The 282,807-nt window shown below is 56.4% G+C and overlaps 1 protein-coding gene across 1 annotated transcript; it reads left to right on the top strand.

The window, feature by feature from the left end:
* Positions 1-44,373: 44,373 nt before the first annotated feature.
* XYLT1 (xylosyltransferase 1) lies at positions 44,374-246,782 on the top strand. The gene is made up of 13 exons (XM_056134734.1): positions 44,374-44,510; positions 45,260-45,497; positions 114,656-114,694; positions 158,919-159,402; positions 197,682-197,854; positions 199,032-199,234; positions 223,748-223,828; positions 235,196-235,412; positions 236,282-236,458; positions 240,552-240,814; positions 241,667-241,862; positions 244,353-244,686; positions 246,406-246,782. Exons 1-13 carry the CDS (start codon positions 44,374-44,376, stop codon positions 246,726-246,728), a joined length of 2,865 nt encoding a protein of 954 aa, XP_055990709.1. The 3' UTR covers positions 246,729-246,782.
* Positions 246,783-282,807: the final 36,025 nt, after the last annotated feature.

Raw genomic sequence — 282,807 nt, 5'->3', positions numbered from 1 at the left:
AGAAACACACCACGGTCCTGCCACTGGGGAGGTCGGGGTGGTTGAGGGCCGTGGGCGAGGGGGAACAGTACAGGACTCTGGACCTCCTTGGGGTGGAGCTTCCTGCCCAGGCCCCTCAGCTCTGCAGTCTGCGATGAGAGGAGAAAGATGCCCCCCTCAGCACCCCGTGCCTGAACGCGGAGCTCAGGGCATCACGCCTCTTCCCGCAACCCTGAGGATTGGGACTTGGGGGCCAAGACCTGTGAATTGAGACCGCCCAGAGCAAATGAAGAGGGAAGTGGGATGGCTGTGTTCGGGGGGTGTGTGTGCTTGGGGGGAGACAGGAAGGAAGGGGGCGCAGAGGAGAGGAACTGCAGGTTCAGGGACAGAAGGGACTTGGATCTTAGGGTGCCGCCTTCCAGCCCCTACACCCAGTGGGCCCCAGCTCGGAGACATACTCTAGAGTCCTTCTAGGAAAGTCAGCGGTGATGAGAGTCAGCTTTGTGGGTCTTGGGCCCAGTATCCCCCAGAGAAACTGCCTCCCCCGCTGCAGCATTCCGTGAAATGACCACACGGAGGACGTTGCCAGGTTGAGCTTCCCAAGGATTGGGCAGGACAAGGCGTTTCTTGGAAACAGAAAGCAGGATCTTCTGCTTCCGAGAGCCTCTTCAAGTAGAAAATTCTCAGTAGCTAGCAAGTAGGCGTTCCGAGAACAAAGACTGTCTGGTTCGACATGTCCGCGCTTTGTCCTGGCTTTCGCCAATAACCGGCATTGGAGGCACTGATCCTAGATGTTCTGCCTCGCTGGGCATCGAGGTACCTGCAGTGGGCGAAAGAGCTTGGCTCATTTGGACCTTGGGGCCCCCGAGAACTCTCTGCAGAGTAGCACGTCTGGATTTCCTCCTTAATCTCCATCTCTTTCTGATGAATCAGTGGGAAAATTAATAACACTAGTTGGTCTTTGTCAATCAATTACCACGTGTCAGCTATGGCGTTGAATGCTCGGATGAATTTGCTTCCTTGGTTCTCGTGGCACTTCTGAACCCTCGATATGCTCACCCCCATTTCTCAGAGGAAAGAACGGGCACAGAGAGAGTCAAAAATCTTACCCCAGGGGCTCTGCTGATGAACTGGAGGTCAGAGTGGTTGATTCAGAATGGAAATTTCCAGCAGTTCCACTACCGTAAGTCCCACAGACCATGCAGCTGACTCAGTAACTGATTTTACTGATACTATCATGTTTCTGATGCTTTCCTCGCTCGGTCCTTCAAGAGATGAGGAAGGATCTTTCCTTCCCTCTTGGACTACTTCACTCTCCCCCCACACGCACCAATATTTGCTAGCTTTCTGTTAAAGGTCATTACTTTAATAGAGACAGTAGGTCACTAAGGGAGCAACTCACCTAGGGAAATAATAAGACATTTATCTGGACTCAGTGCGTGCCAGGCCCTGCGCTTTGCTGTCATTACTTCTTTTGATCCTTGAAATTTCTTAGAAGGAAGATATCATTATTCCTCCCATGGGGCAGACAATGAAACTCGGACTTAAATAGCCAGAGCCACAGAAACGATCATCAACGGGGCCCGTATTTAAATCTCTTTCAGAGGACTTACCCTCCCACTACCTTTGTGTATGGCAAGGAAGGGCGAGGTCGAACCCAGCCCGACTTTCAATTCGGATCAGTCGCTCTTGAGGCTTAGGGACTTGTGTCAAACCAAGACCTCAACAAAACGGGGGGTGGGGAGGAGGGTCAAACTGAAAAATGGTTAATTGGGACATTTCTGGGGACTTAGCTGACACAAAGAGTATATCAGCCGTCATCACCGCAATATTTGCTCTGACAGAGACTTGGGGGTATGGCAGAATGGTCCTGCCCACATTTCATGACTCTGGACCAGGTGGGTATCCTCAACCCCTCAGGTATAAGGGGAATTACAGAGCAAGGAATGCTGACGTATTCTCCCCAACCCCTAGAGGGGGCAGCGAAGAGCAGAGGACGCCAAGGCATTCTCCCCAGCCCCTCTCGCGGGTAGGCCAGCAGGGAAAGCAGGATTCCATGGCGGCAGGCATGAAGCCAAGAGCTGCTTGGAACCTGCTTCAGCCTGCAGGGCAAGCACCGTGAGGGTGTCGCATGAGTGTCCCTCAGGATGACAGTCAGGAGGCTCAGGTGGGTGACAGATGTCCCAAAGGTCCCATAGCCAGGGAGCAGGGGACCAGCCTCTTGCAGATTACACACACACACACACACACACACACACACACACGTGTCTGCACCACCCTCACTTCTCAAACTCGTCAAGTTGCCATTTGTGCCCTTAAATCAGACTCCAAGTATGAGTGCTCACTTCCCTGGAAAACACCCCACTTCCTTCCGCGCCCCACCCCTGTCCCCACCCAGCTGGTCCCCAGCACTCCCTGAGCAGACCCAGCAAGCCTACGGAGGGGTGAGGAGGGGTGAGGAGGGGTGAGGATGGCGGGCCCGCGGGCTCCCTGGGGCGCTGGTTCTGCTGGTGCTTCTGTGAGTGAGATGTGGGTTTTCATCGTGGGCAAAGCCATAAACAGCTCATGTAGGTAGACTGAGCACTGGGTCAGGAGTCTATAGCTCGGCTTTACAGGGCCAGGAGCAGTGCTGGGGTGATTCGGGGGATGGAATCCAGGGTCTCCCACCTGCTAGCCTCACCCCCACTACTCAATAATCAGCATGAGAGCAAGAATGGATGGCATTTTTGTTTGCTTGTTGTGTCCAGCTTGGCAGAGGCCGGCAAGCTCCCCGTGGCATGTTCGATATGCCAGAAACAGTTACTGGTGCCCGCTCGAGCAAATCGATGAACACCGGAGGACAGTGCTACATACGACAGTGTTTGTTTAGGCCGTTCCCAGCAGTGCCCAGTGGCTACTCCCAGCTCAGACCACCCGGTGCCAGGAATTAACCCTGGGCCTCCTGCCTGCAGGGTGTCCCCTGGAGCCTGTGAAGGCATCCCTCTAGCCTGGAACGAGGAATGTATTTTCTTCCCTGCCGTCTCCTAGGTCCCGAGGATTTCTGACCAGTGCACGGTGCTCATTACTATGAATTGACTATATGGATTGCAGATAGTGCAACTGTTTTCTCCCTACTGGGATTTCACTCTTCCGAGAATTCTCTGCGTGTTTCTCCGCATCTCCCTTGGAGCCTTGCAACGTGCTGGGTATTTGGGAGCATCCCGGGACTTGGTAGCGGAGGGGAGTTGGGGGTTAGAGGGGGTGGAGTGAGCTCATCTGAACTCTGGCCAGCCCCCGACACGTGGGTGAGAGAGGGGAGCTTCTCCGGTGGTGGTTTATCCAAATGGGCTTTCCCAGTTGCAAACTGGATGCTTTATGGTCGGCTCTGTAGGAACATCCTCTCCTCTGGCCTTCGGTGTGATTCTGTGGACACGTGAGCCATGTCGCACGTATGTTCTATGCACATACACACGACACGTAGAACCATCGGCGTGGTTCTCTGCACAGAGGGGCCTGCGTGACTGTGGCGTGGCCACAAAGACAGCTGACTTGTGAGTTGTGACAAGCAGCAGGAGACAGAGACCGGATGCTGAACCCCAGAGCATCTCCGAAAGCAGGCAGACAGGAGGCGGGTCTGGCGGGGGTCCCGTGTCCTGGCAGCTCCTAGAGAGGAACCAGGTCCACCAGCCCCCTCCTTCCCATTCTTCTCTTCTGTCGTTCGTGACTTTTGCGTGGCGTGCACAGGACTTCCTTGTGTCATTATCAGGGGATCCCTTGGGCCTGGCTGGGGACGGGGACACCCAAACCCCCCAGCTCCGTGGCCTCCCCCAGCTCAGGCTGCCACCCTGCTGAGAGGTGGCGTCATGTCTGTGTCTCCTAGATGCATGTTTATTTATTGATTTTTTTTTTTGCTTTTTGGGTCACACCCAGTGATGCACAGGGGTTCCTCCTGGCTCTGCACTCAGGAATGACTCCTGGCAGTGCTTGGGGGACCACATGGGATGCTGGGAATCGAACCCAGGTCGGCTGCGTGCAAGGCAAACGCCCTCCCCATGGTGCTACCACTCCAGCCCCCCAGACGCGTGTTCCAAGCACGTGTGTCTATGCACGCACTGAGCATGCATGCCATGCAGGCTCCCACGAGGGTCCCCCTCATGGATGAAGCAACCGGGGCACCCAGGGGTGGTCCCATCTCCCCAGCCCCCAGGAAGGTGCAGAGCCCTGAGACGAGGTAACTGTCTCCCTCCGTCCTCCAGTGCGGGGACTAGGGGCCAAGTTCTGGTTTCCATTTTCCTCCTTCAGTTTGTCATGGTGTCACTTCTGGGAGCCGTGTGGTGCCAGGACAGAAGGCGGGTTCCGGCCTGCAGGGCAGGTGGACCGTCCTCCTGAGAGCCCAGCCCCGTGACGTCTCACTGCAGTCTCCACCCACGGGTCGTGCTCCTGAGCACTGAGGTAGAGGAGCACAGGCTTCCGGGCCTGGTCGGCCCCCCTGGGTGGGCTCTGGAGGCCCTTGGGAAGCCCGGCTTCCTGGCTGATTGAGAGAGCAGCTCGGCTGACAGCTGGCCCCACAAGGCGCATGCCAATGAGCAGGTCCTGTCTGTCCCGGCCGACCAGGGGGCCGCGCTGCCCGTGCTCAGCCACCGAACAACCTGACCACTCCACATGTCCCTGGCCTGGTCCTCGTGGCCCCCCATGGTGTGGGGCAGCAGCAGGGGTGGGGGGGGGCTGGTGAGCACGACGGCCCAGGTCCCCAGGCTGCAGAGAGACGGCCACAGGCAGACGCAGGGTCCGAGCACACAGCCAACCCGGACAGCACAGGAGCCAGCGTGACCTGGAGGTGTGGGACGGATGAAACACGGAACAGAGCCGGAGACGGCGTCCAGAGAGGATATTGGAGCTGAGGCCCGGAAGGAGATCGGGGGTGTGAGTGCAGTGAGCATCTCTGTGTGTGCAGACATGTAAGTGCCGCCTCTGTGTGTGTGTGTGTGTGTGTGTGTGTCCATGTACGTGGACTGGGCGAGTCTGTGCCAGTGGCTCTCCGTGGGTCCCTGAGTGTCTGTGTCTGCATTTGCATCGACATGGCTTGTGAGTCTGCAGATATGCGTGTCGGTCTGTGTTTGTGTCTGTGTGTGTATTTGAGTGTGACCCTCTCCATGTGCTTCTGTGCGTCTCTGTTTGCATGCTTGCAGGTGTGACGCTGTATCACGTGCACGTGTGTGTTTGTACGCTTGTTACATGCTTAGGTGCTCATGGGTGTGCGTGAATCTGTGCGCATATGTCTAGGGGTGCTTGTGTGCAAATGGATGTGTGGGAATCTGTGCAAACGTGTCTCTGTGTGGGTGTTATGGGTGTGGGGCTAGGACAGGAAGCAGAGGTCGAGTGTAATCCGACCCCGGTGGGAGGAGGAAGTGTGATGTCGGGCCTCATGGTGTGTTGTCGTCCCGGGAGCATGCAGGCGGAGGGCCACATGACGTCAGATGAACCTCAGTCCAGTCCAGGAAGACAGCAAGTTTAAGAAACCCAACTCCAGCCCCCGGAAAGGCCAGGAGGGGCACTGTGTGCCCATGGGGGGAATAATCCCAGCAGAAGAACAGCCGAGGGGCCTGGAACCCCCCCCCCTCCTGCATCTCAGGAGCCTCAATGCAGGAAGCAACGCTTTGCCTGTAACCGGAGGCCAGAATATCTGTGTGCTCGGTGCTTGGTTACCTGGTTACCTTCTCTGGGCGATGGTACAGGGGGTAGGTGTTTGTCTCGCACGCGGCCGACCCGGGTTCGATCCCCGGCATCCCATAGGGTCCCCTGAGCACCGCCAGGAGTAATTCCTGGGTGCAGAGCCAGGAGGAACCCCTGTGCACCGCTGGGTGTGACCCCAAAAAGCAAAAACACAAAACAAACAAAAAACCTTCTCTGTCCTTATACCTGGGACTCCTTCAAAGGGCAGTTCAACGGGCAGCATTTGGGGCTCTCTCAGCTGAGAGCCAGGCCTTCCACCCCAGAAGGGCAGCTGGCTCCAGAGTCCCCATTCCCAAGCCCCCAGGCTGGCTCAGCTCTCTGCAGACCCCAGGCTGGTGGCCTGGCGACCCGAAAGTCCCAAGGAGGAAACTTATGGAGCTTTGGGTGGTTAGAACAGAAATACCAGAACGTCAATCCCGCCTCCCCTGGCCCCACCGTGCCCCTAACAGCATGCCATCAGACTACAAGAGGATGGATCGAATTTGTTTGGAGTTCAGAGGGCCAGCCTGCATCTCGGACCTGCCGTGGGCTAGGAGGGGAGAGGGCTCTGCAGATAATAACAGACTCTGGGGTAGGCGGGGGGACTTGCAACTGCCTCCCTCTTGCTCAGGTTGTCCCGGCTTAAATGACCACTGGGGTCCCCTCCCCCTGCCTCCCCAGATCTGCTCTAGGGATCTCCACCCACTGATGCTCCCCCAGGTCCCGCCAGCATAAAGCACTGTAATCTGGCAGCCACGTGACGCTGAGGGTAGAGTTTCAGGAATCCGGGGGGTATCCTTATAGGGTCAGCTCCTGGCACAGACTCCCTACGATCCCCAGAGAGCCACGGGTTACCTGCTGCTCTTGGAAGTCGTGGCAAAGAACAAAGAAGAAGACTCTTTTTTTTTTTTTTGCTTTTTTGGGTCACACCCGGCGATGCTCAGGGGTTCCTCCTGGCTCTGCACTCAGGAATGACTCCTGGTGGTGCTCGGGGGACCCTATGGGATGCCGGGGATCGAACCCGGGTCGGCCGCGTGTAAGGCAAATGCCCTACCAGCCCCGAAAAGCCTTTCTTGTGTGTTTTTGTCTCATCCTTTGCTTTCCGGGCCACACCTGGTGGTGCTCGGGGCTTACTCCTGGCTTTGTCCTCAAGGGTCACTCCTGGTACTCTCTGGGGACCATATGTGATGCCGGGGATCAAACTCAGGCCAGCCACATACCAGGCAGGTGCCCTCCGGCTGTCCTATCGGTTTAGTCCTGAAACTCTTTGAATTTTAAGTGCCAGTCACCGGATGACACGCGATTAAGAGAGCTAGTCCGTTTTATCTCTTTTTATTCTAAAAATACTCTCTGAAACTGACATTCAGAATCATGCAGTTCGCTCCCGTTTTTCAGAGTCCTACGGGACGGTTTTCGGCGCTCACCAACTCTCCGTTTTCCCCTCATTTCCTTGCTTGCCTTGGCATGAAGTGGGAGCCACGTAACGGGTTCAGGCCTATGGGCTGTGAGCTCAAAGGATGTGTCACTTCCTGGCAAGGCCATTAGCCCTCCTCCCTCCCGTTCTTCTCTCATGTGGCAACCACGAGAGGAATCGCAGAGTCCCAATGGTGCGCGGCCAAGATGATGTGGGGGGAGCGATCTTTATGCGTACATGTTCACATTTGAAATGGGTTTTTTTTCTTTTTGGGTCACACCCGGCGATGCGCAGGTGTTACTCCTGGCTCATGCACTCAGGAATCACTCCTAGCGGTGCTTGGGGGGCCATATGGGATGCTGGGAATTGAACCCAGTCGGCCGCGTGCAAGGCAAATGCCCTACTGAAATGGTTTTTATAAAACCAATTCTTGTCCCCGACCCTAGGCATCTGTATCAAATTCTTTTCCAGCCTCTCTCTGCAGATTTTCAATAAGAACCAGCTCCTTCCCCTCTCTTCCCCCCACCTCCTCCTAAGGGACTGAACCTTCTCCTTGAGTTCTCTTTCTAGGGGACTGGAAACATCTAGAAACATCTTACCTTTGCTCCTAAACAAAACGTTTTCCCAGGGTTGGGACAGAGCTTCTCTGCCCTGCGTGAGTTTTCCTTCCCCAAGCTGAGCTCCTTAAGTTTCTCCTTTCTTTAGCTCGGGGCTGAGGTCACTCACCTCTCAGATTACACACAGGAAAGCAGATTTCCCCAGAGGACCAAGCTGAGCAGCAAGGCCTAAATCATCGTTCCGTGGCAGAACCCATGAGGGAGACCTTTAAGCTCCGTTTAGGAAAGGCTCTCTGTCTGTTTGATTCATTCGCTCCTGTACCCAAGAACACTCCCTGGCAGGTAGTAGGTGCTGAATTAATACTTGTCCCAGTCACCTTTTCTGTTTCTCTGGGACAAGGGAGAAGTCAGCAATCTTGAATTCCATGCTGACCGTGCATCTCGGAAGGCTTGGGCAGAAAAAAAACTGTCCTTATGATACAGCTGTAATCTAAATCAAACATGCCTCAAGTCTCAAATATAACAAGTCGGTTAAATGTATCAGAGAGAGAGAGAGAGAGAGAGAGAGAATGTGGTAGAAACTCCTTTGGAGAGGAGGTTGAGGGCGTGTATGACCGCCTCCCCCAACCCCCACAGCCTTGAATATTGTTGGGCCTGTGCTAATGCATTTATGGATAACGTCTCAGTTGGCCTACATTCCGAGTCTCTCCACCTCGATCGTGGTAATCTCTAAAGCCTTATTAAGACATATTTTTAGGCACATTTTGATCGTTTGGATAATAGCTTCCAGGATTAGAGTGAGCACAATAACAGAATGCACATAGCTTTTGACATTAAAATTGTTATTTACATTTTTTGCTGCAATAAAATGAGGGCAAACTTTTCTTTTAAGAAGATGAATTTGATTCCAGGATGAAAATGAACGGTTAAACGATGGCTCGGTACCCCTAGCATCATGCCATAGCATTTGGGCGGTGACTCAATAGATTTGCCCTTGGAGACGAGGCGTTTGTAGTTGTCAGGTGGATGCAGGCCCTCACTCGAGCACTGGTTGGGATCTACCTTTTCCACCGTGTCTGAAGAAAGATCAAGATGGAATTCATTTATTTATTCATTTACCATTTTAAAAAATAGAAGGAGATGTGGAACTCCCAAGAGTTGGAATGATGAAATTTGTGTTGCTTTATATAACGAAGTGGAGAGAGACCACTGAGTGGTTATCTGAGTAGGAAGCTCTGTGGGTGGACAGAAACAGGATAGATGCATGGAAGGATGGAAGGACGGATGGAGGGTAATGGATGGACCGATGGGTGGATGGTCAGTGGATAGATGATGGATGAGTGGAGAGATGGACGATGGCTGACAGAATGGATAGTTGGATGGATGGGCGGGTGGATGGATGAATTAATGAACAGATGATGGGCAGAAGGATGGATGGAAGATGGATGGAGGGATTGATGGAAGTACAGATAATGGATGGATGGGTATATGCTGAATGAATAGATGGGTGGATGGGCAGATGAGTGGGTGGGTGAGTGTTAAATGGATGTATAGGAAAAGATGGATGGATGGATCGATGGGTACAGATGGATGATAGATGGAAGAATTAATAGATGATGTACAAGGGATGGATGGAGGAATTAGTGGAAGGACAGATGATGGATGGATAAGAGTATGATGAGTGGATAAATGGATGGACAGATGAACGGGTGGGTGGATGGATGTGTAGATGGAAAGACGGATGGATGGATGAATGGATGGATGAGTAGATGAACAAACGGTATGCATGTAGTCATGAGTGGGTGGAGAGACGGATGGACAGGTGGGTGCACAGCCAGATCAAGTGTATGAGGAGAGAATGTCTTTGCAGTTCTAAGTCCATCCTCCTCCTTCATACAGGAACTGTGGTCCAGTTTTCCTTCGGGGTTCATTCTTCCTTCCTCTGGTTCTTGTGGGTGTGGCCCCTTCTGGGTCCACAGGACCCATCCTGGTCACTGAAACCTGTTCCAGGTTGAGCAAGGTCCTTCAGCCCTAATTCCATGACTGAGCCAGGTGTGGCTTCCCCCTGGGTTTGCGTGTGCGTGTGTGGGGGGGGGGGGGGTCAGCCTAAGTTAGGTGGGGGGGCATCACCGACCAGGAGCAGAGACCATTGGAGGAAAGCAGGGTTGAGAGGAGGCCAAGGGAGGGCACGAATGAGCTCATCTGAGCCCCCAAATTCTGCCAGGCCCGAGAGGAACACCTGGGCTTTTGAATTCCCGTGCAATCTCGTCTCTCCACTCTTTTCATCACATCAGCTTTTCTTTGGTGTGTGCAATTAAAGGAGTTCTCAATGGCACCCACCCTGGAGGGAGCTTCCCCATCTCTGCGTGCTCGGGTGCGCAGGTGGCAGAATCGATCCCTAATCCGCCCCCCCCCCCCGCCTTCGCCATCTCCAGTGCTCAGCCCTAGCCCAGGCGTCTCCTGTGTCCTGCCTCCACTGTTCACGGCCTGATTTCAAAAATGAGTCTTTTGCAAGCCAATGCTTTGGGGCTGTTTCCCAAACACATCAAATATTTGTGCTTTGGCAGCCAACAAGCAATGCCAAGTTCTTTATTGATGGCCTTCTATGGCATTGAGTAAAATCACTTGTGAGCGGGCCCCCCACCCCTGCCAAGGAACTCGACAAAACTATTTTCACTTTGTATTTGCTGCGAGTGAGTCGAAAGGAATGCGGCGGGAAGCGTGCCCACATCCCCGAAGCGGTCCTTGCGTAGAAAGTGCCGTTCCACAGGGTCCGTGATGGATGGTCTCTCCTAGGGGTCCTGACAGTCCCACAGGCCTGCGGCCACTCGGGGGAATGAGCGAGATGCTCACTTCTCTGCCTCCCCGCGGCTCTGCTCTGAGCTGTGACCCGTTCCTGGCACAGAAAGAGCTCCCCCATGAAAACTGGGCGAGTGATTCACAAATAGAAACTTTCCCCCGATAATCTACATCCCTTTCTGCTCCCTTGGGGGGACACCAAGAGAAAAGGCTCTTCAGAGGCGACGAGACACCAAAGTCCGTATAGAAGGAAACTGTTGTAGGAGTGAGTTTTCTGTGAAAATCTTCATCAGGGGATTGGGCTCAAGTTGCACAGAACATGCTTAGGTTGTTGGGCCCCTAAGTTCTGTTCTCAGTACCGATGGCCCCCGAGACCACTGGGGACAGCCCTTATGACCCCTATTTTTTAAAATAAAATCACCTGGTTGTGGGAAAGTGGGCCGTTTTTCCCAGCCTGTCCAACACAGCCTGCTTCCTGGAGCGGGTAGGGCGTTTGCCTTGCATGTGGCCGACCTGGGTTCGATCCCTGGCATCCATATGTGATGCCCCAAGCACTGCCAGGAGCCATTCCTGAGTGCAGATCCAGGAGGAACCCCTGTGCATCGCCGGGTGTGACACTGCCCCCCAAAACACTAAGAAGAAAGAAAGAAAAAGAAAGAATATATCCCAACATAGACCGCTTCCCCCTAGCATGTCACCGTGCAGTGGGGAAGGTTGAGTGGGGTTCAGGGAACCCTACCATCTGGCACCCAGCCTTGGTCAGACCCTCCACCCTCAGCAGCACAGGGGTAGAAAGTTCTAGATGGCGACGCTTTCTGTGCCCTTGCCCTGACCACCCCTCCCAGCCCTTCCCCTCCTTTTTCTCTCCATGACTCACCTCCAGGCATTGGCCGTTGACCCCCAGAGTAACACAGGTTTGGACTGCGTGGGTCCACTCATGGACAGATCAGTGTTCAATTATGTAATCCTCGCGTGGCCATTTTCCCTGTAACCAAACCCGAATGAATTCCTTTCTCACAGTCTTTTTCGCTTTGGGTGTCTGGTGGTAAAAGTACTAGTCACACCCATGGTATTCTTTTTTTTTTCTTTTTGGGTCACACCCGGCGGTGTTCAGGGGTTCCTCCTGGCTCTGCACTCAGGAATTACTCCTGGGAATGCTCGGGGGACCCTATGGGATGCTGGGAATCGAACCCAGGTTGGCCGCGTACAAGGCAAATGCCCTCCCCGCTGTGCTATGGCTCCAGCCCCACCCAAGGCATTCTTTGGCAGAAGGCTGTGCAGCCACGGGGAAGGGCCAGGCCGACCTGTCCTTTGTCTTCTAAACAGACGATGTCAGTGTTGGCTCCCACCAGCTCGGCGCGGGGCCATGAACTGATTCCCATTGCTTCTGCTCCTCTCCATCCCATGCTTTCCTCTCGCTCACTTTAAGGATACAACACGTATTGCCTACAAAAAACTCGGTCACTGCCTGCGGATGTTATTTTTAAAGCCTCTGCCCCAATAAGTGGCAATCGAATTGTTAAGTTTGGGGGAGAGTCAAACAGGAGGTGCTTGGGAACTCCTTACATGCTCCTCCTTGCCAGAGTGCTCCAAGATCAACAGTAGTGTGGGGACCCTTCTGCCTTAGCTCTGACTTGCACAGACCAAAGGCTGCCTGGGTGGAAGGTGTCGGAGCCCAATGCCCATCCTAGTACCAATCGTTCTGGGATTAGTACCGAGACCCCTCCTCCTCCAGGCTCCGCCAGTGGTCCTCAGAGGGAAAGGCTCTGAGCAGCATCACATTAGCTCTGAAAAGACTATGATTCATTCTTTTCTATCCAAATAAAATTCCTGTCTTTACAGTAAATTTGATGGATGGAAACTGTATCCTTGGAGATTTATAGACATCTCCTAGCTGCCCCTCATCCTGTCTCATTCTCTCTCTCTCTCTCTCTCTCTCCTTCCTCATCTCCTTTTCATTTGGCGGTACAACAAAGTTTCACGAGGAAGCATTTTATAGAAAATCCACGTCTGGGGATTTATTCAGGCCTCTGTCATAAATTATGGCAACCCAGAACCAGTCTCTTGCGATACAATTCCAAATATTTCAACAAGGTGATTACAATAAAGTCCCGGACACTCTGGGGCTGGAGCTCAGAGCACAGCTGGTGGCCCAAATAGCGACAGCACCCAGGCCAGACAAAAGCCCTCTTTGAAGGAACCGAGTTTCGAGAAAGCGAAGTGGGCTTCCCGCCCCCACCCCCTGCCCCCCAGCCCTGCCAGGGAGCACTCTGTTGAAATGGAATTGTCTTCGAAGCCCCAGATCAGCATCTCGGCAACACCTCAAGAGGCTTTTCCTCCCGTGAAAAACGGCCTTGTCCCCTGGTTCAGCTTTGCAGTTTAATATGATGACCTTTAAAAATCGAGTTGCTGAGGATTGGAGCCAGTTAAAGAAAAAGAATCAAGCCAGAAGTGCCCCCCCGCCCAAGAGATGATAAGGGGTGGTTTAAACGCCCACTTGTCGCGCGACCTGCCCCTCACAACCTGCCAGAGTCACTGGGGGGCACAGACAGCTGGGCTGAGTGCCGCCTGTCGACCAGAATGTCATGGGAGACAGAAATTCACCTTAGGTTTTATTATTATTATTATTATTATTGTTATTATTATTATTATTATGTGTGTGGAGAGTGGTCTCAGCATGATTGTGGCAGCCGAAGACCTCCAGAACCAGCCACCACCATGCTGAGACCACTCTCCACACGCATGAAGGTACCAGCAGAGGAACAAAGGCATGCGGGTCCCGGGGCTGAGATCTCCAAGCCTGCTCGGATCGGGGCTGAGCATCCTCCACCCAGATCCTCCATATTCCAGTAGGCGGGGGTCACACCCACCAACTGGCCCCCTGGCGCCATGTAATCCCATCAACGGCCAAGATCCAGAGACTATAAAACCCAGCTCCCGGAAGCGAGCAGCCACATTCGCGGCCACGCGACATCTTACTTCATTCTTACTTTGGGCAAACCGGCAGGCTACCGAATGTAACCTTCCCACACGGCAGAGTCTGGCAAACTCCCCGTGGCGTATCCAATATGCCAAATACCAGTAAAATGATGGGTCTCATTCTCCTAAGCCTGAAAGAGCCTTGAATATGGCACTTTTTTAAAAATCTCAGGGCTAGGATGAAGGAGACGTTACTGGGGCCTGCTCGAGGCAATCGACGAACAACAGGATGGTCATGATTCGTGATTATTATTATTGTTATTATTATCATCATTTGCTTTTTGGGTGAATGAGACCAGTTGTAGTTACTGGTTTTGGCATATCGAATACACAGCGGATAGCTTGCCAGGCTCTTCCGTGCGGGCGGAATACTCTCGGTAGCTTGCCAGTCTTTCCGAGAGGTATAGAGGCTTTTGGGGTGACCTCTAATCACCCTTGTAGGTGTTACCATATTTGAACCCTATCAAATATGGTACGACAATTCCAGAAGACGGGTATTTAGTGTCTTATGATGTGTCGCGCGGCCGCTTGCGGCCGCGCGGGTCCGGAAAGCGTCCTGGAGTGTGGCGACGGCTGGGTAGTGGAAGTAGTGTCGAGAGTGGAAGTCTGCCAGTGGGGTATTTATCTGGGTAGGGTGGGTCTCCTGTGCACAATTCGATCCCTGGGTGGTTGATGGAAGCAGACAGGGCAGGGTAGGGTGGGGCTCCTGATTAGAATCCCTTTGTCACCTGTGGTGGTGGGAGCAAGCAGAGAAGCTCTGTCCCTGGGTCCGCCGAGCCTGGAGTCCAAGGTCTCAGAGAGTTCCGCTTACCTTGTTCTGTGGGTCTTCAGTTGTGCGTGGGTCTCGGCCGGAGCGACAGGGACAAATGGAGACGTTACTGGCGCCCGCTCGAGCAAATCGACGACTAACGGGAAGTTAAGTGATTAAGTGATTGCTTTTTGGGTCCCACCCAGCGATGCACAGGGGTTCCTCCTGGCTCTGCACTCAGGAGTGACTCCTGGCGGTGCTCAGGGGACCCTATGGGATGCTGGGAATCGAACCTGGGTAGGCCATGTGCAAGGCAAATGCCTTCCCCACTGTGTGATTGCTCCAGCCCCCCAGAAATTTACTTGGGAGATTCATTTCCCTGCTGGAGGAATGACCATGGCCTCACCAAGTCACCGGGGAGGCCCCCAGGAGGGCCTGGTGCTTCCACTGAGCAGGTCAGGAAGGTGAGTTGGTCCCAGCGCCCGTCACTCACCATGGCCAGCCACCGAGTGGGTGGGCCTGCTAGCTTCAAGCCTGCCCAGGAGAAGGCAGCTCCCTCTGAACTGTGAACTGGCGACTTGACCAGCCTTGGTGGACTCGTCCATCGAGGCACGCATCCCCCACTCCCCCAGCTGGGACACGGAGCGACTCTGACCATTTCCCGCGAGTCTCATCTCCTGCGAGGACGCTGAGCTCAAGGAGCCACGGCCCCCGGGATTTTGAGGTTGGAGCGGGGATCACCCATCCTTGTGGAACAGGCTCCACAGCCATCTTTCACTACCGGGTGCTTCCTCACCTGCTTCTGGAAAGTTCTTCGGTGCCCTTCAGTCAATCCAAGCTTCAGCACTGGCCCGGCACTGAGTCAGGACACAGATGACCTCTGGCTTTGCTGCCTGGGGTCCCTTCAACCAGGCGAAGACCCGAAAGGCTGGTCTTGGGCTATGTCCTCCCTCCCCTGCAGCCCAACCTGCCCCCACGGGCTTCCTTCCACTCTCCAGCTGGAGGCTTTGGGTTTCCTGGGGGCCCCTCTGGAGGTCCGACCAGAAATTGCCCCTTTATTCCCGCCCAGTGGCCTCTGGAAATCAAATCTCCCCCGTCCAGGTCTCCCCTCCACCTCCGAAGTGAAGGGTCGGGTGGGAACTCACTCGCTTCATTTACTTCTTTTTTCTTTTTTTTTTTTTTTTTATGTAGGAGTACTGCCATTTATTCAGCCACTGATTAGCTGATTGAATTGGGCATGAACTCCACCTTACATTTTTTTTCATAGTTTTATTTATTATTTTTTGGGGGGTCACACCCGGCGATACTCAGGGGTTACTCCTGGCTCATGCACTCAGGAATCACTCCTGGCGGTGCTCGGGGGACCATATGGGAAGCTGGGAATCGAACCCGTGTCAGCCATGTTGGTTGCATGCAAGGTGAACGCCCTACCCGCTGTGCTATCGCTCCAGTCCCTGGCAAGCTACCTTGTGACGTACTCGATATGCCAAACACAGTAACAACAAGTCTCATGATGGAGACATTACTGGGCCCGTTCGAGCAAACCGATGAACAACGGGAGGACCGTGTGACCGTGTGTTTTATTTATTTATTTATTGTCTTTTATTTATTTATTGAATCACTGTGGGAAAAGTTACTAAGCTTTCAGGTTTGATTTTCGGTCATACAACGATCAAACACGTTTCCCTTCACCAGGACTCACATTTCACCACCAAGAACCCCAATATACCCCCCTCCCACCCCACCCAATGCCTGTGAGGCAGATGATTTCTACTTAACTCTTCTCTACATTGATTCCATTCATCATTTTGACAAAAGATGCAACGTTATTGTTTAGAATTTCCCCCCCAACAATCAGAATTGCTGAAAGGGCACTGTGAAATACTTTGTTTTCTATAGCTGGTTATGAGAATCATATAATGTTGCGCGGCCGCTATTGTGGCCACGCAATTTTGGATTCCTGCAAAGAGCCAGATAATTTAGAGATTGGTTTCTGTGCGTCTGGTGTCATGGTTGTGCCGGAGAGCCCCTCTTAGGGGGTAACTCAGGACCTTAGTAGGGCATGAAGGACGAGCCGGTACCGCCCCCCTTCCCATGAGACTGCGGTTGCCCCGTCACTGCTAGCTCATACCTGGCTTTCCTACAAGCTCTGAGGCGGTGGCCACCTTGCTGCCGGGGGGAGGGGGGAAGAAAAGGCGGAAGGGAACAACACTCTTTCCCTCCTGGGGAGGCATGGCGCCATAGTTTAACGCATGGTCCATTTACTTTTCTGCCGGAAGCTGCCGGGCTCTGGACTAAGTCCTTTTGCCTCTGGAGCCATGGCTGTGTATGCGGTCCAGATGCATTTCTGCCAAAAGCCGCTGGGTTTCGATATTTGTTTCTGAGTCTCTGGGATCATGGCCATTAATCAGCTTGATCAGGAGCCAGAGAGGCCGTTTGTAGGCGGCGACTCGAGGTCTCGCTGGGATGGGGAGGAAAGGGCCGGTTCCACCCCCATCTAGTGAGGCCCTGCATGTCTCGTCACTGCAGGCCCAAACCTGACTGTCCTGTGGCCTCTGGGGGATGGCGGTCACCAGGCCGCCAAGGGGAACAGGCCAAGGCACGAAACCTGTTCCCACCTGGAGTGGCCCAGCCCCAGTAACCTACTGCAGGAACAGGACGCATTTCTGCCAAAGCCTTTGGGTTCTGAGATTCATTTCTGAGTCTCTGGGATCATGGCCGTTAAGCAGCTGGATCAGGAGCCAGAGAGGCCATTTGCGGACGATGACTTGGGGTCTCGTTGGGGTGGAGAAGACAAGCCCGGCTCCACCCCCATCCCGTGAGGCCCTGTGTGTCTCGTCACTGGGGGCCCAAACCTGACTATCCAGTGGCCTCTGAAGGATGGCGGCCACTGGGCCGCCAGGGGGGACAGGCCAAGGCACGAAACCTATTTCCACCTGGGTTGGCCTAGCACCAGTAACCTACTGCAGGGACCAGACGCATTTCTACCTAAAGCCGCTGGTTTCCAAGATTCGTTTCTGAGACTCTGGGATCATGGCCGTTAAGCAGTTCGATCAGGAACCAGACAGGCCATGCCTCCAATTATACAGCTGGGCCAGAGGTGGTTTGTGGGTGTGTCTCCCACATACCTAACTTTTGGCCGTTTCCTTTCTTGGTAAACTTTGCCCCAAGTTTTTGGGGCCTGGCCAAAGGCACAGCAGCAATTCTGGGGTATCTGAAGGCCCGACGGTGCCATCAGGCTGCTGATGCAGTCGCCTCACAGGTACAGATTGACCTGCTGGCGGCACCAGACCCCCACTTCATTTACTTCTTTCTTCATTCACTCACTCATCAAATATTTATTGGCCCCGAAACACGATGTGAGCTTCTGGGGATAGAGAAATAAATGAAGTTCCTCCGTCCCTGCCCGGGATGAAGCCACAGCGGAGTCAGAGGTGTGAAGAAGTGAGTGTCCTGGGATGGTGCTCTCATCTACAAGACGTGGTGGGGGGGCGCGGCTCCTCAGCCTGGGGGGATTGTGTCCAGCAGTCGCAGGCAGATGCTTCCTGTGAGGACACAGACCCCGGGAGTGGCCGGGTCTATGGAGCACAGCAGTGGGCTGGGACAGGGTTCGAGAGGAACTTTCCCCTCCAGCCAACCCAAGACGGGTTCTATCAGTGCTCCTGAGGGGCAGAGAGCAGGAGCGACAGAGCAGAGGCGAAGGGGGAGGGGGGTGTGAGTCTGTGATGGTGTGAGTGTGTGTGAGTGTGTGAGAGAATGTGTGAGTGTGTGTGAGAGTGTGAGTGTGTGTGGGGTGTGGGTGTGTGTGAGTATGGGGGGTTGTGAGTGTGTGTGTTTGTGTATGTGAGTATGTGAGTGTGTGGGGGATTGTGTGTGTGTTTGTGTGTGAGTGTGTGAGTATGTGTGAGTGTGTGTTGTGTGTGAGTGTGTGAGAGTGTGAGTGTGTGTGGGGTGTGGGTATGTATGTGAGTGCGGGAGGTTGTGTGCGAGTGTGTGTTTGTGTGAGTGTGAGTGTGTGGGGGTTGTGTGTGTATGTTTGTATGTGAGTGTGTGAATTTGTATGAGTGTGTGTGAGTGTGGGGGGTTGTGAGTGTGTGTTTGTGTTTGTGAGTATGTGAGTGTGGGGGGGTGGTGTGTGTGTGTTTGTGTGTGTGAGTATATGTGAGTGTGTGTGAGAGTGTGAGTGTGTGGGGTGTGGGTGTGTATGTGAGTGCGGGGGGGTTGTGTGCGAGTGTGTGTGTTTGTGTGAGTGTGTGAGTGTGTGGGGGGTTGTGTGTGTGTTTGTATGTGAGTGTGTGAATTTGTATGAGTGTGTGTGAGTGTGTGTTGGTGTGTGTGAGAGACTGAGTGTGTGAGGGGTGTGAGTGTGTATGTGAGTGTGGGGAGTTGTGTGTGAGTGTGTGTGTGAGAGTATGAGTATGTGAGAGTGTATGTGAGTATGTGGAGGCATGTGTGTATATGTGTGTGAGTGTATGAATGTGAGTGTGTGAGCGTGTGTGTGTGAGTGTGTGTGTGAGTGTGTGTGCATTCCAACAGAGGCAAGGCTGGATGGAAATGAAAGAGAAGAACATCGCAGAGGCTGGGGTGGGGCTCCGTGCTGTTCTCTGCTACTGGTGACACCAAACGGGGGGGTTTCCCCTGCCACCACCTCCCCTTCCTCCCCACCTTCTCTCCATTTTGATGCCAAGTACCTGGAGTGAACCCCAGGCCAAGGGCCCAGCAGTCCCTCCCCTCGGACCCCAGTCCCCACACCTGTTTTAAAGGGTCCACGCTTCCCTCCAAGATGGCTGTCAAGGAAGCAGCTCCCGCCAACTGCCCAGCTCACCAGTGGCTGGAGTGCCAGGAAGCAGCCCGCTAGGGGACTGGTCTGGGTCCCGGATATGACGGGCATGGCGGGATGGGAGGGACTCACACGGCTGGGGCTGGGGAAGGGGTTCAGAGCCTTGGGCCCCTTCTGGGGGAACGGCTTTCCCAGTGCTCCATCCATTCACCAACCCCAAAACTCTCCAAGCCCCACGGAGGGAGGTTCTGATGGGTCCGTCGCCTGGACCCTGGGGTTCGTTGCTGTCTGCACTCAGCCCCCAGGCCCTGCACGTGTCTGCCGCCTCCCCCTTCATTTTCTTCCTGGGCTCTCGTATCTGAACTTCCTGAGAGAATATACACTTGCGTCACGAGCGTCTTCTTCCAGAGATCCTAAATGCTGGTGTCACTGAGGCGTTCATAGACCCTACTACAATATCTGAGACATCGGTGTGTGTGTGTGTGTGTGTGTGTGTGTGTGTGTGTGTGTGTGTGTGTGTGTCTATGTGTGTTTGGGGTGGGGGGACGGGAAACAAAGAAATGATGGACCTTTGCAATAGGCATGTTTACAGCTGCCCGTTTTCTGTGTAAGCCCAGCAGTGGAGAACCCAGCCTGGTGTAATCCAACACGTTCAGAAAGTGCAAAGCATCCCTGCGACAGCCAGTGGTCACCAAGGGGGGCAAAGCCACGTCCTTGGGGCTGCCTCCCGGGTCCAAATGGACATGCAGGTCCCCTAGGCAAATAACTGAGATGCTTGGGAAAGGAAAATGGGCTGAGTGGGAGTCTGGGTTCCCGGCTGAGGGGAGGAATTAGCACCCGGGGCAGGTTGGGGGCAGAAGCAGGTTGGAGAGAGAGAGAGGAAGTGAACTTGGAATGCATGGAGCTCTAGGGAAAGGGTGGGGCTCCCTCAGAGGGAGGAGGACCCTCCCCCCATCCCCGGACTTCATTAATCAGCGTGGGGCTTGGCGGGGCTGGGCTGCACCATCCTTCCTCCAGGGGATCCCAAGACCTTCAGATTTCATGCTCAAGCCGCTCCTCGGGGAGACTTGGCGACCAAGTGCCCACCGGGTCCCTGCCGCCTTCGAAGACGACCACAGATAGTGTGATTCCGAAATTAGAAGTCACGTCCTGTCAGTGGCTGCTGACTTGGCAGCAGCGGCCCTGACATAATTTCACAAATAACGATGTTATCCGAGGCAAAAGTTGCATTAGATCAATTACCGCTCTATTTCCGTGCCATCCGAGTAGCTCTCAGTGCTTATTTCAGTCCCCCTATTTTTAAACCAAAGCTCTCCGGCTTCTGAAGCCCCACCACGAGCCATCCCTCCCTGCTCCAGGCCTTGAGAGCTGGCTGGCATTGGGACCAAGACGCAGAGGCCGGCTCCTCCCTCACCACTACATCTCTCTTGGTGGCATCTTGCCTTCGTGACCTTCATGGGGAGACGCCAAGGAGAGTCCGAACTTCAGGCCAAGAGCGAAAGAAGAGAACATCAGCCTGGGAAAATAGGGAGTTAGTTGAGATGAGGAGAGAAGGTTCCGGAGAAGTTTGGGGAGAGTGGAGTGGGGGGGGCTGTCGGAGGAGGAAGTTGGATGCTGGCGGGGGCTGGACCATCCAGAGAGTTTCTCCAACCCAAGAGGCCCAGGCTCACGGCCGATGCTATGGGTTAGATTGCCTCCCCAAAATCCCCTACGAAAATCTTAACCTTCTAGAACTCCAGACGGTGAACTTTATCGGGAGAAATGTCTCTGCAGAGGGAACCAAGTTGAAGCGTGTTCCTAAGGGTGTCCCCAACCCCCCTCTAGGGCTGTCTGTGTGGAATGTGGGCGTAGATATACACAGGGCAAGGAGCCAAGCGAGGAGATTTGGGGGACAGTGGCCATGCGAGGCTGAGGGTGCTCCCCCCTCCCGTCCCACCTGGGGCTCCCCTTCATTCTCACACACCTTCACCCTCACAGATCTGCCCACGCAGATTTGGGGGGTGGGTTCCCTCCCCGAGTGAGGCGACAGCCTCGTGGGTGTCCTCCAGCTGTGCTCAACTCTATGATTATCTGAAGAAGAGAACATCAGAGGCCAGGATCTGGGCCTCGGACCCCCATGATGCCCCCCACCCTCCCGCTCCACATGCTCAGACACCAGTACAAGTGGGGGGAGTCCCTGGTGACCTCTCACCTCTCTAGTTTCCCATGGAGGGGTCCCCATGGTCGCCCTCCTCAGAGGCTCGATCATTGAACAGATGGAATTGACTCGAGGGCACCTCCTGGACCACAGGAAGCATTGCCAGTCACCAGCTGAGCAGAGAGATGAGGCAGGACACGAGTGGACGCTCCGGAATGTCTGTCCCCACACGAAGAGGCACCACGCTCTCGGTACTTGGACGTGTTTGAAAATCCGAAACTGGGGCCAGAACGATAGCACAGCGGGGAGGGCATTTGCCTTGCACGTGGCTGACCGGGTTGAATTCCTGGCATCCCATAGGGTCCCCTGAGCACCGCCAGGAGTAATTCCTGAGTGCAGAGCCAGGAGTGACCCCTGGGCATTGCCAGGTGTGACCCAAAAAAGCAAAAAAAAAATAGAAAGAAAGAAAGAAAGAAAGAAAGAAAGAAAGAAAGAAAACCTGGAACTTCCCTGAAACTGGGGTTCTAAGGAGACTCCCTCATACATGCATCATCAAACTTTTGTTTTGTTTGGGGGCCACACCTGACTGTGCTCGGAGATCCCTCCTGGCAGGGCTTGGGGGACCCTCTGGGGTGCTGGGGATGGAACTCAGGCCAGCTGCTGCATGCAAGGCAAGCCCCTGCTCACCGTTCCCTCTTCCGCCCGCTGTGGTCACATATTGACTCCAGTGCCGGCCTGTCTTGGCCCCTGGAGCAGGGGACACAGAGCTGGAACTTCAGAGCTTGTCCATGGCGTGCGCTTGTGGTGTCCAGCCTCCGCCCAGAGCCCCAGAGTGGGCTTTGGAGAACAACCTGACCAAGCACTCGTCATTGTCGTTTAAGGCTTCGCCCCTGGAAGGCTCTCGGGAGCCCTGGGCCAGGCAGCAGGGCCGAGTCTGTGGAGTCTAAGGCCGGCTGTGTCCAGGACAGCAGCCCGGGCCCCAGCTGAGGTGCTGGCCCTGTGGGATGCATTGGCTGGGTTATGAGGCCAGGAGTTGTGCAAGCTGGGCAGCTGGGACACTGCTCCAGTGAACTGGCCCAGAGGCTAAGTGCCCCCCACCCAGAGGGGAGACGGTCCTGTATTCCGGCACCCTGGAAAATAAGAAGAGCCGCTCCCGCTCCCTTGTCTTCCTCCCTTCCCCAACCTGCCTCCTTCTGAGCCATCAGCTTGGCCTTCTCCCCACTCTGCACCCCAAACGGGGTGGGGCTCAGGTGGTTTCCACAGAGTTTTCCTTGTGCTTTACCCCCACGCCCTTGCCGACCCATCAGAGGGTTTTGTCTCCGCTCAGCTTTTCATAGAATGTTCTAGAAGCTCTCTGAGATGGCTCATGGTGAGGCCGAATTTGGTTCCGCCGGCACTTGGGAACACGGGTAGGTCCTGGTCCACGATGCACAACTTAGTGACCTCCTGGCGCCCATCCTGGTGGGCTGTGCCGTGGGTCCGGGAGACCCTCCGAGGAGGAGCTCCTGGCAGTTTGTAAGCGCTCAATAAACAGTAGCTATTCTTAGCTTCTCCTGAGGCGGAGGAATGCGAGTGGGTACCTGCCAAGTTTTCTGGGAGCAAAGCCAAATCACCCCCACCTCAGACACAAAAATTCTTTCCAGCCTGAAGTTAGGGATTCTCCTCGGAAATGGAGTCACGTTGGATTTAATAGAAAAAGAATGCTTCCAGTTACCATCAGGGGCTCTGGGAAGGCGGCTTCTCTAAGGATCTTCTTGCCACGTGCCCTCCGGGCCCCGGGTGGAAACAGTCCGAGCTCTGAGAGACGGCCCCGAGTTCCACAAGCCCCCGTGGGGACTTGAGGCAAGTCCTGGGAGGAGGCCACTGGCATCTCCTAAGTGAAAACCAAGGGTGTCCTGACCCTTCGACTCCCCACCCAGAGGACCCCACACCCAGTGCCCATGCAGCGAGTAAGGAGCTGAGCCCTGGAGGTGTCTAGACAGCTCTGGAGTCAAGGAGCTGTGGGCTATTGATTCTCACCTTCCCACCCCGTCTCTCCTCCCTCCCTCCCTCTCTCTCCCCCTCCCTCTCTCTCTCCCTCTCTCTCCCCCTCTCTTTCCCTCTCACTTTCATATCTCCCTCTGCTCCTCTCTTCCTCTCTCTCCTTCTCTCCCTCTCTCTCCCTTTCTCATTCACTCTCCTTCTCTCTCGCCCTCTCTCCCTCTCTTCCTCTCTCTCCTCTCTCTCTCCTTCTCTCTCCTCTCTCTCTCTCTGACACTGTGACCCTAGGGCACAACTGTTGCATTAAAAGCAAACTTTTGGGAGGCCCCACTTCAGTTTGGGGCTGGGGGAAGATAACGCTGCCATCCGGGGCTACTGGTCATCCATCCACCACCCCCTTTTAAGACAAACCAGCAGACGGGATCTTGCCAGGGTGACGAGAAGGTTCTAAAAATGACCCATAGCAACGGCCACACCATTGGTGAACCTGCTCCAGTTTATCAGAACTTTTTTTTATGACATCTTATTGTCTCATTCCTACTTTGGACGAACTTGCAGGCTGTCGAATGTAGCCTGCCCACAGGGCAGAGTCTGGCAAACTCCCCGTGGCGTACCCAATATGCCAAATACCAGTAACAATGATGGGTCTCATTCTCCTAAAGAGCCTTGAATATAATCTCAGGGCTAGGATGAAAGAGACGTTACTGGGGCCTGCTCGAGGCAGTCGACGAATAACAGGATGATGAAATGATGAAAAAATATTCAAAGGGGCCGATGGGATGGACTCTGGTTGCACCGTGTGACGTTGTGTAGGAAGAAAGGAAGCAGCTACAGTGGCTGTCGGGGGCGTCCTGCCCACACCCCAAGTCCCTAAATGCTTGTGCAACCTGGCCTGAAGGCTCAAGGCCTACAGGTGGGGAACAGCGGAGCCTGCCCTGCCCGGGTGTGTGGCTCTTGGCTTGCCATGGAATGCTCACCCCCGTGCCCTCCCTGCTGGTGACAGGCGTGCAAATGTCCCAGTGCCTTGCTCTACAGGGACGTTTGATGCGGAAGTTTCCAGAATGTCTACACGTGGGCCTGAACCCATCTCCTCTATAGAACTTACTCGAAGACCAGTCTGTTGTGTCCCGTCCTTGCCTGTCCTGTCCCCATTGTACACTCCCCTCCTGGCATGTCCTAGGACCCCCGGATCAATTATGTCCACTCAACTCTACCTCAGGGCCCGCTTGGGGAGGGGGCCACCCATGAGGGCAGAGGGGTTGGAAAGGAGCACACGCTGACTGAATCGTGGAAAGGGCAGTTACGCCACAAGGTTGAGGGGCTGGGTGCCTGTGTTGGCGTCTCAGGTGACTGGGGCTACATGAGAGTCTGAGAGTCTCCAAGCTCTGGTCTCTCCAGTTGGGGAACTCTGGGGGTGGTGTGTGACAAGGATACTGTGGCAAAGCTCTACCCAGCACCAGAACTCCTCTCCACAGGACTGGCACCTACTTAATATCTAATAAGATGTAATTTAATGTCTAATAAGATGGGGCCTGCTGGTCCATCAAATAGCCATAGATATTTGGACCAAACTGAAAAAGGAGGCCAGTTGGGGTTCCTGGGGGTCATCCATCATGTGCAGTTAAAGATAAGATCCCAAATGTTTGGACTCAAGGGTGACAAGTCTGTCACCATCACCAAAGACACCAGCACCCAGGGGTGACTGAGCAGAAAGTGGAGCTGCCATCCTGGGTGCCTTGTTTTGACTCGACTCACAGGCCAGATCCAGCTTCCTCTCCAAAGTGACCTGCCTAGCTGAAGTCAGATCCAAAACGGAGAAGAATCACTTTTATGACTTTCTGAGAGGAAGGGGATATGATCATATTTCATTCGGGTCCAAGTGAAGCTTGGGTTGGCCGTTGCGTCGACGAGTGATTCTGCTGCCACGACAAGTGGGACTTTGACAAACGACTTCCCTTCTCTTAACCCAGGTCCTCCATTTGTAGAGGGAGATGCCGGCTGCTCCTCTCTGGTGGCTGTCTGGAAGGCTGTGTGACTCATTATGTGTTCAGGGAACGACTCAGACAAGGGCTGGCGTGTAACAGATGGTCAGCAACCCTCCTCCATCTCTCCCCTTCTGATCATGCTTCTGCAGCAATATCATCTTGGATAGGAACCTGGTGCCTTCAACCACTAGGAAAGAGAGCACGTGTCAAGCACCCATTGTTAAATTGGCAGAAACCATCCGGCAGACTTGGTGAGTGCTTGGTAGAGGGGTTGCCGGTGCCCTTTCCACTCCAGTGGCAGACATTACTAATCGCCCACTACTCTCTTCATCAGGAGACAGTCCCAGAATCTTTTTTTCCCCCCAAAGAGCTCCACATACGCTGCCTTGACCCACTGATCAAATTTGGAGGGCAAGATAAAGATATTCACGTACCCTGAGTGCAAGCTGAAAAATGGTGGAATTCTCTCTCGGCCTACTCCAGATGAAATCCCGGCAACCAAGAGCTTCCACAAGCAAGCCCCCCCACCCCCACCCTGGTATGCAGGTTCCAGGACTAAATCTCCAGGCCGCATGGTAGCAGAGGACCCGGGCTGTCTCTCCCCGGGCCCCCGCCTGCCTAATAGACTGGCTATCACGCCAATTTCCCTCCGGGTGCCATCTTAGTGCACCAACAGCTTTGGCCCAGAGACTCCCAATCGAATCCCAAAATGGATTAGTGCCATACGGAAATGTCCTCGGAACCCAACCACGTACAATCTAGAAATCTACCATCACGGCCACGCGAGCTCTCGTGATGCCCAAAATGAGCAATGGGAAATAAATGACCTAGCGTCTGCCCCTGGCGGGTAGGCTTGAAGGGTGGTGGGAAATCTTGAGCAAAACACGATGCCCGAAATTGGAGAACGAGTACCGGGGAAATCGTCTGCCATAGAGGCAGGGTGAGGACTGGGCTGTGGGTGGTGGAAAACGTGCATGGTGGAGGGAGGGGCGGGTGTTCCATCGTCGTATGGCTGGATCCCAAACGTGAAAAGCTTTGTAACTATCTCACGGTGATACATTTTAAAAAAAAAAAAGTAATGTGGAATTCATGCCCATTCAATCAGCTTAATCAATGGCTGAACAAATAGCATGACTCCTTCTGTCACTCTCACTGTCACTGTCCTCCCATTGATCATCGATTTGCTCGAGTGGGCCCAGTAACATTGTGAGACTTGTTACATCAAATACATCACGGGTAGCTTGCCAGGCTCTGCCGTGCAGGCGAGATACTCTCGGTAGCTTGCCGGGCTCTCCGAGAGGGGCGGAGGAATCGAACTCGGGTCGGCCATGTTGGCTGCGTGCAAGGCAAACTCCTTGCCTGCTGTGCTATTGCTCCAGTCCAGCAGTACTCCTACATTATTTTTTAAAAAATGGTGGAGTTTAGCACAAGTTCTGATATTCAGTAAATGCTTAATCAACGGATGCCTAAAGGATAAACACAGGGGCGATCTGTAATCCAGGGATACCCCCAGGACTTCACAAAACATTCTTATTTAAATATGGAGTTTGTGGAGAGGTGGGTATTTGATGATTGTATAATTAATTGAAACCCAAGCACAAAAATTTATAAGTCTACAACTGTACCTCATGATGTCTCACTAATAAAATTTTTTTTAAAAATATGGAATTTGGGGCTGGAGTGATAGTACAGTGGGTAGGGCATTTGCCTTGCACACAGCCAACCTGGGTTCGATTCCCAGCATCCCATATGGTCTCCTGAGCACCGCCAGGAGTAATTCCTGAGTGCAGAGACAGGAGTGACCCCTGTGCATTGCGAGGTGTGACCCAGAAAGCAAATAAATAAATAGATAGATACGGAGTTCTTGGAACTCCTGCTCTGACTACCACGGATCTTTCCTTGGCGGCTAAAGGATTTGCAGGGAAACTTCCAAACTCCTGACTGTAATTGCAAAGGAGCCTCCTCTGGAAATATGTATATTGGCCTGATTTCATCCTGGACGAAGACGCCTCCTTTAGTTCCTGCCTTTTTATCTGGCTGTGCTTCCGCAGAAACTTCCCCAGACACCCGAGTTACCTAAAGAGCCGATGCTGGTGCTGAAGGAGAAATCCTTAATTGGTAGAACAGAGTCATCCATTTTCTGACCAGGAGGCACATTTCAAAACGGTCTGTCAGGACGCCGCGGCTGAGCTGTAATGTCCGGGCTGACGGGGTTCTCCTTAGGAAATTGGTTTTAGCTGTCGGAGCGCCTGCCCTTTCCGAGCAGAAAAGACCTGCATCCGACATCAAGGCTGCAATTCCAGACACCCTCTGCTATTAGTCACGGCAAGCGTGGTTCCTGGTCCAGCGCTCGCTCTGGTCCGTTGTAAATTTAAGACTATTAATCACGGTGGAGGATGGAGCACTTGCCTTTCACGTGTGAGACTTCAGGTTCGGTTCCTGGCATGTCCCCAGAAGTATGAGGTGCCGGAGCGGTGGTATAGCAGAGAGAGAGGCGTTTGCCTTGCATGCGACCGACCCAGGTTCGATTCTCAGCATCCCATATGGTCCCCTGAGCACCACCAGGAGTCATTCCTGAGTGCAGAGCCAAGAGAAACCCCTGTGCATTGCCAGGTATGACCCAAAAAGAAAAAAGTATGTGGCACTCGGGTGATAGTACAGGGGTCAAAGCTTTCGCCTAAAGTGCTGCCAACCCTCCTTTGACCACCAATACGGCGGATGATCTGCCAGGGGGAGTTGCTGCTGAGCACAGAGCTAGGAGCAACCCCTGAGGACCCCCAAGGATGACCCTCACCACCCCCACCCTCAAACAAACAAGAAGACAATCACGAAAAGTATTCATTGAATTTATACAGTCATGAAAATTAAACACGTTTATTACAAATGCGGACAAGCTGGAGGAAAATAATCATCCATATATTTAGCACTCAGAGCGAGTCAGAATTAAAATCTGGGGCATTTCCCTCTCGTCATTTGTCTTTGTAGATTGTAGCAAAATTATGCCTATATATTATATATAATATGGCAATGATTCATTCATGCATATTTTAGTATGGTATTTTTGTGTGTTTTCAAAAACTTTCCACATGCTTTATTAGTTGCTGCATAAATATTCCAGTAAGTGGATCAGCCATCATTTACTTCACCATCAACGACACGGTTCCAAGATAGGTTACTTCTACTCTTTTGTCATTTAGAATTTGCATGTTTTTTTTCCTCTACATAGAAGTATTTCTTTGGAACTTTGGTTAAAATTCAAGGGTCGCTCGCCCTCTCTTCCCCGTCCTTTCTTTGATAGAAATATCAAACGCCAAGATAGAAACGGAACGTGGTGAAACATGTGCCTCTTCGGGTAGAATTCAACCACCTGTCATTCTGGTTCCTCTGGCGTTTCATTGTAGGCACTGGGCAAACCCACAGCACTTTCATCCCCATCATGCATGACCTTTAACAAGTTACACTTTGGGGGCTGGCGCGATAGCACAGCGGGTAGGGCGTTTGCCTTGCACGCAGCCAACATGGCCGACCCAGGTTCGATTCCCAGCACACCATATGGTCCCCCGAGCACCGCCAGGAGTAATTCCTGAGTGCATGAGCCAGGAGTAACCCCTGAGCGTCGCCGGGTGTGACCCAAAAAGGAAAAAAAAAAGTTACCCTTTGTCCTCCGCAGAGAAATGCATCTCGGTCTTTGCCCTAAAGCACTAGCAGTTTTTCTTGGGACGGAGAATGTTCTGACCATCCTGACTCCAGCACCAGCCCCCTCCCCGCGCCACCACCCTCCACTCTGTGGGGGTCCCCCCAAAGCTGCCTTCTTGGAGTCTTTCCTTGAACCTCACTTTACTTAACTTTGCGTTGGGGGCCACACCCGACAGTGCTCAAGGCTCACTCCTGGGTTTGCACGTAAGCCTCACTCACTCCTGGCAGTGCTGGGGATTGAACTGAGGTTGACCGAGTGCAAGGCAGACAGATCCCTTACTCCTGTCCTCTCCCTCCGACCCCTCGCAGTGGCCCTCCCGTGTCCCTCCGTGTGACCTAGAGCTGCTCCCTGCCTTCCAACCAGCTTAAACAAATGGCACTGGGAGGAGCAAGTCATGTTCTCCCTTTCAAGTAATTGTGGAACTTCACGTAATTGATTTGTGAGATGGCAATTCGCCATGGAAAATAGAGTGAGTCTGAGAATTAAATGTCAATATATAGAAATAAATACACATGAGGAAAAAATATAATGGCCAAAAACATATTTATAAGACTGTTGTCTGATTCATTCTCTGCTCTGAATCCTAATCACCACGGCCAGCCACATTGCTAGTCCGTCTGGTTCCTGCGGCCTACTGTCTGCCAGAAATGCCCTTCTGTGGGCCAGAAATCACCCAGAGAGATGTCTGCCTCTTGTCTCAGTTGTGTTCCTTTGTGTTTGTGTCACTTTTCCCCCCACATTGACACACACCTCTGTTCAATGCTCCAGATCTGAGTCGTAGCACAGCGGGGAGGGCTTTTGCCTCACACAGCCACCTTGGTTCAATCCCGGCGCCCCATAGGGTCCCCTGAGCCCCGCCAGGAATATCTCTGAGCATAGAGCCAGGAGTCAACCCTGAGCACTGCCAGGTCTGAACCCTTAGCCAAAACAAGCAAACAATAACACCCCCCAATCTCTGGCCCCCAATATAGTCAGAAAACCAGCATTCCAGATCAGGAGTAGGGATCCACGTGGGAAGACGATATCCTCTTGTGGGTTGATGTTAGAGGTTTGGATCAGTTAAGAAAGTGCATGAGAGAATTTTCTAGAGCAATGCTAATATTCCATGACCGAGACCCAGACTCGGATAAAATAGGCCCCTGAGTTTGTCAGGCATTGCATTGTGTGTATGTGAGTGATGACACAGCTCCCCTTGGACCGAGCATGTGAACACTTTTTGTCCTGCACTGTCCGGGGAAAGAAAGGCGGCCAGTAAACACAGGAGGGAAGGCTCGCGAGCACCCAGGAGAGAGACATTCAGCCTACTCTTGGGGCCGCACACAGGAAGTGACGCGTGAGGGGTACCCGGGGCTCAGCTGGGTGCCAGGCCCCAGTCCAGACTGGGCGGAAGGACACTGCTCTTTTCTCAACCAACCACAACTGAGCTGAGAAGACCTGGTGTGGTCATCCCGACCTGGGTTTGCTTCTTTGTGCTTTTTGAAGACACTGAAACAAACAAACAAAAATACCGAACAGTACAAAAGGTTTTTGGGTGAGTGCTCTCGACGCTGGATGCTCACGAGACCAGCACCATCCCCGAACCCTGCCACGTGGACTCCCTCCCCCCTAACCTCAGTGCCACACATCAGGTGCTGCATTGCTGCGAACCACTAGTCTGGGATTCCCCGAGCCCACTCTCATGTCTCAGATGGATCTCGTTTTATATCACTTTTGGAAAAAATAGTTTTGGTTGATGCCCCCAGTGCCGTTAGAACCTAAGATTCAGGATCGTTTTCATTCACACACTCACTCACTCCCCGTAGCCCCATTTTACATAGGAGTAAACTGAGGCCATGCGCCATAGAGAAAGTCTCACTGTTGGCATGCCTGCCACCAGCACAAACCTCTGCGAAGGGGACGCACACAGGTGGCGTTTACTGAGACCCATTTCCTTCTCTGAGCATTGACCTGATAGAAATGGGTTGTGTCCTTTCCAACAAAAGCGGGCTGGAGGGATTGTACAGCAGGCACTGTGTTGGCCTTGCAACGGCCAGCCCAGGTTCGATCCCAGGCACCCAGTATGTTCCGCTGGGTCTGCCAGGAGTCATTTCTGGGCATCGAGCCAGGAGGAAGCCCTGAGCCCAGCTGGGTGTGACCCCAAAACCAAAAGACAAAAAAAAAAAAAAGGAAGTTCACCCTTTCTGCCATGTTTGAAGACAGAAATCCCATTTGTGTAGTTAATCAGATCAGATGTAGTGACTTTGACATTTCAAATTAAAAGAAAAAGATGTTTAATTAAATCACCGTGAGATTCAGAGTTACCGAGCTGAGATTGGTCGAGTTTCCTTCACACAGTGTTCCAACGCCCGTCCCTCCACCAGTGCACATTTCACACCACCAGTGTCCCCAGTTTCCCTCCGCCCACCCCCCACCTTCCCGCCCAGCCTGCCTCCATGGCAGGCACTTCCTCCCCACCCCACCCCCGCCTCTTTTCGGGCATATACAGGTCCTGAGAAGTAAAAAAATTTCTATTTGCTTTTTTAATTAAATCGCAGTGAGATGCACAGTTACAGCGTTGTTCAGGATTGGATTTCATCATACGATGTCCCAACATCCATCCCTTCACCATGTGCATTTTCCACCACCAGTGTCCCCGTTTGACACTGTAATGGATCTGTTGAGGTAGAATGAACATGCCACAAGGATTCGCCCATTGTGGTACTTTTGCTGTCAGGCCCCCACTGGCACAACCCGATGTTAGGACATGTCCCCAGTCCTCCTTCCCTGCCTTTCCCAGCTTCCTGCGGCCCTGGAGCTGAATTTTTTTTTCTTTGCCTCTTCCAAGCATATTCTAAAGTAAAACCAGACTCCATAGGGTCCTGCGGGACCAGCTTCGTTCCTGGCCGGCTTCTGAGACTGAGGCTTGCATCTGTATGAATCGGGGCTCCACGCCTGTACGCTGTTGCATGGTGGTCCTCTCTCCCCAAAATGCCCATCATGCTGGTCTCTTTCTCCTCCTTCCTCGCTCAGGCAGGTGCTGCAAGACCCCTCATCCGTGCCCCTTTCTCCCTCTCGTGTTTGCTCTGAAGGACTTCCTTCCTCCTCTAGCTCCTGTCTTTATCGCTTATAACATATTCTGTTGTGTTCTGATTTTTGTTTGGAACGACTTTTAAGACTGGACCTCCAAGACGTGCTCATCTGGAGCCCCGTGTTTTTTTCCGCCCCCAGAAACTGTTATTAATTTCCCCTAGAAATTAGTTGGTCCGCACCTTAGTTCAAACACACCTGGTTGACCCCACTGGAACCAAATGCCTCCTTGGCCTCTGGATGATGAGTCCTTGTCATTGGTCTAAGGGATCTATTTTCCCTTTCCTCTTCCTGAATTAGTGCCATACTCGTTTGCTCAGTTTTGACACTATGGTCCATTCTGATGCAAGTGAAGACACGTTTCTCCATGCCATCGCTTTGTTTCTTGCTTATCTCTAGGACTGGAGCACTGTCCTCCCGTTGTTCATGGATCTGCTCGAGTGGGCACCAGTAACATCTCCATTGTGAGACTTGTTAGTGTGTTTGGCGTATCGAATACACCACAGGTAGCTTGCCAGGCTCTGCCGTGCGGGCAGGATACTCTCGGCAGCTTGCCAGGCTCGCCAAGAGGGCGGAGGAATCAAACCTGGGTTGGCCCTAGGGCGAGGCAAACGCCCTACCCGCTGTGCTAGTTTTTTCCTTTCATTTGTCTGATCTTTCTTCCTCCCACCAGGAGAAGCAAAAGATTATGAACGCTAATTGATACTGGGAATTTGAAATTCATTTCATTTCATTTTTCCGTTTGATCTCAGTCTTCCCATAGAAGAGAGTCATATTCCTTACATGTGTGGATCTTATTTTATGGAACTCAATGAGAGTTTAAAGATTATTTTAAGCATGGTCTCCTCCACAAAATTCCTGCACTTTTGTCCTCAAGTGGTTACCAAATTACTTGAACGGTTGATGCTATGAAGTTGTGTTATACACACAGCATTATACTGTAACTGGGTTCCCCCCCCCCAATATCAATGAACTCCTCTCTCACACACATCTATTGTCACTAGAGAGAAAAGCTGGGCACTGGAGAGATAGTACAGTGGGTAGGGTGCTAGTCTTGCAAGCGAACAACCCAGGTTTGATCCCTGACATCTCATATGGTCCCCTAAGCATCACCAGGAATAACTCCTGAGTGCAGAGACAGGAGTAATCCCTGAGCATTGCCGGGTATGGCCCTCAAAGAAAAACTAACACTGGTTTAGAACAAAAATTTAATATATATAAATACATATAATATATACGTATGTGTCTACATATGTGTATGTGTAGGGGGGACACACCTGCTAGTGCTCCAGGCTTATTCCTGGCTCTTTGCTCAGGGATCACTCCCGGTAGTGGTCAGGGGACTACATGTGGTGCCGGGGATTGAACCCAGGTCAGCCATGTGCAAGCAAGTACCTCCCCCTTTGCATCCAGGCCCTCTGTTCACAAATTCTTTTTTTTTTTTTTTTTTTTGCTCTTTTGGGTCATACCCTGCGATGCTCAGGGGTTCCTCCTGGCTCATGCACTCCGGAATTACTCCTGGAGGTGCTTGAGGGACCCTATGGGATGCTGGGAATCGAACCTGGGTCGGCTGCGTGCAAGGCAAACGCCCTCCCTGCTCTCCTATACCTCCAGCCCCTCACAAATTCTTACAGCTCCCAACAGCCCACAGATACAGTCGCCATAGAGAATTCACGCTAATAGCAATCTGGAACTATCCTTGATTTTAGTAAGAATATTCTTCCAATATTGCTAGACTCTGCCAGTTTCCCTGAGTGCACAAGCAAACCAGCAGATTTACCGTTGAAACTTCCCTCCCAATATGTATCCACAGTTCTTGGTTTGTGTCTGGGGTCGGGGAGGGGAGGGTGGGAATTGGGCCCCACCGGACAGGGCGGGACATGGACAGTCACTCCCAGCAGTGCCAAGGGGACCAGGCAGTGCTGGGCGTCTCGCCCCGGGCTCCCCCAGGCAGAGGGCACAGTGCCACCTTCTGCTCCTCACCCCCCCCCCACTCTGATTCTTCTCTCAGCGCATTCTGTAACTGTGCAAACCTTTTCATTTTCACCATTTGGAAAAGATACATATTTTTTTCAACTCCAGCCTTCACTGGGTTCTGGGTATTTTTCTCTTCATGTTTTACTTGGTGCTTTTTTTTCTAAGGGGTGAGTCCCTGGTGCCAGAGAGCAATAACGTCTCTGTTTCACTTTGAAATATCAATGCAGTCCAAGAGTCCCATCACTCTTCTCCCACACTCAGGCCAGCCTTGGAGTTCCGGAAGAAGCTCCCGTGGTCAGGACACTTGATCCCCTGGCTGCTGGGAGCTAAGCCGGGGTATTTGTCCTGGATGGTGAGAACCCTGTACTTGGCGTTGTTTTCCCCAGTGCGTGGTTATCAGAAGTGAAGTGGGGGTCAGCAGAATGGAAACGGGCTCCCATCCTGCCTACAGAAGAAAGCTCCTGCTATGGTTCACTTTAGAATCAGAGAGGCTACGCAGGCCCCCCAGGCCCCTGGACAAGGAATTGGGCAGAGGGCAGGGCTGGGCTATCCTGTCTTCTCAAAGCCCACCTGCGACTTGAGCCATGCAATCCGCCTGGGAGCTGGGGACCCTGGTGAGGAATTGTCTGCTTGCTTTGGGGCAATCGGACCCAAGGCACCTACAAATCAGCTCTGCAAGCCTGTGGCAATGCAGGACCTTCTCTCTCTTGCCGGAAATTGGTGTTCTTGAGTTTCTACCTTTTCCCAGGTCAGTTTGTACATTTTTGGTTGCGGTTGATAAACCATTTCTCTCGGGCCATTGGATGTGTGCTTCTGGGATGGGCATGCCATTCTATTTTTTCTCTGTTCTGCAACCTTTTTTTAGTAGAATTGTATTTTCCACCTTAATCACAACTGCTGGGAAGATACTCGACTCTCTCTTCAATGTACTTTTCCATTGTTTTACTTTCTGCCCTTGGTACTTTCCAGCCCCCATTTGATCACTACTGAGTTTTCTCTTCAGAGGTTCTTGTCCCTTATTGTGTTATTATTTTCACCTCCTAGGGCACGTAGTGAGTAGCTTTTTGTTTTATTCCTCATCTTTATGATATAATGCAGGATTGAGGTCTATTAACTTTCCTCTAACTACAGCTTTGGTTGAGTTCCATGGATCTGATGCAAAATGTTCTTGTGTTTCATTGCCCTAAGATATTGACTCTGATTGCTTAAGATTGTACTTCTACCGTTTCGTGATAACTTGTCTTTCAAATATTAAATTATTGTGAGAGAGGGTTTGTTTTTCATAAAATAGCTTTAAGCTGTTGAGACTTCTTATATCCAAGTATTATGAATCCAAGCGTTATGAATGGTCAGTAAAGAGTGCGCCTCTATTGAATTGCATTCCAAGGGTGTCCCGTGCAATTTCTCCCAATTCTTCCTTTCTTAGTTTAATGGTTCTGGCCCTCCCAAAGGGTGCACAGGAGACATGAGGGCCATCTTGGAGATACTCAGTCGACAGGGCTCAAAGCTCAGTGCTCACCCAGCAGTAGGGTGCTGCTTGGGTTCAGGGTTACACGGGTCACTGGGGTCACACTCGCTTTGCTAGAGGGGGCCTGTGTGGTGTCAGGGTCTTGGTTGTGCAAGGATGCCCCCTGCCTCCTGACCTATCACCCAGTCCCCTTCTGTATGCTTTTTACCTGCTGGACAGGAGAAAGAAGAGTCTTGATTTTTTTTTTTTAACATATCAATTTCCTCACATTCTCCTGGTATTTCTAAAGGTTTTCCCATTTTGGAAGTGGTCGTGCTCTGGGCTCTCCCCTGCTTTGTGATGTGGATTCCTTTACCCAGGTCCCTGGCACCCCAGAGGGCAGGGCGGGCCAGGTTCCCCGAGGGCAGGGGGCTCGGAGCTAGCAGCGTGGGTCCCTTAGGCTCTGTTGTCAGCTGTGGCCTCTGCATCACCAGGGAGCCTGACCCACCCCCAGCGCCCGCCTCCCTTTGGGCCCCGAGGCCTGTGACTCCAGCCCCGGGGGTTCCACACTTGAGTCAGGTCAACTGCAACCAGACCCACCTCCGCTGACCTGTGTCTGGGCTGAAAAACACGGACCCCCACAGTGCCCCAAGGCCCGAGTTCTGGGAACAGGGCAGGAACCAAAGCAGACCAAGCTGCTCTCCCGCCGTCTCCCACGGAGCTCATCCTATTTTCTGTGTGGCGGCGAGACACTCAGACCCAGAGACCATGGAAGTGCGGCGGGAACAGCGGGTCCCAGTGCAGAAGGCAGAGTCCAGCTGGGCTCCGGCCATTCCCTGGGCTCGCTAGGAACAGCCGGACCCAGAGGATGACCGCCAGGGAGGGAGGGAGGGAGGCAGGCACGCGGGGGCCACTTTAGCAAGGGTGCAGACAGAATGAGTGGGTGGCAGGGCGGGGCACGGGGGCCAGGGGATGTTCAAGAAAGAACAAGGGGGCCAGGGAGAGGCACGGGGTATGTGTGTATGTGTGTGTGTTTATGTGTATGTGTGTATGTGTGTATATGTGTGTGAGTGTGTGTATGTGTGTATGTGTATTTGTGTATGTGCGTATGTATGTGTGTGTATATGTGTGTATGCATATGTGTGTGAGTGTGAGTGTGTGTATGTGTATATGTGTATGTGTGTATGTATGTGTGTGCACATGTGTGTATGTATGTGTTTATGTGCGTGCATGTATATGTGTGTGTGTATGTGTGTGTGTATATGTGAGTATGTGTGTATGTGAGTATGTGTGTATGTGTATTTGTGTATGTGCGTATGTATGTGTGTGTATGCATATGTGTGTGAGTGTGTGTATGTGTATATGTGTGTATGTGTATGTGTGTATGTATGTGTGTGCATATGTGTGTATGTATGTGTTTATGTATGTGCATGTATATGTGTGTGTGTGTGTGTATGCGTGTGTGTGTGTGGTGAGTGTCAGAATCCAAATGCCACGCCCCATTTGCTGTGGCTGTCAGCTGAGCGGCCAAGGCTGAGACGGTGCCGTTGGATTCGGGGGGATACCGAGGCAGCAGCGGTTTTGCAGCTGAGCTGGCGCAGAGGAGATGAGGCAGGGGGTGGGGCCACGGCCAGTGGAGCCATGGTTGGGGGAGGGAATGGCCCTTCCCGCCCCGGCCCAGGGGCCCTGAATGCTGTTAGGAGATGGTGCTTCGTGGGCCTCTCGCTTCTGCACAGTGCCCGTGGCCTCCATCCGGACCCTCTTTCCTGACGTCTGTCATGGGAAAAGTCCCAGAGCACCAAGACGGAGGCCCTCGGGCAAGGGGCAGCTGGGAGCACTGTCTGGGCCGAGTGGGGCATCTCTCGAGTCTGGCTGGCAGCTCTGCCTGGCCCTCATAGCGTTGGGGGGGGGGGGGCGCCCAGCTGCATGCTCCGGGCTTCGCTCTTCATCACCCCGTGGGGCCGGGGCTCAGGAGGCATTGGCTGCCCATGGAGCCCTCTGGAAGGTGCCCGGAAAACCCCTGGGCTCCGTCCTCTGCGTCTCTCCTGTTCCTGGGGGTGTCGGCAGGACTGGGGAGAGGTGTGGAGGGGGCCGTGGGCCTAGAGGGCTTGCGGCTCCATGGGGGAGTCTGGGCTGAGCGGGACTCGTGAGTCTGCAGCACTGACGAGGCGAGGAGGTCCCGGGATCAGGGGGAAGCGCAGGCGGGGCCAGGTGGGGGCCCGGGAGCAGCCGAATTCCCGTGCAGAGGCCACGGGGTCAGGCACAGAGAGGCCTTGGCGGGAGACGGTCGGGGCTGGTTTTCGTGGTGTGTGTGGGCCACACCCGGCAGTGCTCGGGGAGTCGGGCCTGATGGTGTTCGGGGGCCCTGGCGGGGGGGGGGGGGGAGGTTAGGACTTGAACCTGGTGCTCCTGACTGAATAGCCCAGGGGAGGGGCATTGGCTCTGACCACACTGGCTTTGACGTACGCAGAGCACACACAGAAGCATGTTTACATGGGTCCACACACAAGCACGCATACACATAAACACATGTGCACACACACAGATACAGCCAAGAGTGTGGGGATCTGGGAGAGAACGATGTGATGGAGAGGAAGAAGCGGTGATGCAGACAGACAGACAGACAGGCAGGCAGAAAGAGAAAGTGGAGATACAGAGAGACACAGAGAGAGTCACCCACAGACACAAACACACAAAGAGAGACAGAGACAGAGACAGTCAGAAAGAGAGACAGAGAGACACAGAGAGACACAGAGGCAGAGATACAGAGAGACACAGAGATAGCAGGAGAGAGAGATGGAGGCAGAAAGAGAAGAAAGAGTGACAGAGAGAGTCACACACACACACAGACACACACACACACACACACACACACACACACACACACACACAAGCACCTTTGCCCAGAGAACCTGTGGAAGGGGTGAAAGTAAAGTCAATAAAACCAAAATTATAGGAACAAGAATAATTTGGACCAAGTTCAAGATGCAAAACCTCAGTTTCTCCCATTCCTTAGTTGGGGGTAGGATGTGATTTTCCTTTTGATTTTTCCCCGACTCTGGCCTCGTCCACTCTCACGCACCCAGGGGAACCCTCATGCGGTTCTGGACGAGTGCACGCCCCATCCCAGACAGTGGTGAGGGGGCAGCACCCACCGGCCCTGGCCCGGGGATACGGGCGTCCACACGTGACCTCGAGGCCCCGCGCTCCCGTGTTCCAGCCGTGGCTGGTGCAGAAGAGGGATCGGGCTCCCCAGAGCATGGCGTGACGCCCACAGTGACCACCCAGCTCGCTCAGCCCGGCTCCGGCCCTCATGCCAGCCGCTGCTCCCCTCCCCTCCCACGTGACTCGCTCACATGTTGGGGTCCCTTTCTGGGCTCCACTAGAAAGCCAAGCCCATGGAGACCAGCACTCCTGCGTGTCTTTGCCAGGCAGGGCCAAACCTCTCCCCACAGCCCCCTTCTGGGCCTCGGGAGATTGTCAGTGGGGCCCGGAGCAGAAGGGCGTTTGCCTTGCACGTGACCAACCCGGGTTCAATTTTCCCAGCATCCCTATGGGGAATCGGGTCCCTGGAGCACTGGGTCCCTGGAGCACTGCCAGGAGTAATTCCTAAGTGCAGAGCCAGGAGGAACCCCTGAGCATCGCTGGGTGTGACCCAAAAAGCAGAGAGAGAGAGAGAGAGAGAGAGAGAGAGATTCCCAGTAACCCTGGGTCCCTGTTGTTTGGAAAGCTCGGGGCTTACCCGCCGTGGACCCCCATCCTAGCCCCATCCTCCCTGCTGCCCCTCACACCCTCCCCATCTCAGCACAGCGGAGGAGTCATTTATTCTAAAGAGAATCCAGTATGCCGGGAGGGGGAGGGGGAGGGGCTGGCCCAGCCTGCGTGAGGAGCAAGGGCCTGGGTTTCATCCTGGCTGGAGCCCCGCAGGGCGATGGCCCCTGAGATGCAGGCCCTGGGTGGCAGCTTCTTCCCAGGCCCGGGTTGGAAAGGGTCCAGCCCCACTGAGCATGGCCAGGAGAGGGGCTGGAGCGATAGCACGGCGGGGGAGGGCGTTTGCCTTGCATGCAGCCGACCCGGGTTCGATTTCCAGCATCCCATATGGTCCCCTGAGCACCGCCAGGGGTAATTCGTGAGTGCAGAGCCAGGAGGAACCCCTCGTGTCCCCCCCCCCCAAAAAATATTGCCAGGAGTGGTTCTGGGCCCCCTGAGTACTGACTGGGAGCCCAGTCCCTCCCCCACCCCCAGATGCAGTCAGCGGGACCTGGGCCTGGCCTGGTTTCTGGTAGGTCCGCCTTGAGGCTGCCGGGCTTGGTGTCAGGGCTGAGAAGCAGCAGGGCCGGGGGGCTCTGCCCCCTGCATCCTCCCTTCACCCCTTCCCTCCCTGCCACAGCCCTGCCCCTCACCCCCTGCTTCCCCGCCTTGCGGGTGCCCAGGCCAGGTCGCTGCAGGGGCCTTTGGTCCCAGACAGGTTCCAGGGCGGCCGGAGGAGCCTTACTTGCTACCCAGAGCGCCCTCTGCTGGTGCCGGGGTGCAGGACTCCGTGGCCAAGCCTTCGGGGGCTTCAGGAGCCAGCTGGGCGCCCGGCTGGCCAGGAAAGTCACCAGCAACCCTGGTTCATTGCAGCGTTTCTGTCTCCTGGGTGGGACCGCGCGGGGATCCCAGCTGACGCGGGTCCTGCGGTGTGTGGGGTCCTCTGCCTCCTGATTCGGGGCAGAGCGGGGGTGGGGGGGGGGCTGGGAGCACCTGGAATCCTAAATGCTTGCCAGGGCCTGGGGCCATGTTCTGGCACTCACCCCACGTCCCAGGGAAGCACCGGGACAGGTAACCTCCCCGCTGGTAACTTTTGGCCCATGCAGAAGTGAAACACGGGGGGGACGGGGACAATTTTTATCTTGCGAGGGTCAAGTTGGGGTCAATTTGTAAAGTCTGGGTCAAAACAGGCGCCAATGAACCCCCAAAGCCATAGGCGGGTGGTTTGCGGATTTTCTGTAAAAAGAAACAGCCGGCGCATTTGACTAGTCTGAAGTTTATTTAAATGCACTTAAAGGAGGTGGGTTCCGACGTCCCCGCGCTTCGGTTCAGGGGTTGAGTGGGGACCAGAGGGTGTTTCTGTAGGGACCCCCACCCGCCGTATGACAGGCTCAGCCCCCCACAGCCCCACCCTGCATGGTCACCTTCTCTCAGGACCGGGACACCCGATACAGCCAACGGCAGCCTCGGGACACGGGGGTTCGCTCCCTCGCCTTGGACAAGAGTTTCTCTCCCTGTTCCGTCATGCCAGGTCACTCGCTTGAAATCGTGCGGGCTGAGTGGCCCAGGGACTGAGAACCTGCCCGGCTTCTCCCAGGGCCGGAACACCAGCTTTGCGGGGGGGGGAGCCTGGGTTTGAATCCCCATTCGCGTGCGGAGCCCCAAACACCACCCAGGGTCACCCCTGAACCACCTTGTGGGTAGGGGAAGCCCCGGAACATGGCCGGGCCCGGCCCCACCAACAGCAAAACCTCAGGCAGTGAACGGGACGGCAGGGTCCAGAGAAGTGGGCTCCCGGGAGCCTCCCCCGCCAGCTCCAGGCGGCGGCACACCCACGAGCACTCTAAGTGCCCGCCTGGATCTGGCAGCTATCCTGAGCTCGAGTCAGCTCAGTGCCCTGCTCTCTGCCCAGTGCCGGAGGGCGCAGAGATGAATGAGGAGAAGTCCGTGCCCACGGCATTCTCGCAGTCTGTCATCAAAATTGCAAACTTGATTTGGTGCCACTTCCTCCGGGCAGTCTCCCCTGGCTGCTCCCTTCCTCCCCTCCCCCCCAAACTGTTTGGACACTCCTGTCGTGATCAGTCATTAGTGAAAAAGACGATCGCTAATGTCTCCTGTCCCTGTACCATGAGCCAGTCTCCGGGGTTATTTTAATCCTAATAAGAAAAGACTCATTATTCTCTCCCGTCTACAGGGAGGAAACCAAAGTCTCACCGAGTGAAAATCACTGAGGGCAGCAAGAGCTGGGAGGTTTGTGGACACCCCCCGTCCCTCCACCCCACCCCTGCCGCCCACGTCAGTAGCAGATGTCAGGGTGGGGAGTCCGTGTCGCAAGTGGGGCTGGGACTTGGTCCGAGTTCAGACGGTGACATGGGAGCCACGTTTAGAGAGGAAATTTTCCCCCGTGGCCTTGGGAGGCTGCTAAGAGAGTCCGTGCCGTCGTCTGCGGGGTCCCCGGGTGCGATGACAGTCACCAGGACGGAATCCAAAAGTCAAATCAAACACTCCCCCTCACACCCCACCAGATGAAAAAATGGAATTAAATTAGGAGGACAATTCCCAGAGGCCAGCCACACGTGCTAGGAGAAAAGGCAGCCCAGACAGAGAAGGGAGCACCAAATAAAGGGTGTTGGGAGGACCCTCCCAGGGTGGGAGAAGCGTGCTGAAAGTAGATTATAGACCGAACATGATTGCCACTCAACGCCTCTTTTGCAAAACACAGTACCCAAAAGAAGAGAGAGAGAACAAGGGGGAATGCCCTGACTCAGAGGCAGGGTGATGGGGGGTTGGAGGGATGCTGGGACCCGTGGTGGTGGATGATGGGCACTGGTGGAGGGATGGGTACTTGATCATTGTATAACTGAAACCCAAGCACAAAAATTTGTAAGTCTACAACTGTACCTCATGGTGTTTCACTAATAAAAAAAATTTTAAAAAAAAAGAGGACAATTCCCGGGAGACTCTCGTTCATGCCTGTATTCTGCACGGCCAGCCCACAGCCTGGCCATGGTCGGGCCCAGCACCTCTGCGTGGACGGAGGCGTGAGCTCCTGGGAGGCTGAGGGGTTCTCTGTGGTTCTGCTGGCAGCAGTGCGGCAGGCTCAGGTAGATGCCTGAGGGGTGTCCCGCCAGCCTGTCCCTCTGCCGGTCCATCTAGCTTGGGGCAGGGAGCTGGTCCCGGCCACCCCAGGCTCTTGTTCCCGTGCTCGCTTATCTCGGGCGATTTTTTTTTCTCATCCCGAAGAAAATCTCACATAAGCTGTTTACGGCAGCCCGGAGCTTTTAAACCTCTTTCTGGTGTGGCTTTTTACAAGTCAAGATAAACAAGAGCCTTTGCTCTCTGGGGACCAGCCGGGAGGGGTGGGGGTGGGGGTGGCTCCTTCACTCCCTCCCCTGCAGCCCGTGGTCCCGGGGGAGCTGAACCTGAGTGCGGGCCCCAGAGGACCGGGTTCACCGGGTCACGTGGCGGAAGCAGATAACATCATTGCCGGTGGAGGACGCAGCAGCCCCGGGGACCTGGAGGCAGGGCGGGGCTGGGGACAGGCAGAGCCAGCTGGGGGTGGCATGGGGGAGTGGGGGGTCCCGTTGCTGCTGCCGAAGGCTCTGTGTGCGCATCCAGGCAACGTCAGACAGAGCAGCTCTTGCAACCCTTTGCTGGGCAACAAAGGAGTGAAAGTCCCCCAAAGGAGGAGGCCGCAGAGGCCGGGTCCTGGGGGCGCCTCCCCGCGCCCCTGCCCTCCTGCCCGTCCGAGTGAGTCTCACCCCGAGAGAAGTGCCACACAGCCCCAGGAAAGTTGGCTTCTCACTGGGTGAGGCCGCCACAGGCGGACCAGCAGGGCCGTCTTCCCAGCCACAACACCGGGGGTCAGTTTGGGGGTCACTTCCAGCCCACAGCTGGCTCTGCCCTAGTCTCTGGACCTCAGTAGAGAATCCTGTGAAATAATCCTCCTCCTCCTCCTCCTCCTCCTCCTCCTCCTCCTCCTCCTCCTCCGCCGCCGCCGCCACCACCACCTCCTCCTCCTCCTCCCCGCCGTGGACTAGAAAAGGAGTGAAGGTTCCAGGGGAAAACCATGGAACGTCACCATCCCTCCGTGCCAGGCAGAGAGGCGAGGTGGAGAGCAAAGCTAGCCTGGGGCATGGCTGAGCAGCTGGATCAAACCTCACCTGATGCCACGACTCCACCACAGTGCAGTGACAGGACCCGGCAGGATGTTTCATTCCTTCCCGCCCCATCCTCCCAAGACAGAGACACAGGACGAGCTTCTCCATCACACCTCATCAGATGGACGGAGCCCAGCTGCGGCCTCCCTCTGGGGCCTGGCCAGCCCACCCAGCATTGCATGCAACATCCTGAAGGCCGCAGTTTCAAAACCAGCAGCTGCTGGCTCTTCCATTCTGGGTCTGAGGGAAACGGGGTAACTCCCCCCCCCCCTGGGTCCAGAAAGCGCTTTCTTTGAGGGGTGGTGATGGGGGTGGTCACTGCCATCCACCATCACCATCTCCAGCCACTTTGTGGGCACTCTGAGTTGCTGCTGACCCCCATGCATTCTGATGACCCATATCTAGGCCCCTGGGCCCCACTGCCCAGGAGGCCAGACCTCGTTCTGCCCTTGGGCGGCAGCCAAGAGTCTGTCCAGTGTGAGACCCACCAGGGGTGGATGTGACGCTCCCCTCCCTGCCCGCTTCGATGTCGGGCCTACTCCAGGCTTCTGTGCTCTTCCCTTTAAAGGCACAGCGGGTCAGCCCAGCAACCTGGACAAGATCGGGCTCCTCCTGTCGGCTCCGTCCTGGGGATGTCCGCTCCTTCCGGCCGCTGGCTCCTGGCGTGTCCCCGGGGACCACGCAAAACCTTGGGCAGGAGGACCCGGGTGGAAAAAGCTGCAAAGACTGAGTCAGAGAAGGCCGGGATGAAACTCGGGTCCATGGGGACCCTCCGACTCGGTGCTCACAGACAGGGCAGGAAGCTCAGGGCCGGGGAGGAAGGCCCGGCTGGCCCTGGGTCGGTCGGGGGAGGTGCGGCAGGATGGGGGCACCCCCTTCCCGAGAGCAAATGCCGCTCCTGCAGACACGGAACCGGGGGTTAGCGGGGACAGCTGGTTGGGGGAGACTCCTGGGTCTGAGCCTGGGGCTTGCAGCCTGGGAAAGGCTGAGAAATTCCACCGGGGTCCCCCTTCCTGCGCTCCAGCCCTTGCTGGCCCCGCTGGGTTTGGCGTCTGGGTTTGCGCATCCTTGGGGACCTCAAAAGTGACTCAGTGCTGTCAGCCCGCACGGAGGGCAGGGAGGAGGATGCGGGTGATTCAGAGCCTCCTCCCAGCCCCTTTGGAGCGGAGGGGGCTCTGGGGGTGGGGGTGCCGGTCCTTGGAGACCCTTGCAGGCCGGCTGCGGGGGATGCCTCGCTCACCTGGGCCGCACACGCGGGTGGGCGGGGGCTCCACCTGCAAGACAGCGTCCCGAGACCCCGCGGCCACCACCGCCCCCTGCATCCTCCCGGGCTCCCCTCGCTCGCCCTCACCGTCCCCCAACACGCGCGCGCCCACCCAAGACCCCCGTCCCCTCCGCATCTTCCCCATCGTCCCCCAACACACGCGCGCCCACCCAAGACCCCCACCACCACCCCCTGCATCTTCCTGGGATTGCCCCACCCCCCAACACCCGCGCCCCAACCCAAGACCCCCGCACCCGCGCCTCTTCCCCACCGTCCCCCAACACGCGCGCGCCCACCCAAGACCCCCACCACCACCCCCTGCATCTTCCTGGGATTCCCCCCACCCCCAACACCCGCGCCCCAACCCAAGACCCCCGCACCCCCGCCTCTTCCCCACCGTCCCCCAACACGCGCGCGCCCACCCAAGTCCCCACTCCAGCCGCGCGCACCCCACCGCGCCACCCCCGCCAGGGTCTCCCCGGGTGGGCGCCGGTCCCCGCCGCCGCCGCCGCCGCCGCGCCGCCCCCGCCCTCCCTCGGCCGGCCCCGCCCTCGCTCCGCCCCCGGCCCGGCCCGGCCGGGTCGGCGCCGCCCCCGCCCCCCGGCGGCCCCCGCGCCCCCCGGGGCGGGCGCGCGGGCCGCCCCGCGGCGCCGCCTTCGCCGCCTTCGCCTTCGCCGCCGCCTTCGCCGCCCCCCGCCCCGCGCCCGGCCGCGCGCGCCCCTCCCCGCGGCTGGGCGGCCCCGCGCGCCGCCCGCCCCGCCGCGCCTCCCGGTGACGCGCCGGCCCGGCTAAAAGTCGCGGCGCGGGCGGAGCGCGGCGCGGGCGCCCCTCGCCGGACCCGCGCCCGAGATGCCGGCGGCCGGGCCGTGCGCCCGCAGGCTGGCGCGCCGCTCGCACTCGGCGCTGCTGGCCGCGCTCTCGGTGCTGCTGCTGCAGACGCTGCTCGTGTGGAATTTCAGCAGCCTGGACGCGGGCGGCGCCCCGCGCCCGCCGCCGCCGCCGCCGCCCCCCGGCCCCGCGCCGCGCGCGCCGGGACCTGCCGCCCCCCGGGGACGCGGGGCGCGCGGCGCTGCCCGTCCGGCCGCGGGTAAGGCGGGGCGGGCCGGGGCGGGCCGGGGGGGGGGCAGGCGGGGCGGGGGTCCGCGGCCCGGCCCGGCCGCGGCCGGGGGCTGCGGAAGTTGGGTCCCGCGGGGCGCGCGGGGGTCCCGGCGCCCGGGCGGGTGGGTGCCCGAGGGCGCTCGCGGCGCGTCCGTCCGTCCGCCCGCCTGTCTGTCTGGCCCGGGAGGCCGAGGGCCGGGAGGCTCCGGGGTCCGGCGCCCCCGGCCGGCCGCGTGGCCCGCGCAGCGGGGACCGTCTCGCGCCCACTCCGGGGGTCTCGCGGCGGCTCCCGCCCGCCCGTGCGGGGGCGGCCGGACTGGCGCTGCTCCCCTCCTCCCCCTCCCCCTCCTCCCCCTCCTCCCCCGGCGCCCCCAGCGCCAGCCTCGCCCTCTCGCGCGCGCGCCCCGCGTGTCCTCTCCAGCCCGCTGCTGGCCAGCCCGCGGCCAGGGCCCTGCCGCCGCCGCCGCCGCGCCTGCCTCGCCCGTGCCCGTCCCACTGTCCGGCTGCTCCAGCCCCGGGCTGCGGGCCCCGGCCCACCCTCGCGACTTTGGGCTCCTGCAGTTTGTCCGTGTGCCCTGGGTTGGGGGTCGCTGCCGCCTCCTCCTCCGCCGCCGCCGCCGCCCTCGGTCCTGTCCCCCAGCGACTCCCCCGGCTCTGCAGAACAGGTGGTCCGAGCGCCCAGCTCCAGGCCGCGGGGTCAGCGCCGGGGGTGGCACTGGGCCCCCTCCTGTGTCCTGCTGCCCCCTCCTGCCCCGGGGATGCTCCAAGCAAAAGCGGCGTTGGGGGGGGGACCCCGGACACCAAGGGCCAGGTTCAGTGGATACTGGGGTCCAGGGCGCTCTCCCAGTGCCCTGCGTTGGCGTCTGCTAACTTCTGGGAGTCGGACAGGGTGGCCCCCTCCAGTGCCAGGATCGTGGCATCCATTCCCAGCTGGTGGTGGGCCCAGCCAGCCCTTCCCACTCCAGCCCATTTCATGACTCTGCCCCTCGCCCGCTGCTCTGGGTGGTCATGGGGAGCGACTGTGCCCTGTGGGGCCAGGAGAGAATCAGAACATCCCCACCCAGCTGTGCCTGTGTCCGAGGGACCGTCCGCCCTGGCCGGGCAGCGCGGGCGTGGAGAGAGGGCTGTCTGAGTGGACGGGCACCGTGAGGTTCCCTCTGGTTCCACACCCGACCGGGAGGGGGCTGGGGTGGGTTGGACACGTCCGGGGCGTCCTGCACTGCCAGCCGTTTGGAAACTCGGGTGGATGAGGTGGAGGGTGACGGGTGGGGCTCACCGTGCCCTGGGCGTCTGCGGTTCTCGGGGGTGCTGGGGGAGGCGGGGGCCAGAGCCCACCTGTTGAAACGACGCAGGAAGGAGCCTGGCTGTCCCGTCCTCTCTGCCGCTTCCGATGCCCCAGAAACCGCCTTCCTCCCACCGTTCGCTGCCCCCTTCCCCTTCCCTCCCTCCTGGGGACAGACAGGGGTGGGGGGGTAGAGGCTGCAACCCCCCACGCCAGCTTCCTGCCCACCCCAACCCTGTTCCATTCCCTTCGGAACCCCATGGCCAGCACCTCGCTGGAATTTGCGGGCACCCTGTTCTCGGGTGCAAGGCAGGAACCCCGGCCTGCCTGGCCCCGTCTCCCGAGGTCCTGACGCTCCCGGGGAGAAGGATGCTGTTGCCTTTCCCCTTCACTCCTCTCCCCCCACCCTCCCCGCTTCTCCCCAAGCCCCCCCCCCCCGCCCGCCCTCCCCCCAGGCCCCTCGTCTGCCCCTGGGTCTGTCTCATTCGGCTTCACCAGCCGCGTGGGCTCCTTTCCCTCCCGACCCCAGGCCCTGACCTTGCTGGACGCGGAAATGACCCCGCCGACTTGCCTTGGGGGCTCGGGAGGGCCGCGGGGGGTGGGGGTCAGTCCTCTCCGGCTGTGCCCACCCAGCCCCTGCCCTTCCACCGAGCTCAAGGAGACCAGAAGGGGGCAGCCTGGTCCCGAAGTCAGAGCCAGCTCCTGGGCCGAGCAGACTCGGGGCTTGCTGGGGCCAGCGCAAGTTTCCCCGGCAGATCCCGCAGGGGAAAGGGGCAGCGTGGGGGAGCCGGAGGGGGGGCCTGGGGGGTGCTTAGGGAGGAGGACAGGGCAGGCGATGCTGTGCCGTTCCCCAGAACGTTCTGGAAACAGAGGCGAGACGTGGGACCTGCTCGCCAAGGCCCCGGTGACGCTCGGCAGGCAGGGCTCAGAAACACAGGGCCCGCTCGCTCCGTGCAGGGGAGGGTGGGGCTGGGCACGGCTCTGTGGTTCCTGCAGGGTGGCAGGGAGGGGGCGGTGGGCGTGCCCCTCTCCTCGTGGGCGGGCACTGTGTGGGGAGCGTTTTCGAAGCCAGACCTTGGGCTTCCTCTGCCCCGGGCATAGCCGGCCTGCGCCCCCCCCCCAAGTCCTTCTCTTTCTCCTTTTGCTGGGGGGGCTCCATCCCAGGAGAAGGGCCTGCTCGCCTCCGGGGGGCAGGGAGAGGAAGCCCGTGTCTCCGTGGTGGGGAGGGGCGCAGGCCAGTGTGCTGAGCCTCTACCGGCAAGCCCTTGGCCGCTCTGGACTGAACCCGGGGTGACAGGGTGTCAGTGACTGCCACTGATTCTTCCCTGGGGTGTCCCGGAAGCTGTGGGTGTAACGGCCGCTCAGAGCTGGAGAGAGACCACGGTTGGGTGGGGCCCGGGGGGTGGGAAACATCGCACAACGGGTTCTGTGTGGATTTTGGAGAAAATGAAAGGGCCATGTGTGTGTGTGTGGGGGGGGGTGTGATTGTGTGTGTGCTTGTGTGTGAGCGTGTGTATGCGTGTAGGTGAGTATGTGTGAGTGTGTGTATGAGTATGTGTGTGAAGGTGTGTCTAGGTGTGTATATATGAATGTGTGCTTGTGTGTGTATGTGTAGATGAGCATGTGTGTGCTTGTGTGAGTGTATGTGTGCGTGTGTATGAATAAGTGTGTATGAGTATGTGCGTGGATGTGTGTTTGAGTGTGTGTGTATGAATGTGAGTGTGTGAGTGTGAGCTCAGCCACATTTTCTTCTCGCTGCCGCCACATTCCAGAGACACTCAGATTTATTGTGCTTAATTCAACAGTCACGACCCCCCTCATCCGCTTCATTTGAGAAACCTAACTCTGTGCTTGCCTGTGTGTGTGTCCGCACACACACGCACAAACTCACACACCATGAGGAGACGGGAGTTTCAGCATTGTCTGAGCCCTTTGAAATGTTGATTTTTCAGCAGAAATTCCTCATACTTCGCATTACTCGGATAACTCCTGAACTTTTTCAGACGTTGGCAGTGTCTGGGAAACGGGGGCCCAGGCTCCACACGGCCCCTGTCCTCACCGCCCCTCGGGGGTGGGGCTTTTCTCTAGGCAAACGCTCGAAGCCAGCGAGGGCAGCGGCGGTGGTGTTGGTGGCCGGCGTTGCCCACCTTCTCCTCGCGGGGTTTTCCTCGTGGCTTGATCTACGTGTGGCATTGCGTACACAGAAACGTGCATCCGTGAACAGCATTTATCTCTTCGCCAATGTTGCCATCTGCTTAATCATCTCCTGGAAAATGTTAAATAAGATCGATAAGTAGGAATGATGATACACCTGGATACACACTGGTCGTAGCACGGCTGTGCTGGTGTCTCTCTGTCAAGGGTCCGAGGTTCCTTTCCCTCCTACCTCATCCTTATTTTTTCCAGATTCTTTTAAAATGGAATCACTTGTCTAGGGATTGGAGAGCGAGTCCAGCTGAGAAGGTCCGTGCCTTGCGCCTGGCTACCCCAGTTCGGTCCCCAGCACCCCAGCCCCTGGATTCCACTCGGAGTGATTCTGGATCCCAGAGCCAGCCCTCAGCACTGCGGGGTGGCCCCCAAATGAACACAGTCCGACAGGGCCCACACCCAGAGGTGCTGGGGAGGGGCCCACCCAGGGGCCACCCCCAGAAGTAAGTTACTTGACGATGCAGGCCTGTGGGTTTGGGGCTCAGCCCCACTCTGAGGTGCTTGGGAGGGGGGTCCCAAGTTTATACCTTGGGGATTGATCGGGGGCCCGATCAGTCTCAGGCGAGGTGCTAGTTGTGTGCTCTGCCCCTGGGGACCATATCCCCCCGCCGCTCTTTATTCTGAAGCTTCCAGAAGGTTGGGCGGCAGCAGAGACTTGCTATTTTGCAAACAGGACGTGGATTGTTGGGGATTGTGCAGTTCTGATCCATGATCTTGATCAGAAGGGAAAGTTGGTGTCGTGGCTGGCGCAGACGCCTGGCATCGTGTGTGTGTGTGTGTGTGTGTGTGTGTGTGTGTGTGTGTGTGTGTGTTTCCTAAAAACTTGGAATTCAGGATTAACTCGGCCTCTTTTTCCTTTGAATTCCCCGCCGCGCCCCCGTTCCTATGGACCCTGGCCCCCCTCTACTTATCGGAAAGTAAAGAGAAACTGCTCTGGGGAGAATGCGAAGGAGGACAGCGATTTTACCCCCCCCCCCCCCCCAAGCCCGAGTTCAGAGGGGGGAGGGGCGTGGGGACCAGGAGGAAAAGTCCCCGAGACTGTCTGGCCCCAGCTGGAAAGTGAGAGGGCGCCTTGGCCTCTGTCCACCTCGGCGCCTCTGCCTCCCTGGGGCGCCCGACCTGACCCCCTCTGAGGCACAGCGCCCCCGTCGGGTCGGGGGAGGAAGAAGCGGGTCCGTACGCGGAAGGACCGGCTTTATCCGGGTGCTCTCCAAGGCGAGTTGTTGTTCTCGTAAAGAAACCGCACGTTGTTTGAAAATAAGCAATTTTTCGCAATTATTCCTTTTCCCATGCCGAGGAGGGTTTGAGCGAGATCCAAGGCAGGCGAGCGCAGCCAGCGCCTCTGTGCGTGCCAGTCCTCGAGCAGGGCAGGCAGAGAGGCAGGAGGAGGGCAGCGTGGATTGAGCGCCAGCTGTATGCATGGCGCTCTCTGTACGCCTCCCGGATACTCCCTGTGATGAAACGACAGAGAAGGAGACGTGCTCTGGATTCTCAGAACGATGCTGTTTGAGTTGGGGTTGGGGGCCATCCGAGCAGTCCTCAGTTAACCAGGCCTGACTATTGGGGCCCAGTGATGTGTGTTCTTACCCGGGTCTAGTGGTACTCAAGGGACACGGCCGGCAGGGCTGGGGGTGCCATGTGACGCCCGGGATCAAACTCAGGGCCTCGTGCGTGCACAGCACGGACCCCAGCCCCTTGAGCTCTCTCCTCGTCTTCCCGAGTCCCAGCACTGTGGTAGCAATGCGGAGGTTTTGGAAATCCTGCCTCGCCGGTCCTTGGGTGCTCCCAGCTCTGCGGGCGGGCACCGTCGCTGTTCCCATTTCACAGATGAGGAAACGGAGCCTGGAGCGAGGCGGTGGCTCCCAGGTTCAGTGTGGGACGACCTGCCCCGGGCTGGAGGGGAGGGAAGGTGGACGGATGTCAGGGGTGTCGGGCCTGGGTCGAGAGCAGGGTGAGGGCTCTGTGAACAGAGATGCGTCCCGGGAGCTTCCTGCATGTGCTCTGGGCCTCTTGTCACGTCTGGTTCCTCTTTGCCGCAAGTCTCCGTGCCCGGAGCCTCTGGGCGCCAGTGAACGAGCAGCCCCCTCGGGTGCCGAGCGCCTGCAGGTGCCGCGCATGTCTGATGGAGCACGGGCCTGCCACGAGCCTCCTGGTGCTGGACACTCACTTGCCGGGAGAGGTTGGGCGGGGCCTCCCCGGGGACCTTCCGGGCTCACATCCAGAGACGGGTGCTGGGGTTGCACTGGTGTGTGTGGTGTGAGGGTCACGTGTGCGTCTGTGGCGTGTGTGATCTGTGTGTGTGTGGTACACGTGTGTGATATGAGTGTGGGGTGAGTGTGACATGTGTTATGTGTGTGTGGGGTGAGGGTCACGTGTCTGTCTCTAGTGTGTATGATCTGTGTGTGTGTGGTACACTTGTGTGATATGAGTGTGATGTGAGCATGAGTATGACGTGTACTGTGTATGTGTGGTGTGAAGGTCGTGTGCGTCTATGGTGTGTGTGATCTGTGTGGATGTGGCATATGTCTATGATATGAGTGTGATGTGAGGTTACTTGTGTGTTTTGTATGAGGGTCCTGTGTGTCTATGGTGTGGGGTGTGTATGATCTATGAGATGTGTGTGTGTGTGTAAGATATGAGTGTGGTGTGTGACGTGTTATGTGTGTGGTGTGAGGATCACGTATGTGTCTGTTGTGTTTATGATCTGTGTGTGTGGTATATGTATGTGATATGAGTGTGATGTGAGGTCACTCGTGTTGCGTGTTTTGTATGAGGGTCCTGTGTGTCTATGGTGTGGGGTGTGTATGATCTATGAGATGTGTGTGTGTGTGTAAGATATGAGTGTGGTGTGTGACGTGTTATGTGTGTGGTGTGAGGATCACGTATGTGTCTGTTGTGTTTATGATCTGTGTGTGTGGTATATGTATGTGATATGAGTGTGATGTGAGGTCACTCGTGTTGCGTGTTTTGTATGAGGGTCCTGTGTGTCTATGGTGTGGGGTGTGTATGATCTGTGAGATGTTTGTGTGTTTGTGTGTTTGTATGTGAGATCTGAGTGTGGGGTGAGTATGATGTGTGTGGTGTGAGGATCATGTGTGTGTCCGTGGTGTGTTTGATCTGTGTGGTGTGTGGCGGGAGATCTGAGTGCGGTGTGAGTGTGACGTGTTACATGTGTGTGTCTGTGGTGTGGGGTTTGTGCATTCTGTGGGATATCTGTGTGTGTGTGTGATAAGAGTGTGGTGTGTGTGTCGCCGTCACAGTGCTTGGGGCCTGATGTGGCTAGGGGCTGCACTTGGGGGCTCAGGGGCCGGGAGTGGCCACGTTGGGCCCCTCGGAGCGCGTGGCGTGGAGGCCCGGGAAGCCCTTACGGCGGCACGTGTGTGTCCTGGGAAGGGAAGTGACACCAAGTGGAACTGCGCGGGGCTGGCGGTGTCGCTGGACTAACTGCCCGGTGGGCCGGAGGGAGCAGCTGTGAGCTGAGCCCTCGGTGGGCGAGGAGGGAGCAGCTCAGGCTTCCTGCCGCCCGCTGCCTGCCGCCAGCTGCAAGCCCAGCCCAGCCCAGCCCAGCCCAGACTCCCCTCCAGGAGGGGGCCGCGCCGCTGTGTGTCAGAGACACGTGTGCTGACCACCGCGTGCCACTTCCTTCTGCTTCAGGGAAAAGACGGTTTGCCCACAGCTGCTCTGGGGCGGCTGGGCCTGTGGTTGGGGCCTCGGCCGTGGGGCCGCACCCGTCCGGGCCGAGCGTTGGGGATGGCGAGGGGGTGTGGTGTGTGCGAGGTGTGAGTGTGTTCGCAGGCTGCTGCGATGGTGGTGTGTGGGGGTGGCGTGTGGGTGGTGTATGTGTGTGTGATGTTTGGTGTGGGGGGGTGTGGTGTGAGTGTAGGATGTTGTGTGGGACGGCTGTGTGCACATGTGTGGTGTGAGTATGTAGGTGTGAGTGTGGTATGGTATGTGCGTGGTGTGTGTGGTGCGTCTGTGGTATGTTTCGCGTGTGTGTGTAGTGTGGCTGTGACGTGTTGTGTGTATGTGGTGTGAGGGTCTTGTGTGTGTTTATGATGTGCGTGATCTATGGTTTGTGTGTATGGCGTGTATGCCCTATGGGGTGTGTCTGTGGGGTGTGTCTGTCTTGTGTGTAATCTTTGGGGCGTGTGTGTATGATCTGTGGGGGGGGTTGTCTGTGGTGTATATGATCCTGGTATGTGTGTGTGTGTGGTGTATACATGCTCTGTGTGTGTGTATGGTGAGTATGATCTGGGGTGTGTGTATGTGTTGTGTATGGTCTGTGTGGGGGTGTGTGACTGGTGTTATGATCTGGTGTGTGTATGAGTGTGTGGTGTGTACGATCTGTGTGTGCATCTGGTGTGTGTGATCTGTGTGTGGGTGTGTGTATGGTGTGTGGTGTATGTGACCTGTGTGTGTCTGTGGTGTGTGTGTGTGTGTGTTTGGTGTGTGTGTGAGACCTGTGGGGGGTGTCCTTTGTACTGGGCACTGACCGGGGACCAGGGCCCCCCGCAGTCTCCCTGTGGGTGAGGCTGGTCCCCGCCCACAGTCTGAGGCTTCTCTGGTCTCCCCAGGCTGGGCGGCCTCCCTCCTCCTCCGTGGCCTCGGCAGAGGGGGCAGAGCCAGGGGTCACACGGCCCCTCCGAGGGCCAGGAGCGGCCGTTCCTCTCGCCGGCGCCCGGCTCGGGGAGCACGGGGAGCGATCCTACTGAATTCTAACAAGATCCTGCAGGCTAAGGGCTATTAATCTCACCTGTAATTCACCGATTATAAATAATGAAAACGAAGCAATAAATCGCCCAGAAGCTAAACAGCTGGGAGCTGGCCAGTGGCGGCGGCGGCAGCGCCCCTGAGGCTGTGTGCCGAGTGAGTGTCCGGGCGGCCCGCCAGGAGGACCCCGGGGCTGGCCCCCACCAGCTCTCCTGGCCGGTCCTGCCCCGCCCACAGGCACCTAGGGGACAGCCCTGACTTCAGGGGACCACAGGGCGTCCGCGTCGTCCGGGCTGTGAAGACCCCGCCCAGCCTGGTCCACGTGCAGCCCCCTCTCCAGCAGCTGCCATCAGGGAAATGTCTTAGCAGAGGCCCCGGAATTGTGCGGGGAGGCGGGGGTGGGCCCACGTGAGGTGAGAGGATAAAGGGTCCGGCATGCCCGGGAGCACCTGCCCCGGGACTGGGCTTGGGGGCGTCCCCAGGAGGTCCCGGGGGCCGCAATCCCGCTGGGGGTTGCGCCGAGGAGCATCTTCTCGGGAGCCTTGTGGCCCTGCGGCCTGGTCCCCTCCCGCAGCTGCTGGGCCTGGAAGCGTCTCCGACCGCATTCAGGCGAGGAGCAGAAGGTGGGGCCGCGCTGTCCGTGGCTGTCCCCCACGCTGGGGTGCCTGCCAGAGTCGGCCCGTTCCGGTTCCCCTCGCACCCGTGGGGCGGGGTGTTGTTCGCCCCAGTGCAGCCGCGGAGGGGCAGGGCATGGGGAATATTTGGGGTCATCCGGCTCTTTTGTTCTTGATTTTGTTTTGGGGCCACACGTGGCAATGCTCAGGGCTCCCTCCCGGCTCTGTGCTCAGGATTCGCTCTTGCAGTGCTCAGGACGGGGTGCTGAGGCTCGAACCCACGCCCGTCAGGTGCCCGGCAAGCGCCTCACCTTCCGGATTATCTCTCTGGCCCTCATCCGTCCATCTTGATTCATCCTGTCTTTCCCCACTTATTTCATATTTCGTTTTTGGTTCATCCCCGGCTGTGTTCAACACTGACTCCTGGCTCTGTGCTCACGGCGGATCATTCCTGGTGGACTCAGGCGACCATATGTGATGCCGGGGATCGAACCCAAGTTGGCCACGTGCAAGGCCAGAGCCCCCTCCCGATGTGCTGCCCCTCCAGGCCTCTTCTTCCCCCTCCCTCCCCCTCCCACAACCACGTTGCCCCCAAGGGCATGTGTTGGGGTCCTGGTGAGCTTTCGGGGAATGGGCCAGGGTGTACTGCGGGGGGGGGGGGGAGTGGGGGGGCGGCGGCACAAGTGGCAGCACAGAACATCCCAGAGCTCCAGAGTACCCCAGTGGGCCCAGCCGGCGCAGTCACCACCGGCCTCAGTCTGCCTGAGGAGTTAATGACCTTCGGGAATTGTAGGGCAGGCCGGGACCTAATTCCATAAGCAGATGAAGAAGGGCTTTGAGGTTCAGGATGTCCTGGAATTAAGACATGCCCTTCAGCCCCAGGGGGGGGGAACCCACTGACTGTGCCCCCAACCCACGCCCCTGTACTCCTGGGGGCACGGAACCGGTGAGTCTGGGAAGCCCCCCAGAGATCCCCAACCACCGAGCTCTCTGCTCCCCTGAGCCGGCCGGGGAAGGAAGAGGGAAAGACAGAGGTAGACGCCCTCGTCATGGCTCAGGGGCCGCGTGGCACCCCCCACCCACGCCAGGGCAAGCCAACGTCAAGGGGGGAGTTGTGACAGACACTGTGGCGAAGCAGTTGGGGTGCCAAGAGGAAACGGGGGGCACTGCAGGAGGAGTCGGAGGATTCACGGGGGCCAGTTCCTTGGCTCGGTTTGGGGCCGAAGGCCTGTTTCGGGTGGACCCCTCTGGCGGGAACAGCCCCCGGGGTGGACAGCACGCGGGCGGGCGGGTGCTGCCGCCGTCAGAGGTGCCACTCGGGGTTCCGGAGCCCCCGGGCTGTGCATCAAGGGCCGCTGTGTCTCTCCGTCCCTCCGTGCCGTCCACACAAGGGCCTCTCGTCCCCGGACTGAATGTGCGTTTCTTACACCTCGTGTGTCTTCTCTCAGAGCTCGCTGGAGAGCGAGCACGGAAACGAATGCGCCCCAAGCCCAAGGGCCCTGGGAAACGTGCACAGGCCTAGCCCGCTGCCCAGGCCAGGAACGGGGCTGCTGTCCCATCCTGGGCTGCCCCTGTCCTGCATGGAGGGGGGGTGGACGTAGGCACAGACCCCCGCCCCCGCTTGCTGTCCACTTCTTCCTGTGTGTATTAGGGAGGACAGATCCATCCCCCAGCCTGCCCCCCGACCCCCGGCCCCCACCCCAGGGTTCTGGCTTTGCAGGCAGGTTCTCGGCAGTGAGGTTGGCTCAGGGCCGGCACGGCCCGATTCGGAGCCTCACCTTGACCTCTGCGGGGCGGGAGGTGGCCGTCAAGCGTCGGTGACCCGCCTTGCTCACTGTTGTGTGGAAGTTCCCAGTTTCTGTGTTCGGGGGGTCAGAGGAAGGAGCTAAGGGAGGTGTCCTTGGGAGGGGCGGCCCCCGGGCCGCTGCTGCGGGTACCCTCTTGGGCTCTCTCATGCTCCTCTGCTGAGGGAACCCGGGCTGGCCCGCTGTGACTTGGGGCGGACTCCCCGTGCCCCCAGGAGACTCGCCTCAGCATTGGGTTCATGTTGACTTCATTGTTGTTTGAGCACCCAACAGTGCTCAGGAGCTACTCCTGGTTCTGTGCCCAGGGATGACTCCTGGCTCTGTGCTCAGGGACTACCCCTGACTCTGTGCTGAGTGATGACTCCTGGCTCTGTGCTCAGGGATGACTCCTGGCTCTATGCTCAGGGATGACTCCTGGTTCTGTGCTGCTGAGTGATGACTCCCAGTTCTGTGCTCAGGGATGACTCCTGGTTCTGTGCTCAGGGATGACTCCTGGCTCTGTGCTCAGAGATGACTCCTGGTTCTGTGCTGCTGAGTGATGACTCCCGGTTCTGTGCTCAGGGATGACTCCCGGTTCTGTGCTCAGGGATGACTCCTGGCTCTGTGCTCAGGGATGGCTTCTGATTTTGTGCTCTGACTACCCCTGACTCTGTGCTGAGTGATGACTCCTGGTTCTGTGCTCAGGAATGAGTTCTGATTCTGTGCTCAGGGATGACTCCTGGTTCTGTGCTGCTGAGTGATGACTCCCGGTTCTGTGCTCAGGGATGACTCCTGGCTCTGTGCTCAGGGACTACCCCTGACTCTGTGCTGAGTGATGACTCCCGGTTCTGTGCTCAGGGATGACTCCTGGCTCTGTGCTCAGGGACTACCCCTGACTCTGTGCTGAGTGATGACTCCTGGTTCTGTGCTCAGGGATGACTCCTGGCTCTGTGCTCAGAGATGACTCCTGGTTCTGTGCTGCTGAGTGATGACTCCCGGTTCTGTGCTCAGGGATGACTCCTGGCTCTGTGCTCAGAGATGACTCCTGGTTCTGTGCTGCTGAGTGATGACTCCCGGTTCTGTGCTCAGGGATGACTCCCGGTTCTGTGCTCAGGGATGACTCCTGGTTCTGTGCTCAGGGATGGCTTCTGATTTTGTGCTCAGGGACTACCCCTGACTCTGTGCTGAGTGATGACTCCTGGTTCTGTGCTCAGGAATGAGTTCTGATTCTGTGCTCAGGGATGACTCCTGGTTCTGTGCTGCTGAGTGATGACTCCCGGTTCTGTGCTCAGGGATGACTCCTGGTTCTGTGCTCAGGGACGACTCCTGTTTCTTTGCTCAGGGATCACTCCTGGCGGAGCTCAGGGGATGCTGTGGAGGGCCGGGGAATCAGACCCAGGTCGGCTGCGTGCAAGGCAAATGCCTTCCCCACCGTGCTGTGTCTCTGGCACCTCAGGCTGGCGCTGTACCCTCCTGCCTCGAGTCACCACACGAGGCAAGTCCTCCCCTTGCCCCCCAGGGGTCCCTCATGGCATCATCAACTTAACCCTGAGCCTGATATCTCCGTTGGGAACCAGGAAACCCCAAATGCTGTGCAACTGGAATGCAATTCAGAGGGCAGCGGAGACACTAATCATCTGATAATGAGCCAGGCACGAAGCAATAAAGACCCAGCCCGGGAAGCGGGATGATGCTCAGAGTCTCAGCACTCAGCCAGACTCGCGTTCGTAAAATAAACAAATGTTTTCGGTAATAGAGCGCTAATGTGTACATTATTTAAGGATAGTATTAAAACCAGATCAGATGGATCAAATAATACCGTGGCTCCCTCATTAGGCGTCTTTTCCGGGGGGGGGGGGATGAAAAAGTTTTTCCTGTCCCCGTTCCACCTTCTGCTGCTGAAAAGGTGCTTTATGACTTAGAAATGTAACAGAAAGTCTTTTTTTTTTAAAGAAAAATAATTTTTTCCTTCCCTAATGGCTGTTTTTGTTTTTTTAACATCGGACAGCGCTTTGGAGAGGTTCTTGAGATCAAGGCCTTTTCGTGGACTCTCCATAGGGCGCTGCTTTAGCTCAGAGGGGTGGTTGGTGCCAGAGGTGCCCACCAGGACCCCTGTCCTCCCCGTAGGGATTCCATTTCTGCCGCCAGATACTCTTTTTGCCTTCAAGACCTCTTGAGAATGGTATTTGATCGATCCTCTCTGCTTCCCTCGCAGTCAGGAGCTGAGCCGTGGACAGGCATCAGGAACAGATGTGGCAGTTTGCCTCTGAAGGGCCTGGCCTAGATCACCACTCTCCCGAGGCCCCGAGCCTGGCCGCAGTTTGGGTTGCTTTGGGAGGCGGGGGGGCGGGGGGGGGGATGCACAGAGCTAAAGACAGTGCGGGGGTTAAGGTGCCCGCTCTCTCTGTGGGCATCCTTGCTGGATCCTGAGCACCACCTGGCCCCCTGGGGGTCTGGCGCTTCCCTTGCATTCGGTCGATCCCAGTTGGGTCCTCTGTACCGCGGCAAGTGGCCCGAGCTCACCAGGAATGGTCCCTGAGCACAGCCCCACCCGAGCCCTGCCCCACCCCAGGGCCCTGGAAAGTCGACCAGTCGGCCAATAACTGTTGATGACAGCAAAAGCAGGTGGCATCAGCCTCCCAAACAAGCAGAAGCTGAAAAAGCCCTGATGTGTGGAAGGGGGAAGGCCAGCCGGATTTTTCGTGCTTTTGTTCAAAAGTCCAATGAACGGTCACGGTCCTCCCCTTGTTCATCGATTTGCTCGAGCGGGCCCAGTAACGTCTCCACTGGAGACTTTGTTGTTACTGTGTCTGGCATATCGAATACGTCACGGGGAGCTTGCCAGGCTCTGCCGTGCGGGCGAGATCCTCTCGGTAGCTTGCTGGGCTCTCCGAGAGGGGCGGAGGAATCGAACTCGGGTCGGCCATGTTGGCTGTGTGCAGGGCAAACGCCCTACCGCTGTGAACGGTCAGCATTTAAAAACCAGGGATTTGCAGGGCCAAGAGGCAGTAGAGTTGGGTTACGACCAGCAAGCTCCCAGCCCAGTTTGGTTCCTAGCATCACCAGGCACGTTCCCGGAGGCCCTTCAAAGTAGACTTGGGTACCCGGGTACACCCCTCCCTGACTCTACAGGGTCGGTCCCCAGCAGCCTGGCCTCCCCCGCTCATCACATTGGCGTCACCAGTGGGGTCTTGGGCTACTCCTGAGTGCCACTTGGAAGGTCTACCCCCACTCCCATAATCACCATCAGTGATTTGAGTTAAAAAGACGATTTGAATTTCCTTTCAACAATGCCAGGCATTCAGACCTTGGTTCCCAGGGACCCAGTGGGGGTGTAGCCATACAACCGCCCGGCTGCCGAGGACGTCCCCTCTTTCCTGCTGGCAGGGTCCTCCCCTCGGCTGGCCTCTGCAAGACCCCAGAGAGGATCAGCGTTTCCGATTCTCCGAGCCCCGATGACAAGAATCCTGGCTGTTAGCTATTAATAGACGATCGATGCCCGCCCTCTGCCAGGTGCCCGGCTAAGCAGCGTCCCTGGGTCTCGGCACCGGTGGGGAGGCTTCCGGGTGGACGTGAAGGGACGGGACCATTCCCTGGCAATGTGGAACCAGGCCCTGCTCCCCAGCACTGTTTGGGGGTGCCAGGGGCCAGCCCTGCTGCTGACCAGTGGATCAGTCCTTGAAGCTGTTGACGTGCAGCTTGCATTGAGGAGATGGGGGCGTCGGGGCTATCCCTGGGGGTCCTGGAGCGGGGGGGGGCATGTGGTGCTGGGGATCGAACTCTGGTCCTTGTGCATTTCTGAGCATCACCAGGCACGGCCCTGGAGGCCCTTCAGGGTGTACTTTGGTACCCGGGCACAGCCCTTCCTGACTCCACGGGGTCCCCAGAAGCATGCCAGGAGTGTGCTCCTGACGCCAAAACTATCTCCTTCACCCCAGACCCCTGGCATAGTCTCTTAAGATGGTGATTCTGAAGGGCTGGTAGGGCACTTGCCTGGCACATGGCTGCCCTAGGTTTGATCTTCCAGTCCCTGGCCCAAAATACAAAATAAATAGATTTTGGGGATTTTTTTGGGGGGGGGTCTATTGACACCACACCTGGCAGTGCTCAGGGCTTCTTCCTGGCTCTGCTCAGGAATCATTCCGGATGGTGGTGTTGGGGGCACCCTTGACGGTGCCAGGGGTGGAACCCCACCCACGGTGCTGTCTCTACCAAAGAACTGATTCTGGTGGGAATTGTTGCACTTGGTGCCGGAAGGCCTGGTCCTGTTCCCGCATGGTGTGTCTGGACCCCTGGAGACTTGTGGACCGCCCCCTCCCCCCCAGGTGACTATGAACTCCACCACGGATGAGGCTGAGCCTGGAGCCGGATCCTGGAGTCACACCCCGGTCCTGCCGTGCTCACACCGGAAGGGGAACCCTCCACCTTCTCTGCCCGTCGGTCGTCTCGCGGCGTGGAGGCAGTATCGATGGGGGAATGTTTTGATAAGTTGCTGATTTGTATTAAAATAATAATTACCGCCGTAATTACCAGCACGAATTTCCGCGAGGCTCAGCTGCTGACGGGGAGGGAAAATAATTAACTGCACCTTCCCCGGGATTCCAACGGGGGCCGGCTCAGCCCCTCTTCCCGGTGGGTCCGGCACAGACTGGACGCCGGGTTGAAGGCCATGTGTCCCACCAGATGCTGCTTCTGAGAATGGGCTCCGTGGCAGGTTTCCATGCCAGAAGGCGGGTGGGCACCATCTCCCCCCACAGACACGGGGGAGAGTGCCTGGCTGGCGGCGGCAGCGGATGGGGGCTGTAGCCTGGACCCCTGGGCGTGCCCCTGCCCCTGGAGCGGCTGTGCTTCCAGTGGGAGGACAAGTGGCTTCTGCTCAGTCCACTCCCGAGTCATCTGCAGGGGTCACGGGAGAGGCCCTGGCTGCCTGCCAGCCTTCTGCACTCCTGGCTTTTTTTTTCTTTTGGGGGCCCACCTGGCGATGCTCAGGGGTTCCTCCTGGCTCATGCACTCAGGAATCGCTCCTGGTGGTGCTCAGGGGACCCTACGGGATGCTGGGAATCGAACCCGGGTCGGCCGCATGCAAGGCAAACGCCCTCCCTGCAGTGCTGTCGCTCCAGCCCCGCCCCTGGCTTTGACAGGCGATCATATGTTCCTGCCCTAATTCAAGTCAGCCCACCCCCAAGTGTAACATCGTTGCAGGGAAGGAGGACCTGGTGTCTGTGTGTAAGTAACAGGTGCCCAGTCCAGAGCAGCGGACATGCGTGTCCCCCCTTCTTCCCCCTTCGGCCCTTCCCAGTTGCCAGGGTCACCTTTACGATGCCTTCCGACCCCAGGTCCATTCTGCCGCTCATTCGAAGGCATCTCTGGGCCTCTCCTCCTTGGACCTGGTTGGTTTGGGTGAAGCATCCGGTGAGATGAGGCGGTGTAGGACTCTCTAGGGCTTCTGCTGGGGCCAGCCCGTTGGTGCCGAGCACGGGCTCTGTGTCCGTCTGGCCTGGGAGTGAAGAGCAGGCTTGCCTTCAGTGGGTGCCGTTGGGGATGCACCCGGCTGTGCTCAGGGATGACTCTGGTTCTGAGCCCAAGGATCACTCCTGACGGTGCTTGTGGGTATCGTATGTGGAGCCGGGGGTTGGACCGGTCTCCTTCACACGCCAAGCGGGCGCCCTCCCCACTGCACTCTCTCGAGCCCCTCGGTTTCGCCTTTTTTCTTTTTGAGAAGGATTTTCCTCTCTTTTAGGGTGGCAGTGTTTGGGTCAACCCAGATCTCACTCTTGCTCAGGGATCACTCTCGGTGGGGCTGGGGGGCAGAGACCCTACATGGTGCCAGAATAGAACCTGGGTTCACTGTGTCAAGTGCCCTACCTTGAGATAAAAAGGCAGATAGGATCACTCCTGCTCTGGATTTCCCATTTTTAAAAAACAGTGGGCGGGGGGGGGGGGGGAATCAAAAGAAGGTTTTCAGATATGTACAAACTACATGAAAGTTACGCTACATCTTTTATTTTGTTTGGGGGCCACACCTGGCGATGCTCAGGGGTTCCTCCTGGCTCTGCACTCAGGAATCACTCCTGGTGGCACTCAGGGGACCCTATGGCATGCTGGGGATTGAACCTGGGTCCTAGCCGCGCGCAAGGCAAAGACCGGCTGTGTTATGGCCCAAACCCTGATGTTATTTGCATTACATGTCTGTGGGTGAAAATAAAGGTTCCTTGGAGCTGATGGCCGTCCCTCCACAGCTGTGTCCAGCAGGCTGCAGGGAGACCGCCGCTCCCAGGCTCATCTCTGACCCTTCCCAGGAAGGCCGGCGGCTCCTCATAGCTCTCACTGCCCGTCCGGGAGCCCTCATCCCCGCGGTTGTGGTGTTGGACGCACGGCACCTGTTTCCCGCCCACTCTGCTTAATGGGCTTCTGGCCCGGCCCAGCGTGGGGCTGACCCAGTGCTCAGCTCCCCCCTCTCCTGCGTCCCGTGGGAAGCCTTTTAGTGGGGAGTAGAGCTGGGAGAGAAATGGATTTAATGCCTCCATTCAGTGGTGTTGAATGGGCTGAGCTGACACGGGTATTTGGATCCGAAAGTCTTGGCGTGGGTACTGGGAGGAACGCTCGGGGACAGCCCTGTCCGTGTGCGCCAACGCTGGAGCACGGCTGAGTCGCAAAAAGGCAAGGGGTGTCAGGGCCCCGGAGACGCTCAGTGGGCTGAGCCCCGGGCTGCGTCCCTGGCACTGTGGGGTCCTCTGAATACCATCAGGCCCTGAACTAGAAACTCCCTCTGCACTGCTGGGTGCCCCTACCCCCACCCCCCAAAAAAACAGTTATTTTAGTTTTTTTTTTTTTTTTTTTTGCTTTTTGGATCACACCCGGTGATGCTCAGGGGTTACTCCTGGCTCTGCACTTAGGAATTACTCCTGACAGTGCTTGGGGGAGGGAGCCTATGGGATGCTGGGGATCAAAACCAGCATCCCGTGCCCGTCTGCATGGCAGCTGGCCACTTGCAAGGCAAATGCCCTCCCCGCTGTACTAAAGCTACAGCCCGTTTTTTTTTTAATGTGATTCCCCTTCCGTGATGGAACCCCCCCCCCCTCGAACCCCCGTTCACGCGCGGGTCACGTCCTTCCAGCCAAGTGGCTTTCGCTGCTTTGGGAACGCGGCCATCCTCCCGTTTCCCAGCCCCATGCCAGCTTGTCCCGAGGACTCTTATCTCTCTTTGCAGCCAAGCAGTTTCTGGCAGAGTTCGGGGAGTGATTTTCCGTGTCACTCTCTGCTTTGATCGACTTCTCAGTTTCTGCCGGGCTCCTTTGGGGACCGTGGCCGGGCAGGCGGAACGGTCCAACTCTGTGTCCCGCTCGGATGGCCGGCCTCCGCCCCCGCCTCTGCCGTGCCCGTCTGCATGGCAGCTGGCCCCTCGGAGATGGCTTCGGTGGGCTGGGGTCCTCCCCCCATCACCTGCTTATGGCTGGCCAGTGGCTGGTCAGTGTCTCTGGCCTTGCGCCCTTCCTGCCCTGGGTCCTCTCTGCGCACGGGGGCAGCGTTGGGAGATCCAGACCCTCTGGGGCCTGCACTGACCTAACACTGAGGCTTCTCAGGGCCACTTCTGGGCACGGGAGTAACTCAGGGCAGGGTGACCACTCTGCGGGCCTAGAGTTTGCGTCCCAGCCATGCTGCCTGCCCCCCGCGTCTCTGAGCGTGGCCCTCAGCCCCCAGCACCCCATCACCAGACACGGAGCTGTCAGGGTTGAGTCTTCTTTGGGGGATCACCCTCCTGCTCCCCGTCATTTCAGCCAATTTCCTTTGCTCGTGCCCCAACTGTTGTAGGAGGCTGTTGCTAACTGAGCCTGTGTTCCAGCTGTTGTAGGAGCCTATTTGCTGGCTGGGTCCGTGTCCGGCTGTTGTAGGAGCCTGTTTACTGGATGGGCACGTGTCTGACTGTTGAAGGAGCCTGTTTCTGTCCGGGCCCGTGTCTGACTGTTGTGGGAGCCTGTTGCTGGCCGGGTTGTGTCACACAGTCTCTGGCTCAGATTCTTTGCTGTTTCAGCTTTTCTTGGGGAAGAAGGTGGGAGTCTGTGGGGAACGGGGTTCCTGGAATTGAAACACCGGGTCTGGGTGCTGAAGCCAACCGCATGGATAGAGCATTGATTTATGCAAGTCAGTCTTTTTTCTAATGAAGCCGAGAAAAACCAGTCGGGGCTAGACTGAAGGTAAGGACCTTCCTGAGACGTTGCTTGCTTTCCTGGTGCCGAGTCTTTTCATGCTGTACATTGAGGACTGACCGTGATCTCGGATCTGGCATTTATGATTATATATTATTTAACATATTTGCCCCTCTTGGAGAGCCCGGCAAGCTACCGAGAGGATCTCGCCCGCACGGCAGAGCCTGGCAAGCTCCCCGTGACGTATTCGAGATGCCAAACACAGTAACAACAAGTCTCACGATGGAGACGTTACTGGGCCCGCTCGAGCAAATCGATGAACAACGGGAGGACCGTGACCGTGATTGTTTTGATATAAAATATATAAATTAAGGATTGACGAATGCTGTATCTGATATATTTATTTATATATTATTTAATTAATGCATATTATTTATATATGCTGTAATATATTGTCTATATTATTTTATTCTATTAAATACTACATATACATTTGATTTCTGGGGCCACACCCAACTGTGCTCAGGGATCACTCCTGGAAGGCGGGGGGACCTTGTAGGGTGCTGGGGGACTGAACCTGGGCTGGCTGTGTGCAAGGCAGCGCCCTCCCTCACCGTACCAGTCTCCAGACCCCAGATCTGGCCTCAGCTAAGGGCAGCCCCAGGTTCAGTCTTGAGAGGGTGGCGCCAGCCCCCAGTGGCATTGAGGCTCTGAAGGTGACTCTGGGCAGGGTCAGATCTTAGAGAAGGGGGAGGGCGTGGATGCTGACAGCTTTGCCCCATCCCCTCCCCCCAGCCCATGACTCGGTTTGCTTCCTTGGGAGGCTTTCTGGGGAATAGCGAGAGCTTTCTTTGGGTAACCGTTCTCGGGCATTCTTTGCAAAGGGTTGGATGGTGTTTATTCTAAGGGGATGGCTTTTGCTTTTGGAAAACTCGGTTTTCCTGATAGACTAAATAAATAGGAAGCTTCTGTCGTCTCAATAAAGAAGCTGGATGGATTTCAAAAGTAGACGTCTCCGAGACCTCCTTGGTCCAACTCAAGGACGTGTTAAAAGTCAGCCTGCAGAGACAGTCACTCTGAAATGTGAATGGAGTCGGAGTGAGAGGACAGCAGGTGGGACACTGCCTTGTACGCCGTGGCTGGCCCCGTTTGCATCTCCAGCACCAGCTGTGGCTTCCCGCCCCCCTCGCCCCCCACTCCAGCCATGTCTGAACCCTGAGCACAGAGCCAGGAGTAAGCCCTGAGCACAGCTGGGAATAGCCCTAAGACAAACAAACAAACAAACAAACAAATCAAACAAATGAGAATTGTAAAAGCTGCTAAATAGTTCTTAAAGAATAACTCAGATTTGGACTCTGCAGTGATCTTAGAACCTCATATTCTTGGGGCTGGAGCGATAGCACAGCGGGTAGGGCGTTTGCCTTGCGTGCAGCCGACCCGGGTTCGATTCCCAGCATCCCATTGGGTCCCCCGAGCACCACCAGGAGTGATCCCTGGGTGCAGAGCCAGGAGGAACCCCTGTGCATCGCTGGGTGTGACCCAAAAAGAAAAAAAAAACTCATATCGGAACTTGATGAAAAGAGGCTGAGGGCCTCAGGCAAGGGAACAGGCCTGTCTCCAATGCAGCTGACCACAGTTTCTGCCCGGGCGGTGGGCGCTCCCTCAGAGCACAGAATCAGGAGTAGCCCGAGTCCCCACCCTAACCACATCCACACTGGGGCAAGTGAGGCGAAAACTGAAAGAAGCCTTTTCTCTTCTGAGTGAAACAGGAAAGAATTTAAACCGTCATACTGCAGTCCAGATTTTAATAAAAAGAACAAGAAAAAACCCACCAAGAAGGAAAGGCTCGCTCAGCCTGTGCCTGGCCAGGCCCCTCCCCTCCCCCCTCCCCCCAGGTGGCCGCCTGGGGGCTGAGATGCAGAAACTTTGTTTCCAGCCCTGAGATGCAGAAACTTTGTTTCCAGCAGCTGTCGGACTGTAGCCCCGCAGTTGCTCAAGGTGCCCTCCGGGTGGGCACTGGGAGGGGGCGCTGAGACCCGTCCCCGTTGGAGAGGGCGGTGAGGGGACGTTATCCCCTCTGTATCTCTGTAAGCCCGAGAGAAACGGTAGGCTCTTTTTTTTCTTCTTATTTTCCTGTTAACCAACTTCCTCCTGCCCTTTAGAAGCTGACGGCTGGCAGGGCCTTTGGTGGTTTGGTGGCGCTCGGGCCTCAGCCCTCCCACACCCCACGTCAGCTGGGTTTGCCCCCACACTGGAGGGGTTCCCGCCCCCCCAGGTGCCCCCAGCCCCGAGTTAGCTGCGGGGGTGGGGACTGGAGGGAGCCCTTTGTTGTCTTTTTTTTTTTTTGCTTTTTTTGGTCACACCTGGTGATGCTCAGGGGTTACTCCTGGGAGTGCTCGGGGGACCCTATGGCATGCTGGGACTCGAACCCGGGTCAGCCACGGGCAAGGCAAATAAATGCCCTCCCCGCTGTGCTATCGCTCCAGCCCCCACTTTGCTGTCTTGCCCAGCAGAAAGGTCCGGCTTTGTGGGGACACGCCTGGATGTTCTGGAGGCATCTGTGAGTCCCGCATGTACCAGAAGTTCGACACGGGCGTGTGGCGTGTGGCGTGTGGCTGTCTGTGCCGACCTCACCCCGTGCCCTCGGGGGACCGGACGCTGTGGCTTGGGGTGGGCGAACAAAGCAGGGACCCTGCGGGACCAGAGCAGTAGCACAGCGGGGAGGGCGCTTTCCTTGCACCCGGGTTTGATCCCCGGCATCCCGTAGGGTCCCCAGAGCACCGCCAGGAGTGATTCCCGAGTGCAGAGCCAGGATCAGCCCTGAGCGGTGCCGGGGGTGGCCCAGAAAGAAAGACAAATGGACGAAAGGGTCTCTGGGTGCTGTGCTCAGGACTCAGTGGGTGCCTGTGCCCCGTGACGGGTCCCCCAGCTGTGGGCCGTGCACGGCGGGCGTTCCAGGCGGCACCCCGCGGCCAAGTGTGGATGGAGGGTCTGTTTTCCGCCCCGCTTCCATAGATGGGTGCTGGTCTCCTAGGACCAAAGAAGCCGGTCAGCCCCACTGGTCTCTGCCCCTGCCCTGCACTGGAGCAGCGGACAGCTCCTCCTGAGGGCTTTCAGAATGTTCTCGCTGCCTTCAGAAGTGGCCAGAAGGGCCTGGAAGGTTCTAGCTGCCTTCAGAAGTGTCTGGAAGGATCCAGAAGGTTTTAGCTGCCTTCAGAAGTAGCTAGAAGGATCTAGAAGGTTCTAGCTGCCTTCAGAAGTGTCTGGAAGGATCCAGAAGGTTTTAGCTGCCTTCAGAAGTAGCTAGAAGGATCTAGAAGGTTCTAGCTGCCTTCAGAAGTGGCTGGAAAGGTCCAGAAGGTTCTAACTGCCTTCAGAAGTGGCTGGAAAGGTCCAGAAGGTTCTAGCTGCCTTCAGAAGTAGCTAGAAGGGTCTAGAAGGTTCTAGCTGCCTTCAGAAGTGGCCTGAAGGTTGGTGAGGACTTGCTGCCCAGTTAGAGCTGTTCCCATTCAGGATGACTTTTGATGCTCCCAGGGCAGAGGCTTCCTTGAACCCGTGCCTGGGTGGCGCCCTTCCTTGCCACCGCTTGGTCTCTAGGATCCTGGCTGCACCCTCACCGAGGCTGCGCCTGAGAAAGCAGAGGGTGAGAAAGTCGTCGTAACTGAGTAATAATGGTGAGTCCTGGCAGCTGCTGCCAGTAAACACTTAGCACGTGCCAACCGTTTCCTGCCCAGTGTTTCTAAGCTGCCGCCGTGGGCAGGAGCAGGGTGGGGAGGCACCGTTTGCCGGGTGTCAAGGAAGTGGGGCCCAGAGAGGCAAGCCACTCCCTCAAGGCTGCACAGCGGCCGGGTTCTGGGCCACAGCCTTCCTGGGCGCTGACCCGGTGCTGGGGGAGAGAATTGGCTGGGCTCGCAGAGGCCAGTGGGTGGCCGGGCAGTCCTCTGCCCCTCTCGGAGGGTCTCCCATTCCCCACGGCCCTCCGCCGATGGGGTGTGCAAGTGACCAAACGCCAGGGCCAAGGCCGGTTCTCAGGACGGGGCTGGGGACTTGGCCCGTCCCGTGGCCGGTGCAGCAGAGCCTAGAGAAGGGGCATGAATTGGGCCTCAGCCCGACCAGGCTCAGAAAAACCCTCTCCCAGGGGCCAGAGCAGTAGCACAGCGGGGAGGGCATCTGCCTGGCACGCGGTCGACCCGGTTCGATCCCCGACATCCCATAGGGTCCCCCGAGCACTGCCAGGAGTGATCCCTGAGTGCAGAGCCACGAGGGACCCCTGAGCATCGTCGGGTGGGACCCAAAAAGAAAAAACAAAAGAAAACAAAAAAACCTCCCAGAGGGTGCGTTTGGGGGTTCGGGAGTGGGGGTGTTTCTGTGCCCCCATGGCAGTCTCATTCGAGGGTGTGGTGCAGGCACCTTGGGTGGGATTTGCTCCCAGCTCTGCGGGATCCCAGCCGAGACGAGACGCTGGGTGTCTGGGCCTCAGTTTCTCCGCTGTGAAATGGGACAAATGGGGCATGATGTTTGGGGAGGACTCGGAGGGATGTTGGGACACCCCACGGCATTGGTGGCTGCTGTAGTTCCCACACCATGACCCCCATGGTGGTCTCTGGCTGCACCGGCTCTGGCCCTGCCCCCCACGCTGCCCTGCCTCCTGCCTCTGCGGGGGTGGCGGGCTCCGCTGTGTGGCCTCTGGTTTGTCCCTTACCCCCTCTGAGCTGATTTTTCTCTCCCGGAGTGAATAGTTTCATGGTGATTAAGAACACAACGTGTATTTTTTTTCCCTTTTTGGGTCACACCCAGCGATTAACCCAGGGGTTCCTCCTGACTCTGCACTCAGGAATCACTCCTGGTGGTGCTCGGTGCTCAGGGGACCCTATGGGATTCTGGGAATCGAACCCGGTTGGCCGCGTGCAAGGCAAACGCCCTACCCGCTGTGCTATCGCTCCAGTCCCACGACATGCGTTTTAAGCCATACCTTGAATGTGTGGATAGCTAGCAAACGGGCATCCGGCTGATCTCTGGAATAATTTCACTGCAGTCGATTGGGGCATCTCTTTGACACTTTCTTGACACACTTTCCCCGCCCCCCCCCCCCGCCCCTGCCCCCACCCCAGTCCCCAATTAACAGGTTCAAGGGGGGGATGTTTAGGATTAAGTCACAAAGCCCCCAGGGCCGTGCATGCAGAGCCCCACCTGAGGGGTTCCTGATGCTGGAATCATTGTCGTATTTAGTGAAAACCTAATCAGCGCCAGGGAGAGGGGGTTAGAGGGGGTTACACTCCCATCTTACAGACGTGGACACTGAGGCCGAGAGCCTGAGGGGCTGGTCTGAAAGGTCACACTTGATTATTTCTATCTATTCATTCATTTATTTATTTTGGTTGGGGGGGGCACGCCCAGCAGTGCTCAGGGCTGACCCCTGGCTCTGTGCTCAGGGATCCCTCCCGGGGGTGCTCAGGACACCCCGTGTAGGATGCTGGGAATTGAGCTCTGTTCGGCCACGTGCAAGGCAGGCGCACTGCCCACTGTACTATCCTCTCCCGCCCCTGGACAGTCACCCTCTAAGCGGTGGGAAGTCTTATGTCCAGCTGCCCAGGGCTCTCCTGACCCCAGGAGTCCTTTCCCAGGGACGCCGTGGCCCCTTCGCCCGGTGGGGGCTGTGGGAACCGTCTCTGACCACGGCTTCCAGCCTGGGCTCGCGGTGGGCTTTGCAGGACGCGGGCGCCCCTGCCAAGTACCGAACGTTCCCGCCTCTGAACTTGGCAGGCCAGCGGCGCGTCTGGGAGACCCTCACAGGCGCGCTTTTGTGCCGAATGCAGCGTTTTCAGATCCCGAAGCCGCCGCTCGTAAAATAACATGGGATTCATCCCAGCGCCTGGCAGGAGCCCTGGAATTCTTGAGCCCGACTTTCCAGTCGGATTAAGCTGAGGTCAGACGTGGGGCCCCGGGGATGAGTCACGAGGCCTGGGGGCAGTGCTGTGGGCTCAGCCGCTCCACCCTAGGGTGGCTGGGGGTCTGGGGGTGCTGGGGGAGGTGAGAAAGAGAGAGAGACAGAGAGAGAGACAGAGAGAGACTGCAGGGCTGCAGAGACTCCAGGCTGTGCTTTCTTGGGGAGGGAGGAGGTGGTATGCAGGGGCAGAGACAGACAGGCAGAGAAGCGCCCTCTGGCCTGGTTCTTTGGGGACCCCTGGACAAGGGGTTCCACTGGCCACCTTCACCTTTGGAGGGGCTGGGAGGGGTGAGTGGGAGGTGGAGAGGAATTCCTGGGTCTTCTGAGCGTGTGCGTCTCTGACAACCCCACGATCTCAGCCCTTCCCAGGTCTCTAGACCGTGGGACTCCCCCTCCCCGCTTCCTGCTACCCAGCCCACTGCAGGGGTGAGGTTGGCGACTGCCCCCCCCCCCACTCCTAGAGCAGGCAGATCCTGTATCCCTGGACACGCCCCCTTCCCCACCCCCAGGATTCATTTGCTCCTCTCTGTGCTTGGACCGGTGGAGGGAGGCGGGTCATTAGGGGCTTTGGGCTGGGCCCTCACTGCCAGAGTCTGTTTGATGCTTAAGTCGGTTATTATCGGGGGCCAGAAAGAGAGCTCAATGGTTTGCGCACCTGCTTTGCATGGGGTCAGTGTGTATGTGTGGAGGGGAGGCCCAGTGCTTTTATCTCTGGGATCAAAGCACCCCCAAGAGCCAGTGCTCAGGGCTCACTCCGAGTGGGATTCTGAGGGACACTTTCGGCGGCCTCATCAACTGTTAGCAAAGCAAGGGCCCCACCTGCTGTCTCGGTCTCCCGCACAGGTCGAGGGTCGTCTTGACACAGCTGAGCATTTCCTTTCGTATTCACAGCCCACCATGCCTTCCTGTTCAGAGGCTGACAGCGACCCTGTTTTCCAGACAAGGCTAAGCAAAGCACACTGTTAGTCTGGGTTGGAACTCGACTTTTCTCCACCAGTAACCACCTTGGCGGGGGGGGGGGGGGTGGTCCTGGGTACTGCTGGTTCTCTAGACCCAACCCCTTGAGGGTCAGCTATGGATCTGTGGATCAGCCACGGACCACGGTGGAGATCCGAGGACTGATTGCACAGGGATGCACGTATTTTCTGGGCAACTGGGTGACCTCCCGGTTGGCGGGAGCTTTCGAATGTCAGAACATCGTGATGGCGGATATTAAGATGTCTTGCGCGTTCTCCTAGACATGGAATTCAGTATCGGTTTGGGACGTGGCCCCGTCACCGTGGGTCTCAGCCTGACTCCAGGAGAGGAGATTCCACTTTCCTCCCAGGTGCTCAGGGCTTGAAGGCCCGGGATCTCCTTCTCTTGCACCCAAGATAGGAAAGTGCTGAGACAGACTCAGAGCGAGCGGCGACTGACTCTGACTCCGAGAGGATGTGCACACGTGCCCGGCTGTTCGGATACTGACCGTCCATCCCTTGCTGCTTCGAGTGAAAGTTTCTCTCCAAGCTGATACCGTGGGCGGCATTTGGCAAACGGTTTCTCGTGTCACGTTGAAAATCGTCCTCAGGAAAGGTGTTGCCCTGGGTCCATTTGTCTCGATGGATCCGTTGCTGGTGTCTGTTCATTTCTGGCTCCGAGGGCCCCTCCGGCAGTGCTCAGGGCTTACTCCTGGCTCTGTGCCCAGGGATCACTCTTGGTGGGGCTCAGGGTTGGATACAGAGCCCGGGGCAGCTAAGTGCAAGTGGTGTTCTGGAATGTCACTTCAGTCCTCTGCATCTGTTCATTTCTCGCTTCACGAAATAATCCCAGATTTGCCAAATGCTTTCAGATTGCTTGGACTCTCGGAGCTCCAAAGGTCCCCTCACTGGCTTTGGTCTCCGCGAAGTAGACAATATTCGCATGCACACTTTTCAGCACCCACCAAACTCCCCCACTTTCCTGCAGCCCAAGAATCGAATCTTCCACTGACTTTAGGAGGATTGTCCTAGTCCTGCATTCACCACCTGTTGCCGCATCAACACTTTGTGAATTAAAACCACAGATGTTTGGGGGCCGGGGCGATAGCGCAGTGGGCAGGGCGCTTGCCTTGCTCGCAGCCAACCCAGGTTCAATCCCCGGCATCCCATAGGGTCCCCTAAACCCCACCAGGAGTGATCCCTGAGCAAAGAGCCAAGAGTAAGCCCTGCACACTGCTGGGTGTACACCCCACCCCCCCAAAAATGAAAATGAAACCACAAATGTTATTTCCTACTTGCCGGGGAGGTACCCCACTGAGAGTTCTGAGCACGGTCTCTCCTGAACTATTCTTTCCCAACGTTCTCTCCAGGCGCCTGTGCCCCGTTCACCAGAACAGGCCACGGGCATAGACGTGTTTCATTCTGCATTGGCATGAATGGCCACAGCCATGGGCTCGTCTGCAGGCTCAGCCAGGTGACATCTACTTACAGGCACGCTCCCCCAGCAGGTGGTGGCCTCGGTTCCACGCTGGCCTTTAGCTAGGCAGAGTCCCTCCCACATGGCCGTGGGGTCCTTCCCTCCACTCCCCAGAGACAATGAGCCAAGGAGGAGGGCCCTTGGGAGGGAGAAAGCAAGCCAGCACCAGGCGCAGGCCTTTTGGGCAGGATCAGCCTGGGGTGTGAGTACCATCCCCTCTGCCAGTCGTTAAAATAAGGCTGGCCTTTTGGAGAGGTTTTATTTTAGTTTTGCTTTTTGGGTCACACCTGGCAATGCTCAGGGGTTGCTTCTGCCTCTGCACTCAGAAATTCATCCTGGCAGTGCTCGGGGGACCCTATGGGATGCTGGGAATTGAACCCGGGTCATCCGCGTGCAAAGCAAACGCCCTCCCCGCTGTGCTATCGCTCCAGCCCCTAGAGAGATTTTAGAGCAGTGCCTGGGGGCTTATCCCCAAGGGCTGGCGACCCCCAGCAGGAAGCAATTCCAGTCCCTCCAGTGCAAGACTCACCCAGACAGCCTCACCCGGAGGAAGTGAGGAAGGGCTGACTGAGCCCAGAAAAGCCAGTTTTGCTGCCTGTGCCAAACTGACCACACTTACATACCCCCCACCCCCACTTCTGGGAAGTCCCCTGTGTCTGCCCTGCCCACCAGTACTCCCTGGCACGTGGAGAGAACCTGGTTGTTGTGGTGGTTGTTGTGGGGGGGGGGTCTGTTTTCGCTCTGCCTCTCCTCACTTTCTCTAGATCTGACAGTGTGTAAAGCAAACGCAGTTCCTCTTGGGCCTGGGGTGGTGCTTGTCTGCACAAGAGAACCCCAAGTGTTCGTGCCTGGATGCAGGGGCCCGGGGCCCTGCAAGTGGTGGTGGTGGTCGTGGTGGGGGGAGATGATGTGCTGTCTGCTGGCCAGGTCTGGGATCCTTCCCCCAAACGCTCCCGGCATGCACCGGGGTCACATAAAGATCCTCTGTCTCCGGGTGGCTTTGTGGGTTTTGTGGGACCAGGGACAGGGACCGGGCACAGAATCGCTGGGTCCGGAACATGCCTGTGACGTTCGCCCAGGGCGGGGTGCCACAAAAGAGGGACAGGCAGCTTGGACCCAGATGGCCCCAGACTTCTGGCTTTCTTGTCCAAGATGTCAGAGTTTGGGCAGGCGTTTTGTTTTCCTTCTCACAATGTTATTTTCTTTCAGGGTAGGGCGGGGGCGGGGCGTGGTGGGAGCCACGCGCAGTGATGCTCAGGGCGTCCTCCTGGCTCTCTGCTCAGAGATCACCCCTGGGGACCCCGTCCAGTGCTGGGGACCACACAGGTGCTGTGAGCAAACGCCTCAGGGCCTGCACCCTCTCTCTCGCCCCCTCCATAGATTCTTTTCTTCTTCTCTTCCTGGTTTTGATCTGGGGGGAGGGGTCACACCTGGTGGTTTCGGCCACTTTCTCCTGAAACTGTGCTTAGGGATCATTCTTGGCAGGGCTCAGGGGAGCATGATGCGGGGTGCCTGGGATTGAACCGGGCTGGCCGCAGGTAAGGCAATTGCTTCACTCCTGGGTACGATTTCCTTGCACAACTTTCTTGTTGTCATTGTTTCTGGGGCCACAGGTGATGGTGCTCAGGTAGGTGTTACTCCTGGCTCTTTGCTCAGGAGTCTGTCCTGGCAGTGCTTGGGGACCTTACGGTTTGGCGGGAAGTCGACCTCGGGTGTGAGTGTCAAGGCAGACGCCCTACCCGCTGTGCTCACTCTCCAGCTCGGCTCTGCTCAGCCTTTGCGGGAAGTGCTCTCATGTTCCACGTGAGGACTCAGCACCCGGTGCCGGGCTGCCTTCAGAGCCTGCTTCTGTCCGCTTTCTCTCTGCGAAAGGGGACGCTGCCTGTCTGTGTCCCACTGGAGGGGGGAGTGCAGGTCCGCAGACAGCAGGCAGGGCGTTCAGTGAGCGCAGCCGGGTGACCAGGAATCCCTGCTGAGACACCCCCCCCCAACCATCCCCATGGCTGTCTCCCACCCAGACCGTTGTCTCTGAGAAGTGCACGTGTTGGAAGTGAGTGGATTGAGGTTTCAGCCGCACGGTACAAAGCCTGTTTTCCATAAAGAGCCTCACACCTCAGAGCGGTTATACAACTGCCCCTCCGCCCCCCGCCCCCCATGCATCTTACTGAACTGTGGGCTATGGAGGCCATACGTCTTGGCTCCTTGGCTTCATGGTGCTGTGACTTCATGGCTCCGTGATGCTGTGGCACTGTGGCTCAGTGGTGCTGTGGCACTGTGGCTTCGTGGCTTTGTGGTGCTGTGGCACTGTGGCTCTGTGGTGCTCTGGCTTCGTGGTGCTGTGGCGCTGTGGCTTCGTGGCTTTGTGGTGCTGTGGCATTGTGGCTCCGTGGTGCTGTGGCTCCGTGGTGCTGTTGGCACTGTGGTTTGTGGCTTTGTGGTGCTGTGGCACTGTGGCTCTGTGGTGCTGTGGCTCCATGGTGCTGTGGCACTGTGGCTTCGTGGCTTCGTGGCTTTGTGGTGCTGTGGCACTGTGGCTCCGTGGCTTTGTGGTGCTGTGGCACTGTGGCTCCGTGGTGCTGTGGCACTGTGGCTCCGTGGCTTTGTGGTGCCGTGGCACTGTGACTCCGTGGTGCTGAGTCTTTGCGGCTCTGTGGCTTCGTGCCATCTGGATAGAGGCTGCTTCCTTTCTGCACCCCTGTCTTGGCCGAGAAACTGCTCTGGGCTAATGTCTGCTTTCCATTTTTGCAGCCTGACCTCGTTCACAGCCCCGGGCTCTGAAGCCCTGTGGGACACGGAGCTTTCAGTAGGACGGTCACACTCCCTCCAGCACGCCTGGACTGAGCCCTGCCTTGGGCCTGCCACTGTGCTCAGAGGCTGGCGGCGCCCACGCCTTCAAGATGGGGGCAGGGACGCTGGCACCAGGCGGCCGAGCTGCTTCATTCCTCGTCTCTCCGGGCTGTGTGACCTCGGGCTGGCCGGCGTGCCTCTCTCCTCTGCGTGCGGGCTTCCCCTGCCTGCGTCCAGAAACACCCCTCGGTCTCTGGGTGCCACCTGTCAGCCCGGCCACTCACCCCTGGGCAGGGGGGATGGGGGAGAAGCGGCCGGCGTGAGACTTGCCGGCAGAATCGGCCCTGGAGGGAGGAGCTTGCTTCTCACAAATAAAACGACAAAAACTTCTCTTCTCAATGTTTAGACTTTGGGCCACGTGGGGGGTGCTCGGGGATGGTGCCCACTGGGTCTGGAGCCCAGAGCCCACCCTCCACCCCCACCGCCTGCCACAGTGAAGCTCGTTCGCACGCGGCCTGTTTTGGTCGTTGTCTTCCAGCCTGGCACTGGGTTGTAACTCAGCCGCTGCCTTGGATGCCCAGTTGGTCCCGGAAGGGCACCTGCTGTTTTCACTGCGTTCCCTTCCCCTGCCCCGGGGCTGTTTGTCCATCCAGGGATTGCCCTCCGGCAGCCAGAGCCTGGGAGACCATTGCTCAGCAGAACCTTCTTCCTCCCTCCCCGAAGCCAAACTTAGCTGTAACCCAACCTGCCACCCTCCACAGCCCCCAAATAACGTGCCCGGAATAGCCCCCACGCCTGCCCGGGCAGACTTCTCGCTGCGTGGTCCTTGCTTCTTGCAAGAAACTCGCTTGTGTGGGACAGCCAGGACCCTGGCAGCCAGGGTCGGGGTCGGGTGGGGGAGGTGCAGTGTCTGGGAAGAGAAGGTTCCAGAAGGCTGGGCGGCTGGCCATGTCTGCCCTGCAGCGGGGGTGTGAGGGCTGGGGAGGGACAGGCACTTGGGGGGGGTGGGGTACGGGGAGGTAGCCCCTGTCCTCTACCCGCTGGTGTTTCTGCCTGGGGACCCCGAGCTCATTGGAGGCTGTGCTACCGACATCCCGACTGGGCGGGGACAGACCAACCCGAGGCTGGAATGTCTTGGGACACTGATCATGAGTGGACAGTGACTGCTTCCAGGTCCAGCCGGCACCAGTCAATCCCGGGCTGTCCGCGTCAATCAAACACGGCCCTGTGATGGGAAAGGAAGGGTCCCCACGCGGGGCGAATACAGCCCCCCAAATCCTTGCCCGGGCTGCCGTCTGCCCAGTGACCTGTAAGAGCACAGGCAGACTGCAGGGAAGGACCGGAACTCAGATGCCGTCGGCCCGCCCGGGTCAGCGTCTGCAGCTTCACCGCTGGCCAAGAGGAAGGGCAGGGAGGCAGGGAAGGAGGGAACGCGGGAGGTGGGGTTCTGGATTCTCCTCGGGTCCAGTTTCTCAGATATTTTCTCTGGGGATAGATGGGAGGGAAGGCGGCTCCGCCCGGCTGGGAATCACCTCCCCGGCCCGCCCCGGCCCCGGGAACGTGGTTCTGCTGGAACCTGGGTTCCCTTTAGGCCCTGGCGCCTCCCTGTCCTACTGCCGTGGAGAATCTACCTCAGTCACGCGTGCCCACTAGCATGGACCAGTGGGCATCCCTGGGCCCATCCCCTAGGCCTGCCCTGGACACGGGGCCCGGCCCCCCGCACGTGTCCGGGCTGCTGACGTGGACTCGAGAGAAGCCACATGGAGACCGGGCGGCTCTCCACGTGCCCTCCCGGCCTCCCCCTTCCTTTCATTTTTCTTTTCTCTCCCTCCTTCTCCAGTTCTCCCTCAACTGGAAATGGACCATCTCCCACAAGTGACTTGGATTGTCCTGTTTTTCCAGAGGAGAGGATGCGTCATCCCTGGGTTTCACAAGATTCGGGGGTACCATCTGGAGGCAGCGCGAAGCCTTGCCTCTGAGAGGCCCCCTCCCTCCCGGGCCCCTGGTCCCCAAGAACCCTTTCAGGGAGCCAGGGCTGGCGTGGCGTGGGGGTGATTTTCACGGGTGTGCCGGGGGGGGCGGACTTGATTCTCCGTGTGGTGAGTTTTCTCTTTCTTCTTTTTTCCAAAAGCTGATATTTTTTCCCCCTGATTCTTTCTCCAAAAAGGCTGACCCTGCCTTTACCTTTCTTCCTGGTTTACCCTGCACTCCCTGCTTTGCAGGCCGGCTGGGCTGGCGGTCTCTTGTTGGACTGGTTGGATGCTGGACGTTCCTACTCTGGGGACACTTGACCCAGCGGCCTCAGTGCCCGTCAGAGCAGGACCCAGCAGTGTCCGGCGTCTCTGACACTCCCTGGAGTTCTTCAGCATTTCCAGAACTGGAGAGAGCGAACGTGTTTGTGTGTGTGTGTGTGTGTGTGTGTGTGTGTGTGTGTCTGTGTGTTGGTGTCTGTCGGGCGGACCTGAAGCAAAAAAGAATGCAGGGGAGCCTTTATTGGTTAAAATTGCTCAAGGGGGCTGGAGCAGTAGAACAGCGGACAGGGCGCTTGCCTTACCTGCAGCTGACCTGCGTTCAAGCCCCAGCCTCCCACATGATCCGCTACACCCTGCCAGGGGTGCTCCCTGAGCACCAATCCAGGAGTAAGCCCCAAGCACCACTGGGTGTCGTCCCCCAAAAGAAAATTGCTTGCATCAGAGGTGGGTGAGCCCCTCCATCCATAGGATGGAGGTGCCCAAACCCGTGACTAACAGACCCAGCAAGCAGCGGGACCACAGCCCCTGCTGGGTCTCAGGGCTGGTTCTCGCTGCCCCTGCCGGGCCCGCTGGGAGTTGCCGGACTGAGGGGTGGCCTTGGGTCCAGCCCCACAGGGAAGGGGCAAACTCCCCTCCTGGATCTGTAGGGCACGTGCATTTCTTCTTTTTAAAAAAATATTCTTTGGGCCATGCCCAGCGATGCTCAGGGATTCCTCCTGGCTCTGCACTCAGGAATGACTCCTGGTGGTGCTCAAGGGAGCATGTGGGATGCCGGGGATTGAACCTGGGTCGGCCGCGTGCAAGGCAAACGCCCTCCCCGCTGTGCTGTCTCTCCAGCCCCCAGATGCATCCCTTGGCACTCCCCTCCTGTGGGCCTTAGTGCCGCGTCCCACAGTGCCACCACGTGAGGCCCCGACCACACCCCAGTCCCAAGCCCAACGCCGAGACACTTCCCCAGTGAAGACTGAGCATCCGTTCTGGCCCAGAGGGGCTCCTCATTCCCAGCTCTGCTGCCCCCCCCCCACCTGCGTCCCCCATCCCAACCCTGCCCTCACATTTCATCTCCTCCAGGAGAAGATTCACTTTGATTAAAAAAAAATTGTTCTGCATGGCACTGTTGATAATTTAGCAACTTTATTGGACAATGTGATTTGCCATCCGTGGCCTGCCTCCGAACGGACTCATTTACCTGCATTGATTGGGATCTGTCTCCGCTAACTGCCTCCCGAAAATGCGCAGCCGTGCTCACGAGCGGCGTCGCCCCGTGCTCCCCAGTAATGACAGGCAGCGCCGTCCGTGATGACCAATGACATGGTCGGCCCCTCTGGAGGACGGGCTGGGGGCCTGAGCCCTGCGCCTCGGTGATGAGAAAGTAAATGACTTTCTTGACTGTGTTCTGCTCAGCGCCACTTCAGTCTGGGTTCTTGGGGGGAGGTGTTCCTTCCTTCCTTTCTGGGGGAGAAGGGGCGTGGGGGCTACTCCCAGCCCAGTGCTCTCAGATCACTACTGGCAGTGTATGAGGGTCTCATGACTCAGAAATTGAACCCGGGGCTCCATGCTCAGTCCTGGGGCCCCTTCTTGGCCATGTTCTCTCCTGGCCCCTCAAAACATGGTTCTTGGACCCACAGCGTCAGCCCTTGCCGGGGAGATTGTTTGTCTAGAAAAGGTCTCTGCTCAGACCAGGCAACTCATTGTGTTTGTTGTATTTAACTTATGGTGGGGGTGGCGGCGTGTTCTCCCCTGCAGTGCTCTGGGGTCTTAGAATAAAGGCACGGAAGCGAAAGGGGTCTGCCTTCGGGTTTGGGCCTCTCGGTTGCTTGCCCAAAAGCTCGGCATGGGATTCCTCTGATGTCAGTCTGATGTCAATCGGCTGGAGAAGGTTCTGGATCCAGCTTCCGTCCGCAGAGGTACAGGGGCCATACCCGGAGGTGCTTGTAGGGGGGTGGGGGGCAGAGCAGGGGATCAGACCCATGGCCTTGCCTCTGCCAGCCCTGGGCTCTCCCCGCGTGTGGGGATGTGGGGACCCTCCAGAGCCCCCTCCTCACTCCCCGGCATGCTGTGTGAAGTGGGGTTCCTACCGGGGGGGGGGGGCTGACGCTGGCCGTCCACTTGCGATCTGAGCACCGCCCCCCACCCTGCCCTTTGGAAAGCCTTTGCTTACAGGCCCTCACCCTTTAGAGAGAGGGGATTCGTTTGTTAAGTGATGGTCAGCGGGGCGGGGCACCCGCAGACGGGAGCAGCAGCCCTGGACTCCTGCGCGTGCAGCCTAACTCAGGCTCCCCCGGTTTTGTGTTCTGCCGTCTGCACCTAACATCCATAACTGTGTGTGTGTGTGTGTGTGTGTGTGTGTGTGTGTGTGTGTGTAGTGGGCGGGGGGGGCACATCTTCTCCTGGCTCCGTGCTCGGGGCTACTCCCACGGGTGCTCAGGGGAAACTGCAGAGCCAGGATTTGAACCCAGGGACCCCCCCCACACCACCACCACGCTCAGCCCCAAGGCTGAGTTACTTTCCCCGCAGGCACCGCCCTGTCTGTCTCGTGCCGGGGTGGGGGGCCTCTGTGGCAGGTGTGGGACAGGAGGAGCCGCCAGGTAAGGAGTTTCCAGTTAGCCGGACGGCCTGGAGTGCCGTCCAGTCCAGCCTGCCTCTCCCAGTCCGCTCCTCGCACCCGTGCATGTGCGTCACCCCCCCTCACACACACACACACACATATACCCCGCCTGCCCACCGGCAGACTGTCTGGGCCTTCAGGGATTTCTTTGAGCAGTGGGTGAGCTCCCGCGGAGGGGGGTTGCGACTCCTTGGATTGCTCCAGGCCAGGTCTCATTCGGAGCTCCCGGAACTGCACTTGGCCCGTGGGTCCGGGTGGGGGTTGGGGGCTGGGAGCTGGGGGGGATGCCACTCTGAGGGGCCCCCCTTACGGGAACCCGGCTTCCTGCGTCCCAGCAGAGGGGAGATTCCTAGGGTCCTGGGGGCCCTGGGTCACATGGGGGACAGCCCACCGCCACGGCCACCACCGCTGGGGCCGCTTCCTCTGGCTGCCGGCCCCGGGCGCGTTTCATCCAGCGACCCTGCAGGTAGCTGATTGAGTCTGAAATAGCAGCCTCCCAGCCAGCAGTGCGAGCAGGGAACGCTGGCTGTGTCTCTCTCCTCCCCCGTCCCCACGCGTGTTAATCAAACAGGAAATAGAAGGGAGGCGGCAGAAAAGGAGACCTAGTTTGGTGGACCGGATGGAAAACTACTGCCCTCCACGGAGGTCCCCCGAGCCCACCAGGGGCGGCGCCAGTCACCCCAGATCAGACTCAGCAGTGGCAGGGGCGGCTTGAGGGGGGCTGAGCAGTAAGACCACGTGGCCCATCTGGGTTCAAGCCCCCGGCACCCCTAGGGGCCCCCAAGCCCCGCCAGGAGTCAGACGTGACCCCTGAGCACCACCACCGGGTGTGACCCCCAAGCTGGCAACAGCACAGAGAGTCACTCTCAGAGCAGTGCTCTGGGCCTTTTTGGGGTGGGGGGAGGTGGGACTCCCAGGCAGTACTTTGGGGGTCTCTGCTATTAGAGGTGATTGGCGGCCTAGAATGGGGCGGGTAACTCAGTGGGAGGAGCTGAGGGCGTGGTGCCTCCATGCCAGGGTGCCCAGGGGACTGTGTGGTGTGTGATGGAACCAGAGTTGGGCCGTGTGCATGCCTGGCTGGACCCGTCTGTCTGTCTTTGTCTATCTGTCTCTCTCTCTCTCCCTTGCCTTGGGCCTTTCCGGAGGACACCGTTGGACACGGGGTGATGGTCATTGTGTCCGGGGTCAGGTCAGGCATTGGCCATCTTAGCAGAGGTCCTCGTGGAATATCCAGCTTGCGTCTCTCTTCACCCTTGCGACGCCCCCCCCCCCCCCCCCCGGCCCAGGCCCTCATGCTCTGAGAAGCCACACAGGCTGTTGGTGACGGGCCACGTTCAAACTCTTAACTCCAGCGCCAGGGTCACGTCCCCAGAGCTGCCCAGCAGCCTCGCTGTCCCACCAGCCCCCAGTGTTACACACTAACACTGTGGCGTGCACCCCCTGTGTGTTGTCAGGTGGGACGCTGGCACGGGCCGCCCACGGGAGGGTCTCGGAGGCACGGAACGTCAGCCCTCACGCCCCAGCAGGAGCAGGGAGGAAGTGAGGTGGCAGCGAGTGAGGCTTTGGCACGAAGGTGTTTATTGTATTGAAAGGAAACGCATCCCTAGAACTGGTGCGTTAAACCTGTGATTTCGGAGCGAACTCACAGTTCCTTTGAAAACCCCAGGGTAAGAGAAGAAACAGCCTTTCAGAGAAACAGCCCTATGGGGGAGGGACCCGGCACCGACAGGGGTCCTGCGGGGGCTCGGCTGTTCTGGAAGTATCTCACCTGAGCTTCAGGAGCCAATAGGAGTGCAGGGGGGGGGGACGCAGTAGGGAGAGGGGCCGTTTGGGGCTGGGGGCCCAGCATGGGGACCTTGTGGTCGGTGGTTCGTTTAGAATCGGGCTGGCAAGAGTTGGACATCCTCATTCATATTAACCGCCCCCTCCGCCTCCTGCCCTTCCTCCTCTCTGCCTCATCCTCCTGCTCCCTTCCTCCTCCTCTTCCTCCTACTCCCCCTCCTCCGCTTCCTCCTCCCTGGACAGGATCTTTCCATCGTGGCCCAGCACTCAGACCCCTGCACCGACACTCAGAATTCTGACTCAGGGCTCTCAGTAAGACCCTCCCACCCCAGCACCCACAGCACCTGGGCTCAGCCCTCCCCACTGTGGAGCCCTTCTCGGCCCAGCGGGCTGGTCTGTCGTGAGAATGAGACACCCAGCCTACCACAGGGCCTTTACACATGCTGGTCCTTCCCTCCTGCAGTGATTTGCCCCCAGAGTTTGCAAAAGTGGCAGCCTTCAAGGCCTTCCAGTCTTTCATCACAGACCCCTTCCTAGATACCCCTGCCCTGCTTATCACCCCTCCGCCCACGGTCTCTGTACACTGGGGATCAACAGGGTTTTCGGGTTTTATTGCAGCTCTTCACCTCTACCCTCGGGATAAAGCAGAATTAGATACTGTGTGAATAAATTGTGTGTGCGTGTGGGAGTGGGGGGTGGATGGTGAGGGGCACTGATTGGATTTCAGTAGAGAAAAAACCAGCCTGGATTCTCACACAGACAAGAACAGGGCATTGTCCTCTGGCCTGGTTCTGAGAGATTACCTTGTATCACTATTGTGCACTGCGGTCTGGAGGGAGGATTGGAAGTAACAGTTATCGCCCCCCCCCCCCTTGGACTTTCTTGCAGCTTTGGCTAGGGGCAAAGACTTCGCGTTCTCCTTCCAGGGTCAGGGTTAGTGCTCGTGTCAGGGTTGGTGTTCGGGTTCGGGTTAGGTTACGGTTATGGTTATGGTCAGGTTAGGGTTAGGGTTAGGGTTAGTGTTTGGGTTAGGGTTAGTATTAGGTTAGGGTTAGGATAGTTTAAGTTAGGGGTAGTCTTAGGTTTAGGTAGGGTTAGAGGTTAGGGTTAGGGTAGGGGTCGGGGTAGGGGTAGGTAGGATTAGAGGTTATTGCTAGGATTATGTTAGTTTAGGTTGGGGTTAGGTTAGGGGTAGGGTTAAAGGTAAAGGTAAAGGCCCTCCCGTTGATCGTCGACTTGCTCGAGCGGGCCCAGTAACGTCTCCATTGGAGACTTTGTTGTTACTGTGTCTGGCATATCGAATACTCTCGGTAGCTTGCCGGGCTCTCCGAGAGGGGCGGAGGAATCGAACTCGGGTCGGCCATGTTGGCCGCTTGTAAGGCGAACGCCCTACCCGCTGTGCTAGGGGTAGGGTTAGGGTTAGGTAAGGTTAGGTAGGGTTAGTGGGATCTACCCTTCCTGACTTTGCCGGGCTGCTTTTGGGTCTCACACGGGGTCTTGTCTCCTGGAGGCCCCCGGGAAGGCCACTGAGAGGGCCCTGTCTGACACGGGGGGAGGTCAGCTTCTGAATTCTGTGGCTGATCCCTGAGGAGCAAAGGGGCTGCAAAGGGCCCCTGAGAATGTCCAGGCGGCCACGTGAGCACGGCCTGGGTGGGAATCTCAGCTCTTTGGGGCCCAGGGGAAGGCCAGGCAGTGCCTGAGGCGGTTCCCGTGCACTGGCCTGGACAGCTGGCCAGGGTCTGGGGAGGCCGCCTGGCTCGCACACAGTGGCCTCCCCCCTGGGGCTGAAGTGTGGAGTGACTTGTAGTCAATCAATCTAGAAAGATTCTGTGGCTAGAACGGGGCCAAATCAGACGGTGAATTAGTGTTTATCGGTTGACATTTGCTTCCCAGCCAAGCCTGGGGTCAGGATGGGCCACCCGTCTCCTTGGAAACCGGAGAAACTGAATCCACCACTCGGTGCTGGGACCCTGAGCCAGAATACATCCCCGTTTGGCCAAATGTGATTCTCTCTTTTAACAAGAAGTCTCACAATGGAGACGTTACTGGGCCCGCTCGAGCAAATCGAAGAGCAACGGGAGGACAGCGACCGTGGTGTTCATGCGGGGTGGGGGGAACGGTGTTAAAGGTGAGCAGGTCCCGTGGAAGGAGACGTCTCCCGTCAGTGTCTCCTGTCGGTTTCCCGGAGAGAAGTGCCCGCGTTTCTGGGAACCTCGGAAGCAGAGGGGCGTTTCTGCTGTGTGGGCCGGCGTTGCACCTGTGACACGAAAACAGTCTTACCTGTTTTGGCTCACCCGAGGGTGGCCTGGGGGTGTGACGCTCCCTCGTTCACTTCTTTCCAGCCGTTCCCTGAGCCTCCGAGTTCCAGCCTTGAGCCACTCTCGCTCACGGTCATCCACTGAGCACATTTCTCGTGGCCTGGCCTTCCGGGCTCACGGAGAAATGACATGCAGAGAAGCCACAGAGCCAGGACAGCGGGGACGGCACTGGCCTTGCACGCAGCCGACCTCGGCTCGATCCTCGGCACCCCAGAGTTCTCCAAGCCCCCCGGGAGTGATCACTGAGCTCAGAGCCAGGAGCGAGCCCTGAGCACTGCTGGGTGTGCCCCCAGACTGACACACAGGCTGTGCCTGCCACCGCGTGGGAACGACACGAGGCTTGGGGGTGAGAGAGGGGTCGTGGCCCTCTGAAGGGTCCGGCACTCCCAGCCTCGCTCAGCCCCCAGAGTGGGAGCCGCCGCCGCACCGCAGCGTGGGGGAGGGGCTGTGCTGGAAACATTTGCAGGATGAGTCCTGGGCCTGCCCAGCAGTGCGCCCGTGGGGGCAGGGCTTGGTGGCAGAGGCAGTGCCATCTCTGGGGGCTGAGACCACCCATCCCGCCATCCTCCCGCCTTCGTGGACCCATGAGAACCGAGTGAAAGGCAAAGCCACTTCCCGTGAGCCGGCCAAGGTCTCTGCCCTGCCCGCCCTCTGCCCCTCTCCCGAGATGCGCTCATCTTGGCGGGCGCTGCCTCTGCTCGCGCTGTCCTGCTGGGACTTGCTGCCGTGGTGTTCGATCTGTTGACAGGGGTACGACTCTGGGCCCCCGTGGTGGGCTGGGCAGTGGGCAGAGTTGGGAGGGATTGGTCTGGGGTTCTGGAATCTGTGTGCGTGTGTCTGTGTGTCTGTGTGGTTGTATGTATGTATGTATATGTATGTGTCCGTGCATGTGTGTGCATGTTTGTATGTATGCCCAGGCGTTTGTGTGTGTGTCTGCGTGCCCATGTGTGTGTGCTGCGTGAGTGAGTGTGTGTACAGGTCTGCATGTGTGCGTGCACGTGTGTGCTCGTGTGTGCCTATTTGCATGTGTGTATGCATGCCCATATCTGTCTGTTGTGTTGGTGTGTGTACGTGTCTGTGTGTGTGTTTGTGCATGTCCATGTTTTTGTGTGTGTGCGTGCATATGTGTATGCTGATGCAGGGTGCAGCCCTTAGAGATCGAGGGTCTCGGAAATGTCCCCAGACCCCAAACTGGAGTGCCTTCCCGCCTGCCCTTCAGAAGTGCTTTCTCCAGTTCAGTCACGAGGCCTCGCGGCCGCTGAGGGTCTCTCTGAGCGGGCCCTGTGTCGTTGGCGTGCCTCGACCAGTGAGCTGCTGCTGGTCACATGTCATATGTCACACATTATCCCACGTCGGGACGGAATAGAGCTCATAACGGGGTGCTGGATGACTCGCGACTCCAAAGCCCTCCACCAAGGAAGGCACCGCGAAGGGGCTTCGGATGCTGGTATTTAACTTTGATCGCCCGCATCAAGGCCAGGGCTTGCCTTTGTACCCCTCCAGGTTCTGGGCACTGCGGAGCGTGTGGCTGAAAGGAAGGGGCTTGAGCCTCCCAGTGCGTCTGTGCTGTAACTGAGCTCCCCAGAGCATGGCCAGTACTCGTTCCTGAATGCAGAGCCAGAAGAACCCCCTGGGCCCCACAGGGTGTGGCCCAGATCCCCTCCCCCCCCCAAAGAAAAAAACCAGATTTTCATCTCAACCTGGAGATGGTCCAGTGGCCGAGGCATTTACCTTGCCTGGGGCTGAGTGGATTCGCCCCCCAGCACTCCTGGCGATCCCCGAAGCCCTCCAGGGGCGACTCCCGATGACCAGGTGGGAGCCAAAACCGAACGAGGGCTTCGTGTTCTCCTGCGGGGATTGGGTGGAGACCCCGAGTCCTAGGGGTTCTCCAGTGCAACCCAGACCCGTGTGGGAAGGTGCCAGGTGCATCCTTCGAGTTGGAGCGGGTCACCTTGCTTCCTCGGCGTTTCCGGAACACGCTCATGCCTAGCGGGAGGAGGAGAGCCAGCCGGGCCACAAGCGTCTCGAACGTGATGAGCTTTTGGGAGTTCACCCTCTGCCTCCAGTGCGTCTTTTGCGTCAGCGTTTCTGGGCTTCTGGGAGAAACTGACCTGGCACCGCCACCGAAGGTCACCGACTGGGGGTAGGGTGGCTGGGGGGGGGCAGCAACAGGCCAGCCTCAGCTTAGTGCCCGCCACCGTCTTCTCAGTAGCAGCAGCCAAAGATTCAGGGAGGCCAGAGGTGCTGGGCTGCGTCTGCGCCTCCCTCCGCCCAGCCTCCTCCTGCGGGTCCCGAGGACCCTGGTGGGTGTTGAAAGCGCCCCCAGGTCCCCCTGGGGGCTGATTCTGGCCCTGCAGCTACGCCGCTTCCTGGCAGCCCCCCCACCCCCCAGTCAGCTGCCACGTGGCCTGGGCGCGCCGGGTTTCGCAAGCCGTCCCCGCCCATCTCTGTGGCTGCGTGTCCTGCCCCGCTCTGCTGCTTGCCTGGGTACCAGGGCGTGTGCAGGCGGAGGGGGGCGTCACCCCGAGCCTGCCAGGCTTTCTGTGGGCAAGCGTGCGCGCACTCCGCCTCCCTCCTGGCTTCCAGACGACTGGCCTCTCTCCATGCCTTTCTTATTTTCTGCTTTCCAGTAAACTTCAAAATAGATTTAAATTGCATGTTGCGCACTGACCCTGTTACTCTTCTAGCTCGAAAGGAGGGAGGAGGAAGGGGGGCGATGGGGATCTGGGCTCCATCGTGCTCTTTCCGGTCGCTTCCAGAAGGTGGCTGGCAAAAAGGTCTTCGTCATTTTCCCTCACCCCCCACCCCCCCACCCAACTCCCACCCCGATGGAAGCCTTTCGCGGCTGCTTGAGTGTTGGACTCGCAGAGTGCTTGGGGACCGCGGCTTGAAGTTCTCAGGTCAGGCAAGAAATCCGGCAGCCAAGCTCCAAGGGGGCCTAGAGCTGACCCCTGCGCTGTGTCCCCTGCAGACAGCTCGTCCCCTGCTTAGATCCACGCTGCCTGCACTCCTCAGGCAGCTGGACCCTTCGCACCCAGATACTGCACTTCCGTGGGCTGTTGTGTGGCTGACCTGGGGGCCTTTGCCCAGTTGGAAGCTGGAGATCTGACCGTCAGCCAGGAGAGCGTTTCCCGGTGAGCCCTTCTTGTGCGCCTCCGATTCTGGCGTGATGGCGAGCCTGGGAGAATCTGGGGCTGTTTCCCAAAGAGCCCGGTGGTGCCTCCCCCAGCCCCTGGCTCCGAAAATGTCCCGAGAACGTGTCCTGTATTCAGACAAGCCAGGGGTGGGAGCAAGTCGCTGAGCCCCACAGGCGCTAGGAAAAGCAAGACCCCACGAGTCCTTGAAGAGAACTCAGGGGCCAGAGAGAGAGAGTACAATGGTTAGGGCACATTTCTGGCCCACGTGGTCCCCTGAGATTCTCTGGGTGAGGCCCTGGGGACCCCCAGTGCTTCATCGCTGGGCACAGGGTGGTCAGGCGAAACTGTCCCCAGCCCCAGTGGGAGGGTCCAGCAGAAAGGGAGGAAATGGTGCCGGTTGCAGAAGCTTTGAGAACCAGCAGAGGTGCTCAGGGTCACCCAGCCAGAGCAGAGACTGTCCTGGCGGGTGGGGGCCAGCCCAGGAGACAGTTCCCTGGCGGGAGAGACCCCCGTTGTTCTTTTGTCTCTTGGGAGCCCCCCACCCCCTGCGCTCCGGGCCCAGGAGTCTGACCAGGTCTCTCCTGCAGACCCCCAGCTCCTCCTGGCGGTTGGGGAAGGTCCGAGTGGAGGCGCATCCCCCCAGGGCGCCTCTGTGCCACACGCGTCCCCATCTGCTCCCCAGATGTGCAGGCAGCTCACGCTCGCTCCCCGCGGCCCTCTCAGACCCGCCGAGTCTCCTGCACGCGCCCGTGTCGCCAGAGAGCAGGCTGGAAGCTGTCGGTGTTGGAAAGCGACTCGACTGAGTTTAGATCCCAGTGTGTGTGTGTGTGTGTGTGCACGTGTATGTGCATTTGTGTGAGTGCATGTGTGTGTACGTGCATACGTGTGCGTGTGTGAATGTGTGTGTGCGTGCATGAGTACGCATGTGTGTGTGCTCGTGTGTGTGTCTGTGTGAGAAAGAGTTCAGATGTGGCTTGTGTGTGTCTGTGTTGCTTGTGTGTATTTGGGGGCTCCCCAGATGCCGTCGCAGGAGCCCCGAGAGCAGCCTCACCTTGACAGAGGGGAGCAGTGGCACCCCCACCCCATCCCCCCGCTGTTAACCGTGGGGCCAGCTAAGGAGAGAGCCCAAGCTTGAGAATTTTGAGGACCGGATACAAGAAACCGGAGACTCACTCTCCACTGACGAGTACCTACATAATACCGGGGCACACAGTGGGTGCTTTTTCAATAGCAGGCGAAGCGTGACTGCAGTAGTAGTAACAAGTGCACAGTAGACGCTCCTTCAATACAAATGCAGTGACATGTGCACAGAGTAAGTGCTTGCAGAATACAATGACGGGGGCACACAGGAGGTGCTTATTCAAGATAGTGACACGGGCACCCAGTTGCTGCTCATTTAATACAGTGACACTGGCACACAGTTGGTACCTGGGCACACAGTAGGTGCTCATTCAATACCAGGTGAATGAATGCGCCAGCAGCAGAGGCATCTCGGTCTTGGTTCCCCTCTGCATGGGTGGGAGGAAGCAGAGAAGAGGAGGAGGGATGGTGGAGTATTTGAAGCGCCTCCCTGCCCATCCATGCTCACTGGGGTCGGGGGGGAGGGTTCTCCTGGCCCCTGCTGGCTCCAGGCCTCCAGTGCTGTCTGCCTCAGTCGCCGCAGGTGACCATGACTGAGGGCTTCAGTCTCGGCCTGGCCGCCTCACAGAGGCCCACAGTTCCTGCGCCAGGCTCGTCTGGGCTGACCGCAGCAAGCTACGCCCCTGCTCCCCCCAAGCCCGGAAGATGCCCAGCGCGGGGTTGGCTGCCAGGGCCTCTCGGGTGCCCTCCATGACGCGGGCGAGAACAAGGGCTGGCTGTGGCCGGCCGCTGCCGGGCGCTGGGCACGGTGGTGATGAATGGAAAGTTGCCGCGGCCAGAGGCCGTGTCGGCCAGGCCCGTCCAGGCCTTGGCAGCCGCGCCGTGCCCAACTGAGAGGCCTTGTGTGGGGTGCAGAGACGTGAGGAGAGGCAGGGAACAGGGCGTCTGTGTGCAGCTGGGCAGGTTCCCACAGGGTCAGTCCTGCCGGGAGCTGTGGGAGAGGGCCCAGGGGGTCCGGGGCACGCAGAGGGGACCTGCTCCTAGCCGGAGGCCCCGTCCTGCGGGTCGGGGTGGAGCCTGGCTGTCGTACGCCCGGGCTGTGCCCGTCTATCCCGGGGGCCCAGGGGGCTTCCTGCTGCCTCTGTCCACACAGGCGCGTCTTCTCGGCCCCGGGTGTCCTGAGAGCGCTGGGCAGTGGCCCTGGGGTGTGGTGACTGTGGGGCTGTAGCCTCACCCCAGGTGGCCGTGGTTTGCTCCCCTGCCTGGGGGGATGGGGCGGGGGGCGGATCCTGCCTCCCCTACCGGAGTGTCCCTGGGACTCCTGGTCAGGGTGGGCACGGCACCCGCGGTGTGTGACTCTCGGTCTCACCCCCGTGGTCAGAGGTCCGTCTGTCTCTTCTCTGGTTCCCTGAGCCAGAAAGACAGCGCAGAGCTGGGGTGCAGGGAATGGCAGCGGCTCAGGACAAATGTTGGCCTCCTCCCCGGGGTCCGGCCCATTCTGGCCCCTCTCGGATGAGGTGGCCACTCCTGGGCTTTGTCCCCCTGGGCCTCCTCTGTCAGCCTTTCCCAAGACACTCTCTGTCTGTCTGTCTGTCTGTCTGTCTCTCTCTCTCTCTTTCTCTCTCTCACACCCCATAATACACTCCCTCTTACACATACACTAACACTCTTACTCTAACACACTCTCTCACACGTAGAAACTCTTAACACACTTTCACAAACACACACTAACACACACACTCTTAACATTTTCTCACACACAGCCTAACACACACACACACACACGGACTCTCACGTCTCATGACTGCACCATGGAGCATCTCATACACACACTAACACGTAGTCTCGCACACGTACGAACACACACTGGAACACACATACTCTCGCCCTCCCTCTCGCACACACTCGTAGCCACACTTACACACACTGTCACGTCCCATTCACATTCTCTAGCCCGGGCCCACTTTCACACACTCTCGCACACTCCTGAGCGCTCTCTCACAAACACACATCTCCCCTCTCAGCACTCTCTTAGGCACGTACGCTCGCTCTGACACGCACTTTCTCTGACACACACTCTTTCTCTCTCAAACACGTATTCTGTCCCTCACACACACGCCCTCGCACGTAGCCTCACATTCCCTGTCTCTCTGCCTGTTTCTCTCCTCTTTCTCCTCTCTCTCTGTTTCTCTCTCTGTCTCTGTCTCTCTGTCTCTCTGTCTCTGTCTCTCTCTCTCTCTCCCTCTCCCTCTCACGTAGCCTCACCTTTTCTGTCTCTCTGCCTCTGTTTCTCTCCTCTCTCTCTCTCTCCTCTGTCTGTCTGTCTGTCTGCCCGTCTCTCTCTCTCTCTCTCTCTCTCTCTCTCTCTCTCTCTCTCTGCCACATAGCTGCGGTTCTGACAGGAACACCCCCACCCCACCCCCGCGGCCCTGCTCTGAGGAGGAGAAGGCCTCTTTGTCTCCAGCCTCTGGCCGTCTGAGCCCAGCCCCGCGCGGGTGTGTGGAGGGCGGCAGGCCCAGGGCTGTGGTCTGCTGTGGTGAGGCTGCAGCATCGCGTGGCGGCCCGCGGGGAGAGGCCCCGCTCTGTTCCTCGGCCTTGGCCGCAGCTGCCCGGGGAGGGAGGAATTGGACGTCGAGGGGTGTGGGGGGTTGCCCCGCACGTACCCTTGTGCCCCCCACTCCCCGTGTATTATGTCTGCGCCGCCCCCTTCCCTCAGAGGAGCCCTGAGGTGTGGCTCTGTGTCTCCCCCCACCAGGAAGAAACTCACCGACCTCCCTGGCCGCTCCTGGTCTGAAAAGTCTGGAACACCACAAAGCGGGGGGTTGGGGGGGGCACTCGCCAACGCACGCGTCTGGCCCGGGTTTCATCCCCAGCGCCCTGTCCAGTGCCCTGAGCACTGCCAGGAGTGGTCCTGAGCACAGAACCGGGAACCCTGAGCACAGCTGTGCGAACCCCAAACAAAAGGAAAGCCACACAAGACCCAAGTGAAGTCGGGGCCCGGGAGGCGTCTCCCAGGGCCGGGGGTGGGCTCGCCGGGCAGAAGGGCCCAGGTCAGCCGTTGGCAGCGCGGGGTCCCCTGAGCAGCAGTGCGTGAATCACGTCGTCAGGATTGTTTCGCAGACGGCCCGGAGTCTGTTGTTCCCGCGGGCTTGTGATGGGCCCTCCCGGGGGTAGAATCGCAGCCGCCTGGTTTCCCAACGCCCAGGGCAGCACTGAGCACCTTCCCCGCCTGCACGGGCCCCGGCTCCAGCCCTGACTCGGGTCTCCCGAGGGCCCGCGTGGCTCCCACCGGGTGGCTGCTCTCCCTGTTCCACTGAGGCAGAGAGCGGCCACCGGCCACGGCGGGAGGAGGAGGAAGGCTGTCGGCCCGCGTCTGCTGGGGCACGCGGCCGTGCGACATCACGAGTCATGGAGTCACTCAGTGCCACGTCTCAGGAGACGTGTCACCCGACCCAGCACAGACGTGTGTGTGTGTGTGTGTGTGTGTGTGTGTAGCTGTGTGTAGCTGTGTGTGTATGTGTGTATGTGGCAAACTGCACGCATGCCGGGCCAGTGCCCAGAAGTCGGCCACCCTGCAGGGTCAGCCCCCCAGGCCCGGGTGTCCACGGAAGCGTCCCTGCTTCATCTGTGCCCCCGGCGCTAGGGCTCCCCGTCCCACTGGGCTTCCCTGCCTCTCCCCTCCCCCTCCCTCTCCCCAGCTGCCCTTAGAGAGGCTCCTTCACGGCCCCAGGGGAGCCGCGTGGAGTGGGGCCGTGCCAGAGAGTGAGCACTGGGGAAGGAGTCGTATCTAAGGTGGGCTCTGGATGGTAGAGTATGTGTGTGTGTGGGTGTGGAGATGTGTGTGTTAGTGTGTGTATGTGTGTGGAGACGTGTGTTGTGTGTATGGGCGTGTGTGGAGATGTGCATGTGTTGGTGTGTGTACGGGTGTGTGTGGGTGGAGAGAGGAGAGAGAAGGAAGGACAGAGGGAGAGGGAGAGAGGCAGAGGAGGAGAGGAGGAGAGAGGGGAGGAAGAGGAGGGGGTGAGAAGGGAGGGAGAGCGTGGGGAGGGCTGGGCCGGGGCCACCCCCTCCTCATCCTCCTGCCTGTTCCAGAGGGGAGCCCCAGCCCTGCCTCCCCACTCTGCCCCTCACTTGGCCCCCAGCCCCCCTCTCTCCAGCCCTGCCCGGGGGGGGGCCACCCCTGCACGAGCCCCAGCCTGCCGTGAGGTTGGGTCGGTCTGTGGGTGGGGGCGCCCAGGGGGCGGGCCCCCTCCCAGAAGGTACAGGCTGGGCAGCAGGTCCCCCCACTTCTGGGCTTGTCCCCTGGCGCCCGGGAGCTTTGCACCAGCACAGGCCCTTCCTGCTGCTGAGGACGGCGGGGAGGGGGCCCTGACTTCCCTTTGTCACCCCCCCCCCCCGCCTCCGCCAACCTCAGGGACCCTCACTCCCGGCTGCTGCCTCGAACCGCCTGCTGGCTGCGTCCTTCCTTCCTGCCACTTTCCAGCCCCAAGAGCCTGTTCGTTTTTTTCTCTTTCTTTTCCCTCCTGCAAAGAGACGTTTGCTTTCTCGCCGCCGCTGTGTATTTTATTTGAATCGAGCAGGAGGATGTTGACCCGAGATAGGAAAGCCGTGGTTTCCAAAGAGACCCTGTCGATGGTGGGAAAGAATAAGGGCCGGGCGGGCGGGGGTGCGGGAAGGGCCGGGTGGCGATCAGACCGCAGTGCCGGGTGGGCGGTGGGACCGCGGCCGCTCTCCCTTCGCAGGCAGGTGGAGGGGACGGAGATGTGAATTGGCACATCTATGAACAGGTTATTACTTCAGCGGCGAGATAATTGGCTGGGAAAATGCCTTTATTTTTCCCGTCTCAGTCCCGGGCGAGTGCGGCTGGTGTGGCTCCGGCTCCGGCTCCTGGTGGAGGTGCCGAGAAGCCGCCCCGCGGGAGGATGAGCCCCGGCTCAGGCCTGTTCAGTCCGAAATCGATCGGGTCTTCTGCCGGCTGCGTGCGGGAACGGGGATGGCCTCGCCTCCTCCCACTCCGGGGCCTGGGGTCCACCCCGCGCCCGGGACCCTCCAGCTGTGTCAGAGCCTCAGAGGAACCAGGTTCTTGCCCTGTGGTTTCTAGTGCATCCACTCTTTGTGGGGGGACTACACCTGGCTCAGTGCTCAGGGGCCCCGCCCGGCAGTGCTCCCAGCGGGGACCGAGAGCCGTGCCGGGATTTGGTCCCTCATCCTGCGCGAGCTGCCCCACAGTCAGTCCGGGAGGATAATGAGTCGCGATGACGTTCATGCTGTGTCCTCTGCCCGCTCTCCTGTGACCCTTTCAACTCATCTCTGGGTTTGGTGCTGAGCTTTTGCCTGTGGGTAAACTGAGGCATGGAGTGGCTCGATCTCGTGCCCAAGGGCACGCAGCGTGGTGGGGCTTGAATTCTGGCCTTAGGGCTCAGGGGCTTGCTTCCCCCCAGGCGTGGTCTTGGTCCCTTCCAGAAATGCCTCCTGCCACTGTCCTGCACGACCCGGACCTGCCGGGCCCCGGACTCCCGGCGTGGATGCCACAGTGGACAGCAGCTCCTTTAGGGGGCAGAAGAAAGACGTGGGCAGGGCTGGGCGGCTTGGGAGGCCACGCTGTCGCTATTTGGAGGACAGACACGGTCCAGGGCGCAAATCTAGAATCCGACTCTAAAGGTCTCACCCCTCGAAGTCCGTTTGTGTGCTGGGGTGTGTGTGTGTGTGTGTGTGTGTGTGTCTGTGTTGGGGAAAACTACACCATATGGACCACCCCGGGCTCTGTGCTCAGGGGTCTGTCCTGGTGGTACTCTGGGGGCCGCGTGTGATGTCAGGATGGGAGCTGAGCTGGCCACGTGCATGGCCAGTTCCCCCCCACCCCCCCGCGGTGCTGCCCTCTGCCCTGTCATACGGAAGCAGGAGCACTGGGTGCAGAGAGCGAGTGAGACTCTCGTGCGGACCAGGGAGAGAGGAAGCGAGTCCCTCAGTCCCGGGCCGCTGCTCATTGACTTCCTGCACACCTGCAGAGACAAAGCCTTTTCCTCGGTCCCGGCAACTAGCGAGCGCGAGAGTTGAGGGAGGCTTCAGATCCAGCTGGTTTCCGGGGAGATGGTGCAGGCCCCAGTGCCTGGCACGTGCCGGGGCTGCAGCTGGCACTCAGAACACCATCAGGGGTAGCCCTGAGGGCCCTGGCACGCAGGGCCCTGGCAGCTCTGCAGTCCCATGCCAGCAACACTGGTGGTGCTGGGATGCTGGGTTGGTGCCGACCGCCTTGGTCCCCGTGGTTGCCCCGTGGCGCCCCACGATGTCCTTCTCCCGAAAGCTGGGGATGCTGGCAGTTACTGCCCCTCACTGCACAGGAAGCGGGGGGACATAAGACCCCTGTTCCTCAGGGAATGAGGAGGAGGCCATGAGTGGCTCTCAACCCCCCAGGGAGTGGCCACTTTGGGGGTGTCCTTGTGGTGGAGAAGGATTTTCCCTTTCTCTCTGCAACCCCAGGCTCACCTCCTGGGCTGGGGAGTCCTGGATCCAGGTTAGAGGGGTCCTGTGTGTGTGTGTGTGTGTGTGTGTGTGTGTGTGTGTGTGTGTGCGCGTATGGCAGGAATCCGGACACTGAGCTCTTACAGGTGCCAGTGGGGCGTGGATTCAAGTAAGGAATGACCACATGTAGCTGGTGACTGGTTTGCACCACACACACCCACCTGTGTGCTCACCTGTACACAGACACATGCCACACACATGTGCATGCTTGCACACACGTGTGTGCCCATAAAAACACACATATACCACACATGCACACAAATTGCATGTGTGCATGCACGCACACGCGTGCGCGCGCACACACACACACACACACACACACACACACATACACAGGTGATCTGGCCTCCCCAATGCCAGGACCTCCCTCTGCTAACCTAACCACAGGCCCGGCGTCTGGGCCGGGGCGTCTGCAGCAGCTCTGTCAGTGCCCGGGCTGGGTGAGTCATTTCCCCTCCTCCACCTCAGTTTCCTCATTTTGCACAGTGGCAGCGGCACCTGCCAGGCCCGCCACGTGCTCCCCAGAGCCCGGCCCAGGACCCACTATCTGGCATCTTCTCCCCAACAGATATGTAGGTGGCAGGGATTTGCGCCATCTGTACTCTGACAAAGGTCGTTAGAAATGGTCAGAGAGAGAGAGAGAGTGCCATAGAGGGAGGGCGGTGCACATTGGTGCTGGGGAATGGACACTGGTGGAGGGACAGGTGTGGGAACACTGTATGACTGAAACCCCACCATGACCATCTTTGTGACTCTGTATCTCATGCTGATTCAGTTAGAAAAAAGAAAGTAGGTGGGATTCCACTCCAGACAGACCCTGGGCCACATGCGCACCTTCCGCGATATTGTGCTATGGAAATCCGGCTTGGCAGAGGGCTCTGGGGCCCGGGACCGTTTCTCGGGAGGTGCTCGAGGACCTCTGGAAGGGAAACAGGCCCAGGTTTCCATTTTGCTGGGACTCCCTGTTCCGGCCCCTGCACCTCACCATGGAGTCTTTAGTAAGCCATAAACAAGGCTTAAGCTGCTATTTAAAGCAACTCTGCCCTTAATCCTTTTGTCAGAGCAAATCCTGTAGGAATGTGAATAACCTTCCTGGCCCTCCTCTCCTGCCTCTGCTCCTTTGTCTCCTCGGGCTTGCCAGCCCCCTTTTCTGTTGAAAAGTGGCCTCATCTCAGGAGCCAGAGTGCAGGCATCGGGGTGGGGGTGATCTGAGGGTCCAGCCCCTGCGGTGACAGTGTGGAGGGCGCCTGCTTGCTCCGGCTGGGCTTCGTGGCCAGCTGGGCACTCCGGAAGCCTCTCTTCCAGCTGCTAGGTCAATGGCGTGTCCCCCCCCCCCAAAGTAGCACCCATTCATTTCAGTAGAGACCGCGGCACCACATCCGTTTCCTATCAGTCTCGAGAGGTGGGACTTTGACTCTGCCATATGTGCTTTGCCACGAGGGAACTTGACCTGCCTCGGCTCCTGTAGCCCTGATCAACTCCGTGGGCGACCTCGCCCACAGCCCCAAGAGGACGAAATGAAGCTCAAGTCCCGGGAGTACCATGGTTGGCGCTCTCTGTGATCTCGAAGTTCTGCTCCCTGGTTTTTCTCAGGTTGGAAGGTCCCAGCAGAAAGCGAGAGCTGGGGGCCGCAGCCATAGCACAGCAGGTAGGGCCTTTACCTAGCACGTGGCCGACCCAGGTTCGATCCCCAGCATCCCATAGGGTCCCCTGAGCACCGCCAGGAGTCATTCCTGAGTGCACAGGCCAGGAGGAACCCTTGTGCATTGCCGGTTGTGACCCAAAAGAAAAAAAAAATAGAAAGCGAGAGCTGGTGAGAGACAGACCGCGTGGCCGAGGGGGGTCGCGGTATGGAACCGGGGAAGCGTGGCGGGAGCATCGTGCATTTGGAACGCCTCCGGGCGGGTGTGAATCGCGTTAGAAAGGTGGGTTTTCAGGAGGTGCCGAGTGGCGGCCCAGAAAGTGTCCGGAAACTGCTCGGCGTAAGGAAGGTCCAGCCTTGGTACTTCCCCAGAGGGTCCACGGGGAGGGTGCCCGACAGCAGCAGTGGTGTCTGGAGGACAGAGAAAGCCACGGCAGGGCGGGCGGGAGGAAGGTGGCTGATGGTGCACGTGTGTACCTGCAAGGACATGCGTGTGCAGTGGCTCTGGCAAGGATGGCGTTTTCAAAGATGTGGCAGAAATGCCGCGAGCAGGCCGGCCTCCTCAGCCGTTCCCCATCTCCTGCTCCATCGTCTGCTCCTGGTGCCCTGTGGGCAGGCGGGGACCACTCCAGGCCGGGGTGGTGGTGGTGGAGGAGGCGGCAGGGCAGGGGGGCTTGCGGGGGATGCCGGCAACTCTCAAGGACTCCGGCCCCCGCTCGAACCCTGGATTCCCGCAGGCTGGAGTCTGGGGAGGGAGGACACGGCCGACAGGGCGCTGTCAGCCCGAGACTGATCAGCTCTGCCACGAGTGATTTATTTTTAGCTTTCTCCGTGAGAGCGGTCGCGGAGACATGGTTAGTTTATTATTAAACAGAAGCGTTTATCCATCCCTGCCTTTCCATACTGGTGATGTCAAAGAGCCGTCCGTGGCGGCGTGCGCACGCGGAGGAGACGGGGGTGGGGGGGGAGGCCGGGGGCTCCCACTGGAGCCCGGAGGGTGCCCACTGCTGCCTGAGCCAGACAGCTGGGCAGCAGCGGCACCCCGGGGTCTGAGACCACCCCCCGCTTCCCGAGGGGGCTGCCCAGCGGCGACCCTTTAGAAATGCACAGCCCCCCGTGTGCGCTGGGCCGCTGGCAGCATCTGAAGCAAGCCCGCCCTGGGTGTAGATTTTGGCAACTAGCTGGAAACATTGCCAGGGCATCACCGGCTGGACTGCTCAGAGCAAATTACAACCAAGGCCCGATCTGGGTCCTGGGGCTCACTTTGTCTCTTCACTGCAGGGGGCCTCGGAGCCAGGTCAGGCCAATGGAGAAACGGAATGGGGGTCCGAGAGATAGGAGGGCGGACAGGGCATTTGTCTTGCACACGCCGAACCCAGATGGGAGCCCTGGTACCCTAGAGAGACCCTCAGTCTCCCCAGGAGTGAACCCTGAGTGCAGAGCCAGGAGTAATCCCTGAGCACTGCTTAAAACAAAAGACCTAAAAAAAAATTAACCAAAATACAAGAAAACCAGAAATGGAATGGGTCCAGGTCATTCAGGACTTGCAGTGTGTGTGTGTGTGTGTGTGTGTGTGTGTGTGTGTGTGTGTGTGCGTGTGTAGGGGACGGGTGTTGACTGATGACCCGTCCACCTGAGATTGGAGGGGCCTTGTCCCTCCTTCTCTCGATCCACTTTGGTTCTGGTACCTGAGACTCAGGATGGCTGGGACGGGTGCTCTCTGCTCTTCTGGGCCAGACTTTGGGGTGATGCTAACGATCGGTGCATCATTAGCTCAGAAAGCACCGTGACCCCTTGGGGAGATACAGATGGGACTCTGGGGGCCACAGGAGGACCCCACGGCTGAGGTGACAGTCACCTTGACCAAGGAACCCTGGCTCCCTGCCCTCTCCCCAACTCTCCTTGGCCACAGCGGACCCCACCCAGCTCTCACACTTACTCTGCCCCCGGGCTCACACCGGCCACCCGTGCTTCCTGGCCCACGTGGGCTGTCCAGCACCTGTGCACTGGGTCCCTTGTCAGCTCAGGAGAAGAGAAGCCGGTGGGACGTGGCTGGGAGTTGGAGCTGAGAGAGAGGCCATCGTGACCGTGATGGCGTGGCGTCCAGGAGGGGTGGCCAGCCGACCTTGGGGGCTGGGGTCAAGTCGGAGTTGAGTTGGAAGGGCTGGGTCCGGAGTTCCCAGGGGCACCGGGGGATAGAGACACAGTCAGACGGGATGCGACACACGGCTGGTTCTGTTGATCCCCGAGCCCCCGGACCTGGACACCTCGGACGTCTCCTCCAGGGCCTCCCAGGACAAAGGCCCACCCCTCCTCTCCCCAGATCTGGCTTGCTGAAAACGCACACGGTCTCTGGGCTTCATTGCAGGCCACAGCCTGGGGGACCCCTCCCCATCTTCTCTCTGTTCCCCGCCCCTCGCATTTCCTTGAGGGGTCATAGACTGCTGGGGCTCCCCGGGATTCCCGCCCACCTCCCAGCCCCCGGCCCAGGCGCGGCCTGCAGGTAGCGTGGAAGGGCTTGGGCTGAGCTCGCGCAGCTGTTCCCAGATGGCCGTTGGGTGTCTTCTCCTCTTCCGACTATATTTAGGCTCCGTGAGGCGCGAGCTCAAGTTAGCGCGGTTTATTCTGGGCGTCGGCTCCTGCGGGGAGCGGGGCGGGGCGCGTGGGTGGGAGCCCTGCGAGGGAGCATCTCCTCCTGGGGAAGGGCCCGTGGCTCTGCGGGGCTCGACTGTGCTTCTGTCCCGGCGTCTCTAGCACCCACCTGGCTGGGCTCAAGGCGGGGACGGGTGCGTCTGGGCCTGCGGAGGCAGAGGTGGCCATGTGTCGGGTGAGCCCCGTCCCACCGTTCCTGCACCTCGGTCCTGTCCCTTGAGTTCAGGCTGGAAATGTCAAGTTGTCGGACGGCGAGTGTGGGGCAGCGGCCAGAACCGCGCCTGGCAGCCGGGCCCGGCCGTGGGACGCGCCTGCTACAGCTTTGGCTGGGACCCTCCAGGTCTGGGGCATTGCTGAGTGGTGACGGAGAGGTGGCGGGGGGGGGGGGGGGGCGGGGGCGGGGGGGATGGCTGTCGCCGTGTAGGAAGAGAACAGGTGCTCGAGGGAAGGGCTGCACGTCTGGAATGCCAACTGCAGTCTGTCTGTTGTACACACACACACACACACGCACACACACACCACATACACTGCACACACAAACACACATACCCTGCACACATGCATCACACATGCTCTCACACATACACCGCACACACACCCACATACACTGCACACACTGCACACACACCACACACAAACACATATATACACACTACATCCATCACACACAAATACACATACACCACATATCCATCCACACACACCACACACCACACACACCAAGCAAACACAACCGCATCACACCCCTCCACACAGGCACACACATCACACACACAGAGACACATGTACACACACATCCGACACACAGACACACAGACATCACACACATACACATCACCCCCGTACACACATCTCACACACAGATATATACACACACCCATATACAAAGATACACACATCAGACACATCACCCCCCATACACACAGACACACACACACCCATACACCAAGATGCACACATCATACACACACGTCACCTCCCATACACAGAGACACACACACCCACACACACACACAGTCCCCAGAGGGCTGGGCCCTGGGGGATTGAGTCCAGGGCCGTGTCCAGCCCTCCTCGCCCCCTTCTTCACACACTGCAGGTCGCCGTGGCCTCCGCACTTCCAGCCGGGGTCTTCCCGTGACCTTGCGTGTCCTTCCCCCTTCCCGAGCGTGTCCCTCAGGCCGGAGGCGTCGTCTCCCGGGTTCCTCTGCCCTGGCGCCAGGAGCCGGCCCGGCCGCGGGGCCGCAGACACTTGTCCTTGAACACGGCACTTGACATTTCCCCGTGTCCAGGGCTTGTAATTGGCCCAGGAGCCTTGTAAGTCGGCGGCCACTGGCAAAACCCGCGTCTTGTGGGCTGACTCCAGAGCAATTTGTTTTTCCAGACTCTAATAGAATCTCCTCTGTCTGTGAGGGAGTGAAAAAAAGTTACCTTGAAACAAGCAAAACCGGCAAGCGGAGGCTGGCCGGGCCCTGTGTGGGGCTGGCCTGGGAGGGTGGGCAGGGCCGGCCAAGGCCAGAGCCTCCCCCCCCCCCCCGCCCAGCCCCGCCCCCGCCCCCGCTCTGGGTCCCGCCACCCCCGAGGCCCAGAGGGAACCCCTCCTACAGGTGCAGAAAGGGCGATGCGGTGATGCTTGGCCCCCTGCCCAGGGCACCGGAACTGCCCAGACACGCTGTCCTTGTTACAGGAGCACGGGGCCCCACTTCCGAGCCGAATGGTGCCTCTGTTCCCTCCCGGAGTGTCAGCACCTCTTCTGGTCCCTCTCCACACTCACGGCGGGCGACTTCCCCGCCCGTGGGGCTTTCCTGATATTAGTACCGAGCACCCGAGCCCTCGGTACCCAGCACACTGGAGTACGCAACACCCAGCACTAAATTCTCAGCACATCAGTGTACTAAATACTCAACAAAAGCCTCAGCTCCCTGGAGGACTCTCTATCAGTACCGAATCCTCGTACAGGGGAGTACATCTTCAGCACGCGCCTCAGTACACAGGAGTAATCAGTGCCCAGTACTAGTCTCATCACACAGGAGTACTCGGTCTCCAGTGCCCTCATCATGTGGGAGCACTAAGTTCTTAACACTCTGGAGCAGTGATCACAGTAGTCAGGGGTTGAAGTACACTAGTACAAGGGAGGTGGAAGTAACTGGGGACTTGCAAGGAAGTGATATGCTTAGTTGTTCTGTATGTGTGCATGCGTGTGTGTGCGTGTGTGTGGGCGCGCACATGTGCACATGCGTGCATGCATGTTGGGAAAGATGTTCTGACCATTCATCTCTTTCAACACTGAAAGCGCTCTTAAGCCCCAACACTCAGCGTGGCAGAGTGACGCTTGTCTACCCTGAGTCGGGTTTTGTTGGGGGTCTGTCTGTTTCAGACAGAGGCAGGGTTTTACCAGACTTCAATAGGCTGCAGCCCGGCCCCCTGCCCCTCCCCGCCCCCCCACCGCTTCTTTCCCCTTCCGTAACAATCGTGAGGATGGAGAGATGGGTAGAGCTTGGTCGGTGGGAGCCACCTATGGCTTGGTCTGTGTGGGATGTGGCGTGACCCCTGCAGATAGGAAATAGGAATGGCTCGAAGCCCATCTTGAGAATCTTCCTTCATTGCTTCGTCCTCTGAGTTGGTTACGGATGACCCGGTCACGTGGAGTCAGATAACTGTGGTCTACGCCGTAGCTGCTCGGGTGAAGATGGTCTGCGCCCTAGCTGGTGGGTGAGTTTAGTCTGCACTCTCACTGCGTGGGTGAATCTGGTCTACACCCCAGCTGCTTCAGGAGCGAGCCATGCCACTGAATGTGGGTTTGCACAAGAATCTACCACGAAGGTTCCTGGACATGTAATGCCCGTAAATTCATGTAAAGTCCACACGGTGTTTCTGGCTGGGCCTGCCCAGGTTCTGACTCCGCCTGTCCTGGTAAGGGACTTGCAGGGAGAGACGCCGTCTCAGCGGCCCTCCTTGCCACAGCATGGACCTGAGGCTCCGGCCCGCTTGAGGCCTAGCAGAGACCTGGGCTAAGCCGTGGTGTCCGTGGGGACTCGAGGCCAGCATCTGTATCTCGGAGGGAGATGTAGAGGCATGGGGTGAAGAATCAGAGGCGAGCATCTGGCAAAGGGAGCTTGAGGTTTCAGTCGGTTTGTTTGTCTGATTTGGGGCCTATACCTGGCGGAATTGGGGCTTCCTCCCGGCTCTGCACTCGGGGATCACTCCTGGTGGGCTCAGGAACCCCATAGTGGGGTGCGGGGGTCAGGATCAAACCAGTGTTGGCCCTGTGCCAGGCAAACACCCGCCCTGCTGTGCTATCGCTCCGGCCCTCCAGCTTGAGTTTCTTTCGCTCTGCAGAAGCTTCTTAATTTGACGTCATCTCGTTTCCTTCGCGGCGTTTGTCTCTGTGTTCATCTCATTGAAGATGGCTTTGCAGTCCATTTCCTGGAGAATTCTGCGGCCATTTTCTCCCAGGTGTTTTACGGATTCTTGTTTAATCATGAGGTCTCTAATCCACTTTGAGTTTCCTTTTGTGAACGGTTCTAATTTCATTTTTCCCCCTTTTTACATGTGGTGCTGCGTTTTTCTCAGTGCGTTTTCCGAAAAGGTTTCTTCATCCACTCAGTTCCTTTGCCGTAGCTTCACTGTCCATGAACCTGGGGCGTGTAACTCGGGGTTCTCAGTTCTGTTCCACCAGCTATGAGTCTGTCTTCACTCCCGCACCAGCAGCAGCTTGGATTATTGTAGCTTTGCAGTATGATTCAGAGTGGGAAAGGCAACGCCTCCCAGCTTCTTTCATCTTCCTGAGGATTGCTTCGGCTGGCCGGGGAGTTCTTGCGGTTCCAGAGACTGCCGTCTGAGTGAAGTCAGTCAGATACAGAATGATCTGTCTCGTGGTGGACCAGCCACACAGTGCCAGGGGCAACCCAAGGGAGAGCTGATCCAAACCCTCGAGTCAGTGCGAGGAGCATGAAAGAGAGGGGGCGTAGGGGACCTCCGGGAGGCAGGTGGGCACACTGGTGTTGGAATTGTGTGCATAGGAAGCGATCATTAGCAGCGTTGCAAATCACAGAATCACAATGAAAACTTAAAAGGTATTTTTTTCAAAAAAAGGGAATTGAAAGCAGAGCACCCACTTTTCCCCTGAACGAGCCAAACCAGCAGTCGTGGTCCTGACCTCCCCCAGGTCTCCAGAACAGAATGGCTTTTGCCCCCGGATTCCAACCTGCCCACGAGGAGGAGAGTTCAGCCCTCACCTGGATAGATGCTGCAGGGCATCTTCTTTTGACCTCTGACACTGGGCTCATCCCCCCTCCCATAAACACTCCTTCCCCCCCCCCCAAACTGCTTTGCATGTACTCGTGAGAGAGTGCGGGGAGCTGAAGGCAGGGTTCTAATGAGCCTTAATTTTTGAAGTCTGCAGCTGTAAACGGTGCTGAAAAGATTGAAAAGATTAGTGCACTAGTAATAAGATAATTGTCCCCGAGAAATGCCGGGAGCATGTAAACACAGTTAGCGCGTGAAATCAGAACAACGGTGATATTTCCCCCTTTCGGTGTTTAAAGACGCTCCTGGATGAATGATTAGGAGGGAGATGTGAGGTACAGAAATGCAGGGCCGTGGGCTTTGCCTCCGCTTCTTCCCTTAAGGGTCTCTGCTCAGACACGAACGTGCATCCTGCAGTGTCCCTTCCACACCCCCCGCCGCTGCCCCTGCAGCCACTTGAAATCCACCCTCAGGGAGAATGGCAGGCATCGGGAATGTCCAGCAAACAGGATCGAAGCCCCACCCGGATCTTTCGGAGGGGGTTGGATGAGCCTCTGGTTCCTACTCTCTGTCCCGGTCATGCCCACACACCAGGCAGATGCACACATGCTGTGTTTGCTCACACACCGGGTCCAGAGAAGCGATCATGGTTACTTTTAGCAGAATCTGACGCAGGGGCCCTCAACCCACCTCCTTGGACCCAGAGAACCTGCTTCTCAGCCAGGGAGATGGTTCAAAGGGCCGGGGACAGAGTTCTCAGACTTGTTTGGCTGAAGGCCCCCTTTCTGGGAAAAACGTCGCTCAGCTTGGAAATCTCGCGTCTGATACCCCCTGCCCGAAAGAAAGCAACCCTGCTTGGCTGCCCAGGCCACCCCGGGGGGCATTGTGGCTTCCTTTGGGAAAGATTTTCCCAGGAACGTGGCTCAGATGCCTGGAGTATGGGACCAGGGTCTGGGGGTGACATGGAGAGTGGGTGTGGCAGTAAGTCATGGGTAGGAGATCGCTGTCAGCTGAGAAAGCCAGGCAAGGTATGGAAAGACCGTTCGGCCGGGGGGTCGGGAGAACCCAGGACACAGGCAGCCCTGTCAGTGAGCATGGAAGCTGCTCCTGACTGGGGTGTGTGTGCCTCTGTTTGTGTGTGTGTGTGTGTGTGTGTGTGTGTGTGTGTGTGTGTGTGCAGGGGGCGGGAGGGTTGTGCCTTCTTCTTAAGCACCTTGGACTCTGCAACCCGTGTCTCACCGCCAGGCCATCACCCGTGTCCCCCCAACCCTGAGCCTGGGTGGCGAGTGAGGTCCCTTGAGGATTAGGTGATGGCCCAACCCACAGCCACAGACGACCCCGGGCAGCCAGGGGGAGAGAAGCTGGGGTGGCGTGAGGGTGAGCACAGTGGGAGGTGCCGAGGCCCCCTTCCCGTCCTCGCCTCCAGGCAGCAGGCCCCCTCGCTCTCTGATCTTCCTGAGGAACTTTCCAGAATGTTGGTTGGAAAACCTCATTTTCGACCTCTCCGGAATGTTCCATCAGGGCACCCTCGCCAGTGTCTGTCCTTTGGAAATGGGGTGGCAGCTGGATATGACCCAGGGGCATCGGCCACTGGTTCAGGTAAACCCGGGAGTCAGCGGACGCTCCCCAGCGCTGGCCTGGCTCCCCTGGCCAGAAGCCCCTCCTGCTCTCTCCCCTGGCCCCCGTCTCCAGGCCCGAGTAGCCCGTCCAGGGGTGGGGGGCGGCCTGCCTGGAGGAGCGAGCGCCCCCTCGCCGCCCCGTGAAGGAGCCGTTGGCCGTGCGGCCAGCCCTGGCCATGGGCAGCCCGGCAGTCCCAGGCCCCCGCCTGACCTTGGCACGGACCCTGGCAAACTTGGCTTTCTGGGTGTCAGATGTGTCGTCGGAGAACTGAGACCATTGAGCCGCCTTGAGGGGAGCCCTCTGTTCCCCGGTGAAAGGGGCTCATTGTCTGGGACCCCTGTCCTCCGGCCGCCCCCTCCCCGCGTCCCCAGCTGCGGCTTTGTGCCGGCTCTGGCCCAGGCCCACCTTCCTTCCCCATCTTCCTGTCCGGGGCCACACGCCCCTGCGCAGGAGAGTTGAGAAGGACGCCTCCTCCTGGGGGCGAGCCAGGAGCACGCCGGCAGCTGCAGGAGAGAGGAAGCAGGGTGGGCTCAGACACCCCCTCTCTGGGGCTTGGCTCAAAGCCTCCCACCTGCCAAGCCGAGTATGGCGGCCGCGACTGGCAGCTCAGGAATGGAAGGACATCAGTGTCCAGCATCCTTGGCCAGGGGTGCTCGAAGCTCGCCCGGGGGTCCCGGGGGGGGGGGGGGGCTCGCTCCACATGGCTCTCCCCAAACACTGCTGAGGGTGGGGTGGGGGGCGCTGTCCACCCCAACCCTGCTGAGCTGATCGTTAAATGGTCAGGGCCAGCTGGCTGAGAGTCGCTGGCGTGGTCCCGTGGCCTGCTGACCACCACCTGGGAGGCCCCACTCCCGAAAAACACATGTGGGTGGGGGGCGGGGGTGTCCCAGGTGGAGATGCCAGCAGGTGCAGCACTTTGGGCAGGGCAGGGGTACAGGCAGGGGAGGGTGTACCTTTGGCCGGGGAAGGTTCAGCTGCACCCCAGGCCTGCAGGCTCCAGGGTCTTAAGACATTCCAAGGTGAACCGGAAACTTCCATAGTGGGAAACAAGCCTTTGTTTCCCGTCCTGCAGTGCTCAGGGCTGTTCATGGCTCTGCGCTCAGGGGTCACTTCTTGGGACTCTGGGGATGCTCTGGGGTGCCGGGATGGGGCCTGTGTCGGCCACATGCAAGGCCAGCGTCTGCTGCACAAGCCCTGACCAATGCCCTGTTCTGAAATATTGGCAAACAGCTTGAAAAAAGGGAAGGAAGAAAGTACCGTGTTCCCGAGGCGTCACCAAGCCCCTGCCTGGTCTCGGTCCAGGCTCCGAGGACACCAGCCATTCCCAGCCTCCTCTCTCTGGCCATCCCTGGCCTCCTCCCTCTGGCCGTCTCTGGCCTCCTCTCCACTGGCCTCCTCTGCCCACTCCTCCTCCCCACTGTCTTCCTCTCCGCACCCAGGTCTGGAGAGGAGGTGCGTCTGGGCAGTGTGGGGTGCCCCTCCCGCGGCCGCAGATCCCTCATGCCTGGACCAGCTGCTGCCCAGCAGCTGTGTGTGTGTGTGTGTGCGCGCGCGCGTGTGTGTGCGCGTGCATGTGTGTGTGTGTGTGTGTGTGTGTGGCCACTTGGAACCACTTGCAGAGCCGCTGAACCCCAGTTTCCACACCTAGGCCTTGCTGCCTGGCAGGCACGGCTGGGGCCCTGGAAGGGGGCGAGGAGGGAGTAAGGACGAGGGTCAGGGACACACGTCCGCAGACACGAGTGTCCGGGTGGGGGGGGAGTGCCCCAGGGTGGGCAGGGTGGCGGCTGGACTCCGGCCGGGTTTGGAGTGGAGGGGTGGGGCCGTGAGGGAATTTCCTTCTCGTCCTGGATGGCTGCCGCCTCGCGGGAAAAGGGGGAGCTGGATCCAGGTCTGGGAGGGAGAGGGGGTCTGTCTCGGAGAGGAGAGGGCAGGCTTGGCTGCGTCTGTTCCCGTGCCTGGCCCCGTGGCACCCTCGGAGGGGCCCAAGTGCCCACCCTGACTTCCCCAAGTCCTGCCTTTGGGGCTCAAACCTGAGCCATGGCCCAAGTGTCTCCCCGCGGCCCCCCTGGACAGGGCAGGACACCGGGCAGCTGTGGATCTCAAGCAGGTGCAGACTTGTAGGGTGCTGTGGTCTGGGCTAATGGCCGGGGGCTGGGGCGTCCACTTGTTCCCCTGGGCTGGGACCCACCCTCCCCTCTGGGCTGGCCTTCTGGGTTTTCTTGGTTCTGTCCTGGCTGGGTGGGACTGGACTCTGGGCTATGAGTGTTACCCGCCCCCCCCAAGTGCCCGTTGTCTCTCACCCGGGAGAGGAAGCCTTTAGCTCCGTGACTTGATGCTCTTGTCCCAGGGCTGAGTCGCTCCTGCCATCCCGGCTGGGCCTGTGACCGTGGGAGGCGTTTATGGTTCTTCTTCTTCAAACCAAGTCAAAGCCCCGTGGCACAGAGAGGGGAGATCTGGCATCAGAAACAGGTGACCCGGGGCTCCCAAGGCACCCCCCCCCCCACCCTCCCGCCCCGCAAGGGCCTCTGCATTGGCCAACAAGGTGAGCTCTGTGTGGCCGCAGCCTCTGCTCAGGGAACAAGAGCCTCCTGTGGCCTCCTCGGGACCCCCACTCCCGCCCTGCAGAAACCCGCCCCCTTCTCAGATGCCAGCAGCGATAAGCTCCCAGGAGACCCCTGCGCAGAGAGAGGACCCCGTTGTGTGACGCCTGCCTGGACCCAGGGAAGCTTTGTGGGGGAGGGCTGGCCAGGCCACACTCCCTGGGAGAGGAGGGGACTCCGCCCTGAAGTGGGAGGGGGGCCGTCACCCCGATCCTGCATCCGGATCCTCAGCTGACAGTGTGGGGATGAGGGGAGGGCACTGTGGCACTGTCCTCCCGTTGTGCATCGATTTGCTCAAGTGGGCACCAGTAATGTCTCCATTGTGAGACTTGTTGTTGCTGTGTTTGGCATATCGAATACGCCATGGGGAGCTTGCCTGGCAGAGCTGGGCAGATGCCCCATCTCTCAGCCCGCAGAGTGTGGGCTCCTGGCCTCCAGCACTGTGGGTGGAGCTTTTCTGTGGCTTGTCGTACAGTGCTCACTGCCGTGGGCAGATCCTGGGGTTTGTGTCTTCCCTGCCACTGGATGGGCACTGGCCATCCTTCCAGCCTGCATTTCTGTGGTAGAGTTCAGTGTTCCCAGAACTTTGTAGACCCGAGACTCCCCCAAGGGTGTTCCATGAAAAAAAAAATCAGATTCTGGGGATCCTGGCTTAGAGTCTTAAATTTGTGCCGTGAGAGGCCTGCTGGCAGGGGCTGGGGAAATGGCTCAAAAGATCGGAGTACTGGGCCCAAGTTCAGTCCCCCCACCCCCCACCCCCGGTCCCGGGAGGCCTGTGCAGCAGCCTCATGCAGGGCTGGCACGTTGAGTGGTTCCAGCCAGCCCATTGGGAGTGACCCCAGGGTCTCTGAGCCCTGCTTGGGAGGCGAGACCCTTCTTAGCCCTCGCCAGGGTCCCTCCTGCAAATGGAAGCGCCCACAGAGGCCTCTGCCCTGGCGTCCAGGTTGCCCTGCAGCTGGATGGTCCCCAGCCGCCTCTTCCCCAGCTCCTCGGTGAGTCTCTCTGCCCTCACCCCTGCACCCGTGGTACCTGGGGCAGCCGAGCAAGATGCACCCCCCTGATCCTGAGAGCTCCTCCCCCGTCACCACCAGAGGACTCCCTCGGGGAAGACCCCCTGTAGTTCAACCAAGGACCCGGCTGGGGGTGTCTGTGCCAGGGTGGGGTGCTGCAGGGACCCAGGGTCAGTGCTGACTTGGTGAAAATTCCATCTCTGAAGGTTTGAGTCCCCGGGTACTCACCTTGGCCCTAGACCATGCCCTCACCTCTGTCCATAGAACATGCTAGAACAAATGCTATGTTTTCTGAGGGAGGATGATGATGCCAATGAGCCACCCTAAATGGGGGCCTGCAGGACACTGGAGGAGCACATGGCCGCCGCCCCCCCCCCCGTCCACGCCCACCCCCACCGCCCTGGGCATGGCTGAATCTCAGAGGCCTGGACCCCGGCGCCTGGCCCTCCCCTGCCAGAGTCCGGAGTGAGTGTTCCCCAGCGTTCCTTGCCCTGCCTCCAGGGCCCCGCCTTGCTCCAGCTGTCACAGGAGACATGACAGCAGACGGAGTTTCCCTGGTTGAAACCCAGGATGACTGGGAAGTGGTTCCTGGTGGAGAAGGCGTCCTTCGGGTGACTCAGCACTGCCCCCGTCAGGGCACAGGGACTGCCTTTGGTTTTCAGTCCTGTCAGGTTCATTTCCACGCCCTCCCCTCACACCCCTACCCCTCACCCCACCTCACCATCAGTCAGCTGCTTACAAAGAAAACCAGTACAGATGACCCAACAGGAAGCCGGTCGTTATGGGGATGCCTTCTGTTTGCTTCAGTTTTCTTCCTTTTCGCAGAGGCCGCAAGCTCCCTTGGTCCCAAGGAGGGCAGGAGGGTGGGGGAGTTGGGGTGTGCCTTCTCCAGAGCAGCTCCTGGGGAATCCGCAGGGCCGTGGGGTCCAGTCTGGACTCAGCAAGGTCAGGGGGACCTTGGAAGACTGCTTGAGCCCTCTCAGCCTCAGTTTCCCAGATCTGCCCTGGGAACAGTGGTTTCCACCTCTTAGGGTTGTTACAAGGGTCAGGGGATTGATGTGTCTGTATAGAAACTAGATTCTTTATTTTTTTTTAGAAACTAGATTCTTTGTTTGTTGGGGGGGGCACACTTGGCGGTGCTCAGGACTTTCTCTTGAGTCTGTGCTCAGAGGTCACTCCTGGCAGGTCTCACACCATAATGAGTGTCCAGGATTGGACCCAGGTTGGCTGTGTACAAGGCAAAGGCCCTACTTGCTGTTCCATTGCTGCGGCCCCTAAAATCTAGATTCTTTTTATTTTTTATTGAATCACTGTGAGATAGACCCTTACAAAGCTGTTAATGATGGATTTGAACACCCCTCCTTCCACGAGTGTTTATTTCCTGGCATCAGTGTTCTCAGGTTCTTTACCATCAACTCACTCCACCCACCAGCCCTATGGCAGATGCGTGCTCTCTCTCTCTCTCTCGCTCGCTCTCGCTCTCGCTCTCGCTCTCTGTTTCTCTCTCTCTCTCTCTGTTTCTCTCTCTCTCTCTCTGTTTCTCTCTCTCTCTCTCTCTCGCTCTCTCTCCCCCCCCCCTTTTGGGTATTGTGGCTTGCAATATTGATATTGAACCTAGATTCTTAAACTGTGAGTCATGGCCCCATCATTGGAGTAACTTAGAAAATATTTGAAAATAACTTTCTTTATAAGTTATCAGTAAATATTTGATTTGCATGCCTATTTTGTATACCTGTTTAATATGACCAATGTACCTGGTTTGTAGCTTTTTGTTTCTTTTTTTGTTTATTGGAGCAGAGTACACCTGGCGGTGCTCAGGACTTAATTCTAGCTCTGTGCTCAGGGATCACTCCTGTCTGGGCTCAGGGAACCATCTGGGGTGCCAGGGATCAAGCCCAGGTCAGCCATGTGCAAGGCAAGCAACCTACCCACGGTACCATCTAGCCCCTTAGGACCAGATTATGTTCATGCCTCTTGGGTGAACGGGGCCATGAGTGGAAGCGGATAGAGGATAAGGCAGTGCCTTGAACAGTGCTGGAAAGGACGTGCTATTAGGTGTCACTTAATCAGCAAAGTAGTAGTTGTTAGTATACTCAGAACTGTTCTCAACACTTGAACAGTAACGGCACCCGTGGGGTCAGGTTTGCAATGAACCAGGCGAGTGAAAACTGCTTTCTGGGGCGTCCCTTCCACCAGGGCTGCAGTGGTGTCCGCATCAATTAGAAGGATAGACCGGCTGTCTGCCAGAGCCATCTGGTCTACCTCCGACAGCGCGTGAGCTCTTGATGGTTGACTGTCTGGCTTGGAGCAGGGGTACAGCTCACGTGGAGCCTACACATTGCAGTCCTTGAACATCAGTTATGACTGGCCAATTCAGGTTCCAGGGGCATAGTGCAGACTCAGGGGGAAAAATACACACAGCCCGTCATTTCTCATTTGGGGGTCACGGTGACTGTATATTTCTCTACCTGCATCAGTCATAAACAGCATAACCAAGTGCCCTGCAGCTGAGTGACTTGGGAAGAATGGTGTCTGCTCTCGCCATGTAGGAAGGTTGGTCTGGAATGGGCCAGCGGATGCTGGGTGGACCAGACCTGTATCCCAAGTCTTTCCTGCTCCTTGGACCATCTGCTGTTGAACTACCTGCTTGCTCCTCTCATGGGGATGATGACTCCCAGGCAACAGAGATCACACTCAGCCCAGCCAGTACCTCCAGGCCTCAGCTTATGGCATATCTTCTAACCTCTTCTTATTGCCAATGCTGGCCAGGTGGCTGCACGCCTGGTCCAGGGAGGGGGGCGGCTCACTCTACAAAGAGAACCACAAAGTCACATGTCCCAGGGGTGTGGTTGCGGGGAGCAGAGGAAGACAGAGTTTTCCTGCCTCATATACCTAGTTCCCCATCTGACTTCCCCAATTTGGTGATGTTAAAGAGGGCTCCTCTTGCTCCTGGCAGCCCCTGGCTTCCCTGGCACTTGCATTGCGATTCGAAAGGCATCTGTAGCCTCCGAGCACGTTGCACATTCCCCTCTGGTCTCCAGGAGCCTTTGTTCTGACAGACAGGAATTTACTCTACTGTAAACCAGAGAGTCCCAATTTAGAGAGACGTGATGCATCAGGCAGACAGCCCCAGTGACCCGGTTCCACTTCGTTACCCTCTGCAATTAAGAAGGAGGTCACCGAAAGTGAGACCTGAGACCGTGTGTGTGTGTGTGTGTGTGTGTGTGTGTGTGTGTGTGTGTGTGTTTCACTCCTTGGATTCTCTAGACCACATTACGTTAGAGAGTGGCTTCTCATGTCCTGTACAGAAGGAGCAACGAGCAGTAGGCAAGTGGAGTGTCCAAGAGATAGACACTGGTGGGTTCTTAACTTCCTTCTGGTTAGTTAATTAATACATTAAAGAAAGAACCCTCGTGTTTTGTCTTCCAGAAGCTTTTGAATAGATATTGGACCCCACTCCACAAGACTTCAGGGTCTCTAGTGTTGGAGCACCAGGCAGGAAATGGGGCTCCCTGCTTCTCGCTTCCACAGGCTCAGAGCTTTGAAGATGCAAAAGCCAGAGGTTTCTGGCAGTTTCCCCACAAAGTGAAGTTGTTCTCAGGGGTTCTGGAGAGCATTCCCCCCCACACCCCATCACCCTCTTGGGATTCTGAGCCATGAATCGATGAAGCGTAAGCCCCCAATAATAGCCTGATTGGCTGTGAAGCACAATTTAATTGATCTGGGCATGCACCCAACACCCGAGTGTCTGGCTGGGTGGGGGCCTGGCTTGGAGAAGGAGGCAAAGGTCAACTGTACATACAGAGTCTCATATTCTCGTCCAAATCCAGAGGGTGTGAATGGACTAGAGAGACACACCCGTACACACACATACATACGCACACACAGATATGCACACAGAGACACACGTACACACCCACATGTGCATATTTGCATCATGCACATATGCGCGTGCGCGCACACGCGCGCACACACACACACACACACACACACACGCGCGCCCCAAAGTGTGAGGCTAAAGGACTCTTTGGGACTAGGGTGAAATGTGAAAATCCCAGGATGTTTCCCGTTGCCGAGTCCTTCTGAGCCTTGGAACTAGGGTGGGAACTGGACTTGGAACTAGAATTGAGGGAGAAGCCCCCCTCGCTTGAAAATGAGGTCAAAACTGACCTGAGACCCAAGTGTTCCTGGGCTCTTGGCTTTCGGATGCATCAGAATCAGAATTTGGCAGGAGGGGAAGTTCAGTGGAAACGAACAACGAACAACGACCTTGGAAGTCTGGAGCGGTTGGCCTAAGGCAGAGATTTCAAAGGCTCCAGTTTCCTCCTCCTCCTCCAGCTGTGCTAAGAATACTGCATGCATACTACCCTGCCCTAGGCAGAGCGTCAGGGAGGGTTCTTCTGGCGTCGCAAAAGAACCAAGATTCGAAAACAACCCCTGTGCTCCTCAGCCGAGGAAGGGATGAACAGAAGATGGGATATGCATCCTATGGACTAGTATTCCGCCTTTAAAAAGATGGAAATCGATCCATAGTGCCAGGAAGAGAGGTCAAAGGGCAGGAGTATATGCCTGGCCTGTGTGTGGCCTTGGGGATGTCAGTCTTGCTCCTCAGCACCACATGACTAGTCGTTGAATCCCAACCATTCAGATGTCACCAGGAGTGGCCCCAGGACCCTAGGGGAATGTGCCGGAAGGATTTTCATTCTAATACTGCCGAAAATTAAAGATGGAAATCTTGCCTTAGGGGACAGCCTGGATGAACCAGGAGGATGTTAGTAGGGGGGAAATCAAGCCAGACACACACAAAAAAATAGATGCCCTGACACCCCCTCGCCTGCCGGCTGGCCGGTGCTCATTTGCACGGCACCCTCAGACACCGTTGGCAAAGTCTGCTGGGACCAAGGGAAGCTTCTCACCCATCTGCCTTCCGCGCCCTCAAACCATGCCTTTCTCTAGAAGGCACTTGGTGGTTGTCTTCCGCAGAACCCCGAATCCAAAGCGGTTCCGTTCCAAGCTCGCACAGCGCAGACAAAAATAGCTTTTATGTCCCGGCTTCCTGTTTCCCCTGGAAACGGCTTGCTTGAAAACCAGGGGCCTCCTCCCCGCCGTCCTCGCCTCCCCTCTGCCCCCCCACCCCCCAGCCTCCGCCTCAAGAGTTCATGTTTAATGACCCGAGACATTCCCACCAAGCCCTTCCAGTCAATTGGCTTTTGTCGCGAGTGAATGAATAGACTTTTCTTGGCCTTCTCGCCTGAAAAGCCGCTTCCCGGGCCCGCTGGAATGTGCTGCCGGAGCAGGAATTAAGCTTCTCTGTCTGTGTCTCCGTCTCTTTCTTCCCTCATTCTTTCCAAGATCAGACACCAATTGGTGGTCTTGCCCCTAAGGAGGACTTTGTATTCTCCCAGGTTTACCCCTAATCCCTCGGAACCCCATCTTCCCCTCCTCGGCAGGATCGGAACCCCCTTGGCCCTCTCCGGCCGGGGGGCTTCTCTGCTTAATTTCTCTTGCTTCATCATCTTCAGGGTCCCTGTGCGTGCGTCCCCGACCTGGGACGTGGGTGCCTCTGGGAGCCTCTGGGTGTGGGCGGAAGTGATCTGGGGGCCGGTCAGGCCGGACCGTCCTGTTCCCAGGTCCTGGGTCTGGGTCGTGGGTAAGGGCTCCCCCCGTGGGGTTGTCCCACGGCATGGTTAAGTGGTGCTGGGCACGGGGTCACCGTTTTCCAGGTTCTCTCTTCTCACGCCTCCTTTCTCCTTTCTTCTTCCCGCAGGACCCGCAGCCGAGCCCGCTGATCTCTCGGGAGAGCCAGGTCAGTACTGCCCTGCCCCGTGCCAGCCATCTCTGCCTGCCCTCCCGCGCCAGCCACGCACAGAGCACTTCCACAGCCTCTCCGTCCCGGGGCTCAGGAGCACCCAACACCGTCCCTCTGACCTTCTGTGGGATGCATGTGGGCATGCCCATGTGTGCATGCGCCACTGACTCTGTGTGTGTGAGTGTCTGTGTGAGAGTGGTTGTGTATGAGTGTATGTGTGTGTGTGTGAGTATATGTGTGAGTGTGTGTGTGAGCGTATGTGAGTGTGAATGTGTGTGTAGTATGTGTGTGAGTATATGTGTGTAGTGTGTGAGTGTGAGCATTTGCATGTATGAGTGTGAGTGTGTGAGTGTGAATATGTGTGTGTAGTGTGTGTGAGTATATGAGTGTGAGTGTGTGTGAGTGTGAGTATATGTGTGTTAGGTTGTGGTGTGGTATGTGAGTGTGTGAGTATATGAATGTGAGTGTGTGTGAGTACGAGTGTGTATATGTGTGTGAGTGCGAATGTGTGAGTGTGAAGTGTGTGAGTGTGTGAGAGTGTGTGTGAAGTGCGTGTGTGTTTGTGTAAGTATGGATGGGTGTATGTGTGTGAGTGTTAAAGTGCTTGTGTGAGTTTGTGTGTGTGTAAGTATGTATATGTGTATGTGTGTGAGATGTTAAGTGTGTGTTTGTGTGTGTGAGTGTGTGTGTGTGTGTGTGAGAGAGAGAGAGAGAGAGAGGGAGGGAGAGGGTCCGTCCAGGCTTCTGTGAACCCAGCTCTCTGCCTGCATGCACACCCAGTGCCCGAGTTCCTTTGATCTGCTCATGGGAGGGCGGGCAAGGTAGGCGAAAAGGCAGGGGTGAGTGTCCCCTCATGTGGAAGGGGGAAGAAAAGACGTCGGGAGGGGAGGGGCACCAGCGCCAGCCCCTCCCGCCCGTCCCTCATCCAAACAGCAGGGGCCGAGTACAGCAGGGGAGACGCTTGCCTGGCATCCCTGACACCACAGCGCCCCCCAGCCCTGACCCTTGCCAGGAGTGGCCCCCGAGCACAAAGTCACCGCTGAGCACGCTGAGTGTGTGTGAGTGTGTGTGTGCCCCCGAAACAAGAAACAAGAAGCAATGAGCAAGGCACCATGTTCACAGTTCGGCAGCTAACAGCCCAGAAAGTTCTGTGACCAGAGAGCCTTCATCCTGGTGGGGGCCGGTGGGCGAGGGAGGTTGCCCCGGTGTGCGAGCCAAGCCCCTCCTGGGATTTCGGTGGTGATCGAGGGGCCGTGATATAAGGAAGGAGATGGGCAGGGCCGGGGGTGCAGGTGCTGGCCAGGGGAGCGTTTGAGGACGCCTTACCCAGGCCAGAGCCTGCATCAGGGAGCTCTGCCACGTTGGCACATCACTCTGGGTTTCTGTACAAATAACGCGCGTTTTCCTTACGCTCAGTTAAACCGCGGTGCCCACTCAGGCCCTGGGCATCCCCGGAGGTCGGGACGAATAGGGCACTCTCTCGGGCGGCGGGCCCTGGAGGGGGGCAAGATGCTGAGGGCCCTGATTGGGGGCCTCGTCCCGTCCAGCACGGCCCCAGGCGCCTCCTTCTGCTGGGCTGGGACCCCCGGGTCTTTGCTGGGTTGTGCCAGTCAGCACTGGGGCTCCCGTGAGGAGCCAGGCTAATAGTTATCATTAGCTAATTAGCTGCCAATTGTTCACCGGAACTGAAGAACTGAAGCCTCGGCTAAACCAGCAATTCCCTGCCTCCCCCGAGGGCACGGGGCTGGGCTACCGGTGTTTCCAATGCGGGGCACACAGAGGGGGGCTGTGGGCATCTGGTGGGCAGAGCCCGGGGTAGGGGGGGAGCACCAGGCCATCACATCAGCACCCTCAAGTACCCACTTGCCTTCTTGCCTAAAGCAGGATGTGCCGTGGGTGTTGTGTGTGTGTGTGTGTGTGTGTGTGTGTGTGTGTGTGTGTGTGTGTGTCGGGGGGCTGGAGGGTCTCTGGTCCCTTCTGTCCTTTCACCTCTGTGCCAGTCACCCTCTCTGCTTCACCTGGGACCGAGCCTGCCTCCTCGCCAGGAGAGGGGCCTTGATGCCCCCTGGAAATCCCAGGTTTGCCTGGCCCCCGCACCTCCGTGGGGTGTGTGAAGGGGGCAGCACTGTCCAGCGGCCACGGCTTTCAGGGTCAGAGCCAAGATGGCAGAGCACTGGCCTGGCACGTGGCTGGCCCTGGGGTTGGTCCCCAGCTCAGCAAAATGTATCAGGGCACAAGCCTGAGCGGCTAAGCACTGGGACCCAGCGCCGGGCTGCAGAGGGCGGGTGGCCGGCGTTGAGCTGTGGACAGGGGTGGCCGCCGCTGGGCTGTGGACAGCATGTGGCCGGCTCTGGGCTGTGGACAGGGGGTGGCCGATTTGGGGCTGTGGACAGGGGGTGGCCGGCTCTGGGCTGTGGACAGGGGGTGGCCGATTTGGGGCTGTGGACAGGGGTGGCCGCCGCTGGGCTGTGGACAGCATGTGGCCGGCTCTGGGCTGTGGACAGGGGGTGGCCGATTTGGGGCTGTGGACAGGGGGTGGCCGGCTCTGGGCTGTGGACAGGGGGTGGCCGATTTGGGGCTGTGGACAGGGGGTGGCCGGCGCTGGGCTGTGGACAGGGGGTGGCCGATTTGGGGCTGTGGACAGGGGGTGGCCGGCGCTGGGCTGTGGAGCTGGCCTCACCGAGCCGTGCAGGCTGGGGCTGCCTCTCAGGCCTCTCCCTCCCACAGCTCATCCCCGCACCCGGCACTTTGAGCAAAGCAGTCGCCGTCTCCCCGCTTGGGGCTCCGATTAACCTTTCCCTCTGTGGAGAGCATCTTGCAGTCATCAGGGAGCTTCCAGACGGGGCTACCTGAGTCTCCAGCCCGTTAATCCTGATGGTGCCCGGCATCTGGCGAGCGGCAGACTGCCCCTCAGCCCATCTGCCCGCCTTTGCCCGGCTTCCCGCAGGGGGGCAGAACCTCTCTGGGTCCACAAGGCGGCTGGACTGGGCCGGGCCCCTCCCGTGACCACGGTCCTCTCCTCTGGCTCCAATTTGCTGGGTCCGTGGAGCCCCGGAGGGTCAAGGGGCAGGGAGGCAGCCATCCTCCTCCAAAAAGAACAAGGGGTTGGGGGTGGAGAGCTCAGTGGTTAGGACCCAAGATCAACCCCCAGCCTGCATGGTTCCCTGCTGAGCACCAACTGGTCCGTCCCCCAAATAAATAAGTTTACCATTAATTCAAAGTCAGCACACCCCAAGGCTGGTAAGGGGAGGCTCCTGGGCATTCCTGGGGAATGGAGCCCTCGAACCCCACGGCCAGAGGACCTGGAGGGGAAGGAATCTGTAGGGCGGGCAGCCCCCAGCTGCCCCCAGCCCCCGCCCTTCTGAATGGGTGTGGGGGAGGCAGCTTTGGGGGAATTGGGTGCCTGACACCCCCAAACAGTCTGTGGCTTTGGGGCCGATGCCAGCCCAGGGACAAAGCCCGCCGTGTGTTGGCGTTCCCACCCCGGGCCGGCCCCCCGCCCGCCCTCCCTCCGCAGCCTGGCTGGGGCCCCGGGGCCCTGAAAGCGCCTCTGTAGTGGCCAAGTGGGCTCTGGCGGGGTGCAGGCGTCGGCCCCGGCTGTTTGCTTAGCGCCCTTATTTACTACTTCCCTCTCCTGTGGGACCAGGGAGGGGAGTCTGTCTCTGGGCTGGCGCGTTCCCGCTCGCCGCCATCAATAGCGGACTGTGTGCTCCTGTTATTATTAGCCACGTCCTCTCTGGTTCAGACGGGGCCCGCCGAGCGCCGGACTGGGAATGAGGCGCAGCGTGTGTCACCTGGGGACGGGGGAGGAGTGAGTCTGGCTGGTGGGTCAGGCCAGGTCATAGTGCAGGGGTTGCTGGGGAAGAGAGCCCTGACCGGTGGTGTAGGGTCAGGGAAGTCGGCTGGCCACAAGGCAGCCACCTATATCACTCGAACCCAGGGCTGCAGAGCGGAGAGGTGAGATCTGCTGGGGCAGTAGTCCGTGCAAAGGCCCTGAGGTCACCTGCTCACAGCACCAGAATCTGGTGTGACCAGAACAGAGAGCTGAGTGGCGATGGACCAGATGGAATAGGCCCTCCTGTTGATCATCGATTTGCTCGAGCGGGCCCAGTAACGTCTCCATTGGAGACTTTGTTGTTACTGTGTCTGGACCAGATGGAAGCTAGACAAAATTTAGCTTTCATTGCCCGCCAGGAACCCAGTAGAGGATATTGGATGTGAGGTGACATCTGACTCCAGGCTTGGTGTCCCAGCAGTGCTTGGGGGACCCGGGGGGGGGGGGTTGGGGATTGGGCCCGGGTTCAGCATGTGCGTCTCCCGGGCCCTGGAGCTTCCTGTTGGTCGTTCCCTTGGGGCTGTTCTCAGATGCCCACGGCAGTGCCCTTGTCCTCTATGGAAAATGTGGTGGGGGTGTGCAGCGTGACAGTGCAGGGCTGCTTCGTGTGCGGCCGACCCGGGTTCAATCCCTGGCACCCTGAGGGTGTCTTGCTGAGCCCTGCCAAGGGCCCCCTGAGTGCAGAGTCAGGAGCAAGCCCCGAGCGCCTCCCCCGGGGCCGTGCCGCCCAGGGTGCCCCACCTGGCCTCCTGCACGAAGGCCAGTAAGGCGGGCACCACTGCCCGCTGCGGCCTCTCCCTGCCTTTGCTCGTGGCCCTGCAGTCACTGGCCGGGGACGCGTGTGTGCCTGCACAAGCTGGGGCGAAATCCTCCCCGTTGGTGCGCGTCGGGCTACTCGTGGCCAGCTCTTTCCGAGTGTCCTCCGACTTAGGGGCAGCGTCTCCGTTTCAGACGAGTTCATCGCACAGAACAGCCTGCATGTGCGCTGATGGGCAGAGCAGGTGACAGCGGGAAGGCAGGGTGGGGTCCGCAGCCCATGGCACAGGTCTGGGAAGGGAGACGCTCCTCCTTGCTATCCTTCTCCTTCTGGAACCTTCTTGTCCTTCTGGAAACTTCTTGTCCTCCTTCTGGAACTTTCTTGTCCTTATCCTTCTGGAATCTTCTTGTTGTCCTTCTCCTTCTGGAACCTTCTTGTTCTTCTTCTAGAATCTTCCCGGATGTCCTTCTCCTGGAAATTTCTTGTTGTCCTTCTCTTTCTGGAACCTTCTTGTTGTCTTCCTTGGAACCTTCCTTATTTTCCTTCTTCTGGAAACTTCTTGTTGTCCTTCTTCTGGAACTTTCTTGTTGTCCTCCTTCTGGAACCTTATTTTCCTTCTCCTTCTGTAAACTTCTTGTTGTCCTCCTTCTGGAACCTTCCTTATTGTCCTTCTCCTGGAACCTTCTTATCCTTCTCCTCTGTAACCCCCAGCGGTGGCCGGTAATGCCTTCATGTCCTGTTCTCGGTTCTCTCCTCCCTGGTCTCTGCATCCCACCATGAGTCCTTTCTGATGGCTTTCTGTCCATCAGCCTATGGCCCATGTGCCATGGCTCTGGCCCTGGTTAGTCGTTCTCGCCTGGCACTGTTGCTGCCTCTGTTAGAGTCCAGGAGCCCCTTTGTAGCATCCACTGAACTCTGCATGTCCCTGGGTATTTGGTGGGGAAAGGGCCTCCATGAAAGTTGTTTTCGAATGGAGCCCTTTCTTAATGGAACTTGGCATCCAGGACCCTGGGGTCACACCTGGCAATGCAAGAGACCAGCAGGGCCACCCCGGCGGTGCCTGGAGGAACATACCATTTTGGAGGTTGAGTTCAGGGCCTTGAACATGCTCCCTGCACCCCAAAAAGGCTCTACAGAGAAGGATTATTGATTCACCCATCACTGATCCAACTTAGTTAGACAAAAAGTGTGGAGACCACTGATATACACAAGAGAAAGATGGGGGGGTATGAGGCATGACAGGTGACACTGGGGGTCAACATACCATTCCTGGCAGTACTCGGGGGCCACGTGGGATCAAACTCAGGGCCTCTAGCTTACAAGACATTGCTTCAAACACTTGCTTTTGGATTTTGCTAGAAATACCCATGACCCTGAAATACCACAAAAACTCACATTCACTTGCTCAGTCCTTAAATCATTTTTGAATTTTGAACTTTTTTCCTTATCTTCTTGCATCTTATGCCATTATTATTATTATCATCATTCTTCTTGTCATTATTATTATTATTATTATTATTCTTTTGTTGCCTTCACAGTAACTGATGGTGTCCATTGGCTTCCAAGTCCTCAAAGGTAGGGTTGTGTGAGGTGTAGTGAGGCTGTGGTGGCAGGCCCGAGACCCCCTAGACCCACATCTCCTTTGCCTCTGTCGGGGTTACGTCCTGATGATTTGGCAAAAGATACTCAGGTGAACATACATGCAACTCGCCTGACCCGCTGGCCCTGACAAGTGCCCAGAACAGTGATGGTAGCCCAGAGCCAAGGCCAAACCATCTTAACGCAAAGCCAGTTTCTTTCTTTTTCATTTATTTTTTAATTGAATCACAGTGAGGTACAGTTACAAGGTTGTCCATGATTGGGTTTCAGTCACATCATGTTCCAACGGGGACATCCCCTCACCAGTGTGCATTTCCCTCCACCAATGTCCCCAGTCTCCCTCCCACCTCCCACCTCCCACCCCACCTGCGTCTGTGGCGCACCCCCCCTACCCCCCACTTTGGCGCATTATGGTTTGCAATACAGAGACTGAAAGATTCTATCAGGTAGATCCTGTTACCTACTCTCCACGCCCAGGTCTTGTGCAGAGCGATCGTTTCCAATATTAACGTCACACTGCTCCCCGCTCTATCCTAATTGCCCTCCGCCCCCCACACACACCTGTGGCAAGCTTCCACCCATTGACCAGCCCGCCTGGCCCCTGTTTTTCCCTGGCTGTGGATATTGGTCTCATACTATTTTTTTGTATCCCACAAATGAGTGTGGTCATTCTGTCTGTCCCTCTCCGTGAAGCCAGTTTCATCATAAAGGTGGATGTGATTTCACGATGAGGGGTGGGGGGGGAACGTGACATATGCTTTTGGTGGTCAAGAGCTGCCTCCCCCGGCCTCCCCAGCAGAAGAACAAAGAGACGGGGGACCACAGACGGATGGTCAAAATGGTCTGCTTAATGCAGAGCTGCTAGCATATTTTTTAAATTTTTATTTATTTTTCTTTTGCTTTTTGGGTCACATCTGGCAATGCACAAGGGTTACTCCTGGCTTTGCACTCAGTAATTATTCCTGGCAGGAATCAGGGGACCATATGGAATGCTGGGAATTGAACCTGTGTCAGCCACGTCCAAGCCAAATGCCCTACTCGCTGTGCTATTGCTCCAGCCCCCAGCTGCTAGCATATTCATTGCACATCTGAAGGGCTTCAAGGTATAGGACTGCACATAGGTGGATTGATCATTTACAGAGGTAAAGCATTTCAGCAGAGGCAGTTCTCTTGGGGGGGGGGGCGTTAACTGAAGGAGACACTCTGTCTCCAGGGATATCTGTATTTTCACTTTGCCTTTAGTTATACATATTAAACGATTAAGTTTACTGCTTATTAATACTTGCAGTTATTTGGATAAACACAGTAAGAAATATAGATTCCAAAACTTAGTTCTCTGAGCTCAGAGGTATCCTGAGCAAGGCATTTACCGTAAATCCCAGACTTGGTCCTCAGCCCGGTTCAGCTTGCCTTCCTGTCTCTTAATTCATAACAGCTTTGCATCAAGACCATGCTTTTATGCTTTCGAAATTGTCCCATTTCGATGCTAGGGTAGCTTCGCCAGTTACCCCAGGTCCATCCCAGTCTCACAGCGGGACCTCCCTGTGGGGTGTTAGAACCTATAGCAACCGAAGCCTGAGTCAAGTAATTATGATAAATGCCCAGGAGTAGATATGTTTCAGAGTCAGTAACTCCCAAATATTAGGATTATAGCATTCACAGTCTTTCTGTGTTTAAGCAAAGAACATTACTCTCTAGTAAAATATGAAAAAGGGGAATAGAAAAGCAGGCAATTTACTACAAATACAAAGCCCAGAATTACCAGAAAGTTTTGACTGATAAGTAAACAAGCCTGACTTGGGGGATTGTGACCATGAGAGACAAAACACAAAGGAAAGGTTAATGATAAACTCGGAGGATTAGGGATGCTCTCAAGCTGCTCTGGGGGGGGGGGGGGGGGGGGGGGGGAGGAGCTACTCACCGATGAAACCTAAAACATTTAGGGTTAATATCCAGCAGGTGGAGAAACTCATGTAACGTGGTGAGCCCAGGACCGGAAAGGGAAAAGCAGGGAATCCTCCGGGCCATGGCGTGTCTCAGCCTTCATCCCCGAACAGCTTCCCATGTGCTCAGCCCACGGATTCCAACATGGAGCGAACAGAGCTCAGTCCTCTCTGTGGGGACTCCTGGGGTTCAGCTAGACCCAGACCCCCCCCCCACCACACACACGAGCCCTGGAAGCCCAGATGTTCCAGAGCACTTTGCACATCTGGGAGGATAGCACAGTGGGTAGGGCGCTTGCTTTGCCTGCCACCAACACTGGTTTTGTCCCCGGTACCACGTGGGATCCCAGAGCCCCACCATGAGCCGTTTCTGAGCAGGGAGCCAGGAGTGAGCCCCGAGTGTCGCCAGATGTGGCTCCGATCCCCTCCCCCCATCTCTTACCTCCATCTCAGAGGGTCACGCAGGAGGGGCTCAGCAGGGGCGGCTGCATACCCCGGGAGAAGCTTCCGACAGGGCCAGGGAAGGTCTCCTGTGCCCCGCAAGCCCCATTTGATATTCAAGAGACACCTCCAAAATAGAAACGGATTGTAATCAAGTGTGAAAAGGCAATTAGCGCTCATTCCTAATCACTTGACCCTCATGTGGTTAACTATTGTTGTTGACAGGTGTTTTATCGGCCTGCTGAGTATTTCTTGTTGAAACCTGCACACCAGCTATCTCAGGCCCCTCTCTGTCCACTTCTGCTCGGCTCCCCCGGTGACCGTCTGTCCTCAAGGCCAGCCTCGGGGGCCTGTGACCCCAGCGGCCCCGGTGGCTGTGCTGTTCCTGTCCTGAGATCTTTGCGCATTCCGGGGCCAAAAGCCAGACGCCTACTCTGAGCCCGGCTTGCCCCGAGCTTGCCCTGAGCCCTAGAGCTCCTGGGGCCGACTTGGGCTGTGAAGGCAGCTGGCTGAGAAGGAGCTAGAAATTCAGACCCTTCCTGGAGAGGGGATGGAGACGGCGCTGGGAGGAGAGAGCAGTTAGGACACGGGCTAGCAAGTGCCTGGCTGAGATGGGATCCCCAGCACCACGTGGTCCCACGCTCCCTGGGATGTGGACCTGGGGGCCTGAGCCAAAGCACTTTGCAAACCTTGGGGTCTCGCACTGAATCACGGGTTGGTGGAGAATTGCTGGTGGCCTCCAACCTCCCGAGAGCGACTTGGGAGGCTCCTAAAAATAAAACCAGATTGGAGAGAGCGTGCAGGAAAGCCCTCGCCTTGCATGTGGTGGGCCTGAGTCTGACCCCCAGCACCCAATAAGGCCCCCTGAGCACGAGTGACCTCTGAATGCAGAGCCAGGAAGGAGCCCTGAGCACCTCAGGGTGTGGCCCAGGCGCCCCGCCTCTCCCAGACGCCCCGCCCCTCCCTAGACGCCCCTCCCCTCCCCAGATGCCCCAACCCTCCCCAGACACCCTTTCCCTCCCAGATGCCCCGCCCCTCCTAGGACGCCCCTCCCCTCCCAGTCGCCCCGCCCTTCCCCGCCCTGGATGCCCCGCCCCTCCCCAGGCGCCCCGCCTCTCCCCTGGCGCCCCGCCTCTCCCCTGGCGCCCCGCCCTTCCCCTCCCTGGATGTTCCGCCCCTCCCTAGACGCCCCTCCCCTCCCCAGACGCCCCGCCTCTCCCAGATGCCCCGCCCCTCCCAGGCGCCCCGCCCTTCCCCGCCCTGGATGCCCCGCCTCTCCCAGACGCCCCGCCCCTCCCCGGACGCCTCTCCCCTCCCAGTCGCCCCGCCCTTCCCCGCCCTGGATGCCCCGCCTCTCCCAGACGCCCCGCTCCTCCCTAGACGCCCCTCCCCTCCCCAGATGCCCCGCCCCTCCTAGGACGCCCCGCCCCTTCCAGGCGCCCCGCCCTTCCCCGCCCTGGATGCCCCGCCCCTCCCCAGGCGCCCCGCCTCTCCCAGATGCCCCGCCCCTCCCAGGCGCCCCACCGTTTCCCTCCCTGGATGCCCCGCCTCTCCCAGGCGCCCCGCCCCTCCCAGTCGCCCCGCCCTTCCCCGCCCTGGATGCCCCGCCTCTCCCAGGCGCCCCGCCTCTCCCAGACGCCCCGCTCCTCCCTAGACGCCCCTCCCCTCCCTAGATGCCCCAACCCTCCCCAGACACCCTTTCCCTCCCAGATGCCCCGCCCCTCCTAGGACGCCCCGCCCCTTCCAGGTGCCCTACCCTTCCCCGCCCTGGATGCCCCGCCCCTCCCTAGACGCCCCTCCCCTCCCCAGACGCCCCGCCTCTCCCAGATGCCCCGCCCTGCCGTTTCCCTCCCAGGACGCCCCTCCCGTCCCAGTCGCCCCGCCCTTCCCTGCCCTGGATGCCCCGCCTCTCCCAGATGCCCTGCCCCTCCCAGACGCCCCGCCCCTCCCAGAAGCCCCGCCCCTCCCCGCCCTGGATGCCCCGCCTCTCCCAGATGCCCCGCCCCTCCCTAGACGCCCCGCCCCTCCCCAGACGCCCCGCCTCTCCCAGATGCCCCGCCCCTCCCTAGACGCCCCGCCCCTCCCCAGACGCCCCGCCTCTCCCAGATGCCCCGCCCCGTGGGCCCCAAACCACCTCAGTGAGTGAATAAATTCATAAAAGGTTGGGATTTTGAGACACCGGCAGAAGTGGATCGAGGTCACGGGAGAGGGGAGGACAGATCCTGGCCCGAGGCACATCACAGTCTCTGTGCCCTGCCCCTGGGTGATGCTTCTGGATGGGAAGAGAACGTCCCCCACCCCAGCAGTGGCCACCCCTCGCCCTGACCCCGCTGGACAGGCCCACGGTGAGGGACCAGGTTTGTCTGCAGTGTCTGGAAGCAGCTTAACGGCAGTCGTGAAATTCTTATTAACGGACTCAAGTCGAGCCTAAAGCACAAGCCCCCCAAATGCCAGCAGTTTCCCCGAATTGAATTTTTGAATGGCACTCTACCACCCACACCCCACACCCCACACTGACACAGGTAGGGCCCTCGGATGGCAGGAATCTGGGAAATGACCCAGAGGAAATGAGGAAAACAATTACGGCGTAGCTTTGTGTCGGTTTTACTTTTTTCAGACAGAGCCTCTTTGCATCTGCTTTTCATGTTTTTGAAAAAATTTAATTTGCCTTACCTTTTATGTATTTATTTTTTTAAGTTGTTCACACTGATTTATTAGCTCTGCAATGCATGCCCTGCCCTCCTGTTCATTGTTTGCTCCAACGGGCCCAGTAAGTCTCCATTTTGAGACTTGTTGTTACTGTGTTTGGCATATCGAATACATCACGGGGAGCTTGCCAGGCTTTGGTGTGGGGGCGCGATACTCTCGGTAGCTGGCCGGGCTCTCCGAGAGGGGCGGAGGAATCGAACCTGGCTGGGTCAGGCCGGTCACATGCAAGGCAAATGTCCTGCCGCTGTGCTATCACTCCAGCCCAATGATTTATTAGATTCAATATTCCAACACCAATCCCACCACCGCCACCCATCTACACCTTCCCAGCACCATTATTTCGAATTTTCCCAACCACCACCCAAGCCTATACCAAAAGTATAAGGTAAGGTAAAGGTAAAGGGCCTCCCGTTGATCGTCGATTTGCTCGAGCGGGCCCAGTAACGTCTCCATTGGAGACTTTGTTGTTACTGTGTTTGGCATATCGAATACTCTCGGTAGCTTGCCGGGCTCTCCGAGAGGGGCGGAGGAATCGAACTCGGGGTCGGCCATGTTGGCCGCTTGTAAGGCGAACGCCCTACCGCTGTGCTATCACTCCAGCCCAAAAGTATATCCTAAATAATTTATTTTGTGTTGCTTTTGAATAATCCACTAGAAATGATCCAAAAAAGTTTCCTTAGAGGAAAGTGTGTGAAGATTGTTGTATCCCACCCCGGAGCCACTGAGCCCATGTGTAAGAGCTTACTAAGAGCTAACTAACATGTTGTTACAGGATGAGCCTTGTGTGCTAATCTTTTTTTTTTTTAATCAAGATCGGTTCCTTCTACTTCACACCCCATCAACGGGGTGTGCTACTCTTGGTACATCAGTGGTGTCGAGTTGCTCCAGGAATTCTATAATTTTAAGTAGGGTGATAGAGCTGGAGTTAAATTTTTAAATGGACGGTGATTTGGGGGTCCAGAGACCTATCTGCAGCGTGTTGCTCTCTTCCAAGATTTATTTGGAATCTCTGGATCATGGCCATTGATGAGCTCCCATGGTGCCAGAGGCAGTTCATGGGCGTGACTGCCATGCTGTCAGAAGAATAGGGAGATGGGGGGTAGGTTGCCCTTTCCCGACTCCATGAGAGCTTGGAGATTTCGGTCACAAAACTCACATACCTGAATTTTTCAGCAGATTGATTTTCATGCATGAGGCTCGTCCCAAGCGTGTGGAGATGGGCCATGAGCATGGTGGCAGTTGGGTTCTGGAGGTTTTCAGCTGCTGGGGTTCTGTTGGGGCAGATGGTGGCATCACCCTTGTTTTTTTCCCCCCAGTTTTTGACTCAAAATCTTTTTTGTGTGAGATTCCCGGGTTCCGTGTCTAGGTCTACTGGCTGGCTTTGACCACACGGAAGGGCTAACTGTTGGCAGTTGGAGGTCATTCACCCACAGTGCATAAGCCTCTTCTTGAAACATTGAGCATCACATGACTGACTGCTGTTCTGGAACTTTCGTTCAGCCATGTGATCGATAGTCTTTATCCTTTTATAATACAATAATGGGCTGGAGCGATAGCATAGCAGTAGGGCGTTTGCCTTGCACGCAGCCAACATGGCCAACCCGAGTTCGATTCCTCCGCCCCTCTCGGAGAGCCCCGCAAGCTACCGAGAGTATTCGATATGCCAGACACAGTAACAACAAAGTCTCCAATGGAGACGTTACTGGGCCCGCTCTAGCAATACAATAATGGGTGTATAACATTGTATTAAATAATCATGAAGAATACCTGTCAGACCATGATAAAGCATCTTAAGGATGTGCCTTTAGAGAGAGGGTATTCCTTTTAAAAAAATTTATAAGACAATACTGGTTTTGTGACAGTATTTCCCAGAGCCAGTGATACTGCCCTGCAGTGGAATGATGGGGCATGTAGAAGTCTCCAGAGCAATTGGGAGACTTTCTTTTTGGCCACCTAAAGAGGTAAACTTCCAGGGCCGGAGCAATAGGACAATGGGTAAGACACTTGCCTTGCATGCAGCCAACCCAGGTTCGATTCCTGGCATCCCATAGGCTCCCCCAAGCACCACCAGGAGTGATTCCTGAGTGTAGGACCAGGAGTAAGCTCTGAGCATCGCAGACTGTGACCCCAAAACAAACAACAACCAAAAAAGAGATAACTTTCCCAGGTGGGGCATTGAGTGATTTTTTTTTAATGGACCATAGACCAAGTCATTTCTTGTCAGAGTGATCGTTTCCATCAACGTCATAATTCACCCTCCTTCCTCTTAATTACTCTCCACCCACACACCCTTGTGTCAATGTCCAACTACTGACCGGTCCTCCTGGCGGCCCCAATTTCTGCCCGTTTCCGTGGAAGCCTCTGGGGTTGGTCATCAAATGGAATGTATCCGGCGTACGGCATTCGAATTCAGCTTCTGTCTCTGCTGTGTCCCTGAAAGTCTTGTTCCCAGCCGCCACCATAATCTGGAATCCCCTTTCTCATTTTCCTCCACTCCCCACACCCCCACTCCCTTCCCCTCCAGTAGAGACCAACCTGTTCTGTGTATCACCAACTTGGGTTCTCCTTGGTTGCCTCATTCGTTTTCTTTCTGGTAGATTTCTCATATGTGTGTGTGTGTGTGTGTGTGTGTGTGTGTGTGTGTGTGTATAGGCTGGAGTGATAGCACAGCGGTAGGGCGTTTGCCTTGCACGCAGCCAACGTGGCCGACTGAAGTTCGAGTCCTTCTCCCCTCCCGGAGAGCCCGGCAAGCTACCAAGAGTATCTCGCCCACACCACAAAGCCTGGCAAGCTCCCTGTGACGTATTCGAGATGCCAAACACAGTAACAACAAAGTCTCCAATGGAGACGTTACTGGGCCCGCTCGAGCAAATCGAACAATGGGAGGACCGTGCCTGAATATATGTATATATATATATACATATATCACTTAATCACTTAACTTCCCGTTAGTCGTCGATTTGCTCGAGCGGGCGCCAGTAACGTCTCCATTTGTCCCTGTCGCGTGCTAGTGTAGCCCAATGGCATCTCTTCGCTCCGGGAACATGGAGGGCCTCAAACCGATCGTTCATGACCTTGACAAAGAAGTCTGACCATCTGGTAGGTGGGCGGCCACGCGGTCTCTTGACATCCCGTGGAATCCAATCAGTAACAGCTCTAGTCCAACGGTCGTCTTTAAATCTCATTACGTGACCAGCCCATCTGATTTTCGACACCTTGGCAAATGAGACAGCGTCCCTGATCCTTGATCGTCGACGGATGTCAGAACTCCGGATTCGTTCTCTCATTTGAGTGAAACGTGATATTCCAAGCATAGCTCTTTCTATTCTTCTTTGGGAGACCTGAATGGCGTTCTCATCTTGTTTGCGTAGGGCCCAGGTCTCTGAGGCATATGTTAATGCAGGAAGAACAGTGGAATCAAAGAGATGTGCCCGGAGCCGGAGGTTCTTCGTCCTCTTAGCTATTTCTTCGACGTTCTTGAAGGCGTTCCAAGCCGCTCTCTTCCTCCTGCGCAGCTCGGGTGCCAGGTCATTTGTCATGTTGACCTCTCGACCTAGGTACACATAGCTGTTGCATTCGGAGATGGTCGTTCCATTGAGAGCGAATGGGGCGTCAGGAACGAGGCTGTTTCTCATCAACATTGTCTTCGTAAGATTCAGCTGTAGTCCTACCTTTCCACACTCACGGTCAAAGTCGGCCAGCATTTGTGCCGCTTGGCTGATGTTTGGTGTTATTAAAACAATGTCATCAGCAAAGCGGAGGTGGTGTAGTTGCCGACCATCTATCTTCACTCCCATTCCTTCCCATTCCAGTCGTCGCATGATGTTCTCGAGGGTGGCACTGAAGAGTTTTGGTGAAATGGTATCACCCTGCCGCACCCCTCTCTTGACATCAACGATCACTTCTTTGTAGAATGGTGAGATCCTGGTAGTGAATCCGCAATACAGCTCACGGAGGATCCTGATGTATTGGGCTTGAATGCCCTGATTGGCTAGGGCTTCAATGACCGCTTCCGTCTCAACAGAATCAAAGGCCTTCTTTAAATCAATGAACGTTAAGCAGAGCGGCATCTTGAACTCCCGAGAAACCTCAATGAGCTTGGTTATCGTGTGGATATGGTCGATGGTGCTGAATCCTTTGCGGAACCCTGCTTGCTCACATGGTTGTCCTTCATCTAGTGTTCTGCCAATCCTATTCAGGATGACTCGAGTGAACAACTTGTAGATGACAGACAATAGGCAGATCGGGCGATAGTTGCCAATGTCATGGATGTCTCCCTTCTTGAACAGTAGTACGGTCCTGCTGGTTTTCCATTGAGATGGAACCTTGCATTCAGACAGGTAGCGAGTGAAGAGCCGAGCCAGTGTATTGATGAGTACTGACGGCAGGTTCTTCAGGTGTTCAGGTCTGACCTTGTCTGGGCCGGGTGCTGTTTGCTTCAGCATATATATATGTTATATATATATATACATATATATATATATAATCACTGCCATTATTTGGAGAGAGGGATAAACACAAAAGCATTGTCTAGAAAAACCCGGGAAAGCATCAGGAGGGAGAGGGGAGGAAGGGGAGCGTGTCCTCCTGAAATGCCCCTTGCTGCAGGAGGGACAGGGGAGCGCTTCTTGCTGCCCTGCTGGTTGGTTCTCTGCTGCCGGCATTTGTGGGCCTTGCCAAGCCCAGCACCATTGGTCTCCAGTAAAGGCCGTGAGAGATCTGCCTGGCGTATCCAGAGGCCCAGGGGCTGCTCAGGGTGTGGCCCCAACCCAGTGCCAGTCACAGCATTTACCTGGCACCATCTGCACAAAGAGAAGGGCAGAAATCGGGGCCGCCAGGAGGACCGGTCAGTAGTCGGACATTGACACAAGGGTGTGTGGATGAAGATAGAGGCGGGTCCGTTATGACATTAACTGAAATGATCACGCTGGACAAGAATTGAGTGTTGAAAGGAGGCAAAGGGATATGCATGATAATCTTTCAGCATCTTATTGCAAAGCATAACGCCTAAAATGAGAGAGAGAGAGAGAGAAAGAGAGAGAGAGGAGAGATGGAGAGACAGAGAGACAGAGAGTTGCCTGCCATAGAGGTAGGCTGGGTTGTGGGGGATGAAAAGGAAGCTGGGACACGGGTGCTGAGAAATTGCAGTGGCGGGGTGGGTGTTGGAACATTGTATGACTGAAATGACCCAATCATAAATAACTTTAGAGTGCTCCATCTCATGGTGATTCTACACCATTAAAATTAATATTTTAAAATATTAATTTTTTAAATATAAAAAATTATTTTAAAAAGTAAGTCCAAAGAAACCACTGATAAAAAAATCATTATTTCTACTTGTTATCTTCATTTGTCAGTTTTTCTTAGGTGTTGTAAACACATAATGGAGAGCGGGCCCTCCTAGCACCCTTTGCATGGTGGTCCCTTCTCTATCTGAGCTGCCTTTTCCCCCGGCATGTGAACCGGCTTCCAGTGAATCACCGTGAGGTACAGTTACCGACTTACAGACTTTCGGGCTTGTGTTTCAGTCATACGATGATCGAGTACCCATCCCTCCACCAGTGCCCAGTTTCCACCACCAATGGTCCCAGCGTCCCTCCTGTCCCCTCCGCCCCATCCCACCTCTGTGGCAGGGCATTCCCTTTTGTTCTCTCTCTTCTTTTGGGTGTTGTGGCTTGCAGTAGAGGTCCTAAGTGGCCACCATGTTCGGTCTGTAGTCTACTTTCAGTCCGCCTCTCCCATCCCGAGCAGGCCCTCCCTTTGCCTGGTAGTTCCTTCTCTATCTGAGCGCCTTTCCCCCCCGGCATGTGAGACTGGCTTCCAAGCTGTGGAGTAATCCTCCTGGTACTCATCTCTACTATTCTTAGGTGTTAGTCTCCCATTCTGTTTCTTTATATCCCACAAATGAGTGCAGCCTTTCTATGTCTGTCCCTCTCTTTCTGACTCATTTCACTTACCATGATAAACATGACCTCTTTTAAGAAAAAAAAATAAGGAATTGGGACCAGCTTCGTGAGTTCTTTCTCCGCCATCAAACTCAGCTTTGATCACTTTTTTCTTTAAATGATGATTCATGGGGCGGGGGATGTTATTTTGCAAATCTATCCATCTAGATTGGACAGGAAGATTTCTGGTCCTCCTGGAGTCCGATCAGCACCCAGGTGCTGGGCTTTAGGGATCCCGGTGGAGCAGAGAGAATTTGGTCTCCAGGGGCATCCGCCGGGCATGTGCTAGACCTGAGCTCCACCCCTGGGCTTCAACAGTCCCACATCACTGAGTCCAGGCGTGGAACCTTCCCAGCGGGTGGGCTGCGTGGCCTCCACATTAAAAATAAAGAAAGAAAAACAAAAGAAGTCAAAAATCAAGATCCCGGTCCGCGCTCTGGAGATGGTTTCTTTTTTTTCTTTTGGTTTTGTGGCTTCTCCTGGCAAGGCTCAGGGTTCTCTCCTAGAGGGGCCTGGGGGACCCTTCGGGTGCTGGGATGGAACCTGGATAAGCCTTGTGGCAAGCCAGCGCCTTCCTGGCCGTCCCGTTCCTCCCGCCCGTGTCTGTTTTCTTACCTCTTCTCCTCCCTGGACTCATGTCCTCATTTGCGCCCTTCAGCCCCTTCCTCTTTCTCCTCTTTCTCGCTCCACAAGGCCAGGGAGGCCCTGGGGTGACGCTTCCAAGGACGAGTCTGAATCCGGCAGGCTTTTGTACCCAGCTGTAGTGACCCATCTTGTTGGAATCGGCGACTTTCTTCCCCAGACACAGCAGATCCCGGCTGCATTTGGGGTCTGAGTTCCTTCTATAGGGCTGAAAGCTTCGCAAACATAGGTGTTCGCTTATTTTTCCTTCCCCCCCCCCCCGGGCCACACCCGGTGCTGCTCAGGGCTTACTCCTGGCTCAGTTCTCGGGGCTGGCAAGGCTCAAGAGACCCTGTGGAGTGCTGGGGATCGAACCTGGGCTGGCCTCGTGCACGTCAAGCGCCTTCTTGACTGTCCTGTTTCTCCGACCCCTTTTTATTTGGATTCTGTTTGGGTCTTTTTAATCCTCTCCGGTTGTGGACACTTTTCCCATCCCTGCCCTCTCGCCCCAGAACGACTCTGGGCTACCCCCAGGCACGGGTAGGGGACACATACCCAGCGATATTTCCAGTGGACTCAGATGCGCAGAGAGAGCATCACCCTTCTGGTGACATTCTGGGGACCCTGAGCCAACTCGGGCAAAGCCCCGGGCCTTGGAGTGGGCCCCCGTCTCCCCTCTACCCAGCGTCCCCTGGGCTCCTTGCCCCGGTCCAGCGCCAGGAAGGAGGTTCAGGCTGATGACGCCATAACTGGCTTTAGTTAAATAATTCGCTGTTTACAGCTTCTCTGTTTATGAATCAGTTAAAAGCCCTTTTAAGTGAAATTGGATCGACTACAAAGTGTTGGTTTCATGTGTTTTATTTGCAGTTTAATCAGCGTGATCCAGCTGCCGATGTGGGGAGAACCGAGCCGGGGTTTTAATTATCCCTGCTTTGCCCGAGTTCGGAATTCCCAATGGTGCCGTCTGTGCGAAGATGCCAAAAACCGCATTGTTCTTTAATTAGCTGTTGTAATTGTTTTAGTCTAATCTCCGTGATTAGCAGCAGCATTAAATACAGCAGGAAGAGAAGGCCTGTCCTCCGCGCGCTGCCCCAGTAAACAGCGCCTTCCTCCCGTCTGGAGAGGGAGATCAGAGAGAATCAATTAGAGCTCAACCAGCGCTGATGGGGGAAGACGAGCCGCCAGGCCGGAGGGACGGACTCTGGGGAGCCAGGGTGGGGAAACGGCCCCCCGCCCCGCCCATCCGGGACCCACGGGAATGTGGGGGGGGGCGGGTAGGGGCTCTTGGCACCGAGGCCTGTTAGTGGCGGCACAACCGTGGGGCAGAGGGGTTAAGGCGCGTTTCCAAGGTCACACAGCTGCAGGGCTGGGCCCAGGGCCGGCTCCTGTTCGGCTCCTTCAGGCGCTCTGCCCTCGGGCCTGCCATGGCTGCCTCGACGGCGCCCCACTGTGTGCCAGGCATTCTGCCAGGCACCCGCGGCAACTCTGCCGACGCGTCCACGTCAGCCTGGAATCTGGATCCAGAGCCCGGGGCCTCTGCTTACCCAAGCGAGGAGTTTGTAGTGAGTTGGGAAAAGAAAGGCTGTCGGGGTGGGGCTAAGAGGGATCAGGGGGCGGGCTGGGGAGATGCCCAGGAAATAGAAGCCTAAGCTGAGATCTAATGGCGGGGCTGCAGGGGAGTGAGGGTAACGGGGGCTGGAGCCAGAGAGCACTGTACAGCATGTGCAAAGGTCTTGGGGCGGGCAGATTTGCTTCTCGCTATCTCTCAGCCTCCTGGCAGCAGTCAGGCAGTGGCACTGGGCGGCGTTCCAGCAGGGAATTCCCCAGGACCACACCCTTTCTCTGCCACGTCTCAGCTGGGAGCTGTAGGCACTTCTGGTGGCTACAGCCTGTCCCTCCTCAGTGATCCCAGGGGGCAGAGGGGACAGGGATGATTGTCACCCCACAGTGGCCGTGTCGCTCACTGATGCACGAGGCACAGACCACGGCTCCAGGCGTGTGGCAGGAGTCACCCGGCGGGGGAAGCCTAGGTATTTCTGAGGCACCGGCTGTTGGCGGGGGGTCTGGGGGGGGCCTGAGGTGAGTCACCCGCCCTTCTGCCCACTGTCTCAGGCAGTTACGTGCTGTTATTATAGTGGACCACCTACCAGATGGTCAGACTTCGTCGTCAAGACCCTGAACGATCGGTTTGAGGATCTTTGTGTTCCTAGAACAAGCAGACACCATTGGGCTACACTAGCACGCGACAGGGACAAATGGAGACGTTACTGGCGCCCGCTCGAGCAAATCGATGATTAACGGGAAGTCAAGTGATCAAGTGATTATAGTGGAGATGAAACTACGGCCCAGAGGGGTTGGGGTGTCTTTCCAAGGTCACACGGCTGCTTGGTGGGACCCCACAAACAGGGCTCAGGGTGGTGGGCCTGGGGCCCCCGCCCCTCGGGGGTGTTGAAGGTGTGTGAACATAGTGGCCTGGGAATGGGGTGTCCGCCAGATGGGGGAGGGGAAGGAAGGGACAGCGCAGGAGGGAGCACTCCAAACCCCAGGAGGAATCGGGGTCGCCCGCCAGCAGCCTGGTCTGCTGAGTCGCGCGACCCTGGTGCTTTTTGCCTTTATTGTGTGTGTTTGGGGCAGCACACCCACCCATTGGTGCTCCGGTCTTGCGCCTGGCTTTGCTCTCAGGAGTCCCTCCTGGCGGTGCCCCAGTGGCCAGAGGAGGTGCCGGGGATCGAACCTGTGTCCGTCCCGTGCGAGTCAGTGCCGTGCCCACTGTCCTGTCTTTCCGGCCCCTCGGTCTTGGTGCTTTTGGAGCTGACTGATTGCTCACTCGTCGGCCCCAGCCACTGCCCCTGTCTTTGGAGAAACCTCAGCGCTGACGGCCACCCGCTGCCCGCGAAAGCCCCGGGCCTGGGCTGTCTCAGGGCGGCCGGCCGACCGGGCAGGAAGGGCTGAGCACCAGCTCGGGGCCCGGGCGCCTGGGCGCCCTGTCTTTGCCATCCTGTCCGCTAGGTCTGGCTTTGTGTCCCTCGCGGTCCCTCCCAGGTGGCATCGGTCATTCGTGTCCCTGTGCATCTCCGTCCCGGCCCTCCCAGGGCTCCTGCCTTAGTGGGTCTTAGCGGGAAGAAAGAGGAAGACGGAAGCCCCAAGGAAGTGGGGCCGTGACGGGAAGGCTTAAGTAGGAAGACCAGGGCTGCCACCGGGGGGAGGGGAGGGGAGGGGAGAGCTGAACGCCCCTGGGCAGGAGAATAGGCCTGAGTGGCCCCTCCAGAAGGGCAGAGAATCTTCCAGAAGGTGCCGGACAGGCATGGGAGGGCCGGGGCTTAAGGAGGTGACAGGGGAACGGAAGGAGCTGAGGGAGGGGAGTGGACGCTGGACGCCCCCACGGGGCCTCTCCTGCACCTTTAGGAGCTCCGACTTTAGGGCTGGAGTGCCAGCACGGCAGGGAGGGCGTTCGTCTTGCGTGCGGTTTCATCCCCGGCATCCCTTGGGCCCGGCTGAGCCCACCAGGAGTGAGCCGCCCTGAGCATCACGGGCTCACAGGCCGTGGTTCCCAAACCAGAATGAAAGCCAGCTGGGAATTCCTTCCCCACATTCCCCTGCGGTGTGTGGGCACTGAAGGGACGTCTCTCCGGACAGTGCTTGGCGCCCAGAGCCTTGGCGGTTGACACCTGGGTGGGTCATGGTGGTCTCTGTGTAGACGTCCCGAACCCTGAGATTTCAGGCGGCTCTGAAAGGCTTCTGACCAGAGGGAGAGCTGGTCACCCGGGCGCGTGACCCACGGGAGGCAGAAAGCAACGGGGTGGGGAGGGTCTTTGGATCAGAAACGACTTCGAACCCATCGAAGACCCGAAGATCCTGCTGCTCCACACCGAGCTCAGGGCGCTTAGTCCGGTGGGTCCTTCACAGAACCCACAACTCCCAGCCGTGACGGAGCCCAAGGAGGCCGGCGGCGAGGGTCTTGCCATGGTGTAAAAGGTGCCGCTTCACACCTGGGGAAAATCTCCCCTGCAAGGGAGGCATTGGAGCCAGAGCAAAAGCAGAGCGGGGAGGGCGTTTGCCTTGCACGCGGCCGACCCGGGTTCGATTCCCGGCATTCCATATGGTCCCCTGAGCACCACCAGGAGTAACTCCTGAGTGCAGAGCCAGGAGGAACCCTGAGCATCACCGAGTGTGACCCAGAAATCAATAAATAGAGGGGGGACCGGTGTGAAGCCCTGAAGTCAACCCCTGTATCCTCGTGCCCACCCAGGCACCCTCGTAAGGCTGACCCTGGTGGTCCCCAAATACCGCAGGCAGCACCAAGCATGAGCACCCAGCCATCAGCCACCCCCCGGTTCCCCGCTGCCGGGAGCCCCATCTAGGAGCCCCCTCCCAGGGCCAGGCGGGGCTGTGTGAGCCTTTCCCACCCTCAAACCCCCCTGTGAATGGAGCCCAGGACGCCCAGAGCATCGTAGTCACGTGACCGGGACCCCCAGGGGAAGGAGGAGGACACGCCTTTGCCCCCCCCCCCCCCCCGCCTCAACTGACCACAGATGAAAACAGCACGCAGGCTGTCTGCCCAGACCAGGGGAGCGCCTTGCACCTTCCAAGGGCCCCACCCGCACGGCGCCTGCAAAGGGGCCTTGTCTGCCAGCGCAGGCCTTGAGGGGCGCCTTGTTCTCTGGGCTCACAGCGGGGGCCCCTCCCCACCGCAGACCCCGGCCCCCCCCCCCCCCCAGCAGGCTCTTTGGCTCCTGCTGGGCAGGGGCGGCCAAGGGAGGGCAGGGAACAGCAGGGCCCTGTCTGGCCCCGGGCTGGCCACGCTCACGAGCCCCAGGGGGGGCCGGGGGGTGTGACTGTGGGTTCTGCCTGCATCGGCCCCTCCTGGAGTCTGCGTTTGTCCCTCTCGTCTCTCCCGTACCTCCCCGTTCCAGGAAGGGTGCGAGGAAAGTTCCAGGGGCCGCAGGTCAAAGTCAAGTGACCCCAGGCCACAGGCGGCCGGCGCAAAGGAGACCGGCAGCATTGCAGGGGGGTCAGGATGGACACTGCCGTGTAGACCCCAGGGGCTTGGCTCAGGGGGACCAGAGAGCCGGGTGGCAGTGGTGGGGAGGAGCAGAGCTGCCCGTCCATCACCTGTCCCCTTGTGTCCATGCCCTGAACTGACCAACTCGAGGGAAGGACAGAGCTGCCCTCTGCGGGCCATTGGGGGTGGCCGTGAAGTGCGGGGAGCAGGGGACCCCGCTTCCTGCCTGTGGACAGGAAGTGGCTGGCTGGCTGCCCACCCAGCCCTGAGCTGGACGCCCGGATGCCGAGGACACGTCTGTGTGACTGGACCCGGTGACTGGACACAGCCTGGGACACCCCGAGGGTAGCCGCTCAAACCCTAGGCCTCGGGGGAGGGTGGGCCAGGAGGCTAGAAGCTGGAGGGTGCAGATCCCCCTCTGCTCTGACCTGGACCTGTACGCCGGGGCTCCTGGTGATGTTCCCGCTTGTGACCGGCTTTGCCCAAGGAAGCACCAAAGGGCCAGTGCAGCCGGGACACCTGGACGCTCCTCAGGTCGTCTCTGGGCACGTAGAAAACATTCCCGTGGGCTGGTCTTGCGCGGACCCGACCCCACATTCAGTGCTGTGCCCCCACCCGCCCGTGGAGTGGACAGCCCCCGCCCCCAGCCCAGAAGCTGGGCTCTGTCTAGGGGGCTGGAGAGAGACCACCAGGCTGCAGGCTCTTGCCTTGCATGGGGCCAACTGGCTTCAGTCTTGGGCACCGCGCCGGGTCCCCCGAGCCCTGCCAGGAGTGACCCCTGAGCACAGAAGCCCAGCCCTCCCCTGAGACCCCGGGGTGCTGCTGGCGTCCCCTGGCCCAGGCGTGGTTCGGGGGTAGCGCTGTCTATGGCCCTCACTGTCACCCTCTTGGCCACCCTAGGGAGGGTCCAAATCACTGTTTCCTCCCCTTTGGGCTCTGGGATGGATGGAGAAACAGGCCCACCGAGGCAGAGTCGCATGCCCAGTCCACGCACAGTGGTTCAAGAGCCGGGAAAGAAAGTGTATCCTGGGGGTGTCTGGCACCCCCCGCCTTCCCTGTCTCCATCCTCACAGCCCCTCATGGGGGTGACCCTGAGCACTGAGCCAGGAGCGATCCCTGAGCACTGAGCCAGGAGCAATCCCTGAGCACTGAGCCAGGAGCGATCCCAGAGCACTGAGCCAGGAGCGATCCCTGAGCACTGAGCCAGGAGCGATCCCTGAGCACTGAGCCAGGAGCAATCCCTGAGCACTGCTAGTGTGGCTCCCATAGCAAATCAACCTAGGGGCTGGAGCGACAGCACAGCGGGGAGGGTGCTTGCCTTGTACACGGCAGACCCGGGTTCTACTCCTGGGACACCATAGGGCCCCTCGAGCACCGCCAGGAGTCAGTCCCGAGCATCGCCGGGTGTGGCCCAAAAAACAGAACAAAACAAACTTTGAATTGGAAAGTGGAAAGGACGCGGGCCCAAGCGTTGGGTTGCGCATGGCCGGAGACCACGGCCAGCGGTCACCCTGGGCAGTCTGTCCATGCAGAGGCGCTTGTTTTAATTGGAGAAACTGAGAGGAGCAGATGCGTAATGTTCCGGGGCTGGGGACAGGGAGTGCCTGGCTGGGTCACGGGATGTATCGGACAGGGCGTGTCCTTTGGGCCTGTCGGGGAGCAAAGCACAGGGTGGCGGGAGCAGGGGGTGTGTGTAGTGGGGGGCGGTGGGGGGAGGGGAGTGCTTCCAGCTTCCAGATATTGAGGGCAGCAGGTGCAAAGGCCTTGGGGTAGGTTAGGTGCAACGACCCTGGGTGGGTCATAGCGTTTAACCACTAGCAGTCAGGAGTTGAAGCCCCTCCCTTGAGCTCCTTCCCTGCCGGGTGGAGATGAGCACCAGGGTCAGAGAGGCAGCTCAGAGGGCAGACCACAGGCTCTGCATGCCCAGGTCTATTTCTCAGCACCACAGAGCCTCTGAGCACTGCCAGGAGAGTCTCCTTGCACAGAGCCAGAGGGTGTGAGAAGACGGAGGGCCAGGAAGATGGGCACCCACTGGCCCCCAGGCCACTCGGCTGCTGCTCTAACGGAACGGGCTTCCGGGTCCCCTGCCGCCTGGGTCCAGTCCTGGCCAGCCTGAGCTGCCGGCGGGACCCCACACCGGCGTGCATTTATCCAGGCTCTTCCGTGGCGGGGCCTCAGTTTCCCCAGCGGGGGCTCTGGTTAAAGGCAGAGCACGTGTGTGCCATGCGGAATGAAGCCCCCGTCCGACAGGAAGAGGACCCCACCCCGGGGGCCCCCAGAAAGTGGCCACCTCCCTGGGAAGCCCGGCACCCTCCTGCCGGCACATGCCCTGGAGGTCTTGGGTGGGCTGGGGGCGTGGCAACCGCTCAGCATGGGGGGCTGAGCGTGTCCCTGTGGCCCTGTCCATGCGCTGACCTTCTCCCATCCTGCCCTCCCCCAAAGCCACGTCTAGAGGGGGGGATCGCCCATGGCTGGACTCCACGTCACAGCGTCACCACAGGGAACACTCAGCCTCCCGTGTGTGTGTGTGTGTGTGTGTGTGTGTGTGTGTGTGTTGGGGGGGGGTCAGGCTCTGTGTGTGGTACGGTGACCACCAGCCGGGAGCCCGGGACCTGGACCCGGCTGGGCTCCGTCCCACAGCGCCCCCTCCTGCCTTGCCCGCCCTTCGGGGGTCGGCCCCGTGTTCCAGCGGCTTGGGTTTGATGGAGCCGCCTCTGTCGTCATCGTCATAGTGGACGGAATCACCTTCCTCTGGGACCAGGAGACCCGCCCTCGCCGCCCACCCCTTCCCCGTGGCCCTGGGCATCGGGCCCCTTCCTGGGGGCTACCCCAGAGTCCCCTGCGGACGCTCGTCAGACCCACTCACACACAGTTGGATTTCCAGAGCCTCTGGGATGGAGGACGCTCAGTGCCTCTGATCCCTCCTCCCAGGGGCTGCCGATAATTAGCCTTTGATTATTCATGAGCACCGAGGCCAGCGGGCAGCACCCTCGGGAGCAGACGAGCTGGCAAGGGGCCTGACCAGGCTTGCAGGTTGGGTGTGTGTGTGTGTGGGGGGGGGTGTTGTGTGACCCAGCCCTGCCCCACTCTGTGCCCTCCAGGCCAGCGCTGCTGGGAGACCCATTTTGCTCTGCAGTTTCTTCTCCCTCCCTCAGGCAGATTCCGGGGTTACCTGGGCCAGCGTTCTCAGACGTTTCCCGTCCTGTCCGCACGCCAGGAGACAGTGGGCGCTGTGGTCATGGTACATGAAGTCAATTCGTCGATTGCCTCGAGCAGGCCCCAGTAACGTCTCTTTCATCCTAGCCCTGAGATTATATTCAAGGCTCTTTAGGAGAATGAGACCCATCATTGTTACTGGTATTTGGCATATTTGGTACACCACGGGGAGTTTGCCAGACTCTGCCCTGTGGGCAGGCTACATTCAATAGCCTGCAAGTTTGTCCAAAGTAGGAATGAGATAATAAGATGTCATAAAAGATGTCCTGATAAGATGTCGCGCGGCCGCAAATGCGGCCGCGCGGTTCCAGGAGCTGCATTTTATAGTCTCTGAGTCTTGGCCGTTGATGGGATTACATGGCGCCAGGGGGCCAGGTGGTGGGTGTGACCCCCGCCTACTGGAATTTGGAGGATCTGGGTGGAAGATGCTTGACTCCAATTCGAGTTGGCTTGGAGGACTCGGCCCCAGAACCCGCGTGGCTTTGTCCCTCTGCCAGTACCTTCATGTGTGCGGAGAGTGGTCTCAGCATGGTGGTGGCTGGTCCTGGAGGTCTTCGGCTGCCGTAGCCCTGGTCGGGGCGGGGAGGAAAGCTCAACCCGCTCCCCTCCAAGGGACTCCGGGAAGGAACACCCAGGCGCGGGGGCAGTGACTGCACTGTTCTCATCCGGGAGCTGGATTTTATAGTCTCTGAGTCTTGGCCGTTGATGGGATTACACGGCGCCAGGGGGCCAGGTGGTGGGTGTGACCCCCGCCTACTGGAATTTGGAGGATCGTACATGAAGTAGGACGTTGCAAATCCAGGGCCTGGGGTGGTGGTGGCGGGGAGGTCAGCAGACAGTGCTGGACCACGGGCATTCATTCTCCATCGCCTCTGTGGCCAGTTCTGTTCTTGGCAGTCTTGCTGGCCTTGGCCCCCAGAGGCTGGTATCTCACCCCCTACCTTCGGCATGACAGAGGGGCCACCCGAGGTGCAGTGGGCCCCCCGGGAGCCCCCCTGCCCCCCTTTTCCATGCTGGACACCCCACACCCCGCCCACACTCTCCCACCGCCTACTCTCAGGGGGGGACTTGAATTTCAGGGCGTTGGCTCAGCCAGTTCTGCCCCCCACCCCCGACACACGCCCTGAAATGTCTCACCTGGCTGTGTCCAGTCTTTGCACTCACCTACAAATTTTTTTTGGGGGGCAGAGGTTGGGTCCCACCCGGCGATGCTCAGGGGTTGTTCCTGGCTCTGCACTCCGGAATCACTCCTGGCGGTGCTCGGGGGACCCTATGGGGTGCTGGGGATCGAACCCGGGTCGGCCACGTGCAAGGCCAACGGCTTCCCTGCTGTGCTATCGCTCCAGCCTGCAGCTTCATATTATTGGGATGCGGAGGCTCAAACCCAGGCATCACACGGGCCAGGCAAATGCCCCAGTTCCGGGCCCTCACTGCCTTAAGTCTTGGCGTCCCCGTGCTCCCCCTCAGGGCCCTGCCTGTGCCCCCCACACCCCCCTCCCCCATGGCCCTTTCCCGCTCTCTTGCCCGCCCTGGTGCCATGCAGGGGTCCAGCCTGTGCCAGACCCCAGAGGCCGCCATTTCTGTCTGCCGTCCTCTCTGTCACCTCCCTGCACCTCAGTGGGGCCTTGTTTGGGGACGTTGACCCCAGGCCGCCGGGTGCACCTGGGCCGGCCACTGTGTCTGCACCGGGATGGGCAGAGGGGAGTGTGTTAGTGCCTGGGCCGGCCCTGCAGGCGCCTGACCCCACTTTCAGACCCAGCTGTGTCCTTCCCGGAGCCGGAGGGCGAGCTCTGTTCCTGGGCAGAGGGAGAGGCGGTGTCCAGGCTGTCGGCAGGACAGCAGGACCAGGCCGGTTTGGGGACTCCTTGCTCAGTGTACAACCTCAACCACTGGCCCTAGCGGCCACCGCCCGCCACCCATTGGTATTCAGGCTGCCCGTGCTCTGGGTTAGCATCCAGTAGCTCCGGCTGGACCTGAGAGAGGGAATGGCCATGAACTAGGGCACACTGTGGGCGGGCCAGCAGCCCCTCAGTTCCCCCTCCCCGAAGCCCCCCGCGCCCCGACACAAGGGCCTCTTCAGCTCACCAGGCAGGCTTGTACCCTGGCCAGCAGGTTCCAGGAAGCACAGAAGGGTTGTGCCGGGTTGCGGGGGACACGGGGGGCGGGGGGAGAGAACTGTGCTGAGTCCCACCGGCAGGACGCCTGTGTGCATAGGACCAAGTGGTCTCTGGGGTCGCTGCTCCTGGTCATAGCTCTGCACTTCCCCTTCTATAGAGGAGACAGCGAGGACCAGAGAGGGCAAGTCACTGGCTCCGGGTCACACAGCACCTGCCCATTGCCCCACCCTGCCCTCTGGGGAGTGTCCCCGGATGTGCTGCGTTCCTCCACCTCTGCGGCCCCCACCCCCACTGCACCCTGCTCCCCTGGGCCGTTCTGAGCTGCAGATCAGGCTCCGGAGTGGCTGGGGGGTGAATCCCGAACCACTTCCTGAGCTTCCCGACTCCTGGGTGTCACCTTACTTGGGCCCAAGCCATAGCACAGTGGGGAGGGCATTGGCCTCGCACACTGCCATCCCGGGTTCGATCCTTAGCAGCCCATAGAGTCCCCCGAGCACCCCAGGAGTGACCCCTGCATGCAGAGCCGGGAGTTGGCCCTCTCGGCACGTAATGGCGGGTCTGGGGTGCCATGGGGAGCTGGGGCACTGAGGGATAGAGATTCTCAGCCGAGGGAGGAAATGCCCTGCTGTGTCGTAGAACCAAACCGCGGCCCTTGTGTCCCTCTTTGCCTTGCCCGCTAGCAAGCTCAGAGACAGCCCGGTGCAGACCTTGTCAGGTGCCCTGACCTGAGCCTGCGTTCGTGCTCAGTTGGCTGCAACCCTTGGTGGCGAGTCACATGTCCCAGCTCGTGTTCTTTTCCTTGTCCACCCCCAGCCCAGGTCCTGTCTGTTTAGCCGGTGGCCAGCGGGACTGTGAGTTTTGCACGATGGGCCTTTCAGGACATACAGCTACAGGAGCGGATCGTGGGGCTGAAAATGCAATTTCCGACTCTCGTCTGATTGGGCTGATGCCTTTCCCCGAGGCGTCTTTCAGCCCCCACCCCCTTTTGAGCCCTGTGCAGACAGGGGAGTCCCAGCCACCGCCCCTGCCCTTTGGAGCTGCAGGAAGAACAGCTGGGAGGACCCCCAACTTGCTCTGAGCTCCCCACAAGCCCCCAGAAGTGCCTGGCTGGCGCCAGCGCCCGGGTCGCCCCGCCGACACCGGCCCTTCTGGGAAACGGACTTCAGTCATCGTGGAAAATGAGTCTCACCCCCCTTCCTCCCCCTAGCTGGAAGGCGAGGCCGCTCCGGCTGGTAGCATGGCTTCGACTCCAAAGGCTGATGGGGCCTGACTCTCACCCCGACAGGTCTAGGATGGAATTTCCCAGACGTGGCCCTCAGCAGCTTTGCCAGAGGGGTTGCTTTTGGCTCAACTCTCAAGTCTATGCCTCCCCTCTCGCCCCCCAGTTTGGGGGTAAGGGGGAATCGGCAGGCTCAGAGCCTGCTGACGCTGCCGAGAAGTTTCTGTATTTTGAGGAGGGTGACTCAGAAGCGGGGAAGGTCGGCCAGAGGTGGAACGCGGGATGCTTGGGTAGTGGCGAGACGCACATCCTGACACATGAAACTCACCGAGGTCTCCTTCCCTGCCAGCCCCGTTTCTTTTCGCTTTTGGGGTCACACGCGGCGATGCTCAGGGGTTCCTCCTGGCTCTGCACTCAGAATCCACTCCTGGCGGTGCTCGGGGGACCCTATGGGATGCTGGGCATCGAACCGTGCCAGCCCCACTCTTATTCCCTGCAAGGAGTCAGCCCCATTACTCTCCTGCTCTGCATCTGGAAAGGGGGACGCCCTCCACCACCCCCCGCCCAGAGCCACGTGTGGGGAATTATGCTCTCCCTTTGACATAACTCTGGTGGTGTTTAGTTTCTGTTTGAGGAGGGGAGATGTATTTTTTTCTCGTAAATTTATTATGGAACAAGTTAAATGTCTCTAGCTACAAAACTGAAACTTCTTTTTTCATCTTCTGGAGAGGGTTCATTTGCATTCCCAGCTGTCACGGTGATTGCCACCAGGCTTGGGATTCAGGAGACAGTCATAACTTCGCGAAGTTTCCTGTACCTGGGGAGTGGGGGCACTCTCAGCCTCACATTGGGGAAACATGCCAGTCAAACGTGTCTTTGAAAATGACAGGGATCGGGAAGTTGGAAAGAGAAGTCACACCCAGGCTGGGGAAACAAGACTTCTGGGTGTAGAGTGAGCTGTGGGACGGGTAGAGATAGGCAGGAAAGGGAGCGGGAAGGGGAAGGGAGGAAAGGGTGGTAGAAATAGCAGTGCGCAGAGAAGTTCTTCGGAGCGGTAGGTAGGTGGCGAGCTGACGGGTTAAATCTGGCCCTCCATTTGGTTTTTGCCAATAAAGTTTTATTGGCACAGTGGCCGCACCCAGTTTTGTACATTTGCTTTCTGTTTGCGCTTTTTGTTCTACAACGAGACTAGTTGTGACCTCTGGGTCATAACCAAAGGGTCTCTCTACAAAGTCTGAATGAAGGCTGGTCTTCTGCAGAAATACTTTCTTAGGCAGCCTTTGTAGGGCTGGTCCTTTACAGAAATGTTTTGCGGACCCCCGGCCTGGACACTCATGGGTTTAACTGACAGTGGGTAGAATCCCTGCTCCATCCTTATTTTTTTTTCTTTTTGGGTCACACCCGGCAACGCACAGGGGTTGCTCCTGGCTCTGCACTCAGGAATCACTCCTGCCGGTGCTCGGGGGACCCTATGGGATGCCAGGAATCGAACCCAGGTCGGCTGCATGCAAGGCAAACGCCCTCCCCGCTGTGCTATTGCTCCAGCCCCCTGCTCCATCCTTGACCATAAGGGGACTCAGAGGCTTCATGTCTCTGAGACTCAGTTTCTCTATTTTGTTGAGTGGGGACCCAGCTGGCAGTGTGCAGGGCTGACTCCCGGCTGCCCAGCCTCAGGGATGAGTCACTCCTGGGGTGTTCGGGGGGTGCATATGCAGAGCCAGGATGCAAGGCAAGTCTTAGGCACCATCCTGCCCCTCTGGCCTCAGTTTCTCTTTGTGCAGTGCTCGTTGTATTGTCAGGCTGATTTATCTGACCCCCCAAGGCAAAAATCGGAAATTCCACGGAACGGTTTAGGGGGCTGCCTTGGGGCCTGGTGGCTGGTTCTCCATGAGGGTCCGAAGGTGCGTCACTGTTCAGGCCACTCTGGGGTGCTGGGGGCCTTCAGAACGGCACCTGGCCGTGCTCGGGACCGTGTGGGTGCTGGGGGTCGGAGCGGGGTCAGGCGTGTGTGTGCACCCCTGTCCCGGCCCCTCCACTGAACCCTGATCGTCAGCCAGGAGGGACGCCGACCTGGGTGTCCCAGAATGTCAGGGGGCAGCTGACTTCCAGGTGTGTGAGAGACAGTGTGCGCGTATGGGCACGTGTCACGTGTCCTTGGGTGCGTGTACCTGTGCTGTACGCTGTCAGCATCCATGCATCCATGTGTAAGTGCACTATGCGGTGTGTGTTTGTCTTGGTGTGCATGGTGCATGAGCGTATATGTGTGTGTATACGTGTGTGCACGCCAGTACGTGTGTTTGTATAGGAGGGCATCTACATGTGCATGTGTGCACGTGTGTGCTGAGTGCATATATATATGTGCACTGGAGTGTGTGTGCTCTGTGTGTATACACGTGGGTGCATACATGCGTGTACTGTATTGTGGGTACATGTGTGTGCTGTATTATGGGTGCATGTGTGTGTGTACTGTATTGTGGGTGCTTATGTGTCTATGCGCTGTATTGTGGGTGCACGTATGCGTGTGAGTTCGAGCATGTGTGTGTCCCTGTGTGCACCCCCTCCGCCCCCCGCAGACACTCCTTGTGGCCGGGATCACGCTGCCCCTCTCCCGCCCCGTGCGGGCGGCGCCCCCTCCCCGCCGTGTCCCCAGTGGCCCTGCCTGCTCTGGCCATCCGGGCTGAGGCTCCCGGCAGGTATTAAGAGCCACTCGCTTATTAGAACCGCAGGGAAGAGCATGTGGGGAGAGCAAACGGCGTTGACACCTGCCGCCCGCCCCATCTGCTTGGTGGGCGCCCGCCGCCTGCTCCAGCGCCCCTCCCCTCATCCCCGTGCCTCCCGCCCACCCCGGGCTCGGCATCCACTCCCTGGACCCACTGTGCCAGCCCTGCGGCCGTGGCCTGGGGCCGCCAAGTCGGCCTTTCGGGTTCTCACTTTCCTTGTCTGCGAAGTGGGTTGAGCCAAAGCCGCACCGTGGGGGGACATGGGATGACGCTCGCGAATCTCTGCGGTGGGGGGTGGCTGGCATTTCCCTGCGCCCCCGGGGGGGCTGTCCCCACTCTCCCCCTGGTCCTGCACCCAGAACGGAGCTCCCCTTCCTCGTTCCCAGCCCCGTGACCTTTCTCTTTACGTGGGTCCTGGGAAAAGCCCCCCGCAAAGTTTCCCCTTTCACCGTGAGCCCCTCGAAGTCGCTTACCCATCTTCTCCACATGTGGTTCCCCATTGCAGGGCCGGGCGCACTGGGCCCCTGCGGGGGCTGGAGGGGCAACTGCTCACAGGCCGGGTCAGCCCAGGCCCGGCAATGGGCTCCTGACGGCTCCTCCCGCCTCAGCTGCCGCCTTGCCAGCCCCCTGGGAGTGAGACAGGCCAAATGTTGTGATTTCAGAGTCTGCGGGGCTGTCGGAGGCAGATTCCAGAGACGCCTCCCTCTGGCTCCCCCAGCTCCCACGCAATCCACCCTCTGCAGAGCAGAGAGAACGGACCACAGGTCCCTGCCACGTGGGAGGGGGACCTTGGCGCCATGGCCGGTTGCTGCTGCTGGCTGGGCGCCGGTGGAGGTGAGGGGATGGAGCCAGTTCCCGGCCTTCTCTGGGCCTCAGTCTCCTCCTCTGGGAAATGGGTGGCTGATACCGTTCGCTTCATGCCTGCTCTTGACATGAGTTGACTGTGCCTGGCAGGCCTCCCGGCGTGCATGTGCTGGGGGACAGGGAATGGGAGTGGGAACCCCTCTCTCCTCTCCGTCGTCTCAGCCCTGGCCCCTGGGCCCGTGGCCTCCTCAAGTCCCCCCAGTGATCAAGAACTAGAGGGCCCGTTTCACTAATACAAATTTAAAAAAAAAAAAAAAAGAACTAGAGGGCCCTCGGCCTGATGTTTGTCCGAGAAGAAGTGTATCCCCCCCCCCCCCCCAGCCTCCAAAAAGTGCATCTGGGGGGCGGGGCGGGCCCGGAAGGAGATGGGGTGGGAAGGGGCCACACAAGCTGGGATGCGGGTGCTCTGGGGGTGTTGCGCCCCCTCGAACTGTCCTCGGAGAAGTGACTGCAGTTTCCTGCACCAAGGCCCCCAGGGAAACCCCGCCCCACCCCTCCTCCCTCCCCTGTCCCGAGGAACCCCCCACGCTTAAGCTCCTCTCAGTGTTCCTGTGTGCCCACAGCGGAAACCCAGGCAGCACCTTCTCCGCCAGGATTGGGGGGTCCCTCTTAGTGGCCAAGTCATGGGGAGCAGCCGCGGGAAGGAAGGACTGGCCCGACCAGGTCACCGTTGCAAGCAGAGACGGGCAGAGATGCCCTGAGGGAGGTTGGCACCTTCCAGAACCTTCCAGGCAGGAGGTGGCAGACCTGCCCTTTGACTGGACACCCAAGCCCTCTTTTTTTTTATGTAGGAATACTGCTCTTTATTCAGCCATGGATTAAGCTGATAGAATTGGACATGAACTCCACATTACATTTTATTTTTTTTATTCAAAATGTTTATTTTATTGACAAAGCTTTCCTGTTTGAGTTTTAGCCATACCATGATTGATCACCCAACCCTCCCCCAGCGCACATCTTCCACCACCAAGGTCCTCAGTATCCCCCCATCCCGCCCCTCCCCCTGCCTCTATGGCAGACAATCTCCCCCATACTCTTTTGTATAGCTTGTTATGAATAGCATAAGATGTTGCGTGGCCGAAAGAGCAGCCACATGCTCCAGAAATTCTAAAATTTTAGATAACTAAGGCCTGGAGATGGCTGGAGCGATAGCACAGTGGGTAGGGCGTTTGCCTTGCACGTGGCTGACCCAGGTTCGACACCTCCGTCCCTCTCAGAGAGCCCGGCAAACTTCCAAGAGTATCTCGCCCGCACAGCAGAGAGCCTGACAAGCTCCCTGTGGTATATTCAATATGCCAAAAACAGTAACAACAAGTCTCACAATGGAGACGGCACTGGTGCCCACGCAAGCAAATCGAGGCACAACGGGAGGACAGTGTGACAGTGCCAAGGTCTGGAGGAATCTGCAGTGAGCTCCTGGGTTCAGAGATTCTTGCCTGTGTCTCTAGATCATGGCCCTTGAGTAGCTTAAGTAGCAGCTGGAGGCAGTTTGTGGGCGTGACCTCCAGGGTCCCATGGGCGGGGGGGGGGGGGGGGGGGGGGAGGGGGGATGAGTGGGACTAGCCCATCCCCTGTCCCTCAAGGCCTGGAGTTTGCTGTCACCGAACCCGTGTACCTGCCCTTCTCACTGACACCCAGGTCCTCTTGGTTTGACCGGGCCTCCACCCTCGGGGCCTCGTGGTGTCCAGATGACCTTCCTCCAGCCGTAGGGGGTGGTCAGTGAGTACGCAGAGAGGGCCGCTGCTCTGCTGACCCTCCCAACATGTTCCACAGCCACTTACCCGGCTCACACCCTTCCAGAACAGCGGGTCTCTCACGCTTCTCAGCCTGGGACTGGTGGGCACGTGCTCAGGACCCCCCAGGAACGAGCACGCATGAGGATGAGTGGATGGAGCACGGGTGCATTGATCCACCTGCTCGTGGCTGCTCTGACCGTCCCCCAAACCCAGCTCCAAGCCAGCAGCACCCACTGGTGGTCACTCACCCCCACTGCCCCGGGCCAGCTCTGGACAGTGGACAGGCTCCATCTGCAGAGAGTGACCTGCGCCCACCTTGGTGGCTCAGAATAAACTCAGGCAGGCCCATGGGCCTCCTTGCCAGGATCTCGGCAGCCCCCTCCGTCCGGCCCACAGAGCTGGAGCCAGAGGGGCTCCAAGGGGAACCGGAGGTGACCCTCCTGGGGGTGTCTGTCATGTGCCGGGACCCCCCACCTGCCACATGCCGAGCAGGAGCATTCGGGAAAGCCCCTCCCAGACAGCACGGCCCGTAGGAGAGATTTAGGGGTGACGGCAGCGTGTTCATTTGTACCTGTGCATAGTAAAGGTGATTTATTGGCGCTGGCTGAGGAAGTTGGGTTCTGAAGCCCCGCGGATGGTACAGGTCCTTCTTCCTCTCTCTCCCTCCCTCCCTCTTTTTCTCTTTCTTTCTTGCTCTCCCTTTCTCTTTCCCTCTCTTTCCCCCTCTCTCTCTTTCTCCGTCTCTCTTCCCCCTCCCTTCCTCCCTCTCTCTTTCTCTGTCTCTCTTTCTCTTCCTCCCTCCCTCCCTCTCTCTGTCTCTCCCCTGCCTCCTCTCCACACAGGGACTCTCAGGTGAGCTGGGTTCACGGGGGCTGTGTGTGCGCGTGCGAGTTTGTGCAGATATTTGTTCGTTTGTGGTGCCGTTTCCCTTATTGATGTTGCCTGGCCCTGAGCATTTACGTTTCTTTCGAGACTCGGCAGTGATGAGCCTACAAGTGCTCCGTTCATTATCCACTTGTAGCAAAGCCCGAGGATGAGTCAGGGAGCGGGACGTCTTGCATCAGCAGGCGTTCCTGCCTCTCCACCTGTCTCCCTGAGGGACCCAGGGCCGGAAGGGCTCTCTGGAGTGGAGGGCAGAGAAGCAGTGCCTGGGGACCGTGGACAGTTCTGGACCTGTCCTGGAGGACACGGGACTGTCCCCAGCTCACTGTACTGTGCTGACCCTCCCCAGTCTGGGTGCTTCTAGGCCCCTCCAGCCCCCCGGGGAGGGGTGGTCCCACTCCTGCCCCAGACCCAGAGGGAGCTACAGAACAGAGTGGGAACTTGAAAACTGTCTGGAGCGATAGTACAGCAGGGAGGGCGTTTGCTCTGCACGCGGCCAACCTGGGTTCGATTCCTGGCATCCCATAGGGTCCCCCGAGCACCACTAGGAGTAACTCCTGAGTCTAGAGCCAGGAGAAACCCCTGAGCATCGCCAGGTCTGACCCAAAAAGAGAAAAAAAAGTAAAAGAAAACTGTCACCCCCGACAGGTGAGTGGGGACAAAGGGTGTGGACAGGTGGGACTGTGCCTGCTGGAGTGGGGGCCTGTCTCCCTGCCTCCCTGCCCTGGCCGCCACCCCCCATCCCCGGGACTGTCCCACACAGGGACCCTGCCCCAGTCCCGTCTCGCCAGGTCCACTGAGGCGCGTGTGGTAGTGAAACGCCTCCAGCACAGCCTGAAAAGCCGGACGTGGTCCTGTGGATCTCCGGAGATCATGGGGAGTTGGGGACCGAACTTGCGCCCATGGGGACTGGGGCCCTGCGTCCTCCCCGCCTTCAGGATTTGTCCAAGGAAGCCGAGTTCCCCTGCCCTGGAGCATCCTCATCAGGCTCGGGGCTCGGGGTCACCTGGTGCAGGGTGCCCGGGTGGGTGGCCTGAGGCTGGTTCGAGCTGGTTCAGGGTGCAGCCCCCAGAGTTCAGAAGAGCCTGACTGGGAGCGGGCCTGGGGGGATGTGAGCTGGCCACTGTCCTCGCTCACACGGAGACTTCATTGGTCCCGCATTCCCGCTGAGCCCCTGAGACAGTGTCTTCCAGTGAGGACCATCCCCCAGGGGGCCACAGAACAGTCCAGCAGAGTGTTGGTGATCTGCGGTGCCAGTAGGGGGTGCTTAGTTTGCTCCCTTAAATAGAAGCTGGATTTCTGGGGCTGGAGCGATGGCACAGCGGGGAGGGCGTTTGCCTTGCACGTGGCTGACCCAGGTTCGGTTCCCAGCATCCCGTATGGTTCCCCAAGCACCGCCAGGAGTAAGTTTTGAGTGCAGAGCCAGGAGTAACCTCTGAGCACTACTGGATATGACCCAAAAAGGAAAAAAAAAGATGGATTTCTGGGCGGGGTCCGTTAGTGTGCTGAGTGATTTTTGTTTTTTTCTGAAAAAGGGTGGGGTCGGGCGGATCAGTTTGGGACCTGTGGTCCTAAGGCCTCTATCAGCGCCCCATCCCCACAGGCCGGCCCTCTCTCTGCAGTTGGGGAGTATAGTCGCTGGGGCTGGGCTCCGAGCAGACGTCCCCCTCCTCACTAGCCTGGGGGTTTCAGCCCCATCCCCCAGGAGCAGGGCTGACAGGTCATCGTCGCATGTGGCAGCCGCTCTCGAACCCCGGCGTCTCAGGACCCGACTTGGCTCCCCAGTAGAGCCGCAGCCCTCCTCCAGGCCCGTGGCGTGTGCAAGCCAGGCCGATCCGCGATCAGTGACAGTTTGAAACTTCCACAGAGGTCGTTCCCAGAACGGGTCCTGATTGATTTCACATCCTCCAGAACGGCAATGGAGAAGATTATCCATGACTTCTACTCAAATCTCTTCGATAGACATGTCCACTTGCCGACATACCAAATTCCACAGGATGGATATGTCGTTCTCAACATTCTCCCTTCCGAAATCCGACACGCCATTTCGTCGGTAAAGAAACAAACAGCACCCGGCCCAGACAAGGTCAGACCTGAACACCTGAAGAACCTGCCGTCAGTACTCATCAATACACTGGCTCGGCTCTTCACTCGCTACCTGTCTGAATGCAAGGTTCCGTCCCAATGGAAAACCAGCAGGACCGTACTACTGTTCAAGAAGGGAGACGTCCATGACATTGGCAACTATCGCCCGATCTGCCTATTGTCTGTCATCTACAAGTTGTTCACTCGAGTCATCCTAAATAGGATTGGCAGAACACTAGATGAAGGACAACCATGCGAGCAAGCAGGGTTCCGCAAAGGATTCAGCACCATCGACCATATCCACACGATAACCAAGCTCATTGAGGTTTCTCGGGAGTTCAAGATGCCGCTCTGTTTAACGTTCATTGATTTAAAGAAGGCCTTCGATTCTGTTGAGACGGAAGCGGTCATTGAAGCCCTAGCCAATCAGGGCATTCAAGCCCAATACATCAGGATCCTCCGTGAGCTGTATTGCGGATTCACTACCAGGATCTCACCATTCTACAAAGAAGTGATCGTTGATGTCAAGAGAGGGGTGCGGCAGGGTGATACCATTTCACCGAAACTCTTCAGTGCCACCCTCGAGAACATCATGCGACGACTGGAATGGGAAGAAATGGGAGTAAAGATAGATGGTCGGCAACTACACCACCTCCGCTTTGCTGATGACATTGTTTTAATAACACCAAACATCAGCCAAGCGGCACAAATGCTGGCCGACTTTGACCGTGAGTGTGGAAAGGTAGGACTACAGCTGAATCTTACGAAGACAATGTTTATGAGAAACAGCCTTGTTCCTGACGCCCCATTCGCTCTCAATGGAACGACCATCTCCAAATGCAACAGCTATGTGTACCTAGGTCGAGAGGTCAACATGACAAATGACCTGGCACCCGAGCTGCGCAGGAGGAAGAGAGCGGCTTGGAACGCCTTCAAGAACGTCGAAGAAATAGCTAAGAGGACGAAGAACCTCCGGCTCCGGGCACATCTCTTTGATTCCACTCTTCTTCCTGCATTAACATATGCCTCAGAGACCTGGGCCCTACGCAAACAAGATGAGAACGCCATTCAGGTCTCCCAAAGAAGACTAGAAAGAGCTATGCTTGGAATATCACGTTTCACTCAAATGAGAGAACGAATCCGGAGCTCTGACATCCGTCGACGATCAAGGATCAGGGACGCTGTCTCGTTTGCCAAGGTGTCGAAAATCAGATGGGCTGGTCACGTAGTGAGATTTAAAGACGACCGCTGGACTAGAGCTGTTACCGACTGGATTCCACGGGATGTCAAGAGATCGCGTGGCCGCCCACCTACCAGATGGTCAGACTTCTTTGTCAAGATCATGAATGACCGGTTTGAGGCCCTCCATGTTCCCGGAGCGAAGAGATGCCATTGGGCTACACTAGCACGCGACAGGGACAAATGGAGACGTTACTGGCGCCCGCTCGAGCAAATCGACGACTAACGGGAAGTTAAGTGATTAAGTTAAGTGACAGAGGTCGTTCCCAGAACGGGTCCTGATTGATTTCCTTAAAAGCAGGAGCCTCCGCTGCACGCGTGTCCGGCTGGGCCGAGGTCTATTTATTGGAGGCTGCGTTGCCCACAGAGGCCACGACCCGAGGCAGCCCTCATGTGTCTGTAGGTTCTGGCAACTTCTACCTTTATCCGGACACACTGGAGGGGCTTCCCTGGACTGCCGGGCCCTCATGGGCGCCCGGGAAGGAAGCCTTTGGGAAACCCCAGCCTGGACCACCCACCCGCTCTCTCCTCCTCGCCCGTGCTCTGCACGTCTCAGCTGGTTCCGTGTGCTCCGGAGCCTTGGGGAGCACGTTTAGGGTCCTCATGGAGCAAAACTCCCCATGCCCAGCATGGCCGGCTGCCTCCCACCAGGCCAGGCACGTTCCCACCTGCCCGGGGGCCCAGTGGACTCAGAGCTCGTGCTGAGTCAGATCCACGAGATGAAGAATCGTCGTGGCGTGCAACCAAGCTCCCTGCCTCTCCTTCTCCATGCACCTGGGTAGGTGCTGAGATGCTTCAGGAAACACATGCCGTTCCCATGCGCCCTCGGGGGCCTCCATCCCCTTGCTGATAGGATAAAGCCCGGGCCCGAAGTTCAGCCACACTCAGCCATTCGGTATGAGGTGTGTCCACATGGAAGTGAATGGTAGTCTGATGGGCTCAGAGCAAGCATGGACACAGGTGCCCTAGGCGTTAGCGATCCCACCTGGAACACGGGGCAGATAACACAGCCTCTGCTGCAGGTGGCATGAGCGAGCATGTGCAAAGGGCCTGTGGCAGCCGGGCCCCACTAAATGCTGTCCATGCACTTTCCAATAGATGCCTAGCCCAAAGCTGTGCTCTCCAGGCCTTCCTGGTTCCCATCAGTTCCCAGGAGAGGGGTCCCTCAGGAGAGATGAGCCCAGAGCGGTGAGATGATTTTTGTCATGCCAAAGAGTTTCTGGACATTCTGCTCCGGCCATGAGGCTGGGAGAAGACACAGCACACTCAGGCGCGTCCGTCCACCCCCAGACTCTGGGCTCTCGCAGTCCCACCAGTCACTGGTTTTGTTCATTTGTTTGTTTTTGTTTTTTAATCTTTTATTGATGGAGGTCCTGTGCTTTACAACACCATCAATAATGGCTTCTCATGCACAGAATTCCAGCACTGCACCCATCACTAATGTACCCAGCTCCCTTCCCCCGAGGACCCCCATCACGCCCAGCTGCGTGAATCCGGCCTCCCGTTGTGCTGCCGTTGGCCCCTTGTTGCTCCCTGGCTGTGCGTCCTTAATTCCCACACGTGAGAGACTGTTCTGTGTCTGTCTCGGTCCTTCTGATTTCACGCTCGTTCCGTCCAGGCCATGGCAAGGTGCGTGATGATGTTCGTTCTTAGTGCTGCATAGTATTTCACGGTGTACAGAGACCATTTTTTTTTCCTTTTTGGGCCACACCTGATGATGCGCAGGGTTTACTGGCTTTTCACTCAGGAATCACTTCTAGTGGTGCTCGGAGGACCCTATGGGATGCTGGGAATCAAACCCGGGTCGGCCACGTGCAAGGCAAACACCCTCCCCGCTGTACTATCACTCCTGCCCCAAGACCACGATTTTTTGATCCTTTCGTCTGTCACTTGGCATTTGGGTCATCTCTGGATTGCAGCTAAGGGCAATGATGAACTTAGATGCACCCAGTGGCTTTTCAAGCAAACGGCCAAGGTGCTGGTCTCTGAAGGACAGCACTTGTCGGGTGACACACGCTCAGTACAGCTGAGAGAACCCCTCACTCACTCCAGCAAGACTGTCTCCCGCCAGGCCCGTGGCCTGCCGACACAGAGACAAGTGCAGAGGCCCCTTCGTGAGGGGACCCCTCAGAGAGCGGCGACCCTCCCAAAGGGGGCCGAGGGTTCTTCCCAGCCTGGGCTCCCCCCCTGAGCATAGGTGTCTCCTGGCGGCCGCCCCTCACAGCCACGTCGTGGGAAATCTATTTCTACCTGATTGGAACGGGCTCTGAACAGCCCAAGGTTGAGCGGGAACGGAGGGCATCCTTGCATTTCATTATGCCTCCGGAATAAAAGTGGATGTGACGGTCCCTCACGGGGAGGGAGGCGGCAGGGCAATTAGAGGCTGGAGCGCACTCGCCAGTATTGCAGTGCGCAATCATTGCAATAAGGGCATTAAAATAAAATAAGTCAGAGGGCGGCGGTTGCATAAATAGCCCAAGGTGAGCGTGTTGGGTGAGGGGAGAAGGCGGGGAGACACTGTGGAATGACCCTGAGAACTCGTCTGCTCTCAGGGCCGAGCCCCTGGGGGGACCATCGAGCCCACGGGTAGTTGGTCGTGCGGGGGGTCATTCCTCCTCCAACTTTGGGGATGAGAATGTTCTGGAACCTTTACAGTCATTCGTCCTCATCCAAGGACCCCCAGCATCAGTCACATGACCAGCCCCCACCACCCCCACCTTCCGGAGGAGACTGGGGCATGGCTGGTTTGTCGCCAGTGTCCTGCCTGGGACCCATCATTTCATCAGTCCCTGGAGTGGGGCCGGCACTGCCCTCTCGGCTGTGTTTTAGGGAAACAGGGAGCGAAGGCTTGAAGGGCCCGGGTCTGGGGGAGATGAGGATGAGGAGGCGCATGGAGTCGCCCCCGCATTCTCTTGGAAACTGCTAAAGTCCGTTTTAAGGACGGGAGAATGGGCTTGTGTTTCTGGATCGTGATTTTCTGTGGAAAGCAGAGAAAAAAACTGATGTGGCAATGAGGAGGGGGTGGGGGTGGGGTGGGGGGTGCAAGATGAGATAGCGTGGGTGTCTCCTTCATCCACGACGGCTGGCTGGCAACTGGGAGGGAGGGAAAGGATGGGAGGGAAGGAAGGAAGGAGGGAGGGATGGGGGAAGGAGGGTGGGAAGGAAGGAAGGAAGGAAAGAAGGAAGGAAGGAAGGAAGGAAGGAAAGAAGGAAGGAAGGAGTGAGAGAGGGTAGGAAGGAAGGAAGGAAGGAAGGAAGGAAGGAAGGAAGGAAGGAAGGGAAGAAGGAGGGAAGGAAGGAGTGAGAGAGGATAGGAAGGAAGGAAAGGAAGGAAGGAGGGAGGGAGGAGGGAGGGAGGGGAGTAGTAAATGGAAAGTGGATGGATAGGTGAATGGTCGTACCAGCGGAAGGGTGGGTGGGCAGTTGGACGGATGGGTGGATGGACGATGGGCAGATGGATGGAACACGCCGTTTACGTGCAACAAAACACTAGTCTTCCAAAGTAAGGCAGTCTGCCATGAGACGTGGCTGAACCTTGAGGGCCTGGTGCCAGACCCGTGGGGGGTTCGTGCTGTGTCCACCCCCGAAAGGGATCAGAAATAGTCCGGCTCAGCGTCAGCAGGGAGACGGGTGGCGAGAGGCCCGTTGCGTCTTCATTGTCTGGGATGAGAATGTTCTAGAGATCCGGAGCGCAGTGCCCACGAAGAGACGCATCTCGCCAGAAAATGGGTCAGCTATCCCTGTGGTCTTCCCACGGGAAAGTGAACTTCAGGAGAGGAAGGGGGAGCCTGGGGGACTTGCCCCCCGCAGGAAGCAGCACTGATCCTGCGCGGGAAGCCCTCGGCGGCCTGGTGCCCGGGCTCCGTCCTGCCCGCCTTCCCCTCCAGCTGCACCCCTGAGGCGGTCCTGGGCCCAGCCCAGGCCAGTTCCTGCTGGGAGCAAACTGGCCACAGGACAGATGGTCTCGAGGGTGACCCAGGCTGGGGGCTGCAGCCAGCTCCCACTCAGGCCCACTGAGCCAGGCTGGAAGTCAGAAAACGTGGCAGTTAGAAAACGTGTGTGAGGGGCCGGAGCGATAGGACAGCGGGGAGGGTGTCTGCCTTGCACGCGGCCGACCTGGGTTCAATTTGCAGCATCCCACAGTATCCCCCGAGCACCGCCAGGAGTAATTGCTGAGTGCAGAGCCAGGAGGAACCCCTGAGCCTCACTGGGTATGACCCCCCCCCCCCGAAAAAAAAAGGAAAAAAAAGAAAAAATGTGTGTGAGGCTGTGGGGACGTGCAGGGGCCCCTGGGCAGAAATGGGGGACAGGAATAGCTATGGGGGCGGAGGAGGGGCTGTCGGTCATGGGGGTTGGGAGCTATGGGGGCTTCAGGCGAACTCTGCATTTGATCGGAGACAGAGTGACCAGGACCTGCCTACTACACGGGGGAGCGTATCGGGGGCGCCCCCTTCCTGGAAGGACCCCAAAGCCAGGCACTTTCCCCAGGAGGACCCCCCGCCATTTTATTGCCCCCCCACCCCACATGAGTGACATCGTTGGTGCTGTTCCAGGTAAAGTCCCCAGAAGCCAAAGCTCTCGCCCAGAGTGTCACATGACCCCGTCAGTGCCCGAGATTCAACATCAGATTCAACTCATGTCCCCACGCCCTCACCCTCAATAAGAGGATAGCAGGGACGGTTCTTCCTTGGAAATTACCGCGCTTTCTAGGCTCAGACTGAACTCGTGTGTGTGTGTGCGTGCGTGTGTGTGCGTGTTTTGGGGGCCACACTGGGTGCTACTTCAAGGATACTCCAACTCTGTGCTCAGGCACCAATCCTAGAGGTGCTTAGGGACCAGGCAGATCCAGGGACAGAGCCCAGTCCTCCTGCTTGCAAAGCCCGTGTGCCACCCATTGCACCATCTCTGTGGCCCTTGGCTGATTTCTGTGAGGCTCCAGTCTGTGACCATCTCTGAGCAAAGAGGCAGTACAAGGTAGACACTCTCCCCACAAGTGTTGCCCTCCCAGCCCCTAGACCACACTCCACTGCCCTCTGCCAGGGTTTCAACAGGAAGCTGGAGGTCGGGGGGAACACCTCTCTGTCTGTCTGCCTGCCTTGGCGGTATCACGCAGGGGGAAATCCAGGGAAGGGAGCTGGGGCCCATCACGGGTCTTCGGGCTCAGACCCAGAGCCCCTGGGTGCTGTTTCTGCCTGCCATGGGGTCACCGGGGCCAGGAGCCGCGTCCTGCTGGGGCTGGGTGAGAAACCCCAGCGGCCGCTCACAGCCTCCTCTCCCCCCCCCCCCCCCAGGACGGCTACTTCTCCCACCGGCCGAAGGAGAAAGTGCGGACGGACAGCAATAACGAGAACTCCGTCCCCAAGGACTTCGAGAACGTGGACAACAGCAACTTCGCGCCCCGGGCGCAGAAGCAGAAGCACCAGCCCGAGCTGGGCAAGAGGGCCCTGAGCCGGCAGAAGGAGCTTCTGAAGCGGAAGCTGGAGCAGGGGGCCCCGGGCCAGGGTCCCTCGCGGCCCCCCGGGAACAGGGCACCAGGGACCGGCAGCCGCGGGAAGGACGCGCCCCGGACGCCCCACGCCAAGAGGAGCGGCGCCGGCGCCCCTGACGCCAGGTACGAGCCGCCGCCCAGGTGCGACATCTCGGGCAAGGAAGCCATCTCCGCGCTGTCCCGCGCCAAGTCCAAGCACTGCCGCCAGGAGATCGCCGACACCTACTGCCGCCACAAGCTGGGGCTGCTCATGCCCGAGAAGGTGGCTCGGCTCTGCCCGCTGGAAGGTGAGTGTCCGCCTGTCCGCCTCTCCGTCGGTCCGTCCCTCCGTCCGTCCTCAGGCTGCCCGGGTCAGTTGGGGGACCATGGACCCCACGGGGCCCTCGTGTCGGCCGGGTGTGCGGCCAGAGCTTCCTGGAGTGGGGTGAGGGCAGGCCCCCCTCGGCCCCATGTGGAAGCAGCGTGTGTCCGGTCCGGCCACGGGCGAGGTGACGGTGACGCCCTGAGCTCGCGTCTGTGTCGGACTCTGCAGTGCATAACCAGGATCGGGGCTGCTGAGTGGAAGGGAGTGGACAGGGTCCTGCTTGGGCGGAAACGAGTGGAGAGGGAGCTGGTTAGGTCCATTGACTAGAGTCTACCTACCTTCCTTCCTCCTTTCTTCCTTCCTTCCTTCCTTCCTTCCTTCCTTCCTTCCTTTCTTCCTTCCTCCTTCCTTCCTCCTTCCTTTCTTCCTTCCTCCCTTCCTTTCTTCCTTCCTTCCTCCCTTTCTTTCTCCTTCCTTCCTCCTTCCTTCCTTTCTTCCTTCCTTCCTCCTCCTCCTTCCTTCCTCCTTCCTTTCTTCCTTCCTCCCTTCCTTTCTTCCTTCCTTTCTTCCTTTCTTCCTCCTTCCTTCCTCCTTCCTTCCTTTCTTCCTTCCTTCCTCCTTCCTTCCTTCCTTCCTTCCTCCTTCCTTCCTTCCTTCCCTTCCTTCCTTCCTCCTTCCTTTCTTCCTTCCTTCCTCCCTCCTTCCTTCCTTCCTTCCTTCCTCCTTCCTTCCTTCCTTCCTTCTTCCTTCCTTCCTTCCTTCCTTCCTTCCTTCCTTCCTTCCTTCCTTCTTCTTTCCTTCCTCCTTCCTTGCTGTTGAGTGCAAGATTTCGGGAGGGGAGTTGAGAGATTCAAGGCATTTGCCTTGCAGGCAGCCAGCCCAGATTTGATCCCCAGCACCCCAATACCTCATGCATTTGATAATGATCTGTATTTAATTATCGTAATTATATAGTTATTAATTAATTATATAGTTATCATCTCATCCCTACTTTGGACAAACTTGCAGGCTGTCGAATGTAGCCTGCCCACAGGGCAGAGTCTGGCAAACTCCCCGTGGCGTACCCAATATGCCAAATACCAGCAACAATGATGGGTCTCATTCTCCTAAAGAGCCTTGAATATAATCTCGGGGCTAGGATGAAGGAGACGTTACTGGGGCCTGCTCGAGGCAATCGACGAATAACAGGATGATGAAATGAAATGAAAAAAAAATTATATAGTGTTACATACCATATATTGATACAATATAGTTATATTATGTGCACCGTATAATTATAATAACTTAATTAAAATATTTGTAACTTATTGGATAATTCCCGTGGAATTGGACCCACAGCACCCCGATACTTCCCAGGAGTGATTCTTGAACACTTCCGGGTGTGCCCCCAAAATCAACAACAAAAAGATTTTGGCAGGAAGGTCTCCTTGCCCACTTGTGTCCCATCCTGGTCCAGGCCAGCCAAGGGCTCCCAGCAGATTCCAGCCGGAGTGCAGGAGTGGGAAGGCGGGAGTTTCCCATCCGCCCTGGTCCCTGGCGAGGGCCCAGTGGAGCAGCCCCGCGTGGGCACTCCGGCTTCTGAGTCCTGAGCAAGACCTGCCCGCACGCTGGCCGTTTGCTGGTGTTCCCTGGTGGCCAAGATGGCGCATCTGGCCGGGACCCCCGAGCCGGATATTGAAATCCTCACCCTCTCCTGGCCTTGACAGTGCTCGAATTCGCCGCACCCCAGCCTCCCTGTTTCGCAATAAATTTACTGTGAATAGGCTAATTGCGAAATAACCCTAATTGGGTAGTTATCAATGAGCAACTTCCCATGGAACAAAACGACTTTCAATTAATGGCATTTAAGCCATAAACTATTCTTCTGCAGAAAGCGAACATGCAATTAGCCCCCATGTGGAGACTCCTTCCCCTTTCTGGAAACTCGGGCACCCGGGGACCCCCTCTGCGTCCGTGGGGCGGAGAGAGGCCTGGAGTTCCGGGGGAAAGACAGAAAACCAGGGGCGAAGGCGGGAGCGAGAGAGACCGACCGTGAGGGCTGTGCCCGCACAGAGCTCTCCAGAAGCTGGAGCAGGCATGGGAAGTCGCTTCTGCAGGGGGAGGCCGTGAAAGTCCAGGATAGGAATTCCGCGCGAAACGCAGGCTTCTGTGGTGGCTTTTGGGCTGGGAGGAGCCACACCCAGCTGGACTCTGGGCCCGCTCGGGGGATCCCTCCTGGCGGTGCTCGGGGCACCCGGGAAGGGCTGGGGATTGACCTGCGTGAGCTGCCTTGTCGGCAACCCTGAACCGTGGCGTCTGTTCCCATCTGAGGTGGACACGCTCCCAACCTTCCTGCCCTGACCCGGGTCCCAGTCAGGGATACAAAAGCTTCTGGCCTTTTTTTTTTCTTTAGTGAATCACCATGAGACACAGTTACAGACTGACAAACTTTCATGATTACATTTCGGTCATACAGTGATCGAGTACCCATCCCTCCACCTGTGCCCATTCTCCACCACCGAGAATGTCCCCAGTATCCCTCCCGCCCCTCCCCGACCCCCCGCCTCTGTGGAAGGCTCATTCCCTTCCCCTCTCTCTCTCCTTTGGGGTGTTGTGGTTTGCAGTACAGGTACTAAGTGGCTATCATCCTCGGTCTGCAGTCTACTTTCAGCGCATCTCCATCCCGAGCGGGCCCTCCAAGCATCCTTTTCTTGGTGGTCCCTTTTCCTCCCAGCTGCCTTTTCCCCCAGCATGTGAGGCGGCTTCCAAGCCACGAGCTCAGACACCCCCTCACACACCCCCACCCCTCTGTTCCCTTTGACTTTCCTGGGGGCGAAGCCGGTCGCACCCAGGAAGCTCCAGCTTCTCGGAGCCGGGTCCTGTGCCCAGTCTCCCCGCGCTCCACTTCCCCGTCTGTGCAGTGGGCCCAGATATGCCGCCGCCTCCTCAGAGGAGCGTGGACACACGGGCCAGCCTGTGCGGGGAAGGTTCCTTGAGACAGGGGTGAGCACACTGGGAGTAGCACGAATGTGAGAGGGGTGCCCTGGGGAGAGCAGACGGGCCCCGATGGCGACCCCTGCTCTCCCTCCCCACCTGGACCCCCTTGTAGTCTCTCTCCCCCCACCCACTGCCCCCCCTGCTGTCTGCTCCTCACCTCTTCCCACTTCAGACCTCAGCCTTGGGCCAGAGGTGGGGCTCAGGGCTCAAGCATGTGGCTGGTGCGTATGAGACCTGGGCTGGATTCCCAGCACTGCGCAACGGAACAAAAGCCAACAGCTCTGGGCATAAAGGCCACCTCCTACAGGAAGCCTTCCCGGACTACTCCTGCCCCCAAGGCCAGGTGTGTCGTGTGCGTGTGCGTGTGCGTGTGTGTGTGTGTGTGTGTGTGTGTGTGTGTTTACACGGGACTGGCCTAAGGAGGAGCAGCTGTGAGAACCCCACAGCTTGTCTTCACCCCTCAGCCTCGTGGGAGGCCAGAGACACTGGACAGATGGGTCTGAGGGCCAGAGGCAGCTGGGGCCGGCTGCCACCACTGCAGGTGGCACTGCCTGACTCCGAGCTCATGTCCCCTCCGAGCTCAGGTGCCGGCTGCTAGAGGAAGCAGCTGGCAGCGGGCACGGGGCGCACCCCCACCGTCGGGGACTCACCCTCCTGCCCCCAGCAGGGCCCTTGCCTTCCCCCCCGGCCTCCAGCCTCTCCTTCTTGCTAAGAAAACGCAGCGAAGGGCTGAAAGGTGCCGTCCTGGTGCGGGGGCAGGCAGCAAAGTCAATGTTTTCGTCAAGCCGGGGGGGGGGGGTGGGGGGGGCCCGACTGCTTTGCCGCCCAGAGGCCCAACTGCCCCCACCCTTTGTGGGAGGCTCCCTGATAGCACTCGGGGGCCCGGTGGCCATTCCCAGAGACACTCGCCCAGCCAGACCGTACGTGGCAACCTCCAGGGTCAGCCCAGTGTTGTTGAGGGACCACTGGGCCTCCTGTGTTGGTGCTGGGGACTGAGCCGTGATCTGCCTGCCCTCCGCCCTGTGCTGCGCCCCCCCCCTTTCGTCTCCTGCCCATCCCCATGCAGGGGTCCCGCCATCTCAGCCGGCTTCCTCAGGCTTCTTCCTGGGGGTGGGGGGAGAGGTGGGCAGGGGTCGCTCACGGGGCGCAGGGCCAGGCACCCCCTGGGGCAGGGGTCAGACCCGGGGGCAGGCACTCGGGCCCAGGTGGACACAGCCAGATGACAGACGCTGGCGGCCAGCACAGCCAGGGCCCACGGTCACTCACACGCAGGCCACCCGGGCTGTGTCACCCTCCACCCTCCGCCTGTGCCTCCTGCTGTCATCGGGCAGTGGGCACACACTGCGTGTCCTGCAGCCCCATGTCACACACCGTGTGTACACGGTCCGTGTCTCGTGCTGTGTGTCAGTGTGCCCTGCACTGCCCCTGGGTCACAGGCTCCCCCGCGGTGCTGTGGCTCCGGCCCCTTTGCCTTTTCATCGCCAACCCCTGGGCCTTTCCCGCTGTCCTCTGCCCACTGGGCATCACCAGGAGCGCGGCCAGCTCCTCCCAGGCTCTGCGGAAGCCAAGTAGGTGGCGCTGGGAAGTACCGTGAATGCCCCTCCCCTCCTCGACCCGACCCCTCCCCTCCGCCCCTCAGCCCCCCCCACACCCCCGCACACTTTATCCCTGGTCCTGAGGGTCTCTCTGTTCCCTCACGGCCAGCCCCAGAGCGGAGCGGGAAGGTTTGGGTGCGGGGAGAAGGTGCAGATGGGGAGGGGGGTGGGCCAGGCGCGTCCCAGCCAGCACTGCCCCCGGCCCAGACGTTTGGGAGCAGCGTCGGGCTCAGGAGGTCTCTTCCTCCCTCCTCTGTCGAGCCAGGATGCGGCCAGACAGACGAGGGGGTTGGCGGTGGACGAGACCCCACGTGCAGGGGTTAAGGCCTCCGCGGTGAGTCCCAGGAAGCGGCTTCTCTCGCGGGAGGTCACACTCCTGAGAGTCTCCCGGTGTGGGCCCAGCCCTGCAGCCCGAGATGGGGGGCCCGCACCCCTTCTCTCCCACTGCCCGGGCTGCCGTCTGCTGGGGACTCTCACTCAGGGCCCCATCGCAGGTTCTTTCTGATCTGTTTTGGGTTGGGGGGGTCCCAGCCAGTGGTGCTCAGGGCTCACTCTTGGCGCTGCACTCAGGGGTCACCCCTGGAAGCACTGGGGGGTCCTAGGCAGTGTCGGGGGCAAGTCCGGGTCACTGGGGCGCAGGGCAAGTGCCTGAGCCGTTCACTCTCCAGTCAGCCCCGGGCTCTGTCATCGTTGGCTTGTCTGGGGGTCACAGCCAGCAGGGCTTGGGGCCGGGTCCTGGCTGTGGGCTCAAGGTTGCTCCTGGCACTGCTCGGGGGAGCCCGTGTGGTGCCGGAATGAACCTGAGCCAAAGTCCTCAGTCCACCTCCCTCTCTCCCTTCCTCCTTCTCTCCCACTCCCTTTCCTTCCCTCTCTCCCTTTCTTTCTCCCCCTCCCTCCCCTTCCCCTCCCTCTCCCTCCCTTTCTCTCTTCCTCTCCCTTTCCTTCCTTACTGTCTCTCCCTCCCTCCCTCCCTCCCTCTCTACCCCTCCCTCCTCTCTCTCTCTCTCTCATGCCAAGAGCTAATTTCACGCAGGGCTTCCCAGGACAGCCTCTTGCCAGATGCTTCACCCCCCCTCCCCTTGTCCTTCCATCCTCACAGTGACCCACCAGGGCTCAGGACAGCTTCCACTGGGGTCCGAGGGACAGCTGGGAGGAAGTCCTGAGTGCAGCCGGCTTGGCCAAAATTTCTTACCCCTTGGAAAAAAGCTAAAAAGAAAGAACTGTTAGCCTCTGGGCCCGAGGGACCGTTAGTGGTTCAGGGATGCCCAAAGCTTAAGGCTGCGCCTGGTTCGATCCCCGGCACTGCATGACCCTCGCATGTCATTGGGCACAGCCATAGACCCCCCCCCCCCCCCAGGGATGACCGTGAAGACCCCAGGCACCACCCCAGGCCGGAGCGGCCGTGGGCCTCGAGGTGAAATGCCTGCTAGGGTTGCTGTCCCCACAGGAGCACGTGACAACGTGTCATGGTTTACCAGGGCCAGCCTCAGTGACCCCTCTGCCTGCTGGGTCCCCAGGAGGGCCAGACTCTTGTAGCCTGAGGCCTCTGTTGCAAGCAGCAAATGAGTCAGCTCAGATGCCACAGCACAGGAGCAGTCCCTGACCCTCTTCGGGAGAGCCAGGAAAGTGCTCAGGCTGGGAAAACCCTGGCAGCCGCCCCCATGCCCATAGCCGGATGGGCTGGATGTGGCAATACAGCCGCCCTCCAGGGTGGCCTTCGGTCTTGAAGAGGACCTGGCGGTCTGACTCTCCTCCCCGGGCTCAGGGCTCCAGACGTGCCACTGAACACAGAGAGCACGCACCCCTGGCCCCAGATCAGCAGCCTGGCATTTGGGGGTTCTCTCATCTCCAAACCAGCTACGAGTTTTGCAGACTCCAGAGGGATGTATCCTAGAGAAATCCCCCAATTCCAGAGCCAACTGGTTTTTTTTTGTTGTTGTTTTGTTTTTGGGTGTTTTTTTTTTTTTTTTGCATGTGTTTTGGTTTCAAGGTTGGCACCCAAACCAAATATTTTAAATAAAATGGAGAGCTGGTCAATGATTGGAAGCTTGCCACAAGTGTGTGTGTGTGTGTGTGAGTGTGTGTGTGCGTGTGTGTGTGAGTGTGTGGGGGTGGGTGGGAGGAGTCAGTGTAGAGAAGAGACCAGTGTGGCAATAATAGTTGGAAATGATCCCTCCGGACAAGAACTGAGCGCGGAAAGTAGGTAAAGGGATATACGTGATGATCTTTCAGTATCTGAATTGCAAACCGTAATGCCCAAAAAAGAAAAGAGGGAGAGAGAGAGGGAGAGAGAGAGAGAGATAAAAGAAGAGGCAGGCAGAGAGGAAAACTGGGGACATTGGTGGTAGGAAATGCACACTGGTAAAGAGACGTTGGAACATTATGTGACTGAAACCCAGTCATGAACAACTTTACATTAGGAAAAAATTAAAGTGTAAGAAGGTAATAAAAGAAAATGAGGCCGCAGTCAGCGAGAGGGGGCGCTGCCCCGCCCAGGGCCTCCAACCTCCATCCAGAGCTACCCTCTGTCCCCCCTGCCGGAGAAGGGACGTTCTTCTGGCTTGAATGACGATGGAGGCAAAAATCACAGCCGGCCTGGCCGAGGCTGTCTCAGACTCACTGAGCAGTGCAGGAAAACGTTCCGCTTCCCTGCCAGGGCCCATTCCCCTCACCCTGCCCCTGGCAGCTGGGACATCGGCCTGGCTCGTGCCCGGCCATGCTCCGAGGTGCTAGATCAATTAGCGCTCCGCGGCTCATCCTCGTTTCTGATTTAGGGCCACATCAACCCGCCTCCAAATTTTCCAAAGAATAAATGAGTTTACTAATTTCGCCATTAAGAGTTTATCAAAGCGAGCCCTCTCCCGCCTGGGCCCCTAATCCATCACCATTTCCCCTGTTTATCTGCCGGCTCGATTCTTACCACTGGGCTCCATACGCATCAATTTGCCTGATGCTCTTCCTACATATGTTTTAAATTACTTTATCATTGTATAAATTTCACAGCCATTAAAAGGCTCTAATACCAGGATGGCTGACATGGTGTTAAAAATTGGATTCAATTCCACGGGGTAATAAATTGTGACCTAAATTCAATCTCTCATGGGTGACTGAAGGATATACAATGAGAAATTACGGCTTTGTCATTTTCACATGAACACAAATATCCCACGGCCACTGGACGCCAGTGGGGAGGTGGGGGCGGCCACGGGGGTGATTTTTCACCCAGGAGAGCAGAGGGTCTCGGAGAGGACCAGCCACCCTCCAGAGGCCAAGTGAATCGACCTTCTGCACCTGAGTTGGTGCTGCCATGAGGCCAGGTGGGGCAGTAGTTGGCGCTCTGCTCTGGGGTGGAGATGGGGAATCTGGGAACTTGGGGCCTGGCGCTCCCCGTGGGAAGGATGTGTGTTTAGGAAGCTTTCTGGGTGCTGGAGCGATAGCACAGCGGGTGGGGTGTTTGCCTTGCACACAGCTGACCCAGGTTCAATCCCTGGCATCCCATATGGTCCCCCGAGCACCGCCAGGAGTCGTTCCTGAGTGCAGAGCCAGGAGGAACCCCCGAGCATCGCCGGGTGTGACCTAAAAAGAAAAAAAAAGCTCTCCGGCCTCTTGGTGAGTTGAGTCCCCTGGAATTCAGAGGAGATGAACGAATAAGGAGGCCCACGCGCTTGGCCGTCTTAGCACTCGCTCCATGGCTGTCAGCACGCGACGCCAAGTCATGCTCCTCTGTAGAGAACTCGGAGTCCTTCCCTTTGCAGTGACTGGAAAGGGAGGGACAGCTGGCTGGGAGGTGTGAACCTTTCTTTGGCATGTACCTTTGGGGGGGGAGTTTTTTAGGGGGGTGGGGAATCTCCCAGAGGGTGCCGGGGGACCCTCCCGCTGACTCTTGGCCAGTCAGACCCGTGGTGTAGGAGCACAGCCCGAGGAGGTGGTGCTGGGGACCACCCCGCCCAGCCCACCTGTGCTCAAGGGTCTCCGGGGCTGGGTGAAAGTGGGGGCGCTGCATGCGAGGTAAGCACCATGCGGCCTGTACTTTCCCCAGCCCTCGGCCCTTGGCTCTGGGGACACTGCGGCCACTCTCCGCTCATTCTGAGAGGGCCAGGGCACGGAAGGGGCCCGGGAGTGCAGATGCCGTGGCCTCCGGGTCTGGCTCCAGATTCAGCCGCGGGCCGTTGCTGTCATTTCCGACCAGCAGCCGTAGTGAGTAAAGGACAGGCTCCACCCGCGAAAGCCTGCGGAGGAGGAGAAGGATGTTCTCGGGGCCTGGGGCCTCCGGAAGTCTCACTCGGGTGCCCCAGGACGATTTCCAGCAGGCAGAGCTCATTTGCTTTGGGAGCTGCAGATGCTTAAGGGGTGTTGAACATGGTGGCAACTGGGAGGAGATCCCATGGCTTGGAGCCAGTGTGTTTAAAAACAAACAAAAAAGAAACAATTGGGGGATGGGGGGTCAAAAAGGTAGTGTAGTGGTTAGGGCTTGCCTTGCACACAGCTGATCCCAGTTGGAGCCCTGGATCACGATCATCACGACCACCCTGTTGTTCGTCGATTGCCTCGAGCAGGTGCCAGTAACGTCTTCTTCGTCCTAGCCCTGAGATTTTTTTTTTTAAAGTGCCATATTCAAGGCTTTTTCAGGGTTAGGAGAATGAGACCCATCATTGTTACTGGTATTTGGCATATTGGGTAAGCCACGGGGAGTTTGCCGGACTCTGCCGTGTGGGCAGGCTACATTTGGTAGCCTGCCAGTTTGACCAAATTAGGAATGAGATGATAAGATGTCGCGCGGCCGCGAATGTTGGGCCCTGGTGGAGACAGTCAGGCATAGGGTAGGAGACTCTGTCTTGTTCTCTCCCAGGAGCTGACTGTGATGATCTCTGGATCCTGGCCGTTGTTGGAGTTACACGGCAGTTGGTGGGTGTAACTGTCTAGTTACTGGCAGGTCCAGTCCCAAACTGTACATGCTTGGAGATCTCAGCCCCGGGTCCCACACACCTGGGTTCCTCTGTCAGTTCTTTTATGCGTGAGGCTCATCCAAGTGTGTGGAGAGTGGTCCCAGCATGGCCTTGGCTGGGCCTCGGTGGTCTTCAGCTGTTGGGCCCTGGTGGAGACAGTCAGGCATAGGGTAGGAGACTCTGTCTTGTTCTCTCCCAGGAGCCCTGGAACTAGGAGTAAATCCTGAGCACTGCTGGGTATGGCCCCAAATCCCCTCAAAAATAACAATGTGGGCTTGGGACTGGGAGGGATAGAGTAGCGGTTGGGGCATATGCCTGGCAGGCACCCGCACTGGGTTCCACCCTGGGGCTATCCCAGGCACAGGGACAGAAAGCAGGGCAGGGCCAGGATGGTGGGAGCTGGGGGTTGGATGGACAAGATTTCCTCAGGGTAGGAGGGAAAGGGTCCTGCAGATGGGTGCAGAAGCGGGTGAATGCCGTCGACGGGGCTATGTGTAAAACAGGGAAGATGAGGCACGTTAGGTGGACTTGACCCCCAGTTAAGACGGAAACATCAGTAACACAGTTGGGAGGGCGTTTGCCTTGCACATGGCTGACCCGGGTTCGATTCCTGGCATCCCATATAATCCCCCCTGCACCGCCAGGAGTAATTCCTGAGTGCATGAGCCAGGAGGAACCCCTGAGCATTGCTGGGTGTGACCAAAAAGCAAAAAAGATAAAAAATAAAAAACACAGAAAGACACATCAGGGCCCTGTAGTCACCTCATGCAGGCCCCCCTCTGAGGGACATCCCCCTGGCCTGCATCGGAGGAGGGTGCCCACAGGAAAGAGCAGAGCAGACTGGCCGCCCGAGGCCTGGGTCAGGTGCAGGCTTGTCACCTCCATGCCAGGGATGGACTCGAAGCATCCATCGTCTGGTCGGTGCGGCCTCGGAGAGGGACCGAGTCTCTACCTGGCCGGGGAATCTCTAAGTCTTCACTGGGCTTCGTCTGCCAATGTCTCAGAGACGAGAGGGCCTGGACAGCCTCTCATGGAACGTCCTCTGCAAAATGAACAGGGAGGAGCCAGGTTTGACCGAAGGGCTGCAGTGGGCGGGGACAGCCCTGCCTTAAGGAGAGCAAGTCTCACTGGGATCGGTTGAAAAGCTCTCGAAGTGGGAGGTATCTCTGGACCCTTGACTCTGTTTGCTTGTTTTGTTCTGTTTTCTTTGCTTTTTGGCTCACACCCGGCGATGCACAGGGGTTCCTCCTGGCTCTGCACTCAGGAAGTACTCCTGGCGGTGCTCAGGGGACCCTATGGGATGCCGGGGATCGAACCCGCATGCAAGGCAAATGGCCCTACCCACTGCGCTGTCGCTCCAGCCCTCCGGACCCCGCCAATCCACAGCCTCCACTCCTGTCCCTCTCGCTGAGTACCACAGGAACAGAGACTCCTGCCGAGGCAACCCAGAGCTCCGGGGAAGCAGGCTGCGTCCTGGCTCCCATGCCCGGCTGGGCCGCGGTGTTTGCTTGCAGATGCCGTCAGTGGTGCAGCTGGGAGGCCCAGGGAGCGCAAAGTCGCCCTCGCCACGGCCTTCCCGGCCAGACCTCACAGGCCGCTCTCCCACCCCCTTCCTTATTGCTGGGAACCCAGGAAATGCACGAGGAAGGTGCACAGAATGCCACCGAGGAACTTCACTGTAATTCAACGGGCTGTATGGGGAGGACCCCCGTGGCTGATTAATAATGCATTTGTGGAGCAGTAAAGACCCCCGCAGACCCATGGAGCTCAGCCTCCAGCTTTTGTGTATGCCTCTGGCACCGTGGGGTTCCTCTCTGGAGGCGCCTGCACTGGGGGCATCTGTCTCTTGGGAGGTTGTGGAACCAAGCGTTGCAGGTGGGATGGGGGGAGGACCAGGGGTTCTGTTCCTGGGGGCTTCTGGGATTGAATCTGGTTCTGCCCAGGGTTTGCTGTGCACCCCGGGAACTACTGTATTGACTTCTCTGAGCCTCAGTGTCCCTTGTCTTTACACAGTGGGTCAGGGTATGGCCTTAGCCTGGTAGGTTCCGTTTTCCAAGAAGATCCTGTTCTAGTCTCTACCATCATCCCCCTCCTCAAGGCTTCTAGTACCAGGACCCCCAGCCTCTTGCAGCCCCTCAGGAAGCAGAATTTAGTGCTTTTCCCACTGAGACTAAAATACCCAGGAGGGCAAGTTCTGTGTTTCTGTTGACTATTTACCCCGCTAAGTAAAGCCTCATTAGGATGGATAAATGGTCGGACAGATAGATGGAGGCATGGATGGACGGGTGGGTGGGTGGGTGGATGGATGGATGGATGGATGGATGGATGGATGGAGGGCTAGATGGATGGATGGGTGAGTGGATGGATGGGTGGATGGATGGAGGTAGAGAAGTGGGGCAGGTGTATATATGGATGGATGGATTAGACGTCTGGATGAGCTAGACAGGCCAACTCAAGCAGAGCCCAGTAAACATGCTTTTAGGAAATTCTGAGGTAAGATATGGGGCTGGGCCTTCATGAGGAGGAAGGTGAGGCTGGAGAACCATTCACAGGTGTGCTTAGCAAAACTTGGCGGCCTGTGCCTGAAGCAGGCATGGAAGGGAATCAAAGGAGACCTGGGATTGTCCAGTCACATGGTCTGGGCATAACCAGCAGGGATGAAGAATTTGCCACTTACCCCTCAGGATATTCCCGAGTGACGACCTCACCACCTCGCTCTAGAGAAGGTCAGTCAGGTAGCTGAAATTCCAGGGCCAGTTCGCAAAAGCCAGTAGATGGGAAGAAGCTCCCCTGTTTCTGGAGTCCCTATTCCCCACTCCACCCTCGGAGGCAGAAGCTGCAAGCATGCTGTGAGGCCACACACCAGTGTTCATTGATTGACTAGAGAACCCACTGACCGTCGGGGGGGGGGGGGGTCTAGAGGCAGCCTCCCCCCACGGGGCCCCTAACACGAACTTGGGCCAAAGGGTGAAGACATCACCCACAGTGCTCTTTGACTCGGGCTGTCGGCTGTGGGTTCCGAACAGGCCCAGGCACAGGAGCACTCAGAGACCTGGGGGAAAGGAGCCCCCTGAATCCTGCCAAGGTGCCTACATGGCATCGCCAGTGCCACAGGCTCACGGGCAGCAGAAAGGGGCCGTGAGCTCTGGTGCAACATGTTTAAACACTGGTGAGAAAAGGCTGCTGGCGACCTAATTACACCTCATCTCAGGAAGGAAGGGACCTTCAGCTACAGGTCCTGTGCAGCTCATCTGAAACCCTCTGTCTGAGGCACTGCTAATGGCCCGTGCACGTCCTGGAACCCGGGGGAGGTGCTGAGAACAGCCGGAGGCCTGTGGGGATGAGAAGCATCAGCCTTAAACCTCCAAGTCCAGGAACGTCTGCAGCCAGGGACGTGGCCCGGGCATACCAGGGCTGGGCAAGGCAGGGATAGAGCTGCCTGCAGGGGCGGGAGAGGGCAGGAAAGAATCAGACCATTTTTCTTCTTTTTGGGTCACACCCGGCAATGCACAGGGGTTCCTCCTGGCTCTGCACTCAGAAATCACTCCTGGCGGTGCTCGGGGGACCCTGTGGGATGCTGGGAATCGAACCCTGGTCAGCCCCATGCAAGGCAAATGCCTTCTCCGCTATGCTGTCGCTCCAGCCCCATCAGACCATTTCTTGATTCTTGCAGAAGAATCAGACCAGTTTCATTCTGTTTTGAGAAGGGGGAAAGGATGTTAGAAAAATACAGATGGGATCCAACTCTGAAGGCTAATAATAATCATAATAGTAATATTAATAATAATATCACTAAGTAGCAGTAGTAATGGTCGCAGTGGTGAGAATGCTCGTAATAGGTGGTGTTCATCGAATACTTTTTTTTTTTTTTGCTTTTTGGGTCATACCTGGCATGGCACAGGGGTTCCTCCTGGCTCATGCACTCAGGACTTACTCCTGGTGGTGCTCAGGGGACCCTATGGGATGGGAATCGAACCCGGGTCGGCTGCATGCAAGGCATATACCCTACCCACTGTGCTATTGCTCCAGCCCCCTGAATACCATTTTCATGGGGCCTTAAGGCTGGAAAGTTACCAAGCGTCATTACCTATCTCATAACACATCTTCCAGTTATCTGTCTTTTGACTTTCCCAGTGACGGGCCAGAGAGATAATAAAGGAGATTAAGGCACGCGCTCTTTGCTTGCGCTGAACCTGATTCGATCCCTGGCACCACACAGTGCTGTCAGGCGCGATCCCTGAGCAGAGTAAACTCTGAGCTCAGCCAGATGAAACTCAAAAGCAAAATGCCCCCTAGAAGTTGCAACCTGCAAGTTGCAACTCTTATTGCCTGATGGGAAACCAAGACCCTGGAGATTCCCCACTTGGGCCTGACCCCTGAGTTCCGGCACCTCTAGTTTGGTTGTCCAGTAAATCCCAAGGGGGTGCGTTATTTCCAACCACCACCTCCTAACAAATGGGCAGTCCTCACCCTCAGGCCCCGCGAACAGCAGCTTCTGTGGACAAAGGGTCTTGGCAGGGGGCCCAGAGGAGGGTGAGTAGTAAGTCGCCCACACCCAGAGAGCCCTTCCTGACGGAGACTGAAATGCACAGGGGAACTGCGCAGCACGCAGAGAGGAGGACGTCTCGAGCCGAGGACAGCTCAGGACCTGCTAAGTCACCACACACGGAGTGGTCTAGCGTTGTCCCCAGGGGGTCCCTTGGACGGGGAAGGGGCTGTCTTTGAATCACAGAAGGAGCCAATCCTGCGGACCCCTCACTCCAGGACTGCTGGTGGCCAGAACACAAGCGCACGCACGCACGCACGCATGCATGGTGTGTGTGTTTGTGTGTGTGTGTGTGTGTGTGTGTGATTGCTCAAGCCCCATGCCAGGCCTGAGCTCCAGCTGCCAGCCCCCCTCCGGAACCCTGTCACTGTCCTTTCCGTGGGCAGTGCCAGGTGGGACTGCTAAAGAGCCCTTTCCGCTTTGCTTCTGACCGGTGAGATTCCTTCCTCTGTGTGTGTGTGTGTGTGTGTGTGTGTGTGTGTGTGTGTGTGTGTGTGTGTTACTGGGGCTTCCTCTCCTGCTTCTTGTGACTGAGCCCCGCCCTGCAGGCTTTGTCTTCCTCACTGCCCCTCACCCCGGGAGGGCTAGTGGTCAGTTGCCCAGCTCGGCCCAGGGCCAATGTGGAGGCAAAATTCCCAGGAGGAGGAGAAATGAAATCATCCCACCACTGTCGGGGGTCTCCCCTTTCCCCCTTGGGCCGAGTGTCTGAAAATGATGTGTTTGGTCATCTCAGGGTGGGATGGTCTGAACGGGGGTGCAAGCAACAACTGATCCTGGGAGGACCTCCAGGGTGAAATTGACCCGGAACTGATTCTCTGTGCGGGCTGGGCACAGGCCTCACTCAGCTAGATTCTGTGGGGAGGACCTGAGCTGGCCAAGGGGGTGCTGCTCTACTGCCCGTTCCGTGTATCCTGACTGCATCGTCCCTCTGACTATGCACACCCAAGAGAACCCCCCACCTTCTGTGCCCATCCCCGTGTGTACAGGCATTACTCAGAAATCCTCCCAAGGCCTACGACCCCGACAGCCACTTTCTCACTGGGTGACCTGCGCCAGCCCACCCCCCGCCACTTCCAGCCTCAGTGGTCACTGAGGATGCAGATGAGGGGTGCAGTCAGGGCCAGAAGGAGCACAGATGTGGCACTCACAATAGCCAGGATCTGGTAACAACCCGAGTGCCCGAGAACAGACGACTGGTTAAAGAAACGTTGATTCATCTACACAGTGGAATACTATGCAGCCGTTAGGAAAGATGAAGTCATGAAAATTGCTTATAAGTGGATGGGCATGGGGAGTCTCATGCTAAGTGAAATGAGTCAGAAAGAGAGGGACAGACATAGGAGGACTGCACTCATTGGTGGAATATGAAAAAGCATTAATATGAGACTGACACCCAAGGACAGTAGACACAAGGGCCAGGAATATTGCTCCATAGTTGAGAGCCTGTTTCATGAGCGGGGGAGAAGGCAGCCAGTGATGCTTGGAGGGATCATTCGGGATGGGAGATGTGTGCTGAAAGTAGATAAAGGACCTCTCGGTATCTGTATTGCAAACAATAATGCCCCAAAGAAAAGAGAGAGTATGGGGGAAATTGTCTGCCGTGGAGGCAGGGGGAGGGCTGGAGAGGGGGTGGTATACTGGGGACATTGGTCGTGGAGAATGTGCCCTGGTGGAGAGATGGGTGCTCAATCATTGTGTGGCTGAACTATGAAGGCTTTGTAACTGTATCTCACAGTGATTTGATAAAAAAGAAAAAACTTAAAAGGGGGGGCACAGAGTAGGTTCTCAGAACACCTGAGCCCACTTCCCCACTGTTCATCTTCTGTGTAAGTGCAACAGCTGCGTCCAGTTTCTTGGATGTTTTTGTTTTGTTTTGTTTTGTTTTTTGCTTTTTGGGTCACACCCGGTGATGCACAGGGGATACTCCTGGCTCTGCACTCAAGAATGACTCCTGGCGGTGCTCAGGGGACCATATGGGATGCTGGGAATTGAACCCGGGTCAGTTGCGTGCAAGGCAAATGCCCTCCCCGCTGTGCTGTCGCTCCCGCCCCGCGCCCAGTTTATTTGGGGTCAGGGAGTTTCTCTTCTGAATCCAGGGCTCCGTTTAATTAGGTACTTCTATCCCAGACTGAACTGGACTAGGCCGTTCACTGCACTCACACTAAGTGATGAATAAAAATGGAACAAATTGATGCTACTGGTTACTTTTTTTCCCCATTCTCCCCCCCGCCACGAAGTTTCCTGATTTTCTCGTAATGAGAGATCATTAAAATAACTGGAAGACAAATGGCACCAAATTAATAAAAATGTAGATCAAATGATCCTTTGTTACCTATTTTTGTTCATTCGCAGTTGAGGAAGGCATTGATTAAAGTGCTGGCAAACCATTACGGCCGTATTCATTACGAGCCCCGTCATCTATTTTATGATGATCACATAATAACCAACCCGGGCTCTCAGACAGACGTTTCTCTGTGGGCTAAGTCATCATTTACTGTGGCCCTGCACCAAAGAACACGGGGTCCATTTGGCTCGAGCAAGACTGAGCCTTGGCCTTGGGGGAGGGAGAGATGGTTTATTTTCTTTGTGTTTATCACCTGACTTGGCTGGCGGGATTCCCCGTGTCCGAAGGCTTGGAGCGCCTCTGTGAAACCCTCGCTCGGATCCAAGAAGAATTTCGCCCATGAGCCGACTGCATCCTTTTTGTTGGTTTTTTTTCTTTTATCTACTCTTTACCCTCTAGCCGACTTGATTGATTTCTCATGCGCTTATTTATTCATTGGGCACTCATTCATTATTCATCTGGCAAACAGGGGACAGAGCATGGCGGGGAGCCAGGGTTGGGCCAGGCGGCGTCCCGCATCACAAGACCTCTCGTGGTGCCCAGCCTAGCCCTGGCAGCAAGGGCATAACCCAGCAGCAAGGACAGGCATGCACCACGGCATCTGAAGACTTGGGGGGTGCAGGGCAATGTTGCCACTTCCTGCACCCCATCTGGGAGAAGAGCTTTGAGGGGGGAAGGCAAGGATGAGCTTGAAGCAGGAGGCAGGCCAGACCCACCATGTTGGAATTCCAGGTTCTGTTCCTCCTGGGCTGGGAGCTCTTGGGCAAGTCAGTCCCCAGCCTCTCTCCTCTTGCTGAGATAGGTGGGTATTGTTTTGCCGACTTCAGTCTAGAAGAATCACTTGGCCCCTAGCATGGGCCCTCAGCAATGAAGCAGGAAGTCCCGCCCCAGCTGAAGTAGCAGTGAGACAGGAATTTCTTCCCCAGAAGTGAGGCAGGAAGTCCCTCCCCCACTCCCCTTGCCAGCCAGAGGTGGGCTGGTGAAGCCAAGTGGACTGGGCTTCCAGGTGCAGGCTCAGAGCAGGTACAAGGTGAGCACTTTCACCTACAATTAACTGACGTGAGAGTTGGTCATGGACCGTCCTCAGGGGCAGGTGGGCAGTGACCGACGGCCAGTACCCAGCAGGCAGAGTCTGTGGCTGAAAGGCTGGCAGGACCCCCGTTCACCCTTCCAGGCTAGTGGGGCTTGTCGATTGCATGCACAGCCAGGCTGGCTCCTTCTTCACGGGTTTTTTGTTCGGACAGTAGGAAATTTGCACATGTCTCTCTCCACTGAGCTGACAGCTCTCCTAGTTACACAGAGTAAGCCCTGCAGACTGGTCTGCAGGCTGGGCAGATGCAGGAGCTCTGCCCCAGGCTCTCCGCCTGCCCCTCGGTACGCCGAAGGCCTCCCACAGCCCAGTTTCCTTCCACTGCGGATTTCTGTGCAGAGGCCTCTGGGCAGTGAAAAGTCCTGGGCACCAGCTCACCCGTGAAAACCAGGCTGCGGCTTCTTCAGGTCGATGAGGCCCGTCCCAGAAGGCCTTGCCTGTGGTGTTCTCCCCATCGTCCAAAGGTGATGGCCTGCGTTTGCCTCGAGTAACCCAGAAGCAGGAGGGGAGAGAAGCACCAGAAAGTTCTGATGTCTTGGTAATCCACTGGCCTGATGCTGGTACCTGGTCATTCCACACCTGCCATGAGAGAAAACGGGTGGCCCTTAAAGCGGGGGTGAGGAGGAGGGGCGGGGGTCCTGGGAGCAAGTGGCAGATGGTGGTACCCTGGGAAAATGGTCAGAGTGTGAGTGAGTGAGTGAGTGAGTGAGTGAGTGAGTGAGTGTGAGGATCGGGAAGGCATTGGTGTGTCAGCTGACTCAGAGGTGGGCAAATTATTCCCACAGGCCCACAGGGGAGGGGTCAAGACAGCACTCTGAAAACAAGTAAAATCCTGGGGACACTGAGCACAAGAATCAGTGTTTCTAGAAAAGTCTGGAAAAGTGGAATATTTCGTAGCACTGGATGCCTCCCCATGGCCAAAACAGTTCTAAGAAGTGACCTCAGGCAAGGGGCACAGGCTGTTCTAAGCCCCCACCCTACCCCTAGACCACACCTCTCATTACCTTTGCACACCCACCCCCCACCATGCACACACACAGACACACACACACACACACACACACACACACACACACACGCGAACTGGCACAGCCCTTGGTCCCCTGGCCCTCGCATGGCGCCCTGTTCTCGGTGCTCTTTGAGATGCGCCCCCTCTCTCGTGCTCTCTGCTCCACCTTCCCTGCCTCAGATCGGCCCTCAGGGGGGCACTGGGCTAGGGCTGGCCAGGCCTGTATGCTACTGAAAGAGCCAGGGCCCAAGGGGTGGACACCCTGTGCCTCTGAGCTCCCCCTCTCGTCCCCTGAGGCCTTGGGAAGAGGGGGCCCTCTGGCCGTGGATCCCGTGAGAGCAGGAAATGATGCCTGTGAAGTGCCTCGGCCCTGCCTCGGTGCCCCTTAAATGCAGCCCTGAGAAAGGCCGTGCCATCGCTGTGGTCAGCTGAGGGTCTGAAGCAGAGAGGGGCTCTCCAGGGCCCTAGGCGAGGAGGAGGAGCAAGCTGGAGGCAGAGGGGAGAGCTTGATGGCTCGGCCCAATCAGTGGCCTCAGTGAGGAACATGTCAGGATGCCAAGTCACCCATTGGCTGTTGGAAACGGGAAGTCCGCGGCACGGCAGTCACCCCATCCCCCACACCCGGACCCACCGCCCTCCACGCCCTGCCTCATTTTGTATGCGCCAGTCGATGTGCAGGTGACACCTTATTGAACAAGGTTTGCCCAGGACCTGCAGAGCTGCAGTGAACTCGGGAATTAAGATGTAGCTTCCTGCATTGCCTAATTGGATTACCAGGAGCCCGCAAGGCTGTGTGGACTCTGCCCCTTTGCAGGGGATTATTCAGAGATGACTTTCTCCCCCCTGTCCCTCACTAATCCTGTGGAGCAGAGCAGGAAAGTTTCAGATCAGCCACGTGTCCTGGTGGGCAGGGCTGTCTTCTCCAGCACACCAGGGTGTCTGCTGGGCATTGGCGAGAATGGGGTCGGTGGCCGTGACGAGGCCCCCACTTGTGCCAGCCAGGAACTCTGGTCCTCACTCTGTGTTTCTTTCTGCTGTTGTTTGGGTCATACCCAGTGAGGCTCAGGGGTTACGACTGGCTCTGTGCTCAGCCATGGACTTCTGGCGGTGCTCTGGGGACTCTGGCATGCCAAGGACGACATGCAAGGCAATGCTCTGGCCTCGGGATCCTCTCTCGAGCCCCTCAGCTGTATTTCTGACCAAACGCCCAGCCAGCAGTGCCGTTCCCCAGCCCCAGTGTCCTGCAGTCCCCAAAGCCAACCATCTCTCTGAGCACGGGTTCTTCTCTTCAGTAGACTTCTGGGGTGAACCCCACCACCACCCTCGGCTTTCCATCACTGTAACTCCAGAAGGCTCTCTGGGGCTTCGCCTTCCAAACCTCGAAGCCTCCGTGTCCATTCTCAACATCTCTTTAATCCGCGCCAACCTCCATCCCATCTGCCTGCCGTCTCTGTTAGGGTCCCCTCTGGGTGTCTTACACTCACCGCCCAGTCTTCCTCTTGTCTTTGTATCAGCCTCTGTTCAGTCTTTTCCTTTATAAAAGGAGGAGGTCAAGAAAGCACAGTAGAAATGACACATGCACCTGTATGTTCATTGCAGCACTGTTCACAATAGCCAGAATCTGGAAACAATCTGAGTGCCCGAGAACAGATGGCTGGTTAAAGAAACTTCGGTACCTCTGCACAGTGGAATACTATGCAGCCGTTAGGAAAGATGAAGTCATGAAATTTGCTTATAAGTGGATGGGCACGGAGAGTATCGTGCTAAGTGAAATGAGTCAGAAAGAGAGGGACAGACATAGAAGGACTGCACTCGTTTGTGGAATGTGAGAAAGCATAATATGAGACTGACACCCAAGGACAGTAGACACAAGGGCCAGGAAGATTGCTCCATAGTTGAGAGCCTGTTTCACGAGCTGGGGGAGAAGGCGGCTGGGATAGAGAAGGGATCGCTAAGAAAGTGATGGTTGGAGGGATTGTTTGGGATGAGAGGCGTGTGCTGAAAGTCGAAAAAGGACCAAACATGATAGCGTCTCAATATTTGTATTACAAACCATAATGCTCAAAAGGAGGGAGAGTATGGGGGAAACTCTCTGCCATGGGGGCAGGGGAAGAGTTGGAATGGGGGGATACGGGGGACATTGGTGGTGGAGAATGTCACTGGTGGAGGGATGGGTGTTTCATCATTGTATGACTGAAACTCAAACATGAAAGCTTTATTAATTGTATCTCACAGTGATTTGATAAAATTTTTAAAATATATTACGCCCTACCGCTGTGCTATCGCTCCAGCTCTAAATATATTTAAAAAAAATAAAATAAAAAGAGGAGGTCTGGAGGACCAGGGTTGAGGCCCTGCAGGAGACAGAGCCTGGTAGGATCCCAAGAGCGCCACCAAGGGTCACTCCTGAGCACAGACCCAGGAGTAGTAAACCTGGGGCACCACCAGGTCTGTCCCCTACGCTCCCCCCAAATGAATTCGAAACCCAGAGCACAGCTTCTGGAGTGACGTCCTTCAAATGCCCCGCTTGCGTCACAGCTTGCCGAGAGCCCGCCCATCCTGGAGCTAGCGAGTCCCTTGCCCGCCCTGGGGGTCTTCGCTCGTCCTGGGCCTGTGCAGACATCACTAGTCAAATGCCACTCTGCTTCTGGCCAAGCAAGAGAGGACCGAGCTCTGCTCTGCATCACGGAGCCCCTCACGGCTGCCTCCTCCCCGGCCCTCTCGTCTCACACCCCGTTTCCCCACATTGGCTCCGGGAATGCACCTCTTGGCCATCCCGAGAGCCCTGGAGAGTTAGGGGCTCACTCGGCATGGCACCAGTACCCTTGGCCTTCTCCTTGGGATGCCCTTCCTCACCCGCATGGACCGAGAAAACCTTGCTGTGTCCTTTCGGTGAGACTCTGAGTCCTCACCAGGCCCAGGCCGCCCCGGCGACCGGCTCCTACTGCACCAGGGTGGTTGTCCGAGATGGAGCCTTCGCTGCTATCAGCCTCCCCGCTCAGAGCCTTTCATGACTTTCTGCTGTCGCCTGCAGGACTGTCCAGACTTTGCAGCGGCCAGTACCTGTTTGTCAGGGCATGACTGAGGACATGGCGTTCCACTGTTATCAGGCATGCACGGCCCTCAGCCCTCCACAGGCACCATCCACGCATGTCCACCGCCTTGGTGGGAGGCAGGCACAGTCTCTGCTTTTGGCAAGGGAGGCAGCGGGGACTCCAAGAGCAGGACTCATTTCTCAGCTCGGGGCCACCCAGAGAAGGAGCCAGTTTGGGCAGCATCTGCAGACACAAGTGGTCAGCATGGCCATGTGAGGGCAGAGGGGGAGGGGAGGCTAGGACAGTCCCCCACCTCCAGCACACTCACTCATGGCAGTCACTCACACGCCCCTGCGCCTTGACATGACCTTGACCTTGAACGTTTGACCTTGAACCTCTCCCTTCCGAGGCGTGCCTGTCCCCTGCAGGCATGGCCCGGGCATTGCTTCACTGAGGCTCACATGATGCAGTCAGGAAGCTCCTTGGGTGGGTGACATGAAGACTGACCAAGAGAGGGTGGGGTTCTCCCTTCGGGCATTCTTCCACTTCCGGGGACTTGGGGCAAGGCATGGAAACTGTGACTGTCTCTCGAGATCTCAGCCCAAACCCTCTTTCCAGTTCGTCCGCCCCCGTGGGGGTCGCCTCCAAATTCATTGCTGGATGCAGTTTCCTAGCCACTGAGATTTCAAAATACATGCGGGTGCAGGGGCGGGAGAGAGGGAGGGAGGGTGCTTGGCGGCAGATGCCCTGAGCATCTAAGTAAACAAGTTTTTGGAGAGATCTAGACACCCACTCCGTGGCACAGGGTCCACAGACTTAACAGAACCCAGTCAGTTTTCATCAAGGAGTCTGAACTTTGGTTCCAGCCTGCAACTTAGCTGTGCACCTCCGTTATTTATTATTCATGGGGCATTGTAACATACCCCAGTCTCTGAGTAATCTCCTGAACCTGCCAAAAAGAACCGGTGTTAATTGCTTACACTGCAACGTATTTGCTGTTGGAAATGTCACACCATAATTATATCCCATTTCGCTGTCTGACAAGTAATACACGAAGAGAAAATTAGGTTTCTTCTCCTTCTCCTTCTCCTTCTTCTTTTTTCTTCTTTCTTGTGACGTGTGATGCGTTTCCCACACGAGCCTGCAGGCAGCAAACAGGTCACAAGTTTCTGGCGTGCTAAGAAAGTTGGTCAGGAATGGGAGCAGAGGGAGGAGGAGGGTAGCCAGGGGCAGGCTAGGAACGGACAGGGGTGTCGGGGCTGGAGGGTTGCATGGGGCCGAGGCTGAGCTCGACACAGTGCCCTCCTGGTAGTCTCTCGAAGAATCTTGCTCATTCTCTGAGCCGGGGTGTTCCCTGCTACCTTTGCACTGACCTAGGAGACTGGGAGGTCGGCTGTAAAAGAGGAAGTGACCTCGGTGTGCTCACAGAGCCCCTGGCAGTGTGCTTATAGGGGCAGGAAAGCTCCGTGGTGAGTGCTCCAGAGATGTGAACCCATTGTCAGCTCGGGGTGTGTGTGTGGCAGGGGGGCGGGGGGGAGGGGCTCTGGGGAGGAGGGGGCAAGCATGCGTGTGTGTGTGTGTGTGTGTGTGCACGCATGTGTGCGCTTGTGTACTAGTTGGTAGCTTGTGAGGTTCTCCAGGGCAGAAAGGCTCACCCGACGGTACTTTCTAGAAAACTCATGGGACTGTTTGGGGGGCTGAGCTGTGGTACAAACGGAGGCTGGTTGGCAGGGTGGCCTGGCTGAGTCGGGGTCAGTTTGTTGGCAGATGGTCACAGGACAGGACTTGCAGTACCCAGAATGCTCCTTCTCGGGCCCCTGCAGCAGAGCTTGGCTCATCTTCGTCTCCCCACCACCCCCCAAGGAAATCTAAATAATAATCTAGTTATTTCCTCCATCCCTCACGGAGAGCCCGGCAAGCTACCGAGAGTGTCCCGCCCGCATGACAGAGCCTGGCAAGCTCCCCGTGGCGCATTCGATATGCCAAACACAGTAACAACAAGTTTCACAATGGAGACGTTTCTGGTGCCCGCTCGAGCAAACCGATGAACAATGAGAGGACAGTGCTAAGGTGCTAATCTAGTTATTTATTTGTTTCCCCGATTGGATTTCACTTACATAATGTTCCCACACCCGTCCCTTCACCAGGGCACATTTCCCACCACCAAAGTCCCCAGTTTTCCTCTCCCCCCCCCCCCCACACACACCTCCATGGCAGACACTTTCTTCTCTCTCCCTAGCTTCTGTGCTCACTCTCTGTTTGTCTCTGTCGTCTCTGTCTCTGTGTCTCTGTCTGTCTCTCTCTCTCCCTCTCCCTCTCTCTCCCCCCACTTCTGGGCAGTATGGTCTGCAGCACGGAGACTGAAAGGTTACCAGACACATCCCTTCCCGACTTTCAACCTCAGTTCCTTCCCCAGATGTGCTTTTTGTCTCAAGCCCAGGGGGAGAAGGGGTCCTCGTTTGCCTGGCTGCGGGAGGAACCGGCAGCTCTCTCCTGGTGGTGGAGAGAACCGCTTTCCTGGTTCTAATCTGGGAGAAGAGACAGGAGAAGAGACACAGGTGTGGGAGGCAGGGAGTGAGTGGCCCGTCGTGTACCAACCTCACAGATCCGCAAACCAAGGGAGGGCAGTGCACAGACCGCGTCAGTTGCCGGAGAGTCCACAGAGAGGGGCCCACCGGCTTGCGAGTACTAAGTGCGTGTCATATTCTGTCTTTTATTTTCTAAGCCGATAAAGAAGAAAACACCTGGGCCTGTCCCTCTCTCGTCCCCCCCAGCGTCCTGTTCCTGGCTGCAGTAAATGAATCTGCACACACCCCCTGTGGTCAGTCTTACTCCAGGAACTGACTCCATGGCTTTTTTCTTTTTTCCTCCTTCCGTTTGGCTGGTTGATTTTGGGGGTTACACACACCCGGCAATGCGTAAGCCTTGCTTCTAGCTCTGCACCTGGGGCACTAAATGCAGGACTCAGGGTACTAAATGGGGTGCCGAGGATTGAACCCAGCTTGGCTGCACAGAAGGCAAACACCCTGGCTGCTGTTCTGTCTCTTCATCCCCATTTTCTTGCGTGACATAACCAACGACGTGAAAGAGAGAAAGAGAAGGAGGAAGAGAGGGAGGGAGAGAGGGGGAGGGCAGGAGGGAGGGAGAGAGGAGACAGAGACAGACAGAGTGGGAGAGAAAGACAGAGAGTGAGAAAGAGAGACAGAGAGGCACAGAGACACACAGAGAGAGAGAGAGCTAGAGAGAGAGAGAGAGAGAGAGAGAGAGAGAGCCGTCTTGGTCAGCCCCAGGACAGTGGCATGAGGCAGTATGGTACCCTGTGTCCTGGCGGATATTCGGCCCAGAGTCCTGGTGTCCCCATGGCAGGGGCTCCCGCTACACCTGGCAGTGCCCATGTGGGCATTTCCTGAGTGCCCTCTGGTGCGGGCAGAGGCTGCCAAGACCAGAGAGACACAGGTGCTGAACCATGGAGTAATGGGGCCCTGGTGGTGGCAGGGGCGGAGGGCGGGAAGTGGGGGAACTGGGTGCCTGGTGGCATCTTCCCCCGCAAGCACATGCAGCGCAAGGCATTTGTTCCCACCTGTCTCCAGCCAACAAGGGCCTGGGATCCAGCAACGGAGTGACCGGGCAGCTGAGGGCGATTGCCTTGCATGTGGCTGACCCAGGTGCGATTCCTGGTACCCCGTAGGGTCCCTTGAGCCCTGTCAAGAGTGATCCCTGAGCACAGAGCCAGGAGTCAGCCCTGAGACACTTCCGAGGGTGACCCCCACACTCCTTCTCCCTGTCAGAAGGAAGCGTCCAAGCAGACCAGGCTGACCACCAGCCCGCGCCTTGCTCTCTCTCAGGGTCTGCCCAGGTGCTGGGCAGACGTGGTCAGCCAGGAGAAGGTCAGCCAGCTGCGAGTCACATGACCAGTTTAACATGGGTGTGCCCACTGTGGATCTGGTTCTCAGTTGTCAGCTTAGGAAATTCCACTGGGAGGGCCGGAGGAATAGTACACGTTGTATGTGTGTGTGTGTGTGTGTGTGTGTGTGTGTTGTGGGGCGGGGGGCAGCAGGTAGAGCGTTTGCCTTGCATGTGGTCAACCTGAGTCCGGTCTCTGACATCCCATAGGGACCCCCAGCACTGCCAGGAGTAATTCCTGAGTGCAGAGCCAGGAGGAACCCCTGTGCATCACTGGGTGTTCAAAAAGCAAAAAACAAAAAAGTACACAGGGAAGGGGCTGAAGCCATAGCACAGCGGGGATAGCACAGCAGGTAGGGCGTTTGCCTTGCACGCGGCCAACCCGGGTTTGATTCTTCTGTCCCTCTCGGAGAGCCCGGCAAGCTTCCGAGAGTATTCCGCCTGCACGGCAGAGCCTGTCCACCTCCCTGTGGCATATTCGAGATGCCAAACACAGTAACAGCAAGTCACACATTGGAGACGTTACTGGTGCCCGCTCAAGCAAATCGATGAACAACAGGAGGACGGTGCTACAGTGCTTCACAGAGGAGGGCGCTGGCCTCACACCCAGCAGACCCCAGTTTGATCCCAGCGCCCCCTGTGGTCTTCCGAGCCCCACCAGGAGTGATTCCTGCGCAGAGCTAGGAGTGTCCCCCCCAGGAAACTCAGCTGGGACAGGGCAGTGACCATCCCCGTTCCACCTGTCCACCCGTGCTGGCCTGGTCCTGGCCTGCTCTGCTCTGAACACTCAGATGTGCCCCCGAAGTGTGTCATGTCTGCTGCCATGAGCAGACCCGGCGGGGGGGTGTAAACGTGTTCTTCTCTGCAGCCCCCTCCCCCCATCACCCCACCTACAAACACCCAAGGTGTCCTCACCCTCCTGCACCGAGACAGTGGAGCGGGGGCGTGGGGGGAGGTCGGGAACGCCCAGAGGAGGAAGGACAGGAGGGACCCCGGGGTCAAGCCTAGACCTTGTGCTCATTCCTGGCCCATCCCTGCTACCGGCCCGCAAAGGACACTGGGAGGCAGATTCTAAGCAGAGCCGGGTCTGCGTGGGGGCTGAGGAAAATGCTCAGCAAAGCCCCTTTCTCTGCAGCTCTGGCCTTCCCCATTCCAGGGTCTTTCTGAGCCAAGCCAAGAGTAGGCACACGCCCCCCCCCCCCCCCACACACACACCCCCGACCACCTCCGGAAAGTCCATGTGAGCAGCTGGGGTCAGTTCTGGCCAGAGGGTCACCTTGCACAGCCGGGAATCCGTCTCAGGAAGCGTTCCTGGGTTGGCGTGGCCACGGCCCTGACAGGGACACGGGCACGGGGGAAGGCAAGGTTAGTAATTTAGTTGTCAGTGGCTGACAGGTTAGTCTTAGAATATGTTCCCTGCAATTCCAGGCGCCCGCCACAGAGAGAGGCACTTAACAAATGTCAGCGTTTGGGGTTTTTTTTTTTTTTTTGCTTTTCCGCCTTCTCTGGCACCGCTGACCTGACAAGGTGGCAGAACCTCCCTCCCTGAGACCCTGGGCCCTCTCTGCCACCCCCGCCCCTGGGTCTCAGGGGATCGCGGGCACCCGCCCCCAACACTGCACAGGGACACTGGCCTGGTGACCACCCGAGAGTCATGTGCTTGGGAAGCTGCCCGCAAAGGTGTGACTTGAGTGGGTCAGTGAATGGGAGCAGGTGGGCATGGCCTGTGTCACCCTCTCCCCCTCCCAACCCCTCCCCCGATGTCACTAGTGCCCTCCCCCAACTCACTGTGACAACTCTCAGAGTCTCTGCAGGCAGGGCTCAGGAGTGCCAGGCAGGGGTGCGGGAGGGGAGGAGCGGGGGGATCCAGAGGAGCAGGCCTGGGGCTGGAGCGATAGCACAGCGGGGAGGGCGTTTGCCTTGCACGCAGCCGACCCGGGTTCAATTCCCGGCAACCCACAGGGTCCCCTGAGCACCGCCAGGAGTCATTCCTGAGTGCATGAGCCAAATGTAACCCCTGAGCATCACTGAGTGTGATCCAAAAAGAAGAAAAAAAATCAGAAGAGCAAGCCTGGGGCATCAGCCCCCTTGTCTGTGCCCCCAGGCACTTCCTCACTCCTTCCCTGCCCCAGAGAATCCAGGCAGGGTGGACGGGACTGCACCCCTGCCCCTCCCTCCTTCCGTGGCCTGCGAGAGCCAGAGGGCAGGAGTGGGAGCAGAAGGAAGTCGGGGTGTTGGGTTGACCCCCTTGGGAGATGGCCGGGGAGCGGGGCCACGCCCAGGGGAGAAGGTTCCACTGCACACAGAGCCTGGCCTGACTCCCGCACGCGCCCCTGACACCCGCCCTTCCTCACCTCTGCACTGGGGACACAGCTGCACCCCGGTCCCCTGCCCCCGCTCTGCCTCCCGGGGCTGATCTTGGCGCTGTCCGTCTCCCTCTCTTCCTCCTGTGGCTCATTTGGAGAATAGACACACACACACACGCATGCACGCACGCACGCGCGCACACACACACACACACACACACAGGGCAAATGAGGACAAAACGCTAAAACTAAACAAAAGAGCCCAGGTGCCACCAAACCACAGAGCAGACGAACAGGCTCGCACAGAGGCCCCTGCCCACTGTCCCCCGTGGTGTGCTTCTGGCCGGCTCGGCACACGTGGCGTTTCTGGTATCAGCATCTTTATCCCCATCCGGTCCCTCTCCCAACAGTCCACTCCCAGAGCTCTGTCCACCCCAGGACTCGACCCATGACCGTGCAAAGGAGTGTAGCGGCCAGTGCACTAGAATGGCAAAGGGGAGTCGTGCAACCAGGTGGGCAGTGGTCGTGGCTCAGACCCACTGCCCACCAGGAGGGCCTCGGGAGGGAGCCTTGTTAGAGGAACCACCCCGGCGTCCGCGCACCCGCCTTCTTCCCCGATGACGTCTTGGGGGCAGTTCTCTTAGGTGCTCACAGGTCTTGTGACTTGCTTCGCCCATTCTGTTTAAGCAAGAGAAGGATGGATAGCACAGCAGGTGGGGTGTCTGCCTTGCTTAAGGCCAACCCGGGTTGGAATCTCAGGACCCTATATGGTTCCCCCAGCACCGCCAGGAGTGGTTCCTGAGCACAGAGCCCGGAGTAACTCTTGAGCATTGCCGGATGTGGCTCGAAAACAAAACAGGAAAAGGAAAGGAAGGGAGGGAGGGAAGAAAATGAGTGGAAGGAAGTGAGTGATAGCACAGCGGGTCAGGCACTTGCAGACAACTAGCTTCAGTCCCCAGCATCACATATGGTCCCCTGGTACCTGCCAGGGGTGAACCCCGAGTGCCACTGGGTGTGGCCCAGAAACAACAATAGAGAGAGAGCAAGGAGAGAGGAGAGGGAGAGAGAGAGAGACAGAGACAGAGACAGAGAGACAGAGAGACATAAAAATGCAGCACACTTCCTGCCCAGGGTGGGATGCGATGCCCACCACGGTCATTGGAAAGACAAGCAGGAGGTTGTGTCTGCCTCGGGTGGCCCAGTTGAGAGCACTGGAGACCCCCCCGGGACAGTGCGACGGGGCAGCCTTCACCAGGGTTGGACCTTCTCACCCGTGCAACGGCGCATCCCGGAGGCCGCCAGCCTGCCTCCCATCTGCGCTGCCTCGGTCCCTGTCCTTGTGCAGAAAACACTCCGGTCACCTGGCCGGCAACAGCTTGTTCAACTCTCCATTGTGTGTGTGAGTGTGTGTGTTTGTGCGTGTGCGTATTTATGGCAGTTCCAACAAATTCTACTCACTGATGCATTATTTAGCCAAATGTCATCTCTCTGCCTTTCTCATTTGAGTATCATCTGTTCGGTTTACACATTGGTACACCCATGAAATTACCATTACACGTGTTTCCTTTTGGAGCCGGCTGAATGTAATTTAATTGAAATTGTTGTCACTGTCAGTGGCCTTCCCCACTGTCGCCCTGACTGCCCTGTTTCCTGGACAGCTTAACCCCATCGTGCCCACACAGGGACACCACCCCTTCTCCCCAGAGCTCCCCCATGGGCCTTCCATGTCCAGCTCAGGGAGGACTTGGGTCTGCGGGTGCGCCAAAAAAGGTTTTTGTTGACAAAAAGAAAAAAGAAAAAGTGTTCCCAGAAGCACAGAGCTTCAGCAAAGTCCTCCAAGCCAGGGACTCATGTCTTCCAGGCTGGTCAAGGAGGGCCGACAAGTGGACCCGCCAAGCACCATGCTATAGGACTTGATGGATATCCAAGTTCCTCCATGATTGTTGGGGAACATTTTCCCCTTCCCAGTGGGTGCCCCAGACACGTTGCTCACCGAGTCCAGGCAGACGTGGGGTGAAGGAGAATGGGCACATGGAGAAACACCCCCGGGAGCAGCTGATGGCTGTTCGCTTCATTGCCAAGTACACACATATTTTATAGGGGGTCTCTGCTTAGGAGGATGGCCCAATCACAGAAAGTTTAGCATTATTGGCCTGTCACCTCTCCAGCTCTGCTTTGCCCCGGTCCAATCCCAATCGAGGCTAGATGCTGCAGTTAGGATGCCCTGCTAAGCGTCCGTGACAGTTTCTGTGTCTAGGGCTCATGTGAGTAGGAGGTCGAGTGAGGCTCAAGGCTGAACACCCAGCCTTGACACCCGTTCTGGTTGACACCCCGTTCTTGACAACTCTGCCCAGACACTCCCTCTTGCGAGGCTTTGCTTCTGGGCTGCCCGGCAAGGTCGGGTCTTATCTGCACCAGTGTCTGTCACCATGCTCCACACATGACGGTCATCCCTGCCATGAAGTAGTAGAGCACGTAGCGCAGGTCAAGGCGAAATATTCGCTCCTCTCGTGCGATGCCAGTCCCCTTTGTTCCGTTCCTCCCCTTCCTTTCCTCCCCTTCCGTCCATCTGCTCCATCTTACTCGATGCCATTCTATTCCACGCCTTCCAACTCGTTCCATTTCCCTCTGTGCTTTTCCATCGCTTCCTTCCAGTCCCTACCGCACCACGCTCTACGCTTCTATGCTGGGCCCTTCCTCTCTGTCCTTCCTCTCTGTCCCATGCCATCCATTCCTGCAGCTAGAGGCCCACTGGGAGGGGACGGGCCTCTCATCCAGTGCTCGACCCGGCGTGTCCCCCTGTTACGGGCCTCTGGTCGTTATTTCTGAAGACGCGACAGACCGTGCTGGTGAGCCCTGTCCCCACCCTACTGGGGAGTGTCACTCTCAGGGGCACACAGAATTATCCGTCAGTGTAGTACATGCCTGTGTGCTCGCAGATGTGGGGGATTTTTTATTTTTATTTTTTCTTTTTGTGTCACACCTGGCGATGCACAGGGGTTACTCCTTACTGATGCACTCAGAAATCACTCCTGGCAGTGCTCGGGGGACCATATGGGATGCTGGGAATCGAACCCGGGGTGGCCGTGTGCAAGGCAAACACCCTTCCCACTGTGCTATCGCTCCAGCCCCCAAGGGAGATTTTTTTTTAAATATGACTTTATAGTAACCCCTGGCTGTTCTAATACGTGTCTCAAACGTGATTTTGAGACTAGGGAGGTGGCTCGAACAGTCGAGCCCTGACCTGGCATGTTCAGAGCCACGAGTTTATTCCGAGAACCCTAGAAATGCCGAATTTATAGCCCCGATGCCCCACCCCCACTGCTCTGGTGTCTCTGGTATCTCTGGTGAGGTCCGGGCTGGCCCTTATCCTGGTGAAGAGGAAGCGGTGTGATCCGTGAACTTTTGACTTCCGGTCCCTCCAGGTGGGAGCGAGGCAGTTAGCAGGTGCCCTCCATGGAGCGGGAGGGAGCGGGGGTGAATCTCTGGGTTGGACTTCCTGGGAGTCCGGTGGCTCACGAGGGCATGCAGTGAGGCTAGTGGCTGAAACCTTCTGACAGGGTTATTTGGGGGAAGGAAAATAAATAAATCCTGATCGTGTGGTCTGAGGCTGCGGGGTGAGGCACAGAGACCCCTGACTGTAGGCCTGCAAGAAAAAACGGAATAGCCTTAGTAGCACTCTCCTCTCTCTCTCTCTGTCTCTCTATCTCCCTTTCTCTCTCCTTCTCTCTCTCCCTCTGTCTCTGTCTCTCTCCCTCTCTCCTGCCCTCTCTCTGTCTCCCTCTCTGTCTCTCTGTCCCTCTCTCTCTTTCTCTCCCTCTGTCTCTCCCTCTCTCTCCTCTCTCCCCCTCTCTCTTCTCTCGCTCTCTCTCTGTCATTTTGCAGCAGAACTTTCAAAAATACAGAACAATTTTTTAAAGAGTCTTAAGACAACAGGTTTCATTCCCCTGACCCTGAAAGAGCCTCCAGTTGTTGGGAAAAGATGAGTAAGAAGAGGCTGCTAAAATCTCAGGGCTGGGAGGAATAGAGACATGACTGGCGCCCGCTCGAGTAATTCGACGATCAACGGGATGACAGTGATACAGCGATCTCCCTCAGCATTTTACCGGGTGAGGGATCCCCCACGCAGCGCTTGGGAGTGAAGGCAGGGCTTACTCCCAGCAGTACTCAGCCAGCCAGGCTGGAGGGTTCAGTGGTTGGGGTCCAGCCGAGCGTGGGGGCCCCCCAGGATGATGTGCCAGCACTGGGTCGGGGGGACCGTGCTGGGGACGGGCTTCCCCAGCCGTGGAATCAGTGGGTTTGACCGCCAGAGCACAAGCGTGGACAGTTGAGTGCTACTGGTTGGCGTCCCTGGTTTTCACTGCGGGTCTGCGGGGCGTGTGGGGCTCTGGGAGAAGAACCCCGAATTCCAGAGTGGCCCTTGCGGCTCCCGGCTGTCCAGGTTCCCTTCAAGGACTCGGGAGAGGATGCAGGGGTTTGGGGCGAGGGGGGCGTGAGAGCAGCCCCCGGGCCGCCCCACTCAGCACCTCCTCTGTCCCTCCACAGGCCACTGGTATTAACGTGACAAATGGGGGCAGCCCTCGGGGGCGACAGCCCTCTCAGGGAAGAAGGCACCTGCGAGCGTCTTTATGTTTTATGGACAGGAGGCCGTGTTAATGGCCCGTAATGCGATTACTATAAGGATTTTTATTAGGAAAATTCCAACCAATTCGGCTTTAATTAATGGACTGTTACTTGGAGGAGTGTGACGCTCCTGGGGTCCTCCAAGTCTGAGGAAATAAACCTGCTGTCAGCGGCACACCCCGAGGAGTAAATAAGCCCCACTCCCTCCTCGGGGCCCCGTTGGCAATAAAAACAGATGGAGTCACGGCGCCTTCCGGGCGCGGGATTTACGGAGCTCAGGATGCACCTTCACAAGTCAGGACTGTGTGCGTGGGGTGGGGGGGGGGATGAAGACTGTCAGAAGCTGCAGTGGGTGACCTCAGGGCCAGCGAGCAGAAGATTGGGGGGTGCAGGCCACCCCCTGTACCCTCAGGCACACCCCGTGGGAGGCCTGGGGGTTCCAAGCCCCCTTTGGTCACCCTTTGATAACCACCCGTGGAGCACCCGGGGGCTCCTTCACCAGCCTCCTGCCCTGCTTCCCCCCTCCTCGACTCCCCACCCAGCCTGTAGCTCTCAGTCCCTGGAGAGCCCCCTCAGCCTCCCCAAGAGGTTGCCCCTAATGACCCCAGACCTGGCAGGTGCCCTCAGCCATGAGGGTCCAGGTTGGGCCAAGTTCTGGGGGCCAAGGTGTGACGTGCCAGGGGTTAAAGACCTCTTGCTCCCAGTCGGGTGAGCTGGGGGCAGTGGGGGGCAGGAAAGGGGGGTCATGTTGGGTGAAACAGGTCAGAGGGAGGAGGACACAGGCGGATCGTTCATCTGTGGTGTGGAGAGGAGCGGGTGAGCAGATGGTGCCCGGCGAAAACGGATGTCTGGGGTTTCTCGGCAGAGCTGCAGTCACCAAGGAGGCAGGGAGAAGGTGAGAAGGGACATCAGGGACAGGAGCGGAGGGCCTGGGGCGCCCTGGTGGGGGGTCAGGCACTTGTGGGGTACTAAAAGCATAAACACGAACGCCATTGTAACGGTTATCACCGTGATGACCACAAAGAGAAGCAAGTCAGGTGCCGGAGGGATAGTCCAGTGGGGAGGGCGTTTGCCTTGCACGTAGCTGACCTGGGTTCAATCCCCAGCATCCCACAGGGTCTCCCGAGCACCAGCAGGAGTAGTTCCTGAGTGTAGAGCCAGGAGTAATCACTGTGCGTCGCCGGGTGTGACCCAAAAAGGAAAAAAAAAAAGAGAGAGAGAGAGAGAGAAATAAGTTAGTCGGGCCCTGGGATATGGTTCGAAGGGCTGGAGCACACACTTTGCACGCAAAAGGCCTGGGTTTCATTCCCAGCACCGCATGGTCCCCAACCCCACCCCAGCACCCCCAGGAGTGGATTCCTCCCCCGAAAAGCAGTGAGCCAGGAGTAACCCCTGAGCACGGCCACGTGGGGCTCCCCCAAACCAAATTCATGGGGGCTGGAGCGATAGCACAGCAGGGAGGGCGTTTGCCTTGCATGCCGCTGACCCAGGTTCAATTCCCAGCATCCCATAGGGTCCCCCGAGCATAGCCAGGAGTAATTCCTGAGTGCAGAGCCAGGAGTAACCCCTGAGCATCGCGGGGTGTGACCCAAAAAGGAAAAAAAAAAGCAAATTCATTTAAAACGTGCTCGGCCCGGGGCCTGGCAGCCAGAGCCAGGAGTAGCTACGGCCGAAATGCCTCTCTGATCTCGAAACACAGGAAGAGCGTCGCCAGTGAGCTGGACAGGAGCTCGCGGGCAGCCCCAGGTTCTCAGCCACCGTGGACGCTGCCGTGTGCATCCCAGGCAGAGTGTGTGGGACCCAGCGAGTCACAGTGAAATGTACCATGTGCCATCAATATCTCCCCCACCCGTTTCCACTTATTGAGCAGTACATCATTAGAATATCCCAGGGCTCTCGACAATAAAATCAATAAGACGCTTCAGCCATGGGCTGTGGTTTAATAACTCCAGACTTGAATGAGGGGGAACAAACTCAGTGAGCAGGAAAATTTCCTGAGTGCTGGGTAAGGGCGGGGGACGGGCAGACGGGGAGGCGAGGCTGGGGGGGGGCACCTTTGCTCAGAGAGGGAGGGGAAGAATAAGGGGTCTAGAGTCTCGGTGTGGGGGTGCAGGACAGGACTTTCCTGAGCTGTGTTGGGAGGAGTTTCTGGGTGGAGGCAGAGCGGGGAGGTGAGGGGAAGAACAGCGAACCCCAGATGGCTTCACCCCTGTATCTTCACATCGGATCCCTCGTGGACGTCGCAGGGGAGGTGACCAGTACTTGCCACCCACCAGAGCCAGGAGCTGAGGGATTTTCTGGGACGTGGTTTCTTAGTTGATGGTTTCAGGACAGGTGATGCAAATGGCCGTTCAGGCTTCAGAATCCCCCAGCAGCCTGTGATTTTCCTGAGCGGACTTGGGGGTCTCTTGCAGGGACCCAGGAGCTTCAGAGGCCCCCTAACCCCCAGTTTTGGATTCAGGAGGTAGAGGGGGACGGAGAGTTGACGTTTGTGCGGCCAACACATTCCCAGACATCGAGGGGGCTGCTAAGACCAGACCCCCGATTGAGAACACGGGTTGTGGTGCAAGGGGCCGGCGCTCAGCTCTGCCCCGGGGTGAGAAACACCAGATCTAATCAGTGGGGGAGAAGGGAAGGGATCAAGAGGGCCCAGGACAGCCCGCGCCTCCACGGTGAGGAATAGTGGGTTCACCCCATCAGGTAAAGATCCATGAACTGATTTTTTTTTTCATTTCATCATCCTGTTATTCGTCGATTGCCTCGAGCAGGCCCCAGTAACGTCTCCTTCATCCTAGCCCTGAGATTATATTCAAGGCTCTTTAGGAGAATGAGACCCATCATTGTTACTGGTATTTGGCATATTGGGTACGCCACGGGGAGTTTGCCAGACTCTGCCCTGTGGGCAGGCTACATTCCATAGCCTGCAAGTTTGTCCAAAGTAGGAATGAACTGTTTATTGTAGTCAAAATCTGGAAACAACCCAAGTGCCCGAGAACAGATGACTGGTTGAAGAAACTTGGGTCCATCTACACAATGGGATGCCATACAGCTGTTAAGAGAGACGAAGTCATGAAATCTGCTTATAAGTGGATGGGCATGGAGAGTCTCATGCGAAGTGAAATGAGTCAGAAAGAGAGGGACAGACATGGAAGGACTGCACTCATTGGTGGAATATAAAATAACATAATATGAGACTAACATCCAAGGACAGTAGAGACAAGGGCCAGAAAGATTGCTCCACAGTTGGACGCCTGTCCCATGAGCTGGGGGAGAAGGCAGCTGGGATGGAGGAGGGATCACTAACTCAGTGATGGTTGGAGGGATCATTCGGGATGGGAGATGTGTGCTGAAAGTGGATAAAGGACCAAACGTGATGGCCTCTCAGTATCTGTATTACAAACCATAATGCCCCCAAAGTAGAGAGAGAGTATGGGGGAAATTGTCTGCCATGGAGGCAGGGGGCGGATTGGGATGCAGGAAGGGCGCGGGAGGGGGGGTAGGGGGGCGGGATACTGGGGACATTGGTGGTGGGGAATGTGCACTGATAGAGGGATGGGTATTGGATCATCGTATGATTGTAACAGCACAGCGGTAGAGTGTTCGCCTTACACGCGGCCAACATGGCCGACCCGAGTTCGATTCCTCCGCCCCTCTCGGAGAGCCCGGCAAGCTACCGAGAGTATTCGATATGCCAGACACAGTAACAACAAAGTCTCCAATGGAGACGTTACTGGGCCCGCTCGAGCAAATCGACGATCAACGGGAGGGCCTTTACCTTTTACCTATGATTGTAACTCTAACGTAAAAGGTTATAACTGTATCTCACGGTGATTCAATAAAATAAAATTTTTAAAAAAAAGATCCGTGAACCTAATGCGAAGAAGACCATTTGGCGAGGGGTATGCGTGATACTTCGGGTCCCGGGAAGTTGGGCCAGGGCTCACTCTGCAGCCTGCTGGGCCTGGCGCTGGCAGTCACTCAGAGCTCTGTGCTTCCTGCTCCTCGCTCCGTGACCTTGCTCTAGTTCCTTACCCTCTCTGAGTCTGGCGCTGTTCCCCAGAGGCGGGGCTCACTCATGCGGCAGTTTGGCGCCTGGGAAGAGCTCCAGAGAACCCCAGTTTCGTATGCTCTTCACCACTGTTCTGGCCCAGCTGGGTCATGTTCTCAGGGAAACGCTCGAAGAGGAAGACTCCGTGGTCAGGAAGTAGGCTCAGGGGGAGCCAGGCCCTTTGCTGCCTGGAGCCAGGGCTCAGGTGGAAGCACACCTGAGCCCGGTCCCCTTTTGTGTGGGCTGCAGAATGGGATGGGGACCCTCCACCCAGGAGACAGGCTGGTGTGCTGGTGGGACTTGAGAGAGGTCAGGAGGTGCTATTATCAGTCAGATTTGGGATGATCCTGCCCTCAGGAACGTGACTGCTGGCTCAGCCGTCCCGGGGTCAGCGAGCTGAGGGACCTCCAAGAAGGGCTGGAAGAAACAGGAGCGGCCCCTTTGACCTCCGCTGTCCTGCCGTCGTCCAGGCGGTGCCCGTATCTACAGTGCTCACAGCTCCCCTCCCTCTAAAGCAGCCTGGACTCACTGGAATCATTGGAAGCTGTTCAGTCAGAATTCACATCACCACCTTCCATTCTTTGCACAATCCGGGAGTTTCTCGGAAGTGAGGGTTTGAACCCCCAGCTCTCCTCGTACTAGTACCTAGTCCTGCGCTTGCCGCCTGGTAGACCCCGAGCTCAGATTGAACGTGTGGGTGAGGTGATCCGTGGCTGGCAGAGTTGGGACACCTTCTTTGCTTGAGGATGATGGTGGGAGATGGACAGGGGAGGGGTCGGTTTCCAGAGTGGACGGGGGGTTGGTTGCTGGGTGGACGGATGGTTGGTTGGTTTCCAGAGTGTTTGGGGGGTTGGTTGCTAGATGGACGGATGGTTGGTTGGTTTGCAAGGTGGATGGGGGGCGGGGTGTTGGTTGCTGGGTGGATGGATGAGTGATTGGTTGGTTTCCAGGGTGGACGGGGTGCTCACTGGTGGATGGACGGAGGGTTGGCTTTGGGATCTCAGGCACGCACTGTTCGATAGTGGATGAAACAGAACCCTGGGCGTCTCTCAACTCTGGTGTTTCCATTCTGAAGTCGGAGATAAGGGTAGATAAGGCTCTGTGCAGGGCTGTGGTGAAGAGCGATTGAAATGCCGAGGAAGCGTGAGTTTGTGCTCGCGGATGGGCACGTTGCCTGAAAGCAGCGGGCAACCTCCCCTGGACTGTTGGGCGTGTGCTGAGTGCTGTTCCAGGGCGGTAAACTCCGTGATGGAGCAGGTCGAGGTCGTTCTCACCTCCCATGAGACTTCTGTCCCCAGGGCCTGAGAGTGGAGCTGGGGGGCAACAGGGTGGGAGGAGGGGGATCCCCTCAAACATGACGGTCAGGTCCCAGTTAGGCGGGACTGGCCAGCTGAGGAGGCTGGGGCTAGTCGTGGGCTCCCTACCGACAGCACTTCCAGACACACAGTGTGTGTGTGGGCGGGGGGGGGGGGGGGGGTTGTCCCGGGCAGTGGTCAGGGGTCCCAGAGCCACTACCCGCTGCTCAGAAACAGAGGCAGTGCTGCAGGGCCAAGGACACGGGGACCCCCGGGGCCACACCCTGAGGTCCCGGCAGGAGCAGAGCGCTGTGACTCAGGGCCTCTGTTTTCTCACTGACCGTGGATGCACGTTTGTGGGCCCCCCACAGGCACGAGTCCTGCTGTCCAGTCGTCCCCGATTCCCCCCGCCGTGAGACGCAGCGTCCCCCCACGCTCCCACGCTCCCGCCCCCCTGTGCCTCCTTCCCCAGGTTCAGGGGGTGGACACTGCCCCCGAGACCCACCCCCGGGAACCGCCAGCCTCACCCTGTGCCCCTCCCCCCAGGCAAGGCCAGCAAGAGTGTGCAGTGGGACGAGGACGCGGTGGAGTTCCTGCCCGCAAACCCCGTGCGCATCGCCTTCGTGCTGGTGGTCCACGGCCGCGCCTCCCGGCAGCTCCAGCGCATGTTCAAGGCCATCTACCACCGGGACCACTTCTACTACATCCACGTGGACAAGGTGAGGCCACGGGCGCTGCCCGCCTGGAGCTCGTCTGGATGTGCTCTGCGTGTGCGTGTGTGTGTGCGTGCGTGTGCGCGCTTGAAGGGCTAGCCCAGACACGTGTGTGCACCTGTGTCTATGCGCGTGGCTGTTTGTGTGTGTTTGGCCTGTCGACATGGACGTGTGTGTGTGTGTACGTGTCTTTGCATGCATGTGGGTCTGTTATGCGTGTGTGTAGCTGTGCGGTGTGTGTGTGTTCACATGTGCATAACCGTGGGCAGTGTTTGTGTGTGTGCACTTGTGTCTGTGCGTGTGGCTGTTTGTGTGTGTTTGGCGTGTACACATAGATGTGTGTGTACCTGTCCGTGTACACGCGTGGGTCTGTGTATGCGTGTGTGTAGCTGTGCGGTGTGTGTGTTCTCATGGGCCTATCTGTGGGCAGTGTGTGTACCTACCTGTGTATGTGCGTGTGCTCTGTATTCGTATGTGTGCATATAAATACATACTTTTTTGCATATGATTTGCATGTTGTCTATACACATGTGTGTTTGCAGCATCTGTATGTGTTGTTCCCAGCCATACCTTGATGCTTTCTCCAGAACCTTTGTTCTGACTTTCCCTCACAGCCTCACGTGTTCCGCCACCCCAGGCCCCACCTGGAGGGAGCCCCCTCCCCGGCTAGGCTCCCCTTTCCTCCAGGGGGCACACAGGAACCTCTGTCTTTGCCACCTGTCCCTTCTCTGTTGCCCCAGCCCTGAGTGCCGCAGGTGGGTGTGACAGTGCGTGTGGCTGTCCCCTTGGCTACCTGGACAGGAGCTTGCAGCGCCCTGCTGAGCGCCCAACTCCCCCAGGAGGTTTCTGCTGACGACCAGTGACGAGCCCAGAGTGGGAAGGCTCGACCCTCACACTCCTCAGTGAGGGCCGATGGATCCCCCGGGTCTCCACCTGCTGCCCCAGAGGCCAAGCCCCCAGGCGGGGGAGCCCTCGGCCCCAAGGCTGCATTTCCAGTCCCTGAGGTGGCGCTGGGGAGGAGACACAGCCTGATCCAGAAGCAGTTTTCCCGCCCCCCCCCCCCCCCCGTGCTCTCAGCAACCCCATCCCCTGGGGAGGGCCCCGAATTGGGGGGCGGGGACCATGACCCTGGGGACCTCCGGACGCCCCAGGCTGCTGACCCTCGCCCTCTCTCTGTCCACAGCGCTCCAACTACCTGCACCGCCAGGTGCTCCAGCTGGCCAGGCTGTACCCCAACGTGCGTGTGACCCCCTGGAGGATGGCCACCATCTGGGGCGGGGCCAGCCTGCTGGCCACCTACCTGCAGAGCATGCGCGACCTCCTGGACATGCCCGACTGGCCCTGGGACTTCTTCATCAACCTCAGCGCTGCCGACTACCCCATCAGGTGAGCCCACGTCCGCGTCCCCATGGGGCCGCCGTTCAGGGGTGAGCGTCCTGTGTCCGCGAGACGGCCCGACAGACCCGTGTGTCCCGCCATGGGCAGCCCCGGAGCTCGGGCTTTGTCCTCTTCTCTCACCTGAGCCCACTCTCTGCCCCGCTCCGGGAAAGGGGCCTGCGGCCGGGACCCTCCTAGCTAAGAATCGTGGAGGGGGACTGGGGCGGGGAGGGCGGCTTGTGTTGGGCTGGCGGGGGGAGCAGGGGGCTGTGTCCTACAGTTGGGCAGTAAACGGGGGGCCGAGTCATCAAGGAGAGATGAGAGAAACAGGCGTGACCGTGGCAGCAGTGCTGCTGGTATGTTTGGAGCGTGGTGGGGCTTGGGGGGAGCCCAGGGATGGGGGGGCAGAGAGGAAGGAGAGAAGGATTCATGGATGGATCCTTGGGTGGATGGATGGATGGACAGACAGGCTGACAGACGGATGACTGCGTCAGAAGCATTCCCATGGACCCACGACTCCCCGCCCTCTCCAGGTGTGTGACCTCCGGCCCAGCCTCTGTGGCCGTGAGGGATGATTAGGGGGACCCGGGAGACCAGCCCTGAGAGGGAGGGAAGGGCAGCGGCCAGCGGGAAGGTGTGTCTCTGCGTGAACGTGGTCTATATAGAGCGTGAGCCGTGCAAAGCCCTCCAGAGGTCCTGTCCGTGGGGTGGGCAAGAAGGCCCACTGGGGTCTCTACCAAGAGCTGCCCTTGCCTGGACTGAGTCCTCTGTGCATCTACTGACCAGCCTGAGAGGCCAGGGTAAGGGGCTGTGCAGCAACTCCTGGGCAGTCGCCCCTTCTGGCCCTCCACAGCAAATCCATTTTGCAGAAGGGCAAGCCGAGGCCCAAGGCCATGCAGCATATACACAACAGGTGTGAATTAGACGCAGCTCTGCCTGCTTCCGCAGTGACTGTTCATGCCACTTCAAGTTGTCGCTTGGGGAACTCACCCAACATGGGGCGGGGGGCTGGCCCCTCCCTCCGTCCCACGTTCCCTCCCTCCTCCTAGACGCCAGCAGAAGCAGAAAGTCTATCCCTGGAACTCGCGGCTTGGACCACTGGGCCGCATGAAACGTGAGGGGGTTGGTGCTTGGAACCTCCCTTCTGCAGGAAGCAGCACCCCAGAGGCGGGTCACCCAGCACTGTGTGGGCACTGAGTTGCAGGGGTTCCTGGGAGCGGCCCCCAGTGGGCGACAAGCTCTGGTGGGAGGGGGGTCTGAGCCGGAAGAAGAGGAGCTGGCCTTGCTGAGCCCTTGCCCGGGCAACCGGCCCCATGGCGAGGCCTATATGGCCTTCGCCACTCCTGACAGCACAGGAGACGGGTTCGAAGGCCGGGCGCCCTGTGGAGGGGAGAGAGACCAGGCCCAGTGAGCCGGGGCTGGAGAAACTTTCCCACCGGTCACTGTGTGCAGCCCAGCTAAGTGCCTCGGGGGACTTAGCTACCCAACATGAGGGCCTTTGCCTGGGGAAGATAGACAGAGGACGGAGGGGCAGGTGGGGACCCTGAGGGTCCTCCTGATTGAAGCCTCTCTTGCCCCTTCGAGAAGGTCCCTGAGTTTATGTATGTAGTGCCGGAACCCTGTCCTCCCGTTGTTCATCGATTTGCTGGAGCAGGCCCCAGTAACGTCTCCATGGTGAGACTTGTTACCGTTTTTGGCATATCGAATATGCCACGGGGAGCTTCCCAGTCTCTGCTGTGCGAGCCTAGCAAGCTTGCCGGGCTCTCCGAGATGGACAGAGGAGGAATCGAACCCGGGTCGGCTGCGTGCAAGGCAAACGCCCTACCCGCTGTGCTATAAATATTTTGTTTGTCCTTCCGGGAGGGAGGGAGGGAGGAATGGTCTGTGGTGCCGCAGATGGAGCGGCAGATGGGCGAGAACGCCGATTGGAGCCGCCCAGGATAAAACCATTCGTCTGAAAAAATTCATATGTTTGTGTGGGGGGTCGACTTCGCCAAAACAACAGCAAGAGGAACCAGCAGCAGCAGTGAGTGCCTCGGGCAAGGGGGCAGGCAGAGGGGTGGGCGTGGGGGCATGGGGTGGGAATACGTGAGAGGGGCAGGGCGTGTCTCAGAAACTGCTCAAAACGTGACTTCCTCCTTCCCACCCTCCCCAAAGCCAGGCATGGGGTCCGAGGGGGGATTTCTGGCCCCTGCTCCTCCCAGAGGTGGGGCCCAGCCTTGGACAGAGGTCAGGGAGATGGAACTTCCCTGCAGCTGCCCACACTCTGTGAGGTTTCCATCTACACCGATCCCACCCATGTTGAACCTACTGGCCGGGAGTGTGCCCCCCGGCTAGGGAGAGACTCGGATCTGCAGCCTGGGTGAGAGACAGGGGTCTGGACACACAGCTTCTGGCTCCTGCAATTCCATTAGGCCGTTGACATTGAGAGAGATTATTGTCATGTTTTTTTTTTAATTATTATTATTGAATCACCATGAGATACAGTTACCAAGCTTTCATGTTTGAGTTTCAGTCATACAATGATCCAACACCCATCCCTCCACCAGTGCACATTCCCACCACCAGTGTCCTCGTATCACCCGGCCCCATCCCAACCCTCCCCCTGCCTCTAGGGCAGACAATATTCCCCATACTCTCTCTCTCTACTTTTGGGCATTATAGTTTGCAATACAGACCCTGAGAGGCTATCACGTTTGGTCCTTTGTCTACTTTCAGCACACATCTCCCATCCCGAACCATCCCTCCAACCGTCATCAACTTAGTGACCCCTTCTCCATCCCAGCTGACTTCCTTCTCCCCCAGGTCGTGAGCAGGCTTCCAACTATGGAGCAATCTTCCTGGCCCTTGTCTCTACTGGCCTTGGGTGCTCCTCGGGTGTCAGTCTCGCATAAAGTTATTTTCACTGTATCAAGGTCATTCCATTATTCATCGATTTGCTGGAGCGGGTGCCAGTAACATCTCCACTCGTCCCAGCCCTGAGATTTTAGCAGCCTCTCCTTACTCGTCCTTCCCAACGGTGCCATATTGGAGGCTCTTTCAGGGTCAGGGGAATGAGACCCGTTATTGTTACTGTTTGTGGCGTATCGAATACGACACGAGGAGCTTGCCAGGCTCTGCCGTGAGGGGGGGATACTCTCAGTAGCTTGCTGGGCTCCTCGAGAGGGACAGAGAATGTATATAAGACAATACAAGCAAGTATGTTAAAACCAAACACGTGTGCTGCTTTAAGTACATCAGTGGGCTATGTTATTGTATATTCCACAAAAGAGTGCACTTCTATGCCTGTCCCTCTCTTTCTGACTCATTTCACTCAGCATGATATTCTCCATGTCCATCCACTTGTAAACAAATTCATGACTTCATCTCTCCTACCAGCTGCATAGTATTCCATTGTGTAGATGGACCAAAGTTTCTCTCACCAGTCCGTCTGTTTTCGGGCACTGCCTCCTGTGAGCAGTGCTGTTGTGGGGGTTTGTGCCATCTTCCTGTAGAGGTTTGTTGTGCTTGTAGGAGATTGTCTGGTCTTACAGGAGCCCCTACAGTCCATCTTTTAAGGCTGGTTTTCAGTCTTTGAAGTTCCTGAGCTGTTATTTATCCATGAAACAGTGTAGCATTCCTTGAAGTTCCTGCACTGTTGTTTATTCATGAAACTGTGTCGGTCCTTGGAGTCTGAGTGACAGTGTGGCTGATAAAGTATTCTTGGTGAGGCATTCATTTTATTGAGAACCTAGCCACAACTCTTTGCTTCAGAGACCAGAGCGGTGGCTGCAGTTGGCCTCTAGGGGGCAGTCACGAACCCTGGCGGGGCGTGGGCACCAGCAGGTGTGCAGACCCCAGCAGTTTCTGTCCTGGGCCACCCCTGAAGGGGGCTGTGTTGACCTCTAGGGACTCAGAGGCCATGGCACCTCCCTGCTGCCAGGCCATCTGCGGAGAACCTTCGAGATGATGGCCGGGGGCTGGGTGGACCCTGTCTGTCAGCCACTTGCTTACTCTCAACCTGGCGCAGCTGCCTTGAGAGAACCCCCCAAAGGGCTTCCACCACCGCCAGCACACCCCCCACTCATCACCACGAGAATGGATGCATCTGGGCACCTTCGGAGATTCACAATGCAGAGAACTCCAAGAGCGCCTGAAGCTGCTTTATTGCATGGTTTAAGGAGAGGAGTTGGCACCAGAGAGAGAATACGGTGGGCAGGGCACTGGCCTTGGACACCCTGGGGTTCAATCCCAGGTACCACTGTGGTCCCCAAGCACTGCCAGGAGTGAGCCCTGAGCACAGAGCCGGGAGTGACCCTGAGCACAGAGCCGGGAGTGAGTCCTGAGTACAGAGCTGGGATTGACCCTGAGCACAGAGCCGGGAGTGAGCCCTGAGCATAGAGCTGGGAATGAGCCCTGGGCATCGCTGGGTGTGGCCTCAAATACACACAACTCCATAATCCAGTAAATTGCGTTCCCAGGTCCCTCCGCCCTGCCCAGGGCCCTCTCTCTACTGGTGAGTGACATCACTCATCCTCTCTGGATTACGACGTGCCTGGCCTATCCCTTGCTGTCTCCCGTGCCCTCAGCCTGGTCTTGCTATTATGACCTTCTCGGTCCCAGCATATGCATTCCTAATCCGCAAGTTGCAACTGGAACCCTGTCCCTCCAGGTCCCCTGACCGGGACTCGCTGCCCTGGAATCCAACACTCGGCCTCTCCAGGGCAGCTCCTGTATTCCTCCGCCCACAGTCAAGTGCTCGGGAGAGACCCTCTGGGTCCTGTTATCTGTCCGGGTGTCTGAGACCCTCTGCGTCCTACTGTCTGTCCGGGCATCTAAGCCTACAAAGAGGAAGCAAGCCTGGCCTGAGTTCTCCCTGGACCTCATACTAGCCACGCCCGGCCATTTCTGTCACGCGTTTCATTGGTGGCCTAGATTCGAAGGGGCCAATTAAATGAAGCAGATTACCTGGAGTCCAGCCCTCCCCTCCACTTCCACCCATCACAATGCCATCAACTCAGCCCAGCGCATGCCCAAGTCAGCTGCTCATAATCCACACAGTGGCCACAAGAGGTTCCCCAGGGTGTGGGGCTGGAGCTAGAGCACAGTGGGAAGTGTTCACCTTGCACACAGAGGACCTGGATTCAATTCCCAGCAACCCATAGGGTCCCCCTCGAGCACCACCAGGAGTAATTGCTGAGTGCAAAGCTAGGAGTAACTTCTGTGCATCGCTGGGTGTGACCCAAAAAGCAAAAAAAAAAAAAAGGTCCCCAAGGTGGGGGTCAGGGGTTGGGTACGCAGCTGGGCAGCAGGGGTGGGGGAGGGAAGGTTAAGAGATCGAGGCAGAAAGCAGTGCCCCAGACCTACACCAACCTCTCCCCCGAGGCTTGCTGGAGCCCAGATTCTAGCCTGGGCCGGTTGCTCATGGCCCTGTTTAATCAGAAAGCAGAGCAGAGGAGAGGTGGCTGTACCCCGTGAATGTTGTGGAGGAGGAGGAGAGGAAGGGAAGTGGTCCCCTCCTCCCCCCTGAGCTGCCCCTCTTGTCTTCAGCTCTGGAGACGGATTCTCTGCCTTGCAGTTTAATTGTGTTCATCAGTCAGCATTATGCGGCCAGCCCAGCCAGGGGCACAGGTACTGCCACCCCCATCTCAATATAAATTGCGCTCTGGGATGCCCGACTGTGGTCTCAGGCAAGCAGGTTTGATTACAGAGTCAATCTTTGTTTAAAAGTTGGCTGCTCTGGGGAAGCTTCTAACCCTTTCCTGTGAACAATGCGTTCTCTGGACACCCACAGCGAAGCAGGCCCAGGAATCCAAATGGTTGTGCGTGAGGGAGGGGCCTCGGGAGTGAGGGTCCCTAATCTTGGCTGGTGGGTGGGGTTCCGGGGGGGGGCGCACCCTTGTGCCTCAGCATGTGTCGGGTGCCAACCAAGGCTTCTCCTTCTGTGCCCCTGTCTGAGAGGGGAGAAACCGTCCCCAAATCAGAGCACCTCTGCCTCCAGCCCAGCGTGACCTCTGCCACGAGCTCTGGTTTCTGTGGACCCCCTGAGATAGCCCAGCTGGATTGAACGGGGAATGCTTTTGAAAATGTCTGAATCATGGGGCTGGAGTGATAGCACCGTGGATAGGGCGTTTGCCTTGCACGCGGCCAACCCGGCTTCGATTCCCAGCATCCCATCGGGTGCCCTGAGCACTGCCAGGAGTAATTCCTGAGTGCAAAGCCAGGAGTAAACCCTGTGTATTGCCAAGTGTGACCCAAAAATACAAAAAGAATTTTTAAAAAAGTCTGAATCAGTCGTAACACAAATGAACAACTTTAGATTTCTGAAGCTCAAGTTCTCTTTATTTATTTATTTATTTTAATTTTTATTAGTGAAACACCATAAGATACAGTTGTAGACTTACAATTTTTTGTGCTTGGGTTTCAGTTATACAATGATTGAGTACCCATCCCTCCACCAGTGCCCATTTTCCACCACCATGGATCCCAGTATCCCTCCCACCCCCCACCCCCACCCCATCCCACCCCAACTCTGTGGCAAGGTGTTCTTTCTTTTTTTTTGTTCTCTCTCTCCTTTTGGGTGCTGTGGTTTGCAAAAGAGGCATTGAGTGGCAATCATGTTCGGTCTGCTATAGTCTACTTTCAGCCTGGATCTCCCATTCTGGGAGGATCCTCCCAACACCCTTTACTTGGTGCTCCCTTCTCTGTCTGGGCTGTCTTTTCCCCTAGCATGTGCGGCTGGCCTCCAAGCCATGGAGTGAACCTCCTGGTACTTATCTCTGCTGTTCTTGGGTGTTAGTCTCCTATTTTGTTACTTTATATTCCCCAGATGAATGCAACCTTTCTATGTCTGTCCCTCTCTTTCTGACTCATTTCACTTAGCATGACTTTCCATATAGTATCACTTGTATGTAAATTTCATGACTTCATCTTTTCTAACTGCTACATAGTACTCCATTGTGTAGATGTACCAAAGTTTCTTTAGCCAGTCATCTGTTCTTGGGCACTCGGGTTTTTTCTAGATTTTGGCTATTGTGAACAGTGCAGCAATGAACATAGAAGTGCAGATGTCATTTCCACTGTACTTTTTTGTCTCCCCAGGATATGTTCCCAGGAGTGGTATTGCTGGGTCAAATGGGAGCTCAGTTTCTAATTTTTTGAGAATCGTCCATACTGTTTTCCAAAAGGGCTGAACCAGTCGGCATTCCCACCAGCGGTGAATGAGGGTCCCTTTCTCGCCACATCTGCGCCAACACCGATTGCTTTTGTTCTTTTGGATGTGGGCCAGTCTCAGTGATATCTCAGATATTGATGATATCTCATTGTTGTTTTGATCTGCATCTCCCTGATGATTAATGATGTAAGCATTTTCTCATGTGCCTTTTTGCCATTCGGATTTCTTCTTTGAGAAAGTTTTCTGTTCATCTCATCGCCCCATTTTTTGATGGGTTTGGATGTTTTCTTCTTGTGGAGTTCAACCTGTACTTTGTATATCCTTGATATCAAACCCTTGTCGGATGGATATTGAGCAAATATCCTTTCCCATTCTGTAGAATGTCTTTGTATTTTGGTCACTGTTTCTTTTGAGGTGCAAAAGCTTCTTAGTTTAAGATAGTCCCATTTGTCTATCTCTGTTTTCACTTGCTTGGCCAGTGGTGTGTCATCTTTGAAGATACCGTTTGCTTCAGTGTTGTGAAGGGTTTTGCCAACCTTGTCTTCCTTATGGATTCCAGTCTGATATTGAGGTCTTTAATCCATTTTGATCTTACTTTTGTACATGGTGTTAGGCAGAGATCTGAGCCCATTTTTTTTGCATTTAGCTGTCCAGTTTTGCCAGCACAATTTGTTAAAGAGGCTTTCCTTGGTCCGCTTCACATTTCTTGCTCCCTTATCAAAGATTAGATGATCATATGTTTGGGGGGAGATGTCAGTATATTCAACCCTGTTCATTTTTCTGCAGCTCTGCCTTTGTTCCAGTACCATGCTGTTTTAATTATTACTGCCTTGTAGTAGAGTTTGAAATTAGGGAGGTTGATTTCTCCCATTTTATTTTTCCCAAGAATTGTTTTAGCTATTCGTGGAGGATTATTGTTCCATATGAATTTCAGGAGTGTTTGCTCCATTTCTTTGAAGAATGTCATAGGTATCGTTGTAGGGATCACATTGAATTTGTACAATGCTTTGGAGAGTATTGCCATTTTGACAATGTTAATTCTCCCGATCCATGAACAGGGGATATCTTTCCATTTTCTCGTGTCCTCTTTTATTTCCTGAAATAGTGTTTTGTAGTTTTCTTTGTAGAGGTCTTTTACTTCCTTAGTTACGCTGATTCCTAGGTACTTGATTTTTCTGGGGCACAATTGTGAATGGGATCATTTTTTTCATGTCACTTTATTCTCTCTCACTATCTGCATATAGGAAAGCCATTGACTTTCGGATATTGATTTTATAGCCTGCAACTTTACTATACAAGTCTATTGTTTCTTGGAGCTTCTTGGTAGAGGTTTTAGGGTTTTCTAAGTATAGTATCATATCATCTGCGAATAGTGAGAGTTTGATTTCTTCCTTTCCTACCTGGATGCCCCTAATATTTTTTTCTTGCCTAATCGCTATTGCAAGTACTTCCAGTATTATATTGAACAGCAGTGGAGAGAGTGGGCATCCTTGTCTCATTCCTGATCTTAGAGGGAAGGCTCTCAGTTTTTCCCCATTGAGGATGATGCTTGCTGTAGGCTTCTGGTAGATGGATTTAACTATATTGAGGAAAGTCCCCTCTGTACCCATTTTGGCGAGGGTTTTCATCATAAACGGGTGCTGGATCTTGTCAGATGCTTTCTCTGCATCTGTTGATATGATCCTATGGTTTTTATCTTTTCTTAATCCATAATGGTGGATTTTTTATCTTTTATGTTTTTATCTTTTCTTAATCCATAATCTGTAATGATGGATTATGTTGATTGATTTCTGAATTGTAACCATCCTTGCATCCCTGGGATGAATCCCACTTGGTCATGGTGTATAATCTTTTTGATGAGCTGTTGAATTATATTTGCTAGTATTTTGTTGAGAATCTTCACATCTGTGTTCATCAGGGATATCGGCCTGTAGTTTTCTTTTCTTGTGATGTCTTTGTTTCCTTTTGGAATTAGAGAGATGTGGGCTTCATAGAAACTGTTTGGGAGAGTTTCTGTTTCTTCAATTTCCTGGAAAAGCTTGAGAAGAACTGACAATAGGTCCTCTTTAAATGTTTGGAAAAATTTGCTAGTGAATCCATCTGGACCTGGTCTTTTGTTTTTGGGAAGACTTTTGATTACAGTTTCAATTTCCTTGATGTTAATAGGACTATTCAGGTACTCTAGATCTTCTTGATTCAGCCTGGGGAGAGTATAGGAATCCAGAAATTTATCCATTTCTTCTAGGTTCTCTTGTTTCATGGCATACAGACTTTCAAAGTAGTCTCTGATGATCTTTTGAATTTCTTGGTTTCTGTTGTGATGTCCCCCTTCTCATTTCTGATTCGGTTTATTAGGGTTCTCTCTCGGGTTCTCTCTTTTTTTTGTGAGTCTTGCTAGTGGTTATCTACCTTGTTTATTTTCTCAAAGAACCACCTCTTGGTTTCATTGATCTTTTGGATTGGGTTTTTTGGGGTTTTTTTGTTTGTTTGTTTATTTGGGTTTCCATGTCATTGATTTCTGCTCTAAATTTTACGATCTCTTTCCTTCTGCCTGATTTGGGCTCCTTTTGTTGATCCTTTTCTAAGATCTTGAGTTGTGAAGTCAAGTTGTTTATGTGGGCCCTTTCTTCCTTCCTGAGAAATGAGCTACAAATGTTCCCCTTAACATGGCTTTAGCTGCGTCCCATAGGTCCTGGTAGCTCATGTCTTCATTCTCGTTTGCTTCCAGGTATCTTTTGATTTCGTCCTTGACTTTCTTCGTGACCCACTTGTTGTTCAACGTTGAGTTGTTTAATTTCCAGGTGTTGGATTTGGTTCTCCGTGTCTCTGTGCGAGTCACTTCTATTCAGTGCGTCATGATTGGTCTGAAAAGATGGTTGATCCTATTTCTATCTTCCTGATTCTGTTGAGGTATTTTTTGTGGCCTAGCACATGGTCTATTTTGGAAAACGTTCTGTGTGCACTGGAGAAGAATGTGTATTCTTTCTTTCTTGGGTGTAAAGCCCTGTATAGGTCTACAAGCTCTCTCTCTTCTATTTCTTCCTTCAGAGCCAGTGTTTCCTTGCTGCGCTTTGTTCTTGTTGATCTATCCAGAGGTGATAAGGTGATGTTGAAGTCTCCGGCTACTATTGTGTTGCTAGCAATGACCTCCTTAAAATCTGTTAGCAGTTGCCTGGGAATATATCCCAGAGAGGCAAAAAAGTATAGTCGAAGTGACATCTGCACTTGTTTGTTCATTGCAGCACTCTTTACAATAGCCAGAATCTGGAAAAAACCTGAGTGCCTGAGAATAGATGACTGGTTAAAGAAACTTTGGTACATTTACACAATGGAGTACTATGTAGCTGTTAGAAAAGAGGAAGTCATGAAATTTACATACAAGTGGTACTACATGGAAAGTATTATGTTAAGCGAAATGACTCAGAAAGAAAGGGATAGACATAGAAAGATTGCATTCATCTGGGAACATAAAGTAACAAAATAGGAGACTAACACCCAGGAATGGCCGAGATTAGTACCAGGAATTTTACTCCATGGCTTGGAGGCCAGCCACACATGCTAGGGGAAAAGGCAGCTCAGATAGAGAAGGGAGCACCAAATAAAGGGTGTTGGGAGGATCCTCCCAGGATGGGAGAAGCGTGCTGAAAGTAGACTATAGACCAAACATGATTGCCACTCAATGCCTCTTTTGCAAACCACAACACCCAAGAGGAGAGAGAGAACAAAAGGGAATGCCCTGCCACAGAGGCAGGGTGGGATGGGGGGGATGAGGGGTGGGAGGGATGCTGGGACCCGCGGTGGTGGGAAATGGGCACTGGTAGAGGGATGGGTATTTGATCATTGTATAATTGAAACCCAAGCACAAAAATTTGTAAGTCTACAACTGTACCTCATGGTATCTCACTAATAAAAATTTTTCTTTTAAAAAAAGGTACAAAATTTAAAAAAACCTGTTAGCAGTTGTTTTCAATATTTAGCTGTTCCCTCATTAGGTGCATATACATTTATGAGTGTGATTTCTTCCTGTTGTACGTATCCCTTGATAAATAGAAAATGGCCTTTGCTGTCCCTTCTAATCTTTTTCAACCTGAAATTTATGTTGTCGAATACTAGTATGGCCACCCCAACTTTTCTGAGGGAGCTGTTTGCTTGCAGGATTGTTTTCCATCCTTTAACTTTGAGTCTGTGTTTACTCTGACTGTTCAGATGAGTTTCTTGTAGGCAACAGAATGTTGGGTTCTGTCTCTGAATCCATTTTGCCATTCTGTGTCTCTTAATTGGTGAATTTAGACCATTGACGTTGAGATAATTGTTTTGGGGGTTTGTGTCATCTTTCTGTAAGGGTCTGTTGTGCTTGTAGGGTTTGTCTTGTCTTATAGTAGCCCCTTTAAAGTAGCCCTATATTCAGTCGACAGTTTTGCCTGACTGATGTCGCTGTTGTCCCAAAATTTCGAACGGGATCGGACCACCGTCTCCTTCATGCAAAATTCTACTTCACAGAGCGGGGAGAAAGGGCTGCAAAGTTCAAAAAGAGAACTCCCAGAATGACCACCAACTGGGAACTCTTTGGTACTATTGCGGCAACATGGGAAGATGCCATTGTTGACAACATTGACGAGGAATACGATCGACTGGTTCAGCACCTCCATGAATGTGCGAGGAACGCCAAGAGAGAGATAGCCACAAAAAATCGCCTATCTTCGAAAACTCTTGAGCTAATTCGCCAGCGTGGTTTGGCGCATGCCTCAGGCAACCACAAGCTAACGTCCGAGCTCGCAAAGCAGTGCAGAGATGCGATCAAGGAAGACCTCAAAGAGAGAAGAGCAGAAGTACTGGTAGATGCGGCAGAAGCCGGGAAAAGTATTCGTAACGCCCGCCTGTCCTTCGCCAACTACAAGACCAAGATGACTGCCCTCCGACGTCCTGATGGATCCATCACATCCTCCAGAACGGCAATGGAGAAGATTATCCATGACTTCTACTCAAATCTCTTCGATAGCCATGTCCACTGGCCGACATACCAAATTCCACAGGATGGATATGTCGTTCCCAACATTCTCCCTTCCGAAATCCGACACGCCATTTCGTCAGTAAAGAAACAAACAGCACCCGGCCCAGACAAGGTCAGACCTGAACACCTGAAGAACCTGCCGTCAGTACTCATCAATACACTGGCTCGGCTCTTCACTCGCTACCTGTCTGAATGCAAGGTTCCGTCCCAATGGAAAACCAGCAGGACCGTACTACTGTTCAAGAAGGGAGACATCCATGACATTGGCAACTATCGCCCGATCTGCCTATTGTCTGTCATCTACAAGTTGTTCACTCGAGTCATCCTAAATAGGATTGGCAGAACACTAGATGAAGGACAACCATGCGAGCAAGCCGGGTTCCGCAAAGGATTCAGCACCATCGACTATATCCACACGATAACCAAGCTCATTGAGGTTTCTCGGGAGTTCAAGATGCCGCTCTGTTTAACGTTCATTGATTTAAAGAAGGCCTTCGATTCTGTTGAGACGGAAGCGGTCATTGAAGCCCTAGCCAATCAGGGCATTCAAGCCCAATACATCAGGATCCTCCGTGAGCTGTATTGCGGATTCACTACCAGGATCTCACTATTCTACAAAGAAGTGATCGTTGATGTCAAGAGAGGGGTTCGGCAGGGTGATACCATTTCACCGAAACTCTTCAGTACCACTCTCGAGAACATCATGTGACGACTGGAATGGGAAGGAATGGGAGTGAAGATAGATGGTCGGCAATTAACCACCTCCGCTTTGCTGATGACATTGTTTTAATAACACCAAACATCAGCCAAGCGGCACAAATGCTGGCCGACTTTGACCGTTGAGTGTGGAAAGGTAAGACTACAGCTGAATCTTACGAAGACAATGTTTATGAGAAACAGCCTCGTTCCTGACGCCCCATTCGCTCTCAACAGAACGACCATCTCCGAATGCAACAGCTATGTGTACCTAGGTCGAGAGGTCAACATGACAAATGACCTGGCACCTGAGCTGCGCAGGAGGAAGAGAGCGGCGTGGAACACCTTCAAGAACGTTGAAGAAATAGCTAAGAGGACGAAGAACCTCCGGCTCCGGGCACATCTCTTTGATTCCACTGTTCTTCCTGCATTAACATATGCCTCAGAGACCTGGGCCCTACGCAAACAAGATGAGAACGCTATTCAGGTCTCCCAAAGAAGAATAGAAAGAGCTATGCTTGGAATATCACGTTTCACTCAAATGAGAGAAAGAATCCGGAGTTCTGACATCCGTCGACGATCAAGGATCAGGGATGCTGTCTCATTTGCCAAGGTGTCGAAAATCAGATGGGCTGGTCACGTAATGAGATTTAAAGACGATTGCTGGACTAGAGCTGTTACCGACTGGATTCCACGGGATGTCAAAAGACCGCGTGGCCGCCCACCTACCAGATGGTCAGACTTCTTCGTCAAGATCATGAACTATCGGTTTGAGGCCCTTCATGTTCCCGGCGCGAACAGATGCCATTGGGCTATACTAGCACGCGACAGGGACAAATGGAGACGTTACTGGCGCCCGCTCGAGCAAATCGACGACTAACGGGAAGTTAAGTGACAAGTGATAGTAGCCCCTTTAGCCCTTCTTTTAGGTTTGGTTTTGAGTCTATGATGTTTCTGAGCTGCTGTTTATCTAAAAATGGTGTACCGTTCCTTCGAGTTTGAGTGAGAGTTTAGCCGGATAGAGTATTCTTGGTGAAACATTCATTTCAGTGAGTTTTTTTTTCACTATTATCCCACCATTGCCTTCGGGCTTGGAGGGTTTCCTGTGGTGGGTCTGCTGTGAATCTAAGGGGTGCTCCTTTGTATGTGATTTCCCTCTTTGACCTTGCTGCTTGTAGCATTGTGTCTCTATCTGAGGCTTCCATCATTCTAACTATGATATGTCTTGGAGTGTTTTTGTGAGGGTCTCTTTTAGCTGGCACCCTTCGGGCTCCTTGAATCTGAATGGCTGCATTGTCCAGCTCTGGGAACTTTTCAGCAATGATTTGTTTCACCGTGGCTTTTTCATTGGGATTGTTTCCTTGACTTTCTGGTACTCCAGTGATTCTAATGTTGTTCCTCTTGGAATCATCTCCTAGGACCCTGATTCGCTCTAGAGCTATTTTGAGGTCTCTTGTTGTTGCCTGTAGGCTTCCTGCAGCTGATCTTCCAGCTGACTGATTCTGTCTTCAGCTGTGGCCATTCTATTGTTGAAGCCACAAGACTGAGTTTTTTATTTCATCTACCGAATCTTTTATTCGTGACATTTCTATACATAGCTTTTCAATTTCTGCTCTCATTTCTTCCTGTATTTTCTCGATTGTTTCTTTCATGTCCTCCTTTAATTTACTGGATATCTGTCTCACTGTGTCATTGAGTTCATTGAACATCTTCATGATTTCATATCTGAATTCTTTCTCAGAGAGGTCCCTTAGGTGAGTAGCACCCACTGAGGCTTCTGGACTCTTTTCATCATCCTCCCCTTATGGTGGGGATTTGCATTGTTTCTTCATGTTGGTGTGGAGACAGATGTTACACGAGATTGCTGGGTATGAGTAAACTACCTGCGGCCCCAAATTAAGCCACGACCACTTCTGCAGAGGCCACGCACATTCTGAAGAGGCCACGCCCCCTACAGGTACCTGGCGTGGGAGGGGTACAGCCTGGGGGAGGAAGAACATTGGGCACCGCGTTGGGGACGAACAGGAAGAAGCTCAGAGATGGCGAGCATCCCAGGGTCCTAGAGGATGCCTGGGGTACGTACGCAGAGAAAGCCAAGTCCTGGGTTCGAGCACTGACTGACCTGAAGGAGGAAGAAGATCAGGCCTCTCTTTATTTTTTTAATGGATTTTTTAAGTTTTTTTTGTTTTATAAGGTGGTTCACAATATTTGATTACAGTTAATATTCAAACACTAATCCCACCGTCATTACACCTTCCCACCACAAAATTTGGGATGTTTTCATTCCAAACCCCAATCCCTGTCCCAAAGCAGAACCGAAATAATAATTTTGTATTGTCTGTTATGAAAAACCATTGAAAATGCTACAAAAAAAGTATTCATAGAGAAGACAATGTAAAGATTACTCTATTTTGGCAGGGACCATTAAGGCATTCTTTAGAACATCTTACAGTATCACTAAGAATATCACTTAGAATATCACAGCTTTAGAATATCACTAGGGGGCTGGAGCGATAGTACAGCAGGTAGGGCATTTGTCTTGCACGCGGCCCGAACCGGGTTCGATTCCCGGCATCCAATATGGTCCCCAAGCACTGCCAGGAGTAATTTCTGAGTGCATAAAACAGGAGTAACCCCTGTGCATCGTTGGGTGTGACCCAAAAAGAAAAAATAGAAGATCGCTACCATATTGTTAAAGGTTAAGTGATGTGAGCTTTTGTATATATATCTGAAACTATGTATATATGCATATATATATATTTCCCTCTATGATTTGTTGCCTACTGTTTGAACCCCATCAAGTGTGTTGTGGTGCTTATGGAGAATGGGGAGGGAGTGTCTTATGATGCCCAGGAATACGTTCACTGTTACGTGAAGCTCTGCTGGAGTGTGTGGGAAGTGGCCTTGAGTGTGGTGGTGATTGGGTTCTGGAGATTTTCGGCTGCCGGGGCTAGGTCCCTTGGGGCGGAGAGGGCTCTCACCCAACGCCTTCTGGGGCCCCCCTCAAGTTCTCTTTTTAAAAAGGGGAGCTGGAGCGATAGCACAGCGGGTAGGGTGTTTGCCTTGTATGGGGGTGACCTGGGTTCGATTCCCAGCATCCCATATGGTCCCCCGAGCACCACCAGGACTAATTCCTGAGTGCATGAGCCAGGAGTCACCCTGTGTATCGCCAGGTGTGACCCAAAAAGCCAAAAAAAAAAAAAAAAGAAAAGAAAAGAAAGTCGACGGACCAGAGTGATGGTCCAGTGGGTAGGGCATTTGCCTTGCATGTGGCAGACCTGGGTTCGATCCAGGGTCTCTGCTGTTCCTCCTGGGGGCTCCTTGACGTGGCCCTCCTCCCGGCCACACCCCAATGATTGCCTCTGAGGCTCACAAACCCCAGCCTCCTGCTTGCTGCAAATCTCCTGCTTCCTTGAAACGCCCCTCACGGACCCACAGGTTGCTGTCCATGCATGGTGCCCGCGGGTTCTCCACGATTGCCCAGAATGGCTGGAAACACCCCTCCCGTGCTTTTTGTAACCCTGGTTGACCTGCACCCCGAGATCCCCCGCCCATCCTGCCTTGTGGTGCCCTGGGCCCCAGACTGGACCTGGAGCCCAGGGCCACACCTCAGAGTGTCAGCCCGAGGGGGAGAGAGAGGGTGGGCGGAGGGGAGAGGGGGGAGAGAGAGGGAAAGAGAGGGAGAGAGAAAGGTAGAAAGGAGGGGGAGGGGGAAGAGAGACAGAAAAAGAGAGGGGGAGAGGGAGAGAGAAGAGAGGCAAAGAGAGGGAAAGGGAGACAGAGAGAGAGGGAGAGAGACCGCCCACGCTCCATAGGTCGGACCAAGGTGAGGCCCCCTAAATGCATCAGCCGCAGCCCCGGCTCAGGAGGACACGTTGACTCACGCTGTCCTCCTGCTGACGGACGCCCGCTGTGCGCCAGGCCTTGCCGGGGCTGGAATGCAGCTGCCAGACCCACAGTCTGCGTCTCTGCCCTCACCCAAGCCAGGATGCAGTCCCACCACAGCCCCTGGCTCTGTCAGCAAGGAGGGGTGTATGGTTGTGGGGGTGGGGGAGGGGGAGACAGAGAGAGAGAGAGAGAGAGAGAGAGAGAGATGGAGGAAGAGAGGGAGAGGACAGAGAGATGGAGAGAGAGGGAGAGAGTAATGGAGGGGGGAGAGACAGAGGGAAAGAGACAGATGGAGAGAAGGGGGGCAGAGAAAGGGGGTTTGCTGGCTGTGGACTTGGCTCAGTTGAGAAGGACATTCTTTCGGCTGGAGCCCCCCTTCGAAGGGAGCAGATGGGGTCTGGCACAGCCCTCGGGTGATAGAATGCAGGGCCTGGAGTCTGGAGATTTTCAGGAAACTCCTGCATATTCCTACGGGAGAACGTCCACTCCTTGGAGGAGCAGAGAGGGCACGTGAAGCCGTGGGAGACACAGCATGGGGTGAGGAAGGTCAGGGGCTCAGGGCCCAAACAGCCCCACTGTGCGGTGTCCCCAGGCCTGCAACCAGGGCAGTGAGACCCAGGGAGACCAATAGAGTGGGATGGGGCCTTTTTTTTTTTGATTCAATTTTATTTTTATAAAGTAGCACTATAGCACTATCCTCCCATTGGTCATCGATTTGCTCGAGTGGGCCGAGTAACGTCTCCATTGTGAGACTTGCTGTTACTGTGTTTGGCATATCGAATGCACCACGGGGAGCTTGCCAGGCTCTCCGAGAGGGGCGGAGGAATCGAACCTGGATCGGCCGTATTGGCCGCATGCAAGGCGAACGCCTTACCCGCTGTATCTGATTGCATTTCATATTCAAACACCTTCCCACCACCATGTTTCAGATGTTTCCATCCCAGACCCCAACCCCTGCCCCAAAGAGGAGCTGAAATAATTTACTCTGTATTGTTTGTTATGAATAAACTGCTGAAAATGCTCCCCCCCCCCAAATAAAAAGGTTTCCTTAGAGGAAAGTATGTGAAGATGGTTGTATTTCACCCAGGGGCCGTTAAGCCCTTCTATAAGAGATCGGTCGCCTGTTGTGAAAGGTTGAGCCTTGGGTGCTTCTAAAACCCCCTGAGATTGGTTGTCTCCTGCTTTAAACCCCATCAGATGTGGTGCGCTGCTCTTGGAGTAGGGGTGGTGTGAGGCTTCAGATGTTCAGGAATAGGTTCACTCATGGGCCGGCTCAGCCCGAGCGTGTGGAGGGTGGCCGTGAGCAGGGCAGTGGTTGTGTTCTGGAGGTTTCAGGCTGCCAGGGCTGGGTCCCTTGGGGCGGGGAGAGGGCGGTTTCTCCCAGGGAACTTGTTCCATGCCCCAAGGTCCCGTCTTTCCACACGTCCTCAGATTCCTCAGTTTGCCAAGGAGCAAAAACCTTGAGAGTGTTCAGACAGAACATTCTACACTAAAGATGCTGCAGGTGACCCCGCGGAGGGATGGGAGGCACCGCCCTGGAAGCCCCCTGGAGTGTTGCAAGAAGAGGAAGCGGGCCAGAGAGAAATGCCAGGCGGAGAGCGTTTGCATTGCATGCGGCCAGACTGGGTTTGAATCCTTGGCTCTGCCTTGGGTCCACACTGAGCACCACGCTGAGTGACCTGTGAGCACAGAACTAGGATCATCCCCTCGGCACTGAATACCGTTTTTTCTTTTAAGAAGAAGACCAGGTTGCTGGGGCTGGAAATGGGGAGTCTGTTCCAGAGAGGGTTACAGCTTCACCTGCAAAGGCCCTGGGGCCTGAAGGAGTGAGACCCGTGTGGGCAGCTGTGGGGAGGGGAGAAGATATCAAACATGTGGTCCTTGATGCTCAGGAACCAGGGCCACTGGTGACGGAAGCACCTTTTGTCACAAGTACTGGCTGTGTTTGCTGTAGCTCCCTTCCAGAGCGTGGCAGAGGGAAGCCAGGAAGGAGGAGGTCAGTAGCGACCACAGGAAGAAGAAAGCCCTCTGCGAGCCTGTCCAGCCCCCTGAGCACTGGCCCCCAGCCTCAGCCGTGTTGCTGTGCCATTATCGCTCACAGGATTCCTGGTCTCTGGCATGTTCTGGAAGACTGTGGAGCTAGAGCTGGGCCCAGCCATCCTCTCTCTCTCCTCCGATTGGCTGACAAGTCCCAGGGCTCAGGGCAGGAGGGGGCCACAGGCCGCAGACCCTGACACATCCTAGCCGGGACGCGACAGCTGGCTGAACTCGGGAACGGGGCCTACGCATGTAAACAGGAGGGGCTGAAACTCTTTGGCCATGTACCCCACGAGGCAAGCTCCCGGGACGAAACTCCTTGGCCGTCCCAAGCCTCTCACCTCAGGACCAGGCACTGGAAAGAACGTATCAGCGAATGGGGGACTTGCACCAGCCTCCGTGGCACAGGGCAGAGCGAAGCTGGGCGCTGGAAGAACCCCAAGTGACGGTTGTTAAGCAGATATTGTTTTTTCCCTTAAGGAACACTGTGTCAGTCACCATGGAAACACGAGGGGGGCGGAGGAAGGCATTATCCTGAGTAAATACTGTGGGAGTCCCTGCCAGCAAGGGAGACACCTTCACCCAAGGGGCAGGAGGTGGGGTCCGTGATGGTCCGAGTAAACCAGGGCAGAAGTGGCCCCCAGGAATAGGGTAAGGGGAAGTGACAGAACAAAAAATGATCCCCCTGGTTGGAAAAACTGAGGTCAGGTTTAAACACAGACCAAAACTGTTCTGGGTATATCTTTGGGGTTTTTTCCTTTGGTCCTTAGGAGATGCTTAGAGATACGAAGAAGGAAAAGGGAGAGAAGGAAGGAGGAAGGAAGGGGAATAGAAAGGGGGAAACTGGGGCTGGAGCGGTAGCACAGCAGGTAGGGCATTTGCTTTGCGCGCGGCCAACCTGTCCCAGCATCCATATGGTCCCCTGAGCACCGCCAGGAGTGATGCCTGAGCACAGAGCCAGGAGTCAGCTCTGAGCATCTCCAGGTGTGGCCCCAAGCCCCAGCTCCAAAACGGGTGAGCCTAGCAGGTGCAAGTTCTCCGAGAAGCACAGAAGCGAAGGCGACCCAGATCGGGGCGTTGGTTTCCGACCTGGAGGTTCAAACTGAGTTCTGGGCACAGGCGCTGGCTCAGGGGTCCCGGGGAGCAAACCTGAGTTGGTCATGTGCAAGACAAGTTCCTCACCCAGCCCCTGGGGTCACACGGTTTGTGAGGACAGAGCTGAGCCCGTCCTGCCTCAGTGGTTCACTTCCAGAGTGGTTCACCTCCAAATAAGAGTGCAGACTCCAGCAGTGCTCGGGACAGCCTGCAGTGCCAGGGGCCAAACCTGGGCCCCCCACACGCAAGTCTGCGCCCCGCCAATACATTGAACTTTCTCCCCAGCCTTCGAGACCTTTTTCCCTTTAAATCAGATCTTTACCCAAGACCCCAACAGAGAAAACCAGGAAATGTGATTTTATTCTGAAGAAACTTCGGGAACCTTCTCTGGGAGTTCCTGAAGCCCCTCAAGACCTCTCCCAGAGTTGGGGGACCCCTGGTCTGCTCCGTCCTTTCTTTCTCCAAAGCATTCTGGGAGCTTGGCTTCCCGGAAATTTCCAGGGGAGCGAGATGGCAGCCCGCGGCTCTGGCTGAGACAGGCAGGGTTCGTTTTTCTGATGTCTCATCAACCCTCTGCAGTCAGCACACAGCCCTGGAGGTCTGCAGGCAGCGTGGATCCTGGGGGCAGCGGCATGTCTGTGTCCTCTCTGCGGCTGAGAAGCCACGGACGCTGTCTTGTACGGGAGGAGCGTGCGCTTCCCGCCTGGCTGTCCTGACCTTGTGCAGCCTGGCAGGCTGCCCGGAGGCGGTGACAATCAGCTGCCCTTCAGATGCTGGGCCCCACCCCCAGTCTGGGATCTGGGCTCAATCTGGGCTCACCTGACGGGGGGTTGTAGGAAGCAGAGGTCATCTGGTGTCCTGCTGTGGCCAGAATGGAGATGAGCAACCCGGGGAAGCTCGTCCCCGTGGGAATGGCTTGCTGGCTGGCCTCCGAGGGGCAGGGCTGCCCTGTGGACCAGAGCTCCCTCGCATCCCCAGGCCCATCAGCCCGCATCCCACTTCCACTTCTCTGTCAGTCTGGAGGTTTTTGTTGAGCTGGCCGCTATCCATGGCCACAGAGCCCAGGATTTTTAACATCCTCTCTCCGTCCTTCCTCCCTTTCTTTCTCCTGTCCTTCCTCCCTTCCTCCTTTCTCCTTCTCTCCTTCTCTCCCTCCCACTGTCTCTACCTCCCTCTTTTCCTTCCTTCCTTCCTCTCCTCTACCTCTCTCCCTTCCTCCCTTCCCTCCTTTCTTCCTCTTCTTCCCTCGTTTCTTTCTCCTCCCTCCTTCCTTCCCTCCCTCCTTTATTTTCCTTCCTTCCTTCCTTCCTTCCTTCCTTCCTTCCTTCCTTCCTTCCTCCTCTACTCTCTTTCTCTTTTTCTGTGTGTTTGGGGGGAGGGGCACACCTAGTGGTGCTCTAGGCACTGGATCCTGGATCTGTGCTCAGGGGTCACTCCTGGCAGGGCGTGGGGGACCCTTTACAGTGCTGAGGATCAAGCGCAGGCCACCCCACATGCAAGGCAAAGGCCCTCCCTGCTGCCCTCTGGCTTCTTCTGGGATTATCCTTGTCTGCTGTATTCCGCAGCCAACCAGGCACCCGCATGGGTCCGACGTGTCTTTTCATATTCATTTACTTCTTTCGGTCACATTGCCACTGTGCACTGGGGGTGGGTGAGGAGCATCAGCCAAGGGACGCGTTGGGAATGAGTCCAGCCCCAAGCTGGAGGGAATGGGCACAGAGCTGACCTAAGTGATGGGAACCCTTGGTCAACGGCTGGCCCAGGAAGGAGTAAGAAATGGGGGGGGGGGGGCTGAAGAGTGAGAGAGAGAGAGAGAGGAACTAGGTGAACGGCCAACCAGTCGCACGCAAGCTGTTCGTTATTCAGAGAGAACGAAATGCTACCTGGGCAATTGCCAACAGGCTTGGAAAGCAACAACCGTCGGGAAGCTTGGTTCCCAGCCCGGCCCCGGGGCCCCTCGCAGCATTCAGAGCAGACTTCTGCCCGCCCGGGGGAGTCGGGGGCCCCCAGGGCGGGGGAGCAGGAGTCCCCCTCTACCCTGTCTGGCTCTGAGAAGCAGCTGCCCCCACCTTCCCCACCCCCGGCTGGAGAGCGCAGCCCCTGGCACGCCCACCTTTGAGAGCAGCTCATGTGGAAGGCATCGCTAAGTAAACTCGCTAAATGCTTCTCCGGCCCCATCAGACGGGCGCCGGTGAAGCGGCAAATGTGAAAATGGCCCCAGCTCCTGTGCCCCAGAACTGGGCTTTCTGGAGTTGCCAAGGGGCTCTGCTGATCCTGCCTGGGACCCAGACTAGATGGGTGGGGGCAGGGAGAGAGAGAGGGAGAGGAAAGAGAAGGGGGGGCGCCCCTTTCCCTGCCCAGCCCGCCCCCTCAACCCTACTCCAAGTCCCTGCTTATTTTTCATTATTCCTGCCCCCGGGAACCCATTCGGAGGTTAACTTGCCCTGTGCTCTCAGGTCACCCTAACGCCCTGTCTCTGCGTCGTCACAGTGAGAGTTTGGTAAACTGCAACCTGGGGCTGGAGACGGAGCTGGCCTCTCTGTGCTGCATTTGTTCCGTGGCCGACCAGGGGGCCAGCTCTCCTGGAAGTGCCCCCCACTCCCTGCATCCACGTGCTGACCACCTGGGGGGCAGGCAGGAGAGGATGTGCCCCGCGGGGTGCCCGCACAGCGCAGACATGTGGGGTTCAGCCTCTTAGCAGCACCCGTGGCTTCACAGTGCATTTCTGTGTTCTCGGCACACGTTGGCGGCATTGGCGGGTGTTTCCCTTCTGGGCGGGCCCCCCCTTCAGCATCTTTTCCTCAGCTCAGTGCCCGGCTCTGCTGGAATTAGGATCCCTCCATCCCCAAACAGGGCTGCGGAGTGGCGGGATGCGTCTCGGGAACTGAAGGGCACCGGGGTGCAGAGTGATGGAAGGAGGCGTGGGGAGTGGGGTGTCGGCGGACACTTGTTGAGCACCGACAGGGCGGGCTTCCCCCGGGACTCCTCAGCACCCATGTGTGGAGAGTCGGCTGAGACAGCCAGGGCCTGGCCGTTCCTAGGCTGGACACTTGGATCTGAAACGAAGCCCGGAACCCAACCCCAGGTGGTCCTGCTTCTAGACCTCGGGCCCGCACTTCACTTTCCACACACACACACACACACACACACACTCACACACATAACAAACATACACACACTACTCACTCGCACACACACTGACACACACTCTCACACTCACTCTCTCTCTTACACACACACACACACACACACACCCCTATGGTAACCCATGTCCACTCTCCTGCTGAGTGAGACCCACCCCCAGCCCCAGCCAGGACACAGGAGCTGTCCCTTCAGCACCATGTACCTGTCTGGCTTGGCTCCACGGCTCGGGCGGATGGGGACCGTGTGTCTGCCTTTCAGGATGCTGTCACAGGTGCACGCACGTGCTGGTTAGCTGTGATGCTGAGATTGATGACGATAAATTTGGGATAAAAAGCCGGGACACTGTCCTCCACGGGGAGCGCACACCCGAGATCTCAGAGCCCATGCCGCGCCTCCTGGCCACCCGCAGCCTTCCCTGAGTCGCTCCTCCTTCAGAATGTACCGGACAGTCCAGAGAGATAGCACAGTGGGCAGGGGGCTTGCCTTGCACACTGCAGCCACAGGCACCCAGGACACGTTGGTCCCCGCCAGGAGTGACCTGAGAAGGAAGCCCCAAGCACTTCCGGGTGTGGCAGAGAGAGAGAGAGAGAGAGAGAGAGAGAGAGAGAGAGAGAGAGAGAGAGAGAGAGAGAGAGAGAGCGCTTTTGAATAGATGTTGTACACAGCAGGGGAATGAAGAGCCGGACTCTGAGCCACACCGTGCCAGGTCCTGGGGGAAGTTCCCTCTACACGTCCGATTTCCATCATCTGAAAAACAGGAAGGGCCAGTCTGAGACCAGCTTCAGGGGGCTGAGTGAGAATTGAGTGAGCGAGGGGACAGATCAGCTGTTGGACATCTGAGTGTTGCTGATGGAGAAAAATCTTGCCTCGAGAGATAGCACAGTGGGGAGGGCGTTTGCCTTGCACGTGGCTAACCCAGGTTCGATCCTCAGCATCCTATATAGTCCCCCAAGCACCACCAGCGGTGACCCCTGAGTGCAGAGCCAGGAGTAAGTCCTAAGCATCGCCCGGTATGACCCTCCAGACAAAAATGAAAAAATGCCCTACCCACTGTGCTGTCACTCCAGCCCAAGCCCGTGTATCTTGTAGCCCAAGAGCGGTGAGAGGGGGATGCTGTCCGGTTTCCAGGACAGAGAAGGGAGAAGCAAACCCTAAGACTCGGGGTCGGGCTCCTCACTCGGGGTCTGGGGCGCGTGTCTGCCTGCTCAAGGAGTCAAGTTGGATCTCCCCACTCATGCCAGCCCGCAAACACACTGGGGGCCCCCGCGCCACCAGCCAGGGCACTGACTTATCCAGTCTGGTTGTCTGAGTATCGCCACATGGGGCTCCTTGGACCCTGAGCACCTGTCCAGGACACCCCCTCCCACTCCCGAGACACACACACACACACACACACACACACACACACACACACACACAGAGCATCCCTCCCCTGACAAAAGGCTCCAAGTGTCCAGCCTTGGGGGAGCCTGACTTTCCTCCCGGTTTGTTCATGCAGGACCAATGACCAGCTGGTGGCCTTCCTGTCCCGATACCGAGACATGAATTTCCTGAAGTCGCACGGCCGGGACAACGCCAGGTAAAGGCGGCTTCCCTCGGGGCTTGCGCAGAGCGGAAGTGGGTGGGTCGGGGGACTGGGGAGGGCTGCCTTCCCGACCGGGGAGTGCACACACACAGCGGCCTGAAGGAACTGGGGGAGCCTGAGCACAGCCTGCAGCTCCCCGTTTTTGGCCCAGAGCAGAGGTGTCGGTGCCTGTGTCCCCTCTGCACTCAAGCATCACGTTGGCGAGGGCCTTCGGGGAAGGAGCGAAGCCCCTTGCTGATCCCCCGTTTTTGTAACGAGGCACCAGAAGCCCAGGCTCTAAGGGCACACCCAGATTATATGACACTCGCCATCACAGGTGTGCTTGGGTGCCAGCCTTTGCCAGCCCGGAACACCGAGATCCTTGTTTCCAGGGAATCTGCTTCCTTAGTGGGCAAGTGTGCCACCAGCACGGGAGGAATTCCAGGGTTCTGGCTCCCAACCTGGGATCCCCAGTCCCCTCACTCCCACGCCCCATCTCATGCTCATTGCTCTAGTCGTGTGCAGGGTGACTGAGGAACCCCCAACCCAACAGAGCTCTTCCTGCCTCTCCCCTTGGGAAGGAGCAAGGCGGAGCACCCCTGCCATCTTGCTTTGCACCAAGTCCTCATCCTCCTGGCCTGCAAGGGCCACCACCTGGAGCGCCCCCTGTAGGAGCGATCGCAGCATCACCACCTAACACCCCCCAGCCCAGCGGCCCCACCCACCAACCCCCACTCCTGCAGCTCAGAACCACAATCTTCCAGCCAATGAGACTCTTTCAGCTAGTTAAGGGTTTTGTTGCTGCTTGTGGTGTTGGTTGTTGTTTTTTTCTTCTTCTGGTTTTGTTCATCCTGATGCCTCATTTGAAAGTGAATAGCCCCTTCCAAGTGCGGGTGCTATTTCCCACGGAAAGTCAGATTCCCATCCAAAGGCTTGGTACTTCCTGGCCCTGCTGGAACAGAACCAAAGCGCCACCAGACCCTCCTCATCCTCGTCCATCCCCTATCTTGTACACCCCCACCATGCCCCCCCCGCATTTTGATTTGCCCATGGGCGCCCTCTGCATTTGGGTCTCTGACTCAGTTTACCCCAGAGGGAGGGACCCAAGCCAGCAGTGGGATCCCTTGACAGAACTTCAAGAAGTCACCGCACAGTGTTACCTTGGACCTGGGGTTCCACCCTGCTGGCCAGCCCACCCTCCTCAGCCCCCGTTCTTCCCATCAAAACTGAGCAACCAGGGGCTGGAGCGATAGCACAGTGGGGAGGGCATTTGTCTTGCACGCGGCCGATCCGGGTTCGATTCCCAGCATCCCATACAGTCCCCCGAGCACTGCCAGGAGTAACCCCTAAGCATTTCCTGGTGTGACTAAAAAAAAAAAAAACTGAGCACCCAGGGCAGCTGGTGCTTTGCAGCCTGGCACTGGGGCAAGGGAGAAATTGAGGCTCGGGTGTGGAATTCCTGCTCCGAATTCCACCCATTCTGGGCACAGTCTCAGCCTCTAAGCGCATTTATGCAAAACCCCATGAATGCAAAAACATTCCTCCCCCAACTGTGAGGAGGAGGGGTAGCGTCTGTCTGGGGCAGCCGAATTGCTTTTCCCTTGGTCACCTGCCAGGTGAGTGTTGGACCCAGAACCCAGGGGAGTGAGGCAGAGTGGGACCTGGAATAGCCTAGATGTTGGCGTATCTGCCCAGAGGTAGAGAATGAGGTGTGCCTTCCCGCCAGCTGGTGTGGTAGTAGCCTGCATCCTAAATGAGCCCGTACAACTGTATCAAGTAGTTCAGACCCCCAAACCCAGACACTGTTAGCCTGTTTTGGGGGGTGGGGAAGGCCATCTGTCTTTTTTCCTGGAGTTACAGTAAGATCAGAGTCATAGCCAGGCAGTTTGTGGGCAACAAGCATCTTTTCTCTTTCTGAACTGACTTTGGGCGTCCTGTGGGGATCGGAGGCGTCCAGGAGAGTTGGGAAAGAGCTGGCCACAAAGAGGGGGAGCTCCGCCCCTCCCCCAGGCACGGCAGCCTGTGTTTCTTGCTAGGCCTCCAGTTTGGCTGAGACGTCTTGGCGGCTTTGCTGCCCAGTCCCAAGACTGAACTGCTTTTATCATCACACATCAGTGCCTCTGCCGCCCACACCGCACTATGACTTCCCCCAAACTCACTTCTCCTTTTGTTTTCTTCTGTGTTGCTCCATCCGTGACCCCATGAGAGTGAGAGTCGGTGAGGGGAAGCCCCTGGCTGGAGCCACCTGACTCGGGGCAGAGTTCAGACTCAGGGGGAAATTGAGTCCCCAGGGCCCAGCCTGGCAAAGACTCTCCAGTTCCACTTCCCCCACCCCAGCTGAGAGGGGGTCTTGCAGGCCCTGTGGGATTCATGGCCTCTCTTTGAAAAGCCAGAGTGGGATTTACTAAACTCCCCCCATCCCTACCCAACCACCACCACCACAGCACGCACGCACACATGCTCAGATGTTTCCGGCAGGATCCAGAAGGATCAACCATTGCAAGGGAGGCTGGGGCCGAGACCAAGCCGGAGAGAGGCCCGAGCAAGCAGGGAGATGTAAGCTAGGCCACAAGGACGCTAAGGTGTGATGCCACATGGCTCCTGATGGCAGGACCACCTCAGTCTCCCACTTTCGCCAGCCCCTTTGGGCCTCCAGTGCCCTCTGTGAAGAGAAGAGTCGGCAGCAGAGAGGCAGAGGAGGGCTCTGGCCTCTGCTGTCCTGGAATGAGGGGCTGCAGGGAAGGGGGTGCCGTTGGCCCTTTCTCCTTGCTGTCCTCCAGAAGCCAGGCAAGCGGGCAAGCAGGAAAGATGTTTCCTCCATGACCGTTTTCCCAGGCCCAAGCAAGCCTCCCCGAATGTCCATGTGCCCTGGACCTGGATCTGGACATCGGGGTCTTCTCTAGCACCCAGCCTCAGCAGCTCCCCGGAGGGGGGCGGGCATCTGGGAGAACGGCCCACCCATCTCTGCAGCTTGTGGGTAGAGAGTCGCCCCTCCACCGTCAGGGAAAGGGGAGAGTGTCCCACTCAGCAGGAAGAGAGTTTCCTGGGGTGGGGGGGGTCTTTGGCACTCGGCTGGTCTGAGTTCTTCGCCTGTCTCAGAAGATCAGGCCACCAGGCTTTGCCCCAGACCATGGACAGTGACAAGTCCAACGAACTCGGCCACAGGGCATCCTTGGGGCCTCAGCAAGCCTGTCTGGCTCCTGATCTTGATAAAACTCTGTCCCAGTGGGAGTGGGGAACCCCAGCACAGAAGCACCTGTCTAATCTCAACCCCCCACCTGGGAAGGTGTTACCCCGTCTGAGAGATGAGCACCCCCGAGTCCAGGAGGGGGGCTGGGTCGGCCCAGCAGGGCTGGGAACCTGCTCGGACCCACCTTCGAAGGCCTGAGCTCTTTCCTCACACCCAGGATGAGTGAATGACCCTAAGAGAAGCTGAGTTGTGCATCCCAGGCATAGGTGGAGCCAGGAGTCTGTTCTGCTGACCCTCCGTGGGTTTCGAAATAAGAGCGAAAGCAGGCAGGCCGGCCCTACACTCGAGAATCTGTGTTTCCCTCCCCCCCCCCCCCCAGTGGGTCCGTGATCCACCCATGACCTGCCGGGTGAGTTTGAGAAGCTGGTGAGAGAACATTGATCGGGAATGTATCCCTGCTAGCAGCCTGTTGAACCCCGGGTTTGATGTAGTTATATTTAGAATAAGATAATGATCTTATTTTACAGTCCTGGCTATTCCAAGTTGGTGGGGAGAGAGGGAGAGAGAGAGAGAGACAGAGAGAGAGAGAGAGAGAGAGAGAGACAGACAGACAGACAGACAGACAGACAGACAGAGAGCACTTTTTGAATAGATGTTGTACACAGCAGGGGAATGAAGAGCCGGACTCTGAGCCACACCGTGCCAGGTCCTGGGGGAAGTTCCCTCTACACGTCCGATTTCCATCATCTGAAAAACAGGAAGGGCCAGTCTGAGACCAGCTTCAGGGGGCTGAGTGAGAACTGAGTGAGCGAGGGGACAGATCAGCTATTGGACATCTGAGTGTTGCTGATGGAGAAAAATCTTGCCTCGAGAGATAGCACAGTGGGGAGGGCGTTTGCCTTGCACGTGGCTAACCCAGGTTCGATCCTCAGCATCCTATATAGTCCCCCGAGCACCGCCAGCAGTGACCCCTGAGTGCAGAGCCAGGAGTAAGTCCTAAGCATCGCCCGGTATGACCCTCCAGACAAAAACGAAAAAAGTAAAACAAGAAAAATCTTGCTGAGGATGGCATATAAATGATCACCCCCGTAGACACACATTCCATGCCCCTGGAAGAACAGCTGACTTCCGAAAGGCAAGAAGGCTGGACCGAAAGCAAGCTAGAGGGGGGGGCCGTTCCCCAGAGATGAGTGGTCTTCGCCAGTCTCTCCTTGTCCCAGATTGGGGCCCCTGGTCCGCTGTGTCTTTGCTGGAGGCGTGGAGGGCCCAGGGCGTATCAGCGTGACAACCTCACATCCCCCCTCCCCCTGCTGACATTGAACTTATCTCCCAGCCCAGACCTCCCCCGGTGTGTAAACAGGCAACTGTTTAACTGAAAGTTGGCAAATCTGTCGAGAGCCCCGCCAGGAACCTCCTCCAGGCAGACCGGCTCTCTGGAGGCCCTTTGGTGCCAACTCGCTGATCAAGAAAAGGCCTCCGTCTCCGGCTGCCTCGTCGCGCCATGATTGATGCGAGCGGATAATTAATATCCCCTCTCCAGCGGGGAGAGCAGATTGCGTGCCCCTTCACGTTCCGTTAGAGCCCAGCCTGAGCCTGCCTTGTCTCATCCCACAGTGGCAGCCGTGTCAAATGACCGCTTAGCAGCTTGTGGCCCCCCACCCCCACCCAGAGGAGTCTGCACCCCCACTCTTGGCCTCCACATGCGTGTCAAGGTCTGCCTTGGGGCTTGGCTTCCCTCTAAATGATTCCTGTAGAAGCCGGGAAGCTGGACCAAAGATGAGGAAGGGAGAGAAAGTCCCTGTGTCATCTCTGAAAAATGGAGTGTGAGCCTTCTCTGTTTTCTCCTCCTCCTCCTCCTCCTCCTCCTCCTCCTCCTCCTCCTCCCCTCCCATTCCCCCCTCCTCCTTCCTTTTCTCTTTCTCCTCCTCCTTCTTCTTCCTTCCTTCCTCCTCCTTCTTCTCCTCCTTCTCTTTCCTCCTTCCTTCCTCCTCCTCCTCCTCCTCCTCCTCCTCCTTCTTCTTCTGCTTCTGCTTCTGCTTCTTCTTCCTTCTCCTCCTTCTTCTCCTTCTCCTCCTCCTCTTCCTCCTCCCTCCTTCCTCCTTCTCTCCTCCTCTCCTTCTTATCTCCTCTCCTCCTTCTCCTCCTCCTCTTCCTCCTCTTCCTCCTCCTCCTCCTCCTCCTCCTCCCCTCCCATTCCCCCCTCCTCCTTCCTTTTCTCTTTCTCCTCCTCCTCCTTCTTCCTTCCTTCCTCCTCCTTCTCCTCCTTCTCTTTCCTCCTTCCTTCCTCCTCCTCCTCCTCCTCCTCCTCCTTCTTCTTCTTCTTCTGCTTCTGCTTCTTCTTCCTTCTCCTCCTTCTTCTCCTTCTCCTCCTCCTCTTCCTCCTCCCTCCTTCCTCCTTCTCTCCTCCTCTCCTTCTTATCTCCTCTCCTCCTTCTCCTCCTCCTCTTCCTCCTCCTCCTCCTCCTCCTCCTCCTCCCAGCCCCCAGCCGTCTCTAAAGCCCTCATCTCTTTTATCACCCAAACAAAAGGCAGTAAACATTGTTTTTGAAAATGTGTGAAATCTGGAAAACCAATTAGCCCTCAGTGACCCGCCAGGCTTGGAGCCGAGCCAGCGGATCGAGGTTCTGCCAGCAGGGGCCACCAAGCTGCATGGGGGTGGCACCCAGGTCCCCGGATGTGGGCCTGACTGCATTTGTGCTTGGGTTTCTTCAGACCTGTCTGCCCTCCGGTATCAGATCCAGGCCCACCGTCCTGGCACAAGACAGGCACAAGAGTCCCACTGGGGAGATTTAGTGGGGGACTGTCCCTATGCCTGAGAGATGAATCTTCCCAAAATCATGTGACCAGTGTTCAGTGTTGAGCCCATTTTCCATATGAGGACACTGAGGGGAGGAAGGAAATGACACAGCTCACAAGGAGGGCTATGGGGGGAGGGCGGGGGAAGAGCAGAGACGCCCAAGTGAGTCTGTATCCCAAATCCTGTTGGTGTGATCCCCCACTGAGGCACGCAGCAGAGCTTCCTGCCGCGTCCAGGGTGTGTGTACGTGGGAAGGATGCACTTCTTCCCCGTGCGCCCAGAGCCCCTTCTCCTGTGCTTGGCTGAGTGTAGCAGGAAGCCAACATCCACCTCTCGTTCCAACCTCTCGGTCTGTTTTCCTGTGTGCAGGACCCTGTGTGTGCTCACTGGTTCCTTAGGAAGCTCTTCCCCATGCTCTGTCGGGGGCCGGGTCATCTCCCGTCTTTCCTGGTCTGCTGGGGACCAAGAAAAGCCTCCCCCGACATCCTCACCAGCTCTGTCCCCGGCTCTTCCATTTCTGACACTGGCTTTCGTTTCCTGGCTAGCACAGGCTTCATCTGCAGAACAAACTGCAGCTTTTCGTGTCCACCTAACTCAGGGCTCCGAGTGTAGAGGTGGGAGCCAGAGCACCAGGTCCTGGACCCCCATCCTTGCAGTGCTGAGGCCTTGGGGGAAGTGCTCAGCCTTCCGTGTGTCCGAGTCACCTACAGAAGGAACCCTGGGAGGGGAGGGGGCCAAGGCGAGCACAGGAAGGGGGAGGAAGGGCACTTGGGAAAGAGCGAGTGTCCCATCGGTGCTAAGTGGAGGTAGAAAGCAGGAACGGGCCCGTTTCGCCCACTGCCAATCTGCTCACTCCCCCTAGAGAGTTGAAGGTGTTCTCGGGAGCTGATACATGAGCTGGAGACCCTTGCCCTGGGCCCTTCTAGCTGCTGCAGGTTAGGCTAAGCCTGCTGACCAGTCCAGCCCACTCTCAGCAGAAGGAAGAGGGGGGCCTGGATGAGGCGCTCTGTCTCTGTCCGTGGTGCTGAAGTTGCACCATTGAGGATGTGTAGGGCTCCCTCCATTGCCTGCACAGCTCTGCCCATCCAGTGAACCCCAGCGTGGGTAGAAACGAGCGTTTTCCTTCTGGATAAATGTGAAGAAAGCGTAAAGCCTTGTGGTCAAGTCTCAGGCTTAAGGCCCTTTCCTGCACCTTAAGCTGTGTGCCAATCCCCCTTCCTCTATAATCTCAGTTAAACCTGGGCCCAAACTCCGGAAGGCAGGTGTCATCAGGATCAGCGTCTCCTGCCTAGAAACCAAGGAACGTGCCTGAGATTTGGACCCCAAGGTCGGTCTCCAGAGCCTCAGACGTGGCCACTGTTTCCCACGGCTGTCAGCCCTGAGCGTGGCCACCTCGCTGGTTGAGTCCATCCATGGTGGCGCTTCAACAAAGCCTTATCCTGTGATGCTTTTTAGGCATGTGATTTATAAGACTGTCCATGGGAGGGTTTCATGCATACATTGTCCACGCACCGCACCATCCACCAGAGTGTCCTCACCACTGCCCCACACTCTCTTCATACAAGTTCAATTCTGTAGGCCAGTTCTCTGGGTCTGTTGCCTTTGGCCATTCGTGATTCCCTTCCTGCCTTTCCTTATGTCCCACATATAAAAGAGAAACTATGCATCTGTCTGTCTGTCTGTCTCTCCTCTCTCTCTCTCTCTCTCTCTGTCTCTGTCTCTCTCTCTCTCTCTCTCTCTCTCTCTCTCTCTGGCATCACTCAGCATGATACCTTCCAGATCCATCCATTGGCCAGAAAATTGCATAGATCTTGCCATTTCTCATAGCTGAGTCATATTTTATTGTGTATAACTATCGCAGTTTCTTGATCTATGACTTGCTGTTTTACTGAAATGCTGAGGTTGAACTTCTTCTGGCCAGGTCTGCTGGCTCTCAAGGCTGATCCTTCAGCAGGAAAGAGACCAATGGAGAGGTTCTGTGTAAGCTCTGAGGTGCTGGATGGCTCTGGGTCAAACCTCCTTGCTGGGTCTCCATGTGGGTCTTTAGTTTTTAAGTCTGTAGAATTAGTTGTCTTCACACATGACAAAGATTCCTTCTTGCACAGACAGGATGTAAAAAAATTACTGGGATAGAGTTTCTTCATTTTAGAACTCACTGAAGGACAAATCAGTTCTGGAATATTTCTCTACTCAATGACTCGGCTGAGAGTGTAGCCAATGAGTTGACCAAATCCAGTAACTTCATCATCGATTGCCTTTTCCAAACTCATTTTGGGAAGCTCAGCGGGGCTTTCTAAATTGGCCCCTTCTCCCACGGGTAAGACCGGGATGTCTCACCACCCGATTCCCTTTGGAGGCCTAGGTGTGGTCCACATCACATCCCAGTAGATTTAAAAGCCCTGACGTCACCCCATGTTGGATCAGTAAAGAAAAATCTCTGAAAGGCAAACAGCCCATCCGTGAGAGCTTTGGAGGGAAAACAGGAAAGGAAAGATTATTTGCCTCCTGTGGCCTTTTCTGAGGCCCCTTGTGGCAGAGTGAGGACCCAGGCATTTTGAGAGACCCCTCTAGGAATTAAAACCACAAGGGACCATAGAGACAGATCTTGCCTTGCACACAGCTGACTCAATTGTATCCCTGGGATCCTATCCAGTCCCCTGAGCATCTCCAGGAGTGGTTCCTGAGTGCAGACCCAAGAGTAACCCCTGGGCACCGCCAGATGTGGCCCCCAAACCAAAATGATGATGATGATGACAAAACTGAAGGAAGGAGTACACCCATGGGTCCATTGCTGTTCTAAATCAGCCATCCCGGCTGAGGGAGGACACCCAGGTGTTTGCTGCCATCTCGTGATTATCATCCTTGACCTTTCAAGGTGAATGCGCAGCGGTGGGCAGAATCAATCCTTAGCCCCAAAGGTGCTGGTTCCTTTGGCCTGCTAGATACCCGAACTCTGGGCCTCGGCTCCCATGGCCTGAGCCCCACCTGAGTTCCTGCTACCCCCCTCCCCACCCACCTCCACTCAGGAACTTGGCAGAGACCCCAGGGAATGGTCGTCTCTATTTCCTCATAATTAACCAGGGCATGCTCCCGCAGCTTCTCTGCTTCTGAATGCAGTAAATACAGCGGCCAATCTCCCAGGCCCATGAATATTTCAGCTCGGAGATTACTGCATAAATATTGTATTTAGCTATGATGGTCCGGGACAAGGCATTAAAATTGCAGGACGATGCTATTATCTTGTCTGACGGAACGCGGGATTTGAAAGCTGGCCTCTGGGAAGAAAAAGTGTCCGACCCCTTACACCTCTATGTTCTTTTTCTCCCTTGCTCTTTCTGTCTTCCTTCATCTTGGTCACCACGTCAGCCTGGACCTAAATGATGGAACGTTTTAAATCTTAGGCATAGACAGACAGGCACTCATGGTGTAATTTGCACCAGCCAGCCAAGGTTGGCGATCAGTTTCCCAAATGTAGAGGTATTCTTCTGTGTCTAATCTTCTTAAATTTTTAATTGAGATAAAGTTCATTTACAAAACTGGGTGTGATCGGAGAGGGAGTACCGTTTTGCACCACTTCAGAATAAGTCTCCCCACGCCAGTCCCTTGGACCCACACGCCCCCTCCCACTGCCCCCATCACCGCCCTCCCTCTGCTGAGCTGGGTCAGACAGCTTGTCTCAAACTCCAGCCCCCTCACAACACAGCCAGCTTACCAACTCTCGGGCCTCCGTGGGAAACGCCAATTCTGCCCTTTACAAGAGGTCTTTTGCATCTGCATAACTGTCTCTGGGGGGAAATGTTCTGACTTTGGTGTGAGGGCTGCTGCCGGAGGCCCAGCAGTTCCACTTGGAGGATATTTATCTGAAAACTGTGAAAATGTGAACTTGAAGAGTTCTGTCCACTCTGATGTTTATATATTTCCCGTTTTTTTTTCTTCTTGGTGGTGCTGGTTCCCCAAAGGCCTCGCACCCATTGATTGTCACACTATTTAAAACAGCTAAGTCGGGGTTGGAGCGATACTACAGTGGGTAGGGCATTTGCCTTGCACGTGGCCAACCCGGGTTTGATTCCCAGCATCCCATAGGGTTCTCCGAGCACTGCCAGGAGTAATTCCTGAGCTCAGAGCCAGGAGTGACCCCTGTGCATTGCCGGGTGTGACCCCACCCCCCGCCCAAAGAAAAATAGCTAAGCCGTGGAAGGCACAGAATTGTCCCACAGGTATGGATGCTGGGATCAAGAAGATTGATGTCAGGGGCTACCGCTGGGTCCTAAAAGTAGAGAGAAATCCGCCACTCACCATACAGTTGAAAGGAGCTGGAGGGAATGATGTGAAATGATAAAGTAACATAATAGGAGACTAACACCAAAGGACAGTAGAGATGAGGGCCAGGAGGGTGGCTCTATGGCTTGGAAGCTGGTCTCAAGTGCGGGGGAAAGGGCAGCTGGGCTGGAGAAGGGACCACTAAGTGAATGATGCTTGGAGGGCTCGCTCGGGACGGGAGATGCGTGCTGAAGGTAGACAATGGAACTAACATGATGGCCACTTACTCCTTGTATTGCAAACCATAACACCCCAAAGGAGGGAGAGAGTAACAGGGATTGTGATTGCCACAGAGGCAGGTGGGGGGTGGTGGAAGAAGGAGTGGGGATGGCGGGAGGGATACTGAGATCACTGGTGGTGGAGAATGGGCACTGGTGGAGGGATGGGTACTCGATCATTGTATGACTGAAACGTAATCACAAAAGTTTGTAAGTCTGTAACTATCTCACGGTGATTCATTAAAAAACAAATAAAGTTAAGGAAGGAAGGAAGGAAGGAAGGAAGGAAGGAAGGAAGGAAGGAAGGAAGGAAGGGAGGAAGGAAGGGAAAGAAAGAAAGAAAGAAAGAAAGAAAGAAAGAAAGAAAGAAAGAAAGAAAGAAAGAAAGAAGGAAAGAAAGAAAGAAAGAAAAGCTGAAAGGGAAAAAAAAGTATTGACCGATTTCACCTGTGAGGGCAAAAATCAGGGGCCAGAATGAGCAGGGAGCAGAGCGATCGTCCAGCAGGGAGGGCATTTGCCTGGCACGCTGCTGACCCGGGTTCCATCCCCGGCATCTCATAGGAGCCCCCAGGCACCGCCAGGAATAATTCCTGAGTGCATGAGCCAGGAGGAATCCCTGAGCATCGCTGGGTGGGACCCCAAAAGCAAAAGTTAAAAAGAGCAGAGGGGCCAGAGAGAGCAGACGGCCAAGGTGCAAGCCTTGCGGTACTTGATGGTGCCCCCAGCGTCACAGGGGACAGCAGGTCACCCCGGCACTGCAGGAATTCAGCTAGCCAAAGCAGTGACCCGAACGTGCGGCGGTCCCTCCGTGGGCACTCGCACCCGCGCCCAGCCCGGCCCCCTCTCTCCTCTCCCAGGTTCATCCGCAAGCAGGGCCTGGACCGGCTCTTCCTGGAGTGCGACGCGCACATGTGGCGCCTGGGGGACCGGCGCATCCCCGAGGGCATCGCGGTGGACGGCGGCTCCGACTGGTTCCTGCTCAATCGGAAGTTTGTGGAGTACGTGACGTTCTCCCCCGACGACCTGGTGACACAGATGAAGCAGTTCTACGCCTACACGCTCCTGCCGGCCGAGGTGCGCGTGGCCCAGGCGCCAGGCGGGGAGGGTGCATGGTGGCCCCCACTCTGGGGTTCAAGTCGCAGCTCCTGGGGCGCCCCCGCCCGTACCCCGAGGTCCCCTGCAGGCTGCCAGGAGCAGCTCTGTGGCAGAGGGAAAGCAGGAAGGGCAGAAAAAGCGGGAATTTTTTTTTTTTAAGTTGAGTGTCCTGCCCAGAAACAAACCAGGGTTCCGTGAGAAGGAGACACTTCCGGCTATTATGGAAGGAAGACCACGGCATGTTGGCTCCCAGCCCATGTTCCAACCCAGAGATGGGCAGGGCCCGGTTCATGCCACCAGCCCTGAGAGGACACCCCCACAGTGCGGATGGAAACCCCCCCACCAGGCCCCCGCCATCACGGCATCACCCTTTTTCTCACCAGAATGCTTTAATCTTGCTTTTTGGGTCACACCCAGCGATGCTCAGGGCCTACCCCTGGCTCTGCACTCAGGAATCACTCCTGGTGGTGCTCGGGGGACCCAACGGGATGCTGGGGATGGAACTCGGGTCGGTGCAAGACAAAAGCCCTCCCCGCTGTGCTGTCGCTCCGGCCCGAAACCCCCTGCCCCACACCTCTGTCTGTCCTGTGACCGCCCTCGGACTCAGGCAGGGCACCCTGGGGGCGGCTTGCATCCTGCGGTGTTCCAGGGCTGTCCCCTGCAGCGTCTCCCATGTCAGCCCCTGTGAGGGACTCCCCACTCAGCCGCTGTCGGGAGGGACGGGGGCACCAGGTGCCGGGGCGGGATGTGTGAGAGACGCAGCCGGACCGCAGTGGGGTGGGTGGGTAGGTCTCGGGAAGGGCCTGCCCATGGGGACCGCGCGGCGTCACTGGCCCCTGTCCCCACAGTCCTTCTTCCACACGGTGCTGGAGAACAGCCCCCACTGCGGCACCATGGTGGACAACAACCTGCGCGTCACCAACTGGAACCGGAAGCTGGGCTGCAGGTGCCAGTACAAGCACATCGTGGACTGGTGCGGCTGCTCCCCCAACGACTTCAAGCCGCCGGACTTCCACCGCTTCCAGGTACCTGCCGCCCTCCCCGCCCCCGGGAAGGCCAGCTGGGCCAGCCCGGCCCACTGCAGCCTCCTGGAGACGTTTGTGTCCTCCTCGCCCCCATGGCTATGTGTAGATAACATGATGCAGCTTATCGACATTACTGTGTTAGGAGGCTGTAATACTATAATAGGGGCCGGAGCACCAGCACAGCGGGGAGGGCACGTGGCCTCGCGTGTGGCCAACTCGGGCCTGATTCCCAGCATCCCAGAGGGTCTCCCGAGCACCCCAGGAGTCATTCCTGAGTGCAGGGTCTGGCGGGACCCTGTGCATCGCCGGGTGTGACCAAAAAGTGAAAATAATAATAATAATAATAAAGATAATGATTGGTTTGGGTATTGATGACAATTATGAGGTGAGAATTAATGATTAATTAATCTTGATTATGTGTGGGTATTAGTCATGATTTGGGGGTGGGCATTAATCATGACTGGGGGTGGGTAGTAATGATTGTGAGGAGTAGGTATTAGTCATGATTAAGGGGTGTTTGTATTAATCATGATTGGGGGTGGGTATTGATGATTATGGGGATGGGTATTAATGAACTATTCGGGTGGGTACTGAAGATTACTGGGGGATATTAATGATTATTGGGTTGGGCATTGATGATCGCGAGGGCAGGTATTGATGATGATTATGAGGTGGGTATTGATGATTAGTCATAATTATGGGTGGGTATTAATCATGGTTGTGGGGTGGTTACTAATGATTTTGAGGAGTGGGTATTAATCATGATGGGGGTGGGTATTAATCATGATTATTGGGGTGGGTATTAATCATGATTTGGGGTGGGTATTGATGACTATAGGAGGTGGGTATTAATGATTATTCGGCTGGGTACTGATGATTATAGGGGGATGATTAGATAGCATATAATGCAATTTATAGACATTATATATAATAATCATAATTAATGATTATTGGGGTGGGTATTAATGAGTAAGGAGAGGCTGCTAAAATCTCAGGGCTGGGACATTACTGGCGCCCGCTCAAGTAAATCGATGAACAGCAGAATGACAGTGATACAGTGATACAGTGATTGATGATTACGAGGGTGGGTATTAATGATGATCATGGGGTATTAAGGATGATTATAGGGGTGACGGGGGGGACAGTCAGAGGTCCTCAATGCTTGCTTGACTCCAGGGTCCATCTTGGAGGAGCTCAGGAGACAGAGTGCAGTGCTGGTTGTGAGCTGGGCTTGGCCGTGTCCCAGGCAAGCTCTGTCACCCCTGCACTGTCACTCAGGGCCCGGAAACTGGGCAGGAGCATGGTGTAGACACCTGCTGCCAGCCCAAGCATTTCTCCCGTCAGAGCCCCTGGGTGGGGGGGTGGGGAGGGTCCCACCTGGGTCCCACCTGGGTCGTGCTCTGTGCGCCCAGCCCCAGCTGCAGACATCCTGCTGCTCCGGGCACTGGCGGGCATTGGGGGGGGCACAGGCCTGGGCTCTGTGGCTGACACCCAGCAGTGCTCCCACCCCCCGACGTGACCACGGTCTCCAGCCCTGCCCTGGCCCCGTGAGCCCTGGGTTCCATGCCTGGCACTGCCGGGAGCGTTCTGGGCAGCGTTTCTGTGGTTCCTGCCTCTCTGCAGGCACCAGAGCCAGAGGCTGACCACTGGGGGCCCATATGGCCTTTGGCTTCTCAGCTATGCACATCCGCACCCTGCCAAGGCTCTGAGGGGTCCCCGGCCTGGTTTCCAGACCCCCACACCCCCTCCAGCACGTCCCCCTCAGGCGGTCACCCTTGCCTTCACCTGGAGTAGCTGCCACAGTGAGAACCAGGGGAGGGTCTCCCCGGCTGTGCTGACCCTGAATGCCCCTGCAGGGCAGGCAGTGTTGGGCGTCCACCTTGGGCCCCACAGGCACCCCAGCCCTTTGACATCCCCTCAAACTCCCCCCCCCCCACACACACACAGAGTAATCACTCTGGGGACCTGTTTCTGGTGGCAGATGGAGAAGCTCCAAGCACCCTTCACACCCTGTTCATTTAGGCACAAATCTGGGTACCAGTTCAGCTCCATTGTCCACTCGATGGACCCACTGCGCAGAAAAGGGGCCGCAGGGGGAGCAGTATTCGACCTGCTGAAGAGGGGGAAATAAAAGAGGGTGTTTTTAACTTTCAAAATAAGATAAGGGGGCTGGAACGATAGGACAGTAGGGAGGGCGTTTGCCTTGCACACAGCCAACACAGGTTCGATCCCCGGCATCCTGTATGATCCCCTGAGCACTGCCAGGAGTAATTCCTGAGTGTGGAGCCAGGAGGAACCCCTGAGTATCATTGGGTGTGACCCAAAAAGGAAAGACAAGAAAACAAATCAAAATAAATAAGAGTCCTTAACGTGCGAAGCTGGTCCTTGCTGGCCATGCAAAGCCCCCTTGGTCACGCACGTCTTGTAGAGCAGGTGGACGCAGAACCCGGCCCCAGGCCCGCTCCCGGGGGCCACGTCTGTATTCCAGACCCCCACAATGCGCAGGCTCGAAGAGCTGAGCCCCGAGCGGCCCCACGTGTGCTCATGGATTTTTCATTCCCAGGAAACAGAACCTCTTTCCGCCTCTCCCCTGGATTCCTAGAATCCAGAAACCGCTGCCCCCGAGGAACTCGTAGCTCTTCTGTGAAGAACCCCGAGAAAGAGGATAAATATAGAAACGGGCCCTTTTAGAAACTGTGAGAACTGCGGGCGGAGAATGGGAGGCTTTGTCCAGTTCTCGGACCCCAACACGGGCTTCAGAGCCCCAGGAAGCAGGTGGGGGGCGGGGGGAGGCGAGAATGGTCCTGTTTTGATCTCAGCTGCTGCTTGGCCCCTGGGTTCTCGGGCCCATTTGAAGGATGGGAAAACTGAGACCCTGGGTGAATTCCCTGGCTCCTGAGTCTTAACCCTGACTCTGCCATCACTTTTCTGTGGGACCTTGGACAAATTTCCTGCCCTCTCTGGGCCTGTTTTCTTGAAACCCTGGTTAGCAGTGAGCTAAGTGGGCTTCAGTGGTGATACGCAGCTTCCAGTTCTAACATCTAAAAGAACTTTCTGGAAGGTATTTTGGGGGGGGGGGGGGGAGGGCGGCACGGCTACAGATTCCTTCCAAAGTTCCTTTAAAGCATCTCAGAGGTGCAGCCCTGGTCTCCCTCGAGTTGTTGGTACATTTGCACAACTAAATGACTCACCGGGGAAGTTTAGGAAGTTTATTGAGAATAGTCAGATCCCTGGGGCCAGGAAGGTGCCCTCAAGGGCCGGGTACATGCCTGGCACGCGTAAGGCCCGAGTTGGGTCCCCAGCACTGCATGCCCCCATCGTTGCAACGTGCAGGCCCCATCACCTCTCAGCTGGAGCGTCATCGCAGGGCTGAACCGCCAGCCCTCAGTCCCCTGAGGCACAGCCCAGAATCGGCCCCCGAGCTCCGAGGCTGCTGAGCACAGTCTAGAAGCTCCCAGGAAGAATGCAGCTCCCCAGGCTCCATCTGCTCACCTGGGCAGAGCATGTGGGTCCTGCCATGCACGGGGTCTTGGATTTGATCCCCCAAGTAGCGTAGTTCTTGGTGTGGGCCCTAAATCTATTTATTTTTTGGAGGGGGGAGGGCTGAAGCACCGTAGTTTTGATTGAGACTTTCTTAGAAATGGGCCGGAGCCACAGCACAGCGGGGAGGCCGTTTGCCTTGCACACGGCTGACCCTGATTCGATTCCCAGCATCCCCTAAGGTCCCCCAAGCACCGCCAGGAGTAATTCCTGAGTGCAGAGCCAGGAGTGACCCAAAAAGCAAATGAATAAGATAAATAAACCTGTGGGGGTGGCTGAAATCCACCCATTGGCGGGATTTGCCCTGGACCTCAGCTAAAGGGCGCCTGAAGTCCGTAACCCGGGCATGTGACTGGGCCAGCATTCAGATGGTGCCAGCTCCACGCGCACCCACACCCCTGCCGTGGCTAACTTCATTTAACACCTCCAAGCCCCCTTTGAACAGACAGCGACTCCCCGTCAGGGCTGGGAGGTGGGTCCCGACAGGAACCCCCCCCCCCCCCGCAGGCCCCCACCCTGGCCCTGACTCGCCCCTCCCTCCCGCCGAGCGCAGCAGACGGCACGGCCCACCTTCTTCGCCCGCAAGTTCGAAGCGGTGGTGAACCAGGAAATCATCGGGCAGCTAGACTATTACCTGTACGGCAACTACCCGGCGGGCACCCCGGGCCTCCGCTCCTACTGGGAGAACGTGTACGAGGAGCAGGACGGCGTCCACAGCCTGAGCGACGTGGCGCTGACCCTGTACCACGCCTTCGCCCGCCTGGGCCTGCGGAGGGCCGAGTCCTCCCTGCACACGGACGGGGAGAACAGCTGCAGGTGAGCCGGCAGTGGCAGGGGGCGGCGGGCGCGGGGCAGAGCGCGTCTCCCGCTCCCAGCTCGGCTCTTGGCGAGGACTTTGCCGCAGACCCGCCCATCCCGCGCGTGGTGGGGTTCAGGAGGAAGCGTTCGCCGCCACGCCCCAGGGTTGCATGAGGACAGAGAACGTTTTCCCTTGTTCTGGAAACGTCGGCTCAGTGCAAAACGAGAGAAGCAGCAGCCCCGCCAAACCCCAGCCCGCGGCCAGGCGTCTCCCCACTTCCCATCCTCCGTTCCTCTTCCTCCTCCTCCTCCTCCCCCTCCTCCCCGTCCTCCTCTTCTCTCCATCCTCCCCCTCCGCCTCCTTCTCCCCATCCTCCCCTTCTCCTTCTTTCCCTTCTCCTCCTCCTCCTCCTCCTCCTCCTCCTCCTCCTCCTCCTCCTCCTCCTCCTCCTCCTCTCCTTCCTCCTCTCCTTCCTCTCCTAATCCGCATTTAATCCGTTTCCCCAAGCTCCACTAGCAGCAATCCCTGAGCACAGTGCCAGGAGTAAGCCCTGAGCACAGCTGATTGTGGCCCCCAGAGTAAAACAAAAGTGGCCTCGTGCTGCCGTGCCTGCAGAGCGGCCTCCAGGGTCACCTGTTCCCGTGCGGCCATCATGTCTGACGCTGGAACAGGGCGAAACTGGCCAGAGGCACTGAGAGAGGAGGTGTTCGGGACACAGCTTCCGGGACAGGGCCAGTTCCAGAGGGCGGTGGCCAGCTCTGGAGCAAACCAGATCCTTGGGGGAGCCGGGCCAGCCTGGTGGGGGGCCCGTAGGCCCCCAGCCGCCAACCCTCCCCCGGGAGCGGGCGTGACCATCTCCCTCCCGGCAGGTACTACCCCATGGGCCACCCAGCCTCTGTGCACCTCTACTTCCTGGCCGACCGTTTCCAGGGCTTCCTCATCAAGCATCATGCCACCAACCTGGCCGTGAGCAAACTCGAAACGCTGGAGACGTGGGTGATGCCCAAGAAGGTCTTTAAGATCGCCAGCCCGCCCAGCGACTTCGGGAGGCTGCAGTTCTCTGAGGTGAGAAGCCAGGCCCTGTCTTGGGGCGGGGTCTGTCCCCTGGTCTGACTCCTAAAGCAGGCTAGATCCCGGGGTGGCCCCTGAGGGAGACCCACACAAGAGGCGCCTGGAGGAGGGTCTCATGCCCCCTGCCACCAGCACCTTCCACGGGGCAAGAGGAGAGGGCACTCAGGTGGCTGGTCCACCTCGACCACACCAGCCTGGCATGTGGAGCTGTTTTGGGGATGAAACCTCTGTCCATCCTAGCCCGTGGTCCCTCCTGGACCTATGCCAGTCACAGACCGGAGCTATGTCCCGTTCCCTAGTGAAGACGCCACATTAGACCTGGTCACGGTTTAGAGAGCCGGGGCAGAGGGAGATGAGGTGGTTTCCTGGACCCTGTGGGACGTGGAAGAGCTCAGAGGTGAGCCCAGGAGCCAGGGAGAGTTCGGGCAGGGGCCCTCCTGTACACACAGTCCCCCAGTCCCGTCCCAGGCACCACATGAGCCCCCACAGCACCTCCCAACACCACTGGATCTGAGCAATGACCTATCTAGCCCAGTTGGCCAATGTCACCAGGTGTAGCCTTGGACCTCTCTGAGCACTGTTTTTTTTTTTGAGTCCCCCCAAAAAAAGGAAATACCGGGCTCCCAGGATGCAGATTTTGTGCTTAACATGCTCCTGACTCCTCAGTACCTAGCACAGGGTTGAGCTCAAAGTAAGCTCCAGGTCAGTCAGTCATTGAATGCATTCAGTCAGCTGATAAGTGAATGGATGGACGGATGGGCGGGCAGGCAGATGGATGATGGATGGATAGGTTGCATGAATGGATGGATGGTAGGTGGATGGGGAGGCAGATGGATGGATGGATAGGTGGATGGATTGATGAACAGGCAGAGGGATGGTGGGTAATGGATAGGTAGGTGGTTGGGTGAATGGATGGATGGGTACATGGGCGGATGGATGGATGGATGGATGGATGGATGGATGGATGGATGGAAAGATGGGTGGATGGATGGATGGATGGATGGATGGGTAGATGGATGAACAGATGGGCAGAGGGATGATGGATAGGTAGGTGGTTTGATGAATGGATGGATGGGTACTTGGGTGGATGGGTGGATGGACAGTCAGACAGGCAGAGGGATGATGGATGATGGATAGGTAGATGTTAAATGAATGGAAGGATGATAGATGGATGGGTAGTTGGAGGGATGGATGGATGGATGGATGGATGGATGGATGGATGGATGGATGAAAAGTGGGGCAGGTGGGTGGGTAGCTGAATGGACAGTTACATGATTAGATGGATGCATAGATGGGCAGATAAACAGGTGGCTAAGTCTGTCAGTATATAAACAGTGGATTCATAAATGGCACACAGTTCCCTTTCCCTAGTCCAACATCAGCTTTTGGTTATTTCCCTGACGGGGGGTAGATTTTACTCCCACCCCTCCCTCCAGACCACAGAGACCCTTTACGATCCGGCTTCCTCAGCACCATCCTCCCCATCCATCTGTCACCCTTCCCTGTCGTGGCCCACATGCTGGGATGTTCCTGCCTGAGGTGTGGCACGTGCCCGGCCCCCAGTGACTCTGGGTTTGTCCTTCCGATGTCATCCCTGCAGGGGCCACATCCATGCATGCACACCGAGCCAGCTCCCCCATCCCCGTTTCACTGTTGCCCTTGACTTCCGCTCCCTGACTGCCATGGGGGATCCTCTGGTTTCCGGCCTGGGAGCTGGTCTCTGGCAGCCCCTGTCCAGGAGTGGGTGGCGGGGCCGAGTCTGGCTATGGAAGGTGGTCTCTCTCCTGAGGACCCCACCTGCTCGGCGACCCTAGGCTTGTCCTCCGCCAGCTCCCACAGGGCCTGACCATTCGCCCCAGACTCTCTGAGCCAATTTCCAGTCGAAGCAGGATGGGTGCTGCCTGGGAGACCCCAGCCGCAGTTACACAGACCCCAGGCAGTGAAACAGGGCCCTGGTGGGGTCAGCGGGGGCAGGGAGGGCACTGAATGTCCTGTTCCCAGTTGCCTGCTAGGTGGACTCCCGTGAATAGCAGCCTGACAGAGGGTGACTGGGCACCTCAGCTGGTGACAGAAGATGCCCCCCACACCCCGCTAGTGGTGGGCAGGGTCCCGCTGGAGATCTGGTCCCATCTGGGCACGGAACCCTCCAGCTCTGGGGAGCATTGGTGGTTTCTCGGGGGAAGCCTTGGGCTGGAGTCTTTCCTCCTGATGCCTCGCTTTGAATTGATGATATCATTGGGACTGACCAGTAAGGTCACTAGGGTCTGTGCGGGGGAGCCTGGGGTGGAGACCAGTGTAGACAGGACCTTTGGCCAGGCCAGAGAAGGGCCAGCCCCGCAGAGACAGTCCCCGAGTGCTGGTCAGAGACCAGAGACCAGTAAAAGCACCATGTGGCGTCCACGTGGCAGGACCCATCGCCCGCCAACCCCCCCCCCGGCCTTTCTGGGTCCAGCATCCGTGACTTACCCCCCAACCCCCCTCCAGGTTGGCACCGACTGGGACGCCAAGGAACGGCTCTTCCGCAACTTCGGGGGTCTCCTGGGGCCCCTGGACGAGCCGGTGGGCATGCAGAAGTGGGGCAAGGGCCCGAACGTGACGGTGACTGTGGTCTGGGTGGACCCGGTCAACGTCATCGCCGCCACCTACGACATCCTGATTGAGTCCACGGCCGAGTTCACCCACTACAAGCCCCCGCTGAACACGCCGCTCAGACCTGGTGTCTGGACCGTGAAGATCCTGCACCACTGGGTGCCTGTGGCCGAGACACGCTTCCTCGTGGCCCCGCTGACCTTCTCCAACAGGCAGCCCATCAAGCCCGGTGAGTGACCCCCCCCCCCCACTGGCTATTTGCCCCAGTCAGGGCCTCACCGTCGCCCCCCCAGGACGAGTACATGGGTTTGGGTTTGGGTTTTTTTTTTTCCTTTTTGGGTCATACCCAGTGATGCACAGGGGTCGCTCCTGGCTCTGCACTCAGGAACTACCCCTGGCGGTGCTCGAGGGACCATACGGGATGCTGGGAATCAAACCCGGGTCGGCCACGTGCAAGGGAAACACCCTCCCCGCTGTACTATCACTTTAGCCCCGAATCCACGGTTTTGTCCTCGTCCCAGTGACCACTGCCAAGAGGGAAGGCAGCCGGGGGGAAGCTGTGCCCTCCCCCTACAGCACTACCCGGTCGGGCCCCAGGGTTGGGGCATGAAAAGTGGCCCCCCCCCGCCCCATCTCAGACCACCACACACTCTGGATGCCAGAATCGCGCAGAGACCTCTGGGGTTGCAGAATTCTGTGCTGGGCACCACAGAGGGGCGACCTGGCTGGCTGGGAGGGGCCACCTGGAGCCAGGAAGGGGGGGGGGTGAGGAGCTCCCTGGGGACTGGGGGCTCGAAATCTCCTGTGGGCTAGAGACAAGCAGGCAGAGACCGCCCAGGTCCCCCGTACCCGGGCCACACCCTCCCCGGGGGCCCTCAGTGGCCCTTGGGTCACGGCCAGCCCTCCTGAGGAGGGAGATGAGGAGGCAGGTGCCTTTGGCTGATGCCCAGGGGCGGGGGACCCCCTCCAGAGAGCCCCCAAGCAAACCCTGATGTCCCCAGGGGACCGTTTTCCTCCTGGAGTTTCATGAAAGGGAGGACCCCCTGACCGCCCATGCTGGGTGGGGGGGTGGTCCCCAGCCCAGGGGTGGGGGGAGCCTCTGATCTTGGGGAGCAGTCCCTCCCCCACACCTGCCACCGGCCCCATCAGCCACATGCCAGCCCAGCCGCAGCCCTGGGAATGGGAAGCCCAAGGTGGGAGCCGTGGCAATTTGTAAAATGATTCATCAAGCGCAATTTGCTATTGACACGTCCCTGGTAATCTGCAGAGATCTGATGAGGTGGAATTGAGGGAAATTTAATTACAGAGGCGAGCCTTGGCGCAGCCCGCACGAACCCGGAACCTCGTTTTCCAGGGCTGCCTGTGGCAGGCTGGGGGTCTCTTCCTCCTTTGGTCAGCCCGGATGTCTGTCCCCTCCCCCGCAGCGTCTCAGAGACCCTACGGCTCCACCCATTTCTGTGCCGGGGAAAATTGAGGCCCAGGCCCCCTGCTGGTGGCTCAGTGCAGCCCTGGACTCCTCACTCCCTGCTCTGTGCTCAGCCTTGTAGACAGCGTGTGGCGTGACCCCAGGGTCCCCCAGCCTCCTACATCCTCCAGCCCAGAGGCCACTGACCCCAGCCTACACCACTGACCCCCAGCCTACACCCAGCTCACCCCCCACCCCCACCCTCATGCTTCCCAGAGTCTCTTACTGTGCTCGGGCTCACATACCCCCCGGGGGCACGAGGAGTGGCCCCCAGGGTGGCCCCTGGGCCCCGCGAGCACTTCTTGAGGGTCCGCCCCAAAAGAAGGGCCAGAGGGAATAGATGCTCCCGCACACCAGTGGTGGAGGTGTGCAGGGGAGGGGCTGGCGGAAGGTCAGGGGGGGTGGCACGGAGGGGGTGGCTGGGGGCCCCCGAGGACACCGCCCCTGACCGTGCCCCACCCCGTCCTGTCGCTTGGCTTCCAGAGGAGGCGCTGAGGCTGCACGGCGGGCCCCCGCGCAGCGCCTACATGGAGCAGAGCTTCCAGAGCCTGAACCCGGTGCTCAGCCTGCCCCTGGTCCCCGCGCAGCTGGAGCAGGCCCGCAGGAACGCGGCGGCGGGCGGCGCGGGGCTGGAGCGCTGGCTGGACTCGCTGGTGGGCAGCATGTGGACGGCCATGGACGTGTGCGCCACAGGCCCCACGGCCTGCCCCGTCATGCAGGCCTGCAGCCAGACGGCCTGGAGCTCCTTCAGCCCCGACCCCAAGTCCGAGCTGGGCCCGGTCAAGCCCGACGGCCGGCTCAGGTAGCAGCGGCCCCGCGGGCACCACCGCCGACCTCAGACGGAGCACAGCCAGCGAGAGCGCCTGGACCCAGCCGAGGGGGTCCTCCTGGCCCTGGACTGCCGGAGAAGGGAGGGCCGGGGTGCAGGGGATCGAGGCCAGGCTGCAGACCACCGGCGTCCAGCCCGACAGGGTCTCACCTCTTCCGACCAGCGCTGGGCCCTGCAGGTTCCTCGTCACACCCTGGCCCATGCCCCCACGCCCAGACCAGTGACGGCCCCACTTCTCGCGAGCAGCGGGTCTCTGCTTCCTCGCAGGTGGAAGCTCGGGGTACCCCCCTTGGGAGGGAGGGGCCATGCCCAGCGCACCCCAGCAGGCCGCCCGGCCTCTCCGGAGGCCCCTCAGCACCCCAAGGGCTCTGCCAAACCCACTTCCAACAGCACTGCCCAGCCCGGGGCGCAGCCCCCACCTGCCCTCCGGCCCATGGCCCCGCACCCGGGACCCCCTGGAAGTCACACTCAGGGGTCCGGCCCCAGGGAGGAGACGGCCAGGCGGGCTCCTCTGAGCCACCCACCAGTGCTCCCCGAAGGAGCTGGCCCGTAACCATGAAAGTGTCCCCAGGGAGCACCACCACGGCCCCTCCTTGGAGGCCAGAACCGCCCCCCCACCCCCTCGCAGAGGTGGAAGTGCCCCGTTCCTGCATCGGTGGCCTCAGAACCTGGGTGCCCCCATGCCCAGTGCTGCTAGGGGTGACCCCACCGGCCCAGGAGACCCTGGTTTCCCAGCCCCTGCCCGTCCTCACCCCTGCTGCCCAGTGGGGTCCTACTTCCTGCACACGAGAAGCGAGACGGTTGGGGTCGGGGGCAGGGGTTGAACCCTAAATAACATTCTTTCCCAGATCTCAAGGGTTTCCTGGCAGGGGTCCCTGTGGGGGCCCTCCCTGCAGGGCTGAAGGCACAGTTCTGCCTATTGTCCCGAAAGTCACCCCCGTCTCACCCCCCGCCCCCGAACCGGCTCCTCCCCCCCCACTCACCCCTGCACCCCTTCTCCTCTTCCCCATTCGCGCCTGCACCCCTTCCCTCTCCTCCACTCACCCCAATGCCCTTTTAGTCAACCCTCCCTCTGCAGCTGCCCCAGACCCTCCTCAGAGGCAAGTGGAGGGTGTCAGACAGCAGGTGGCCTGTACTGTGGGCCAGGAGCAGCCACCAGCAGGGTGCAAGGGGGAACATTTTCCATGCAGAATGCTGATGAGGGTGGGGAACTTGCCCCACCCCTCCCACCAGGCACAGGGATGCCGCAGTCCAGCCCCGCCCCCTGCCTCCCCCGCTGTGTCCAGGGTGATGGGACAAGGGCCCCCCCAATGGGCGGAGTAGGGCTCAGGCTAGAGAGGACCCAGCAGGGGGCGCCCAGGAGGGGAGCCCGGGCCACTGCAGCCCTGAGCCTTCACCCACCGGAAGCCTCTGCTCTCTGGGGGACCTGCCCCCGCCTCCCGCCCCTGCCCCTTCCCCTCCCCCTCCCAGAGATGGAGAAGTCGGGACCCTGAATGCATTGCTCAGCCCCTGGGTTCCTGCGCTTGGCACCCTCCTCCTCGGAAAAGGACAGGCTCCCTCCGGGGGCATCTCCCCCCACCCCCACCCCTGCCTCTCCCAGCAGGCAAGCACCCTCGGCACCAGAACTCTGCAGGATTCCCTGGTTTAAGGAGTGGGGCACAGCAGAGGGGCCGGGTCCTTGCACCCAGCCCAGGGTGGTCTGCAATTTCCCAGGGAACGGGGGGCTCACTCCTCTCTTCTCCCGAGAGAGATTCGTGGGTCGAAGCTTTTGACCAGCTTCAAAGCCGAGAGCCCAGACCCTGGTGTCTGCTGGGGAGCTGAGCCCAGGGGTCTGAGTGGTGGGGGGGCTGGGGGGCTAGAGAAAACTCTGGTAAACTCTAGTGTCTGTCCCGGATGTTTGGGTACAGCCTGGGCTGTGGGATTAGAAACGGGGCTTCGGAACCCTCCCTGCCCAGACCACACCACACAGACCCCCCAGGAGGCAGGGCCATTCCCCGGGGGAGGGGGCTGCTCTGAGGGCACCCACCCCCATGTCCCCTCAGCTCAGCACTTGTTCCTAACTTGTTTCCTGTCTCTTTGATTTCTCAACACACCTGGAGTTAGAAGCTAAGGAGCCAGACCCCTGGGGAGGGGCAGCTTCTCCATGGCACGGGGCACAGCGCCCAGTGTCCCCCCAGGGAACGTGGCCTGTGCCCCCAAGGCACGGGGGGGCAGGGCAGCAGCAGTGTGTGGGGGGAAGACAAGAGCCCGACACCCCTCATAGTTCGCCACCCCTCTGTCCCCCAGCATGGGGGTGGGAGGGCGGGAGTACGCCAGAAACTGCTCTTGGCAAGGACACCCCAGACCCCCCCACACCCCCTCAGATCAAAGCCAAGCTCTGTGGCAGGGTCCAGGGTGCCGACCCAGTAAAGAAACTCCCGGCGAAGACACTCGGGCACAGAGGGGAGTGTGGTCACACAGGGGGAGCACGGGCGGTCAGGTACCCCCAGGGGGCGGGGGGACCAGTCTTCCCCAGGGGAAGGAGCGGACGCTGGAATCCAGCTTTTTTGGTGGGAAATCGGGTTCTGAACCCGCAGCAGCTTCAGTGTTGTCTGTCGGTTTTAAAATTAGGTCTGCCGGGCCCTCCCCGTCCCAGCTCTCAGGACAGTGCTCGCAGAGCAGGTGAGGTGCGGCTAGGGAGGAGGGAGGCCTCGGAGGGGACCAAGGGGTCAGCCCCAGCTGGGTGGAGAAGCTGGTCTGGCCCCTCGGGGAAGAGCCACCGAATCTGGGGGCCCCGACAGCCTCACAGGGAGACATGGGTAGGGACGGGGGGTCCGCGCTCACTCGGGGGACAGCGCTGTACTGCTTCTGCCTCAGTTTCCTCCCTTGGCCCACGGATCACCCACGGGGCTACCTCATCGTGTTTGCGGCAACGTTTACCGACCTGCTTGAGCTGGATGTACAAACTATGCAAATTCTGTCTCACTGTCTCTTTCTCCCAAGGATTCTTTTCTTTTAACCTTGTGAACGAGATACTGTACCGACCCCTCGTGCCCCTGTGTCCCCACCCCAACACCCCAGTCTGTGGTCTTGCTCTTGCCGAGCCCCCTGCAGGGAAAAGCAGGGTCCCCTCTCCCTCCTGTCCCATCTCCTCCAACCTTCCCCTCCGACTGGCTGCTGCTTCTCCCCTCCCTCATCACCCCCCAAAGCCTTACGTTTCTCCTCTTTGAAATGTGGCCTTAAAATTATTTTGGGGGGGTGGAGAGGAGGGAAGCTTAACTGCCCTCTCACCCCATGTCCCCTGACCTCCTGGAAGCAAGAGCATCTTCGAGAAGCTTTGTATGGGCCACCTCCGGAGTCAGGGAGCTGGTTGGGCACGACTGATGCAGGCACCCTGGGGGGGGGGGCAATCACCTGCCCTTTATATCCTGCGGGGAGGGGGCCTGCTTGCTCGTGAGACCCTCGCCAGCCCTCTGGGCAGGAGCTGGCTTCGTTCCTGACGGGGGAGATCTCCCCCACACCCGGCTTTCAGCCCACTCTGCACGGACACCCCTCCCCCAAAGACTCGGTGATGACATACTGGATTTAAGGGTCCATCAGGAGGACCCACACTTCTTCTCTCCAACGAGAGTGAGCACATGAAATTGTCTCAACAGTTGGGCTGCATTTTCAGAGGGGCGTCTCCCTGCCCCCTTGAGAGGTCCTCTTTTTCTCTTCCAGCACCCCAGGGCTGTTGGAGGCCAAAGACAACCCAGAATTTTCCTAGGAAATTCACTGGAATTGAGCGCACCCATCTTTGTCGTCTTTTTTCTTTCTTTCTTTTTTTAATACTTCTATGTTGTCAACGGCGTGGGTTTGGGTATTTTTCAGAGCCCCCCCCCTTAATAAGTTATTACCACCCCCGTCATTGTTTTTTCGAAGACATGTGGTGATATAGTTTTTAAAAATAACTATTTTGTTATAGATCATAATATGCATAAAAACTGTACAGAGCTATTTTGTAATGTATTGATTTTACAAAAAAAAAGAATCTGTAAATAAAGTTTTAAAAGAGAGTGGTAAGAATTCAGATGGCACACACTGAAAGATGTAGATATTTTGCTATTTATTTAAAGGAGTATTTTGAGAGAGAGAGAGAGAGAGAGAGAGAGAGAGAGAGAGAGAGAGAGAGCTGACGTGAGCCTGCCGTTGAGCCGCGGTCACCCTCATGCTTTCCCTGGCGGTGGCCGGTGACCCTCAAAGGCGATCGAACACTGCCGGCCCCGTTCTCTGTGCCCTGTTCAGTCTCTTCATTTAGCAGGAAAACAACAAACAACAACAAAATTGTGCCTTAGCCGTATTTTTTTTGTCTAGGGGAGTTTGTTTCTGTCCGACGAAGCAAAATTCTTTCTGTTGCCGAAAACAGTGGATGTATTCAATACTGTATCATACCAAAAACATCGCAGGTGTACGGACATGCTGTCTCTCATTCTGTGTTTTCAGATGCAGAATTTTAAAATTAAAAAAAAAAGAAAAGAAAAGAGAAGTCCTGTCTTTCTGAGTCATGTGGCCTGGCCATGCTCTGGTGTCTGCGGCATCTGGCCCCTGCTGTCTACTTGCCTCAGCGGGGCCCTTGACCCCACCACTGCTGGGAATCTCTTCTGCTGATTGATTCCACCTTCCACTTGTCCCCTCTGAGTTAGAGAATTGTCGTGGTTGGCCGAAACGATCACAGGCAATGATCCTTATCTTTTAAGGATAATTTCATTTAAGACAAAAATCATCCCTGCCTCCCCCCTATAAATAAAAAGACCTTGGAGGTCAGAGAGGTAGTGCAGGAGTTAAAGTAGTTGACTTGCCTGCAACCAACTGGTACTTGGTCCCCAGCGCTATATAATTCCTCCAACGTTACTGGGTACAAGCCTGGAGGCCTCCACAAGTACCATCAGGGTGGCCTGGGGTATGGGCCAAATCAGAGGGTCTGCACACCACCATATCCTCGGCCCCAGCATTGAACCCCTGGCCCCAGCGGCCAAGAAACAATCAAGACCAGCCTGGGCCTCCTGAGCCCTAGATGGGAAAGCCGAACAATGAAAAGGCAGGACTCCAACTTCGTGCTTCCGGTGGGCAGCCCTAGCTTAAGCAGGAAGGTGAAGAGTCTCCTCACGTCCCCTTGGGAGGGACTCCCGTGGCTTCACTCCTGATTCATTTTCACCCAAGCTTGCTTCTCTGCGCCCCCAGGTACCTCTGACCCGACTCGCAAATCAAAATCACGTTCACGATCATCCTGTTGTTCGTCGATTTCCTCGAGCAGGCACCAGTAACGTCTCCTTCTTCCTAGCCCTGAGATTTTTAAAAGAGCCATTTCGATGCTCTTTCAGGATTAGGAGGATGAGACCCATTGTTGTTCCTGGTATTTGGCATTTTGAGTACGACACGGGAAGTTTCCCAGACTCTGTGTGGGCAGGATACTTTTGGTAGCCTGCCAGGTTCTCCAAAGGAAAAAATAATGTCACATGGCTGCAAATGTGGCCTTGCGCTTCTGGGAGCTGGGTTTTATAGTCTCTGCGTCTTGACCATTGATGGGACCAACCTGGCGCTGGCGGCAGCTGGTGGGTGTGACGCCTACCTACTGGAAGATGGGGGAGTCTGGGTGGAGAAGGCCAGTCCCAATCAGAGTAGGCTTGGAGACCTCAGCCCCGAGACCCGCATGCCTGGGTTCCTCTGCCAGTTCTTTCATGCATGAGGCCCGTCTGGACGTGTGGGGAGAGTGGTCCCAGGATGGCCGTGGCTGGCTCCAGAGGTCCTCAGCTGCTGGGGCTCTGCTTGGGGCGGGGGGGGGGGGGAGAGAAACTCAACCCTCCCCCCTCCAAGGGGTCCCGGTGAGGACAGTCAGGCGCTGGGACAGGAGACTCTGCCAATCAAAATACACTGGGAGTAAATCAAAAGGTTTCACCAACCCCACGTTGAGTTCCTTGGCCCTTGCTGGGCCTCAGCCCACCATTCTGCGGCCTTCCTGCCTGCAGAGCAAGGTACTATATTACCCATCTGGAGAAACTAAGGTCATAGCGAAGATGAGTTACCCCTCACAGATTCCTGCAAAGTCAGAGGGATGAGAAGAAGATGCCACAGCTGGTGACAGACCGCATGTGTCCCACCCCGTGAGCCATGCCAGGAAATTGAAGCAAACCCAACCAGCAGTGACCCACCCCCCCCCTCAGACCTGGACCCAGCCGGCCACCCCAGGTCTGCTCTCCACGCCTATGGGGTCTGATGAGTCTCTTTCCAGGGAACTGAACCTGACCTGGGACAGGGAATCCCTGGCTGCCAAGATCCCTCAAGGGCAGAGCCATGGACACCACATGCAAGGGCCAGCTTTGCCCAGGAGATGGACTGGAAAACCAGAGAACTTCACTATATATATATATAGTGTTGGTATCCTTGTCAACACAAACTTAGTCACGAGCATTGATTCATTCGAATGCCTAACAACCCGAATTGGACGATTACACTTGAATAAATGTGGCTCACTACCGGCAGTTTCTATCTTTGTTGTCTATGCACCAACATCCAGTTATGGTGAAAGAGAAACTGAGAAATTCTACATGGAGCTGGAGAAGTTCTATAAAGAAGATCACACCTTCTACAAGATCATTGTCGGTGATTTTAATGCCAAGATAGGACCAAGAAGATCAGTTGATGAACTCCACATCGGAACCCATGGCCTGGAATGGAACGAACAGGGTGACAGACTGTCTGAGTTCATCATGTCAACCAAAACCTTCCATGGTAAGTCACAATTCCAAAAGGCTGAATCTAAACATTGGATATGGGAGTCTCCCGATGGACGGTTCCACAATGAAATAGACCACATCATATTCAATCGGCGGTTTTGCCTAACCGATGTTGCTGTTGTCCCAAAATTCCAAATGGGATCAGACCACCGTCTTCTTTGTGCAAAATTCTACCTCACAGAACGAGGAGAAAAGAATACAAGGTTTAAGAAGAGGACTCCCAGAACAACCACCAACTGGGAGCTCTTTGGCTCTATTGCGGCAACATGGGAAGATGCCGTCATTGACAACATTGATGAGGAATACGATCGAATGATTCAGCACCTCCATGATTGTGCAAGGAATGCCAAGAGAGAGATAACCACAAAAAAACGTCTCTCTTCGAACACTCTTGAACTTATTCGCCAACGTGGCTTGGCACATGCCTCAGGCAACCACAAGCGAACATCTGAACTGGCAAAACAGTGCAGAGAAGCCATCAAGGATGACCTCAAAAACAGGAGAGCAGCAGTACTGGTAGATGCAGCAGAAGCTGGGAAAAACATTCGTAATGCCCGCCTGTCCTTCACCAACTACAAAACCAAGATGACTGCCCTCCGACATCATGATGGATCTATCACATCTTCCAGAAGGGCAATGGAGAAGATTATTCATGACTTCTACTCAGATCTCTTTAATAGCCACATCCACTTGCCCACATACCACATACCACATGATGGATATGTCGTTCCCAATGTTCTCCCTTCCGAAATCCAACATGCCATCTCGTCGGTAAAGAAACAAAGAGCACCTGGCCCAGACAAGATCAGACCTGAACACCTGAAGAACTTACCATCAGTACTCATCAATACATTGGCTCGACTCTTCACACGCTACCTGTCTGAATGCAAGGTTCCATCCCAATGGAAAACCAGCAGGACTGTACTACTATACAAGAAAGGAGACATCCACGACATTGGCAACTATTGCCCAATCTGCCTATTGTCTGTCATCTACAAACTATTCACTCGAGTCATCCTGAATAGGATTAGCAGAACACTAGATGAAGGACAACCATGTGAACAAGCTGGATTCCGAAAAGGATTCAGTACCATCGACCATATCCATACAATAACCAAGCTCATTGAGGTATCTCGGGAGTTCAAGATGCCGCTCTGTCTAACGTTCATTGATTTAAAGAAGGCCTTTGATTCTGTTGAGATGGAAGCGGTCATGGAAGCCCTAGCCAATCAAGGCGTACAAATTCAATACATCAGGATCCTTCGTGAGCTCTATTGCAGATTCACTACCAAGATCTCACCATTCTACAAAGAAGTAATCATCCATATCAAGAGAGGGGTTCGGCAGGGTGATACCATTTCACCAAAACTCTTCAGTGCCACCCTCGAGAACATCATGCGACGACTGGAATGGGAAAACATGGGAGTGAAGATAGATGGTCGGCAACTACACCACGTCCGCTTTGCTGATGACATCGTTCTAATAACACCAAACATCAGCCAAGCGGCACAAATGCTAAACAACTTTGACCGTGAATGTGGAAAGGTCGGACTACAGCTGAATCTTACGAAGACAATGTTTATGATAAACAGCCTTGTTCCTGACGCTCCATTCGCTCTCAACGGAACCACCATCTCCGAATGCAACAGTTATATATACCTAGGTCGAGAAATCAACATGATGAATGACCTGGCACCTGAGTTGCACAGGAGGAAGAGAGCGGCTTGGAATGCCTTTAAGAGCATTGAAGAAATAACTAAAAGGACAAAGAACCTCCAGCTACGAGCACATCTCTTTGATTCCACTATTCTTCCTGCATTAACAGATGCCTCAGAGACCTGGACCCTACGCAAACAAGATGAGAACGCTATTCGGGTCTCTCAAAGAGGAATCGAAAGAACTATGCTTGGAATATCACGATTCACTCAAATGAGAGATAGAATCCGGAGTTCTGATCTTCCTCAACGCTCAAGAATCAGGGACGCTGTCTCATTTGCCAAGACATCAAAAATCAGATGGGCTGGACACGTAATGAGGTTTACAGACAACCGCTGGACTAGAGCCATTACTGATTGGATTCCACGGGACATCAAAAGATCACGTGGACGCCCACCTATAAGATGGTCAGACTTCTTCATCAAGACCCTAAGTGATCGGTTTGAGGCTCTGCATGTTCCTAGAACGAACAGATACCATTGGGCTACGCTAGCACGCAACCGGGATGAATGGAGACGTTACTGGCACCCGCTCGAATAAATCGATGAATAACGGGGATTAAGTGATAAGTGATATTGATATATATATATTGTTCTTATCATGTTCTAGAGGGTCCTCATCTGCTAGAAATGGTAACCCAACCCCAAGAAGGCGCACCGGAAGGAGTAACACTTGGGTCATTAAATTAAAATACTAAGTTCTAGGGGCTGGAGCGATAGCACAGCAGGTAGGGCGTTTGCTTTGCACGCAGCCGACCCGGGTTCGATTCCTAGCATCCCATATGGTCCCCTGAGCACCGCCAGGAGTAACCCCTGTGCATCGCAGGGTGTGACCCAAAAGAGAAAAAAAATACTAAGTTCTAGATCAAGAGATGCTTGGGGGTGTGGCAAGGAATCTGAACCAAGAGCTGGCGCCACTCCCCTCCTGTGGACCCCCTTTTGCCTTCATCCCCCCCTTCCGCGAAAGTTGCCTCCCACCTGAAAGAGAAAGAAGGCCCCTGACCCCCAGGTCCTTTGCCTCCCGGCTACCCTCAGCCCTCCACTTCTTACTCTAACGAGGGAAATAAAACCACGTGCCCGTCCCAGGACCGGACAAATGGCGAGCTATGATTGGCTGAGTCTGAGGCCGCCCTCTGCCAATCCCACGATGCGGGTGGGTGCGATTGGCCGCGCTTGGATTCTACGCCCACCCTCACAGCCCGAGGATTGGCTGAGGCGTGACAAGGGCCCGCCCCTGCCCGTCACGTGATCTGCCACGGCCCACAGGGAGCAGCTGTGCCTGGGCTCGTCCCCCGCAGCTGCAGGCGCGCGTGCTTTGCCGCTCGGATTCGGTTCGTTTCTGCAACTCGAGTGCCCAGCTGGGGTCCGGCCCAGCTCCTAGGGCTGCCTCCCCAAGGAGAAGCGCTCTGGGCCTGTCGGGAGCACATCATGTTAAGCAAATCGCATGCTGAGGGGGCACGAGGTGTCCCTCCCCTGGTGAGCCGCGCACGAGTTCTTAGGGGGCAGCAGGGCGGACGCCTCCCTTTCTTTCTCCTTGTCGCTGGGCCCGGTGCTCAGGGCAGAGGCTCCCCGTGTGCACCCTCTGCTCTTCACTCCGAAGGCGAAGAGCCTCCCGGAGAGAGTATCTCTCCCTGCACATCCCAGCCCCTGCCCACCCCCGAGGTAGGCGCCCAGAGCATGCATGCTTGTTCCAGAGGAAAAATCCATTGCCTAGATGACTGTACCGTTAAACTCCTAAACGGGGTTGAATGAGGATGAGGGGAGGAATGGGTTAATGAGGTGGCCCGTTGGTTGTCCAGGAGCCAACGATGACCCGCAGGTGAGGGGACAGATGAGGGGATGCTGAACGCTCTCTGCCCGTTTCCAGCCTCTCAGACACAATAAGGAACCTCCTTGAGCGTCCGAATACTGGCTCTCAGACCAGCCCTTGCAGACCGAGCCCGGCACTGGGGCTGGAGCACAGTCCCTGACATCTCACCGCCTGTCTGTAGGAGAGGTCGCCAGGTACATTAAAGCCCACGTGACAGTTTTAGTTTTGGAAAGGCAGTGGGGGGGAAGATGTGCGACCCACCTGCATTCCAGCCCCTCAGAAAGAGTCTGATACATACAAAGGGATGCCTGTGTTTGATCTGAGTGAACGGATGGAGGGAGGGAGGGAGGGAGGGAGGGAGGGAGGGGTGGATGGGTGGATGGGTGGAGGATGGTGGATGGATGGTACACGGATGAACGGTGGATGGGCAGTGGATGAATGGGGAATGGGTGACAGTGGATGGATGGTGGAGGCAGGATGGGCACCCCCACCAAGCATTCATCTAACCACATCTGCCAAGCTGTGAGAAGCTCCACCAGAGCACTGAGGCAAAGGCTCTCTGAGAACAGTTCAAGCGATTGGGAACTGCACCCAGGGCCTCCCTCTCTCACCAGCTCCCTGAATCTCTCCTCAGGCCCTGCCCCCACGCTCCAGCTCCCGAGCACGTTTGGGTCTCCCCTCCCCCCCCAGTGGCTCTGCTCTTGCCCCCCCCCCCCATGCTCCATCATCGCTCTTCTTCCCTGCCTCCTGGCAGGCCTCCTCTTCTGAAGGGGTGGGGGTGGGGGTCGTTTCCTCCCATTTTCCACACAAACGCCTTCTTTCCTCAGCAGGCCCTAAAGCAGCTAGGATAATCATTTCCAGAACATACTTTTCCCTGCTGGTGACTGCTTTCACTGCTCTCACACCCCCAGTGCTATTCCATGCCTTCAGTGATGCTTGGCTGACTTCTTTCTTTCTCTTCTTCCTTTCTTCCTTTCTTCCTTTCTTTCTTTCTTTCTTTCTTTCTTTCTTCCTTCCTTCCTTCCTTCCTTCTTCCTTCCTTCCTTCCTTCCTTTTTTCCTTCTTTCCATCATTCCTCGTATAAAAATGTCAGGGGGGTTGTCTCTCTCCCTTCCCCTCCCTCCCTCTCTCTCTCTCCCTTCCCCTCCCTCCTTCCCTCCCTTCCTCCCTCCTATTTCCTCCCTCCTCTCTCCCTCTCCTTCCTTCTCCCTCCCCCTCTCTCCCTCTCCCTCCCTCTCTTTCCCTCACTCCCTCTCTCCACCTCTCTCCCTCCCTATCCTGGGAATTATTTCAGACTTTCCAAACTTGGTCTCTCTATTTTTTTTTTTTTGCTTTTTGGGTCACACCCGGCAATGCTCAGGGGTTACTCCTGCCCGCACTTAGGAATTACTCCTGGCGGTGCTCAGGGGACCATATGGGATGCTGGGATTCGAAGCCGGGTCTGCCATGTGCAAGGCAAACGCCCTACCTGCTGTGCTATCGCTCCAGCCCCAAACTTGGTCTCATTTTGATCATGAGCATCTGCTGATTTAACTGGGTTGTTGGGGGGAGGGGGGAAGTGTCAGTTGTCCAAAGATGATCATGGATGTTCTCCAGGACCACTACTCAGAACACAGAACGTGAACTTTGGGGGCCAGAGAAGGTGGGGTGCGTGTCTTCATGCAGCTGACTCAGGTTCTATCCCTGGCACTACATATGGTCTCCTGAGCACTACCAAAAATGATCCCAAGCCACAGAGTCAGGAGTAAGCCCGGAGCCCCACTGGGAATGACCCAAATGCCAAAACACACACACACACACACACACACACACACACACACACACACTAAACAACATGGCCTTTTATAAGGTAGGATTCAGTAAGACCTTCCTGCCTGCTTTAATGTTCCCAACTTCAACAACGCCTGCCCTCACTTTGTCTCCACGGAATCTAGGGTTTGAGCACCTAATATGGTCTTAGCTTCCATGACTAGAAAAGGAAGGGAGAGACATCCAGGAACAAAAAGGAAACACTCGTTCCCTACCCAACTGCACCCTAACTCAAAGGCTGATACTTCCGATTTGACTCAGACCTAATCACGCAGAGTGATGTTTCTCCAGAGAGATGCAGCCCCGGAATGCTCAGGACCAGAAAGGCTTTTTCTCTTCCTCTCAGTGAGATGTGTGAGAAATGATGTGCATTCGTATAGGTCAGGATGATCCACCTAGATCATCTTTATTTATAAGTCATTCTTTTACTGAGAATATGCAATTCCTGCAACATCCCAGGAGGGCACAGCTGCCTGCCAGCCACAGACCCAGGAGGGCGCAGCTTCTAGTCCAAACCCCAAGCCTGGGACCACAGCTGGAAGGAAGCTGCTGACTCAGAGCCTCGGACAGCAGGAGATTTGGCTGGACTCAGGAACAAGCTCTGGACTGCTCAGGAAACCAACTGTGGTGCCGGGGTTGGGGCCATCCAAGTAGGCCCTGTGCAAGGGCAGCACCTTCACCCAGGCACTTAGGGAAGCGTCCACCGTGAATGAGTGAGCAAGCATCATCTTGAGCAAATCCTCGAGTTCCCCATCTCCTCTTTGGACTTATCTCCTCCTTCTGGAAGACATCTCCTGGGGTCCTGCTTTCTCACATCTCTGAGGTGCTGTTACTTTCACAGCCAACCTGGAAAGCCGCCCCCTAGGAGATGCCGGGGTTGTCATCCTGGTTCCCAGCAGGGACCCAACCCTCAGACCCACAAGGCCTCTTCCATTCAACATGATCCCTTTGGAATAAGCTGAGGGTGGTGCTAATTCACACACATGAATCTGGCGGGCCCAAATGTTCACAGAGCAAAACAAATGACTGGACCCCCACAGGAAATCCGTGCTGGACTCCCTCCCCTGCCAGGTGCTAGCCCCCAATTCCAGGGGGGATTGGATTAGAGAGCAATTCCAGGCCCCCTGTGCTAAGGGCCAGTCCTGGGTGGACAGGCCTGAAGCAGGGACACCGTAAGGATTAAGAAAGGAGAAAGAAATGAGAGAAAAAGCACAGGGTCAGGGGACTCAATGCCCAACCGACTGGGAGCCTCGACTGTCCCCCATGTACAATATTTGATTGTTGAGAACCAGTAACCACCAGAAGGGGAACAACAACATTCTTTGGTCAGCTGCCTGAGGATCTTAGTCCAATTAGACAATTCTGAGGGTCTGGGTTTTCCCGGACAAACATCTTTATAACGGGCTTTTCCCCAGGTGAGATTCTTCCTGGAGGGGGAGCAGAGATAGAGCAGTTATAGGACCACCTGCCCACCCCTTCCCAGCCCCCAGCAGCATTCCACCTCCGGCGCCAGCGTTCTGGGTTTTTTAAAGGTCCCATCAACTACTCATCCTGTTCGTCTCCTTTATCAAGTTACTGACAGAGTGACTTGCCAAATGCTGACCCATCAGGAGCCCTGGGTACTGATGGGCTGATGCTAGCGAATCCAATGCCTCTCCACAGACTTCAATGTCCAGAGAAACTATGCCAAGTCTTTACAAGAAGGAAAACATTCAGATTCTGCATTCTCCTGGTCAGTAAAAATCCCACACTCAGGCCAGGCGATAAGAGGTTCATGAACCCCACCCAGGGATGCATCCACGACAAACCCAGTGTCAGTTTGGCAAAGCCCCATACGATGTGGAGAGAGAAATCAAAGATTCTAAGGATTCGTAACGCAGGTGCATGGAAAAAGAAGGCACCAAAATGAATAAAGAGGGCCGGAGTGACAGTACAGTGAGGAAGGCGTTTGCCTGGCATGCAACCAAACCGGGTTTAATCCCCGGCATCCCATATGGAACCCCAAGCACCATCGGGAGTCATTCCTGAGTGCAGAGCCAGGAGTAAACCCTGAAAATTGTAGGCTGTGATGCAAAAAGTCTAGAGAAAATAAATAAATAAATAAATAAATAAAGGAATGGTGAATAGAATTTCAAGGATTAAAAGTGCCTGTTTGTTTTCATCTGCACTCACATTCTTGCTCTCCCATCCCATGGATTCCAAATCCTTGTCTGTCTGTCCTCAACCTCTTTTTTCCCCTTGGGTTTCTTTTTTTTTTAAAATTTTTATCAGTGAATCACCATGAGGTACAGTTGTAGACTTACAAATTTTTGTGCTTTGGTTTCAGTTATACAATGATCAAATACCCATCCCTCCACCAGTGCCATTCCTCCACCACCACGGGTCCCAGCATCCCCCCACCCCCCCCCATCCCCCCATCCCACCCTGCCTCTGTGGCAGGGCATTCCCCTTTGTTCTCTCTCTCCTTTTGGGTGTTGTGGTCTGCAAAAGAGGCATTGAGTGGTAATCATCTTTGGTCTGTAGTATACTTTCAACATGCATCTTCCATCCTGGGAGGATCCTCCAAACACCCTTTATTTGGTGCTCCCTTCTCTATCTGAGCTGCCTTTTCCCCTAGCATGCCCGGGTGGCCTCTAAGCCATGGAGTAATCCTCCTGGCACTTATCTCGGCTATTCTTGTGTCCTCAACCTCTTCCCATGACGCCAGCGAAGCTCATGTTGGCTTAATGCTCCAAATATGGGGCTTTGTCTTGGAAGAAGGCCTGAGACACTGGATTCATCCCTCCCAGGTGTATGCTCGGGCTTTGAGACCCTCTGATCTTGGCTTTGGTTTCCCTTTGCTCAAACCGGCAGTCATGTGCTGTGGCAGTCACCTTTGGATTTCTGAGGAAGACAGCCTCGCTCTGCCCTTCTCCCAGGAGGAATCTTGGAGTGGACTCTGTGGTTTGGAGAGCCAATCAGGACAGGATCACAGTGGACAAAGCCTGGGCTACTTCCTCCAAGATTTCATTGTCCTCCCTACCTCATAAAGCTATACCGTGGTTTTGGATGTTAGACCTCTTAAGAGAGGAAGGAAAGGGTTCCTGCAACAGAAGGTTCCATTTCTAGGGTCAAGGATATAGGGCAAAGTGGAAGCACTTGCCTTGCATGCTGTCAACTCCGGTTCAATCCCCGGTATGGCCTTATGTTCGTCTGAGCCCCACCAGGAGGGATCCCTGTGCACAGAGCCGGGAGTAAGACCTGACCCTGCCAGGTGGGACCCCCCCAAACCAAAAATGACCATTTCTAACTCCCCAAAGTGCCTCCTGCTCTCTGGCAGAAGAAAATATGCATTTATGAAACACAGTGTCTTGGAAACGCTGCCATGGCTACTGAAATGCAAGTCCTGAGTCCATTTCCTTTCTGAAGAAATCGGGTGAATTAATTTCCCTTCCTGGGGACGGTGTTCCTATAAACTAGAGATTCTCAACTGGAAGCAATTTTGTCTGCTCCCCTCCCCAGAGGACATTCAGCAATGTCTGGAGATTTATTCGGTTGTCACAGCTGAGAGCACTGCAGGATTCTGGTGCCTAGAAGCCGGGGACACTGTAACAATCCTACACTTACAATGACAGTGTCCTACAACAAAAATTTATATGGCTCCAAGAGGCTGGAGTGCTGAGGTTAAGAAACTTTTCCACAAACTTTTCTATGTATTTTCCTGTCTTAGTCTGGGGATGTGTTTCATGGAATATAGGAATCTTGTCATTTTAATCGTCTTCCTTCAGAAGATATCAGATGGAAGGACATGTGGGGGGAAGAAGGAAGGAAGGAAGGAAGGAAGGAAGGAAGGAAGGAAGGAAGGAGGGAAGGAGGGAAGGAGGGAAGGGAGGGGGAGGGAAGGAGGGAGGGAGGGAGGGAGGGAGGAAAAGGAGGGAGGGAAGAAGGGACGAAGGGAGGATGGAAGGAAGGAAGAAAATGGGAGGAAGGGGGGAAAGGAAGGAAGAAAGGAGGGAGGGTAGAAGGGAGGGAGGAAGAAAGAAAGGAAGAAAAGGAGGGAAGGAAGAAGGGAGGGAGGAAGGAAGAAAGGAAGAGAGGAGAGAATGGAGGGAGGAGGGGAGGGAGGGAGGAAGGAAGAGTGAATGGAAGGATGAATGGATGGACGGATGGGTGAAAGGAATGAAAGAATGAAGGTTGAATGGGCAGTTAAGAAAAGGACAAGTGGATAAGAAACTGAGCATGAGTCACTAAATTACTAAATGAGTGAACAGAGGGTTGTCTGAACACTAACAACATGGATGTGTTGCTGAACTGAACAATAGCTGTCAGGGCCGTTTGCCACCTCTGGGCTTATGGAAGGGCCTTTTCCTGTGCTCAGTGCTCCCATGTCCAGTGAGATTGTCCATGATCTCTCTCTAGCGCTCGCTCTCATGCTCTCACGCTCACTCCTGTGCTCTCTCTCTCTCTCTCTCTCTCTCTCTCTCTCTCTCTCTCTCTCTCTCTCTCTCTCTCCTCTCTCCCCGCTTCCCTCTCTCACCCACCCACACCAGGAACCCTGACCCTTGATACATATTTATTTGGCTCCCGATGTACCTAATGCTACCTGCAAACCGATAAAGGGGCACCATGTACGTTCCTGCACAACAAATAAAGACACGGAGGTCCAGAAATGTCACTGGCCCAGGGACACACAGCAGCCAGTAAGTGACAGAGCCTGGATTCCTTCTCCCCCTTGAGACACCCCCAGACTCTCTAGCAGTCTGAACCTCATCTTAGAGTAGAACGAACCCAGGTCAACATCAGAGGCCAGAGTCTCTGGCTCCTTTAGGGGTTCTAAAGCTAGAATACAGCTGGCCTTTCACCCGCTCCCCGCCTCGCAGTCCCTCCACGAGTCCAGGTGCTAGAAAGCGAGAAGCAGGACGGCCAAGCTCTGTCAGAGAAGACGAGTGTCCCCCAGGCTAGGTCTCCTGCAGGCAGGCGGCCTCAGAGGGATGTGCTCCAGGACTGAGCTGGTCTCTTTGTTTCAGCTTCCAAACTCCAATTGGTTGCTAAGAGACGGTACAATGGGAGGCCCATTGGAAGCCCTCAGAACCCACAGGCAGTTATAATACCAGGCCCTTGCTTTATAGAAATGCAAATAGCCTAAGTGCAGGCCCTGCCCGCAATCTGTGCCCCTGTGATAAGGGGATTGCTGTTTGGACCCCCAAGAAATCCTGTCTCTGGAGGGATGGACTAGGAAGGAGCGGAAGAGTCTGGGGTGGCTTCTTCCTCCGTTGCCACTTCGGAAGGACTTAAATATTAATTAACATGCAAACTGATCCCCACTCCACAATAACCGGATTTTGCCCAATCGGTATCTGCACTAATTAAGTCAATGATCCCGGGGTGCTATTTCTAGCTTTGCTTTCCTGGCATTTCCGATCAATAAGCAGAGGGAGCATTTCTTTTTCTTCTGGCCCCAAATGTTGCCAAACCACGATGCCTCCTAATCAGGCTGAGTCTGTGCTTCTGAGACAGACCTGTATCTCTTTCCTGTGTTTATCAAACGGAGTTCAAGCCAGGGAGGGGCGTGAGTGCTCCCATTAACCCAGTCTACACTGCATGACATCCTCTGCCCCAACCCCTTGCCCCAAGGCTTGCCTGGATTGGGATCTCCTGCTCTGGCAAGAACCTGATCCTTGGTGAGCAGAGAAAGGCAGGCTGGGAGAGTCAAAGGATCACAGAAGGAAGGCTGGGATAACTCGACCACAGAGATTCAACCCAGAGCAAAAGCAGCCCTTAGATGAGATGCATTTTGTTCCACACAAACATGTCAGCAGCCTTCTTCAACCTGCTCACACCAGCATCCATGACCCACGTGATCACCAAGTCAATAGGCCAGAGTTCTTCTTCCTTCCTGCCTTCCTGTGCTTCCGGACCATGCTTGTGGCATGGATCCATGAGAACCAGGGGTTGAAGAACGTATCTGCTCCACTCAGCATTCAAGGGCAGGGGGCTGAGGGTGAAGCCAAGAGGCAGTCCCTCTTCTTGGTGGTCATAAGCTCTTGAAATGAAGCACGCTAACACAGTGAGCTGTCGACAGAACATTAGCTCATGGCGGGTGTTCTGAAAATCATACAGCCTGGAGATGGGAAAGAAGGGGGTGGAGGGAGGGGAATGAGGAACGAGCCCACATCTGGATTTATCCCATCGTGCTGGCCCCGTGGTTAGAGTTCGTGAATTGTTTCATACCTAGAAATGCTCTCGCTTGGGTAATAATTGGCCGGGGCACTTATAATTAGTGAGGGATGAAGATGATGTTTTCATGGAGGGTCTTTCTCCTGACAAAGCCTGAGTCGCGGAACAGAGCATCCTGGGGAGGGCAGCTAGGGCTGAAAGGCCCACAAATACAGTGAGGTTGGTGAGTGTCAGAAGAGAGGAAGGCTTGTCTTCTTGGAAGGACAGACAGGAAGTCAGCTCAGCAGGAAGGAGAGGGGTGGAAGGGTGAGAGGAGAGGAGACGGGCTGGGTCTCTGATCCATGTTGAAACTCATGATTTAAAAATATATATTTTTCAAATCCTTGGGCTAACCTGGCGGTGCTCAGGGGTTACGCCTGGCTCTGTGTTCAGGAATGACTCCTGATGGTGCTCAGGGGACCATATGAGATGCTGGGGATTCAACCTAGGTGTCGGCTGTGTGCAAGGCACATGCACAGCCCTGTGCTATCTATCCAGCCCCAGAACTCATGTTGAAACAGGATACTTCTCTGGTCTCTTGCCCATAAGGTTAAGGCCCAGGATTTTTAACTTAAAAACACATCTGAGTTTGTTTGGGGATCAGCACTCCCATTAACACTTTTTCTTGTTTGGACCACACCTGGCCGTTCACTCAGGGATGACTTCTGGCTCTGTGTTTAGGGACCACTTGTGACTGGCTCAGGGAACCATACCCAGTGCTGGGATTAAACACAGTTGGCTGCATGCAAGGCAAATGCCCTGCCTGCTGTACTGCTGCTCTGGTCCTTACTATCAGCACCTTTTAAATCTCTTGTGACCTCGGCTGAGAATGAGCTTCCCAGAGGATCTACCCATGGTCTGTTCAAACTTATTCTCTGTAATAGGTTAGAGAAGGGACCACTATGACAATGATAGTTGGAAAAGATCACTCTGGACAGAAGTGAGTGCTGAAAGGGGGTATATATGATAACTCTCAGTACCTATATTGCAAACCTTAATTTCCAGAAGGAAAGAGAGGGAGAGAGAGGGGGAGAGAGATAGTGGGAGAGAGGGGGAGAGAGGGAGAGACAGAGGGAGAGAGAAGAAGAGAGGGAGAGAGAAAGGGAGAGGGAGAGAGAGAGAGGGAGAGGCAGGGAGGGGGGAGAGAGGGACAGAGGGACAGAGAGGAAGAGAGGGAGAGAAAGGGAGAGACAAAGGGAGAGAGAGAGACAGAGAGAGAGAAAGTGCCTTGCTAGGGCCAGGGAGTTGGGGGATGCAGGTGGGAAGGGTGGAAGGAAGGAAAGGAAACTGGGGTTATTGGTGGTGGGATGGGTGTTGAAACATTGTATGACTGAAACCCAATCATGAACAACTTTGGAACTGTAGGATAACACTGGGGGGTGAGGGGGGCTTCCTAATTTATTTTTTGATTACACAGTAACTGTGTATCTCACGTCATCCAATAAAAATAAACAAATACATAGAACCACACAGTATGCAGCCTTAAAAAATTACTCTCTGAAATCATCTTTAACAAATGAGTGGAAAGCTGTTGCTATTAATTGTAAGAGGAAAACAACCAAGCTTTCCCAGACCCCAAATTCCATTTTCTTTGGATCCTAGGGCAAACCTGGAGTGAGGCTTTCTGGATGGAGAGCATTCACCCACCTCATCTAACACCCACAGCCCCCCTGAGATGGGGGACCCCCTTGCTGCCTGCATTTCCCTAGGAAGAAAAGAGCAATGTGACTGAAACTGGCCTGCATGAGCTTAATGCTGTGGTTCAAGGATGTTCACCTAAGACAAATCCTGAAGGGCAGAGACTCATTCACATATTCATTCACGCATTCATTGTCTCTCCTCACTCCCCCCCCCAACCACTTGTCAACTCCATCCTGCCCAGACCTAAGGTTTTATAGTGATGGACTCATTTTAATAAGCATGTAAGTAGTGAGGTGGGATTTCAATCTCTCTAGGGAATAATCACAAGACCATCTTTGGAGGGGCATAAGGAAAGAAGGATGCCAAGACTACTGCTTCCTCCCCCGCTCCAGAGAACAAGAGACATCATTCTAAGTCTTGAGTGAGCCATTGGGAGAAATGCCAAGACAGACAGAGCCCAAGCAGCAAACTTGGAAGGAAGGATTCATCCCACACTGACGCTCAACCCGGGGGCCGAATAGAGAGCTTTTTGCCAGAAGACTTAAATTCTCCACAAGAGTCAACATTTTCTTCCTTTAGAAGTCTTGGACCCTTCTAGAACTCCCCTAAACTCTGAAGCAGATTGAGCCACTGGTGGTAGAAAAGACTCTCACAGGCGCTGGGCCCACATGGACACAAGCTTGTTTGTCTCCAAGTCACCATGTCCCACTGGTAGAGCTGGGGGCAAATCCAGTCACCAGCCTGAGGGATGGTCTCGGGGATGTCTGACTTTGATCCTACCCGGAAATGCCCGTCCTGATCTCTCAGAGACAATGCTTCCTTCCCCTCACCATCTGGCAGGGAATCATTGCATCTGCTGGAATGCCCTTACCAGTTGGGCTCTGGGTGGGAAGGCAAGAATCCACCCTGCGCTCAGGAAACCAGGAGGAGGGGGAACACCGAGTCAGAGACAAATCCTATTAGCAATAACACGGATCTGTGAAGAAATTCTGTTCAACGACTCTGAGGAGAGACAGGCTTGTGACAGGGGAGATGCACAGAGCCTGTCAGGTTCCATGATACAAAATCGGTTCACTTTCAATTTCCTCCATGTGGGCTTGGCAGCTGTGTTCTCACTTGCGCTTGCCTCCCTGAGAGTGTGGTGTCAGCCCAGAGGCTGGCCACTGCCTCCCTCCCACCCCTGCACGAGCAATGGCAGGGTTGGCGCTTGTCATTTTTAACGGAAAGACCATTGTGGTCACCCCATGGGAGATTCCACCTCCCAGGAGGCATTTGGGGGAAAGGGGAGTGCTTTGGGTTGTCACTGTAGCCGGGGTGGGGCACTCTGGCTAGCTGGTAAAACTTGGGGGGCTCAAAAGGAAAGAAATTGGAGTGTTGTGGAGAATTTGAGGGTCCTGGGCAAAACTCTATTTTCAGCCCCTGGGTTCTAGTGCCATCTTGGAATGAATCCTCCTTTCCAAGTCTATTGCCCAGATTCTGTCACCCGTGGAGAGCCTTCAGCGACTCATCTGACACTAGGGAAAAGCCTGCAGTGAGGAAGGCACCTTCAGTCCATGAAGAATGACCCCATTGTTGGGTTGCCTTTCTGAGGTGTCTCTGGACATGCAAGTCAAGAAAAACATTTTGTTGAAAATCCATTTTCCTAACATGAGATGGACACCCAACGACAGTAGACACAAAGGCCAGGAAGATTGCTCCATGGTTGGCAGCCGGCCTCATGAGCTGGGGGAGAAGGCAGCTGGAATGGAGAAGGGATCACTAAGTCAATGATGGTTGGAGGGATTGCTCGGAATGGGAGATGTGTGCTGAAAGTAGACAAAGGACCAAACGTGATGGCCTCTCAGTCTCTGTATTGCAAACCATAATGCCCAAAAGCAGAGAGAGACACAGAGAGGGAGAGTATGGGGGAAATTGTCTGCCATCGAAGCAGGGGGAGGGTTGAAAAGGAGGGGATACTGGGGACATCGGTGGTGGAGAATATGCACTGGTGGTTGTTCGATCATTGTATGACTGAAACTCAAACATGAAAACTTTGTAACTGTATCTCATGGTGATTCAGAAAAGAAAAGGAAAGAAAGAAAGAAAGAAAGAAAGAAAGAAAGAAAGAAAGAAAGAAATTCCATTTCCCCCTCTAATCTCAGCACCATTTCCCCCAGTCTTCATTGCTTGTGCATTATCCTAGAATATAATTCTCTTCTTGTTTCCTTTTAGTTTTCCTTTTTCACTGTGCAATCTACTTCAATGCCCACAACCCACTGGCTGAGGCCAAGCCATAGTGCATGGACACAGTTTACTTTTGGCATCATGAGAGTCCCGGGGGTGGAGGGAAGGATGAGGACAGTCCTGCCGTCTTCCCAGTCACATTTTCTTTTTTCTCAGCCCTTCTCCAGCACATGTTCCCATTTTGGAAACCCACCCACCCTCTGGTGACAGTTCCATCAGAATGTCAAGTTTGGGGAGGGGGCGGTCAGGAAGATGCTGGGGCTTTTCTTGTGCTGAGCAAGGACATTCACACATTAGTGGGAGAAAAAGACCAAACCAAATTACTGATGTATAGAGTATTGGGGCTGCAAATTCTAGTGGAGAGGGGACAAAATGGAGCTTCTAGAGCCTGAGGTGAGGAATGGGATGGGGCCCTGAGGTGTCCAGCATTTGGCTGTAGGGCAAAGGCCACCCCCCAGAGCACTTGGGGGGCAGGGGGCATTAGGAAGGCTGCCAGCTGATGTCCTAGGTGTTTGGCTCGTCTTGCCTTAAGACAGACTGCTTGGAGGAAGAGGTTATTTCTGAGTCTGACCCAATTTTTCATTCTTTATACTTAAGGGACGCATTTGTCCTTGGACTCACAGCCCTTCTTTTGGGTTCATCTCCATGTGCAAGGTAAGGAAGCTGTTCAGGACATTCCCAGGGATGTCAAGCTGCAGCATCCTCAAGAACAGACCAGTGTCAGACAGTGTCTGGAGACACCCCATGACCCCCGAGGATCCACCTAGCCCAGCCCCTTTGATATGCAGGGTCAAGCAGTTCCATGTTGAAATATTCTTTTCCATAAATGGCTTCTCTTTCTTCCTCCTTCATAATGCACTTAGCTCAGTATATTAAACTTTGATGAAATTATGTGTGGAAGTGAGTTATATAACCTATGAATTTCATTTCTGCCCAGTAGAGGGAATGTCACCAAATATTAGTTCTAAAAAGAGGGCATCAGAACCGACAGAGTTGAGAGGCCTAGAAAGGCAATGAGGTAGTATTATTAGAGAAAATCACATCACATCACTGTCCTCCTGTTGTTCATCTATTTGCTCGAGTGGGCCCAGTAATGTCTCCACCGTGAAACTTGTTGTTACTGTGTCTGGCATATTGAATATGCCACGGGTAGCTTGCCAGGCTTTGTCGTGCGGGAGAGATACTCTCGGTAGCCTTGCCGGGCTCTCCAAGAGGGGTGGAGGAATTGAACCCGGCTCGGCTGGGCCGGCCGAGTGCAAGGCAAATGCCCTACCATTGTGCTATCACTCCAACCCATTAGAGAAAATGTCCAAGATAAAAATATATATATAGAAATATTTATACAGATATAGATACATACATATATATCTCGCCTTTGTAAGGCCTTGTCAGTTTTCCAATTTTCCTTCCCCACCGTGTCCGTTTTTGAATCTTTGTGATTAGTGATTTACCCGACTCTATAGTCAAAGTTGCGATAGTTAGATGGAAAACACATAGTTACAGCTGTCATTAGAGTTGGAATTAAGGGCTGGCTATCCAGCCCTTAGATAGAGAAACTGAGGCTCAGAGCAGTGAGGTCTCAGCTCAGGATTTTGGAGCAGCTAAGCCAAGGTTCCACTCTGATTCCCCGGGTCCGTTATCGGAATCGTTGTTGAGTTCTGCTGCAGACTCTTGGGTAGGAGGCTCAGAGACCTAGAGTTCGGAGGAGAAGAAGATGGAAGGAGAGAGAGGGACAACGGCGGAGTTGGAAATAGACGAGAATAAGGGGGAGTGATAGATAAGGTGGGGAAGGGGGTGGAGGAAGGGGATACAGACAATGAGGAAGATGGCAGTGTTCCAGAGAGAACAGATGAGGAATGGATGCCGTCTTTCCACAGGTAAAATGGCACTTAATTCTGCAGATTTAAAGACCAACATAATGCAAAACTCAGGCCAGAGAGATGGTATAGCAGGTAGGGCACTGGCCTTTCAGGTGGCCAACCAGGGTTTGATTCCAGGATTGCACACAGTTCCCCAAGTACCACAAGGAGTGGAGCTTGAGCACAGAGCCAGGGAGCCAGGAATAAGCCTTGAGTACTGCCAACTATGATCCAACCACCCCCACACAGCAGTTAAATCATTATTTTTACATGAAAAAGCATCCAGAGGGGCAGAACACATTTGCATTTCTTCCCTATTTTTTCCTTTTGTACCTCTCATTGGCAGAGCTTGGCAAGTTCCCCATGGCATATTTGATATGCCGAAAATAGTAAGAATAACAGGTCTCATTCCCTGGACCCTGAAAGAGCCTCCAATACGGCAGTGTTGGGAAAGACGAGTAAGGAGAGGCTGTTAAAATCTCAGGGCTGGGACGAATAGAGACGTTACTGGCGCCCACTCTAGTAAATCGATGATCAGCAGGATGACAGTGATACCGTGATATCTCTCATTGCTCCTTCCCCTGAAGAAATGTAGCCAGACTTTCCCCTTGCCAAAAATCTCTTTCATCTTCCACTGGAGTTCAAACATGTGCACCACCACCTACACGGCTGGTCCTGGAACCTAATTTTCTTTTTTTTTAAATCAATGAGTTTTTGGGTCACCCTGACCCCAGAATACAGGAAGAAGAAGAAGAGAGAGAACGAAATTGAGGATGGTAGTGAGAAGAAGCAGATGGGAAGTCATGGGGGTGCAGGGGGGGTAGCGGTCAATGCCTTGGGGACACTCATGGTGGCCAGGAGTAACATAGCGCTATGTCCAAACTTCAGAGTCACCCACACCAAAGGCAGTGGAATGGCAAATAAGAAGCTGTTTGTAATGAGAACTATGAAACTGTAACGAAAATTAAGAAAATATGATGGGGACTGAGAAACTGAAACTGGCCTCCTAACTTAAAAAGAGAAGGGAGGGAGAAGCATTCCTTTTATGATCCCAACTGATGGAGTTAAAGACCCACCAGCCCACCTGATTTCTGGAAGTGTACTGAGCCCGACACCTGAAGGCCACACTAGGTGGTTGAGATAGACTGACACCGGCTGTTTTCCCTTTGAGCGCCTGAAATCCGTGCCAGGTGAGAAAGATGCATTAATTGTTTTTGGGGTTTTTTTCTGGTCAATTTCCTCTGTATCTCCTCTGCATCCAATCTCATCTGTATTTCATAAGAATGTATGTAGTATGTAGCGCACCTTTAGAGGATAAACGAGAGACCCTCTCAGCAAACGGGGCTCCAAGTCTCTTTATCTTCTGACTTGGGATCCTCGGCGCTGAGCCTCTAACAAACTCAATCTCCAAGCCTGAGCTGTCTCTCTCTCTCCGTTCACTAGCAGCTCGCGCCAGCACAACAGCAGGAAACCCTAACCACAACAACCCAACGTGCCGGACCTTGACAGTTCCTTGAACTGTCTGGGGACTGGGGAGGAGCCTGGGGTAGGAGGGAGCCTGGGGACCTTGTGGAGGGACGCTGACAACTCGTGGAGGGACTGGTGCTGGAGCATGCCGAGAACTCAGTGATGAATCCCTTTGTAAATGGCAGTGCCTTATTAAAAGTAGCACTGGGCACCCTGGGCGGATGGGAAGGAAGAAATGGACGTGGGGAGGCAGATGGGCAGAGGAGACCCCAGGAGAGAGGCCCTTGGGACGGAGGCCAGTCACATCTGCCTGCTCCCAAATTCCACTTGCTCACTGCCTGAGCAGTTGCCCACGATGGGCAAGAGACCAGGCAGTGGAGACCGCCGAGAAGTGCCAAGGTCGGCGGCCACCAAGGTGGAAAGGGACACGTTCTCACTTGCTTCTCAGAGACTTTCCTGGCTGGACCCGGCCACTGGCCTCCCCGGGGGTCTCAGTCCCACCTTCACAGCTCAGGCAGGAGACAGCAGCCAAAATGTCCACGCCACGCCACGTTCCTCCCCCATCTCTTCTGGGCGGTCCTTATCCACTCCCTGTCTTTCCTTTGTGGGGTGACAGCACCAACCCGGCCACGGGGAGGTTGGCAGCATTTGTCACTGAGGTTCATTGAATTTTATTAGCGATTTTCTCCTTCGTTAGCAATTTCACATCGCATATTAGCGTTTGTTTCCCTATCATATTAGTATTCATCACAAAAGGCTAATCCCATTAGCACTTTCACATTGCATGAGCGAAAACAAATACTTGCCGGGTGCCAATGCGTCACTGCAACAAAGATGGCCTTTTCATCTGCTGTGTCTAGGTTCTGCCCAGAGCGGCCTCACCTCTCTCCCACATGCTGCCCGCAATGGGCAGACCACACAGGGTCAGACTCCGTGAACCCCGGGAGCTGGCCCACAGCTGGGGCTGGCCCCACCCCGAATTCTCACCAGTTTATTCGGCGGACTCGTGTATTCACGTACCTGGGCCAGGTAGTGTGCCAGTCGCTAGAAACAGTGGACAAGGGAGAGCATATGGAGCAGAAAGGGGCCAATAAACATTTGCTCCAATAACAGCGGCAGGGAAACAAATCCCACAGAAAGGGGGATGCTGACCTAAAAGCACTTTATAGACGTCTAGTCGTTCAGAAAAACAGACAGACACTTTCAGCACCATCCATCTTGGTCTGTTTGCTAAAGAGATCTAACAAGCCACATTCTGCCCGGCTTAGCGCGCCTGGTTGAAGCCAGAAAGGAATTAACTCTGCACTTTCACTCTACTTCATAGTCCGGGGTTTCCCTTTTTCCTGATTGGGGGCAAGTGAGGTGTTCTCAGCATATCAAAGGTAACCAACACAAAATGAAAATGTCTTCTTTCTCTTTTATTTTTTAGAACAATGAGTCTAGTTTCTTTTATTTTCTGAGTTTTCTCAAAGTGAAATTGACTGCTCTTCGCTCGTTAGATTCAGCTATTGAAATGGTCACAATTTCACAAACACCACATTTCCCCAAGGAACGGCCATGAAACACCTGGCTCTTGGTTTTGCGTAAGTCACTTGGTGCACAGATGAAGGGGGCAAAGACGGCTCGACTGTGGTGCTCTCAGCAAGGGGCATGGCTGGAATGGGCAGAGTTGAGATTTCCTGCCAGGGGAAGACATAAAGACCAAGGGGCCTTAAACACTTCCCTACAAAGCAACTTTGGTGTCTGGTCAAGGCTTTGGCACCCCTCTCTGAAAAGCTCGGCGTCTTGTTGCATAAAGCACACTACACTGTAATTCAAAAGAAATAAATAATATTGAACTGCAGTCACCATGATTGTTTAAATTGTGATATGTTAAGATATCAAGATCTTCCTTAAAAATCTTTTTTTTTGCTTTTTGGGTCACACCCGGCCATACACAGGAATTACCCCTTGGCGGTGCTCGGGGGACCATATGGGATGCTGGGAATCGAACCCTGGTCGGCCATGTACAAGGTAAACACCCTACCTGCTGTGATATCACTCTGGCCCCCCTTAAAAATTGTTACAGACTCACATATGAATCTCGGAAGAGAGCCGCTCACTGCAGAGATGTCTCCAGATCTTGTACAAAAAAAAAAAATTCTCTCTCTACTTGCCCCGAATGAGCCCCAGTGGCATAAACTTCCAGAATCCAATCGCCGCCACCCTCACAGCGGCCAATCTTCACAGGCTCGTCTAGAGGCCCCCACGCATGAGAATGAATCCGCGGAAAACCCCAGGTAGGCGGGACAATGCCTGCAAACTCTAGGCTAGGCCACAAGAAGCCAGAACAGCTGCCTCTTCCCATCTCCCCACCTTTCCGGCAGCCACGCCCACAAACTACCTCCAGGTGCCATTTAAGCTCATTCACAGGCTTGATCTAAAGATTCACAAATGAATCTCAGAAGAGAGCAGCTTGCTGCAGAGATGTCTATTTAAGAATTATTTAAAATTACTTAAAATTTTAGAATTCTCATACTATTCACAATAAGCCATCCAAAATAAATGATTTAGCATCTGCCTATGGGGCAGGCTTGAGTAGTGGTGGGAAAATTCAAAATTATGGTGATGGGAAGGTGTAATGGTGGTGGGATTGGTTTGAAATACTGAATGTCATCAATTATTGTGAACAAACTTGATGAAAATAAAATTAAACGAATTTAAAAATATCTTTATGGAAAAAATTGTATCCTCTTGAGTAACTCTTACCATTAATCACTTAGAACTTAAACATGGATCAGGGGAAAGAGAACCTTTCCTCCTCAGTGTTGTAGTTTGTACCTACAACACTGAGGTGTGAATGATGATGGTGGTGATGGTGAGGATGATGACGGTAATGAAGATGGTGTTGATCACAATGGTGATGCTCATGATGATGGTGAAAATGATGGTGATGATACGGATGATGCTGAGGGTGGCGATGACTGTGATGCTGATGCTGAGAGGTGATAACGAGGGGGATGATACAGATGATGCTGATGGTGGTGATGACTGTGATGCTGATGCTGAGAGGTGATAACGAGGGGAATGATACAGATGATGCTGATGGTGGTGATGACTGTGATGCTGATGCTGAGAGGTGGTAACGATGGGGATGATACAGATGATGCTGATGGTGGTGATGACTGTGATGCTGATGCTGAGAGGTGATGATAACGATGGGGATGATGATGATCAACTCAATGGTGATAATGATGGTGATGTTGCTGATGGTGAGAAAGGGATCACCATTATGTATGATGGTGATGCTGGTGCTGCTGGTGGTGAAAAAGTGATGGTGATCATGGTGCTTGTGTCTGATTCTGATGGTGCTAATAAAACGATTCTACTGTTGGAGATCCTGTGATGTGATGGGTGTTGGTGATCACAGTGACAATATGATGAAGATATGTTGTGCTATTGAAAGTCATGGGCAGATTATGACAGTAATGACCAGTGGTGATAATGACATTGCTGTGGCTGCATGTGAGACCAATGAAGAGGACGATAAGAATGATGTTGAGGGGCTGGAGCAGTAGGACAGCAGGATAGGACGCTTGCCTTGCAGGTTGGACCCTTGGCATCCCATATGGTCCCCCGAGTCCCACCAGGCATGATCCACGAGCATATATGTAAGCCCTGAGCTCCGCTGCATGTGACCCCAAAACAAAATTAAATTTAAAAGATTAAATTAATGTTGATGATAATGGTGATCATCATCTTGAGGTTGGTGTTGTTGATAAAGGTGATGGTGGCGGTAACTGTGGAAAGACCTTCTGAGTTTCAATACTTCACACCTCCTGGCCCTGACACTGTACAATTCCTCTCACAGACAGACCAGGTTGCAAGTTCCTGACTTTGGGCTCAACCATGCAACTTTCTTTGGCCAGGAAGAGAACAACAGACATGACACAGGCATTATCTGAAGTGAACTTCAGTGGTTGGGCCATCACCGTAAGTACAACACCTTCCTTTGGGAAGCTGCTGCCCCCAGCCTGGACCCCAGATCAGCTCAGGAGGATCCAAATCGCCCTCTCTTGGGCGTGTTGCTAAGCACTGCACACCACTGGGGTATGTGGACACTTGTGATGTAGTAAGAGGTGACTGATATGTGGTGGTGAGGAAGACTGATGAGAATAAATGTACCTGTTTCTGGCTAGAGAGGGGGGGAGGGGTGGTTCAATAGTACAGAGAGGCAGAAAGCACCTCTCTCTGGGTTTGCAGTCAAAGCCAGACTCCACAATTTACTGTGTGATTAGAGCACTAATCTGTCTTAATCTCGGTTTCCTCATTTATAAAATAAGAATAACGTTTATCTTAACATTGCTGTCATGAAGAATAAATTAGATGATGCTTCTTATTACCTTGGGTAGGTACCTGGGACAGAGAAAACCCTCAATGAAAGAAGAAAGATGGGAGGGGGGAAGGAAGGACAGATGGAAGGAATAAATGAGGGAAAAGAGGAATGAGAGAAGGAAGCAAGAGAAGGTGAAGGAAAGTAGGGAGGGAGGGAAGGAAGGAAGGAAGGAAGGAAGGAAGGAAGGAAGGAAGGAGAAAATTCATGGAAGGAAAAGTTTGCCTGGAGCGGAGGCTGAAGGCCCATCTCACAATCCTGCCTGAGCTCCTTCCACAGACCCAACTCACCCCGCATTTCCAGGGGCGCCTGCCCAGGCGTCTCTGATGCTCCCATGCAGTTCTTCTAACCCTCAGACCTGTTGCCACAGGATTAGTGCTCCCATACTGGCAAAAGACTGGCAGAAAGAATGAGCTGGGGGGCGGGGGGGGGGGGCATCTACCCTTGCGGATTCTCACTGGGAAATTATCCCGAGCCTTTGATATATTAAAACTGAAGCGCTGTAAATGCCGGTTGTCATGGCAACGTTCCGCATGCCGCCCTGCGATTGGCGGTGTAAGTTCACTTTCCTTTGGGTGTTGCGGGCCTAATTAACTGTTATTTTTGTCAGTGTGGAGGAAGAGCCCACACTTGAGGTTTGGGGCGGTGATTGCAGCCCCTGCAGACAGAGTTAATTTTCGCAGACGACAAAGAGAGAAATGGCCGGGCCCCAATCATATTTATAGTCAGAGGAAAGTTGCCAATGTTTAAGTAAGAGTTAGGGGAAATATTAGAGCCCCGCCAACTTCTCTCTGTGGCAGTTTCAATTTCTTTAGCAATCTCCCGTCTGGTGGAGGCAGGGGAACAGATGGCCAGCAGGACTTCACCAAGGCCAGGAATCAGTTCTTTGTGCGGGGTGCTTGCTGACGTGGCGCCTCCCTCAGACCCCAGGCGTTTGGGTGCCTCTGCCCTCCCCTGCAGGTCACAGGATGCGAGTCGAGTTAGCAGGGACACGCGAACACCATGGGATCTACCTCTCCCTACCCCCAAAGCTGTCGTGATTACACTGGCCAGCTCGGCAGACAGGGCCAATTCCCTCCAGGTCTCCAGGAAAGGAATTCCGTGTTACCACAAGACCGAAAACCAGAGAGCAATCTTGCTGCAATTTAGACCGATTTGTTTTCAATTTTGATTCTTAGATGAGCTAAAGTTAACCTGTGTATAATATGCATCGCTAACTCCTTTTCTCTGTAGTTCTTGGTTTCTTTTTTTCATTCCTGCCATATGATCTTTAAAATGAAAGACTCCTGAGCCAGAGTGATAGAGTTCAGTGGGTGGGATGCTTGCCTTGCACACAGCCAAGCTGGGCTTAATCCCTGTCACCCCTGCCCCCCATGGTGTTATCCCTGAGCTCAGAGCATGAATAAGCCCTGAGCAGCGCCAGGCCTGGTGTTCCGCCCCCCCCCCAATAATAAAAATAAATGAAATGAAAAAAAACCCTTCTCTTCTGGAAAGAAGGGAAGGTTCCAGGAAAAATCACGGGGAATTCTGGAGAAAACAACCTCATCTGAACAGGGATGTGTGGAAAATAGCTGATAGTGCAAACGTGGGGCAAATGGGCAAATATGGGAAGAGGAGGAGAGGAGGGAAGGAGGGAAGGAAGGAAGGAGGAGAGGAGGGAAGGAGAAGACACACAGTTCAGGGGCCCTTGAGATGCTGCACTCATCTTTCAGCTGTCTTAGCAAGTAGCTAGCACAGGCATTGAATGGCTCTGCCCCTCAGTACGCCTTTCCTTGCAAGATTTCTCCCCTTCACAACAGATTCTTCCAGGAGTGTCTGCAGCGAGGCTTGGGCCCTGGTGCAGACCCCACCCATCAGTGCAGACCCCACCCATCAGTGGGATCTCGAACCGGAAGCCGCCGTTTGCACACGGCCCATGTTGGGCAGGAATTGGTGCAGTGAATGACAGCAACAGACCCAGGACGTCCTGCCCGGGGAGCCCCACCTCCCAGAGCACAGTGCCACCCCAGCCCCTGAGTCCGGGGCTTATTCCAGTGAGTTCTCTGCCGAAAATGTGAGCGTGCACAACGAATATGGGGTGATAAAATCATGGCATGTGCATGTGTGTGCTTGCCTGTATGCATGCATGTATGTGTGTGTTTGAGCTAGCACATTTGGGTGAGAAGTCAAAGGAGGCTGGAAGCCTGACATCTAGACAATCTGATGAACCAATGTTGCTTCAATCAAAAGCCATTAAATTATTATTATTATTATTATTATTATTATTATTTTGCCTTTTGAGTCACACCTGGCAATGCACAGGAATTCCTGGCTCATGCATTCAGGAATTACTCCTGGTAGTGCTCGGGGGACCATATGGGATGCTGGGAATCGAACCCGGGTCGGCTACATGCAAGGCAAATGCCCTACCCACTGTGCTATTGCTCCAGCCCCTCAGTTATTTTTTCAAAGCACACTATCTCGGAAAAGATCTGGGACCAAGCCCATTCCACCCTCTCCTCCCACTGCACCTGATTCTGGGGGCCTTTTCATTCTTTTCTTTTTTAATTAGTATTGCTTTTATTTTATTTATTTAAAATTTGTTTAATGGAATCTCTGTGAAATATAGTTACAAAGCTTTTGTGATCGGGCTTCAGTCAGATAGCATTACAGCACCCGTCCCTCCACCAGTGTACATTTTCCACCACCAATATCTCCCCTAGCTATTTCGTCGGTGAAGCCTTCAGGGTCAGGTGAATGAGACCAGTTGTAGTTACTAAATAGCTAAGTTACTGAAATAGCTAAGAGGACGAAGAACCTCCGGCTCCGGGCACATCTCTTTGATTCCACTGTTCTTCCTGCATTAACATATGCCTCAGAGACCTGGGCCCTACGCTAACAAGATGAGAACGCCATTCAGGTCTCCCAAAGAAGAATAGAAAGAGCTATGCTTGGAATATCACGTTTCACTCAAATGAGAGAAAGAATCCGGAGTTCTGACATCCGTCGACGATCAAGGATCAGGGACGCTGTCTCATTTGCCAAGGTGTCGAAAATCAGATGGGCTGGTCACGTAATGAGATTTAAAGACGACCGTTGGACTAGAGCTGTTACCGACTGGATTCCACGGGATGTCAAAAGACCGCGTGGCCGCCCACCTACCAGATGGTCAGACTTCTTTGTCAAGGTCATGAACGATCGGTTTGAGGCCCTCCATGTTCCCGGAGCGAAGAGATGCCATTGGGCTACACTAGCACGCGACAGGGACAAATGGAGACGTTACTGGCGCCCGCTCGAGCAAATCGACGACTAACGGGAAGTTAAGTGATTAAGTGATTAAGAATATCTCCCCTATTCCACCCCCCCCCCAGGGTCTTTTCATTCTAGATTCAGACCTTTGTTTCCTACTGCGTTTCTCCAACCTACCTTCCTCTCTCGGCTTCTTCCTGACCACTGAAGATGCTTCCACACATTGGGGCTGCCGAAGTGTCCCCCTAGAAAGGGCTTTTTCAGGACCTACCTAGACTCTGCATTGGTGTGTAATGTGCCCCCCCCCCCCCGCAAACTGCCATGTGGTTTTGTCCTGAAACCTTGGCCTGACCGTGGAGGGTTGTGCAACTTGGACCAGCAAGCCTCTGGGCTTGCTTCTCCCTGAGCTCGCGGGTTCCAGGGTGATGCACCCCCTACCTATCAGAGCCTTATCCTGTGGGGTCGAGGCAGGGGGGCCTGATTTTTGAGTCTACCAGAGGTTCCTCATTGGGTGTCCACTGGGACAGGGCATATGTGGTCACTCTTGGAACAATCCCCTCCCCCAACATCACCTCTTTGCAGTCTGTCCTAAAGAAGAAATTCCATGAGGGTGAGTGGATTGGGGTCTCCACCCCTCCACCTGCCCACCACAGACCCTGCCTGACAGGGAACCTTCCTTTGCCTTCCAGGACCGCTGGACCCTCATCGGTAAATTGGCAGACTGTCACTTTCATCACCGATGGTTCTGAGAACTTAATCCAAGCACTGAAATCATCATTTTTGAACACCATTAACAGCTCTTAAGGAAAAAAAAACTCAGTAGAATCCAGATCACAGACAATAATGCGTTTGCCACAGACGTTTAAAGTTCCACGTAGGCGGGGGGGCATGGGAAATGGGTTTGATCTCGCGGGCTTGGGAGACAGGGATGACAGGAACGTGGACCGTAAGAAATGACTTAAGTCTTTCTCCCTCTTCAAAGAGCTGCCAATTCTTGACAGTCACCATTTTCTGCTTGGCTGTCACCTTTGACAGCCAGAAATGGTCCCTGTCTCTGCAGATAGGCGGCTGGCGCCCGGCGCAGATCAGCCAGCCAGAAACGCAGATTGCCACGTGCAACTGATACGGGAAGGCAGCGCCAACACTGTGCTCCCTCCCCAACCTTGCCTGGAAGTGAACATCCCCTGCTTCCTGCCGATCAGCCAAGGACCCCCCGAGGACCCTTGTTCCAGCATTACTTACAGCAGCGGAGGCTGAGGAGGATCTGCTGATAACTCAGATAAATAAATAAATAAATAATAAAACAAAAATCCTAGGGTTGTTGGGGCTAGATCAATAGCACAGAGGGGAGGAGGTTTGCCTTGCACGCGGCCAACCTGAATTTGATTCCCGGCACCCCCAGATCGTCCTCTGAGCACTAGCCAGGAGTGAGGCCTGAGTGCAGAGCCAGGCGTAAGCCCTGAGCAGCCCGGGTGTGGCCAAAGCAACCAAAACAAGAAACAAACAAGTGGAACAGACACTGGGCTCGCGCCTTCCAGAAACAAGCGCCCTCAATGTGCAGTGCTTAGCCACGATGACCTCCTTCTAGGGGAGACTCGAGAGAGAGCTTGAAATCACTGTTCCCGGGTTTTAAAGGGAACCCGAGGCTCGGGCCAACCGTCGCCACGGCACTTGCAGCCTCCTCCAAAGGCTGCTCTGTGGCTTGAAAGTTTCTGTGATGCTTTGTGCCATACACACGTTCAATTAGAGATTCATCTGTTGGGGCTGGAGTGATAGCACAGTGGGGAGGGCGTTTGCCTTGCACGCGGCCGACCTGGGTTCGGTTCCCAGCATCCCATAGGGTTCCCTGAGCACCGCCAGGAGTAATTCCTGAGTGCAGAGCCAGGAGGAACCCCTGAGCATCACCAGTGTGTCCCCCCACCCAAAAAAAGTAGAGATTCATCTGTCTCTCCCAGAGAGGAACGGTCTTGGTGTGACTTTCTGGTGTAAGTCGCTCCCTCTTGGGCCTGGAGTTGTTCTGCTCATGAACATGCCTAGAAGTTCAGGACCAGGCTAGGGAGATGACCAGCCCCGTGAGCTGGAGGAGCCTCGTTGGACTTGGCTGCCCACTCTGCCTGTGAGCCCTGAGCCAGGCCAGCGTCCCCACCCACAGCACATCGACTCTTCTCCGGGGGTCTGTGGGCACGGATCGGCCAGGGAGCACTGGGTGTCTGCACTGCAGCGGGTTCATCCAGGAGCAGAGAACCTAGTGGAGGACCAGAAGGCAGTGGACAAGCCAGAGGCCTCCTAGGGCCCTTCAGAAACTCTAGCTGAAGGGGCCAGAGCAATAGTATGCTTGGAAAGTCAGGTTTCTCCAGAGAAAGAGTAGATACAAACATAAATATATATATAAGTTATGCACATGCAGATGTGTTTATATGTGTTCTGCAGTTGACTCTGGAACAAAGAGGAGTTAGGGACCCACATCCCCGCATTAAAAATATGCATATAACAGTTGCCTCCCCAAACTTAGCTATGACAGAGTGGGCAGGGATTGGCTGCAGCACCCCTGTGGCTTGCACCCCATTGATGTTCAGGTCCCTGAGAGTCATCTTTTTTTTTTTTAACTAATCTGCTGATCAGGGCTGGAGCAATAGCACAGCGGGTAGGGCATTTGCTGTGCACGCGACTGACCCGGGTTTGATTCCCAGCATCCCATATGGTCCTCCGAGCGCCACCAAGGGTAATTCCTGAGTGCAAACCCAGGAGTAACTCCTGTGCATCACCAGGTGTGACCCCAAAAAAATTTAATCGGCTGGTTTTATTGAGAAATCAAGACTTACAATAGCATTGATATATATATATATATATATATATATATATATATATATAGTCTTTTTGGGCCACACCCGGCGATGCTCAGATGTTACTCCTGGCTCAGCACTCAGGAATCACTCCTGGTGGTGTTTGGGGGACCCTATGGGATGCTAGGGATTGAACTCAGGT

The sequence above is a fragment of the Sorex fumeus genome, unplaced genomic scaffold (genome assembly GCF_029834395.1).
Source record: "Sorex fumeus unplaced genomic scaffold, SorFum_2.1 ptg000102l, whole genome shotgun sequence".
Lineage (NCBI taxonomy): Eukaryota > Metazoa > Chordata > Mammalia > Eulipotyphla > Soricidae > Sorex > Sorex fumeus.
Note: the sequence above shows the minus strand (reverse complement) of the source record. Positions and strands in the feature narration are given on the sequence as shown.

Bases quoted from the DNA above. Each gene is read 5' to 3' on its own strand.
- XYLT1 (XM_056134734.1), top strand. From the start codon at position 44,374: ATGCCTCGCTCACCTGGGCCGCACACGCGGGTGGGCGGGGGCTCCACC. The intron at 197,855-199,031 runs GTGAGGCCACGG...CTCTGTCCACAG, and splicing joins ACTACATCCACGTGGACAAG to CGCTCCAACTACCTGCACCG. The intron at 199,235-223,747 runs GTGAGCCCACGT...TTGTTCATGCAG, and splicing joins GCTGCCGACTACCCCATCAG to GACCAATGACCAGCTGGTGG.